Here is a 288358-nt window from a genome sequence, read left to right as displayed (position 1 = left end):
AGAATACCTTGTTTTTAATTATTTATATTTTAGAGGGAGTATGAGTCGGGGAGAGGGGCAGAGGTGGGGAGAGAGAGGATCTTCTCAAGGTTCCATGCTTGATGCAGAGGCCTGACACGGTGACCCTGGGATCATGGCCTGAGCTGCAATCAGGAGTCGGACATTCAACTGACTGAGCCACTCGGGCTCCCAAGAAGACTTTTTTTTTTTAAACTAAAACCTTTTTATTTTTGAGAGAAAGAGCATGAGCAGGGGAGGGTCAGAGAGAGAGGGAGACACAGAATCCGAAGCAGGCTCCAGGCTCTGAGCTGTCAGCGCAGAGCCCGATGCAGGGCTGAGGCTCGTGAACTGCAAGACCGTAACCTGAGCTGAAGTCGGATGCTTAACCAACTGAGTCTCCCAGGTGCCCCCCAAATACATTTAATTATGGATCTTAGTGCCCCCTGCCCCAGTCAAAAGATAAAAGGGCAAAGCATATGACGAGAGTGTTGGCAAAAAAGGCAAAACCATGGCTAAGGGCATGTAGAAAATTGAAAGCAAGAGAGAAATGCAGAGGAAAACAAGTAGACACCATTTTCTTTTTGTCTGCTAAGTTAGCAAAGAATTAGGAAAAATCCACTGGCAAGAATTTGGGGAGATGGCAAGAGATTGTGCCTGTTTTAGGATTATAGAGTGCTCTTTCCAGGAAGCAGTTGAACAGCATGTATCAAGAACCTCAAAACATTTACACTGTCTAACCCCTTAATTCCACATCTGGAATCACATGGAAATAGAAACACTCCTAAAGAAATAATCTGAAATGGGGACAAAAATGGATGCACAAATACATAGGTTACAGAGTTGATAGAAAAACGTAATACCCAAGTATAAGGGATTGGCTAAGCACCAGTATATGTGATGCAATGATCTAGCAAATATGAAAGACATTTGAAAACTTAATGATATGGGGAAATATTGAAAATGTTCAGGGTATAAATAGCACAGTGACCACTGTAAACAAACAAACAAGAAACAAACAACAACAACAACAAAAAATGCCTGAAAAGAAACTTCAAAATGTTAATAGATTTTACCAAGTTGTGGCATTTGGGAAACTTTGCTTTTTATATATTTTGTGTCTTCTACCTCTTCTACAGTGAACCCGTGATGATAAAAGAATGCTGTTAAGCATGGGCCCTGGGTCCCCGAGGTGAGAACACTGCTCTCTTTCTTCTCCCAGATCCCAGCCTCGCAGGCAGGTGACAGTCTGGGCTTGTGGTGCCTGTTCAGAACCTTCTCTTGAGAGGCAGTGGCTGCTCCAATTCATCTTAGCCATCTGTAGGCACAGCGTTCTTAAATTCTCACAGCCTTGTAGGCTTCGAAAGGTAAGGCAAGACAGCCTGTGGTGGCCGTTCTTGAGACCTCCCCCATTCCTCACTGCGGTCAGGATTCAGTCTGGCCCCGTTCTGGCCCAGCGATGGAATAGAGCTGTCAGCTTTGTGCTTGGAATACAAATGTGCTGTGAGTCCTCCACGAGGTTCAAGAAGAAGACCTGGCAGAGTGTCCACACCCACATGTGGAGACCATTAGCATGTCTGTGTAACAGTTAAGCCCTCCAAGAGTTCTGTCTCTTGCCGGCTGACCAACTAGGGTAGCTGTGAGCAGGTGGTACTACCAAGGGGGGTCATGACCATCGTGGAGTGGAGACGGGAGAACAGGTCTATGGCAGGCATCACTGACCCCCTGGTCTAGAGTCTAACTGTGAACCTTCTCTAAATGTCATGGTGGGGGTGAAGGGGGTGGCACCTGGGTGGCTCAGTTGGTTAAACATCCGACTCTAAAGTTTGGCTTCAGGTCATAGTCTCATGGTTTGTGAGAATTGAGGCTTGTGTCAGGATTCTCTGTCTCCCCCTCTCTCTGTTTTTCTCCCCTCTCTTGCCCATGAGTGTGTAAGCATGCATGTGCTCTATCTGAAAATAAATAAACATTAAAGAAGATCATCTTAAATGGCATCATGGAAGTTTGTTTGATAGGACTGGTTTTATTCAACCTATTGAATCCATCCAGCAGTTATGATAGGTGCTGAGCAGGTATGTCAGGCTCTCTACCTACAGCTGAAATACTGTAACATTTTAATCAAATCTTTACTTCTCCTTTGAGGTCAGTGTCCTTATCCTCCTCTCATAGATGAGGGAACTGACCTAAATCCCACCCATTACAAGAGAGAAATCCAAATTCAAGCTCAAGTCCTTGGAACTCCCAAGGTTTATCACGCTCACAACCAGCACACGACGCTTCCCAAACTTCAGTCATTTTAGTGTCAGTGTTACTTTTTTACCAAAGCCATGCCCTATCCATCATTTAATCAATATTTTTGTCAGCTTATTTTTTCCAAATAAACTTAGCCTCATCCTAAGTAGTAGTGGGCAATGAAATCATGGGTTTAATGTGCTGGATGTATTGTTTACAAAAAGCACATAAGTTTTAAAAAGATTTGTTTTCTATGCCTTTAAAAATACTTGAGGGGTGGGCGCCTGGGTAGCTAAGTGGGTTAAGTATTCAACTTTGGTTCAGGTCATGATCTCACCATTCTAGAGTTTGAGCCCTGGATCTGGCTCTGTGCTGACAGCTGGAAGCCTGGAGCCTGCTTTGGATTCTGTCTCCCTCTCTTTCTGCTCCTCTCCCACTCATGCTCTGTCTCTCTGTCTCTCTGTCTCTCTCTCTCTCTCTCAAAAATAAACATTAAAAAAAGGTTTTTAAAATACTTGGAACACCAGAGGACGTGTCACACATTTTGGGGAAACTATATTCTGCTCTCTTTAGACTAGACCAAAATGCTGATAGGCTACTGACCAGTTATTCCCTGGTGGTCTTCTCTTCCTGTCCTGGGTAGACACTGGTCCTAACTGCTTCTGCTACTGTACTCATCCCAAGGCAAATGGTGGATCAAAGGGACGCCGCTTCCCCTTCTCATCTTCCATGAAGAGTTGGGGTGTCAGACATGCTCTGCATGGGGCTCTGCATGGGGCTGTCCAGACTCAGGATTAAGCATGTCCAGCTTTTAGAGTCGAGAACAGTGGCTTTGGCTCTTTTAGGAGCAGCTCACAGTGTAACAGAATTTGTAGTGTCTTTGTTGTGGAGATGGGGATCCTCCTAGGACCACTTTATTTTGCTTTACAGTGTGGGCCCTGGCTAGACCTCTGAATGCTGTCAGTCACACGCTTGGCTATGAAACATTGATCTGCTAGAAAGTCTCTCAGGGAAAAATTAATATCCCTTCACCTCTGTGCTATAAATGGATGACATTTTCACTATAGTGGTGCTATATACGGCCTGAGAAAAACCTGGAAAGCAGAAATTTGCCTCCTATACAGACAGAATGCTGAGCTAGGAATGAACAGATCTTTGTTCTCAAAATTTCTGGGCCTCTATTTACTCCTCTACAGCAATACCTTCCTCATGGGGCTGTTCCGTTGTACCCAGAATGTGCAAAAACACATAGTCCTTTAAAATATTTATAGCACTATAGTTACTGTGATATATCTATGTATAAAATAAGGGGTTCAGAGCAATGAACTTTGCACTTTTTCCACTTTTTCTAGGATACTGTGACTGTCAAGGAGAGGGACAGAGGGTTCTGAGCACATCACCTGGGCTTCTATGGTGAACTGATTTATTCATAAATCTGATGGATGGCAGCATTCTTTATTTCTATTAATTTTTGGAAACTTGTGATATTTGGTAGTTGTATTGAGGCAGAAATAAAAGAGAGGAGTGAAGGAATGTCAAGAATACAACAGTCATCCTCTCCCTGAGCAAAACCAAGGGAAACCAGTGTGGCCAGGAAAGGCAAAGACCCTTAGGATAACCACCAAATATCTAGGTCATTGGTCCCCAAATCCCCCAAATGTGCTGGAACAATAGGGTGGTATAACCCAATTATTGCATAGAATATAGAAGATTCCATATTCTAATGAGAAGGCAAGGAGGAGCAGTCATTTGACCTTTATAATTATATATTTATCTTGTCAGGAGAGATTTGACTTTGGTATCCAGTTAACCCTGAACAGATCCCCAACTTTGGTGATGATTTAAATCCTTACTCTATGATTTTTCTAGTAATAGTTGTGTTTTATGTGCACTGCATTTTAATAGAAATTATCCCCAATCCTTACAATAATGCTGTGGGGTGGACAATATCACTTCAATTTTACTGACAAGACCCGAGAGGGAAAGTTCAACCATACTCCTGAGACTGGCTGTTTAATAAACGCCAGACCCCGGAGCTGAGTCTGTTTGCCTCAAACTCAAGCCTTTTGTTGCATGCTAGTTTTGTCTTCACTCAGTAAGTCTTTCTGAGGTGTTAAGGCTTAAAAGCTTGGCATTTCTTTTCTTTTTTTAAGTGGGCCCCATGCCCAACGTGAGGCTTGAACTCCCAACTCTGAGATCAAGAGTCACATGCTCTACTGACTGAGCCAGCCTGGTGCCCCTAAACCTGGCCTTTCTTGAGCATCAAACCTTGACAGAACATTAAGAGAAGGAAAAATTATGTCACTGAATAAAAAGTTAGAAGTTTATTACATTAGTTATCTTCCAAATTGATTTTGGAAATCACTTATCTAATTAGCCATTATGATTATTAGTCATTTCTATAGAAACAACTCTGTCTTTTTACTCGATAGACACCCAGTTATGTGCTTATTTCTGCACAGTCCAGCCGTCAGCACCCGACAGTTCTGACAATAGAAGGAGGGATTCCTGTTTTGTTTTGTTTTTTGTTTTAGTTGGAACATCTACTGGCTACGGACTCCTATCTTGTACAGACTCCTAATGGTCTTCTTTATGCTTAGTTCTCATCAATTTCACAGATGTATAGCGGTGGTCCTCCAATGTGGTTACACATTGGAATTACCTGGAAGTGGCCGTCTACTCACAGGCCATCAGAGTTCCTGGGGGGTGAGACTCAGCTATCAGCACTTAAAAATTCCCCAGGTGTCTCCAATGGACATGTAACTGGTTCTTAAGCAGTTGCAAGCATTTGTCGGCAAACACACACACCATTCTCTCCCTAAAGGCTTGCCAGAACATGAAACCCTGAGTCTCAAACCAAGTTGCTCCTTTAGAATCACCCAGGGTGGGGAAAGGGCTTAAAAACAGACTGATGCCTGGGCCATCTTCACCACATTTTTTATTAAGTGGTCCCTGGAGGGGGCTGCTCAGACATCAGTATTTTTAAAACCTGTCTCCCCTGCCTTCCCTCCCTCCCCAGGTCCTACTACCACACAACCAGGTTTGGAGCTTCTGAGCCACGCCTACTAAATTTGGCAGGAGACCAAAGGCTCAAGTTTATTATGTTTACACTACATTAGTTTCCAGTACGGCTTGATGCTTTTCACCAGACATCTTCCTGGTTCGGACATTAAGAGCTGAGTAGTGAAAAACTCAATTTAAATAAGATTTTCCAGGTCATAGGGCTGAACATCTTACCAGCCTGAGTTACTGAATATTGGTGCTGGCAATTATTGAAGAACTGGCATAGGGGCTCTCTGTGATGGTGGGGAATTTTAGTTTAGTCGCTTCATTTGGCCTTGTTTCTACAATCTGAAGCCTTATTTCCCTAATGGAAATGAAGGGTTTTAAAACAACAACGAATCAATGACCGTATCACATTATACTGGAACACTGAAAATATTCAAGCTGCTTAATAAATTAAAACAACCATGCTTGTATTAAATACTCAATGGTAAGCAGCTATCTGTAATTTAAATTCCTACCCATTATTTTGACCCAGTGGTGACTCTGCTTTTACTGTGTGTAGCTTGCTTGTGGATTCCTTCTCCTTTCTCAGATAGTAATAGCACTGCGGCCATGGTGGCCCCTTCATCACAATGAGAAAGAACTTTTCTAATGACTCAGAAATTTCTAAATTAAACCTAAAATGTTTACTGCAATGATGTCAGGCCCACATTCTGTATCACCATTGCTCTACGATAATGCAATTCAGATAGAAATTATCTTTTGCACAGGGCAATCAATTTTTGCTACTACTTTTTGCTTTCTTGACAATCTGGTCAGTGGGCTGTGGAAAAGTGCTTTTACTTGATTACTTACACTGTTGATAATCACTGTGGGTTTTGGCACAGCTAAGGCATTATTTCACAGACCTGCGTTGCGTTGGGGAATGGGTGTAACTTTAAAATACTGCCAAAGTTCCTGTGGCTTTAGCCGACACCAAGGAATGTACAGACTCAAACACTATTCTAATGACACTTCATTCTTTTTTGGTGGTTTGCCTTAGGCCAGTCCACATTCTGGGGCCAGGTAAACAAACATGGGTTGGTGGAGCAGGGCTCTCCCAGTATGGAGGCCTTCAGGAACAGCCTGTGTGTCCTACTTAATCGCCAGGACACTCAGCCTTCCACTGGGAACCTTGGGTCTGAAAGGAAGAAACACATTAAAAAAAAAAATTAAAAACCTATGATGCCACTGTGCTATCTTCCAAAGGGAGGGAGATCTGTTACAATATGAACGTTTTGTTTGCATTTAAATGTTGATAAAGAAATGAAAAGAACAGAGATTTGTAGTGTAGCAGATAACTTCTGGAAGTGACCGCACAACAAAGGAGCAGGAGGCATAGAAGGAGAAAGTTGTATTAAATAACTGCTGAACATCCTTTTTTATGAGTCCTTTCCTTGATTTTTAAAATTATTTTTCAACATTTCAAACAAGTCAGGTATGCCACAGTTGAATGCTCTTGGGGGAAATAAGGACTCTGATTCGTTTAAAACCACCTCCAGCAGGTAACCCAAGGACTTAGAATTGGTTTATAAAACAAAAACAAAAACAAAAACAAACGTCTATTAACAAGGGTGTCCGTTATAAAGAGAACCTGATTTGCTGGAACCTAAACTAAGGTCTCTAAGTCCTGTCAGATATGTTAATGAGGTTCATACACTTGAGAACTGTGACCTGGAGGTTCTCTGTCCCTGGTACTCTGCTGAACCACCCGCCATGGCAGACCACACAATCATTCTAGAAAACCATGTCACCCAGTTCTGAGGCTCCTTGTAGCATGCTATCAGAGTTTTCTAGTTCAAGTATCACTTCTCATGGCTTTTGGTCTTGATGTCCCATCCTACAGCGACTCCACCATCTAAGTCCCTAAAATCAGAAATGGTCATTCTTTTAGTTACTGAGCCCAGCTGATGTACCTCTGACGTACCTCATGGACCCTTGTCTGTGGCTGTCTTGACATCAGGCTTTGATCATTGTATCTTCCCTCTCCTTGAACAGCTAAGGAGCCTTTTAGCTCATGCCCCACACATCCATTCTTTGCTGATTTTCATCTAAACCCAGACATCAGATAACTTCATTAGGATATCCAAGCTCTTGCATGGCACCTCAATTATGTTCGAATTCCTCATTTTCTTTCCTATTCAATGACCTCCTAACTGCTGCAGCTGACTCTTCCTCCTCAACTCATGTACCTTGAGTCTTAGCACGGGTGCCATCCTTCATGTTTATAGGCGTTTTCTCTTGCTGTTTCTTTTGCCTACAACTCCCTTCCTCCCTTTCTCCAGCTATTGTTTACTCCTCTTTCAAGAGCCATAGCAAATGTTCCTGTTCAGAAGTTTTTTTCTGCCTCGAGAGATGGAATACTTCTCCCTTTGTCCCTTTAACACAGTTTGTCTATTATCATATTCCCCTCCAGGTCCCCAGATTCCATAAGTAGTTGTGCACTCATGTGGTGAAACCAATAGCTGTGAACTCCCAGGGGACCAGACTGCTCATTCACCCCTATCTTCCTGATATTTAGTGTTGTATCTGTCCATGTCGGATCGAGGTTGTATGGAGGACGGTGGAGGCCAGGTGTTTATGGTATTCCGCGTGGCATTCATGGGAAGTGCTGTAGAGGCAGTAACGAATATTGCAGCCCAGTGTGCATTACACAGATTGATCTACATGTCTCTCGAGTTCTGTGAGAGCTTGGAAGTTGGGGGGAATAAACTGAGAAGTACACAATGATTTCCTTCCTGCACTGTCTGCTCAGGCTGGCCTCTTCATCCACTTGCACACTTTGTAATCTCTTCCTTCTGCTAGTCTTGCCTTTGCTTCTGTATCTGAAGTACCCCAGCCACTCCGAAGGCCAGCTCACTTTGTACCTTCTACAGCAAGCCTTCCCTGTCACTTCCAGTCTCTTTTTTTCCTGTTTCTCTAAAGGACTTTAGGATCTCTTTTTCACTATGCAGCATTTTATTTTACTGTTTGCTAATTATTTGACTTGGTAAATTTTTTTTGTATCAATTCAGCTGAATGCTACTTCATTGTAACTTAGTGTTTTCAGGAGAAGCATTCCAGTGTCTCTCCTGGAGGCCCTGGTTCTGCCATACCAGGTGTATAATAACCTAGCAAGTTTTACAAACTGTCTAAACTTCAAATATAAAATGGAAAAAGAACTGCCCATATTATAGAATATAGAAGAAAAATATATTTGAAACATTTTGTGCCTGACAAATGTCTTAGTATATGATAGTTATTATTAAGAATAGTTTTAATCAAAGTCCGTTGAAATTGATTTATTTTCTACCCAAAGTCTATATAAGTAATGATGGATACATTGAGGTCTTTATCATCTTGCTGGAGAATGATAATAATTAGTTTGGCAAAAACTTTCTTATTGTTGGATAATTGTGATGAATAGTTAGGCAAAAAGTAATGGCCGACAATGGTTCTTGGAAGCCTTCTCTGCCATGATTGCAGAATGGCTGATTTGGACACTGTAGTTGTGGTCTGTTGAGGGATGTCTTGGGGCCCAAATAAACTGCAAGAGCTTATGAATTATCCCAAAACACACAAATAAAATGTGATTCATTAGATATTAACTAATAAACTCAGTGTAATTTCAGTGCCGTCATACCCAGACTAGAAGGTCATTGAAATACATCAGAGGCATTTCTCCTGAAGGATGGCTACTTGTTCCTCTGCCAAAAGGAAAAATAAAAACCACAACTCTATCTCAGCACGATAACCTGGGAAATATTTGTTTTAAAACCATTCCATTTTGCTTTCTTAATTCCTCCTCTCTCCTCCCAGAAAATCTGAATTAAAATGGCAAAAATCCACTGCTGGCATTTAGGAAAAGCAGTATAATTCTTCTATCTTTCACAGACTTTGCTCGCTGGGCCAGAAGCCCGGCTCATTTGGACACAGCTGTACTCTGAACTTACGTCGCTAGTTAACATTTCCACTCCTAGGCATTCATTTGGCTTATTTGTTCCAGAAAGCTTTCTGTTCCCTGATTAAATGTTTCACTGTGCTGTACCCACAGATCCATAACCTAGTTCAGTGGCTGACTTTTCTAGACTGTGACTTAAAGAGCCAGTGATCTATTAAAAGCTTTTTCCCCCTGCCCTCATTAGATATGAGGCTGGCCCTGCACACACTTTCACTGTAGGTTGAGTATTAGTCTTGGGCCCTAAATTTCCCCTTGTGGGGTTCCTTTCCACCCCCAGGGAGCCCCGTCAGTAGGGTTTATCAGATAGCCCATTCTTCACCTGGGTAGCTATACCCTAATCCTTATTAAGGCATTGATAGATCATTATGGGTTAGCTACTTACATTTGAAGTTTGTAGGCCTGAAATTTGGAAATATTTTAAGTCCCTAGAGAATAAAAATAATGGGCGACCTGGGCAAATTAGGTTTTACCATTGCATCGATTTTTACTAATTATAATATTTGGGGCAACAGGCTTTGATTTTTATTTCCCAAACTGAATTGTTCTTATGGAGATCTGTACTTATTAAAGGTTTCTGCTGGCATGTTTCCATGAAGAATGACCAAGTGTCAACTAGTTGTTTTTGATTTATAATTGTTCCCTGGTTAAAATCCAGGCCATGTAGGAGGAATAAATCTGGCCAGAGGAAAATGGTTAAGCACTGGTGTCACTCTGCAGGGTGATATGGGAAACTAGGAGCGGGGACAACACAGAAGCCCACACTGGTAGCTATTTCTTGTGCCGGTGAGATAGCTGCCATGTTCTCTCTTGTGTGTGGAAGTGAATATTAACTCCGTTTCATTAATGTCAAAACGATGCTCTTCTTCTGGTGACCTTGTGTATCTCCCTTCTCCTCTGTGCCCTAACTTCCTTTATAAAAATCTGGGTATGGGACAGATGAGATCCAAGGCTCCCCCCCATATGATTCTTATTGAATACCAGGACAACTTCTGTCCAGTTCCCCAGAGACGCTTGGGAAGTGAGGAGAAGCTTGCATCTGATGGACACTTGGGACAGGGCTATGCGGGGTGGTGGAGTGGCTGGGGAACTGGGCAGCCTGGCAGGCTGCTCTGCCAACATCTTGCTGAGGCCAAACAAACCTGCTCAGGGCCAGGTTGAATTTGAAAGGGTGGGTCCTGAGAGCTCCTTGCTATGACACATAGCCCGTCAGATCACTGGTTCCTTATGTCTTGTTACCACTTGCTCTTTCACCTCATCTGGTCTCTTCTCAGGCACGCCCAAACAGTGCTTGGGTCAGCAGTTGAGCTCTGTGAATCTGGCTGACCTTCCGCAGGGATTAAAGGGCCGCTCACTTTGTGGCCACTATGGTAATTGGTGCATCCTTCAGGATGGCCATGCATAGGAAATACACTTCTATAATACAGACTATTCCAGTGTGGCTGTACCTATGGAATTTTGGTAATAAAGAAAATGGAAGGCGTGACATATTAATATATGTCATAACATCTTTAAGGGATGAGAAAAACCTCTAATTAGCTTGCACCTATTTGGAAAGATTCCAGAAGTTCTGTGTTACCTTTCATAAAGCATTGTCCGGGATCCTGGCCAGAATTATCCTACTGTATTGTGAAGTAGAGTGTTTTGCCTCTCGAATGTGAGCTGCTGAGGGAGGTACTTGGTCGTACCTTCTTAGGAGTCTAATGGCATTGTTCAAAAGAACTTTTGGTGATAATGAAAAGGTCCTATGTCTAGGTTCCAGCCACATGTGGTTATTGAGGGCCTTGAAATATGGCTAGTGTGACTGGAAATTGGATTTTAATTTATTGAATGTTAATGAGCTATATGTGGCTATTGGCTACCATATTAGGCAGTGCCAATCTGGAATACTAGTGCATAGCTTAATGGAGGTAGAGCCAACATTGTAAACTGAGTTGAATTGAACCGTCTCATTCTTAGCTATCTTTGAGTTGATAAGGATCTTGTAATAAAATCATCTGCAAGCCTTCCTCATCTGTAAAGCATTGCACAAGTATTTATGGCTATTGTTATTTTTATCTCAAAGACTAGAGCATTGGCCTTTATGGCCTATTTTTCCATTCCTGAAATCAATCCTTCGTCCACTGCCTATGATACATGAAGATTTCTCATTGAATGTGTTCAGGATCTTGATACACTATATTGTAGACCTCACAGGCAGAAACTAGCATTTAAGTGACAATCTGCATGGTTTGGAGCTGATCTCTGCATAGTAGTTTGGCCACGGGAAGCTAACTTTCCTGTGGCAGCAGAAAATTTGTGTTCACACTCTGTCTCTATTGGCTTGATGATTATATGTGTTTCCTGAGATAGGGAGAAGTCCTGGTTCTCCTACCTATTAGACAGATTCATTGCATGACTTGGAAAATTCATTTAGTGTCTCTCTCTTTAGATACCCCAGAAGGGATGTTAAGTTTGTGATAGCAATGTTTGATGTCTGTCAGGTGATGATGTCTGGATTTCTTGATAAGATTTTAAACTACTCGAAGATAGGGGTACACCTAATTCTTCATTCTATCTGGAAGCTGCTCTTTGAATCTATTGTTCAAAAGTGTAGTACACTTGCAGAGAGTTTGCTAACTCACACTACAAGCTGCTGCGCAAAGAAAATGCACCGTCTTTTATTTTTCTATAGCTGACCTGATCTTTCATTTGAACTTTTAATCTTTTGGGTAATGAGGAATGTATTAGTTATCAGTTGCTGCATAACAAATTACATTAACGTTTAGCAGCTTAAAACAACATTTAGTATCTTATAATTCCTCGATCAGGACTCTGGGTATAGCTTGCTTGGTCCTCTGGCTCAGGGTCTCTCAGAAGGCTGCATTCAAGATGCCATCTAGGGCTAGACCTAGGGTAACCAGTTGTTTGGGATTGCTCACGACTGAGCAGTTTCCTGGGATATGGGACTTTCAGAGCTAACAGAAAATCATCAGAAAACTGGGGTGAACTGATTACTTTAGCTGGGTTTCAGCAGAAGTCTGGGATGAGGGACAATGTGCTAAACTCATCCCTGTCATGGTGGTAGGATCCAGTTCCTTTTGAATTGGTGGACACAGGGCCTCGATTCTCCTCTGCTTCTTGGCCAGAGCCTCCTTCAGTTCCTTTCCACCCAGACCTCTCCATTTGGCGGCTTCCAACGTTGTAGCTTATCTCATCACAGCAAGCAAAGGAGAAGGGAAGAGAGGTGAGCAAATTGAAAATCAGAGTCTCTTTCAAACCTAAACTCTGAAGTCACATCCCAATACTTGTGCTGTATCCTATTTGTTAGAGGCAAGTACTAGGTCCAAACCACACTGAAGGGGAGTAGATTATACGAGGGCATAAACACCAGGAGGCAGGATTGGGGGGCATCTTAGAAACTGTCTACCACAAGGAGAGAAAAAAAACCAAAATGAGATAAAATTCAGCCCAATTTGGCAAAGGAGGGCAACAGTATCTTTCGGATAATCAGTCAGAATTTCAGCTTTCCCTCTGTTCCTTTTAAGAGGTGGTTTCTTGGAGTAGGGCAGGAGGACAGCGCTGACCCACGGCGGCAGGAAAGAGGCACGTCCGGCCCACATTTGTTCTGTGCTGGCTTCTCTGTTCTCTGCAGTGGTGTCTCTTCTGTTTGGTGACTCTTTGCCCTGCTGCTCAGGAGTGGAAGCTGCCAGCTGGTGGGCTTCTGCTCCATAATCTCTTGGTTCAGTGGTGCTGTCCTCCTGCCCTACACCAAGAAACTACCTCTTAAAAGGAACAGAGGGAAAGCTGAAATTCTGACTGATTATCCAAAAGATACTGTTGCCCTCCTTTGCCAAGTGGACTTGGCTGTTTTCTCTGTTTATTTGGTGTCCCTTCTATGCTTAAGGAGAGATTGTCGCCCCCTCCCCCCACCTGACCCTCTAGCCCTGCAGGCTCCCCCTGATGTCCCACAATGACTCTCTGCTGGGTACTCTCTACCCAGGACCATCAGGTATAGCCTGTTTCCTTTCTCAGAGCTTGTGGAAATCTCTACATACTTCTGATCCCATATGATGGACGAGGGAGCCTCTGGGGGCTAAATTAAGTCTCCCCTACCACATTGTATGACCAGTGTCCCTCTGAAGCAGCCGTTCCATGGCAACTTGTTCTGAGTACCAAACCTCCCCATTTGGCCCTCCTCTTGCCTGGTGTTAACCCTATTCAAGGATTATATGGGGTGTGTGTGGGGGGGAAGGCATGGGGCATGGAGATGGCCATGATGCTTGTTTGCATTTGTGGCCTCCTCCTATGTTCTGTCCTGAGCTCTCCCTTCCTGAGGCACCTGGCAAGACCCCTTGGTCAGCCAGGACTGATTCTTATTGTGTTAAATGAGGCAAAGACAGCTTGGAGTGTCCTTTTTCTGTCTACCTAGAGCTTGGCTTTCATGACTATTATCTTGAAGTAGATTTGTAAAAGTCAGATTTATGACTCAAACATGATCAATGGCCTCTTATTCTTTGCAGCAGTATGCCTTTTGGCTAAGCTGGGAGCCTGAGGCTGTGAAGGAGCATAATTTAAGGGGAAAATGAAAATATATCTATTAAAAATGCCAAAAATACGATCCTCATTACATGCATTGGTTTTCACAGCTGCAGATGGCTTCCTGTGGTGACCAACAGCCCAGGCTTGGGGGTTTAAAGAACTACTCATTCTAGGGGGACCAAGATAGTCCCACTAGAAACGGAAGAATTATTGAAAAGATGCTATTCCAGTGGCACTATCAATCCAGTATCTTCCTGCCAAGAGCCTATGATTTTCCAGGGGTTAACAGGGAAAAACTGGAAACGTGTTGTGTGGATATGGCGGAGGAGGGCGGAGGCACCCATTAAGGGAACAAGAACAGAAAGCGAAATGTGGTGTGCAGGGGGAAATAGAAAATTTACATTGTGGAAACAAAATGGTTAAATAGTTTCCTTCTCCCCAGCCCTCAGAAGCAGCTGCATCCAGGAGGGAAGTTTGCCATGGAAACACAGGAAGTATCAGATCTGGGCAACAAGGGAAGCTTTTCTTGTAGGATCCAAACTGGAAGTAGCTCACTCCTCACCAAAAGCCTGGGGCTACACAACGTCTCTCTCTCGTCTCTTTACAGTGGCACAGGGTGTGGGGACTGTGGTGCTATTTATGGCAGCAAGCAGCCAGAGATGGTAGCAAGCAGAACATGTTTGGAGAAAGCAACCTCTGACAAATGGAATTGATGGGAAATTTGAATTAAAAGTAAGCTTTGAGGGCACCTGGGTGACTCAGTTGATTGAGCGACTGACACTTGGTCTCAGCTCAGGTCGTGATCTCAGTTTGTGGACTCAAGCCCCACATCAGGCTCTCTGCTCATAGTGTGGAGGCTGCTCAGAATTCTCTCCCCTTCTTTCCTTCCCCTCCCTATGCTTGCACATGGGCTTTCTCTCTCTCTCAAAATAAATAAACTTAAACCATGAGCTTTGAGTGATTACATGTATGTAGAGGGGAGGCATTACATAACTCATATTAAGTTGACACAGGGAGAGCGTCACAGCAGAGTGGCCATGTCAGCCCAGACAGTGAGAGACATGGACAGAGGGACTCAGCCCTGGGCTAGAAAAGACCCAGATCTGAAAGACAGAGGAATGACATGGAGATAGGACCATGGCTGAGATAATCCCCTCAGCCTTATCTGGCTGACGGTTTTTAAAAATTCTTAGTGATCAGGGATTGTAAATTGTCATCAGCTCTACACTGAATGTTACTTGCTGTTTAGTATGCATTTAAGTCAGTTTAAGTCATTGGCATTTAATTGTATGTAGTTTCTTTTTCCACATGGGATCTGAGTCCTTCACAATGGATTTTTTTCCCTTATGAAAGAGCATACCTGATAAAGTTACATACATTTGCTTCAGTAGGAGGATCTAAACAGTGGAATTGGGCAACAGCTGCCTTTAGATAAAGCAACTAACTCAAGCTAATACCCGCCCATGCCTTATAGGAGCAGAGGACAAAGGGCAAAAGATGAGAAAGGGACCTAAAATCAGGGAAGGGAGGAACTGCAGAAGAGCACATAAATGGTAGCATGACTGTGTTAGGTCAGGAGAATCTATAAAACTGTGGACAGATCGGAGAAGAAAGGGCTGTGTAAGTTGCTTGTGTTTTTGCTTTTGGCTGAAGAAATAAGGAAAGATTGAGTGAGGAGGAAGGATGAATTGTGGTAGGGGCAGAAGGGCATCTGTTCTATCCTGCCCCCGAAGACTAATGCGCAAGCCCTCTGAAGAAGAAAAATTGCTAGCGAAAGCAGAAGAAACTTTTATGTGACCCAAGTGGAATGGTGGAGGGGCATCTTCCCCAGTGATAACCTGGTAATTACACTTCTCAGGCATCCTGAGAAATAGCTGTTAGAGTCTCATTAGGAGACACACTTTCCCTGGGAGAGAACCTACAGTTGAAGCAGTGATGAGGTGCTGAGCTGTTGGTGAGTCCATAGTGATGATGACTTCCAGTGGTTTTCCACCATGGAGGGATCTGGATTAGAAGAGAAGCCTAAATTGGGTTATCATGTGGTATGAATCTGTAAGTGTTCATGAGATACACCTGGGAACTTCTACTTATAGGGGAGATGAAGGTTCCCAACGAGTTGTGTAAGAATGTGGGGGCAAGTGCCTGAGAGATTTTGCTTATTTTTGTTAATATGCCCCTTCCGTACGAGATTCTAGAAGTGTATTATTGCCATTCTAGTAGTTAAGAAACAGGCTTAGCAAACCTAAGTCTCTTGTTTACTGCATCAAAACAAAACTTGTTAGAGCCAAGGTTTAAACCCATGTTTATCTGCCTCCAAAGATTATTCATGCTAGTACTATGCTATGTGAGTTTCACTATGCTCCTATTGCCAATCTGATCCCAGAAGCAGTTGAAATATAAGAGGAAACTTAGGGGACAAGTCTTTATGTCCTGTGCCAGAGGCTAGATGTTGATACTTCAGAGATGATGGCCAGATCAACTAGACAGGTAACAGCGTCCTGAAAAGTGGTTCCAGGTAGAGACTGAAATGATGTCCTGTTATGGGGTGAAGAACTCTTTGTCTAAACAAAGATCCCATATGGGTAAATGTACTAATGGTTGTTGTTATAAGCAAGTGCTTAGGCATTGCATGTGTTAAGGGTGGGCTTTGGCTCACCAATGGTTGTGTTATCTTGGCTAAGTTGCTTAACGTGCCTAAATTCTATTTTTCATCTCTAAGATGAAGAATATGAAAGCATCTGTTTTGTAGGATTATTGTGAGAATTTACCACAAATACATACTGTGGCAGATTGTATTTCCAAAGATGGCCACACCAATATACATATCCCAATCCCACATGCATTTCTTAAATTGTGACTGACGTCCTCCCACTGAAAGCTGAGGTCTCTCTTTTATTTTTTTGAATATGGGCAGACTTGACCTCTCTGATCAATGGATGTGGCAGAAGTGATGCTAGGTGATTTCCAAGGCTAGGTCATAAAAAGGCTACAGTTTCCATCTGTTCCCCCTCTCAGGACACTTGCCCTTCGAGCTTAGCTACCATGCTGCGAGGAAGCACAAACTAACTCCACATGGTGTGGTCAATGTGGAGAGCCATCAAGGCCCCCCAGCTGACAGCCACCACCAGGCATTAGTGAAGAAGCTTTCAGATAATTCCAGCTCCCAGCCTTTGAGGCTTCCATCTGAGGCTTCAGACATCATAAAGCGGAGACCAGCTGTCCCCACTGTGCCTCATCCAAATTTCTGACCCATAGTCTTAGTGAGCATGATTCATTGCTGTTTTACACCACTGAATTTGGGGGTAATTTGTTATGCATCCATAGCAACTGGAACAGATTTTGATACCATGTAAATAATACAAAAGAAAAATAAGATAGCCAGGAAACTTATGTAACTCATTTCATTTATTTAATATGCATTGCCAGACCAAGCAGACTCCATCAAGAGTCAGTTCTAGAATTCAGCAACTTACTAACCAGGCTGTGTGTAAAATACAGCCAAAATTTAGGGGCACAGTGGTAACTTTATATTGACAGATTAAACATGGTCCCTGTCCCTTTCAGCCTTTGACACAGGAAGCAAACTTTAGTTTACTGGCCTCTAACAAATATTTGAAAAGAGCACTCACTGGTTCACTTTGAACAGAAGTTCTTCTGTTAAGGAATGAGGAAATTCTAGCAGGCCGCTCTCATAGGATAGTCAAGCTTAGCTCTTGTGTCACAGGAGTTCAGAGTAAAACTCTACAGATGGACTTATGTGGGATTTTCACATCCTTAATCTCCAGCGAGGTTTGTTAATGCATTTGCGTAGGCTTAGCATCGAGGCATATAGTGGTCATAGACTGTACTGATCTGATGTATTTGCTGCGGCTTATCGCTGCTGAGATATGATGGGAATATACGCACACCTAAGAGAAGTATCAGTAACGGTGGGGATGAAGCAAAGAAACCAGTAACCAATTCTGGCATCTACGGAAGGCAGCTATGCTCACCACTATACCACCCGTGCCAGCGTGGCATCTATGGAAGTGCATTAAGAAACGTGGTTCAGGGATAGAACCCTGCGAGGGCCCAGTAAGTTGGCCCGTGCCGGGTGCTACACAAACACATGGCAGCTCTGTTACCCTTGGAGGAGAACTAAATACTACGAGAAGGCTGGGCAGACCAAGGCATTGCATAACTGCCAAGAACTCTGAAGGTCTAAGATTTTTACCCTGTTTCCAAGGTGAGCCTGCCCAGTTTCATGGTGGCTGTCGGAGAGCTGACCTCTGAGGCAAAGGCATAGGACCATATGTTACTCAAAGCAATAGCATTGGCCAGAGAATCAGCATTTTTCATTACCAGTCCCCAACTCCCAGTTCTCATAGGGCATCATAAAGAGGTCAGATGATACCCACAAATATAGTGGGTTTGTTACAGAGGAACCTTGAACTTTGACCTGAATTTTGTATGTGTGTAGTGATCACACTTGAGTTTTGCCCTAGAGAGAACTTTTCTTTATTATAGTGGATAGTAGGCAATGCCTGGCTTTTGCTTTACAAGGAAATACTACCTGTATCTTCTGAGACTGTAAGCAAACCTGCTCTTTGTTCTGGAAGGAGATACAATATCTCTATTTCAAGGCTGTTTGCTATATGAATATCCTTGAAAAGACAGTTCAGAGCAAAGACACTCAGCATGTCTGCTCACAAGATGTGCAGAAATAGTGAGAGATCCACGGAAAACTTTTTCCTGACAGTGACTCCCAATCTTCAGAGGATCCAAAGAAATTACAAAGCAACCATTATGGCTTGACCAGTGATTGAAGGTCAGTGACCTCTGTATGCATCAGGGAAATTAGAAATAAATGTGGACCATAATTTGGATTTGCATATTTTTTCCTCCAGACTATAACTAGGGGTTGTCATCTGGGGTAGCAAAGACAACTTCAAAAACTTCAATTTCCCTTTAGTTCAAGTCTGTCTTTTCTGGATTTGGTGGCTATTGAGACCCTGAACAGCATGACCACTCTGCACTGACCACTATGACCCTGAAATGTTGGCTATTTTTTCTTTAAGTTTATGCAAGAGGAAATTTTCCCCATGTCAGGAATGAGGGAAAAGAACCTCAAGTGACAGGTTGGTAGTGGCAAATGCAGAGAGATTGTTTAAAAAAAAAAAAAAAAAAGCTGAGTTTCCGAGGTCTGTTTATAAGAACAAAGGAACCTCTTTGGGCCTCAGCTACTTTGGGTTAGAGAATGTGTTGCTTACTCACTGCTTTCAGATCCATTCTTTACTTATTTATGGCTCTGCTCTGTTAGTTGGCTGTATCCCTTGTGAAAAAGAAACTAGACAAACTGCATACTGGCCTGGGGAGATGGCAAGAAAGACTGTCTTTGGCCTGAGCCCTTGCTGGGAAAACAAAAACCAAAAACCAAACCTTCTTGACAAATTAACATCCAACTATATACCCATAGGTGTTGAGTCTAAATTATACCATCTGTGCAGTCTAGAAATTATGATACTGAGACGTTTCATTAAATTGATCTCTGGCTAGTAAGCTACCAGTGACTTCTGGAGAAGCAAGAAGGATGGCATTCACAACAAGTTTGCAAAGGATTCTGAAAGATTTTGACTGAAGATGAACTCACACTACAAAAATTCTAAAACACACAAGTTAAGACTTCACCTTTATAAGCAATAACTTGAGCATTGAACGTAGGGATAGACAAGAAAATAATTTTGCTTCAAGTAATTAGGTTAAGAAAAAGACTCTATAAGGAAAGAATAAGACAACATGAAAAGCAGGAATACTTGAAAAACAACCAAGTAGTTGAGTTGGGCTGCTGGCCAAGACAGAGTAGCCTCCTTCTATTAGTAATTACAGCTAATACTCTGAACAAAACACAAAAAGCATTTACCTGAAAACCCTAAAAATGTAGCAAGAACAGGCAGATGAGAGAAGGGAATCAAAATTTGAAGAAGTGATCCATATGGAAGAGAATTTCCAATTATTTTCCCTTTTTAAGTTCTCCAACTTGAGATTGGGCTCCAGTTGCAGAGTTGTAGCTGCAGCTTAAATTCTAAGATAAAGCACATCTTTCTGGCCAGCAGGTCAGAAAAAGGGGTGCTAGAGAGTGAGGAATGCCCGAGAAAAAGCTGAAGAAAGGGGCTCCTACTTACCTGTTTGAACCAAGCAAGTTCCAGCCTCATGCTGGGCCTGTGCAGGCATGGGACACACCCAGAGCAGTCTAGCAAAGTCTTTGAAAACCGAACTCGTAGTGGAACCATTGCCCAGGACAGGGAGACAGGCTTGTGTTCTAGGCCTCACTGGGTTCTTTGCCTGCAAAAAAAAAGGAAAAATAAAAATTCTCCAGAAGACTTGAGCAGGACCTAAAGGCTTATAACATTCAAAATGTCCATACGGTTCAAAGTTACACAATGTAGCAAAACCTGAAGCCATCAGGAAAAGGTGACCAATTTGCAAGGGAAAAAGACACGTAACAACCCCAAGGTGAGTCAGAGTTTGGAAATCAAAAGACTTGAGTTTGCTATTACTATGTTCCAGATCAAGATGAAAACATATAATGGAAAGATGGAATTTCTACACAGAAAAATAGGTGAACATAACAGATGAAAGAAATTTCAGGAATGAAAAATAAAATATCTTTACAAAAATTCCCTGGATAGCTCAGTGCAGAATGCAGATGACCAAAGAGAGAGTTAGCAAGTATAAAGATAGGTCAGTAATACTTACTCAGTATGAACAACAGAGCAAAAATAAATGAATGGAGTCTTAAGGACATTGAAAGTAATAGCTAAATGTATATGATTTTTGTGACTTGAGTTCCTGAAGGAAAGAAAAAAGAGACTGATACAGGGGGGAAAATACTTGAAGAAGCAATGACTGAAAACTTCCCAAATTTGGTGAGAGACACAACTTGACAGATTTAAGAATCTCAGCAAAACCCAAACCAGATAAACTCAAAACTGAACCCAGACACCACATCATTAAATTGCTACAAACCAAAAATGAGAAAAAAAAAATCTTGAAATAACACATTACATATAGGGGGCACAAGAATGAATTGCTGAAGGTTTCTGACATTGGAGAGTCAGAACACAGTGTAACTGGGTCTAAAGTGCTTGTGGCGGGGGGGGGGGGCAGGGGGGGGGGGAAGGGGAGCTGTCAACCCAGAATTTTATATTCCATAAAAACAGATTAGGAAAGAAGGCCAAACTAAGAAATTGTTACCATCAGACCTGTCCAAAAGAAATACTAACAGTTAATTAGGCTGGAAAGAAATGATATTAAAGGGCAATTTGAAACTTGAGGAATGAAAGAAGAATAAAAATGGTAAAAATCAAAGGCTGTAGTTTGCTGTTTAAATTGTGACAGTTGCACACAACATTCTTAACTTTGGTGGGGTTTCAGTGCATAGAGATGTGATGCATTATGACAACTAGAATGTAAAAGCGAAAGGCAGAGAGACCTGTGTGGTTACAAGGTGTTATATATATATATGTTATATATATGTGTGTGTGTTTATTTATTTTGAGAGAGGGGAAGAGAGAGCAAGCAGGGGAGGGGCATAAAGAGGGGGAGAGAGAGAATCCCAAGCAGGCTCTGTACTGTCAGCATGGAGCCCAATGTGGGGCTTGAACTCATGAACCATGAGATCATGACCTGAGATAAATTGGATGCTTAACCGACCGCGCCACCCAGGCACCCCAGGTTTCTATATTTTACTTGTAGTGATAAAATGTTAAACTTTAAAAATTAGAAATGCATTTTGTTATCTCCAGGGCTACTATGGCAACAAAATAATGCAAACAGTATAGCTAATACACTGACACAAGCTTAAATGGAATACTACACAACATTAAAACCCACAAAACCCAAATCTTCCAGAATTGCAAAAAATAGTCATGGAAATTGAAATCCAGTGCATGATTTAATGAGCTGGCTACAGTCCATTAAAGAAAACCAAAAGTTGAAAGCCAAATATAAGAGAATTACCCTGTAGCAACTTACTGGATAGGTCTCCGGAGGCAAGGGAAACAGCAGCAAGACTAAAATTATTGAGATTTCATCAAACAAAAAGCTTCTGCACAGCAAAGGATGCAATCAACAAAACTAAACAGCAACCTCTGGAATGGAGGAAGATATTTGCAAATGACATGTTTGGTGAAGGGTTAGTATCCAAAATATATAAAGAACTTCTTACACTCAATAGCCAAAAGCCAAATAATCCTGTTAAAAATGGGCAGGGGTTCCCTGGTGGCTCACTTGGTCAAGTGACTGACGTTGGCTTAGATCTTGATCTTGAGGTTCGTGAGTTTGACCCCCACATCAGGCTCTCTGCTGTCATCACAGAGCCTCGTTTGGATCCTCAGTCTTCCATTCTCTCTCTGCTCCTCCCCTGTCTCAAAAATAAACAAACATTTAAAAAAAGGCAGAAGACATGAATAAACATTTTTCCAAGAAGACACAGAGATGACCAACAGACATATAAAAAGATGCTCAACATTACTCATCATTAGGGAAATACAACCCAAAAGTACAGTGAGATATAATTTCACATCTGTCAGAATGGCTAAATAAAAAAACCCAAGAAACAGGTGCTGGTGAGGATGAGGAAAAAGGGAAACCCTCTTATGCTGTTGATGGGAATGCAAACTGGTACAGCTACTCTGGAAAACAGTGGGGAGATTCCTCAGGAAGTTAAAAAGAGAACTACTCTATGATGCAGCAATTGCACTGTTAGGTATTTACTCAAAGAATACAAAAATACTAATTTAAAGGGATAGATGCACCCTAATGTTTATAGCAGCATTATAAACAATAGCCAAATTATGGAAACAGCTCAAGTGTCCTTCAACTGATGAATAGATAAAGAAGATATGGTGTGTATATGTGTACACACACACACACACACACACACACAATGGAATATTAGCCATAAAGTTAAAAGAATGAAACCTTACTATTTGCAATAACATGGATGGAGCTAGAAAATATTACACTAAGTGAAATAAGTCAGAAAAACAAAACCGTATGATATCACTTGTGGAACTTAGGAACTTTAAACAAGCAAAGGGTGGAAAAAAGATGCAAACCAAGAAATAGACTCTTAACTCTAGAGGACAAACTGATGGTTACCAGATGGGGGGGGTACAAAAAGGGCACTTGCTGTGTTGATCACCAGGGTGTTGTGTCGAAATGTTGAATCACTATATTGCACACCTGAAACTAATATAACTCTGTATGTTAACTGGAATTAGAAACTTAAAAAAGTTGTCCCGAATGTAGTAGAGAGACTTAGAAAAATCAGTTTTATTGATAAGGAGAGGAAACTTGTCTCTGGAAAGATTTTAAATCCTATCTGAAGGGAATTAATTGAATAACACAATCGTTCATCAGTTCTATTCAGTTTCATATGTATCAATCCACTGTTCACATTTAAAAAGATGTAAAATATTTGCTGGTGAGTTTGGCTTCCTCATGAGAAGATTTCTTATGCATTTGTGTACTTGTACACACTAGAAGGTGATAAAATGACATTAGTGTTTTGTGGTCTGTTCTGATGTATGAAGAAGAATTTTCTCTGGTTCTTTCCAACACGCCCTCATTCTTGTGGGCACAAATACACACTGCCTCTTATTTGAAGAAAGTGCTTCTGTAATTTCGACATCTATCTGCTGTGAATTGCAAAATTCCTTGGTAACACTTTAAATTCATTCAGCAACTCAAAGGACATGAGTCACCAGGCTGGATGTGGAGCCCAGCCAAATTTTGGTGGGATCACAGAACCCAGCTCCCCTCTTGCTTTCTTGAGGGAGCTGCCTGCTGTGGAGCAGCCGGAGAGCCCCTGGAAGCAGGACAGTGACTGTGGATCTGTGGAGGAGGGCTACACTGAAAATGCCACTGATGGCAGATTTTGTTAGTGATGGGACCTGGGGGACTTCAGGGACTTCAGAGAATAAGAATTAGACTGCTTGATGTTAGCAGGTTATATGTTAGGCAGATAGAATGGACCTTATTAAGAAATATAACCTCTACCATTTAGCTAGCCATGCCCTGATCTTCTCTTTGATTGAACAATTCTGAAGGGCAGACCATATTAACCAAGTGTTGAGGAGAAAACCAAGGCTCAAGGAAAGAGGAAGTCAAAATTCTGACAGACTTATCTAGTTCTAAGGAGTATTTATTGAGAGAGAGAGAGAGTGAAAGAGAGAGAGAGAGAGAGAGCGTGCTCACACACACATGTGAGTGGGGGAGGGACACACAGAATCCGAAGCAGGCTCCATGCTGTCAGCTCAGAGCTCACAAACTGTGAGATCGTGACCTGAGCCAAAACCAAGAGTTGGATGCTTCACTGTCTGAGCCACCTGGTACCCTCTTGCCTATGTACTTTTTAACATTACTGATGACAGTGGATGTCTGAATAATGTGTTATCTATTCAAGGTGTTGGTGATGTACACACATACATATCTGTACTCACACCTTTAAATTATGTCTGTAACACAAAATGGCGCCCCACCATGGTATAGGTCACAGGTTCACTCTGATGGAGGATCTTCTTAAGTCCCTGTTATTCAGTAAAAGGAGGCTGTGGCTGGCTTTAAGGAATAGGCTTAGATTATATTCCTCACCCTTTCTGGTAGTTACAGACTTTTTAAGCAGATTTTGTGTATAGGGCCATTCTTGACTTATTTATCAGGGTTCATTTTATATGTATGTGTGTACATATAAACACGTATACACACACATGCACAATTGCTGTCTCTAACTTCTATGAAGTTAAAACCTATCCCCAGATAACTGAGGTTAATTATTCACCCCAGATACTTAGCTGGAGCATGCCAGTAGATGATTATAAGTCTACCGTCCTCCGGAGACATCCAGGCCTTGCTAGAGCTCAGCAGCTAGTGGATCGAAATGTGGGAGGGCCTTGTGTACAAACATGGAAGGAGGAGATGCCTGTGTAGTTGTGTTAGGAGATTCTGAAAGGCCAACTCTGCACTACAATACAGTCCATTGAACAAATATGTACCTAATGAGGCCTCTGTGTCAGGTATTGTGTCAGCCTCTCACTATACAAAGATGAAGGGGCTAAAGTTCATGACATCTTGGCTCTCCCCATCCAGACAGAAAGAAGGACCAGAAAGAAAGCAGTGGAGCTGTGGCAGTCAGAGTTGTATGTAAAGCTCCATGAGGACCTAGATGTAGTGCTGGGGTGGGAGGAAAGAGCCAGGGAAAGCTGGCGGAAGTTACTGGAGTTGGATTTAATGGTGGAGTTGGAGTTCACCAGGGTTATGAGAGCACAGGGCATGGCAGCCAGAGCCAAGTGTGAGGGCAGAGCAGAGCCAGTGACCTCTGCTCCCGGCCTGGTGAGCAGTGTGTGGAATGAGCGTGGGAGGCTTTGGAGAAGGGTGGGGTGGAAATGTGAGAGGAGGAGGCTGGAAGGTTCAGAAGGCCACATCACAGGGAATGTAGCCTTATTCTGTTGGCTATTGTTAGGGTGACCATAAAACTTAACTTCCAAATTGAGACACTTTTGAGAGTAAAAGGAGCTGCTAAACATCGTTGGAATTTAATTTTTTGGATCTTTGTTGACCATCATACTGATTCTATCAAACTTTTTAAAGCTTATTTATTTTGAGAGAGAGAGAGAGAGAGAGAGGCAGAGAGACAAGGGGAGAGAGTCCCAAGCAGGCTCCAAGCCCCGTGCCGAGCCCCACACTGGGCTGGATCTCCTCTTCATGAGGTCATGACCTGAGATGAAGCCGAGGGTCAGGTGCTTAACTGACGGAGCCACCAGGTGCCCCTATTAAACTTTTTGGAAAGAAAATGCTTTCTAAAAATATAAAAACATTTTGTATATTAAAGCAAAAAAGTAAAAATTAAAGCTATGACAATGATAAAATATGGCAAAGTTATGATAAAGACAAAACAATTATTCTTGATATATGGTCACATTTTAACTTACTCTTTATTTATAACTATCTTTAATATCATGCTATTAGTATTTTTCTGAGTATATTTTTCAATATTTTATTTTTAATGTTTTTATAAAACAGTAATGTTTAAGGCTCTATTTTATGATACCCACATTAGAATGTCTGATAACTCCAATGAACTCTTTTTTTTTTTAAATTGAGAAATCCCCTCCCTGAAGACACTGAGGAATGTTGAAAACAATTTATGCTAAATGGAGAATGTTCTTAATTCAATATTTTATTCATATTGAAATGTGTAAACACCTTGGGCTATTACCCCCCCTATTCAGTGTAACTTCAAATATTTTTATAACAAAATTCATCAAATGTCTGTTTATGATATTTTCAAATTTTTGCCAAATATAAATGTTGCAAAATTACAGGCACTCTCAATTTTATTCCATTCCAGAATAGAATAAAAACTTACCCAGTTAAAAATAGCTCCACCAAATGATTCTCCCTACAAGTAATCTATTCTAAGGGACAATTATAGAATTTCAAAACTGAAACTTACTTACCCTTTAAACTCCTGTCATTTTGTTTTTTCAGTACAGTTTTTCTGTTGCTTTTAGAGGGGTATGTTTTGATGACTTCCTGTTGCAAGCTTTGTTTTTAGTAATCAAAAATTACTAAAAGCTTTAATTAATTCTATGTAGTAAGTATACATATATATAAAATTTGAGAACTACAGTTCCCAAATACTATTGTATTTTCAACAGTAGAATACTCCAGCTAGTTTTGACAAACTTATGAATGACAAACCTATGAATTCCAAGTAGACTTCTGTATCATTCCTGTCTTTTAAATATATTTCTTTAGATTTTTTTTTTTTTTTACCATGATACTGGGGTCCATCAAAATTTCTGATTGTTTTACCATAGCAAAAAACTATTGGAAATATTGAAAGTTTTACCTGAATTTACAATATCATTTGTAAACATGTTAGCTGTTTCAACTATGCCAGCATGAACAATTTTATTTTGTAAATTGATGAAGATAATTGAACCGCCTTTGAATGAACTGATTTTCTATTTGAAGCTGTCGGCTCTGATGTAAAACCATTATTTAACTAATTGAGGTTTTTCTTCTATTAACAGAGATAGCACAATGAAGACTATCCTTTTATTTTCCTACTTGCACAACAAAACTTCTAATGAACTCTGAGCAATATTAATTTAGAAGAGCCATTTGATCTAAATGAAAATCCATGCTTTACCATGGAATATAGAAACTGACCTTTTTGGCTGCACATGCTAAGTTATGTTTGGACACAATCTTTTTAACTTTTGGAGGAGTTGCTGCTGTTTCTTCAGAAGTTCTAAGCCATCGGCTTTTCAGGTAGCTAGTGATCCCAATATTACACACAGTGGATGGCAATTATTGACAAGTACTTGGCATGAATTACTTTTTCATCATCCACTTTCTTGAAAAATGGAAATTCAGTCTTAATTTGTCATTAAGTTTAAATTTTTTTAGCTCATTGACACAAGGTTTATGACAAAATAAAAATGCATTAAGAAACAATAAAGTATAAAGCTCTACACTGTACTAGTGATAGATTTTTTAATATGCACACTCAGAAAATTTTCTATATCCCCTTCAAGCAGGGTTTCTCAGTCTCTATTTTTCCATACCTAGTTTTGCTTTTATTTAACTGATAATTTCCATGTTTCCACCTGATTAGCCAACTGTCTGCCTGGTAACTTCCTGCACTTGGAAAGAGGTGTCATTGGACCAGGAGTTAACTGACGCTACCAAAATGTATCAAAGTGCAGTTCACTTTATGAATGAATTATGAATGATGTGTGCTGTTCTTGGGAGATGTAACAAATCGGATCTTGAAGGGACTGGGAATAGTGCTGGCTAGCCTTCAATTTAATCAAATGTCTAAGAAATCTTTTCATTGCACATGCTTTTCACACAGCACCGGAAGAGTCTATGGAAGAAGCTGGAGGCATAAAGCAGGGGTCTAGTAAGTGCAGCATGGCTTATTTTTATACAAATATCAATATTTGTAGGAATGCATTAATATCACATTGGCAAAAAAGTAAAATTCCAGGACAAATGCTAAACTGGATGGGACACTAAGGACAGGAGGCAGAAGCCAGGACTGTCTTGGACAATTGTGAACCCACGGTCTCCTTAGCCAGGGGGTACCGCTACAAGCTTTAATCAAGGAAATTATGTAATTCCATTTATATTTACAGGGATAAATTTGACTTCTGGCAGTTAGTGGTGCAGGCAGCGTAGGAAGAAGTTGTAAAGAGATCTCATGTCAGAGATTTTGGCAGTAGTAAACTATTATCTGCTTATAAATATTCTCGTAGTTAGTTTATCGTATGATCCATGACATCTAAAAACTAGAGAATAAAGTTCGGCAGAAACATAACCCAGATAGGAGAGTTTTAATAGGGGTTCACAGTAAGGTGGCACTAGAGCATGTAGCATTCTTATGGAACTCGAAAAAAACGATGTGTGTCACAGAGTATTTGATCCCCAATAACCACCATCTCCTTCTTTCTTTGTAATAGGATGTCTGATTTTCAGCTGAGCACATGTTTCCTCGACCTCTCTTGCAGCTAGGTGTAGCCGTGTCTCTAAGCTCTGGCTAGCATATCCCATTTGGAGTGTCATGTGCAATTCCCGAAAATACTCTTGAAGAGAGGACAAAGGCCTCCTCCCTTTTTCTTCCTTACCATCTGGAATGTAAAGATGGTGGTAGCCACCTGGGTCATGACTAGGAAGGTGGGTTCTAAGAGCGGTAGAGCATTACGAGGAAACAGAGAAAGCGTTTGGGTCCTTGCCTTCTGTAGCCGTTAACACCAAACCTGGAAAGCTTCCTCTGCACTTCTTCACGTGAGAAAGAAATGAGGTTCTCACTTGTGGCATAGGGTGTGAGCCATTATCATTTTGGGTTGTCTTCCTCATCAACTGAACTTAATTCTAGAGGGTATAAAGAGCTTGGAGCATAATGTTCATATATTAAAAACATAGAAGTCCTAGAAGTCTTATTTGATCTTTAGGAAACTCTTTCAGGCAAGCAGAACAGGTGAAAAACCACTTTGCCAAAGAAGAAAATTGAGGTTCATACATGATAAATAAGGGTCACACAGTCAGATAGGGATAGGTCAGTATGTAATTTGAAACCACCTCACTCCAAATTCAGTTGCCTTGTTAAATGTGGAATTGGCACCGTACACATAAGAGAGCAGACTTGTTAGGTGAGGAGGGAGGCCTTGAAAGATTAATTTTACCAGGACTGGCATAAAAGAGGGGTGACAGATCTATAAAAGTTAAAGGGTTATCCTCAAAATGATAACTTTAATGTCTTACCTGCTTAGCATCCTACTGAATAAAAGTGTCTCTGTTGATATTGTCATCGCTTAGTTCGATATTTTGAGATCCTGAAGCAGAGCATCATGTCAGTGTAGCAAATGAGTATCTTATACTTTAAAATTTGAGGGTGATAAATTTTATCATGGAGAGTTTTGTTTATTTTTAAAGTGATCTTTTATTAATATGTACCTGTTAGAGTAGCAGCCACATTAATTTTTTACCTTGAGAGATTAAGAGTGAGCACGCAGGTATGAATCATCTATCTGTATCAGTATCAAACCCCAGCTGTGCTAATGCATGTTAATCTAATAGTGGGCTGGCGGATCTACGAATCCGATACATTATTGTCTGGTAGAAATTTTAGCTACCTCTTTACAGCCCTCAATAACTTGAAAATATGCAGTGGTTTATGTTTGTGTATCTTTTTTTGTTTGTTTTTGTTGTTGTTAAACACAAATTTGATTCAATTACAGAGCTAATTCTCTACAACATGAAGACAATTATTTTCATTCCCAGTAAAATCTATTATGAAGACTTTGTGAGTTCAAACCGAGGGGTTTGCTTCGAGGCAAAGTTCTCATGTCCTCTAAGATAATTACTTATTTTTTTATATTCTGGAAGGCAAAGGGTAGAAAAGAATAAGAAGAGATCCAAAGTTAAAGCCGTCTCAGTATTTTGTGGAACATTCTGGAGTCTTTTCAAGGTCCCCTCGATGTTCAGTTTCAAAATGTGGTAACCGTGTAAATTCAGTCAATAGCACAGAAGATACTCATTTTACATGACTAATCAATCCACTGACTCCTAGAATGGCAGCTCATATAGACCCATTCTGTCAGTGCTTGATCACACCAGCATATCATGCAAACCCACTGAGAGTTGAAGGAGCGAAAGAAGTAAAAAATAAAGAGATTTTCTAATCTTACAAAGCATGTTGATAGGTCTTAGGACAAAATTTTCAGCATGTTGAAAGGAATATTTAACTGGGCTATACCAATTCTCCTTTGAAATAGGTCATGCTGAATATGTCCCCTGTGCTCTGTAAAACCATCAGAATCGTCCATTCTGTAAGGTAGTTTTGAAAGAGTTAAGAGGTCCTCCAGAGAAGTCCAGAGGCTATAGTTAATTATTAGCAAGCTCTCTTTTTTATTAGATGCTTTTTTTAAGATTAAGCAAAATCACTCCTCATAGTTTCCTGTGATCAAAGGCATAAAGGTTTGTTGCCTCCCAATGCTGATGGTGGCCTGTGGGGAAATACAATGCCAGGACTACCAATTTTATCATGTATTTTTTATGTGTACTCAAAGGTCACATTGTGAGCTTCAATGTCTGTTAGTATTTGCAACACAGGGGACTGCTAAATCATCAACATTACCTAAGTCTAAGTTTTCCTCCTGTTATAAACAACTCTGAGAACATAATGTTTCACTGCTTCAAGAGCCGGAGACATTTCTCCTAGCTATTTGCTGACATTTTCAAGTGATGGCAATGAATGACACTAATCAGAAATGGGTGGTTTTTAAGTTTTACAGCAAGAAGTTTAAATGATCCTAAGAGACTGGAACTTTTATGTAAAGTGGTGTGAGGAAGCTAATTCCCAGAGGAGAAAAGCGCTGACCTTAAAATAGAGAGATGGAATTGGTCATTTTCTTGTTTAACCAATAGGACCCGGTCAGTAGCTTTAGTGGAAATGTCACAGAGACATTCAAGCCTTGTTTGTATTCTGTGGAAATCTTCAAGTTCTTGAGCGTCTACTGGGCATCAGCTTAGACCAGAGGATGTGCTGACAACGGGACTGTGGTAATGTTCTTGTCACTGTGCTCAAGGAGGACCTTCTGGGGTTGTGTCTGGTTACTTTCACCAAACCAAAACCATGGCTGAAGGGCCTTGACTGTCAGCACTAATGAAGCCATGGAAACCCTAGTGGCCCAGTCAGGGACATCTCCCTGCTGGTTGGAAAACCACATGGTGGTACCTAGAACCATCTGGAGGGATGATGGTGCTTTGAAAGAGTGCTGGCTTCAGAGGGAAGAAAGTCCCTGTTTCAGTCTGTTTCTTTTTGTGATGTTGAAGGGAAGCTGCTTTTTCAGTTCTCTGCTTTTTCTTCTCATGTGACCTGATGCACAGGTGTTTGTCAAAATAGTTACAAAACGAATGTAAGTTCTAATAAAGGAACGAACTTCTTTGCCTATCTACTTCACCACCTTCCCCCATGAAAAGGAAAGGTATTTGTAGGCTGTTGGCAGATTCCACATGGGTTATGGTAGTGTGCCATGGTCCTAGCAAGGCAGGGGTAAAGGGGACGGGGAATCAGGTGGTGACACGTGAACTGCTTTGAGGTCTTCTCCAAATAGACCTAAAGAGATGGAGTTAGTCAGGAGGCTGATCATCCCCATCCTGCCTTGGAAATTTGTATTGGGATTTGGATGATTTTTTCAGTCACTCATAGGACTGAGGTTTATGATTTGTGAGGATGATGCTAGGAAAATCTCTAGTTGCCACAAAGAGCCTTGTTTTTCTCCTTTATTTTCATGAAGGGGTTATTTTTAATATACGGATAGAAATACTTCAAAAAGTCCTAAGGTCCGAGGGGGTATGCTCTGCCCAAGTGCCATTTTCTTGCTGACTCCATAAGCCTCTGCTTACCAGGCCCTTCTGTTCGGGTTTCCTTCCAAGTTAGATGGGCGCCCTCTTTGAGCTGCTGAAGCACTCACCCCATTGAACAGTGACTTTGTTTCTGTCTCTCTCCTACTGAATTGTGAACTGCTTGAGATCGGAGACTTCTGTTTTATTTATCTTTGTACAAATTTTAAGTGTATGGGAGTCCCTAATAGTACTTAACACATAGCTGGTATAAATAAATGAATAGATTCTAGATTTAATGATATTATTCCAGAGTAACCCTTTGATATAGTATAACATTATTTACAAAGCAACAGGCTTATCATGGAACTTTTGGAAAATATAGATGAATAAAATACAATCATTTGCTATCCTATTACTTAGGGTGACTACTGCAAACATTTTTTATATCCTGCCAAGCTTTGCTACTGTAAATTTCCAGATCTGTAACTGTAAATTAAAAAAGCATTGTGACACACACTCTTATAAGCTACTTCAAATGCCATTATATTGTGAATGTGATTCATGTGAATATGATCTTTTATATAGTCTACAATGCTTTTTAATTTTTTAAAAATGTTTTTTCTTGAGACCGAGAAAGAGAGTGTGAATGGGGCAAGGGCAGAGAGAGAGTGGAAGACACAGAATCCCAAGCAGGTCCTAGGCTCTGAGCTGTCAGCACAGAGCCTGACGCGAGGCTTAAACTCACAACTGTGAGACCATGATCTGAGCCAAAGTCAGACACTTAATCCACTGAGCCACCCAAACTCTCCTCTACTACAGTGCTTTTAATGATTAGAGTATCTTTGTATGATGGTCCCCTAACTTACATAACCATTCTATTTTTGGACACTTATGTGGTTTCTAATATTTCCCATTGACAAAACTGTCACAGGGAGCACCCTCATGTACATCTTTGATGACTTCCTTATGACACATATCTGGTAATGGAATTGTAGACGAAAATGCACAAATTCCAGATACCAACTGAAGAGACTATCCTTTTGACATCGCATGTTTTTGGCTGCTTTGTCATAGATTAATTGACCATACATACATGGGCTCATTTGTGAGGTCTCTTTTATTTCATGGTCTAAGTGTTTTATGCTAATACCATACTGTTTTAATTAATTACTACAGCTTTGCAATATAGCTTGAAATCAAGGAGCATGATGCCTTCAGCTTGATTCTTGTTTTCAATATTGCTTTGGCTATTTGGTGTGTGTGTGTGTGTGTGTGTGTGTGTGTGTGTGTGTGTGTGATTCCATACAAATTTTAGGATTATTCCATTTCTTTGAAAAATATTATTTGATAGGGATTACATTGAATCTGTAGAGTGCTTTGGAAAGTATTTTAACAATATTGATTCCTCCATCTATCAGCATGGTATATCTATTTTGTCTTTAATTTCTTTTATTAATGTCTTGTAGTTCCCCATATACAAGTCTTCTACTTCCTTGGTTCAATTTATTCCTAAATATTTTATTTTTGAAGCACTTGTAAATGGGATTTTTTTCTCTTTTCATTTCTTTTAATTAGTATTGTATAGAGACACAAAAGACTTTTGCATTTGATTTTGTATCCTGCAATTTACCTGAATTCACTTTTTAGTTGTAACAGTTTTTTGATGGAGTCTTTAGGTTTTCTATGTATCATATGCCATCTGCAAAAAGTAACCATTTTACTTTTTTTCTTTCAAATGTGTGTGTCTTGCCTAATTGCTCTGGTGAGGACTTCCAATACTGTGTTGAATAAAAGCTGTGACAGTACACATCTTAGTCTTGCTCCTGATCTTTGAGGAAAGGCATTCAGCTTTTCACCATTAAGTATGATGTTAGCTGTGGGCTTGTCACACATGGCCCTTACTATGTTGAAGCGTGTTCTCTCTATGCCCACTTTGTTGGGAATTTTTATCATAAATGGATGCCGTTTTGTCACATACTTTCTCTGCATTTGTTTTGTGTATTACATTGACTCATTTGCAGATGTTGAACAATCCTTGTATTTCTGGAATAAATCTCTCTCCATCATGGTGTATAATCCTCTTAATGTATTGTTGAATTTGTTTTACTTCTATTTCGTTAAAGATTTTTGCATCTATTTTCTTCAAAGGTATTGGCCTTTAGTTTTCTTGTGGCATCTTTTTCTGGTTTGGGTAGGAAGGTAATGCTGGGGGTATATGCATTTTTAAGGTATTGGATTACATTAAGAAGTTGTAATAATTTATAATCTCACCAGTAGCACATGAAGATTTCCATTCCTTTGAATGTTTGCTATCAGTAAGTGTAGTTATATAAATGTAAAAAAAACCCTGTCAATTTAAAAGTCTAAAAACCACATAGAAATCAAGATGATAAAATGCTGTAAGACTGAAGTCACCCATGATGGCCCAGTATTGATGGAACCTATGTGTGTCTGGGAGGGAAAGGTCCACCTAAAATCTGTTGATGGTGTAGGTACTGACAACAAAGAAGAAGGATAGGGCTGGAGCTGGGAGGTTTAGTCAGGGGAAAAGACAGAAGACACGTCTGGGAAGGTTAGAACCTGAGTGGACCAGGCAGGTGGCCATTGTGGTGGTATCTCAGAACCTAAGGAACAGATGCTGAGTCAGTCTGGAGAACCACCTGGTTCAGGTTTGAGGAACCAAAGAAAAGACCTGTCATGTCAAATACTGAGAAGTCAGGAGCCGAACTAGTGTGTGGAAGAGACTGTAAGTCTGGGAGAGAAGTTTTTGGAAGTCCACATTTGAGCTGTAAGTAAAAGTTGGATCAGGTTTATGAGCAGGTGCAATGTTGATGTTGTTTTGGAGATCAAAAAAGGAGAGATGACCTTTTTGTCAAAATCAGTCAGAGCTGGCTTAGAGCTTGGGCTTGGCCACCCGCTGTGTAACCTTGAGCATGGCACGGAGGCTGTGGTGTCTCCAGTTCCTCCTCTATATAAAAAAAGGAGGACTTCGCAGTTGGGTTAAAATGATCTTCAAGATTCCTTACAGCCCAGAAATTCTCTGCTTCTATCTCAAATGAACACATTGAGGGCAGAAGCCATTGTGCAACTATGGATTTAGCTTACATTTAGATTTATGCTTTGGGGTTATTACTTCTGACAACAAATCATCACCCAGAACTCCACTAATATGTTGAAATAACTACTCTGTGTTTTGAAATTCTAAACTGTGATGCCGCTTCAGTTTACTTGAATGAACAGTGGTGATATAATCTGCTGCAAATATTTCTTTTCTACCCAAGACATCTGTCATGTTCGCCTCCTAACAGCAATACATAAATGTGAAAGGCTGTGCCGTCAAGCATTTCCATTCCTCTCTAGTCCTTGTCACTAATGAGAACTTTGGTTGAGTTAAAAGGGACTGGAAATCTGAGGAAAGTATGGGATCAAAACCCTAATAAATGTAAAGCAAAAACTGCTTAATTCAAAGTGACAATTCTCCGTGTTTGGTTTCTTTAGCACTGCAAGTTGGGATGTTTGCCACTGCAAAGTCAAAATGCCTGCAAAAACAAATGCCCAGTTTTCAAATATCTGGTCTGTATCATTTATTTTTAATACTAAATGTGACATAGTGTAATGTTCTATCGATTAAATTAAACTGCACGGGTGAGGGAGATAGAATTTCAATCGAATTCTTAGATGAAAAATGAGCTGCTTGTCAGAGTTTTCCTGGCAATTGTCTAACATCCTGATGGATATTGGCTGGCTCCACTTAAACAGCTGGAACCTTACAGCCATCAAGCTGTGTCTACACAAGGGACGCCCTCCACTCTCCTGAGTGGTCTTGGGCCATTAATGAAGAGGGAAAGGATTTCTTGGCTAGTTGGGAGCCTTAATTATTGTTTTTTTTTTCCATATGATTGACATCTTCTTGGAGATTTTGCATGCTTTTTGGGTGAAGTCATGATGATAGTCTGCACAGCTGCAATGTCTAATTTAGAAGTGGCACTTTGCATTCAATTCTTCTACCACCCACCCCAACTGCCTATGGCAAGGAAGCCAATGTATTCTGCTATCTATTGTTGAAATAGTGTGCTTGGGGCTGGTGTGATCCAAATATGATGCTCTAGGGAGGTGTTAACAAAATTCAAGATCCTAAGGATGTTTTTCAGGAGGGATAGCAGCAGTTCAAAAAGGAGCTATACTTTCTGTATTAGCGTACTCATTTCTGTTCCTTGACCTCACAATGCTGGGCAGAAATAGTGTTTATACAACAGGCCTTTATTTCAAGGAAGGGTGGGGGTAGGGGGAGAATTTCCTTAATTGCTCTTAACTCAGAACTTTTTTTGCTTCTTGGAAACGTAGGGTATACAGCGAATTACCTCTGGAATATGAGGACACATGGGAGGCAGAGATTCAGAGAAATATGATAGGATGAGTCCATTCTGGATGCAGCAAATGTGTCAATTGAACTAGAAGGGTCTAACTGGTGAGGTTCCTAGACAGTGTCTAAGGCCTGAGATCTAACCTTCAGGGATGGGTGGTCTTGCAGCCTGGAGAATCTAAACGATGGGAAGAGAGCATGGTCAGTAAAGCCAAGTAGTTGGAGCACATCTCTGGAAACAGCCTAGCACAGGGGGGTACAGAGCACAGAAACATTCAGGGAAGGCATGAGTTTCTCTGGGAGGACAGCAAGGAGGGCTGTCTCCACCATGCAGAGCAGTGTATGAAGCACAAAGGGAAAGAGACAAAGATGAATGCCATATATAGTAGTACAATCAGTCAATAGCAACTGTAGTGGGAACAGCAATGGGAGAAGTTGGCTCCCCACACTGGAAACGGAGCTTGAATAAATTCAGAAAGAATGCTCGTTATAAATGTGGACTCCAAAGAAAAGATGACACAGAACCACAGAATAGATTATGGTGTAGTTGTGTCATAGAATACTATGCAGCCATCTAAAAGAACATGTTGAAATAGTTGTTTTCATATTAATGTCCAAAGTTCTCTTAAATGAAGATAAGCCGCAGACAGTATACTACTATGATCAATTTGTGAAAATAAGATGTATATGTGTATAGGTATGTGTGTATTAATGTGCATATGTTTGTATGCATTTATGTGTGTAATTTTTCAATGCATATGCACTTTTACATGCGGAGCAATTTTAGAAATTTTCACAAACCTACACTAATCTTCTCTAGGAAGTAGGTGAGAGACTGTCAAGCTGGGGCTGGGGAAAGGGTAGGAAAGAATAAGAAAATGATACTTTATCTCCTCATATATTATTTGCATACCTTTCACAAGCAAGGATTGCTTTTGTGATCATGACAATTACAAAGATGATGAAGGCATCAATACAGTATAAAGAGAGAGAACTAGCACCTAAGTTGAAACTTCTTTTTCTAGTTCAGTCAAAGGAAGCTAGCAGAATTTAACAATACTTAGTGACAAGTCATTTACCCAGCTGGGTATTCAACTTCATTAAAATGGGTCAGAGAGGAGACTAAATTAAATTATGAGGATATTTGGGTGTGATATTCAATGTTTCCGTCTCTCAGTAAATCCTCTTATTTCCAAGGTCCTGAGTGGACTCACCTTACATAGCATAATCAGAAATACTCTGGCTAGGAGCACCTGGGTGGTTTAGTCAGTTGAACGCCTGACTTCGGCTCAGGTCATGATCTGAGGTTCATGAGTTCAACCCCCATATCCAGCTTTCTGCTGTTAGTGCAGAGCCCACTTCAGATTCTCTGTCCCCCTCTCACTGTCTCTCCCCTGCTTGTACTCTCTCAAAAGTAAATAAAAAATATTAAAAAAAAATACTCTAAGTTGACCCTGCCCAACATTGCTACTGTAATGCAGGTGTTCCATGTAGGGCCCCGTCGATTCTGACTAGATGGTTTCTAGTCACGTAGATTCCAACCACACAGCTGGTGTCTGAACGGGGTCTGTCTCTGGTCTGGTGCTGCAGTTAAGTCAGCCTTATCATGGGGAGAGGGGTGCTGCTGGCTCAGCAGATCGCTGTCGTGGGAAGTGAACAGAACGAAATGCTTTGGCTGGCCTGTTATCCTTCTGACACAGGAGCATCTCATTCAATGCATCAATGGTCCCCCTGCTAGTGTGGGAAAACCTGAACTACTTACATATCTTCTTAGGCAGGAAAGAGGAGGCACTTCTTAAAAGCTATTCCTGAATGTCTTCCTCTTGTGATTAGAAGGGAGGAGGCTGGCTGGGGATGGGGGCGGATAACATTCTTCAGCTTCTGGCTGGGCTGCTAGCTCAAAAAAAAAATTTTTTTTTTGTTTCTTTCCTGCACCATATGGATACAGGAAAACTATAAAGGATGTGTTCCCTGCCCTTGAGGAATTTATAAGCTGGTTGGGGAGCAGCCAAACTGCTTCTGGGTAGCCTTGGATCCTCTGCAACATTGGCTGGTGTGATCTAGTCCGTGTTGTCCCAGCAGGCCCCAGCTGCTCCCGCGTCTGGGGGGCCCGGCCTGAGCCGTGCCTGTGGCCACAGGTCAGTGGGTTGCCGGGGGAGGGGGAGGCCTGATCTCATATCTTTTGTTCTGTAGGATTAGTTTGGGCCACAACTATAGGAATTTCTCAAACTAAAAGCTTCTTGTGAACAGTCTCTGGTTCAAGTTAGCAAGCCACATCATTAATACACGGTTATAAAACACCTCGTCACTTTCCAGAGAAAATATATACCATCACAAACAGGTGAATAAATATACATGCACACACACTAGCAACTATAAAATTGATCCTTCCTGTGGTCATAGAATTTTCAGACTTTGGAAGGATTTTAGAAATCACTGGGGTAGGCCCTGTCATTTTAGCTTAGGGATGGAGCAGCACAGGCCCATATTCCTCTGAGGACAGACACTTATTAAGTAGGTCATGTTTTCTGATTCCTAAGCCAGTATTCTTTCCTGTGGTAGGATTTGGAAATGCCTGCTAATGTGGACTGAATTCATATTTTTTCAGTATGTTTCCAATGAGAAGAGAAGAATTTCTAAGTGATATCTTTATTTTTACTTTATTATGTGACTACCCTAATGTCAACATGAACAGTTGGAAAATGAAGATTTAATTCATCTCATTATGTTTTTGTCTCTGTCCAGTAGGAGAAAAAGAGATAATATGGGCTGAACCAGAGATAGGGAAGGAGAAGGGGCTGGGTCTGAAGATTAGTTGACCCGTTAGAGCGATTTAATTAGAGGCTGGGATGGGCTTGTAAGCAGGAGAGAAGGAGATAACACATAAATGGAGGTGGAAGAGGGCAGGTGCGGGTGTTGGAGAGGTCTGGACAGAAGTAGCAGGGCATAGGAACCTGTCATGGTGGCAGCCAGCAAGACTCTAGTCCAGAAGGAACCATTTCCAGGGCAGGGACTCAGACACGGGGGAGCAAGGCATGTCTTGAGATACTGAAGTTGGCTGGTGACATTAGGGTTTAGTTATGGGAGAGGAGAGACAGAGTCCTACCCAGACCAACAGCAAGGCTGACTTGAGGTTGCATCTAAAATTTTTCGGCCTAGGATTCTTTAGTTTCCTTGAGACTGTTAACAGGTTTTGGCGTAAGACTTCAGTCTGTGGGTGTTGTGGGGAGCCAGTCTGGTCATTGTAGGAGATACAGGGAACAAAGCCCAGAATTTGGAAATAGGACCATAAAACTGACAATTCAAGCGGTGCCTGGGTGGCTCAGTCAGTTGAACATCCGACTTTGGCTCAGGTCATGATCTCACACTCTTGAGTTCAAGCCCCGTCTGGGCTTTGTGATGACAGCTCAGAGCCTGGAGCTTGCTTCATATTCTGCGTTCTCCTCTCTCTGCCCCTCCCTAACTCACACTCTTTTTGTCTCTGTCTCTCTCAAAAATAAATAAACATTTTTGTGTCTCCTCTCTCTCTCTCTCTGACCCTCCCCTGCTCGTACTGTCTCTTTCTGTCTCTCAAAAATAAATAAAAACCACACAAAAATAAATAAACATTAAAAAAAAAAAAGACTGACAATTCAATACAGAAGAGATTGGAGGTATTCAAAAGAGAGTAGGTCCAAGGCCAGCAGGACTCGAATTGCAACCTACATTAACATTTCTAAAAGAAAATTGTTAATTAGAATGTTAGTCAATGTAAAGAAAACAGAAAAACAGAGTCTAGAGGCAAATATTGCCAATGCCTGTCCAAGCACTATCCAGTGTAAAGCAAGTGAACATTATCCAGCAGACTTCCTATGTTTGGGCCTCAGTACTGGGCTGGGATTTTTGTTGGAAGTGAAGGTACACTTAAGTAAAAGCTATGACATTTGAATTATAGGACTTTCTCCTTTGGCCCCCATCTGGTCCCATATTCTCCAGGCAACCTGAGTGAGATTTGACTTCAGGCAGGTCACAAGAATAGGGTATACTCTGGTGCAAAGGCCATTTATTTTTATTATAAGTAAATTGACTTTCTGATTTACACAGTGGTCATTGTGAGCTTGATTAATGTGAGATTGTTGTTAGCAAATGAGTGTGTTCTTGATGTGTTGTCAAAATCTGCTTTCTGCTTTTGTAAGCCTGAGAGCCAGACTCTGGTCTGTATGAAACTCTCTAATGGCTGATGTTCAGGTTACCTTTGAAAGTAGATGATGACCAGAGAGTGTCGTAAGTACTATAACCAATGGTGAGTCAGGGTGCTTAGTTTGGTGGGGAGATTGGCAAAGCCATCTCATAAAAAAGGGCAACTTCTAAGTAGGCACCGAAAGGATTTGTTAGGAGTTGGGGAGACTGTTGTAGGGGGAGGAGGAGAGATGAGAATACACAGATTCAGGAAGAGGGTTGAGGGGGAGGTGTGGGTGAAGAAAGACAGCATTAAAAAGTCCTTTCAAAAATTTGGCTCTCAGAGGCGGGAAAAAGGCAGTTTGAAGACCAAATTTTTCTCTGAGACTTTTGATATAATGGATACTCAGCATCATTCCCCAAAACATACTTGTTCTGCTGGGTCAGAGGGTGGGTTTGTAGCCCCTCCTTGAAAAGTGCCGTCTGGTTGTTTATGATGGGGGAAAGGGCTATGTTTTCACAGGCTATTTCAAATTCCTGAAAGCCCAGAGATTTGGCCTTTTCTTTCCTGTAACACTTTTCTTAATCACTTAAGAATATATTAGCACTTATTAGATCTGATAGATGAGAATCCAGTTGCTAAGTGTGTAGAAAATGTTTCTTCCTCCTTGAATCAGAAAAACAGTCTGATGGAAATGAAGGATCTAGGATGGATTTAGAAATAGATGTTTCTCCTTTCCATGACTCTGTGTGAGTCTGTGAGGGGGTTGTTGTCACTGCATTCACTTCGCTAAAAGGGGTGGGTCCAGAAGGAACCATAGGTAAAGAAAATCAAGATATTGCCTAAAAGTAGACACAGCACCTCTCTATTCCTTCCTTGGAGGGTCCTGAAACTCTAGAATAGGACATGTAAATGTTTGATTTTGGCCAAGCACACTTTCAGTTATTAGCATGGATGCACAAGTTGTGTTGCATGATACAAGTGCGCGATAGTGAGAACTTGTTTTCCTTTAGAAAAGCACATGAGGAAGATCACAGCAAGGACTTTCCTTGTTATGGAACTTGGTGGTAAAAAGCACTATGCTTTTTTTTCAGAACCACAGGGACAAATATCCTCTCGAGGAAATTAACATTCTAATCTCTACTGACTCATCTGATTGGAACAATCAGTTCGCAAACCAATGTGTGGGCTAACCCACATGGCTCATCTACCAAAAATGACAAAGAATACCTTTCTCCTCCATATGCTAACAAGTGATGGGAAGAGGGAAATCCTTCTCCCTAACTCACCCTCTTTTAAACTTCAATTGCTGTACATTCATCTGGTATTCTAGGAATCATGAATGTGCCAAATATTGTAATGGTAGCAAGGGAGAGAGTAAGGATAGAGGAGGGATAGGAAGTGGAAAAGAGGGGACAGGCATTTCATCATTCAACATATTTTGCCCAAAGATCACAGAATACGTCAAGGCAGAACATTTTCCATCACAGAGGCAATTTTTGGACCTCATACATGCAATGAAAAATAGAAAAACAAAATTAGGATTTTGAACCCATTTGAATAGGTATAAACATTGAAACAGTGAGTTATTCACCTCTCTTATCCATCTCTTGCCAAGGGGAGCATTTTGGAAACCATTAGAGATTATTTCTCTATATTATAAGCAATTCACCAGGCAAAGACAGACAGTAAGTCTGGACCGACTTGTATCACTAGCTAGGAATGAAAATAGTGTGTTTATACATGGCATTTATTTTATGAAAATATAAATCATTTGCTTTACAGCTCTTATGAACTATTATTGTCCAACAAAACAAATCCGTCAATTGGCTCTTGCTGTAGGTGGCTTGTTTACCAACTGCCTCTCTTCTTCTGACTTAAGAGACAGATGTAATTTAAAATGAGGATTAGAAATAACTGACCTGAAATCCATGTAATTTGGGTTTTGCTTCTGGTAAAGGTTATTGTATAATTAGCTGATTCATAACATACTGTAAGTATCATATCAGAAAATAGAACCCTTTGGAAGCAAATGACAGATGATGTACAAATAGATAGCCTAGAAATGTAAACATTAGTGGGGGAAATTCATTAAGTGCCTGCTAAAAGCATTTGATTTAATCTTGCCGATCTTTTATCAGATTTTTAAATGTATAAACCAGAATGACAAATGATAATTATCTTGAAGGTATGTAGCTTGATAAATCTGAAAATACATGCTATGTTTTCACATTTTTTACAGAATCTGAGACTTCTGTTTTTCTGACTGGTTTGTTGTATTACAAAAAAATAGTCATGGTTTTTCACCCATAGATCATTCCCTGGGAAGTACAATAATTAAGGACTCAAGAATGAAATAGACTGGCATAATCATCAAGTGACAACAGGCCATCCATGGTGTTGGGACATCAATCCAGTAAGATGAAAAGTATTGGTTTTGAAGAATCTTCATCTTTTTCCATATAATTGCCATTTCGACTTGCATAAAACTGAAGCTAATTTATGATAGGTTTATTTCTAGTCAATCCTGCTAATGTTCCAGGATTTTTCATATTCTGTATCATTTGATATGTATTGTCATAAGACTTTTATATTTTTCAAACACTTCAGCAGTTTTATGCATTGGGTTTATTATTAAATGTCATTGTGTCACTTTATGGGATCATATTTAAAGAAAGTAGCTAGGGAAAGAGATGAGAAACATTTATAATTTGACCCCAACTAAATTCAAGGGCGATATGGGACTTAGTAAAAGAATTTATAAATTTCTCAGCTGCCTTTTACAAAAATAAAGCCCAAACAAACAAAAGGAAACTCCAGATGAAAGCAAACCAAATAATAAATTTGCTTCGTAATTACTCAGTAATCAGATGATCGATTTTATGAATATGAAATCCTACACAAGGCATCATGGTCTGGAACAACCCTTTCCATATTTCAGTCATTTAAAGGCTAGCTCTAATGTCCCTCTCTACCTCCCAGGCAGAATTAGGGACTCCCATGCCAGTAATACTATAGCATTTTTTTTCAGACCCATGTTTTTTCTTGCATTGTCATTTGGTTAATTTTTTGTATGGTTCACACCCGCTCAAACTGGAATTTCACATTCGAACAAGGACTTTGTCTTTGCTTTATCCATTTTTCCCTCCAGTGTCTAAGACTGATGTATGGGAGGAACTCAAACATCCTTTTTGAGAAAATAGTTTTTGTAACTTCAGGTCTGTGTTAAGAATTGTGTCATCATTGCATGAGAAGGGAAAGGTCTGATGGATCATTCCCTCTTGACAACTGTCTAAATGGGATAATGGCAGAATGGCTGGGATGTAAATAGCAGAAATGTGATAAGAAATGTCATTAACCTAGCGTGTGATAAATACTGCAAATCAAGGAATTTACAGAATTCAGATATGGGAAGTCTCCTCTAATTGAACCTTTGCAGGATCAAAAGGACTTGTGTAAAAAAAATTTTTTTAACATGGAAATCCTTCTGTTTCCTCAAATGTTTTAGTTATTTCCGCCCCCCCCCCCTTTCTTTTTCCTGCAGTGGTAGTAGCTGGTGTCTTCCCTAAGAAGAGGCAAGCCGAACCTCAGGCTGGGCCTTAGGACAGGTTGTATAGGTAGTCACTATTGTGGTATACAGTCTGAGGAATTCTATTGTGCCAAAATATTTCCTGAAACTAGTTCCTTTGTGAAAACCTCCTACTCTTCGAGTATAGAAATAGAAAGATTTTGGGTATTTTACAGATCTTTGGATTTGCTGGGCTGTGGTTTCTGGGAATAGCCCCTTCTAGCAGTCAATTGAATCTGTTCTGAAGGCATCCAAGTAACCTTGGAGCCTCCATGTTAATCTGATCCTAACTTTAAGCATCTAAGAAAGATGACAGGTCTTTCATGGTGGAAAAATCAGATTTGACAGCACTGATTTCTTGTTGGCTCTTAGCTGCAATCACCTGTCATCTTTTAATGGGAGGGCACAGTGAAATCCCCCCAGGTCCCATCTTTACCTGTGTCCTACCCTCAATTTCCCTTGCTCTTTGTTCCCTGCTAGGCTCCTACAGGCATTTGGGTTAGCACTGTATGCATTATCTCTCTGACTTATAAATCTGTTATTTAGCACAGTCATGCTTTCCATGTGATGGTGGCTGCCATTCATAAAATAATACCTAGACCCCAACTGGTCATACTGAAAGTGAGCTAATCAACTGTTGTGCTCATTATTGAGCTTAACAGGAAGAGCATATTCTTTTGTTGTTTTTCTTTTGTTTAGGGAGCTGTTTAGATAAAGATGAGGCTACAGTTGACAACTGTAAGTGAAGATTAGGCAGTTTCCATACTGTTGGGTGAAGCCAAAATTGCAGTTCGAAATAAGTACAGCAGGTTGTGAAAAGATGGAGCCAACACAGGATTTGGGGAGGGCATCTGGGGAAGTCATGTCAACTGCACTCTGGACCTTCTTTTCCTGGCTTTAATTTCTGTTCCTTAGCCAGAGAGCATCTTGAATCAAGAACTAGCAGCGGTCCTTCCCAACCCCCCTTCACCCCAAAAGGAAGAAGATAAAAAGAAGGCTTAGTGGGAGTACATATGCTGGTTTCCTTTTTATTTTTAAAGTTCCATTTCAATTCTAAAAGGTATGCTTTCTGTGTGTCTGACCTACAAACCACTTTGATCTCTTTTAGAAATGACCAATTATGAGAAAAGTATAGGTCAACATCCTACTTTTTATTAGTTATAATCATCGCTTTTGGTACTTAAAGAGAATAAAGAAAATAGTTTTAAATGGGCACATGAGTTGAAGAGCTGCGTTAGTAGGGAAAATGGACAAAATGATTCAACATTTTGAAAAATACATTCTGACCTCATTCTAATATATGCCATCAGTAAATTAAATTGAGATGCATTGCATTTGTGACAGATTTGCTTACAAAGGATACAAGACCTTGAAAGGGATTCTGTCTTTTGGTTTGTTTTCTTTGTAGTTGAACCAGAGAGGTGGGTACAGAGAGGAGAAAGCCAGCTGAGGTGTGGTTGGATCAGGTCCTTTCCAGTGTCTGCTGCTTACATGGCATTCATAAGTTATATTGGAAGGTAACATTTAGACTGATAATTGGAAGACAGAGCAACATGTTAGGAAAGTTTGCTTCTAAGAAAACTTGTAACTTGTCCAGAGAAGAGGATACTGGACTTATGGCATCTCCATGATGTGGAAGTGTTCTCTGCGGCCACCAGCATAGACATAATTTTAGTAGGTGAGGGTCTGGACTGAGGAGGACAGTGTGTTGGGAGAAAAGAGAATGAAGATGGCCTTTCTATGTTTCTGGTTGTTACTACTGGGGGAAATTGGGTGTCTCTTGGGGACCTCATGTGTCCTAGCTATGGATGGTGGTAGTGGTAGAGATGAATGGGTAGCATCAGGAGTGAGGAGCCTTGAGCCAGGGAATTGCTCCAGACCCTTCCAGCCATGTCCCAGCCTTGCTTTTGGTAAATCATGGCACTGTCACAAAATTGTTATGCTATAAAAACTTGACTACTCAGGGGGGTCTGGGTGGCTCAGTCGGTTAAACCTTTGACTTTAGCTCAGGTCATGATCTCACATTCATGGGTTCCAGCCCCGCATCAGGCTCTGTGCTGACAGTTCAGAACCTGGAGCCTGCTTCAGATTCTGTGTCTCCCTGTCTCTCTGCCCCTCCCCCTCTCAGGCTCTGTCTCTCTCTCTGTCTCTGTTTTTAAAAAAAAAAGCTTGAGTACTCAGCTGTTGTCAATATATTTTTTGTACTTTTGTTACAATTTTTAAAACTGTTTCTTGTTACAGGAGGATTTTTTTTATTATAAATGTGAAAGTATAGGTAAAAAAAAAGACTAAAAAATATTCGTAATCCCATTTGAAAGAGTTAAGTACTGCTAACAGGTGGGGGTGGGTGGGTAGAAGTATACTTCCCCTCTACAATTTTGCTTTGAAACATTCTACACTGAATAATACAGTGTGGACTTACTTCCTATCAGTCAGTGCTCATCTAAGTTAGATCTGAGTGTATTTCCACTGAGAGAGAGCTTTCATTCCTCAGAAGGGAAGGTTTGGGAGGAACTTATCTAGTCTCCCTCTCTTCCTCCATGGTGGAATGGCATATTGAAACAGTGAGCTTAGAAGAACGGAACTGGACACACGTGGCCCATATTCTTCTGGGTTCTCTATACCAGGAAGACTAAGGAAGGAGACCAAAAAATAGGTCTTGTTTTGGTCTCCTCCAGCCCCATGAGTCCATCTTCTTGCTGGCATTGGCTAATGTTTCAATATGAAGTATTTTGCTGAGATTCTTTTCTTTTAACTTGAAATGGGATACTAACAGCAGTGAAGACCTTTCTGACTATGAAACTATTGGATGCAGGGCCGGACTCTAGAGTTCCCTGTTTTTTTCTGCAGAATTCAGAGAATGTGACCAACACTCTCAGGTTTAGATAAGTGTAGGTGAACCCCTGGCCAGGGCAGAAAGTTGAAAAAAGATGGGTGCTGACTGGTGAAATGTTACTTTGGTGGTAATTTGAAGATGATCTTGGCTTTATCTAACACAGGAACCCTGAGTAACAACAACAAAAACCCCCACAAAAAGCCACTTCAGTCTAAAATTAGAATATTTGGACTTTAACTATTTCCCAATAGGAAATATTTGGAAACTTTCAGGTCAATGTTTGGTAATGCTCAATGGTTGACCATAGAGATACAATATTAGGATGATTAAATATTTCTTTTTCCTCTTCTGTTGAGGTACTATTCACACCCAGTGCAACTTGCATCAATATAAGCACTTTCTACTGCATCCAGATGAGGTTAAGAAGGAGGGGCTGTAGGGAAAGAGGAAGTTCTTCTGGGTTTAGCCCTTTGCAGTCCATTCCTTTTTAGTATCTTAATGGCTACCACTTTCATCCCTTCTTGCACAGACTTCTTGTCTTTGAGTTTCTCTAGAAACTAATCTGTCCTTTGACAGGACTAGTTAATTATAAAACTCAGATTGTGTCCCTCTCTTGAAAGTTTTATGTCTATGTTGCCCACAGTAGAATACCCAATCTCTTACTGTGATACGTAAAATCTTCCAAACCCTATTTTCTACTTATCTTTCTCAAATTAATTAGTTTACTTTACTTGTTCCTAAGCACGTGTTAGAAGGACCAGAGACACAGTAGTGAGCGGGACTTGGTTTGTGTCTTACTGTTTCTCTAAAGTCCTCATAGGCTTACCTTCCCAGCTTCTGCTTTACTGGGCCTTTGGCACCCACCATTCCCTTGGCTGGAATGCTCTCTTTTCAAACATTTTGGTTAAAATCTCTTAGAACTCCATTAAATCCTACCTCCTCCATGAAGGTGGCTGTGATTCCTCTAGCCAAAAATGTTCTTTCCCTCTTCTAAGCTCCTTTAGATGCCAGTATCTTCCTCTCCTGGGTGATGGGCTCTACTCCCCCTTGCATTGTGGTCATTCCTAAATGCATCCTCTCTCCTACTAGCTGGTGAGCTCTTTGAGAACAATAAATACCTCCAATTTCTCTTTCTTATTTCCCTTCTTGGAGGATAGCAAAAGCACAATTCTTAATCTCCATGATTAAGAATTTGGGGCTATATGATCAAATAAATCTGGACCTAAATCTTGGTCCTGCAAATTTATAAGCTGCACAACTCACCCATCACTGCAAGTTACCCTCTTCAGTTTCCTCATCTACAAAATGGGAATAGTATCTCAGAGATTTGGTTGTGAGAGTTAAATAAGATAATCTATGTATAGTATTTAAAACTGTTACTGGCACAAATATAAGTGCTTAGTGAACTTTACACCATTAGCTCTCAAATATGTTTGCTGAATTACTGAATTAGTGATTGGTCTCTTATGTAGTTCAGTATTCAGTACCTGTTGTACCCCTACATGAATCGTTCCATATTCATCTCTATAAAGTATTGTTTGGAACGTTGAATTCAGTCTGAAATCTTGTTTCTTCATTTTTTACCTTCTTTAAATATACTGTCCAACCCTGTCCTTTCTTACAGGCTCTCCTTGTATTTGGCTATTAATAGTAAAACCAATGCTAAGTAGCAACTATTAAATGAATAGACTTTTTGAAAAGATCCTCTGGTAGCAGTGCTGCAGCCTGTACTTCCCTTGGGAAGGAGCTTGGCATCGGGGGAGCAAAAGGCTCTTTTGAAGCATCAGAGAAGTAACAGCTCCAGCTGTCTCCTGATGCAACCTAGTTCTATAAGGAAGCTGGGCAAAAAACCACCTCCTGATTTGTTCTCTTTTGAAAAACAAGATGGCCTTGTTAAAAATATTCAACAGTTTTCACCAGTAGTAGGGGAAAATTCTGGTTCTGTGCCCTGTAAATACAGAAGAAGCCCATGGTGTTGAAAATGATGATTACAGCGTTTCTGCCCTCAGGTTAATAGAGATGGCAAGGTCACCAAAACCTGAATGAGAGACTCGGCGTCAGGGAGGGAACAGGTTGGGAGAGGATGTGATCCAAATCCTTTGGTTAAAATGAGGAGAGGTTAAGGGAGTAATATCACACACAGCCTGTGAAAATCTGTCAAGTGTGGTGGTCAAGGATACACAGTTAGGGGGCGCCTGGGTGGCTCAGTCGGTTGAGTGTCCGGCTTTGGCTCCGGTCATGATCTCACAGTTCGTGGGTATGAGCCCCGCATTGGGCTCTGTGCTGACAGCTAGCTCAGAGGCTGGAGCCTGCTTCGGAATCTGTGTCTCCCTCTCTCTCTCTGACCCTCCCCTGCTCACACTATCTCTCTCTGTCTCTCAAAAATAAATTAAAAAAACCATTAAAAACATTAAAAAAAAAAAAAGAAGGATACACAGTTAGAAGCCTGGCTGCCAGAGTGGATGAGCCCTACCACCTGTCAGCTGTGGGCACCTGGGTAGTTAGTTCTTAGTGTCTTAGTTTCCTCACATGTTAAAAAAAAAAAAAAAAGGTAATAGTACTTATTTCACAGGAATGAGAATGAAATCACTTAATGAGTGTAAAGCATTTAGAAGTTAGGCCAATTCATGGTGAGTATTTAGTAAACACTAGCTGTTGCTAATGGTAGAAGAAGGGGGAAGAACTGGATATTGTTCCTCTCTAAAGGGACGAGATAGGTTATATTGGTGTATGAGAAACTACTGTTTGGAAATTATGTGGAGGTGAGAGACTGACATAGTAGAGGGGGTGGGGGCATGGAAGTGGAGATGGTGCTCTAAATAGTATGGAGAGATTTAGAAACATCTGGTAATGTGTTATCAATAAGCTAGCAGAAATGAATCAACAATTTCAACTGAGAAATATTAATTTGCATAAAATACTCAATAAGAAAGAATGCATAATATAAAATTTCATCATATATAGTAACTGTGCAATCTAAACGTTTTTGAAACATACCAACCAGGAAATTTATACATAGTTGATGACTAGATTAAATTTATAAATGAAGAGAAAAATTTGGTTTTTCACATTGTTTATTATACCTTGCAAATTATAATATTAACTGTGGTACACAGAGAAGCAGATATATCAGTTCTAAGGCCTTTTGAAGTGAAACGATTGTTCCCTTCCACCCTTCTACTAATAAAAAAAAAAATGGATGCATAGTTAATAAGTAGCTCAGACTCCATTCAATCTTGCTCTCGAAAACACAAACAAATTAAGAGTTTTGAGTTTTAAAATTAGATGCTTAATTAGGAGTATGCATGACTTTGCATTCTAAGCAGTGTTGAGCCACAGGAATAGAAGGGTGTGAACGTGCCACAGTGAAGTCAGTGGTGTGCCCTGGGCAGGGCCTGCTCACTCCACAACATCCCAGTCACATCCAGGAGGGTGTGAAGTGCTTCCACAGGCTCATAAGAGCCAACCGTGACCATCTCCTCCCTTTCTGTATTCACTAATGCCACTTGGGTAGCTTATAACTGTCCGTGGTGGAAGGACTTACACCAAGGAAAATGGCACATGCTACAATTTAGGGCTTCTTGTCCTGGAGAGCTGTGTGAAGTATTGAAAAATGTACTGTGTTGTGACCATGTGCAGCTTTTTTTTTTTTTTTTTTTTTTTAGGCCTCTTTGTTCCTTAGTTTCTTCATCCTTAAAATAGAGGAAAATATTTGAACCCTATATAATTTTGATGTGGTTTGAATGGGATAATTTATGTAACTTTTTAGACAACATCTAACAGATAATTCTTGCTAAATGTTAGTGTTCTATTTGGAGCTATCAATGCTTAATGTCTTCTAGTGGGGCAATAAATATGCTAAGTCTTTTTTGGGTAAATGAGGATTAATCACACACTTAAGTATTGACTGAATATTTGCACATTCTAGGCACAATTACAAGCACATTCTATATATTTATGCCATTAAATCCCTACCCCAACCCCATGAGAGAGGTACTCACTTTATCACCATTCTACAAAGGATGAAACAGGCTTAGCAAGGAACTTACCCAAAGACATAAACAGTAAGTGGTAAATTGGGGTTATGAACCCAGGTAATTTGCCTCTAGATCCCAACCTGGTCCAGTGCCTTGTTTTTCATGGATGATGGGAGTGAGGCCTAGAGAGAAAGAAAATGACTTGTCCAAGGTCACATGCAAGCTTCTGTATTTCCTGATTCTAGTTCAGCCCTTTTTTTGTTTAAAAAGAAGATTGCAAGGGGCACCTGGGTGGCTCAGTTGGTTAAGTGTCTGACTTCGGCTCAGGTCATGATCTCATAGTTTGTGAGTTAGAGCCTTCTGTGCTGACAGCTCAGAGCCTGGAGCCTGCCTCAGATTCTGTCTCCCTCTCTCTCTGCCCCTCTCCCACTTGTGCTCTCTCTCTCTCTCTCTCTCTCTCCCTCAAAAATAAATAATAAACATTAAAAAACTTAAAAATAAAATAAAAAGGAGACTGCAAAACAGCACCTACATTAAAAAGAGAAATGGGAAAAGGGTTTACTCTAAAAGGGAATTTGAAAAACAAGAAGGCATATGTGAGAAAGAAAATACCCAGTGTTTTGGGATCTGTCCCCTATGATGGTTAATCTCCCTTCTCTGGACTAGATAATCTTTTAATTACAGTGGGATAGCATTTTCATTGCAGTGAGAATCAGAAGCTCACTAGCAGTCTTCATATAAACTGCTAATGGCTATTCAGTGCAATACTCTAACTTTATTTAGATAGGATATGCATTGCTTTTTAGCTCTTGAAAATTTCTAAGTGTACAGGCCATTGTATCCTGCACCCCTCTCCCCTTCCTGAGCTGGAGCTACTTGTGTGTATTTGTATACATGCATATGCTTATAGGTGTGCATATGTACCTCCCATTAATCTCTGAAAGAAATGTCCAGTCCCCATGTTTCCACAAGTGGAAGGGTGTCCTGGTTTCAGAGCCAAGAAAGCAGAGGTTGCGACTTGATGACAAAAAGTTTGCTCACAGTCTAACCTGAAGATGAATCTTATTAATCTTCACTAGGCAATTGTCCTGGCTGAGGTAATCTTATTAGCTATTGCACCAGGGACACGTCTGCTCTTCAGTCCCTGGAGGGAATAGAGTGATTCAGGAGGCTTCTTAAACCTAAGTGTGTTCATTCTTCCTGGTGCACAGACATGCAGCTACTTTGGCAGAACAAAATCTAATGAATTTTTGGCATAACTTGCTCAGGAACATGATGATAAATTATGAAGATTTCTATTTCTATAGGTAGGAGAAGCTTTATATAGTGATTGAAAAATACCACATGATGCCTTTTATAGAAATTTGGAGTTGGTCAGGCTGAGGAGTTTTAGGCAGGAAAGAGATAGTGTAGGATATTGAGTGAATTTATGATTTTACTTGAGGAAGGATATTTTATAGGCAGTAGGTAGGACAGGCTGAACTAAGAGTTTTGGGTCTGGGAGAGCAGGTAAGACCATTGTCTTAGTTTGTAGGAAAGCCCGACACCATGATTTCTGTATATATGATTTATACAGAGGAGGTGCCCTCAGGAAAAGGAGAATGAAGACAGCAGAAGAGCAGGGGAAGAAATTAAAAAATGGGGTCTCAGCTGGAGCCTAGCTTCTGCAGGCACCTCTGGGGGCTGTGGGTAGCAAATTGCACTCCAGAGGTTGTTGCTTCTTAAAGGAAGGGGCCAGCCTTCTGTGCCCAAGGTAGTAGATCATTGGCTACTGGCATGGCTTCCAAAGTAAAGCAGTTCCAATTGGCCTAGGCAATTCTCCCGAGATGGGCAGAACTGTGTGTTGATTGGCACTGACAAGCATCCCGCGGGGGCTAGGAACATCAGTCTGGTGCAAGGAACAGGGGCAAGGGGCACGGCATCTGCTGTGCTCATCTAATAACCGAGGTGTGTGGTATTGGGAGTTTGTGTCCAATCAAAATGATGTTGGGGAAAAGGGTTATGAGAATCCTATTGAATATTCTAAGTAGTGGAACTGGCAGGTTTCAAAACATACTGCGGTAGCAGGGATCAGCGAGCCCCTGATTGGCATCCGGGTTACCTGTGTGCGGGCAGTGAGTGGCCCGAAGTCCTCGTAGGACACCAGATGTAGGAGTTGTCCCCTTCTCTCCTGTTTTCAAAGTGCTGGCTGGAAAATGCTCATGGACTTTGCCTAGCTGCTAAATGGATCATTATTGTTTTGGGAATGGGAAATTCTCTAGTGTTTGGGGACGGGCAAATAGGGGATGGAATGGGAAACATAGAGGTTTCAGTTCTCCCATGAGGCTGTTGTGATGGTGACCTCAGGTCTGGTGCTGGTGCTCTGGGGACAGAATGCAAGGGGGTGCGGGTGGGGGTGGAAAGAAGATAGTATCCTGCCTCTGGAGTCCGCAGCCTCACTGGTGTCCCCTTAAACAGGGGTTTCAGTTCCTGTCCAGCTGAGTCCAGCCACTGAGTAACTGCATGGCCCGGGACAAGCTATTTCACCATTCGGTTCCTCTCTTTCTCCACCAATAAAATGGAGAAAGAGTGAGGACTCTTAAAAGAATATATTTAAAGTTCTTTGCGTGAAGCTAGTGCCAATAAATAGTGTTATTATGAGCTATTATTGTGAGATGTTAATGATCTTATTACCAGTGAAAAACTGAATCTCTTTCCTTCTTCCTTTTCATAAATTATATATTTTGAATGTGTTCAGGTTGTAGTTGAATATCCAAACATAAGGGCAAATTAAAAAAATTTTGGAATGTCACAAAAGAGCAGATATTTAACATTTTCCCTCTATGTTTTTACTGCTCGATGTGGGGATTTTCTTTTATTCTGCAAACTTATATTTGTGGAACTGATGTGGGGGTAGTTAGACCCCAGGAGATGAAACAGGGGAAGTAAAAGCTCCTTAGTTACCATGTAAAGGGCTTGCAAAAGTTGACTTTGAATTAGCCAGGTTAAAATGAGCTTGTATTTTTAATACAATAACAATAAGACAGTCTAGGCAGTTGAGGAATGGGAATTGTTTTGAATTACATACTATTTGGGGAAAAAAGAGCTGTGATCAGAATAACAAGGTTTTACTGTACATTGCATATTGTATGAATTCTGCTGTCTCTGAGAAATACTCTTTGTGTCTTGAGTTTTTTATGGTTGTCATGCCATTCTGGGAGCCACTCAGTTCTTTGTGTTATTCCATTGTCAGCCATAATGAAATAATTGGGATGACAATTATTTGCTTGTTTGGCTTCAAAAGTTTTCTGTGTTCACTTCCTTCTATTGTCTCCCTCCTGGTACCATGGTGTGATACATTACGCCTGCCTAGATTCCAAGAACAACAAAAAAAATGCATTATTTTTTTCTGGAAAAGTGCCTCCTTAAACACAGGGTTGAACGGAGCTACATTAAAGGCACTATAGTGAGCGTTAAAAAGAATGGCAGCCACCCATGACTCAAATAGATGAAACAGACCAAGCTGGTTGATGAGGTCACAGTCTCCCAGGGAGCTTAGCGGCCTAATTTTACACATTCCAAGTCCAAATAGACTGACAATGAGAGATAGTATTTGAGATCAAACTTGGTAGAAAATTCGGGAAATATGGCAGCACAGGCTGTGCCAGCCCATACTAGTGATTGAAATGATGCATGCTATGGTTGTGAAACTAGTTAATTGTCGTTCCTACTTCTACTCTAACCCTGCCCAGAGATTTTAGGGAATTAACCAAGGTTCTGCAGTGAAGGTTTGGATCAAGACAGGGATGGTTGTCACTGTCACTCTCTTTATAGTCTTGCCAGGAAGGGGCTTAGCCAGGACTCCCCTCAGGCCTGCAGTGGCATGCTTTGAGAGTGTTCCAGTGCCATTTTGAGGATGAGGGCCAGATGTGACCCAGACCTAGACAGTGTGGCTGCATTATGTGTTTTTGAAGTCAGATTTGTTTTCAAATACAAACATTACCACTTACTGTAACTTAACTTCTGAATCCTTGTTTAAAAAAAAAAAAAGGAGGTGGTGGGTACAGAGTAGTTGTTCTTGCCTTTATAGCATTATTGTGAGACTTGAATGAGATAATTCAGGTAAAGAAGACATGAAGCCTAGCGCATAATACATGCTTCTTGAATAGTAACATGTGGTCGTGTGATTCTTCTAGTCCTTGCTACAGGACGTGCCTCGGCTACCAGCATTTGTGCGTGCTTCGGGTCAGAACTCTTAGCTCTGGACTACAGGGAATGAGGGCACTGCCCCCTTCCCTGGGTATATGGAGCTGATGGCTCAGTTTTGCCTTTACGTGACTCTGAGGGTTGGAGAGGAACAGATAGAAAAGAGTGAGTAGTGGTCACAGATGTCCAGCAGGAGGTGAGGGAAAGCTATGATCCTACATTTCATCTTTGAATCAATTGCTTAAATCTGTCATTTTGGAAATACATGTGTGTACGTAAACACATGCATATACTATGCACGTCTGCGTGTGAAGCTCAAATATTGTCTAGAAGAGGACAAAATATCTTGATGAAAATGAATAATTCAGCTAATCACCCAGATGTTTTAGCTCTTTGGTGCCACACAGCTGGGTGATCTAGCTGTTTGGTGACTTGCAAATAAAGCATGTAGATAATAGAATCTCCTTTTTTTTCCCCTCCAGATTTTTGGCATCGCTTAGACATAATCTAAATGATATGGCAACATATGGTAAAATCTCTCACATTCAAAAGCATGCAAGCAGCTAGCTAACACTTTCTACTAAAAAAAAACTGCTCATAGGTATTTTGATGAATCTAAAATTTTCACAAAGCACATCGTTTGAAGGAAATATGGCAGCAAAACAAAGTGCTGCATTCAAAGCAGGGGTATTGGAAAGTGTCAGGCAAACGTTTTTAACCACATGTTTGTGTGCAGTCTGGTCAAAATAGATTTTCTTTTATGGAAATCGTTTTCAAAAGGGATAAAAGACAGAGATTTAGTGTTTGCAGGAAGTCCTTCAGGTTTGCCTAAGAAGCTTCAAGAATTCCATCGTTGGCATCCAGCTATTATTCTCATTAAGTGAGCATTTTTGCTCTCTGATGTGTTCAGTTTTAGGTTATACTCTGAAATTAATTACTGTGGAAAGTCCACGCAATGTGACTGTAAAACAGAAATCAAGTTGGACAGGAAGCAAAGTGGATGAGCAGGAAGCTAAAATAAACACCATGGCAACATGTGAGAGGTGGAAGGTTTAAAGACTTTTCAGATCATCAGTATGTTCATTTCAATTTTTTAGATCCAACTCTTTAGGTGTTTTCTTCTAATGGAATGATTGAAATTATGGAGGAAGAAGAGAATTCACTGCACTGGAATCTTTATTCCCAATGCAGACCTCTAAAGAACTAGGAAGTATGAGAACTGAACAGGCTGATAGAGACTAGCTATCTAGGGTCTCAAGAATAAATGGGCCAGTGCCCAGGCCCGTAACTGACATGAGAGAAGCCGAGCAAAGAGTAAAAGCGTAGGTAGGGGCACATTTGAAGACTCCGGGCTCCACTAGGGATTGAGGAGGTATTCTGGTGTGGACAGCCGCTCCAGCCCTATTGCTGCTATGCAGGAAGTTGACCCCATGTCAGGAGCTACTCCAACTTTTCTGGAAAATCCAGAAGTCTATATTTCTATATAATAGTTCCAAAATGTTTAAGTTTTGACTCATTCAGTGATCAGCGTATGGCCCTCCAGTTTGTACTTTTGGTCTAGTCTAACCACACATCTTAAAGATGTGGAAACTAGGCCCAGGGAAGTTGAGTCCCTTGCTGAAAGTTCTGCAGCTGAGAGGCAGCATTGAGACTCGAACCCAGATTATCTGCCTCTTCTTTTGCATTACGCTTCCAGTGAGCAACTCTTAACAGGTTTCAACAAGAGCTTTTTAGATGAATTCCAGGAATTCTTGAAGGTTTTAATAATGAAACTCTAGCACTCCCTGATGATTTCCCTAACAATTATTTGTCATTGGTCTTTCTTTTTTAATGTCTAAATTTCTCTTTGTTCCGCTTTGACTTCATTCAGCTCATAACCTTTCTTCACTTGTATTTCATATTTCTTCCTTTCTTGAACAATGCTTCCACATCATCTGTTTCTATATGTAACTTCTCCTTAAAACTCAGTCTGAAAGTCTCTTTGATTGTATCTCTACTACATACTGTTATGCATTCATCAGAAGGAATACAATATAAGTTTGTAAATCTGCACATTGTACTAACGGGCCGAGAGAACCCATTTCGCCTGAAGGATGCCATTATTGAATCACCACAGAATATGAAGAGAATGCCTCCCTATCTTTAATCCTCAAGATCTTGGATTTAATGCCTAAAAGCAAAGAAGCACTTGTCTAAAGAATCAGGTTTTGGGAACCCTGGGACTGCTTTCTGTGAATCCAAATAATTTTTGAAAAAGTTCATTTCCAAAAGCATAAATTGCAGGGAAAAGAAAAGTCCTCTCGCATAAGGACACAGAGGTGGAGACAGTAAGGCGGGGGGGGGGGGTGTCTCTGGACTCCTAGCCACATCCACACCACATCACTAGACTAGGGGCTGAGCTACTCACCCTTGTATTTAGGCTTGGTGGGAAACTGCTGTGACTCTGTTACTGACCATTTATTATGCTTGGATGGTACATCAGCTCTCATAGAACTTCTATAGGTCACTTTCCCCAGTCAACAGTGAGGAAACTGAGGCTCAGAGAGGGTAAGGGATTTGCTCAGTCCCTTATGGTAAGGTCAAGGAAGAGCTAGACCAGAACCTGGTCAATTCCAGGTCTCTTTCTACTGAGTGCTGTCTTAGCTTTTGAAATACTCTAGCTAGCCCCCATGTTGTAATGATGGTCCCAAATAGGTGATCTGCAGGAATAGTTTTATACACTTTCCTACCCTAGGTAATTGTTGCTGTGAAGGCAGTTGCTATCCCTGGACGTAATAAAAAATATTAACAGAAGATCTCTAACTCTCAGACACTATTATTTGTGCGTGAGGGCTATTATGGTAGAAAAAGAAGAAACTGTTTCCTGTCTGGGGTTTTCACACTAGCAAATTGGCTATTCTGACTTAAATTCATATTGTTACCAATTGGTGTTAGAATCTGTGTTCAGGGCTGTGCATATGCTAAGCAGTAATTTTCCCTACTTGCCTGATTATGGAATAGTGCACACATTTTACCTCGTGAAAGAAGGAAACAGCTTGTGTTGCCTCAGGAGGAAATCTCTCATCTAATAATTATGCTTTGAGGCATTGGCATTGCTAAATGCTGACCCGTGGGTAGGCCATGGAAAGAATCATGGAAAAAGCAGCTTTGTTCCGGGCCTTTTCCTCAACTAGATTTAAAAAACAAATGTCTTCAGAGCAAAGCACTGAAGGGTGAGAGGCAGCAAACAGCCAGATTATTAAAGCATTCGTCATGAAGTTACAGGCAGGCCTAGGAAGGATGCCAGTCTTGCTGGTGGGGCCGCCTTGCCAAAAATTGCTTGTAAATTATCAAGAGTTCCCAAAAGAAATCTCAAGGGCTGAAAAAAGAAAGAGCACAGTTACTTGAGGTTCTAATTCAATAGTATTGAAATTGTAGCTTCAGAAACCTGTCAAGGGAAGGGGTCTGCTACATAAGGGAAGCTGAATTTTTGGGAATGGAAGATTGGGTGTTTAGGAGGACTGTGGTGATGGTCCCAGGAGGTGTAGATTTGTAGACTTGTTTGTTGATGTAAATGAGAACTATACATTTATAATGTCTGCTTTTTTCTCATCTCATAAAATGAATATTTTGAATTTTTATAGAGTCACATTTTATTATCATTATAAGCTGAATTACAGAAGAAGTTAATTTCAAGTCAGTTCACATGGGAATGCACTAAATTTTTGCTTTAATCTCAGTACAGTATTTAACCAAATTGCTTATTTGGCTTTAGCTTTGACCTTGACTATGGTCTTTAAGGCTGAGTAACCAAATGTCTGGCTTCAGTATTTTATACATGGCACTTCTGAACTTGGCCTGGTCAATGATTACATGATGTATTATCATGTATAATCAGCATGATAAAATCTGTAATAGGGGCAAAGCATGCCTATAATCACATAGAATACAAGTAAACATTCTACATGCAATGTGATTTATATTTTGAAATCTCTGTCCATTTAAAATACAAATGTGTATTTATTGCAAGAGTAAAGTATTTCAGTTATTGATGATTAATATTGATAATCTTATGAACAAAACAGTTAGGACCTTCAAGTAAGTGGGGCTATATAGATTGACAGTTAATTTTAATAGATAATGGGTTAGCCACATAGCTTTAAGGATGAAGGTTCTATCCTTTTTGAAGCAGCAAGCATTTATGGATCAAGAATACAAAAACCCCCTAATAGTACAAATTGCATTATATCATAATTAACCACTTTATAGAATTGTTTCTTTGCATTGGAAAAATGAAAATAAAACTTAAAGAATGGTTTTGATTTTTAGTTATTTAATTCCATTTAAATGTGTATTTTTTAAAAAGTTCTATTTAGGAACTTCTTCACAGAGATATTATTCCTGCCAAACTTAAAAAATGTGACTAGTAGCATTTTTAAAGTTAGGCTTATGGAGGAATGGTTCTATACAGTGAAAGCTACCCTTTGTACATCTACAATTCTATGAGTTTCAACAAATATAAATAATCATGTAATCACCATCAAAATAAAAAGGTTGGACATATCCCTATTAGTTTTCTAGGGCTACCTTTACAAAATGCCAGGTGAACTTAAACAAGAATTTTCCCCTGGGTCTAGAGCTGGAAGTCCAAGATCTAGGTGTTGGCAAGTTGGGTTTCTTCTGAGTCCTCTTGCAGATGATGCTTTCTCACTGTGTCCTCACATGATCTATCCTCTGTGTGAGTGTCCCTCTGTGTCGCGGGTGTCCAAATTTCCACTTCATATGAGGATACCAGTCATATTAGATTAAGGCCCACCCTATTGACCTCATTTTAATATAATCACACCTTTAGAGGTTCTGTCTTCAAATTACAGTCCTATTCTTAAGTTTTGGGGGTGATGGCTTCCACATATTTGCAAGGGACAGTCTAGTCCCTAACCATTTCCATCACCCCCAAAAGTCCCCTCCTGCTCCTTTGTGGTCAGTCTTCTTCTCTCAACCTAGCTTATGGCAATACTGAGATTTTCCATCCATATCACTTTTTTTCCAGAATGTCCTATAAATGAAATTTACAGAGCTGTCCTGAGGGATACCTGGTTGGAAGCAGTGGGGTCACTCTGATGCGGGGACCTCCCAGGAACAAGATTTCTCACATTGTCTGAACTCTGGAGTCAGGTGGATCGCTGAGCTGGACTTTGTCCCCAGGCATAGCTGTGTTAGCCATGGGCAGGTGCCCTGGGTGCCTATTACAGATTATCCCTCCCAGTGGCAAGGCACCAGGAAGGGTAAGCGGCAATGACCATCAGGTTTCTGAGTGAGGTGGATTAGCTGATACTGATCCAGGCCAGGGAGGCCTGACGGCTAATCCTCACAAGGATGCCCATTTCCAGTGCTCTGAGGTCTGGACAAACCTCCTTGCCTGCCCTTCTCCTAGAGGCCAGGGGTGTTGCCCTAGAGATCAGGGTTATATAGGCCTTCCTTCAGATGAAACAAGTGACAGATAAGGCAACGGACAAGCTTCTAACTTTGATAATATCAATGGCCACAGCCATTTGCAAACCACGTGTAATGTGACAGGCATCAGGTTAAATGCTTTAGATAGGTTATAGCGAATACCCACCACAGAGTACTTAATTTCCCTCCTCATTCATTTTGGTATAGTAGGAAGGAGGTAGAGTGTTTCTCCAATTTTCAAGATACATATATGGAAGTTTAAAGTGCTTCAGATATTTGTCAAGTTCTTATATCTTTTTTACATTCAAACTTATTTTCTGATTCCACAAGTTAATGTGATGACTTCCCATTTTTTTCACTGTTGATTTCTTGAGGCAACAGGAAAATTATCTTTATGAGCTTCTCCCCTCTGTGCCCCCAACAGAGGTCAAGCTGCCTTAGGCCTATGATGAGGAAGAGGATGGAATATGAGATGATAATGATAATAAACAATGAATCAGGTCTCTTCTGTTTTCTAGAACATATTACAACAAACAATATTTTAAAAGCCATGGTCTCATCGACTCATTGGTCCTGTCAGCACACCTATTTTTGATCCTTCTTTTCTAAAGGAAACCCTCTGTTACGGGTTCCTAGAACCACAGTCCTGAAGAACTGGAAGATGCCGTAGAAATTCTTTAAAGTCAAAATATTTCAGAGAGAAACATCTTAGCCTAAAGGGCATGAAATTAATGAAATTCTTGTGCCCTCTTTTGAAACAAATGAAGACGCTGAGGCCGGGAAATTGCAGTAACTTGATCAGCGTCACTGAAATGGATTCCTGGCCCTTTGATTCTCAGTTTACGGTTTGTGCTCTGCCTGCCCCTCACCTCGCAAGTAGCATCAGGTGAAATTCTCACCACTAGAGTTACATTTTTTTTTCTGGCCTAAGGCAGGGTTGACACATGGGATTCATTTTCTATTCCAACTCTAATATATTTGAAGTGGTTACTCAAAGCACAGTATTGAGCAGTGTTTTGAATGTGCACCTGGCTTGCTGGGAAAAAGAATCCTAACTGATTACTAATGTGTGCCATGGATACAGGATGAACACAGGAGCAGCACCCATATGTGCCAACCCTGGGTTAAGGCATTGCCACCCCAGGAGTCTTTAAAAAAGGAACATCTTTTGGAATAACACATCACTATTCCCTTGTAATAAATAAATCTTATCAGCAATTAGTGGCTATCGGAGCTAGGTGAAATTTGCAGAGAAACAGAAGAGACATAGGTCTAGCACTTGGGAAATTGCTCAGAGAAGGCAGACTTAAGTCGGATGCTGTAGGAGTGGTGCAGCAAGAGCAGTTGGTGGCGGAATGAGGGCCTTGGATGTTGATGGCAGAGCTATGGCTAGCACCAACAGGCAGAAGTGCTTCAGAAATCAGAGGTGGGAGACTAGGATGGCCGACTGTCCTGGTTTGTCTGGGATGCAGGGTTTTCCACTTTTAAAACAGAGAGCGTCCTAGGAAAACCAGGAGGATTGGTAACCCTCGATGCATGCATCATAGTTTAAGGTGAGTCATACCATTATACTATTGGTCAGGGTATTAATAAGTTACTGCTGCATGGGTGCCTGGGTGGCTCTGTCCATGTAGTGTCCAGCTCTTGATGTTAGCTCAGGTCTTTATCTCAGGGTTGTGATTTTAAGGCCCACGTTGGCCTCCGCACGGGGTGTGAAGCCTACTTAAAATAAAAATAAAATAAGTTATTGTTGCAATAATACTATGAAACAACCCCCCAAATTTAATGGCTTATAGCCACACTTATCTTTTTTGGTTCTCTGGGTTTGCTATAGTTTGATTGATAAAGGCTGGCCTTAGGAGGACTCTAGTTTGAGACCTGAATACAAATCCCTTCCATATCCCTTGAAACATATCCTTGAAACAGTCATTTCTAGACCAACTTTTTCTTCTAGAAAATGGTGAGCATAAGAGGCCAAGAAAATTGTGCAAATACACTTAAAGCCTTGGCTCATGTCAAATACACTAACATTCCATTTGCTTAAGTAAGTCACACGGCCAAATCCAACATCACTGGAGTACATAAATGCACTCCACTTTCTCTGATGCCATGTTTCTGCTAGATCAAGTACCCAGAAGGTGATTCCTTCTATAAGATGGGAATGAGGCATAGGAACAATACTCCATTTATAAAGTCAGCAAGTAACCTGGTACATAGTCCCAACCAAATGTATCTGTATTTCTCCATTGGATAGCATGATAGGAGCCTTGAAAGTGCTGATAAATTAATGACTACCTCTAAAAGATGTTCTCTAACAAAGTGTTACATGTTCCCACTGAAAAGTCATTTGGCTCCTTTGCCATTAGATAGCAGGAGTTCTTGAGGGCTACTGAACATCATCAGATGCCCTAATTGACTGTTGAGGAATCTCTCCTTCCTCTGACCTACTATTATCTCTTGGCTGTTGTGAGGTACTTCCCCCCACCCCCTACTTCTGTGTCTCTCCTTCTCCAGCCAGACAGCAGGCTCCTGGAGGCCTGGAGAAGTGTGAGAACTGTCCTTGGCCCTTCCCACACTAGGAAGACAGGGGCTCTGCACAGTCCAAGGACAGGTGTTGATTGCCTTTGATCTTCCCTGTCCTCTCCAGCTCTTCCTTTGCATCTCATTCAGTGGTTGGTACATGGCTAGCTGGTGTTCCAGAAATGTTTGACTGGAAACCAGGCATGTGACGTTGAAACTTTTTGTATGTTTCAGAATTGAATGCAAACTTTTCCACTACCTGCCCTTCCCCCACCTCTCTGTCTCCATTGTCACCATGTGTGTGTGTGTGTGTGTGTGTGTGTGTGTGTGTGTGTGTCAGTGTGTTAGATTTGCTGAAATTATTCTGAATGTTTTTTATGATCCTAGCTTTACCTTTTCAGATTCGAATACTTCTATTTTTTTTTTTTCACTAAGCAATGAAAATAACAGCTAGATGGGGCAAATGGGAGGAAAAGTCAGCCAAATAATAGATGAGCTTGCATGGAAGCTGAACCTACTCTGGCACAGAAAGTTCAGAAGCCTCTATTTCTCTTAGCAAGAACTCAGGTGTTCCTTAATGTTTAGAGTCCCAGGCATGCAGGAAAGAATCAAGGCTCAGCGCCCTTCAGGTCAAACTTGGCTTTCAGCTCTGAAGACTTCCAAAAAACAAAGTCTGAGCTTGTTGCATAGCAGAAACCACAGTTTCCTTTCAAGCTAGGAAATGTATTCACAGGCTCAAAATAAACCACTGAACCAAACCAGCTGTGCTCTCTGTACAGGCCCAGTGTACCACCACCATTTACTCTGCTTATACAAAAAGGAACAAATGCAACCCAACACAGGTGTCTCTCCCTATTAAAAATAAACTATTCCTGAAGAGTTGGCTGCATAATAAATTTCATTATATAGAGTTTCATTATATAGAGTTGTACTGTCACTGACTTCAATAAAACAGTGGAAAATACTTTCCAATAAAAAAAAAGTGGCCTCTAAATGCCATCATACCACGTGACAGAATGAGAGGCTGAGAGGAAATAGGATGTTTATATCACTTAAAGAGAATTACAAGTTACAAATGCTATAACTGGATGCTAGTCAGTAGACGTCCTTTTGTGACCTATTGCTGACAGATGAATGGGCAAGGTATTCAAACCCTGAGGAGGAAATGGGCGTGGGGTCACTTCGGGGATTTGCTTTCCTTATACGCAGGGCTTTAGAGTTGTGATTCCTCCCTCCCTATGCTGTCCTCCTCTCCCCGGTTCCTCCCATTGTTATAGCCAGGTACTCTGAAAGAAATTCTGAGTGTTTTTCAGCACTTTTGACCCTTTTCTGTCTTCAACCCTGAAAAATACAATACACTCCTATTATCAGTAACTCACTGGATGAATGTCTATGGGGTGGGGTGGGGTGGGAGAGATGTTGGATACAGTTGGAAAAGGGTTAACTTTCCTTCTCCTGTCCTGCTTGATTGGTTTTTGTGACATGCATTATGACATTTCCTATGTTTCTGCTGTGTTCTGATTAACGTGGTCAATCACTTTCTATGCCTTGGTTTCCCCAGGTGTAAAGTGGACATAATGAAATTTGCTCTATGGAGCAAAGTCTGAGAAGTCTCAAACAGGCCAGTTCTGTCTTCTGTGCAGCAACTGGAAATGTGGGGAGTGTGATTTAGGTTGTTACAATGACCCTGTGATGTTACCGGTATTAGTGGGAGAGGGGGTCAGGGGATGCTCAGCGTCCTGCAATGCACAGGACAGCCCCACACAATAATTTGTCCGACCCCAAATGAGAAATGTTGCAAACAGTCTGAGTGTTCTGGGAAGAGTCTAAAATGGCAAACAAATGAAAAGGAATCTATGGCTAATGTCGCTGCCATTCTTCCTGAGAGTACTGTGCTGAGTCTCTGAAGGGCTGCTGCCTTGTGGTACAATTTGCTTTGGCTCTGCTCTCACCAGTGTCAAGACTTTTACTTGCTCTTTGATGTGAGGCTGGTAGGTTCATCTTCTATTCATCTAAACCCATTTAAGAAAAGAACACTACTAATCATCATCAAACCTATTCTTCAATGAGCACTTACCATTTTATAGGTACAAAACCATGAAGCTTTCAGGCTTTCTCCTATTTATTCTTCATGACAGCCCTTGCAGCAGATCGTGGGGGTGTCCAGCACAGAGATGAGGAAACTGGTTACCAAGCCCTGTACCCTTCATTTGGAATTAAGAACCAGAGCTTGCAAGTGGTGGTGAGGGCGAAGCGTTGCTTGGGTAACGAAGAGTGCTTCCTCTCTCCTCAGCCTGCTTCCTCTACTCAAACAGCCTTAATCAAAGAAACAAGACAACTGAAGTGTGAACTCTTTAACGAAGGCATTCAGGGCCACCGGTTCAGTTTGTATGCACACGATGTACTTCCATCTCCAGAGATGGTCAAGCAGGCGAGGCCCACATGTGACTGATACTCAGTGGAGCGGTGCAGTGTGGCAGCTCGGGCGTCCTCGGCGCTATCCCTTGTCTGAAACTTACAGGGTGTCCAAACCCTTCAACCCCCATGACGTGCCATGATGGTACTTTGGGATGCTCAAAGCCTGGCCCTCCAACACTGCTTTTAGCTTGGCCCTGGTCTGGCACAGAGGGTCAAAATGGCCCCTAGAATCTTCTTTTGTTATGGGTAACATGCATCTGTATTGTTCGTCCTTCCTAGTGTTTTTGCTCCACAAATTTGTGAACGGAGAGATGTCTATAAGAGGAGAGTTATTTAACATTATACATGTCTCTCTCTCTAAAAAGGGGAATAGCTTTTATGAAGATCAACTTTAATTATAAGAATATATGATGCCATTATAGTATGGGTTTGTTGAAAGCCTAATAATTGGATTATCATTGTGGGCTGTCATTAAGTAGAACATCACTCTAGATTACAGCAGCAGCTTAACTTGAGTTACAGAGCATTTTCTGGTTTTGGTTCCCCAGAGAGGCAGGCCACCCTCTTGTCTGAAGTAATTTTTTTTTTCATGGAGCTACATACAAGGATGTGCCATGTCTGCATTTGCCATTTTTATTCCAATGAATTAGAAAAGCTGCTTTTTAATCTGTTTAATTCATTTTCACAGATCAGTGCATTTACAAAAGTGGAGAGCAGAGACATGAGGTGAAATGGGGAGTCCTGACAAAAGCAATTGGCAAAGGCACAATTTACAAGAAATGAGAATCTTGGAATTCTATTGCCAAATTATGCAAACCTTTCCAGAAAGAGCAAGTCACAGCAGATCAGATAACTGGCTCACAATTAACACTGACAAAGAGCAGCATCGTTCTCTGTCTGGCCCCTTCTATTTGATTCCCCCAAGGGTGTCCACGGTGGAAAAGCCTCTGGGACCTCAGGACAGGATGAGTGCATCCGGGAAGGAGGGGAGCGGGGGAGGGGCTGGACACAAGGGAAGAAGGGCCCTGCATTGTTCAGCCCCCCCCCCCCCCCCCCCAGATATTCATTCCTGTTGCCTGGCTGCCTAAACACTGTTGGATGTGTCAAAGCCAGGAAGGGCTGCAAAAAATACCTTAGCTGGACCCAAGTGAGGTAAAGTGATTAGTTCCTTCACTACTAGGACTTTGGATGATGAAAGAGGGCCTCAAGGGCTGGTAAAGACTGTTCCTTAGTAAAAGGAAGAAAATTTCAGTGGTAAAGCTCTATAATTTTGCACCGGAGCATTCAACCAGTGATGAAACAGCTAAATCCCAAGGGACTCGGAGAGGGTCACCTAAGCACTTAAGTGTGTATTTTGGGGGGTGGGATATACCCTTGATGTATGAGTTTGTGACCGATCCAGTGATCCAGCTCTGGCTGGATCCCTGCCTAGGTGTCCTGTCGGGGTTCTGCCTGGCTCCATTCTGGCTCCTTCCATTTCTGGCACAACCCTATTATTTTCTAGTGTGGAACTTGGTGCGGTGCTTGCACATCAGAGTGCCAGATGGATAGGGAAGGCGGTAACATGGAGTCATTTTGTTTGTTCTCATAACATCCTTCTGAGGTAGAAGATTTAGAATTTAGAATGATGGCATAGAAAGACACAGTGAAGCACTGAAAAATCAAGTGTCAGAATCAGGAGATGATAGTGACTAAGGACAAAACCCCAAGGCTTCGAACAGCCGGTCTTAGACTCTTAATTAGATGAAGCTGCTCGCCTACAACAAGGAAGCAGAGAAGCTATGTTAATAGGTTTTCTTTTCTTCCTTTTTTTCCTTTTAAATAATCCGTGCACCACATCCCAGCTAAAATTAAAAGGCAAACAGAACCAATTTCTCTCTTTGTTGCATTTGTCAAGCCAGATTTATTTATTTATTTTATTTTTTTTTATGTATCCTGCTTGGTCAAAAGCATCTGGAAAAGGAGCCAAGCCAGTTCCCACTGTTCCCCTCTGGTTCTGTTAAAACAGAATTGCCTACTCAGACTGTGCATGCAGCCTCCCTGGAGTGCCGCCGCTCTGGGCCCGGAGCTGCCTTACAGCGAGGAGCCAGCCCCGTCTCCTCAAGATCAGTACTCATCTGGGCTTGGCAGGGGAAGGGTCTCAATACAAAGATCAAGCAACTTGGCTCAGCAATGCCCAGCTCCATCCTCAAGTGCTCCGCCCATGTGTTCTGTAAAGACTACCAGGGAGGGAGCATTTTCTTGCAGAAACATTGCTGACAAAAAAGAGCCAGTGCCAGGGTTTCAGGATCCTTATATAGTTGTCTATTAAAATACTCTTGGACCTTTTCCTGCCCATTGTTATTCATTGTCTGTCCCTGGGAGCCTCTTCCACTGAACCGTGGGCTGGGAGCTCTTTTTCATGGGCCTACTAACTTCTTTCATTGCTAGGCTATTTGTCCAGCAGTATGAGAGATGGCTCCTGATTTTGTTCAGGGAAATACCAATTTTTTTTTTTTAAGTTTTCAGAGAGAAAGAGAGAGAGAGGGAAAGAGAATCCCAAGCATGGACAGTGCAGAGCCCAATGTGGGGCTCAAACTCCAACTGCGAGATCATGACCTGAGCTGAAATCAAGAGGCAGCATTCAACCGACTGAACCACCCAGGTGTCCCTGGGAAATATGAATCTTAATTAAAGACATTGGTTCTAGTTTCAAGGAACTTCCAATCTAATTTAAGGAGAAAAGAACTGCATCACGGTTCTTTAGTCAGTTAAATGAATATTTGCAAAAGGATTCTTTTTGGTGGTCAGTGAAGGTTTGCCTTTGCCTGCCAAAATAACCCAATTTTAGTGATTTTCTTTTTAAACCCTACTGAGTCACCTTGTTTTTGTGCCACAGCCATTGCTAATTGTAGGCTTTCAGAGCTAAAGGTACTGAGAGTTCAGTTCTCTCTTTTTGTAGATAAGGACATTTGGATCCAGACGTATCACTGCATTTGCTGGCCTTCAAGGCACATCCCCCCCCAGATTTATCAAACTTACCTGAATCTCATGAGTCATGGTAACTGAAGGGAAAAGGGAAAATACGGAATTAGCTCTATAGCAGTGATGCCCTTAAAAGAGCAAATATACTATCTTGTTCTTATGTGTATAGTATAATGTGTTTCCAGTAGAAATTCAGAAACTGCCAATATCTAATAATAATCTCAAAAAGATAACTTTTGAAGGAATACCACTGTCGTGTTCATGCATGCCCTATAACTTCTGTCCTTCAATAAGTATGGAATGACAGTGCATAAAACAGCCCTCTCGCAAAATTCTTCAGTGCCGTTACTCCTCTCACACATGTATTAGGTGCACCAGCAAATGTGTTTAATAACCTTTTAAAATCTCACCTGATCAAACTGTCCTTGACAAACACTCCTAGCCCTTTTAGAAAGAATCCCTTGTAAACAGTTTCCAAAACTGACAAAAGGGATTTCAAAGTGTTTTTCCTCCATTACCAAAGAAAGTCAGGAGAGAGGAGGAGGAGCCGGAGGAGGTAGGAGAGTCAGAGATAAGGGTTACGCTGCCAGCATCTCACACCCAGTGGCTGCCTGGTGACTCATGTGGAGGGCGATTGAGAGACAGGCTCAGCTGGTGCTTTAAAAAAAAACCCCAAAAGTGCGAATCTGCTCTCAGCGGTAACAGCTCCATTTTAACCTGGGCCAAGTGGGTGGAACTGCCCCTCCTCCCTAGCCCCCACAGTCCTCTGGCTGCCCTTGACTTTCATTGTATTCTGATTTTATCAGCACAAAATGAAGGTAGGGGTCTGGGAGGCACAGTGGGGACGGCCCCAGGCCGCACTCGGGGCTGGATCTGAATGGGAGCTGTGTTATTAGTCCCTAAAATTGCTCTCTGGGTTTTTCCTTGTCATGTACAGTGGTTTTTTTTTTTTTTTTTTGTACTTATATACTTTTTAAAAAATAACTTGGTTTTGAATTGGCCAGTAGAACTGTCTGTTTGCTCAGCTTGATCTAAATTGGCTTGTGGTTCAAACTTCAGGTGATTTTTCAGTTTGACTATGCTCCTCACTCTCCAGGAAGACAAGTTAGCCCCTATTTAGCATTTTTTGCTGACAGTGAACCAGCAGGCTTGCTGTTTGAATCTACATCTGAATATACTATTTGGCCAAAAAAAAAAAAATCTTTTTTAGAACCGTTGAATTTGCTTGCTTTATTTTGGCCCAAATGCTCCTCTGTCATATTGTCTTACATTTGTCTGGAATTTACTCTCTGTGGCTCTTTCAGCAAATTCTCTCTGCATTTCCAGCTTTGATGAACAAATGGGAGACAGTTTGAGTTCTGAATAGAGTGTTCATCCATCAAAATACCATGACAGGAAGCACCTATGGTGTCTGAAGACACAGACACTACCTCCATGGAAGGTTGCATTTCGGAAACAAAATTATCCCTTAATCCCTTAAATCAATTAAACCTCCACATGTAGTAAGTGTGTCAATGATGAACATATGTATACTCCTAATAAAGTAATAATTAATCATTAATGTAAAGGTGCAGTGTTACATATTAAGACTGGCAGTTTAGAACTATCCGTAGAATATTAAGGATAAAAACTAGTAGCCTTTTGTCCCCATAAATCAATTTCAAGCAACATTTTTCTTCAAACTTAATCTTAGGATTCTATATTCGATTTAGTGTTGATAAACAAATTTGCGAGCACAGAGAAGTTCATAAAAACTCTCCTTTACAGAATTCCCGGGGTGGTTGTGGTTATGTATTGATCTAGAAGTTGTGAGTGAAACCAGCTGGCATGAATGGATGGACAAAGACAGTATAAGGAATCACTACTGTTGAAGAAAAACCAGAGCTTGACAGTAAAATGGTCAAAACAAATTTTATTCAGAAACTGAAGAGACCTCAGTCTAGAACTGGGCTCGGTTCCAGATACAGTGTGGATGAATGGGATTCGGAGCCAAGGAGCAGGGTGGGGTCACTGGATGGAAAATTACTGAGAAGCATGGGGAGGGGAGGCTGGGGGTTATTGGTTAAACAGATCTAACAGGATTCTTGAGAAGGCAGGCCAGGGGAAGGGTGGGAGATGAGGAATGTGATCAGGTACAGAGGGTGTTCGGTTATTGTGGGTGGGGCATTCTCTCTAAATTTGTGCTAAAACTGGGCGATACAGGCCCCATGAGGATGGACACCAAGGTGGAGCACTGTGGGGAGCTCATTAAAAGTCTAGTCAAGGACAGAGTCTTGGTCTCTGCAAAGATACCGGATTATTCGCCTTAACTGGGCTAGGCTAAGTATATTTTGGTTAAAAATTTTTTTTTTTCTGGGGCACTGGGTGGCTCAGTTAGTTACGTGTCCACCTTACTGATCATGATCTCACCGGTTGTGAGTTGAGCTCTGCATCAGGCCCCGTGCTGACAGCTCAGAGCTGGGAGCCTGCTTTGGTTTCTGGGTCTTCCTCTTTCTCTCTGCCCCTCCCCCACTCATGCTCTGTCTCTCTCAAGAGTAAATAAATAGTAAAGAAATGTAGAAAAAAAACCCAATAGGGCACCTGGGTGACTCAGTCAGTTGAGGGTCCTCTACTTGGGCTCAGGTCATGATCTCACAGTCTATGGGTTCGAGCCCTGCATCTGGGTTCTATGCTGACAGCTCAGAGCCTGGATCCTGCTTCAGATTCTGTGCCTCCCTCTCTCTCTCCTCTTCCCCACCCCCTCCTCAAATAAATAATAAACATTAAAAAGTTTTTAAAAATGTAAAAAAATTTCTCTCTCTTGCTGACCTTTGCAGTGGTGGGTGAGGAGAGAGTTTGTTAGACAGTCACTCATGAGACCTGGCTACTATGGGCTTTAGCATCTACAGCTACACTTTCTGGAACAATCTGTCCCCTTTGGTTACCATGGCAGGGAGAAGATTAGAGAGCAGTATGAAGGCTTTTCATGGCCTCAGCCCATAAAGGCTCATGCCTCTCTTGTAACCCGTTGGCCAGAGCCAGTTACATCCCACCTCGTTTTAGACAGGGGGCTTCAGTGTGGGTATAGTGGGGTGCTTAGTGAGAATCCCTGTGTTCCACACTTAGCATTGTTTGCAATAAACGGCTTCTATTTCTTTTAGAAGCAAGGGCAAGAGAAAATGCTGCAAACGTAGAATACCAATATAGGAAAATTCTTAAAATGTCCAGGCTGTTTCTTATGGTGTCGAGTCAGCACAATTAACGAAACATTAATGTGTATGTGTATAATTGAAAACATATTTAAAGCATCGAGCAAAAATAATTACCTGGAATTTCCTTTGCAGGTGAAAAAATTCTCAAATAATGGATATTGAAATATATTTCCAGGAGTTTAGTGTTCTTTGGACTTCAAAAAACAATTAGGAAGGTGATGACTTAGGAGTGCTTTTCCCCCCGCTTTTTAGGGAAGTGCCGTCTGGGGGCACTGTGAATTGTGCCTTCAGGACAGAGGCCTGGCATGAGCCCAGTGGCTAGGTTTCTTTTCAGCCAGTGTTTAAAAAAAAAAAAATTGAATGCCTAGAGTGGGTAGTGGTCTGCAGTGTGGCACAAGCCCCACGATGTCCTATTGTCTCCCCAGTACCTGTCCTAATTTTATGTGACCTGATGAGACTCTTGAATTTGTTACCGTTACAGAAAATGAGTGAAGAAAGGCCTTTGTGGGGCTCTCTTGCTAGCAGTCATTGGACGTATGGAAAAGAAACTGGTGGCCCTTTAGTTGTTTCTTAGCAAACAATAGGGACATTTACTAGTTATTTCAGAGAAATTAGTGAATAAAGTCGCCTTTAATGTGAACTATGCTAACTCTGGCAATATTGGACATTTAAAAGGTCAAAAAAGCCTCAATTATGGCAAAAGGAAAATTGCAATTATGTAAATAAGGGGTTTCACTATATTACTTGTGTTAATCTCTTATCCCCAGAGGAGTAAACGGTTTTAGTGCATGGTGTACAACACAGAGCCATTAAGTCCATAAAAGCAGTATTTAGTGGAAGAAATAGAAAAATCTAATTTAATTTAAAACTGATGCATCATGGGGAGCGTCTGGCTTCTTAATCTCAGTGCTTCAGAGCCATGACTGCAGAGCAGATAATCTCCCCCAACTGCATTTGAAGCAATGAGGCGGACTCCGGGCGCCCTGACGACCTACAGGGCAGGTGTCCACGTTACGGTATGAGGGAGGCCAGACCGTTTTCTTTTTAACCAAAACACGCGACGATGAACAGAAAATTTTGATATCCAAATGTCAAGCCAGTTAGAATTAACTAGTTTGGTGAGCAGCTGAATCAAATTTTACAAACTTGGGCTCATTTGGGGTCCTAGATTCCTTCTCTGCATGCTGATTTTCAAGCTGGTGCCCATTATGCTGCTCATATTAAAATGCTATGAAAGCAAAGCATTTTGTGTTGAGTAGTTGAGCAAACTCTATTATACAGTAATTATACTATCAGTATAGAATCTAATTTTATATGGAGGAGGGGGTTTTAGTGAAATGAAAGAGGAAAACTCATGAACAGTATATTTTTTTTCATGATCACCATGGGATGGTAAAATTGCAAAACTATTCTAACTTGGGAAGCTAGTTTTAAGCCTATTTCTACTAAATAAAATTAACTCCAATTTTGCTAGATGTTAACACAATTTTGCCACCATAGCAATGAATGTAGATTCCAAGGGATCGCCTCTGTTTGCTGCTTACCGAGCATACAAAAATGTCTCTGTCGATGGCCAATCATAGGCACACTTGTTCCATTATCCCTGCTATTTTAAACATCATTGAGACACAAGGCCTCAGGGTTACAACTGGGTAGAACCATCTTAGATCTAATTCCTGCTGACAGTAGGAATGCTGGAAGATGAGGGAGGGGGAGATGAAGACCTAGGTAGCTGTATAGCTGTGGTATCAACTGATATACTCGTTACTTATGAAGGGTTAGGATTGGTCATATCATTTATAAAATTTGACTGAATACTTATTCAATGCATACCATGTGTAAGACATTCTGTGAAGGGACTGTGGATGAGTAAGCATAGGGTCTACACTTGGGGAATAATATAATCTGTATATAAGTTGCATTTCTTTATTGATTGCTATATAAATACGGGAAATTAAATTAATTGCAAAGACAGGGATTATCCAGTGATGGATTATCCAGGCTCTTTATTGTTCTTTTCCTCTGACTTTACAGCTCACGTCCACTTCCTCAGGTAGAAACATGGAAGAAAATAAATGGAGACAAAATATAAAAGCTAGTTTGCTGCCTGTTAGCAAACCTGGAACACTGGATAGTTTGGAGCAAGAAACTATGCCAGCTAGAAATTATATAGACTAGCTGATTCTTGTTTGTTTGATGCTCTTGACAGATAAATAATATATGTATTCACTCACTATATACACAATATACATGCAAAGACATTCGTATATACATATATATGGATATTATGAATATTTATATAGTACACATCCTGCATATACTTATGGGTGTGTGCGCGCATAATGTCTGTTACAGCTGACACAAGAAAAAGAGCGAATCCAGTAATCAGATTTCAGTCTGCATTTCTATGATAAAGGGTTAATTACTTTTTTAGGCTCTACACTTGGACACAGGGTCAGCACCATGAATCTGTATCCTTTTGTGAAATGTGTGACTTGCATAGTAAATAGACTTGTGGAAAGCAGATTTTCACTTATTTAATAAGTATTAATACATTAATGTACATAGGAAACCTTAACAAAAAGAGAAAAAAATCTTCATAATCACATCAGAAACGAGGTAAACTCATTTCTGCATTGTTGTTTTCTGTCAAGAAATGGGCCTTTTTTACTGGTGTCATTTACCTTTTCTTTTCCAAACTTGAAAAGAGAAACTTTGCTTCTGGCAGGAGCTCTGGCTCCCCAGTTGGCCTGAATCTCAGGGGAGAAGGGGCCATCCCTGAAGAAGAATCCGGAAAGAAGGGAAAGATCCTATCCCCCCGCCCCTTCCTTCACATGGTAGAACCACACCCCCTCAGGAAACATGAGGGAACTGGCAAAGTCCTGTAACCCAATGCTCTTCCCTTCAAAAATTGATCTCTTATGCTGGATTTTTTAATCTTTTGGGGGCACAAATGATAGCATTTTTCAACTAAAAAAACCTTCATAGGCTCCCACATGATGTATCAGGGTTTAAGAATTACCATCATTTTAGGTCATCCTAGAGAAAGAGCTTCTTTCCTACACTCAGGAGAGTGGTGGGGAAGACTCTTATTGATTTGGACCATTCTATCCATTCCTCAAACATCAGCCCTCTGAGCAGAATTGGCCCTAACTAAACCACATGGAGTGGGTCCGTTACAGGGGAAAAAAAAAAAAAAGAGTTTGTATAGCCAGAATAAAAGAAACAGGAAGATGAACTGGTTAGAAAAGTTACCCAAGTTGACAAAAGCGCTTTGAAAAATCACGTAGCAATATATCAATGTATAGTGTAGATTCCTTTCTCTTCTGTATATTTAAAATATTGCTTAAAAAGTGTATCAATTATGTTAAATATAACAATGTATAAACTGTGGACCCTACTTCACTAGTTTTCAATGCATAGAATCAGATCTCTTAGTTTGCCACTTAGTAGCTCAAAGGTCTGCGTTTATGAACAGAGATTCCAATCCAGCTCTCTTGGACTACTTTCAACCCTGAATTGTCCAGAATGTCCCCAAATTAACTTTGACCAAATAGAGTCAATCACTGATGTCCATAGGGATTTTTTCTTGCCATCGCTTTCATTACCATATGGTTTCACTGTTGAAGGCTGGCCCTGGCCTGTCCCAATGACATTTGTCCCTTCCCTGTGCTGGGTTCTCTGTGTGACCCCTAGCGGAGCCTCCGTGGATGTGTCTTGGACTTTGGGGTTCCAGCCCACATGCACTGATACTATTCACCAAATCTCAGGCCAGGAAGGAATGATTCCCAGCTTCGGCATAACCCTGTGGCATAACGCTGTGCAGGAGTTGGCCATTTCCCACAGGTTTGGGAGCAAATAGGATGGATAGCAAGACCAGAAGACCCTGTTCCTGTGAGTTCTTTACTGAGAAACTTGGGAGTTTTGTCTTGACACTAGGCTGGGCCACGGCCTCCAGTCCTTGCCCAGTGGTGGCTGGTTTAATTTTCTCTCCGAAGTTATCTGGGCTCTTTACGCAAACTGGTTTATCTTTTCATATACTGAGGGAAGGGACTGCTCTCCCTTCCCAAGCTTTGGGAGGGGAAGTTTTTCCTCAAAGGAAGGGGATACTTTTTAACTTTAATTTTTACAAAACAGGCCGGCTGCTCTTCCAAGAACAACAACAACATCTTCCCCCAAGGAGACTTTCTCTTTCCAGATGGTAAAAGACTGGCGTAATTATTTTAAAACTCTCCCTCCCTGGGCATCCTGTTAGCACAAATGTAAACCTGGATTTGTGCCTCAAGCTCACCCCTCCTGGTGTGCTTCCCATGTTTATGAATGAATGGCATGGCTTTCTACTCAGATGACCAAAACAGAAACCAGGGAGTCAGGTTTGGCTCCTTGTGACTTCCCTTTTGCTGCATTCAAGCAATTAGCAAGGATTAAGGATTGCCATTTCTACAGCCTAGATGTCAGTTCTGTCTCCTTCCTTCCTTCTCCATTCCCACAATCTTAATTTGTCCACAGGTCATTCTGACCTAGTGTCCACACTGCAGCCTCGGTATTTACTGGAATTCAACTGGGATCTTGTGGTTTCCCATTGTTGGTGGGCAGGATTCCAGAGACAGTTCAGCATCTTTCCCCTCTCCAGCCCTGTCTCTCACTATTTTTCTTCACAGTCTTTGTCCCATCCAAACTGGACACCTCAGACTTACCTGAGGCTCTAGGCTCTCTGACTTCTGGCTCCATTGCACGTAAAGTTTTCCCTCTCTAGGGACTTCCCCTTTCTCCATGTTGAATGTACTTCTGCCTAAAGCTCACATTGCTGACCTGGCTCAGCCTGGTTTCGATGCCCCTGCCGTGGTTCCTGGATGTCATCGACCATGTCACCCTCCATGTCACTGCTCTTTCCATCATCTTTTCTGTTGACAAAACAGTGAACTTCATGAAGACACCCACCATGTCTGCTCATGCACCGTCGTGCTCTCTGAGGTGGATGTGGGCACCTAAAACATATCTGCGTTTAAGTAGCAAATACATTCATAGTTTTCCGGACACTGCATGGTCTAGAGGAGAAAGTTTTCCATGGGAGTCAGGAGGTGTGAATTTTGCCATGTGTTCTTCCTTCCTGTGTGATTTTCACATAACACGCTACCTTTCTTTTCCACACATGCGGGGGAATCACACCATGTTGGGAGAGAATCAGGTCCTTAGTGGGGGATTCTGGGAGAGCCGGGCTTCTGGTGGAAGCCCTTAGCAGCACTGCCTGATGACCTACTGTTTTCTACCTGTCACTGACTGCTCAGGGAAAGTGTGCATGGCAGGCAGGCATCTCAGAATCTGAGCAAGAGCATTTGAAGGCTCTGAGTGAGATGACTGACTAGGCTAACTCTGAATTTCCAGTATATTGGAATTGAAAAATAGTCCCAGAGGTAAAATTATACAACAGGAATAATGTTGCAAGCTGATAACACCAACTTTCTGACCTAGGGAAGGTCTCTTTTCCTTCTGAAAATCATATTTCCCCCAATAACATTCGGAAAGCTGCTTATCTGGGCTGGAGTTCATGTGATTAGGTTAGACACGGGCTAGGCTGGCAGTGGCTATTTGTACCGATTTTCTCCTCTTAAAAAATGCATTTAGAAAACTATTCAGTTCCTGTAAAGCAAAATATACGTTGAGGTTTTTTTTTTACAGTGCATTTTAAAAATGGCAAATCATAAACTACTGACCTTAAGAGAAATTCAATAAATCATTAAAATACTGCTGCTTGCAAGCCCAGGCCTGACTAATTTCCTCACACTTGGCATTATCAGGTACATTAAGACTTCAGTCACTCTTACCAACCACCTAAATATTGCACACTGTGGCAGCCTTCTGCTAAATGCAAGGCTCTGAATCACAGCGATAGGATTTTCTTTTGGCACCAAATGTATTATTTATGTGTTTGTTTTCTGGGGTGGAGGAGGTGGAACCCATGTGCTGAGACATGCTCATTTGCAGAGAGGCGCTGCCTGCTGCAAAGCGGCCAGATGGGGCCTCTCTCACAGAGATACAGTGAGACTTCTTTCCCCCCCTCAACTTAATTATTCTTACCTGAGAAAACGATAGGATTGACAGAGGCAACACTGTCACCCTCAGACTCCCATATCTTTTTGGGGTAGGTGTGAAGACAGCTATTTTACTTTAAATATAAATATATATATGTATATGTATATATATGTGTATATATATGTATATGTATATATTTTTATTGGTGGGGAGTTCTATATTTTGGTTATTTGAGTTAGAAAACTAATCACCTGTCATATAAACAATTCAAGTGATGCATGTATATCTAAGGTGACGATGAAATCTTCTCAACTTGCCTCTTCTGCTACCCATACAGTGACATTTATTTTCCTAATTCTTTTTTTTTGTGATTATCTGAATATATAGGTACATGTACAGATTGACTTTTTCTATTTGAAAATATTTCAGGGAGACTGGGTGATTTAGTTGGTTGGGCATCCAACTTTGGCTCAGGTCACGATCTTAAGGTTCATGAGTTTGAGCCCTGTGTTGGGCTCTCTGCTGACAGCTCAGAGTTGGGTGTCTGCTTTGGATCTGTATCTCCCCTTCTCTCTCTCTGACCCTCCCTAGCTCATGCTCTGTCTCTGTCTGTCTGCCTCTCTTAAAAATAAGCATTAAAAATATTTCTATAAGAGGCTCATACTAAACATACTGTAGTATAACTTGCTCTTGCTTTTTTGTTGTCATTGTTTTACTCAGTAGATCATGGATTTTCTCCAGTGGTCCTTGAATTTTGCTATGTGCAATAAACCCGGTACCTGAGGACCCGTCATGTTCCTATGCTTGCTACTCCTGTTTCATGCACGCCTGTTTTCTCTGACTAGCTTTAAAGACAAAGTTGGCATCATCACTCAGCACTCAGTAAACTTATTGTTTGCAGTCGTTTGCAACTGACTCTTAGGGTTGCATTTCAGTTTAGTTTAAGCAGAACTCATTTCTATAGGCACATGCTTTGGAGCCACGCGTTTTGTGTTCTCTGGTGACTAACCAAGACCACACCTTATGTGTAGAGCTAAATGTCTGTGCAACCAAAGTGAAGCAGACAGTTATACAATGATCATTCAGGGGAAGAAGGATGTTCTGCCTGGGTGCCTCAGATGATCCTGGCTCCAGAAACCTGTGTATGGGATGGAGCAGCTCTTTTTCTGATTCACATGTTTCAGAGCCATGTGCATGAACCCTTTTGGGGGTGAGGTGGACTTTACAGGTGGGCAAGCATGGTTTGTAAAGGCTGCCGAGGTGATGGGGAAAGTCATCTTTGCTGTTTGAAGATTATTGATACAGGAAGTGATTACATAACCAGGCCCTGTGGTGGAAGATGGAAAGCAACGAGGAGTAAAAATACATAAGCTCTTTGCTTCTTGTGGGTTACAGCCTGTATTAGTTTCCTAGAGTTGCTATAACAAAGTGCCATGGGCTAGGTGGCTTAAAACAGCAGAAATTTAGTCCCTCACATTTCTGGAGGTGAGAAGTCTGAAATCAAGGTGCTTTCAGTGGCCATACTCTGTCTAGGGACTCTAGGTAAGATACTTCCTGGCCTTTCCTGGCATCTGGTGGCCCCAGGTGTTCTTGGCTTGTGGTGGCTTAACTCCAGTCTGTCTCTGGCCATCTTCCTTCTGTGTCTGAGTCTTCACAGGTGTCTTCCCTGTGTGTTGGTGCCTGTGAGAAATTTCCTTCATCTAATAAGACTGGTCTTATTGGATTAAGGCCAACTCTAATGACCTTATCTTACCTTGCTTAAGTCTGCAAAGTAAGGTCATATTCACAGGTACTGGGGGGTTAGTACTTCAATGTATCTTTTTTGAAGGGACCCAGAGCCACCCATAAGAGAGCCTAAGTGTTTACTCCCATGGTGCAGAGTGATGTTTTTTCTACTCTTCAGAGAAACTGATATAAAATCACAAGAGAGGGGCTACAGGAGAGGACAGGGTATTCCATTATCTCTCACATGGGATTAGGCCTGGCCAGGATGCTGGGGGAAGTAAGCTTGGGCTGAGCAAGTATCAAGTAGGTGCCCTGAGAGAAGGAAGGATGTACGTACCAGACTTGCGGCGCTCGTGTGAAGGGAGAAAAGGGGTACAGGGAGGGCGATAAGTGAAGAGGATAGCCATTACCAGACTGGACGGGCATGGAAATCAATGCCGGTCACTTGTAGCCTCATCCCGAGAGAAGCAAGGAGCTATTGAAAGATTTAAGCAGAGGATGACCTCATCTACTTGCGTGTCACAACCAATATTCCAGCCTGGGAGTGCTGGACAGTTAGAGGCAGTGCAGACTGTCTGAGGGTATATCCAGTCACATAGGAAGCTCTGGCAGAGCAGAGAGGACACGGCTTACATTGCAGAGGTTGAGCTGGAGATCTTTAGGAAGGGAAGATTTCAACAAAATATTTGGCGAATAGAACAAAATAGAACTTGGGGGTAGATTAGACATAGGAAGAACCTTGCCAAGGACGGCCTGGAGGTTCTTGGCCTGGGAAGGTTGGGGAGGACTCCACAGGGAGAAGGAGCTCCCAGAGATGGCTGGGTTGGGGAACGAAGATTATGAAAGCAGTGTCCTCTGAAGGGGCATGATGCCCTCGCAGTGGTGATGTCAGGCAGGCAGCTGGATATACAGGGACCAGTTTAAGGCAACTACGCTTTGTCCAGTAACTGAAATCTCATGTAACCTGAATCAAGACATTGAATGGGGATCTGGTCTCCTTTTCTCATGCTCGGGGGAGGATTCTGGGATGTGAGGGCTTCCAAAACCAGTTTTAAAACACAAAGAGGATCACATCCTTTTGGTCATATGAACTGTAATTTTGGTAGCTACCATTGGACAATGTCTGGGGGGACCTGCAAGCATTGGTAAAAAGGCCCAGTGAGTGGAGTCTTCTGGACAGGTTAAGTGAGGGGACATAGTACACAAGTCAGCAAATTCAAATTTTTCCATGATATAATCACTAAAATGAGAGGAATTAGTAATCTATAATTACTGTTTGTTTGTTTTTCACCACAAATCAAGATTAAAATAGTAAAAAAGGCGAATGCTGTATGACTTTCTTTGACTTTAGAAACGTCCTCCCAATGTGATGTAACTTAGTTTTCCTTTCTCTCTCTGTGAAAACCTCTCCTTTCTCCTTTCTCTCACCTATAAAACTCCTCAACATTTTTTCTCAGCTTCCCTGGGAGGCACTTGGAATTTGTGTGTTAAGAATGTTGGTAGCCCTTTCTCTTGCCGCTCAATTTCATCCAGAATCAGGGGTCGGTGACTTCCTTACCCAGAGGCTGTGTGCAGATACAACCGACTCTGTCCTGGAAGAGAGATCATTGCTGTTTCTTGGGGCTGATGTCCCTCTGCTTAGGGAAGCTTTGCGCTGACTCTTACTCCTAGAGCCTCTTCCTTGCATTTCCACCTTGCTCTGAGTATTTAGGCTATTGCTAAGACTGAAAAGCCGATGATCTATCTCCTTCTCTAAAGCCTGGGTCTAATCCTGAGACAATTTCTTTCCAGCCAGGAGAAAATTTACCTTAGCACCTAAGCAACTAATTAACTCAATTAACTTTTCCCCTCCTTCTTTATCAATATTCAATTAACAGCAAATCACTTCTTTGCCATGCTCTGTTGTTTTATAACTTTCTGAGCAAATACTGAAGTGGGTGGAGGGCTACAGAGGAGGGAGGCGAGGAACGTCTGAGGAGTGAAACTACAGATGAAGGCATAGAACCGGAAGACCTGTCCACCACTCCCCTGCCTTCCATTAGCATATTTTAAGACCCCTGAAAGGAATTTAGATGCAACTGTTGGGAATGGAGGGGACAGGGACAGAACTCTGAAGTGTCCAAGATTAAGATTCTAGGGTTCAGCAGAATGGAATGGTGCTCAGAGGCAGAAGGAGGTAGATGGAAGGAAAATAGTTACTTTTCCCCCCCACTGTGAGTATAGGCACAGAGATTCATATTCTAGTTGTCAAAAATAATGGAGCAGAGTGAAACGATACCTATCATAATTATAAATTTTTTACTTTGAAGATTGAAAAGTAAAATGTAATCTTTCCCTGTAAGAATTAGAGAGATAAGCTGGGTATCAGCCTTTCCTCCTATCCTATTCCTGCAAGCTGGTTTGGAAATCCAGCTAGTTTTCTTCACCTTCTGCAAACGGATAAACAAGTTGCTCCACTGGGAATTCTCAAGGCCATATCCAGTACTGTGTTTGCTTTCTTAACCTCATTATCACCTGCCCTAGACAACTTTTCTCTCCTGAATATGGCATGTGTTTCTTACTTACATCATCCTTTCTGGGAAGGAATGAGGGCTAGAAGAGATGAATTTGTTTTATTCTGTCAATTTAATCACTTAGGCAACAAAAACAATCATCTCAGGGACCCTTGCTGGGTGTTTACTACCTGTTGTGCTCTGAGTATTTTGGTGATCTCATGAGGAATGCCTTAGGAAGTAGATGTTACCATCCCCGTTTTACAAATGAGGGAATTGTAGCTTGCAAAATGTTTGTATCTTGGTTAAAGCCACACAATGAGTCACCAAAGGTTTGGGATTTGGATCCAGATAGTTTAATCAAAGACATTTACTCAGTTATTTATTATGCCATCTGCGTCAGCGGGGAAGAGAAATGGTTTTCCTACTTATGCACATACCTTCAAATTCCATGTCCAAAGATGCTCTAACCAGTTATCAAATAAAGCTGATGCTTTCAGAGGTGCCAGTCAAGTGTGCACATGAAGGGCTGATCCTACATGAAATTTAAGTGGTGACATGTACGTCTCTCTATGCATTGTATAAAATAGGTGCATGTCCTGTTTATGAGTGGCTAACCTTGAGGGCTCAGGGCTGCCAGATTTAGCAAATATGATAAGATGCCAAGTGAAATATAAATTTCAGATACACAATGGGAAAGTTTGGTGTAACTATGTTCTATGCAGTTTTTGAAACATACTTATAGTAAAAAAAATTGTTTATTTGAAATTCAAATTTTACTGGGCATCCTGCATTTTATTTGGCAAACTTACAGAGTCTGACTTTCTCTCTCTCTCACACATGCACACACAGCTACCATCTCACACATTGTGATCTAGAGCACAGTGTCACAGGAGGACAGCGTGTGGGCACGTGTGTGTGGTGGTGGGGGGCGGGGGAAGGCTTGCCTCCACTGGATGTCTCAGCAACCTCGCTCTCCTCTTGGAACCCTCTAGTTGAGGGGCTGCCCCTGGCATGCCAGGCTGTGCTCTTCTCTTCCTCCTGGTCATCCCCCTGATCAATCCCAAACGTGCTAATGCCCACCCTCACCATCAGTCTCTGGGCATGGGTGGGTCTCAGGTCAGAATGTTGGAGCTGAAAAGGCTCAAAGAGATTGAGGACACAGAGGACCTCACAGACAAAACATAACTTTCTAGAGGTCAAACAGCTAGACTGGGACAGAGCTGGCACTGGAGCTGACACTTGGCCAGGACTTCTTCTACCCCAGCAGCTCTGCCTCACCACAGGATTATAAGATCCAGTTTCTACCTCTCTGCTTCCACATGTTGAGAAGGGGTACTTACCCCCTTCTCTGAAGCGGATGATGATGGTGGTGATGATCATGACAGTAGTTGATTTTTTTTCAGTCCTACGCATTTCCTCTAATCATTACACTAACCAACAAGGTAGCTATTACTCATTGCTAAGGTTGATCCACTAGTAGCTTTTCATGCTACTAAATGTTTTACTCTCCACAAGAACAACAGGACCCATTTTAAAAGAGGAAGTACATATCTCTACTTCTTACAGCTGACAACTCCTTGTTTCTTGTTTCCAAGGGGTGAGAAGATACTGTGAATGGGTTAATTGGTTTAATTCTGATAGTGATCCAATATACATAGCCCTCAGAGACTTCCTAAATTTCCTCCTTCCTTTTTCTATAAATCCCAGCATGTTTTGCAACTGTATTTATTTTACTGCTTAGAGGAGGTGGGAATATTTGGGAGTGGGTTTCCTTTAAGGAAGGATGAAGCAAGAATATAATATAAACACTCAGGTGAATTTCCCTTATTTTATACATTTGCAAATAGGTATATTTGATATGATTAATTTGGAAAGAGCTTATAATTCACTGGCATATATGGGAATATAAAAATTATTACCATCTAATGAACACTAACTATGGGCTAGACATGGTAATGGGTATATTACTGTATCTCTAGTTCTCCCAACAAACATGAACATAGGCATTATTATTCAAATTTCACAAAAGAAGAAACATGAATCTCTGAGATATTAAGGAATTTCTTCAAGGTCACATAGGAAGTGGAAATGTTAAATATGGGACTCAGGGTAATAACTTGAAAATCCATGTGCTTTTCACAAATTATTGTTAAAAATGTTTTGTTTGGGAAATACTTTACATTATTTCACTCTTGGAGTTTTAAATGCCTACCAGCATAGTAAAGACTCCAAATTCCTGTAACAAAGAATTCTATTTGACATTTTTAGCCCAGAGTTTGCATATAGAATGTACATCTATTAATATCTTAAGGAGCCAGTGTTTAGAGTTACTTTACCCATCCCAGTGGTACATTTAGGATTACAAAGGATTTAACACAATGCCACTTGAGGCTCACTAATCACCTTAAGAGGAAATATTTACAATGTGCAAGGGAAAACAAAGAGACAGGAAAAATCTAGTATTTTGAAATATTATGTGAAAGAGAGATTAGATTGCTTTAAAGGTCCATAAGTAGCAAAACTAAAACCAATGTATAGAAGACACAGGACGACAGATTTTAGTTCTACTTAGGTTCTAACGATCAGAGCTGCAAAAAAAAAAAAAAAAAAAAATAGACTAGACCATCCATTATTGGAAGTGATTGACTATAGGCTCCCTGGATACCTGTGAAAATGACATTCTACCTCAACTGAGTGCTTGAGTTAGATGACCTTTAAGGGTTTTGACAATTAGGATTCTGTTCTTATTTAAGCTGGTTAGTTCTATCCAAAACATATCAACTTAATAATGAGCAGTTGGTCCACCAGTTTATATTTGTATAGAAAATAGCCAATTGGACAGCAAATAACAAATTATATGCCTGATTTTTCAAAAACTCTGTAATTGTTCTTGGCAGCATGTGCCACAGGATATTGATGTGGATGTCTACATTTTCTCCCAGAGATAGACATTCCTCCTTAGTGTGTGTTTTACTTGACAGAGGATTGGTCACTGACCTAATCAAGGTCTTGGGATTGGTTTCAGGACCAGTGCTGATAATGTAGAAGGGGAATGACTTTCTGTGGTGTTGGTGTGTCAGTGTCGGTGCTTTTCTTCTTAGGGATAAATTTGAGAGGATAGGTCTAGGTTAACATGTGAAATTTTAAGCCTCTTTGTTATATTTAAGTAAACCCACAAGAAATATATTTATAGTGTTTATAATTAAATATGCTAGCCAAACTCTCAGAGAAGAGATGGGGAAAACATTAAAACTCTCTAGTCTCTAAGAATGTAAATGCCCACCATGACCTAAAATGCTATAATGTCTTTGGGTGCAGAGTATTTGGGAGTTTTTGATACAGTTTATGGAATACAATAATATGGTGATATGCTTGATTCCATTAGACAAGCTACAAACAGTTTCAAAGTCAGGAAAGATGACTGTCTTATATGCATGCATTATAAAACCATGATAATAACCCAAGCTACAAAATTGAGTGTATTTTTTCTTACTAATGTGTGTTTTCTGCCTTTTGTGTTTTGATATATGCTAATTTGCCCACAGATAAGCAGTAGCAGGCACTAAAGTTAAAAAAATATATATTATACACACACACACACACACACACATACACACACACGGCTTATGTAATCTCAGTGCCAGGTTTTCAACATTGAATCCCCTTTTTTAGGAAATTGAATTCCCTATTGAATATCTGAGAGTTCCTGGAGAGTGCTTTCATGTCCTGATCATCACTTACTACCATCTCCCCCTACTTCTCCCACGGATCCAAATTACTGCTCCAGACATAATTCTATAGGTTCTAATTGTACAGGATCTCCTTACTCTGCGGCACATGTCCAGCTTGCACCAGTCAGTTGGCATTTCCTGGCCCCACCCCAACCTTCTGAGTCAGAATCCGCATTTCAGGGACCTGCTCAGGGATTTAGCTGTTTAGGAAGTTCTGTCCTAGGTCACCTCTTAAAGGTGTTCTTTCTTGTCCTCCTTTGTCTTAGCATGGACCAAAGGCTTTTTTGCCCTTATTGTATTTAATATACTGAACTAAAAGTCTTCTAGGGACCAAGGAGGAAAACCAAAATCTAATACCTGTTATGGACATGGCTGTCATGGCATTTTATAGGATCCTATAGTGGCCATCGTCTTCCTTAAGACTAACACTGTTGTTAGGGACAATTGGCAGCTCAACTCAACTCACCTTCTTCATATATTTTCCCCTTAAGACATTAGGACTCTGAGAATCAGCCCCACATTAACATCATAACCATCTTTGTCCTCTGTTCTTTCTACTGGATTTCGTTCTCCTGATTCAACTTCGCTCCCCAAGTCTCAGCTGTTTTCTCATAAGCAGAGCCAAAAAAAAAAAAAAAAGTGTTTTCTCAAGCAATATGGCAGACTTCCTCCAAGGATGAATTACATACCACCACTGGGAGATGGAAACAGGTGCAGGAAGGCTTAAAATGAGTAGATATGTATATGTATGCATATATATATGTGTGTGTGTATATATATAATGCATGTGTATATGTGTGTATATGTTTTACTACACTTTAAATAAAAAAGCTGTCAAGTAATTTTTTGAAAAATTTAGAAAAGAGTATTATTTGGATACCAAGTTTATGGGGGGGTTTATTTCAAAATGATCATTGTATTCTTTTTATTGTGTTCCTAGTTTTTGTCAAGTTTAGGCCCCCTAATTGATGCTTCAGGTGATGGTGCTAAGTTACCTCAGTTTCTTAGGGGGTAGGTGTTATTTTGTTACAAAAGAGATTTGCAGGAAATGTTTAGCCTTTATCTCTATTTTTTGTCTATTCATACTTTTTTGAGTTTATTTTACCTAATTCAGTTTTTCTTTATCTAGAGTGTGAGATATTTGAGGCTGGGCACTGGCTTCATTCAATGAGTACTTTCTGGGATTTTTATATGTCCCTCATGTGACATTTAGTCATTACATCATGTTTGTGATATAGGTATTCTATTTTATTTATTTATTGATTCAGGTATTTCTATCTTTTTAATGTTTATTTCTTTACATAAGGAAAGTGCACAGGGGAGGGGCAGAGAGAGAGGGAGAGAGAGAATCCCAAGCAGGCTCTGCACTGTCCTCACAGAGCCTAATGCAGGGCCAAATCCCATGAAGTGTAAGGTCATGACCTGAGCCAAAACCAAGAGTAGGATGCTTAACTGACGGAACCACCCAGGTGCCCCTATTTTTTTCTATTTTAAAGGCAGTTAGGCAACAGATATTAATTGAGTACTTACTGTATTGCCAGAGAGTAAAACAGAGTCCTGCCCTGAGGGAGCTTACATTTAATACACAACCAACTGCCTCATTTTGTAGATGAAGACACTGAGGCTCCAAGAATATAAATATCTTGTCTGCAGTTAGCTACTCTGTCAGGTGAGAGCCAGAACTGAACCTACTCTGACTCTGAGGGTCATGCTCTCCTTATAATGCAGAACTGAATTGTACAGCCTATAGTGGAAGTGAGCGGTGAAGAATTTGTTTGGAAGAAATATGCCGATAAGCTGCTTGGGTTGGAAAAGGAAACCTTAATGCCATGTTCAAACACTAGGAGATTCTGTTAGATTAGGAAAGGCTCCCTCATGCCCCCAGAAGATTAAAAGAAAGATGAGGAAGAGGTCATGGGCAACAGAGAGAAACAGAAAGGGAACAAGCAAGGAGCATGGAATAAACTCTAGGTCAAGTCAGTGGTTTCTGACTCCTGAAGCTACCAACATGTCTGCTAAAGTGTTCAGGAGTGCCTGGTGTAAGTGGACCCAGATCCGGAGAGGCCTGAATTTATACAGTTTGGAAGTCCTTCTTTTGGAAAAAGGGCAAAGTTGCACATGAGGCACAGAGGGGCAGGCCCTTAGAGGGGACTCTGAAGTTTAAGTGCCATCAGCTCCTCTGCTTTAAGGTACATTCACCTCTGAGAGGAGCTGGTATATGCAAGGGTGTGTGTGAAGTCGTGAGGGAACTGAGTGCAGTTTCAGATGATGTGGGACTCAGCAGAGCCTATGTACAGCTACTGGACCTAGGAACCTGGAGAGGGGATGGCATGAGAATGTAAGTTCTTGTGAATCAGAAGAAATTTAGAGAGGGCTTTGGGCCTCTTTACAAGGTTGGATTGGATGTGGGGAGGTATGTGTGTCGGGGGTGGGGTGGGGATGAGTCTGTCTTCTTTATCTTCGGCTCTCAAGAGGCCTCCCTTGTTATCATCAGAGTTCCTTTTTAAAGTACATTAACGAATATTATTTATTTTCATGACTGCATTCCAGTTAAATGGAAATATTCATTGTTTTAATAATGTGCACTAATATAATTATACACTTGAACAATTCACAGCTGATAACAAGGTGCATTATACGAAGGTCCCAGGTGGAGGTGGGACAATTTTTAGGGGATTTAAACTAATGGGAATGGTGGCTGATTCTCAAACTGAACTTTTATGGGTAGAAATTTAATGGACCAATCACCTTTAGGTGTAAAATTTATACAGAAAATCTTTTTGTGCCCTTAGTTCTGTTCTAGACACTGGCAACAAAAAGATTATTAATAAGACAAAACTTCTTCCCTTGAAGACCACACAGACCAGTTATGCCTATCTCAAATTTTTTGGGGGAAGCAGCATAATAGGATAGAAAAATCACCATGGTAAAGAGATTCAAAGTTCCTTTAGAAATCCTGCCATTAACTTAAACTTGACTTGACCGGAGTCACATTTGCAATGGCTTCATTCATGGAGCGACAGTGAAGTGAGAAAGGGAGGGTGGGGCCTCCAAGACTGAGTGCGTCATCCCTCCTGAAAGAATGCAATGTTGTGTTGAGGAGCTGGGAACATAGAGGAAGATGAAAGCATAATAGGCTGTAATTATCATAGGAACTATTGAAACTCATCATCTGGCATAGTACGCATGGTACCAACAGGATGAATAATGTCCTGGCAGAGAACATGTATACTTTGGATAATTGGGGCATGGCTTCTTAAATCCACTGGACCTTGTAATGAAGGTTAGCTGTTACCCAAGTTCATTTCCTCTTCCTTTTGGGCACACAACAAAACTAGGCTTCCCAGCCTCTCTTGCAGTTGGATGTGTTGATGTGAATGAGTTCTGAATAATGAAAGGCGGTTAGCGGTAATGTGTGTCCACCAGGACGTGCTCACAAGAACCTCCCACACGCGGTCCTCCATAGTCATTCTGCTACAATGGTGATGTGAGAGAAATGAAGGCATCTGTGCCCCTGATAATCAGGAATACCTATTTTGAAAATGTGTGAAAAATAAATGTCTGTTGTATTAATAAAATTTTGGTCTTCTTTTTACAGAGGCTACATTATCCTAATTCAGAGGTCAACAAACTATGGACTATGGGTCAAATCAAGCTCCTGGCTTATTTTTTGCATAGCCCATGAGAATAGTTTTAAAATTTTTTACATTTTTAAAGGATTGTTTAAGAAGAAGAATATACAACAGAGACCATATGTGACCCACAAAGTCTAAAATATTTATTCTCTGGCTCTTTACAGAAAGTTTGCCAATCTCTGTTTTAACCAGTACAGAAATTTCATATGACAGAGACCTTGAATTCCAAGCAGATATAAAATCTTCTAATTATATTACAAATAACTTTTCATATGTAAATAGATATGCAAATAATGAAAAAAAAGCGCTATAGACTTCCACTTCTAGAAAAAAATGGAATAACAGGGATTTGTTTTATTTTAGAACTGAAACAGTTAAAAAAAAAAAACCCTTCCAAATATATAAATGGTTTTCAAGGCCTTAAAGGATCAGGCTACAAGGCACGGAGGCAAGTGAATGGCCCCAGCTTATTGCCTGGAGAGAAGTGCCAGGCCTGTTGCAAGGAGTAGGGGAACCCAGGAAGGGCCTGACAGCCTCTCTGAGTTAAGGAGACAGAGCTGGACACCTGAGGTCAAGGTGGCCAGCCTTAATGAGAGAGAGCACAAGAGTGGATAGAACTCTAGAGAGCTGCAGAGGCCCCCTGCCGTGTGTTCTTAAGCACGGACTCATGCGTGCATGTGAGGAAACTACCTTCATCTGAGGAAAGATAACATGAGAAGAGACCATCTCTGGAGCTAGAGCAGGCAGGACCTGGGAACGTTTCTGTGTCCCCTAAACAAAATAGAAAAACCTCACAGTACATGGGACATCCAGTAGAGGACTCAGAAGGGATTTGCTTAAACAGTGGAGTAAAATAGCCTGGGAATAAATGCTGCTCTAGGCCTACTTCTCAGAATTTAAAGGAAGATCCAAAAGGCTTGAACTTTTTTTCACATTGTTTAGCGGCACCCCAGGACAAAACTCAAAAATGTTTGTTGGAATACAGGGGCTTCTGGGTGGCTTTGTTGCTTAAGCGTTTGACTCTTAATTTCAGCGCAAGTCACAATCTCACGGTTGTGAGATTGATTACTGTGTCAGGCTCTGCACTGAGCATGGAGCCTGCTTAAGATTCTCTCTCTTCTTCTCCCTCTGCCCCCCTGCTTATGTGCTCACTCGCTCGCTGTCTCAAAAAAAATTGTAGGAAAAAAAACCCCAGTCCTCAAAAAGGTAAAAATTACAATGACAGGCATCCAATAAAAAATTGCCATGCCAATAAAAAAAATGGACACTTCATCAAAGAAGATACAGGGATGGTAAGCATGTGAAAGATGTTCTAATTCAGTAGTCATTAGGAAAATACAAATTAACACCATAACAAGGTGTGGCTATAAACATATTAGGGTGTCTACATTGAAAAAGATTGTACTAAAACTTGGAAAGGCTATGGAGCAACTGGAACTCTCTTATAAAATAATATAAAATACTGAATGTGAAAGGCTACAAAATACTATAAAGTATATTGTGTAAAATAGTATAAAATACTGAATGTGAAGTAGTACAATCACTTTTGAAAACTGTTTGGTGGCTTATTATAACACTCAACAGATGCCCCAGGCCTAAATATTAGATATTCACCCAAGAGAAATAAGAGCTTCTATCTATACAAAGATTCATATATGAATTGACACAGTAATTTTATTAGTAATAGCCCTAAACCATAAACAGCCCCCATGCCCATCAGCAGGGTAATGAGTAGACAGACTATGGTAAATCTATATGTATTAATTTGCTAGGACTGTCATAATAAAGTATTGCAGACTAGGTGGCTTAAACAGGAATTTTTATTTTTCATAATTGTGGAAGCTGGAAGTCAAAGATCAAGGTCTTGACAGATTTGGTTTCTCTTCATGGCTTGTATGTGACTGCCTTCTCATCTCCTCACGTGATCTTTCTCCTGTGTGTGCACAGCCCTGGTATCCTCTGAATACCATATTTTCTCCTTTTTATAAGGAGATCAGTTGTTTGGGATTAGGAAAAGATGTAATTACCTCATTTTAACTGAATTATCTCTTTAACACCCTGTCTCCAGATACAGTTACATTCTGAAGTCCTGGAGATTAGGGCTACATGAATTTGGTGGGCAGGGGTGGGGCGGAATTCAGTCTATAAAACTATAGAATGGATTCCTACTAAGGAGTGAACTATTGATACCCCCTCCAATCTAGATGAATCTCCAAAATAGTTATGCTGAGTGAAATAAATCATACAAAACAGAATACATACTGTATGGCTCCATTTATACAAAATTCTAGAAACTGCAAACTATAGAGACAGAACATTGGTGGCATTGAGCTGTGAGGGGAATTTGGAGGGAGGTATGACAGGAACTAGAAAGGGGCAGGAGAAAACTTTTGGAGATGATGGATGGGTTCATTTTCTTGATTGTGGTGACAGTTTCAAGGTTGTATATATATATCAAAATGTTTTACCTGATACATTTTAAATATGTGTAGTTTCTTGCATTTTGATTATACCTTAAAAAGAGCTATAAACATGTTAGTTCCATTTATAACTCATGGCAGGCTTAAACTCCCATTGCCATTTTTTTAATTCTAGTAATAATAAAGACACCTATCAATAAAAATGACCTGTTTGTGTGAATCATCACTGTTTCAATTTTTATCTGTTGTGAGCACCTGCTACTTTGTCTGTGTTACACCAGCCTCCTCCTCCCTCTGGCAGAAGCACCTCCATTCTTCTGGTTACTGTCTCTTTTCACTGTTTTAATCTTGGAGATGCAGGAGGAATACCTGTTCCTATAGACACTGTTGCTTGAATCTAGTCGGGCCAATCAGATAACTTCCTTGGGGTTTTTCTCACTAAAGCTGGGGTGAATTAACCCTTTTTGGAGACAGAAGCTACAAAAGGAGTTTTTGACTGGATTATCCATGTTTCTTTCCACATAGAGAAGGTCAGTGTGCAGAGAGAATGAGGTCCACAGGAGAGAGGCAGAAATGCAGAGTGAAGGGAGAATTAACATTGCTTGAGGTTCTGGCTCCTGTTCCTGAGAACTAGTGATATCCCTGACTTTGCCATTGTTTGCTTTTTTCCACTTATACTTTGTGTGCTAATAATTTCCTCATTTATTAAGTGAGATTCCTGTCATATTAAATACTGTCAATAATTTACTATGTATTTAAAGAAATATATTTCTAATTTCTTGTAATGCCTGGGTCTTGGCGTAGCCCTGAGTAAGTAATTGAGGTAGGTCTGACCAAAATCACAATTTCATTTAATTTAACACGTTTATCAAATACCTACTAAGCCTAAGGCATTGTATTACACACTGAAAGACATTCTGATTCAGAGTGCATTTAAACAGCCACTCAAGTTTTGAACAGCTAAGTAATTTTGAGGCTCCCCACTGTAAATAATTTTGTGGCAAAACTCCCAGGTGTACAATGCTGAAAAAAATAGATGGAGCCCCAAATTGAACTCATTAGAAATATGTGACCACAGGGAAATGAAAAGCATTCAATGATAGCTTTTATTTTCTTAGAATCCTCTGGATTCTAAATCAACTGTGGACTAGAAACTGGCTCTTAGACTTTATCTTTTATGGTAATGTACACCATAATCAAGAGAATAATTTTTTGGTTCCAAGAAATTTTAATTTAATAAAATACTCTGAATTCAGTCATCCATTTCTCTCTATTGGCACAAACCAGTAGGAAGTAAAGAAACTGAGCAAATGTTACAGCTCTTTGTTACAGTGCTTCTTTTTGTTTTGTTTATTTGTGTGTGTGTGTGTGTGTGTGTGTGTGTGTGTGTGTGTGTGTGTGTTTAATTTGGTTTTTGCATTGCAAATTGAACTTGGTGGGTTATTTTTCTCAGTAAAACAAGTCTTTCCTGTCTTTGGGGGTGGTGCTTCTTAAGAGTTGAGTACTGAGTAAGGGTGCCTGGGTGGCTCAGTTGGTTAAGCATTCAACTTCAGCTCAGATCTCAAACTTATGGTTCATGGGTTTGAGCCCCCCAACTGGGCTGATAGCTTGAAGCCTGCAGCCTGCTTCAGATTCTGTGTTTCCCTCTCTCTCTCTGCCTCTCCCCTGCTCTGGCTTGCTGTCTCTGTCTGTCTCTATCAAAAATAAACATTTAAAAATTTAAAAAAGGAGTTGAGTGCCGAGTACTCTTACCCATCATGTCAATTGAATAGTGCTGAGGAAAATGTTTCACATATGATAAGATCAGGGCATGGTAGATTGCTATAATCAGTATTTAATAAAAATCTCTTAATAGATTACATAGTAAGATGTAGTCAGAAATCTATACTATTTTCTTTTCCTTCTTTTTCCATCTCTTCCTCTCCCTCACACACACACACCCTTTTATATATAACATCTGTATAGATATAACATGTGCCTCTGTGCTTAAACTGCTGTGGGATTATATCTCCTAATTCCCCATCATGAAAAGATTCTACATGGATGAAAACTCAACTAGAAATGGTCACCAGTAATGACAATGCAACATTCTGTTTTACAGTTACACTTCTGTGTAGCTTCAGGAAAACTTAAAATGTTAGTGGGATGAGAGATAGTTTTCTGGATGCTTGCCTTGTCCTCTTTACTTAGACTTGACTGTATCTTATGGTTTCATTGTATCCAACCTATAAAGCAAGACACCCTAAATTTACTCAGAATATTACACAGGGCTGGTGTATAGGATTAATTACTACTTTAGCAAATAACATAAGAAGTGAAAATTGAAGGATTAGCTGGAGACAAAAGTGTGAAAAAGGAGAGACTGACTTTGAGACTCGGCTTACTCATCTCTAATATGGGGTTGATATCAATTTCATAGGGTTGTGATGAGGGTAAAATTAGAGAATGAGCAAACATCAAACAGCGAGAGCTCTCAAAAGAAGTCAGTGAATATTAGTATCCTACCTAGGAGCTCCACCTTCATACTCTGGGCCTTTCCTGTCTCTCCTCCATGCTTAGTCAGCTCTCACCGCCCATCTTTTGTTCCCAGGAAGCTTTAGTTCTTTATCCTGCCTGTCAAAAGCCCAGCTGTCAGATCCTTTCTTCAATAGTATATATGTCAATAACTATTACAAGCTTAAGGAATATTTTAACAGGTAGTGGGCAATGTTGTAGCAGGAATTTCAGATATTTGCCCCTGGATGGATGAGCTAAAACCCAGTGGGTAGGTATTTATTCACCTTGCTTACCATGAATGAGTCTACCATGATAGCCAATAAGAATAGGATGGATGTTCAGAATACTTAACAACTAGTTCCTCCTATCAGAATGGATGCTGATAGCAAACTGGTTTGTCCAGATCATGTGTTCTGACACATGTTGACCTTAGCCTATCAGTTTACAGATCCTTGAGTTCTTTGCTGTGTTACCAGCACTACACACTTTTTGTGGTGGCAGCTCTGGGGTTGGCAGAAAGAATCTGGGGCATGGAGACATAAGACTTGTATTCAAATCCTCGCTTTGTTATTTCATAGCTGTGTAATTTCCTAGCTGTAGTCTTCTCATCTCTAAAGGAGAATTAGAATACCTCCTTTACAGGGCTTTTGTTTGTTTGTGGTAAGGCTCAAAAGAGATTTTTTTTTTTACATGGAAACATTTTATAAGGAGGGACATTAGTTGTGATTCAAGAATTCCTTTTTCTCTATATGTTACAAAAATAGCATCAACAATGCATCAAAACCATGGATTAGGAGAGATTCCAGATTTAGTAGAACTGATAATTCATATCTCAGGATTTAGTGACATGTATATTTTCTGGGTGTTGGAGGCTCTTTCTACCTATGAAATCAGGGTGTGTCCTAAATCTTTGCTAAGTTCTCTTCTAACTCCTCCGATCTGTGTTTTCAGGAGCCAGGGCCAGTATGATTTTTTTTTTATTAGGCAGTTTGTTCAGATGTTTGAGTCTTCTTTGCCAGGGCGGCCAGACTCATATCAACTGAGAGCAGGCTCAATGAGTTCTGTCTGTATCCATGCATGGCCTGGAGGAGGAGAGATGGAGGCAGAAGGCTTCAGGTTTCACAGTCAAAGCTTACTGTGGTCTTACTAGCTATTGTGTGCGGCTCTTCCCGCTGACTCAACTCTGACCTGTCATGCTGTGCTTGATATTTATATTTCTGGAAATGGTTAGCCACATTACTAGGTAATAAGGTTGCAAATTCCAAGTCTCCCTTGTAATCCAGGTCAGATGCTGTCCTGGGAGTGGGTGGGAATGCACAGAGGCCAAGATTGAAGTTGCTCTGCTTCAGGGCAGATGACGTGATTGTGCCTGGCTGGCTGTAATATTCCGTGGTAGTTATTCATACTTAGGAGAAGGGCCTACTGAGCTTTTAGTTGAAATTTTCTTGTCTCTTATTTAAATTTACACTGCATTTGTATTTTTCAGTTGTTATCAGTACTTTATATTTAATGGAATTTGCCTTTAAAAAATAGCAGATTAGAATTGGAAGGGAACAAAGTAGTTGAATAATCCAACACACTTTTTAGAGATGAGGGAATACACATGGAGAAAACTTTCTTGACTTGCTCAGGGTCACGCAGCTACTAAGTGGAAGAGTAAAGTCTAAAGGGCTCGGTTTCCTGATTCCAAGTCAACAGCATTTTTCCAGATCACTTTTTCAAACTACTTCCTGTTGGCATGGTTTGTCCTTGGACACCTCTGATGTTCTCACTTGGCTTCACCCAACTGTTTGTTCCCTGTGAGCACTGTTGTTCTCCAACATACACATCCTAAGGTATTCTTCACACACAGGGATCTGACAGTGCTCAGGTAATGGCACAATAAACACACACGGAAACAAACCAACCCTGGGGAAGTGAGGAAGAAGAGTGTAATAAAAGGGACCAGAAGGCAGGTTGCTGGTGGTGGTGGGATTCACGTTAACACAGGTGCAGACTCAGTGGCTAAGTCAAGACATATATTTTAATATTTAAGTCTTCCTGTGGGCTGGTGTTTGGTGGCCGCCTTCTCCCCTATGTTCCTTCTGTCCCACACCCAGAGTGAGCAGGGTCTGTCTGTTGAGAGGTGCACCAACACCTCCCTTCTGGCCTTTCATACTCTGGCAGGGACTGACTTATAGTCTCTGGGGCTGGCCAGTCAGCTGCAAGTTCCCGACATGTGGTAATGGGGAGGAGGCTAACTAGGGAATAGGCCAGGCTTATGGCTGGAAAGTGAAACCCGGCAGAAGTGGCTCCAGCAGGAAGATGATGACACAAGTCCAGACACATCCTACTCTGAACTCACCCGGCTGGAGGTGGTGAGAGCCCATGAGACTGTGCTACTCCCAACCCCACTCCCATCCCTGGCTCTCCATGAAGCTGATTAAACTGCATCATGCCCTTCCGTGCCATGGTGGTCCCAGACCCTAGCACGGAAGAGCTAAGAGTCTGAAGGAGGGAGCATTGTGGGGCCGGGCAGTGGTTCCCAGGTTTCCTCACATGGGAATGACCGGTTCCTCAGGGTGCAGTTTCTTCAGTTGCCTGGGTCCCAGAAGAGACTGCTAGGGCTTGGGCTTTCCCTTGAGCAGCCATGAGAGTGACTCTGAGGACAAGGGATGTCTGGGGAAGTAGGACAACAAGGAGGGAGGAGGCTAGCATTTCACAATCAAGTGAACCTGGATTTTGAACTCAGCTCTATCCTGTATTAACTTAGTAATTTTAAACACGTGTTTTCTGATGTAAATTGAGAGACAGTACAGCAAAGAGGTTAATGGTGCATTCTGGAGCCAGAATGCCTGGGTTTGAAGGTCTGACTCTGTTGCTTATTAGTCCTGTGACTCGAGGCCAACTGTTCAACTTCCCTTCGCCTTGGTTTCCAACCCTTGAAACTTATTTTTTTTTGTGAAAACTGAATGACTATATTAATTTACTTGGAAAGGCAACCTGGTTCATTGCAAAGACTTGCTGTTAATACTGAATGTGGAGAATATTTTCTCATTTTTGTTGGATTTCTGTAAGACAATGTATATAAATTACTTATTAGAAGATTGATGCCTCAGGGGCGCCTGGGTGGCTCAGTTGGTTGAGCATCCAACTTCGGCCCAGATCACAGCCTCAATGCTTTGTGAGTTCCAGCCCCACATTCGGCTCTCTGCTGTCAGCACGGAGACTGCTTCAGGTCCTCTGTCTCCCACTCTCTCTGCCCCTCCCCCGCGTGCACATGTGCTCTCTCATTTATTTAATGTTAAAAAAGAAACATTAAAAACAATTTTTTAAAGTTGATACTCGATAAACAGTATCTTTATCTTTATTATGAGAAGGCTCATAAAGATATTTATAAAGACTCTCTACATGAGAGCACATTATCATATTATAAATGAAGTATGCAAGTACTTAAGAGACCCCAGGGAAAGAGAAATTAAGGTCACAATGTCTTCCTCAAGTCCGTGCCTCTGGTGGAGATCATCAAGCACTAAAGGAGATGAGGAAGTCCCTTGTCTGAACAACAGTGCGTATGAGCAATGCTGAGGACAGTTTTAGAGGCCTGACCAGTTGTTATTAGTTCAAATCAACTCGGAACCTGGTGAAAAATCAATCGATTTTTAAAACTTAGCTCACTTGAAAACTGCTAAAATGCATGAGAACAGCTCCGGAAATCCCATCTGTTTCATATTTACAGAACTCTTCGTTCCTTCAGTCTGGGCACAACTGACTCATTTTCATTGTGTTCCTACGGCAGAGTGTCTTGCCATTACCAAAGAAACCAGACAGCAGGTTTTGTGTGCATGAGAAATGTGCATGCCCACTCTTGGTAACTGGTAAGGCTGTCTAAGGATTTGATTACTTGTGATTCACACGGCAAGAGATTATGTAATTTAGCAAATTTACAAATGTAATCCATTTTTTTTAAAGCAAGCTTCATGCTCAGCCCAATGTGTGGCTTGAACTCATGACCCTGAGATCAAGACCTGAGCTGAGATCCAGAGTCAGACACTTAACTGACTGAGCCACCCAGGCACCCCACAAATGTAAACTTTTAATGTAAAGCAATGATGTCTGGACCACAAACTATTCCCTTTCTTTTACTCGCACGTATGTGGTGGGACTGATGTAGCAGAGAATCTGAGAGCGTGGGTAAGCCCTCTCTAGTTAGACGGCCTGGCTCTGTCTTAGTTCTGTGACTTAGTAGTCTGGTGACCTTGGGCAAGTTCATTAATCCCTTTGAATCCCAGTTTGCTCATCTATAAAAAGACTGAGTAAGAGAACCTATCAGTATTATTTAGGGTTATTAACACTACCTATTATAATAGCCTCCCAGATCTTAGAACAATAAACGTTTGTCTCTTATTCACATCACAGTCTGAGGGGCACTATGATGTTCTTCTGGGTCAGATCAAGACCTCTCTCATTATGGGCCTTCATCATCCCCTAGGGTTGTGCCATCCAATATGGTAGGCTGCTAGCCACATTTGGCTATTTAAATTAATTTAAAATAAAATAATAAAATTTAGTTATACTAGCTACATCTCAAGTGCTTGAGATGTGTCTCATGGTTACCATATTGGACAACACAAATATCAGACATGTCATTGTCACAGAAATTTCTGTTGGATAGCACTGCCGTAGGGCTTTCTTGGAGTTCTCGGCTGTATCTTCTCCACTTAGCTAGCAAGGGAGAAGAAAGCCCTCCTAAAATCTTGCACGAGAGAAGGAAAAGGTTTCAGGAATTTTTCCCCTCTCTGTCTTACTGAGCTCAGGGCCTCGTTGTCAGCAGATCAAAGGCTTATATGTTCTGAATATAGAAGATACTATATGATCTGAGTTCTGTAGGCTTGCTTTTTGATATCCTACAAAATTATAGAGTATGCTCTTTCTTGACATATCCTGCTCTCAAGCCTATAGCCTTGATGAAAAATCCTATTTTGAACATCAGAAGCTGAATATTATCTTGTTTTTTTCTCTTTACTTTCCTTTTATAATAATCCTCCTGCCACTGCCATGGAAGGTAGCCTCACTCAGCCTGGAGAGAGGATCATCCACATGAAATGCAGAAGGGAATTAAAAACATTTTTTAAATGTTTATTTTATTTTTGAGAGAGAGAGAGACCGACAGAATGTGAGTGGGGCAAGGCAGAAAGAAAGAGAGACACAGAATCCAAAGGAGGCTCCAGGCTCTGAGCTTCCAGCACAGAGCACAATGCAGGGCTTGAACCCATGAACCATAAGATCATGGCCTGAGCAGAAGTTGGATGCTCAACCGATTGAGCCACTCAGGTGCCTCCTTTTTTTTTTTTAAACATTTTTCTTGAAGTTTATTTATTTCTTTTTAAGAGAGAGTGTGTGTGAGTGGGACAGGGGCAGAGAGAGGGGGCCAGAGGATCTGAAGCAGGCTATGTGCTGATAGCAGAGAGCCTGATGTGGGGCTCCAACTCACAAAGCATGAGATCATGACCTGAACTGAAGGCAGATGCTTAATTGACTGAGCCACTTGGGCACCTGGGAAAAGCACATATTGTTAATCTGTGAATACATCTTGCCTCCTTTGACCTGTGTTTATCACCTCTAGCTATCATCTTCGAAGGGCTAATGCTGTGGGCATAGGATCTAGATAATCTGACTGTGGCACAGTGTGCCTAAGACTAAAACTGTGATTGATAGTGCAAATCAGATGGTCATATTTAACCAGTAAGTGACAATCAAACTGGTTTTTTTTTGGCACTATATATGTAATTATATGACTGTTATTTCATTTAGATTATCTCATTTTTCAGGAAGTTGCATCCTGACCTCAGAAAGCCAGTCTTCATCTTTTCAACATTCTTTAATGCCTTTTAAAAGTCACAACTACAGAATATATTAGGAGTTTTCCATTTAAATTATTATTTTGCTTCAACAGTAACATACAAATGTTTTATTCATTTTTATGCACCATTTGACTCCTCTGCCCTCATTATTTTGTTCTAATTTGATTGTGTGTTTGGCTCAGGCTGATGGGGAACACTGAGTGAGAAAGGGTGCCATTGCTATCTTGAGGGTCGCCAGCTGGCTAAAGTCAATTTACATTTGGTAGATCCAACCTTCAGTAGAGTTGGTGAACTTGTCATTACATGTGTTATTCTGAAGTATTGTGTAGTCTTGTGTTACCACACTTTTAAATTAATTGAGCACTTCCTATGTGCAGAGAGTCACACAGTGGGGAGCTGAAAAGAAAAAAAAATCGCATCACATTATCAGTTGGTTTCCTTCAGAGCACTTACTGTGTTACCTAACTACCTTGATTATTTATTCATTTACGTACACATTGTGTATCTTGCCCACTGCAAGTGCAGAGACTGTCTTTTTTTATTGCTATAAATCCAACACCTGGCACATTGCATGGAACACAGAAAGTTCAAATTACAGTTTGTTATCTGGGAAAAAAAGATGGTTATACTCTCTGGCCAGAGAATATACTCTGGTTTTCTCACTTCTCCATCTTTCAGACCTCCCCTGCCCCATTCAACTTTCCTTCGGCACCCATTCCGGCCATAAGCAGATCTCTCCTGAGTTATCCAAGTGTTTACTTGGTCCTATTCATTCAATGTATTATTGTATAGCAACTGGTGATCTCCTTTATTCTCAGTTTATGCTCTTTTATTTGTCTCTCTATTGATATATGCAATAGCATTTTGTAAAATGCAAAATGCCTCAACAAGGATTAGGATTGTACACTCCTTGAAGTTAGTGGAATGAGAGTTTAGTTCTGTGGAAACTTGAGAGTGTCTCCCCATATCATGTCAGTGAGTTGTTGGATGAGGGATATTGGATATTGGATTTGTCCATCTCTCTAAAGGTTAAGACCAGTCATGAGCCCAGCTCTAATTTGGAGTGTTTTCTCAGCTACAAATGTGTCCTTATGAAAACCCCTGCACCATCCCAGAGTTTTTTTTCCCTCCTGTCCCTCCTCTCGGCTTTCAGACTCCTAGATGTGGGACAGACTTGCTGTCTAGAATTAATAATGTGCTTGAGATGGAAGTTGGAACAATTCACTTGCTGAGGAAGACTGCAGTGAAGTCCTCCTGACATTCCAGGGACGTGCTCACTCTCCTGGGCCATAGGCCCGGACTCAGGCCTTGGTGCTCTCAGGGTGGCTTTGTCTGGTGTATGAACTTCTGAAGGCCTTCCGGGAAGAGAACATTCTCCTTGTCTCAAAACCGTGCTGAGATTTTTCTGACACCTTCCTGACCTCCCAAGCCTGGCTAACTAGGAGAATCAGATCAAATATGAGTGCACGCTCAATAGCATATGTGCTTGGCTATACACATATGTCACTAGGCAAGGTGTCACGCCAGGAAATGATGCTGGTCCCCAGTCCTGTGGAATCACATTGGATTTCCATGGCAAAGGCATTATGGAAGACCCCTTTGCAAGGGGAGTGGGCTTTTTGCCAAAGTCTTCTTGCAGAGTCATTCATAGGCATATTCTCCCTGAGTTTTTGGCACCAAGAAGTTTGTACCAACTTGTGAAGCACAGTGCCAAGTTCTATTGCCCAGAAGCTCCTTAAAGGTTTTCTCCAATGTTGGCAGAAGCAACCACAAGCATATTTTCTGTTTATTCCTTTGCTTTTTTTTAAAATTTTTTTGCAAATGAGAACCAGAGGTGTAAATGTTCCATACCAGAGGAGCAAGATTGTATCAAAAGCCGTATCTCCTTCTGTCTACGTGCACGTGCGCGCGCACACACACCCACACATGCACGCACGCACCCATGCAAATCCCATGCATATCCATTAGTTTTACTCACGCGGGCTTTCTGAGCTGCTAAGTATATCAGTGTAAATCTGCTTTGCATGTCTGCTTTGCTTCAGGGCACCTTTCAAATCAGAACTGGATGGACTCACCTGGCTGGGTAATTTAGACATTAGTGGCTTGCAGTGTTCTGTGCTCCCAGCTCTCCCAACCCCTGTTTCTTCATAAGAAGTGGGAGAAGACTTTATCCATTTGTGTTCTGGCAGGAGACAGGAGGGTCATAATTTAAGCAGTTTCTCTGGCATTTGGCTGTAGAGGGTTGCAGTTTAGCAGGATTCCATACTGAGGTTCACCCAGCACATTTTGAACCCTGCAGCCTGGGGAGAATGAACTCTTGTGAAAGCCTATATATGAATTTGGGGGCAGTAGCTTTGGCTTCTAGAAATGCGCCAGACATTGCTGAACACTCCAGGTAGAATCTTGCCACCTTAGACTGAGACACATCCAGACAAGCCTTTTGACTCACTGCATTGATTTCTGTCGAGAAGCTGCAGGGCTGGACTGATGACCCCAAAACGTGGTTTTGTCTTCCCCATAATTATCCATCTGGCTTCACAGGAAATAGATGTTTGGTTTCTGTGAAGACAAAAAAGCTGCTCTTCAGGCTGGAGCCAGGCCATTTTACGCCTTTGAGGAGTCCATTAAAAACACAGGCTTGCAGGACTGGGGTAGGATCTGTGTGCATCTATAGGTCTTCCAGACCCAGGCAGGCCGGTGTGCACTTTTGGTTTATGGGACTGACTTTGTGGAAGAGAGGCCTTCTCTGAGGTACCTCTCAGATCAAGTACTGACAAGAAACTCTGGGACCCAGTCTAAGGCTTCCAGCCAGACGTTCCCTTGGCTTCCCTTGTAGAGAACTGGCCTCCTTTGTCAAGAGCCACATTTAGCTCTCAGCTGACCTTCAAAAACCACAGTCCATTTTCTGTTGTCTTCTAGTACTGTGTGCTTCCTTAAAGGTTTTCTTTTTAATCGCCACTCATTAATATGCTCTCCGAGGATACTCCAGCACTTGATAATCCTTTCCTGGGCTTTTGAATGTTCTTTTTCTCCTGCATTATTTTTTCTTAGGGTTTCCTTAGTTTCTCTTACCCTGTCATGGAGTGGGGGCAGGGGGACTCCATTCCGCATCTGCTTTTCAGAATGGATGTCTTATGCGTACTCCCCTGTTTTCCTACTGACTTGGGAAAATTGTGCTTGCACCTTTGCTCTGGTGCAACTGTATTGCATTTTGGTTGGAAATGTTTTACACATTAGAAGGATGAAGGATGACTCTTTGCCAGACCAGGCAAAAAGAGCTCTGAAATGGAAAAAAAGGAAAAAAAGAAAAAACAAAGTCTTTCTGAAGCTACTGTATGAAAGACTTCTGAATATGTAAGACCCTTTAGAACACAGCAAGGTGTGGCCATCTTGGGTTAATTGAACCCCAAGGGAAACCTCTTTGTTGGCCACTCTGTCCACACTTTTACATTTTTTTTACTGTTTTTTATTTATTTGTGAGAGTCAGAGAGAGACAGTGTGAGCAGGGAAGGGTCAGAGAGAGAGGGAGACACAGAATCCAAAGTAGGCTCCAGGCTCTGAGCTAGTGCTCAGCACAGAGTCCGACGTGGGGCTCAAACCTACAAACCATGAGATCATGACCTGAGCTGAAGCCAGACTACTTAACCAACTGAGCCACCCAGCGCCCCTGTCCCCACCTTTAAAAGGCGGTAATATTCTCCCCAGGACCTCTTTTGACCCTGAACACTTATGGTGTAGAGTTTTTGTCTTTGTAGAGGCAGGGAATGTTTTAAAATGCTCCCAGCTGGACACTGAGATCATGGAAAAACTCCAGTTTTACACATACTTTTAAATAGGTTCCTACCTACCTACTTAAACTGCTCAACAGCATCCTTGTTTTGCCTCATACTAGGTTTGGTGAACCAAGGATGAGGCTGGAATTCTTCAGTAATGGGGTACAAACTCTGGCTCCTCCATTGATATTCTGTGGCAATATTTTCCTGCCGAAGTCAGGGTGTCATTCCTTTTATGCCTTGCTTCACTATGCAGTCTGTTTTGCAAAGGACAGATTAGTGGTGACTTGTCACAGCTTTGAGATTTTGAGAGCAGGCCTCTCCAGAAAGCCTGTCCTCAAAGATAGAGTGGTTTCAGTCCCCCTTGGCTGGGACTGACTGCCAAGTCTCACCAGATTTCACACCCAGTTGTGGAGAGTGCCAGCTCAATCAGCTTTGCAGAGGCAGCGCTGTCTCTCTCTGCACTTACTTTCGCGCTCGCTCACTCGCTCTCTCTTTGGTCAATGCAATGATCTGTTTACACTGCAGATGGCCATGAATCACTCAGGTTTCCTGAACATGGTAGCCTATTTGAAGCCCAGGTTTTAATGATGCTACAGCCTTATGAAGCCTAAAGGTATCACTGAACTTCTATTTCAATTCAAGTTTGATTGTCATCTTTTAGGTGCCAGGTACCAGGCTTATGTTAGGTATTGGTGATGGGCAAAGGAGAAGGGAGTCCCTCCTCAGGGGCCTTAGAACCTAGCTTAATTTTCTCATTAACTTGACCCTGAGAAAGATATCATCATGTAGTGCCAAATACATTTCCTTTCCTCCAGTATCATTCCATTGTATTACATGAATGTCCTAGGACAGACTCAAGCTTATCTGTTCTACAGTCAGAGATGTGAAACAATCTGTATTATGGGAAATAGAATTCAACTAATGAATCACAGGAATAGTTGCCAGTAATCCAATGTGAGAGACTCTTCAACTGTTAGAAGCCAGGATGAGGGAAGAAATGAGGTAAGGACTGAATGCAGAAGCAGAGAGTATATTGAAAAACCTATTTCCCGTAGTTATTACAAAGTTGGCTGAAAACAAAACAAAAAGCTGTATTCTTTTTGGTCTCAGGTATCGTTGTTGGTGGGCTGGTAAGTAAGCATCCAACTTGTTTTCTCTAGGCTGACTTTCAGAATGCAGTTATGTTGGAAGCTATTCTGCTGATTAAGGTGTTTAAAAAATTTTTTTAAACCACTCCCTCTTCTGAGAGAAGGGATCTATTTTATGCATATAAGTCCACTCCCCTGGATTTTATGTTTTAGTACTGTAGGACCTTATGGGTCTTTAAAGTGACACAATAAATCCTCATTTAGGATCCTTGACACTGAAACGGACTGAAAGCTGAGGACAGAAGAATAAAGGGAGGTGGGAAAGATGGGAGGAAGAAGGAAGGCAGATGCCAGATGGGCAGGCTGTGTGTAGTTCTCCTCAGAGAGGTGGACATTAGCAAGGCTCCACAAACATCTTTCCTTTGGGTAAGGCCTGTAATAATCTCTCTTGACTTTCTGCACAAGCCCACCAGACCTCCCTGTGCCTGCAATATTTACTACCTTCAAGAAGATCCCCATGCCTCCCGACACATGACGTACCTGTGACGAAATCCTAACAGTAGAAAGTGAATATGCTTCTAAAATGTCAAGTTTAAAATGAATAAATCAGGAGACTATAGATGCTGGCGAGGATGCAGAGAAACAGGCACCCTCCTACACTGTTGGTGGGAATGTAAACTGGTGCAGCCGCTCTGGAAAACAGTGCGAAGATTCCTCGAAAAAACTATCCATAGAACTCCCTTATGACCCAGCAATAGCACTGCTAGGGATTTACCCAAGGGATACCAAAATGCTGATGCATAGGGGAACATGTACCCCAATGTTCATAGCAGCAATGTCAACAATAGCCAAAACATGGAAAGAGCCTAAATGTCCATCACCTGACGAATAGATCGAGAAGATGTGGTTTATATATACAATGGAATACTACATGGCAATGAGAAAGAATGAAATCTGGCCATTTGTAGCAAATGGCTGGAATTTGAGAGTGTTATGCTAAGTGAAGTAAGTCAGGCTGAGAAGGACAGATACCATATGTTTTCACTCATACGTTGAACAGGAGAAACTTAACAGAGGACCATGGGAGGAGGAGGGGAAAATGGGTGATGGGCATAGAGGAGGGCACTTGTTGGGATGAGTACTGATTATTATATGGAAACGAACTTGACAATAAACTATAAAAAATGCCCAAGTTTAGTTAAATAACACGATATAAGAAGATTGAAAAAATCTATTAAAATTCAACTGTAGTTTGTAGTTGGGGGTGAGAGGGAGTAAATATATGCTACCGTCTTCTCAGAATCCTCTAGAAAGGTCATCTCTAGGGTAATCTGGAGAGTGAGGGGCATTAATGATTTTCAAGAGGTGTCTCAGGCTGGTTTCTTTTATTACTAATATATGTGATGGCTTTTTTATTTTAATGATAATTTTATATGTCATTTGTCATCTGCTGTGGCATCATTCTTATAATAAATAAAAATATATAACATTCTTCCTCATTACAGAGGCAATGTTGGCTTGCTGTAGGACATTTGAAAAATTCAGAAAAGTCCATCTAAGGAATCCTACAATCTCATCTCCCCGAGATACCCCTATTAGGATTTGGTTATCTCTGGTTATATTTTTCTCCTCTTACCCAGTTCTTTTTTCATAATATTTTTATCCATTATCTAGTGTGTCTAGAGTTTAGTTTAACCAGTAAGATACAAGTGACTAAAATGTTTATGAATTACTTGCTCAGGAGACTTTTTAGTGGAATTAGTCAATCCTTTCAGGAAACCAAGCATATGTCTAGTTCCTCATTATTTTGAGGAAATCTGTCAGCTCATTCTTTTTTCTACCAACTTTATCAACATATAATTGACAGGTAAGTTGTGTAAGTTTTAGGTATACAATATGATGGGTTGATACACGTATATATTGTGGAATGTTTACCACAATCAGGTTATTTAACACACCCTTCAGTTCACATAATTACTGTGCAGTTGCTGGTGATCTTTTCTATTGTTTTTCTATTTTCTATTTCATATATTTCTGCTCTGATCTTTGTTAGTATATTCCTTCTGCTACCTTTGGGCTTAATTTATTATTCTTTTTATAGTTCTTTTAGGTATAAAGTTCTTTCGGTTATTTGAAAATTTTTTTTAAGAGTACACAATTATTGCTATAAACTTCCCTCTTAGAACTGCTTTTGTTGCATCTCATAAGTTTGGATATATTCCGTTTCTATTTTTATTTGTTTCAGTATATTTTTTTTACTTCCCTTTGGATTCCTTCTTTCACTCATTGGTTGTTCATGTAAGTGTTATTTAATTTTCACATATTTGTGATTTTCCAGTTTTCCTCCTATTATTGACTTCTAGTTTTATAGACTCGTGGTCAAAAAAGATACTTAGTATGATTTCCATTTTCCTCTATTTACTAAGGTTGTTCCATGATGTATTACATGATTTATCCTGGAGAATGTTCCACATGTGCTTGAGAAAATGGGTATTCTACTGCTACTTAAGGGAATCATCTGTATATGTCTCTCAGGTCCATTTGGTCTAAAGTAGAGTTCAGGACCAACAGTCCCTTACTGTTATTCTCTCTGGATGATCTATCCACTCATGACAATGGGGGTATTGACATTCCCGATGTTATTGTATCATTGTCTATTTCTTCCTTCAGATCTCTAAGTATTTGCCTACTGTATTGAAGTGCTCTGTTGCATACATATGTATTTACAACTTACAGTATCTTGATAAATTGACCCCTTCATCATTATTTAATGACCTTTTTAAATCTCTTGTTACAGTTTTTGACTTAGTCTATTATGTCTGATGTAAATATAGCTACCCCTACTCTCTTTTGCTTTCTGTGTGCATGAAATATCTTTTTTCATCCCTTCACTTTGAGCCCATGTGTATCTTAAAGCCAAAGTGAACCTCTTGTAGGCAGCATATAATGGGGGTTTAAAAAAAAACCCATTTTTTGTGATTGGAGAATTTAATTATTCTCTTCCTTATTATCTCATCCTATGGCTGGTATTTGTAGCCCCTGTTTTTCTTCCTTATTCCAAGCTATATCTATGTACATCTCAGCTTTGCTGGGGTAGAGAGAAACTAAAGCAAGCATCTTGCGCAGCATCTTGAGAGGCTAGGGAAGCTGGTCACTCACTTCACTCTCCCTTTGCCAGAGAGGGGGAACTCTTTCCATTCAGAAAGTTCCCTCTTGGTGCTGAATAGTGCCAACAAGCAAATGAATTCACTCTTTCTTCCCTTTTTTTCAGGTTCTTTGTTCTGCTATGTTGCTGATGTTTTTAAGTAGACTCCTGAGCTCTCCTGCAGCTATTTTGTTCATGGATAACTGTCTAATTGCTGATCTTTGTGGAGGAAAGGAGGCCGGGTCTCCTAATCCACCATTTTAGTGATATCCCACTGTTTAATCTTAATATCATAAATCAACATGCAAGCACCAAATACCCATTACCTTGCTTTTAATTTTTTTTCTTAACTCATTTCTTTTTCTATGAATTAATATATTTTCATCTTCTGAGGCTGTAATAAGGTAAAGGAAGTAATACTGAACTTGGAGTCAGAAAATCTGAGATTAAGTTCTGGGTAGATTGTCTGAAGAGCTTTATGATGTGGGTCCCAATGAGCAAATTTATCTGGGCTCAGATTTTTCATATGTAACCTTGGGATAATAATGCTCACCTCACAGGGTTCCTGGGATGGGACCGTGGGAAGAGGAGGAGCAAGTGAAGTGACATATTTCAATTTCATATAAACTGAAAAGTGCTGTATTAATGGAAAGTATTCTTCCTGTTAAATTTACTTATGAAAATATGGGCACATTTTCACTGGAGATGCCTTAGATGAATTGCTCAAAAACATTTGATCAATTTTCAAATAATTCCATACATTGCAGCTCTCTCTAGGAAATAGTAGCCAATGTGTTCCAGGAGGGTTTCTCAAACTTCTCTATCCATTAGAGTAACTTTCTGTGATGTGATGGGCAGAACTGGCTCAAGTTTCTAAAAGCACTGCCAAAGCAAGCAGTTGGGTAAGTTTGTGATACCAAGGGGCTCGTGATTTCTTGTTACTGGATTCTCCTCTTAATTAACAATCATTGTTCTTCTATCATAGCCAGCACACATCTCTGTCAGCAAGTTGCTTTTCAGAATGAAGCTGCCTGATTATTGGAATGTAAGAGAAAATACTTCTATACAGCTCCAGAACCTAACTACTTCCAGGTGATGAGGAGATCCATTATGGTCTCTGAGAACATGTTCTGTCAGCTCTAATCTCTTATCAGCATCCCTTTGGGAGTATTTCTTTGAAGTGTCTGAGTCAAAAGCACAAAGACTCTCTCACATCCCCACACCCCCTCCCCACCCTCCATAGTAACTGAAACTTTCTGCATTTTTTTTCTGGGCTTTTTCTGACAATATCAACCATAGCACAAATAATCTAGATACGCCCTAGGTTATCTTATGTTAGATACTCCTAAGACTGTCCATGGGCCATGGTTTGATTTATTATGTACAGTTTTGTAGATATTGACAGTGAGGCAAAAGAAAGATTGAGTGACAGGATGCACCAAGGGATAATTGACTCTAATTGGAGAATTCTTGATACCCTCTCCTTTGTTGGGCCCCATGTCTACCATCTAGAAATCATGAAAATCCATCTCAATGCCCAGCCTTTTGAGACAATACATTTCTTTTCCTTGGTATCTCATCCTTATTTTTTCTTGTTCTTTAATATTTGCCGTTTTATATTTGGATTTCTCTTCTACTTTGGCATCATTCGTTGCAAATTGTCTTGTTAGTCATTTACATTTTCTTCCTTCTCCTTTTTGCCTTTTAAAATTTTAAGGTATTTCACCTTCACTGGGTGGGGCATTTCAAACCTCAGTCTCTGGTGCTGGTGTTACTTGCATGGTGGCCCCAGTGAGGTTAAGAAAAGGTTTATTCTGCGTGTGTGCATGTGTGTGCAACAGAAAATATTTTTATGTTTACCTGTCAGTGTGCATTTAGCAGAATATAAGTAAAGAAAATGGAACAGAGAATATTAGAAAAACAATGAATTAATTGTTTACTAATAAAAGGTTGAGTCATAGGCAAAAGGGAAGAGGTCACGCTAGAGAATCAGGGAAGTAATTAAGTCCAGGGAGGCAGAAAGTCTGATCCAGATGGTGGAAGCTCCAGGGGAGGGTAAATCATGCATCAGGGAGACATCAGAGAGGGAGGAAGGAGGATATGAAATAGGCTGGCCTCCAACAATTCTACGCCAGGGTGGTAGGAATGTAAAAGGAAATGCTTCCACAAATCTCCAAAACCAACTACTCACAGGTACTCAGTGGAAATCTTTAATAAAAATAGGCATAGTGTTGCAGGGTCTGGAGAACTGATCCATTTAGAATATTTTCTGAACCATATTTCTACATATCTTGTATCTTTGCTAAATTTATTAAATGTGGCTTCGTCTTGTTGTAGCAAAAGATTCTATAAGTTTTTTGAGGTTAGGGATCATGTTTTATTTTCCTTCAAAGCTCCTAGCACAGTGCTGAGATCATGATAGAGTTCATTATATACTTGCTAACAGATTTCCATTAATAAGTATTAATTGCTCAAAGGGAAAATGTCCAATCTTCCCTTAGAAATGAGCGCACATTATTGCTTAGAGGCTTCTGAGAGCCTTTTTGCCAGTAAAAACAATTTTTCTGAGAAAATCAGAAAAGTATGTCCATAGGTTCTTGGCTACCTTGAGGGAACCATGGCATATATAGAGGGTGATCCCTTGCCATGACCCCTTCCCCCAAACACATGCATGGGGACAGACAAAGTGAGATGAAGCGAACTAAACCAGCTTGTATGTTAAAAGAACCCTCTGTCTACATATTCTAATTCAAATATCAGTTAACAGAATGTTTCCCAATGACCGATACTTGATACATTGGTTAGTACAGAAACCATTTTGCATGTCAGAATTTTTAAGGAATCTTAAAATGGCCAACTCAAATATGCCGTTTAGTGGTTTCTTGTCTCCTGTCCCTAGCCCTTTTATAAATGTTGAACCATATGTTTGAGAACATACAGTTGTCCTTGTTCTGAATAGTCCAAAATAGCTAGATTCCCCTTCACTTCTTTGGGTGCTAAATGTATTTACATTCAAAAATGCATGCAAGCAGTGCCTGATTTTACATATTTTTTCCCCTGTCAGCAACTTTTCTCTAAACTTTTCTTAGTTTGACTAACTAGCCTAAACTTTGAGTTTAGTTCTTTCCATCACTGCATCATCTCAGGTGTTTGTTCAGTCTTCTCGTCATTTTCTTTTCTATAATTAAAACATTCCCCGTGATTGAGATGACAAACTCTCTTAGAAGCTGTGTGTATTGCCAGATATTGGTATGCAGATATCCTAAACAACATTTAAAGGGGGCAGAAACAATGATATTCCACCCATGTGCCAGAGACCCTCTTCATTTTGGACTTACCTAAAATAAACATTGTAAAGCATGACAAAGTGTGGTAAAGAATTAAGGCTTCTATCTTTTCTGATTCTTCATTGGCTCAATGAACCAAGATATTTCAAATGAATACTTTGCTTTCTCCCAAATGGTTTCCTAGTGAAGTGCAGGCTCCAAGGACTGAGCTTATTAAGTGGAAAAAGAAGGAGCACTGGAAAATCTCACCTCCGGGAGATTACCTGGGATGTCATCGTGCCATGGGAACTGAGGGGTGCTCCAGATATGGGAGATTTTGTTTTGTTTTCTTTTGCTATCTTATGAAAAAGGATAGGTCATATGATTAAAGTTATTTCTTCCCAATAATTGACTTGAAATGGTCACATACTGACTCGTTCAGCTTAGATTGTTTGAAGATGGGGACCTAATAAAAGTGAAAAATATGTAAAGTAATGTTTTGCTATAAGTCAAAGAAATGTCTGCCTGTTTTGTTCAAAGGGAATGATCAGTTTGTTGCTTGAACTATTTTTAATTTTTAGACAGGTAATTGCTTTTATTGAAAATTGTGGGTCAGCAATAGCAACTGCTTAGCTCCTTGAAAGAAATGGGGGTTTCCAGCTATGAGTTTAACATTGTTTGGAATCCTTAGGTTTGGAAAAGGAAAAAGATGAAAAGATGGCTCTTCTCCCAAACTGTGCTACTGATTCAGAGTTTCAGAAATACCTACAACTTATAGCTTCAATGTAGCTTGTGTGCCACAAATGTTAAAATCACTTCGAGTTCTTCATACACCTGTTAATGCAATTGTTGCATTAGTTCTCATTAATGGAATTAAATGAAAAGCTGAAAACATTTTCTACATAGCATTTGGTGGGGAAATTTTATGTCTTAGATCTATTAGTGTTGAGCTATTAGTGTCCAGTGTTGTAATAGGGCAAGCATGGCCCATGGCTTACTGTGGAGCTTTGGTGAGGAAGCATTTATCTCTGTGTCTCCACAAAACTGAGGACCATAGACTCATTTAATGGAAAAATATTCCATTTAGAATTTTTGTTTATCTTCAGGAGAAGTTTTTCACTGGTATTGTATAAATGCAAATCTTCTCCTGAATATATACTTTATCAGTATTTACTAAAGAGCATTAAGTGATACCCTTTAGTCCAAAATATAAATTAAACTCTTGGCAGACTTTAACATGTTTTGGATACGGAAGGGTCTGTTGGAGGTTTCCATTTCATTTCAAAGGGAAAAAGAACAAATCAGAATCCTGGAAGATAATACCACCCAGGAGTCCTGCCAAACCTAGGTGAAGCTTTTGTGAATCTGGACTCTTACATCTTATTTCCTATTCATTTGTTTCAAGGAAATCTAACTTGTCAGGAGGCTTGAAGATAATGACTATCCCTGGGAGTATCTTGGGCTGATTTTCATGATGACTTAACTGAAGCAACTGGTTGAGAAAAAAGCCAGATGGCGTCTTTACATGTAACTGTGGAGGGAAAACTGTGACGGGCTTCTGTGAACACCTGGATCCCTTGTGGTGTTTTGCTTGACCTACTGCTGCCCTGACCCAGCTTTCACTGCAGTGCTGCCCGTTTGCTCTTGTGAACTGTAGTTTAACTCTGTTCTCCCCATCTTTGCTCTCCTAAACATATTACCTCATCAGCTGGGTGCGTTGTCTGCCTCCAGACATCTTCCTGTCCTCTCTCTGCCTGCTCTGACTTTGGTCCATGCCCTGACTTCTGTTTGCCTCCATCCCACCATCTGCTCCTTGGCTCTACTGCTCTGCTAACCTGTTTGGTGTCTATTTAGCTGGTTCAGCTGTGGCCTTTGCCTCCTTGGACACAGTCCCTGTGTTTGCTAGCCATTCTGTTCTATGGATTTCAAAATGTGTCCATGTCATCACTTGATGTCTCACTAGGGAATGAGTATAACACTGGCCTTTTTTTTTTTTATCACTATGCACATTTAGGAGAAATATTTGAGATTTTCCAACAGAGATTGAGAATTCTGCTTTGTTAGCTGATATGCTGAAGAATTATTTGTTGATTCTTAGGTTTGAATGGAATTTATTGAGAAGGGGAGAAGGAAGAAGAGAAGCAGGAAGGGAGGTAAGGGAGAGAAAGAGTAAGAGAGAGAAGACTACTTGTTGGTGAAGCACCAAGTAAAGAATATTTTATTCTTTCTAGCTCTCTAGTCTGTCTTTCAGTGTGTTTCTGGGCTCTATTGTCTGACTCAAGAAAGGTAAACACAATGAAATAATCTAAGAAAAATTCAAGGAGGCAAATATTTTTGGAAAAGATTATACATGCATTTTAAGCAACTGTTTCAAATGATCTCTGCCATGGTGGCCCTACACTACTGCAAATAAATAGTAGAGGTGGCTCTACATTTGATGCATGGTAGCTGATAATTTCCCCTTATGATGGGCTCACAGGACTTGGAGATAAAGTTAGATTAAATTCCCTGTTTGACATGTACTGGAAATAATCAACTTATAGCCACTTGCAGAAGAAGTGGTTGGTGTAATCATTACTAATAATGTCTTTCGCGACTTTTTAAAAAGTACAAGGATCCTTATAAGAATATATCTTGAAGTAGAAATGATTGAAGTAACTGTTGTGTACATTACTCCAGTTGTATTTAACTTGTTTGGCCAAAGTAATACTGTATGGGAGACAGACAGACTTGAATTTTCTGAGCTCTCTCCCTTTTCTATATTGAAATTTTAATGAATAGTAACTAGCGGGGAGGAGACTGTAAGGTTGGAAGACACAACAGTCCCAAGAATGAAGAAGGGAAATTGATCAGGCTGCTGTGGCATGATAACATCTACCTTCTTTGTTCCATTTCTAAAATCACCAGGAAGCCTTCTGATCTGTAATTTGATTTCTGTATAGTTCTACCTACCAGAAGGGAATGTGCAGACAGTTGTCTGCCTGTCTCTAGATCTAAATAAATTGGTATTTTGGTTTACTAAATTAATCGCTGGGTTTTCTTTGCGTGAATCTGACACCAGAGACGCATCATCTCTGGACAAGTTTAAAAATTGGGCAGTGGGATCTAGGAAAGGACTTTTATGGGGTGACATGGACATATGTAAAATCGCTTAAGAAGAAAGCTCATGGTGCTTTTTTTTTTTTTTCTTAATTCTCAAAGGGAACCTGACATAGCAAGTTGAAGAGCCACTGACATTATATTGAAGCTGGGACCACACCTGGGCCTGGAGTGACTCTTTCTAGACATTGACACAGAATAGTCTGTGCCTAAAGCCATCAGTGACTCTCTTATCACATTTTTAAGCTGAGGTAGATTGTACCCTGCTGGGAGTCCAAAGGACCTGATTCAGTCTTTTAAAGGAAGTTAATTATTCCATTGCCCCAGAGCAGCGTTTTACAAAACTGTCCCCATAAACTCTGTGATTTCTACTAGTGTGTTCTGAGCAGTTACATGGAGGCTCTCTACTGCTTATATTAAAATGCAAACTAGGGGCATCTGGCTCAGTTGGAAGAACATACAACTCCTGATCTTAGGAGCATGCATTTGAGTATAGAGATTACTTAAAAATAAATAACTTAAAATGCAAACTAAAAAACTGGAAAAGCTAAAAAAAGTTTTAAGAAGCATTCTACAACAGGACAGAAGAGACTGAGAGACTGAAGAAAATTGGAAAGGCAGAAACATCTGGGTAGGGAAAGGCACACCATTTAATTTCATATCTGCTCTATGTGACATTTTAGTCTTAAGAACGTAACAATGACAGAGATATTTCAATTTTTCAGAAGTGCAGGAGAAAATAACTTAAAATTCGTGTTTCATAATTGTGAAAAACAGTCTTGTTTGAAGGTAATCCTGTTAAATACCTCAAACTCTAGCTCTACAAATAATTGATAATCATTGATAATAATTTTTAAAGAACTTGAGACTGACAATCAGAAATTATGAAATGAGTTGGATAAAAACACTAGAACTAAATTCAGGCAATTCTAGTGCACTGAGCATACACTGATGGAGTGCAGCTCAGCTCAGCTAACACAGACAGTAGAGAATAAAGCACGCATTCTAGAATGGCAGAGAAGAAAAAGGGAGCCATATTTCATGCTTAACAGCCCAGTGCAGCCACATTTGTGCATGTGCACAGTGACTTGTTTTTCAAACACAGGCCCAATGACTTTCTAGGCTAAATGACCAAGACATTTTACTGGAAAAATATAAAAATGACCAAGCTAACGACAACAACAAAATGTCAGCCAGCAATCCAGAACATTTATCCTCCTTTGGAAGCAATTCAAATTCTGAGCAGTTACATGGATTTCTGAATGGATACATTTATAAGGGAAAGAAATGAAAAAGATTCACCTAAACCAAATAAATCTTAGACCGTAATGATTTTTATACTACTGTGGAAGTTTATGATGTGAATGTCCACAAACATTTAACCCTATCAAGTCTAATTCAAGTTTCTTGAAATAGTGAGAACTAGCACAGAGAATGGTAAAAACTGTGAAATTATGGTCATTTGGACTTTTTTTGGTTTGTTCTTTAAAAAATGTTCTCCGAGGGCCTGGAGGTCACTTCCTCTGGATGATCTCTTCAGGTCTCGCTTGCTGCTTCCCTCTAAAGCTGTGTGGAAAGCCAACTGTGGAATAATGAGACATTTCAAGTCAAATGCAAACAATTCCACCTTAAAATAGCAGAACTCACCTTAAGCCAGTTTTTGGCAGCCTGCCATAGAAGGGTATAAAAGCTGTGTTTTAATCAAAAGGATGGATATTCTTCAGGCAGGCTGTGGAAAGAACGCCTGGAAGACTTTTTATTGGATCTTTTTACTTCTTTCTCCTCCTCACCCCTCCCCACCTCCTGCCCCCAGTTCTAACAGATTTAAAATTTACTGGCAGACTGTTTTTTTTTTTCTTTTCTGAAACCTGTTGAAATAAAAACTAGTCCCTTTTCAAGGGCCCCCTCACTTGGAAGCATCCCTTATGGGGCTGCCAACTTCATGCTGACATTGCCTTTACTTTGGCTCAAACCTGGCCTGGCCAACCTTAGTGGAGCAAAGAGCCCCTGAGAACAGGGAATAGCGAAATGCCCTGGGAAGAATATGAGGCTATTTTACTGGAGGCTGGTTGGGGGGCTGTCCAGTTTCAGTTCACAGATTACAAGTGCTCTGGTTTTAAGAGATAAAGATACTAGAAAAATCAAACACAGCTCTACCCCTCAGCGATGGCAGTACTGGCAGGAGCTATAAAGAGTGTAATTGCACATAATTTTTACTGCCGCAGCAGGTGAGAAGGAACTTGAGGGATGCATCAGGTTTGGGCGCATTGGCACACGTCGGCCGTACTCAGTAATGTCAGACATCATGGTTGAAGACAGAGGACCACTGGACAGTATAGACATCATGTTATGAGTATCAAAAATAACCTTTTAAGGTTTGGGAACCAAAATGTACATGAAGAACGGTTGATCACTTTGACAAACCTTTTCATATGCTAAAGCAAATGTGCACATTGCAGGACTGGGCCACAGATCCATCCATCTTTCGGACCTGATTATTTGGCCTTAATAGTACCTATTAACAAGTGTCTGAATTAGTCCTAACGTTTCAAATCTAGGAGTTACCAGGGTGCCTGGGTGGCTCAGTTGGTTAAATGTCCAACTCTTGATTTTGGCTCAGGTCATGATCTCATGGTTAAAGGATAGCGCCCCCATCTCCAGCTCTGTGTTGAGCATGGAGACGGCTTGGGATTCTCTCTCTTCCTCTCTCTCTGCCCCTCCCCTAGTCATGCTCTGTCTCTCAAAATAAATAAGCATTAAAGAAATAACATTTAGGAATTAAAAGATAAATCTGACATTTCATTTCCTCTTGAAAGATAGGATATCTGGGTCATGGACTGTGTATTTCCAAAAGAAAATAGTAGGCTAGCTCTGGATAGCAGGTGCCTCATTAGATGAGGTGAGTGTCAGCTAGATCTGCAAGCCTTACCTTCCTGCTTAGGGAACCTTTCTGGCCTGGGTAAACATTTGAGTTTACAGTCACTGGAGCCTTGTGCACAACAGTTCAGTTAGCAAGTAGCTACTGAGAGTCCTCGACCCACGGGCAGACTCTTATGGTACTTTCCAGTCAAAAACTTTCCATAGCTCTCCGTTGCTGATACAGTGAGGTCCAAACTCTATAGCTTGAAATGAAATCTCCCCACCTTTGGCTATCACTGACTAATTCTAGGTTCCCACATTCCTCCCACAGAAAGGAGAGTCCCCTGTCTGCTCTCTTCACTGGTTCGTGCTTCCTCACTCCTTCCCTGCCCTCTCTCCTCTCAGTTGATGCTGCTAATCCTTATGTCTCCACCCAGCTTCCGTGTATCTAGCTGTGGAAATCCTCCCTGCTCTGGCCAGGTCTGGGTCAAGCCTGGTTCATTTAAGAGCTTCTCAAAGTCTTTGTGAGGAAAGGCCATTTTCTCTCTCTTTCTCTCTCCATTGCTTTCATTCTTTCTTTTCTTTTTTAAATTTCTACTCTGTTCACAGACCTACAAAGCACAAGTTGTAATTTTTTTATGAGACTCAGCAGACATAATTTTTACTTTGTGAATTGCTAGAAAAGTTTCTAAATGCTTACTCTGAATTTATTTAATATGAAACCAGCACTGGTCCTTGGCCACACTTTCAGTGGCTTTTTTTTTTTTTTTAAAGATGTCTTCAGGAGAATTAATCTCTTTGTTACCTGCATTTGAAAACAACAACTATGACAACAAAACAAAACAAACTGTGTCTGTATCTTCACAGCAGACAGCAATAGAGCGTCCTACCTACTTATTCCATTGTAAACTCCAGGAAGACAGAGTTCTGTTGAACCGGCCCCTCTGGGTTTGTTTGCAAATGGAAGGAACTCAGTCAATGCTGAATTTCAGTGCTGTTGCCAGGAGGCATTGGAGACAGAGTGGAAGGATTCAGAACTGTTTAGCCCTCAAGGAGCTTGTGATAATATTAAAGGGAGGACTAACCTGCATAAAGCAATAGTAAATAATACACAATAAATAAGTACTGACGTTTGTGGTACATCTTATGAAAATGTTACACATAAATAGAAAATAGGGTATCAGCGAAAGCTGAACTCGTCTTAGATGATTCATGCTAAGATCTTCTCATTAAAGATGGCAGCTTCTAAGTGGCAGCACATCTGGGCAAGGTACTCTCTGCTTGTTTGCTCCTCTTTATTTTTATTTTTATTAAAAATTGTTTTTAACGTTTATTTATTTTTGAGAGACAGAGCGCAAGCAGGGGAGAGACACTCAGAGAGGGAGACACAGAATCTGAAGCAGGCTCCAGGCTCCAAGCTGTCAGCAGAGCCCAACATGGGGCTCAAACTCACGAATGTGAGATCCTGACCTGAGCTGAAGTTGAACGCTTAACTGACTGAGCCACCAAGGTGCTCCTGTTTGTTCCTCTTTAAAGCAAGGGGTTGGATGAGAAGATTTTCCTGATCTTGATTATTGTATGATTCTAAAACAGAAGTGTCCACACTGTGCATCTCCTATGTATACAGCTGGGAGAAAACAGTTAGAAGGCACATATCCTTTCTCTTTTCTGTCTGCCATTAGGTGAAAGTTCAACTTTGACCCGTTTCTTACAACACAATCTCTAACACAAATGATAATACAGATGCTAATTTATCACCCACTCATGTTATAATTAGTGTTCACTCTCAGCTACTATATTGAAGTTGTTAAAGAATAAGATTGAATTAAACAAATTCCCGTGATAATGGAATTTGACTGTTTCTGGTCTTTGGTCATCCCCATATTTCTCTTTGTTTTACTGCCAAAGAGAGAGGGGTTGTTGTAGCAAGGGCCTGAAGAAGCCCACTACAGGATCTGTACAGAACCAGCTAATGCAGAGGGTCTTCTGTTTTGTCCCTTATTTGACCTCCTTTGCAGGTACAGTGAATCTAGTACTCTGAAATGCCTGAGCAGAGAGAAGTAAGTGCAGCTGTGTTTGGATACCTCCTGTTTCTGCCTTGGCTGTTACCCAGGAAAATGGACCCACTCTGTCACGGTTGCACAAACCACTTCATTATCATATTTTTGAGGATGTTGGCCAGGGCAATGGCAGGCCAGTCAGTAGGCTGGAAAGTTAGAAGTGTGTGTGTTTATTTTCCCCTCCTTTCCCCACTGAGCTATTGGAAGTGGTATAGAAAGGAATTAGTAAGACACAGCTGCCCCTATGGGACACTGTGAACCTGGAAAAGGTGGGTTCAGAGGAATGTTTGCATAGGCATTTGATAATCATAATAAAAAAGACCTTTAGAAGCTCATTGGTTAAAGAGCCACAGTGGATGTTAATTACAGACATGCCTTGGAGATACTGGGGGTTTGATTAAAGACCACCATAATAAAGCAAATCTCACAATAAAGCAAGTCAAATGCATTTTCCCAATGTATATAAAATATACACTTTCCCTATGTATATAAAAGTTATGTTTATACTGCAGTCTATTAAAGTTCAGTAGCATTATGTCTAACATAATGTACATACCTTAATTAAAAAATACTTGATGGCTAAAAAATGCTACCATCATCTGATTTTTCAGGGAGTCATAATCGTTTCGCTGGTGGCAGGTCTTGCCTGGATGTTGTTGGCTACTGACTGATCAGTTGATGTCTCAACAAAGAAGTCTGAGACATCAATTAACTCTTCCTTTCACAAAGGATTTCTCTGTTGTATGTGATGCTATTTGAAAACATTTAACCCACAGTAGAACTCTTTAAAATTGGAGTCAGTCCTCTCAAACGTCTTTGGTTTATCTACTAAGTTTATGGAATATTCTGAATCCTTTGTTGTCATTTCAACAATCTTTGTAGCATCTTCCCCAGGAGTAGATTTCATCTCAAGAAACCACTTTCTCTGCTCATTCCTAAGAAGCAACCCCTCATCTGTTCACGTCTGGTCATGAGGTTGCAGGCCTTCTGATCCATCTTCAGGCTCCATCCACTTGGAGTTCTAGTTCTCTTGCTGTTTCTATCACATTTATGGTTACTGCCTCCACTGAGGTTTTGGTCCCTTCAAACTCATTCAGGGGAGTTAGAATCTACTTCTTAATTTTGATATTTTGGTATTTTGACCTCTACCCATGGATCACATCTTAATGCATCTAGAATGGTGAATCCTTTCCAAAAGGTTTTCAATTTACTTCACCCAGATCTATCAGAGCAATCACTATCTGTGGCAGCTATAGCCTTTATGAAATATATTTCTTAAATAATAAGACCTAAAGTTGAAACTATTCCTTGATCCATGGGCTGAAGAATGGATGTTGTGTTAGCAGGCATGAAAACAGCAGCAATCTCATTGCACATCTCCATTAGGGCTCTTAGGTGACCAGATACCTTTTCACTATGCACTAATTTGAAAGGAATCATTTTTTTCCTAAGTACTAGATCTTAATGGTAGGCTTAAAATATTCAGTAAGCTGTATTGTAAACACTAAAGATACATTGTCTTCCAGACTTTGTTCCATTTATAGAGCACAGGCAGAGTAGATTTAGCATAATTTTTAAGGGCCCTAGGATTTTCAGAATGATGAAAGAGCATTGGCTTCAACTTAAACTCACCAGGTATATTAGCCCTTAGCAGGAGAGTTACCCCGTCCATTGAAATTTTTTAAACCAGACATTGATTTCTCCTCTCTAGCAATGGAAGTCCTAGATGCATCTTCTTCCAATATAATGTCTTGTCTACATTGAAAATCTTTTGTTTACTGTAGCTACCTTCATTAGTTTTCTCAGCTAGATCTTCTAGAAAACTTGCAGCAGCTTCTATATCAGCACTCGATGCTTCACCTTGTACGTTTATGTTATGGAGACATCTTTTTTCCTTAAACTTCATGAACCAATCTCTTCCAGCTTCACACTTTTATAATGCAGTTTCCTGCCTCTCTCAGCCTTCATATAATTGAAGACAGTTAGGTTCTTGCTCTGGATTAGGCACTGGCTTAAGGGAATGTGATGGCTGGTATGATCTTCTACCCAGACCACTAACATTTCTCCATGTCAACAATAAGGCTGTTTTGCTTCTGTATCTTTTGTGTGTTTGCTGAAGTACCACTTTTAATTTCATTTAAAAACTTTTCCTTTGAATTCATAATTTGGATAACCATTTGGTACAAGAGGCCCAGCTTTTGGCCATTTTCAGCTTCTGACATGGGTTCCTTACTAAACGGAATCATTTCTAGCTTTTGAGTTAAAGTGAGAGACAAGTGACTCTTTCGTTCACTGAGAGGCCACTGTAGGGCTACTAATAGGCCTAATTTCAATATTGTTGTGTCTCAGGGAATAGGGAGGCCCAAGTAGAGACGAAGTAGATGGAGGAATGGCTGGTCGGTGGAGCAGTCAGAACACAACAACATTTATTAAGTTTGTCATTTTATTTGAATGTGGTTCATGACACCACAAAACAGTAACATCAGAGATCACTCATCACAGATCTCCTTGACAAACATACTCAGAGTGGAAAAGTTTGAAGTAGAAGGAGAATTACCAAAATGTAACCCAGAGACACACAGTGAGCATGAGCAAATGCTGTTGGAAAAATGGTGCTGATAGGTTTGCTCGACACAGGGTTCCCACAAACCTTCAATCTGTAAAAATGAAAAATACAATTTAAAAAACAGTATTTGCAAAGTATAATAAAGCAAAGCACAGTAAAATAAGGTATATCTGAACAATTTTGATACTTAGATATTTTTCAAGGGAGAGCCAAAATAGACAAATACATTAAATACTTGTCATTTATGATTGGCACTGGAGCTGAATTACATAGTGTGAAAGAAAAATTAATTCCTTCACTATAAATGTGCTTTGTAAACCATAAAGTGCTGAGTATATACGTGTGGTGTTTTCAATGCATAAAGCTATGTCTTAGACTTGATATTCATTCTTAACTTAAGAAGTAGGATTGTAAGTCATTTTATGAAAGGCTAACACACCCAGGGATGTATAAATTCTGACATGTCTAATAAACAACACATATGTTTTAGACAGTGGTCCAATATTGATGACCTTCTATATGACAATTATTGGGAACAAACTGATAATATAATCATAATACAATTTTATAATATCATGGTTTACATGCTGTTCTTACATAGTACTAATTAATTTTATCTCTATAAAAGCTATCTATTATAGCCACCATCTTACAGACGAGGAAACTGAGGCATAGGTTAGTAATATTCTAGGCTTGTATATTTTAAAATTGCCTTCAAAGTTTGTGACAGTTTTCAACATCTTTGAATCATGGCAAATCTTTGAACATTGCAAAATGTGAAAAATCACTCAGATTCAAGTTTGGTAAATAAAATCAGTCTTTTATGGTTATTGGCAGATCACTTAAATAGTATTAACTTTTTGTGTGTGATTTATATATCAATAGGCTCTAAGGCTGATTTCAAAAAGTTTAAAGAACACTTTGAGCCTCTCACAATTACATAGATAAACAATAGGAATATGAATCTAAATATGCAAAAGAGAAACCAACTTCATTTCTTAAATAGAGTGTGAGTATCAAATATACTCATCCCTTGTGCTCTCATGAATCTGTGTATACATAGATTCTGTCCATAATTTTATTCTGCCTTAGAGATGGCTCTGAGGCCTCTAGGCTGTGAAATCCCTGGAGTTCATCTGTACCTTCAGAAAGTGGCTCAATGTCTTTGGAAAAGTAACTTCTCAGTAAATGCTTATTTAAATGAGTTGGATTAGATAAGTGGATTTTGATCATCCCATAGATTGACACACTGGAATGATGGCAAAGAGATGATCCTTTTTATAAGCACACTTCACAGGGAAAGTGGGAATGTGCTTATGAGGCTAAATCATTCAGACTTCTCTTTTCCCAGTGGTTTTGATTAGTGGATGGCTTCATGACACCACTGGATTTCATGGGTTTAATTTGTTCCTGGTAAAGTTAATTTAGAAAGAAGTTGTCTTGAAACAATTCAGATGGAAAAAAATAAATTGCAGCACATAAAGTAAACTGTGATTACATAGAATCGTGAGATTATATCCAACTTGATTTTTAACATGCAGGAAAGAAGTACGTGTTCTCACATAATCAGGTTTGGTTTAAGGATCTAAGTGGACTTTAATATGACCCAGAGTGGAAGTGAGCAGATAGAGTTTTAGATAATAAGACACTACATGAAACACCATGATACTCAACGGCCTTCTCCATTTTGTCCAAATTCCATATACCCGTAAAGACACAGCTCTCATGCCACTTTCTTTCTGAAATCTGTCCTGACTTCTTGATTGTAAGTGACATTTCCCAACTCTGACTGCCCAGAGCATCGTATCTTACCCTTCCTGAGGTATGTAGCTCTTGCCATCTTATTATCACTTATTTCTTCCTTCCCTGCCTGCTCCTGTATCGTATGTCCCATTAGGACAAGGTTTATAGATCTTCATCTTTGTTTCTTTACATGGTGTCTGGCACAGGACCTTCTTTATGTTTTCAATACATGATTGTTGAAAAACAAATGAATGATATAGCCATGATAAGGCTAAGAGGGTAATAAACAACCCCTTCTTCAGATAGGAGACAGATTTTTTGCTTCACAAACACACAGTCATGCAGGTCTAGAGATAGAAATGAAATGTAGGTTTATTTTTGTTGTGTTTGTTTTTTCTTAGTCAAGGCGTTTAATCTACTGTGCTGATTTCTGTGTGCAGATGGAATCCTATCATGCATACGAGTCTCTGAAGGAAATAATTTTTATTTAAACTTTGCCTTAGAAACTTCAAGGGAATTCAGAACAGGATTTCTTTAACGATCTGGCTGTATTATATTACCAATTGCCAAGCTGAAAAATGTTTGGCAGAACTTTTGGCTTCCGAGGTTTGGGATACCTTCCAGGTAATCTGCCTTAGAATTTTGAAATACAAATAAATGAGCTCCAGTTCAAACTTTTTTTTGAATTTGAGCTTCCAACCCTTCATTTCCCTCCCATCTGACCATTTCGGCACAGAAATACCAACCACGCAGAAAGACGATAATCAGCCAAAATTTTCCGAGACTATTTAATGGCCTTGGTCTAGAAGCATAACATGAGAATGAATGGTTTAAAACGTTGTGTTTCTTAACAGTGACTGACTTCTAGTTCTTGGGATTTATTTTCCAGGATGTTTTCCCCGATTTTTATTTGGGAGAAGAGGGTGAGGGTGTTCTTTGCTGCTTTGATTCTGCCAGAAGGAAGATTCTGAATGTTCCTTTGTGAAGTGTTGCACACTTAGCTTTGTTTTACTATTCTTGTCTGGGAGCCAAGTGATTTCAAGTCACTCAACATTCTACTGAGGCATGCTGGTCACTGAATGTGATTATACAGCAAAGTTAACATGCATTGAAAAGAATCATGCCTAGGAGTTTCGGGTACCATGAGCACCACACCTAATGAAAGAGGCAGGATGATTGGGATGAATGATATGACTTCAGTCATTTCTATAAGCCTCAGTACCAGTTCCTGGTGAGTTCTGAGGGGAAAAGAAATGTTTTGGGAGAAAAGGTTAAATTAAAACAAAAAAAAGGAAGCGCCCACTACCCTCCCTCCCCCACTCACATTCCCTCATATGCCACATGCAAGAATGTGGTCCGTATATGATTCTTTGGCTACAACACCACTGTTTGTGTCTGGGGTGGGGTGGGAAGGAAGGGTGATCTAGCAGATATTCTGAAGGGTAGAGGCAAGGTGGGGAGGCACAAGAGCTCTTAATTTCAAGAAATTCCTCTTAGCAAGCTTTCTATTAACTTCTCCCCCCTTTGATTACTATGCATTTACAATAGAAATAGAGCTCCAGAATAAAATGGACATTGTGGCACTGAAGAAAAAGAATATAAAATTCAAAAATTTTCTTCAAAGTTTCAGATTAAAATAATGTAATGTTTTATTTATTTTTGAGAGAGAGAAAGAGAGAGAGAGAGAGAGACAGAGCATGAGCAGGAGTGAGAGAGAGAGAGAAAGAGACAGACAGACGCAGAATCTGAAGCTGACTCCAGGCTCCAAGCTGTCAGCACAGAGCCCAATGTGGGGCTTAAACTCACAAACTGTGGGATCATGACCTGAGCCAAAGCTTTATCGATTGAACCAGCCAGGCATCCCTCAAAGTTTCATATTAAGTGAAATTTTCTTCTCCTTTACCTCGGCCTGGGGAAAGATCAGTGCTTCTCAGTACAATTCAAAGAAACTAGATTAATTTTTCTCATTGTTTTATTTATTTAATTTAATTAATTTGTTAAAGACAGATAGCATGAGCTGGGGAAAGGGGCCGAGAGACAGGGAGGGGGAAAGTGAGAGACTCCCAAGAATGCTGCACACCCAGTGAGGAACCTGATGTGGGGCTCCATCCCATGACCCTGGGATCGTGACCTGAGCTGAAATCAAGAGTCAGATGTTCAGTTGACTAAGCCACCCTCCTTCTCACTTTAATATCATTTAAAATCATATTTTTTACTTAAAATATTTTCAGTTCATGTGGGGAGTTTTGATAGGAAAATACATATTTTTCATGCCTTAAATGATCTTTGTCCTTTTAAAGTGACTTTGAACCTGTCTCTCTATGTGTAGGCTCTCTCACAGGCTCGAAAGAACCAAGCAGCTGGTGCCATCAACCCCACCTGTGGCCTAGGGATGGGCTGGCGGTGCAGGCAGGCAAGCGACCTGCTGCCAGGAGCTGGTCCTGATAGGGGCTAGCGTTGTCACTCAGCTCTGGCTTGAGCAACATTCTTTTTGACATTTCAGAATACAGGAGACCTTGGGAAAACTGAAATAACAATAAACGAATTGTTTTTCAGGGAATTGTCACTTTTCTTTTGGCTCCTTTCCAGCCACGGGGGCACCTTGTTCCAATACCTGTTTCTTTATTTTCCAAAATCCTCCATCTGGGTTGCTGCTTTGAGGGTGACAAGTGTCTCTCTAAGACATTAGTGACCCTAGGTTTTCCCTCCACCACTCAGTGCCTAGATTCCAGCCCATTCTTTAATGCAGACTCAGTATGAGATGGTAATGTTACTGGTATGAAAATAGGAATAGCCAATATGTATCACATTCTGTGTCACACCCTTTGCTAAGTTTGGTTGCTGTCTTGTCTCATGTAGTTACTACCTTATAAGCTATATACGGTTACTTATTCCAATTTTATTTCTGAAAAGACAGAGACACAGAGAGCAAGAGTCACCCAGGTTCTATGTAGAACACTGGATTTGAATTTAGGCCCTAATCCAGGTTTGGTAGCATTAGAGTTGAGAGTATGCAGTTACCAAGTATAAGACAATTTGAGCATAAACACTGAACATATGGAACTCTACAAGTTCGTAATGACCCTTAAAAATCCCCCCAAAAAACCTTGTTTTCCATCATTGGAAATGATCATTTCATTCATTCCTTACTCCGATAATTGGTCATTTAAAATAATTAAACATTAACTTGTTTTTCCAGAAGAAACCTATTTTAGGAAAACCAAATAGTCCTATGTGATGAAGGAAAACTTTTCCTTATAGAAAAATGCCAGCTCTGAGTATAGGTGGAATAATGTGGTTGGAAAGTCACCATTTGCAGCCCTTGATAGATTGATAATACAAGGAGAATCTTCAATGGATGTTGGCACCACTGAATGAAGGCTTGAGGGGGACCGTCATCACATACGCCCCCAGACTGCTTGCTGATTGAAAGGAAAGGAACGTGGCTCTGCAGTAGAAGTATCTGGCTGTCATCACCTTGACTCCTTAGGTGCATTTGACCCCACTTTTGATAGAATGGCCGGATACTGTGAAGATCCAGATGTGGTACAATATGATGTAGCAATATCACCTATGAAGTTTTCTTGCCAACAGTGAGTCTATTCAAGCTTTACATATAACTTCCACTTCATAGGGAAGACAGAAGCTGGAGGGAAAACTTAACAAGTGCCATAAGGGAGTCATAAAAAATCTAGAAGCCAGACCATTTTATAGACAACCAGTCTAGACTTTTCAATAACTAAGGCCATGGTACAAAAAGAGAGTGGAGAGGAGGAGGTATTTTAGAGTTAAATCATGAGCAAACGCGGTCTGTGACCTTCAAAGAACGTCAATGTGAACAAGTCAGCTGTAAAAAAGATATTTTTGGAACAGTTCATGAATTTTGAATATATTAGACAATTACTAATAAGTTTGTCAGTTGTGATAATGGTATTGTCATTATGTAAAATAATATCCTTGTTTAGAGATATGTGCTAAAGTACTAGGGAGGGAAATGTTACAATATCTGTAGCTTACATTAATAATAATTGAGGCAAATATGCCAAAATGCTAATAATTTGTAAATCTAGGTGATGGAATTTCATAGATTCATATGAATATAATAATATTTTAATAATATCTTAATATTTTTTAAATTAAAAATTTTAATGTTTATTTATTTTTTAGGAAGAGACAGAGTACCAGTGGGGGGAGGGGCAGAGAGAGAGGGAGACACAGAATTTGAAGCAGGCTCCAGGCTCTGAGCTGTCAGATGGAGCCCGACTTGGGGCTTGAACCCACAAGCCATGAGATCGTGACCTGAGCTGAAGTTGGATACTTAACTTACTGAGCCATAGGCACCCTTATTTTTGAAAATTTTATAGTTAAAATGTAGAACCACTTGCAGAAAGAGTAGCTCAGTCTTGAAGCAGAGAGCTCTGTGTTCCAGGGCTTCCTGTTTGAACCCCCCACTTACTGTTTGAAGGGCTGGGGCCATCAGTGTCACCATTGGCAAGCCGGTCATAATAACAATATCTGCTCTATATGATTGTTGTGGGGATAAAATGAGTTAACACCAGTGAATTGCTTAGAACAATGACTGGCATGTAGTAAGCTCTCAACAAATGTTAGGCATAATTGCTTCACGTAGGAGGAGTCAGACAGAAATTGGGTTTGAATCCTGGCTCTGTCTTTTTATTAGCTATGCTGCCCTGGGCTGTTTGCTTAACCTCACTAAAATTTCATTTTCATTTTTAAAATGGAGGTAATAATACTGCGAAGGTTATGGTAGGATTAATCACATAATATACATAAAGTTACTAGCACATAGTAACCACTTTAATAGATAGTAATAATAATAGTGACAATTAGTGCTGTCAGATAATAGCTCTAGTTTTTCAGAGGCCTCCAATGCCTAACCCCAATGCTACTACTGGAACATTCTAGCATGGTAGCTATACAGGGGTGAAGTTGGCAGTTTAGCAAGGGTTTTGTGGGGTGTCCCTTTGTTCTCAATTCACTATCGGGTCCTGGGGGTGCTACACACCTTCAGGCAAGGATTTCTGTTTGGACAGGATGGGATAGAGCCCATAGGGTGGGTGCAGTCGAAGACTGGGGCTTTCTCATGAGCACACAGTGTGGATAATATCCAGAAGAAAGAATAGAAAGCGGTAGGCTGGGGAGTCTGGCTTATGTTTGTTTCTTCCTCTTTTTAAAAAATGTTTATTTTTAAGAGAGAGAGGGAGTAAGCATGCACACATGGGGGAAAGGCAAAAAGAGAAGGAGACAGAGAATCCAAAGCAGGCTCCAGGCTCTGAGTTTGGAGCTGTCAGCGCAGAGCCAGACATGGGACCTGAACTCATGACCTATGAAATCATGACCTGAACTGAAGTCCAATGCTTACCAGACTGAGCCACCCAGGTGCCCCTTCTGTTTGTTTCTACCTCAGCCTCTGCTAGGGCTTTGAAAGAGTCCATGAGGCTGAGTGCCTTTTCATGACCACCATCACTTACTGTAGGCGTTTGCAGCCCACAGGTAGACTGACTTCTCTGCTGTTCTGTGAGGCTCTGGCCCCACATGCTGTTTCTGGGTGTGGGATTTGAAAAGTTCAGAAGGGTTAGGTACTCCCATGCCTTACATGGTAACATTGCCATAGAGGACAGAGCTTCTCATACTTGAATCATGTGGTTGGGTAGACTTTTGATGATCTCATTCGAGTGGTATGAAATTTATCATTTTCTTTTGCACTCTGAGTCTATTTTTCCCTCTTTCCTCTAAGCAGCTCTGTTTCCTACTTTAGACACCAAGGGTCTTATGGCTGACCTCTTCCCCAGCATTAAATTCTACTGACAGGGAAACATGTGTTCCTGGGAATCTGCATAAAACACAAAGGCCTGAAAACAGATCAAAGCATGTGTACAAGCAATGGAAAGTTATGGGTGGACAAACTTGAAAAAAGGAATAGGTTTTTAGGGCTCCGGAGATAGAAACACATGCCCCAGTTCACCAACATCTTTGTTTTCGTTTTCCTGGGCATACGGCAACATTACATTTTTCTAGGGAAGGCCAAGCAATAGAGTTCTGGCCAATTGAATGTGAACTGGTGTGATATGGGCCATTTTAGGAATGGCCCATAAAAGCTGCCATGAGTGCTCATCACTCTTTTCTCTGCTCTTCTTTCTCATCAGCCAGCTTTAAAGAGAGAACCTTAAGGACCAATATGAGAGTAGAACCCTAAGACTGAAAGTGTCTGGGTTTATGAATGACTGCATGAATCAGACTACCCCCCATCATCCCACATTGGGCTGTGATATGAGTAAGAAATAAAATTTTTATTATGTTAAGTTGCTGTAACTTCGGGGTTGTTTGTTACAGAAGTTAGATTACCTTGAATAATATGCCGTTTGATTTCTTTTCAGTGGCTAAGCATGGCAGAGATATTATTTACTTCCTAAACTTGTTGGTCTTTTTTGTTATCAGCAACTTTTAAAGTAAGGAAACCAAACAGCTACATAAGTTACAAGATGCAGATTTTCTTAGCAATCAGACCCTTCTTATATAAACAGAATGTTCAGGGCATTCATTACCTTATTTATTATGCACACTGCCTGTGAAGATCTTGAGAGATAAGAAAATTGATTTTCAGAGAGTTCAAGCAACTTGAGTAAGGTCACACAGATAATGCTTACTTTGGATCCAGGATTAAAACTCACATGCTTGTGACCTCAAAGTACTTGTTAGTTTTACTACAATAGTTCTTTTAAAAAAAAGTGCAGTTAAGAAAGGGAATGTATTCAGAGAAGGTGTATAACACTTTCTGGAGAGGTAGCAAAACCTTGACAAAAATATAACTCGGTACCAGGTCCTACTTTGAAACTCTGATAGGTTGTAAGATGGAAAGAAGAAAAAAAAAAGAGAGGGGAGAGAGGATAATCATAAATCCAGACTATATTATTGGGTTCCTAGGATCTTAGGTTTGCAATTTAGTCCAGAAGTTTTCTTATGTTTCTATAATCAGTTATACAACTTTCACTTAAATTTATTTAATGAAAAGTCATTCTTTATTCAGAATATCTGAATAAAGTCAATTTCCTTTTTATTTAAAGTTCATGATTTTAAATCCTAAAGGCAGTCCGGAGACAGAATTTCCTCTTCCTTGGGGGAAGCTTAGTTTTTCTCCCTCAAGACTTTCAACAGATTGGGTGAGGCCCACCCATTATAGATAGTAATCTCCCTTATTTAAAGTCTACTGATTTAAATATTTATTTAAAAAAAGAGGAGAGAGAAACTTTCTGCAGTATCCAGACTGATGTGTGACCAAATATGGGGGTACTGTGGCCTACCTCCCGTGCCACAGAGGGAACCATTACAGGCTATAAATTATAAACCAAATATTCAAAACTAGGTAGATGCTCCTGAATACCTTCTGGTTACGGGATTGGTGGTACTCTTCTTGAAAGGGATGACCCCATCCTTTTTTTTTTTTTTTAAGAATCTTTTTTTTTAATGTTGTATTTATTTTTGATACAGAGAGAGACAGAGCATGAGAGGGGGAGGGGCAGAGAGAGAAGGAGACACAGAACCGGAAGCAGGCTCCAGGCTCTGAGCTGTCAGCACAGAGCCTGATGCCGGGCTCGAACCCACGAACCTGAGATCTGACCTGAGCCGAAGTCGGAGGCTTAACCAACTGAGCCACCCTGGAGCCCCAAGGGATGACCCCATTCTTATTTGTCCAGTAGAAAGAAAAAGAATGGCTGTACCAACGAAACCCGCAAATAAGTGCTTCAGCATTGGAGGAGAACCCTAAACATTAAAGCCAAAAAAGCAGGCGAGCAACAAATATCTTGGGCCATAGAGCATTGCCTTTTCCATCTGCACTGAATATTATTCTTTCTTTTAAAAAAAGGTTATCTATGTATGTATTCATTTATTGAGAAAGAGAGAGAGAAGGAGAAGGAGAAGGAGCTGGGAGGGGCAGAGAAAGAGAGAGAATCCCAAGCAAGAATCCCCTGACATGAGGCTCGATCTCACCAACCCTGAGATCATGACCTGAGCCGAAATCAAGAGTCAGATACTGAACCCAGGTGCCCCCTGAACATTGTTCTTTACCAGTAGCTGCTATGCTTCCCTCCCTGCCCCCAAGCACTTCTCAACATCTGCTAAATTCAAAGCTGCTACCACTTGTTTAATGCTCAATTTTTCGCCTTGGGTTTTAGGCTTTCATTTTCTTGTAGTTCATTTTGAATGTATTTTTCTCTTTTTAATAATCTAAATATCGGGGCACCTGGGTGGCTCAGTGGGTTAAGCGGCCAGCTTTGCTCAGGTCATGATCTTACAGTTTGTGGGTCTGATTCCTGCGCTGGGCTCTGTGCTGACAGCTCAGAGCCTGGAGCTTGCTTCAGGTTCTGTGTCTCTCTCTCTCTTCCCCTCCCCGTCTTGTGCTCGCTCGCTTAAAAATAAATGTTAAAAAGATTAATTAAAATTAAAAAAATTATCCAAACATGTCCCATCACATCATGTCACATTCCAGTATCTTTCATCTATGAGTCTTTTCTGACATTTTTCTCCCCTCCCACAATAACGATCCCTCGGGGTTCTCCCATCCATGTATGTCCAACAGATCATTACTTTCATGGGAAATGGTCAGGTCAAGTGCAAAAAAAGTTTTCCTTTTTCACGTCTCTTGGAAGTATAAAAAAAATATATATCACAAGCACATTTTTGCAATGCGGTAATAAAAAACTTAAGTAACAGAAAATAACATAAATCTGCAATGAATTGGCTGCATCCCATATTGATAGCCAGCCATATCTAAGACAAAAACAAAAAAGGAACTCCACTCTCCTGTCATCCTGAGGCTGACCTTTTGTGTCCAGGAGCCACAGTGGCACAGCTGTCATAGGACTTGCCTGAATGAGTAGTTCTCAGATCGCTTTGGCACCTCTGCCTCGAGTGTCTGCTCCACCCATTTCTCCGTCTGTCAAATGCATCGGAGGCTGGAAGGCATGCAGCAGGCCCTCTGCGGAGCTCTGGTGTTCTGTGTGTGTGTGTGTGTTTTTTTCTTCCCCTTATAAAGATGCCTCTAGCCAGTTATTTAAGACTTATGCTGAGATGCTCTGTAATTGTTATCTGCCGAGAATCTTCGCAGGATGATGTCATTGTTGGGTGCTTATCTGGATTTTCCCAGTAGTAGAGCAGTATCATCTTGCTAATACTAGGAGATAGGGAAGGGTCTTCATTTATTTTGTGGGTGGTCAAATCATCTTTTCCTCTTATGTTTTATTCTCTAGATAGTGAATTATTTCCTGTTTCCATCTGTAAAATGATGAACTGTATTCCTTTTTCATCCTAAAATCCAATGAATATTATTTCTACAAGTGAGTTATAAAATTTTTGATCAGGAACTATGTTGCACATTCATTAACTATCTTCATGTAGCAGTGTTAGGTATTCTATCAATATTTAGTGAGTGTTAGAGGCCAATTCCTGTTTGCCCTGAATGGTTTTCTGTCAAATTAGTAACTAGGTGGCAACTAGTCTTCTTTCAAATGTTAGTGACACTCAAATTTGCCTGAGGGACAGAGTGTACATAAAGGAGAAAATATCCTTGAAAGAAAAAGAATATTTCTAATCCTTATTTTTAAAGGGGAGAAGTACTGAAGAGTCATCTAAAGTAAATGACTTCCATGTACCTGACTTATTATTAAATACTCTTTAGATCAGTCTTTGAATGAAAAGGCTATTTCTGGAAACACATGGTTGGTCAGATGATAACTAGAGTGATTGATTCCTTACTCACTGGTTGCTGGCTTCCCAGGATGGCTTTAGGAGGTCAGAGTCAGTGTGAAAAAGAGAGTGGGGAAAGTCCTTTCTATTTATAACTGTAAAGATCTCAGGATATGAACTTTAGACAGAGGAGGTATTATTATTCAGAAAAAGAAACTAATGTCTGAAGACTTTTAAATATTTGCCCATAATTTCCAAACAGGTGTGAGGAGGGAGGCTGGCCCAGCAATTCTTTTCCCCAGGGGCAGTGTTTCTGTTCTTGCTCAGGACCCCGTGGCAAACAACTCCATCGCTTCGTTTCTGCTGCACATTACCCGTGGACCAGTATTTATCAGGGTTTCTAGCACTAATCAAGGTGTGTCTGACGAGGGTCTGGGGCAGCAGGAATAATGAAAACCCCTCAGAGAAGGAAAAGGCGAGCAAATGGAAGAGTAGGAGGAACTGAGAGGGAGGAGAAAAAAGGTACACAGATGAAACTTTTATTTCTCTAGAATGGTTGGAAGCTTTTATTTTTGTTAACTGCTACCCCTCATCTCATTCATGGAAAAAAATTCTTTAAAATGTCATATAACACTAATACTGCACATAATTGAATTTACATGATGGTCAAAGTCTCATGATTTTAAATTATTTTCAGAATCTTTAAGAAAAATCTGGTCCTCCTGAGTCTGAATAGATAGAGTTAACTACATCCATAGTGTTCCAAGGACAGTTATTTTCAATGCCATTTGTTGTCATGAATTATCTTGCTCTGCCCTGCTCTACTGATTCCAATTTATTACTGCAACAGAAAAGAGAAAACATTTCAGTGAAAGAGGAAGCAGGGAAATTCCAATGGATCAGCAACAGTCAGAGTGCTAACCTGTCTTTGGGATGGAGAAAATGCTGTTGTTGACATGTCTTTTCCTTTTTCTTGACACAAATTAGGTAACTCCCTGACTTCCTATCTCTTTGTGAAATTGGTGGGGGTGTGATGAATGTCAGTGCAGTATATAAAGATATTCATAACAAAGCGTTGTGATATAAAAAATGTCCCTTTCTCACAATAGACAGAATAACTCATGTTCTACATAATGTGTACCTGTGTATTTCGTTGTTGTAAATCCTGGCGTGCTCAATAAGCTGAAGTTCAGTTCTTCATCATGAATCTTGAGCCCAGCCCTCTGATGAACCAAAAGGATCAAAGCTCCTGTCCTTTACATAAGGGGATTATACAGGAGCAGCTCGGTGGCTCTGTATTAAAGCCACCACTTTAATTAGAGAAATTGTTTCTTCCTCTCAAACATAATGTTGGAATTCTGATATATATCAGAATCCTCTTACTTTTGAATATTTAAAAATAGACGTTCAATGCTCATTCAGAAATACTGATTGATTTCTGGTTTTGAAATTTGTGGCAGTATAACATTAGGGGAAGACAGGTGAAGGGAATGAAACATTAAAAGAAAATCCCATGTTGAACTCCTACTGTTTGCCAGGAGCTGTGGCAGGCAGTTGGTACACAGTGGTGATTAAGCAGGCAGAATTCATTATTCCTTCCTCTCCTCAGTGACAAAGTTACCACTGAATCCTAACAGAGTTGGCTTCATAGCACATGAAGCCTTTGTGTGTCTTATGCTTTTCTAGAAAACCTTAATTTTACTACTTATGAGCACTTACATCAAGGTAGGCACTTATTTCTAGGCGTTTTCCAGACTTCATTGGTTTCTTGTCACACCTGTAGTAGAAGTGTTTGTTGCCTACAATTTTCAGGTGAGGAAACCAAGGAGAGAATAAGTTAAATGATTGGCCCCATGACATAGAGTGGCTGAACTGGGACTTTCACTGGTGTTTGTCTAAATCCATAGATGTCTTCCTCCTCCCTCCCAGCCCTTCACCAACGAGCATTGCCTTCGTGCCTTTCAGACTTAAATTTTCTCTAAGGAAAAGGCTTGCCAGATCTGTTTCCTCACAGCTCAATGTTTTAAATAATTAACTTACAGTGTTATATTAGTTTCAGATGTACAATATAATGATTCAACAATTCTATACATTAGTGCTCACCACGTTAAGTGTAGTCACCATCTGTCACCGAACATTATTACAATCATATTGACTATATTTGCTATCTTGTGCTTTTCATCTCTGATTTATTTCATAACTGAAAGTTTATACCATTTAATCCCCTTTGTCTATTTCACCCATCCCTCCATCCACCTCCCCTCTGGCAGCCACCAGTGTGTTCTCTGTATGTAAGGGTCTGTTTGTTTTGTTTCTTAAATTCTGTGAGTAATATCGTATGGTATTTGTCTTTCTCTGACTGATTTCATTTAGTATCATACTCTCTAGCTCCATCTATATTGTTATAAATCACAAGATCTCATTCTTATGGCTTAATAATATTCCATTGTGTGTGTGTGTGTGTGTACACCACCTCTTTATAGATACTTGGGTTACTGCTATATCTTGGATATTGAAAATAGTGCTGCAATAAACATATGTGTGCATGTATCTTTTTGAATTAGTGTTTTCAGGTGTGTGTTGGGGGGTGAATATCCACTAGTGGAATTACTGGATCTCAGAGTAGATCTATTGTTACTTTTTAAGCAACCTCCCTGCTGTTTTCCATAGTGGCTGTACCAATTTGCATTCCCACTAATAGGATTTTTTCTTCATATCCTACTGCCCTCCAAATAATTATATTGTAACAGTTCAAAGAAAGGTTTTTTAGTCCTGGGCCCACCATGGTAAAATCTGAATTCTATGATCCTTATGAAAACTTTTCAGGTTAATTGTATATCTGAGAAACAGAATATACATATAGCTACTATATTGGACATTGTAATAGTTCTTGGTATCCAACGTCTGTTTTGAAAGAACTTAATTATGACTGCCACCAACAATGAATGAAATGGCCAGAATCACGGCTTCTTTGCCAGAATTGGGACTTACTACTTTACGTTTATCTATATAAACAATATATGCCAGTCATTTCTTAAGGTGGGTTTCTCAAATTAGGGACTTTGAATTTTAATTTCTGACAGACTACATAGATCCTCGACATAAGAATATGATTTTGTTGGAGAAGAGGCATCAAGTTGCTTTTCTGGAATCAGTCTTTAGCTATACAATTTAAATGTGGAGATCCTCATTAAGAAATGAAAACAACATTTAAAGGAAAATGCATGCTAAGAAGAAGGCCTAATCCATTCTAGTTAGGAGAGAAGAAATCTGAGACATAACAGATGATAAAGCTTTATTTAAGGCATTTGATACTGGTTTATGGGATAAGTCTAATGAATTTAATAATTGATGAATTTATGTTATTAAAGACCAAACTTAAAAATGTGTTAGGTAAAAATAGGTAAGACCAAGTGAATTTTGTTTTGCACAGAACACATTAACATTCTTGTGTCTGGCCACTTTGTTTTCAATGAAAAAGTTATAGTATAATAAACATTTCAAATCCTTATGTATTTTAAAGGGAAAATTAATCCATATGCTCTAAGTTTGATTTGCACTTAAATCATTGCAATGTTGCATGGTAAAGACTACTTGATGTCAAAAGAAGCTTCTGGGTTTTTTTTAAAAAACAATCATTTCTGTCAGTTTTTGCTAAGAGTAAAATGAATTAGAGAACCAGAAGGCTTTACAAAGCAGAGCCAAGCTGTTAGAGCGGGTTCTACATTTGGTGTCGTAAGCCCTTTCATTTTTATCATTACACATCTCCAAAAATAAAAATGAAAATACAAGATATTTAAAACATGGATGGCACAAAGGTAGCAAAGGAGTCAGTTTCTGAAGCCAATTATTTCATCATGTCATCAGTTATTAATAAAAACAGTGCATCTCTTCATTCTTTCTCTACTTCCCCAGAGAAAGATACTATTTGTGAAAAGGCTGGTTGAGCTCAGTTTCATACAAGCAGGATATGTCCCTGCTGCCAAGGGAGACTTGTACCTGGCAGAGGAGACAAACTTGAGTAAGTATAGTAATGAGTAAGTATAGTAAGTGCTCAGGTGTGGTAGTAGAGCTTCAGAGTGTGCTGGGGTGTGGACAAAGAGAAGCTGAATTTGGTAGAGAGCGGATTGGAAAAAGTTGGATGGAAGAGGGGAAAGCATTAGGACCTAATCAACTTGAACGCTCAGCTCCAATAACTGCTTACATGGTTTTACTGTTTGCGAGGTGAATCAGGAGCATATCATAGTATGGACTATAAATTTGGGCTTCTCCTGCCTGGAGCAGACAATGGGCTGAAGATCTGTGCTTCTGGCAGGTGCTAAGAGGGATTCAGGATAAGCAAAGTAGAGACAGAGGGGAGATAAGAGAATGATCATGGCAGATTTCTTTTATTTTGTGATTTTACTTCCTTAATGAAGAAGAATCTCTCTGTGCTATAGTTCTAGTCCTTCTGCCACCAGTGGTGGTTCACCCCACAGGCCCCCTGGAATCCTCTTCAACCCATTTCTTTCAGGCTGGGTTCAAAGGTTGTCTCTTCTGCAAAGGTATCTCTAGTCTCCAGGCAGAATTTTCTACCCTTTTCTCAGGGGTTTTACTAGCACTGTAGATTTTTAAAAAGAAGATCAAAGGCATCCAAATCTTGCAATTATTCCAAAAAAGTTTAAAAAAAATCAACATATGATTTTCTTTTCAAATATGGCATCAGAAGAACTGAAGACATCATGCCAGAATTGCCAGCACACAATGGTGGTGGGCCCGTGGGCTGTCATACTGCCTGGTGATGGGAATCCACACCCATCAGTACGGAGATGGTGGGGAATCTCAGCCAAAGCCTTGGCAGTCTCCTTGCTGATGGGTGGGTTAGGAAGATTCTAGGTCATTCTTCATCATAATGCTTCTTTGGCATTAACATGTCTGAATTCATTATTCCAGGGCAGGTTAATTCTTGCCATTAAAAACCATCTTCTACAATATTTTCAACTTTTATTCTGTCATAGCACTCATCACATTGCTTAAAGTGAGGTCCAGAATACTTGTATCTTCTATGTGTTTAACTTATGTAATCTGACCTATAAACCAAAGACAAAGCGGGTAGGTGCTGAGAAGAAACCAAGGAGGGATTGCTAGATCAAAAAACCAAGAAAGTGAGAAAGCAAGAAAAAAAGGAGACAAGTCTATTGAAAAAACATGCTTTAAGGAAAAAAGGGGTGGGTTTAAGCTAGGATATATAAGTCTTGTGCTATGTTAGCTGATCTCAATTTCTCAAGTTTCCGTTAGTGGTTATCTCTCCGAAGAAGAATTCAGTGTTTAAATATTTTACTTTTTCACATGATCTGAACCCGAATGCATGACAACTATTTCACGGGGGACCCAATCAAAGAATAATCACTTCTAACACTGGGAGAAAATCTAACCCTTTCTTAAAGGATTTTCAAGTGAAATCTTGCATAAGATTTATTCCAATTTTTGTCCTGAGAGAGAATTCTAAGAATACAGCCCTCAGTTAAATGCGGTTACACTCCATTGAGGTACCTCAGCAAGCATTTCAAAAGAGGGGACCAGGCCTGGTTTGGGGTCATTTCTGTGTCCTGTGCTCCTAGTACGCAGAAGTGCTTCATAAACACTGGTTGTACCCAAATCATTCTTTCTGCAGCGTCAGGACAGCTCTTCCCCCACCTGCTCTCCTCTTACGCTTGTGATAGATATTGACCCAAATTACCTTCTATTTGTGCATTGTATCCTGTGCTCTCTGAGTGGGCAATTTGCTCTCTTTAGACTCATCCACAGGAAACGTATAACCCCTTTCATCCAGTGTCTCCAGTGTGTGCGGCTGGGCGTGCTGCTGGCTTTGACTGTAACTTCTGTTCCTCTCTCTTCCCATTTAAATGAATGCTGAGCTACTCTAGAAAGAAGTAGGGTCCACCGCCTTTCTGGCCGAGTGGCCAGATGAACGAGGCAGGAGGGTGCATTTGGAAGGACCCTCCCGGATCTCAGCTGAAACAAAACTTGTCTGGGGCACAGAACAGGTTAACAGGCTTTCTCCTCATCCACCCTCCCCCTGTCACCGTGAGGTGGCTGTTGCTGTGGGAGCAAGCGCAGCCTGGGAGAGCTTCTGTGCTCTTGCTTAATTGTTCGGAAGCTAAAAACAGACCTGGAACAGTGAGGAGCAAATTGTTTCCTGGGTGCATGTTCCGTAGAGCACTGCTTAACTCACTCCAAGCATTCCCCCAATTGTTTTTGAAATGAGGTGGGGCTGAAGTAATTAAGTAAATAAATGAAACCACAGAAAATCAAGAGTAGAGAAAACTGCTGCTTCTCACAATTCAGATGATTTTCAGGCAGCTCATTTACTAAATGCTGGGCAGCCATTCCCTATTCAGCCTCCTTCCTTCTTTACCAGCTCAGTCCCTGGGCTGTGGGGGGTGGGGCACTCAGTCCCAGGATTTCCAAATGGGTGATGCTGGGTCCAGCTGGTTAGTAGAGCCTCACCCCTCCAGGGCCTCCCACCACTCTGCCCATGGCCACCAAGATCACCCCAAGCCCGGGGCTGTCACAGGAACTCAGCGACTGGAGGATAACAAACACCCCTCCCCCACCATGGGTCTAGGGCTCACCCTGGAGAGGTGTAGGAAGCTCTTTGGCCTAGCTGCATCTGTCATAGATTACTTCCAAAAGCCCATGTGATACAAGGAATTCCTGCTAAGTATCAATGGCAGTCTCTGTACCTCCCATGCTTGAGACCCATACTTTGTATATAATGTACCTTGATGGCAGTGGCTCAAGTTGTCAGATCCTGTAGAAGCCAGAGAGAAAGAACAGCATAATACTTATTGCCTGAATGGTTTGGAAACAGAAAATGCTTCTGGCATAACAGGAGCTAAAATTTATGCTAACAATAAAAGTCAAGTCTGGGTTATTAAAACCAATATTGTGTTAAAAAAATAAGCCACATGAACCCAGATAACAGACCTTAAGAAGACTAGGTGATTCTAAATGACCTCAAGAAGAGCTATTTAACAGCAAATTAGGAGGATGGTAAGGAGCCTGGGTTGTTTACTTCCTCTCTGTCCTTTCTATATGATATTTGAAGATAAAACCTTTTTAATAAGGGGGAAAACAGCAGGTTCAAAGTATATGGAAAATTCAGATGATGGTCATACATATATAAGTAAGTATATCACTGTTTTCATTGGCAAGCATAATCTCCATAGGAAATGAAACAAAAGCTTTGGATTCCGTCAGGCATTAGAGTTTGATGAAATTATTTTATTAATTCAGTCTTCTGAAATATCTCATTAATTCAGTCTTCTATTTTATGTTTTGGTTTTCATGTGTCTTAGGAAACTACCACCAAATGAATAGTCTTACACCAGTACCCAGCACCTGGTTTTCAAGCATGTTTCTCACACAGGGTGAGAAACCCATGGCTGTAGGGATTCTGTAGGACTGAGTAGAAGAGGCAACCCCAGACCCCAGGGCACCAATAAAACCATAAGGAGCATTCTGATTTGGTTTTAAACATATATTCTATTAGGGACATCTGACTGGCTCAGTCAGAAGAGCATGGAACTCTTCATCTTGAGGTTCTGAGTTCAAGCCCCATGTTGGGTATAGTGATTGCTTAAATTAAAAAACTTTAAAAAGCCCATATATTCTGTTTACATACACAAGAAATCCCTCACAACTTAGGAGAAGGGCATGTATGTTTTAGGGAAGGATTTCAGCTGTAAAAATGGAGAAGGAAAGTGGCCCAAAGGAAAAGATACACATCTCCTTTTCTTCTGCCCCCTAGTATAAATATTCCTCATATGTGGTGGTGTTTTCTTAGATGCCAGGAATAAGGATGCAAAAGTCTGCCCAGTGCTGTTCTACTTGATAGAGCTGACGCAAAATGAAAAAAAGAAGAAGAAAACCATCATGAAAATATAAGCCCCCTGCTCCCCAGCCATCAGACCTTAAAATCTGGTAGAAAGACAGGATAGAGTGAAACTCACACTAAATTCTTGACTGCTAACAATGTCAAAGAAGAATTTTCAAAAAGTTAAAACCTGAATTTCATACATACACATACAGAATGAACACATGGCACAGATATTATCCGCCTCATTTATTAATGAGGGGATAAGTAAATCATAAAGCTTGTTCAAAGAACATTTGAGGAACAAGGCGTTTATAGGTAATTTAATAAAAGAATGTTAATTAGATTGCTAAATCTGAAACAAACTCATTAACATCCAACAGTACAATAAACTATAACATTTGGGGTTATTTTTTCACTTGGACAGAAAATATTACATATTAAACACGGGTCTGTAAGATAACATGAGCCTTTGATTTATATATTTATTTAATTAAAAAATTGAAAAAATTTTAACATTTATTATTTTTGAGAGAGAGAGAGAGAGAGAGAGAGACAGAGTGTGAGTGGGGAAGGGGCAGAGAGCGAGGGAGACAGAGAATCTGAAGCAGGCTCCAGGCTCTGAGCTGTCAGCACGGAGTCCAACACAGGGCTCAAACCCACAAACTTCGAGATCATGACCTGAGCTAAAATAAGACACTTAATGCACTGAGCCACCCAGGTGCCCCTTTTGATTTATATTTTCAATGGCAAAGTTAAACAATGGTAGATTGTTTTAGAAAATTAAGTAATCCTTGAGCAGGCTTGTTCAATGCTATTTCAGTGTGACACTGAAACAATAGGCACGCATCTTTTGGTTCCTGTTTATAGGTTATGGATAACTTTTCTTAGCAAGTGACATAAGGAAGGGAGCCTGGGTATCTCAGTCAGGTGAGTGTCTGACTGGCTCAGGTCATGATCTCACTGTTGTGAGATCACACACCAGCCTCTGTGCTGACAGCTTGGAGGCTGGAGCCTGCTTCTGATTCTTTGTCTCCCTCTCCTCTCCGCTCTTCCCCAGTGCTCGCTTTCACGCTCTCTCGCTCTCTCTCTCTCTCTCTCTCAAATAAATAAACATTAAAAAAAAACAAGAAAAAAAAAACAAGTGACATAAGGAATCCTGAATTTACCACCTAATCATCTGCTACATTTTTTTTGACAGCATGGTGCTTGGAAAAAATGAAATTTTAATCAAGTCTCTGTCAACCTTTTGTCATTTCCTTGATTCTTTCAATATTGGTAGTTGGAGCTTGTGTACTTTGCAGCTTATGAATGAGGCTCGCTGATTGTTTCATCTCTTAGCAGCCCAGCTTTTTGAGCAGGAAGGATGGCAGTGACAGTGAGAACGTGCTCTGTGACATACAAGGATATTGTGATATTAGCTACAATAACTCCCCCCCAGTTTCCTCTCTCTCCTGCACATAAGATAACACAACACAGCACAGCACACACAATACACCCAAAGGGAATGATGAGGCTAGATAATTTTATGAGGAACAGGAAAGCGCAATACTCCAGTGGAAGCTAATCTTCCTTTGGGTTTCTTAATTAGCTAAGCGATAGAACTACAGACTCTTTACATTGGTCTGGACCTTAGAGGTTAACTATTCCCATTTCCCTCTCAAAGCAGAAGTCCCCAGAACAGTGTGTGATCTTTGTAAAATGCAAATTTAATCGTGTCACTCTTATGTTAACATCAGTCAATGGCTCTCCATTGCCCTCAAGATAAAGTCCAAGTTCCCTCACAGGCCTTATAAGGTCTGGCCCCTCCTCTCTCTCTCCAGCCTCAAGGCTTTTCCCTCTTCTCCCCTTGGACTTTCCCCCTCTCCCTAGGTGGGTTTGCTTTCTTTTTTCTTTTCTTTCTTTCTCCTTTTTTTTTTTTTATAGTAGTTTACTGTCAAATTGGTTTCCATATACTTTAGTTTTTCAAATGTGTCCTGTTCTCACTAGTTTCTCTCAGAGGTTGTGTCTTCTCTCTAGTAGTTCATAGTCCTCAGGGCCCATCTACAGCAGATCCTGTTTGCCCCTTGACCCTACCCAAAAGTGCTTGTTTGCCCCTTAACGTAATATTCAATACCTTTTATCTCTGAGCTGAAACTATGTGAAAGCACAGAAGAGGGTTGGCAAATCAGGCGATTATGGCAATGACAGAAACATAGTACACTGAGGTTTTGGTCAGCACTTGACCAAGTCGCTCATGGCATCTTTGGGGAAAATGTGGAAGGATGCAGGTTTCATAGTGCTGAGTGAAATTTGTAACTGGTTGAACAGAGAACCTCAAAGGGGCATGAGTGAGAGGTCAGTAGCATGTTTGAGGGAAATCTTTCTCACTTTCCCTTTCCAGGCCATTATTTTCATAAATGTTTTGGAGGTAGACTTCAATGGCAGGCTGATGAAATTTTCAAGTGGATTCAAGTTGGAGAAAGTTAATATTTTAGATGTAGATTAGTTGACAAAATGCTTTTGACATATTGAAATAATGGGTTATGTCTAACCAGACAAATTTCAAGTGGGTAATCTTAATGAAACAACACGATGATAGGAAAGGATGGGAATGATTTGGAACACATATTTGGTAAGCTTAGCTAAGATTAAGTTTCACGTGAGTCCCCAGAGTGACATGACTTCCAAAACCTAAATAAATAAATAATAGTAGTCCCTTGGCTGAATTGATGAAAGTGTAAGTATTTATATCAATGAGTGTTTTTAGTGTTTTTTTTTTTTTTTTTTTCTGACGGTGCTTAATTCAGAGATGGGAATCTGTTTGGATTCAGGTATTCTATTTCCGGATGCTGGCAAGCTGGATGTGTCCTAAAGAATATCCACAAGATAGAGAGGTGACTGAGGCTTTGTGTAGGTGGTTGGTAGAAGACATCTGCATTATTGAGCTTGGAAGTAAGAATGTGAATATAGTAACTGTTTTCAAATACTTGGAGGCCAGCACATGGATGAAAGAGTCATTTTATTTGGTGTGGCTCCACAGACAGAATTGGACCAGTTCTGAGGGAAAGTAGTAGTTAGGAAAAGCCACTTAAAATAGCTCCCTTCTGATGGAGAGAGTGACACAAAACCAAGCTACCTCAGGAATCTGGGAGTTCTTGGTCACTGACAATATTCAGAGGCTAGATGACCAGTAATTCAGTGGAAATGTAGAAGGCACCAGGACTAGGGAGAGGTGTTAGACCAGCAGTCTTTAATGTTCTTTCAACTTGTATATCATTGTCTCTTTATTAAGAACTATATTTTGCATAATAAATAAACTTAAATATGTATTAAGGAGCAACTTTCTCAATAGCTCCTTATGTAGCTGGTGTGGTCAAACAGGAAAAGCCCAAGTTCTGAGAATAAATTGGCATGACACCATCTGGCTTGTCTCATCTTGGGCAAATTGCTTAATTTCTCTAAATCCCTAATTTGCAAACTGAAATAGGACTAAGAATCACTTGTAGTTGAAATAAAGCAACAGAAAAACATAAATATACCTTCAAACTATAAATAATACTGTAGACAAAGCTAAGTGAAGTTGGCTGGACCAGGAGGGTCATGGAAGTCCTATGAAGGCTGGATCACCGTGAGCTGGATAATAAAGTTAACGGTTCCCAGTGTTTGCCATGTGCTGGGTAATGTTGATTATCTCAGTTTGCCTTTGCTAGAAGCCCATGAGAGAAGCTATCTGCAGAGGAGGTAAGTGACTTCCAAGAGGCCATGGCTCTAGCCGTGCCAGGAGATGAACCCAGGTGGTCTGGCTATAGAGTCTGCACACTGGTTTCTTTCTTGACTATGAAGAGGGCGTCACAGATGAGTGGTGTTGGACCCACAGTGTGGTTGCAGTTGAGGCCAAAGCTAATCCTGCAGGGTTTCTGGAGCTGGGATGGCCTGTCAGAATTGTCCCAAATTTGGACAAGGAGGCTTGGCCTTTGTACCTTCACATGGACCCAAGGTTACACCTAGGGTCCACAAATAGCTGATGATGAACATGTACTAGAGGGAAAATCCTAGCTGACCTCCCCAGCATCTGTGGGGGATGTGTGTATGAATGAAGAGAAGATCTGAATGTAGGGTCCATTACACCTGGGCACAGAATCCACTGCCTGTGGCACAGACCAGGTCTGACAATAGCCATCAGGTGATGAGGACTATCATTTACTGAGGCCATCTCGTGTGGTGGACTGTTCTCCACACCTTAACCACACTAATTTAATCCATATAATACTCTTATGAGGAAGAGGTTTTTATTTATCTTGGAGGTAAAGAATGGAAACACAAAGAGATTTAAAAACCAGGGAAAGATCATGTATTCATTAACTGGCAAATGGAGATTTTTTTTTAAGCCCTTTAAAGGAATTTACATCCAGCAAAACACACGCTCTTTGCAGTGTACATTTGTATGAGTTTTTACAAATGGCAGGTAGATATGGAGTAGTTCTATTATCTGCCAGGGCCCCGTTTTAGTCAATCCCCTCCTGCCCCCAGACCCAACAACTATTGGTAATTTTTTTATCCTTTAATTATTTTTTTCTAGAATGTCCTATAAATGAAAGCATGCAGCATGCAGTTTTTGAGCCTCACTTTTAGTTATCCTAATTAGTGTATCTGAGTTTCACACATGCTGTGAATCAGTGCAGAATTGGATTTGGAACCTGGGCTCCCTGATGCCAGAGTCCATGTACTAGAACTGCTATACTCTACACACTCCCCGTGTCAAGACCACTGGGTAGACCTGTGGTACTGCCTTTTCTGTGACCATTGTCATTATTGGGTTTCTAACATTCCTTAGTAAATGCTATTAGAACTTGCTCTGGGTTACTCATTTGTCACAAATGAAGGGTTTATGTAATATGTAACCCCCTGCCCCCAAACCATGAATGATCACCCCACCTCTTAGCTACTTTTGCCACTTTTTTTGAGAGGAGGGGCAGAAGCCCCGTACTGCAGAAGCCGTGACTTTGGGTACCGCCTTGGGCTCTCCTGCCTATATTCTTATTAAGCCCTTTTATATCATGTTGGGCTTGGGGGCTTTTCTGTGAGCTACACTATGTCTGAAGCACATTGTGGAAGGCCACTTCTCTCTGCTGCTTCTGCTTTGAGATCCCACTCTCTCACCTATTACATCTGGTATGGATACACCTATGGTCCTCCTGTTTCAGTCCAGAGAGGGGGCAGTGTGCCAGGCCACTCTTCAGGTCCTCACAGCATGCTAGACCTTTAGACATAACTCTCATCCAAGCGATGGGGGAACTACTCTTTGGACATCCAGTTCTCACTTGGAGGTTTCCTGGTCTATGCGTGCTTTGTCTTCCAGGATTTAGCTTTTGATGTTCAAAGCCCAATCATCAGAATCTCCAAAAGTCCTTCCCTCCCCACCCCAAGGGTCTTCCTCTGCTGGTTCATGAATCAGTTTTGGAAATAGAAAGCCAAAAATGTACTCTCTTTTCCCTTAGCCCTAGAGTCACTTACTCCCTATAGACTGCAGGAGGAAACTGGATTGTTGAGAATGGAAAAATGCATGGCTGTTATTTTGGTTGGCAGAGGATATGGGAAGGTTAGCGTTGGGAGGGTGCAGGGAGGCAGAGTGGGGGTTACTGTGGCTTGTGGAACTTGTCAGACCTCCATCTGTGTCATGACACAGCCTGGACTCTCCCTGAGGACCTCACTTTCTATCACTGCATACTAATGTCTTTCATGGTGTGAGAAGTTCTTAAATACGCCATCCTTCATCAAGAAAGAAGCTGACCAAGGATTACTTCCGGGTGCTCATTCCTTGCTTGTACTCTTAGTGAATATCAGGATGATATCTGTCTTGTTCAGAATTCTGTCTTCCAAACCTAGCGGAGCAAATCACATGGTAGGGAACTCTAGAAATATTTATTGTATGAATATTTGTGCATGGTAAGAATATAAGTAGGATTGGCTTTGGGCCAAAAATTATATCCAGGTAGTGATGCTATTATAAACTTGGAAGGAAGGATAATGCTGTGTTAGGAAAAGAGAAGGCGAAAGGGGAAAAGAACTTTTAATTAGGCTCATTTTTTAAATCCAGAAGGGCCCAAAGAGTATTAACTTGTTTTTCCTTGAGGCTGGGGAGGTTCTAGAGTGTGATGGCTAGAATGGAGGCACTGACTTCCCTTCTCAGCCCTTCTGCCACAGGGTACAAAGTTCTGGCACATCTATGGGTCATGAACAGAAGCCTTCTGAGCTAACGTCAGCAGTGTTCATCTACTGCCAAACTGGAGACTAGATAGAGTTTTGTAGGACAGCATTTCTCAGGCTAAGGACCAGCTTCCCTCCTTCAAGGAGGCCCCCACACTCCAGCAGGTGTCACCTGAAGTCAGGGAGAGAGGCACAGAAACAGAAACAATTCCAAATAAAGCCTTTGTTTCCCCCAAATGAGGAGTTTGTTTCTCCCATGGATTTTCCCATTTCTTTTCTTTCCTTTAAAAATTTTTTTAAACATTTATTTATTTTTGAGAGACAGAGAAGAAGTGAGAGAGGGGCAGAGAGAGAGAAAGAGAGGGAGGCACAGAATCCGAAGCAGGCTCTAGGCTCCGAGCAGCCAGCACAGAGCCCTGTGCGGGACTTGAACTCACAAACTGTGAAATCATGACCTGAGCTGAAGTCAGAAGCCCAACTGACTGAGTCACCCAGGTGCCCCTCTTTTCTATCCTTTTAAAAGCAGTTGGGGTACCAGGGTAGCTCAGTTGTTGATTGTCCGACTTTGGCTCAGGTCATGATCTCACGGTTTGTGAGTTCAAGCCCGGCACTGGGCTCTGTGCTGGCAGCTCAGAGCCCAGAGCTTGGAGCCTGCTCAGATTCTGTATCTCCCTCTCTCTCTGCTCCTCCCCCATTCATGTTCTCTCTGTCTGTCTCTCTGCCTCAAAAATAAATAAACATTAAAAAAATTAAAAGCAGTAATAACCATAGCACTGCGATGTCTGGTCAATTTCAAATTAGTTACCTGACATTTATTTATACCCCTTTCTACATCAGAAGAATAAGGACAAATTCAGAGCAAATTATTTTAAATGCTTTAGTACTCTTTCTTACATTGTCTCTATACTTCTTCACTTTTGGAATGACTTATTGGCTATAATATCTTAACAATCCCATGTCAGGTTTTTAGTTCTCTTAAAAAAAGACATCTTTTGTAATGAATTTTCCCTCAGGAAATAATAGGGCATAACACCGGTCAGTGCCATGTTGAGCAAAAATCAAAATTCAGCCCAGTTTTTAGATATTTTACATGCTTGAGATATTTAAATATATTTTTAAAATTTTTGATGACATAAGCAGAGATACTTCACAATCTGTCATTTTTATTTATTTACAGCAAAGTTGTTGAAATTAATCCTTTTTCTTTCTGTTTATGATTGTGTGGGGAAAACGTGTTACTCCTTAAGATTGTTGGAGCTTAAAATATTAACTTGAAACTTTGCATATTGATGAGTTATAATATTTTGGCAAAAACCTTTTTGAGTATTAAGCAACCAAAAATTCAAGAAAGTGTGGTTAAAAATATTTCCTCATTATAATAAAATGTGGATGTAAAGTTAATGATATTCTAATTTGGTACATAATTTGATAGAAAACACATATTTAAACCTTCTCAAAAATATTTATTCAACACTTACCATGAGCAAGGCTAAACTCTGTAGAGAATAAAACCACAAAACAGATCCATTTCCTGCCTTTGAGGTATAATTTAAAGGAATATGAAACAAAAAGTCACTCTAATCAAAAGCTGGGTGGGAAGTGACAGATACACTAAGGAATTTGGAAAAGGCATGTACTACTTCTCACACAGGGTGAAAGAACAATTGGACAGGTGTTGGCTGTTTGAGTAATTTCTGGAAGGATAATCTACAAAGGGAAACCCTTCTAGGTACAAGAGTATGTAATATATACGTACTTTAAAAACATGTGGTTGTATTTATCCCTTTGAATTAGTGTGTTTGTATTTTGAGAGTAAATACCAAGTAGTGCAATTGCTTGATCGTAGGGTAGTATATTTTTAACTTTTTGAAGAATCTCTCCATACTGTTTTCCAGAATGGCTGCACCAGTTTGCATGTCTGCTAAGAGTGCACAAGGATGCCTTTTTCTCTATATCCTTGCCAACACTTGTTGCTTCTTATGTTTTTTTATTTTAGTCATTCTCACATGTGTGAGGTGATAGCTCATTGCAATTTTGACTTGTGTTTCCCTAATGATGAGTGACATTGAGTATCTTTTCATGTGCATGTTGGTCATTTGGATGTCTTCTTTGGAGAAATGTCTGTTCATGTCTTCTTCCCATTTTAAATGGGATTATTCATTTTTTGGCTGTTGAGTTTGATAAGCTTTTTATATATTTTGGATATCAACTCTTAGGTAAAGAATATGTGGTATATATACACAATGGAATATTATTAGCCTTAAAAAGAATGAAATCTTATAAGTTGCAATGGTATGAATGGAGCTAGAGAGTATAATGTGAAATAAGTCAAAGAAAACAAATACCATATGATTTCACTCTTATGTGGAATTTAAGAAACAAAAAAAAATGAGCAAATTAAAAAGGTGAACCAAGAAATACAGACTTTTCTCTATAGAGAACAAACTGATAGTTACCAGAGGGGATATGTGTGGGGGGATGGGTGGACTACGTGAAGGGGATGAAGGAGGGCACTGGTCGTGATGAGTACCAGGTGTTGTATGGGCATGTTTAATTACTATATTGTACTCCTGAAACTAATATAGCAGTGTATATTTATACTGGAATTTAAAAACCAAATAAATGTAATTTAGAGATGATTTGTACATCATTTATATATGAAGTAAAAAAAAAAAATTAGGCTTGGCCTAGGTACTTAGCCAAAGTTAAATCCATTCTGGTCACAAAATGCCCTTGGATATCATGTCCTATTCTGGCCTGAGGGTATTTATGTTTGCTGTTCCTTCTGCCTAGAATGCTGTCTCCTAATGTCTGCATGGTTTGCTCCTTTGCAACCATTAGATCTCAGTTAGAACTGTGACCAGACTATTGAAAATTTTAGATGCCAATCCTGTCCTTCTTCCTGCTTTGTCTTCACTACACTATTTATCATATACTATATATTATTATTTATTTTATTTATCTGTTGCCCCTCCCTAAACATATGCTCAGGAAGAGGTTTTTAAAGATGTTTTGTACCCCCAAATCCTGCATAGTATGCATTCACAGGATACTTGTGGGATGGTGGAGTGAAGGAACAAATATTGAGAAACAAAGTGGTTCCAAACAGTTTACTTTAAAATACATCTGACTCTTGAAGAACAAGGGGGTTAAGGACATCAATCCCTTTAACAGTAAAAATTCCATGTATAAGTTTTGCCTCCACCATAACTTGGCTATTAAGAGCCTACTGTTGACCAGAATCATTACTGATAACATAAACAGTTAGCACAATTTGTATGTTAGATGTAATATACTGTACTCTTACAATGAAGTAGGCTAGACAAGAGAAAATGTCATCACAAAGATCACACGGAAGAGATTGTACATTTACAGTACTGTACCATATTTATCAAAACCAATCCTTATGTAAATGGACCTGAGTTCAAACCTGTATTGTTCAAGGGTCAACTGTAATTATTTTAGATTCTAACACAGCTCTAAGCTGAATGTACATGTTTTTTCCTGGTGACAGTTCTCTTTTGTGTGATGTAAACCAGCATATAATGGCTACTATGATCCCTTGCTTTGGGCAAGTCACCTGACCGCTTTGTGCCTCCATTTCCTCATCTATAAAATAGCACAGTAAAGTCGGACAATGAAATCCCTACCTCACAGGATTATTGTAAGCATTAAGTGAGTTAATATATTTATATGCATCTGGCATATAGCAATTGCTGTATAAGTGCTTACTATAATTATTTAATTTCCTTTTGTAGACTTGAGTTTGGCTTGGCCATTCAATGTGTCTTCAAAGACTTTGAGGACATACCAGACACTCTGGGCTTTTCTCAGACTTGAGTAATTTGAGTTTCACTAACTCCTTCTACACTGATTGTCACTCTGCCTCCTTTGTCAGACCCTTCCTCAGTGCTGGTCTTCAAGCCTTCATACTTTCAGCACCTCATTCTGGTCACCTTTTATAGGTGACCTTTTGTCACCTTAACTTCCATCTATCTTTTGTGCCTATAGTTTTGGCCATGGAGTATGTGCTCAGCCAGTGTATCTGTTCATCATTATCTTAATTTGCTTTCGTAGCTCTCCTGGCATTTCATTCCAAGGCATAATTCATTCCTTCTGGTTTTCACTCTACCACATGGAGGTGCATTCTCTGACTTGCGTCATTCTACAGTATCCAATCATTGCCATATCCTTTTCTATCCCTGACTGTGAAATCCATTCTACATCTCTCGTGCAAATAACAAAAAGAGAGTCAAAGGTCTTGACTGAATGTTTTTAGTTGACATCTGATCCACTTACATTGATGAAGAAAAAATGCCAGTCTCTCCTTATTGGATCAATTGCCTTTACCTCCCTACTTCCATTTGCTCAGTTTAGATTTAAGAACTAATGGAACCCTGACAGTTTCTTCTAGATGTTGGAACACACTGTTATCATGAAGGTTAGTTTCTTGAGCATCTGTGTGCCCAGTGGCTCTTAAGCAGTGGTTCAAACTTTGTCTCTTTCCTACCCCAGATCTTAGAGGTCCAGCAGAATGGGTACACAGAGGCCCTCCTTCTGGGTCAGATCCTTCTGGTATGGGGAGCTGGATGCACCTCTATGGCTTTTCCATCCCTGGAGCCATTGGGGAGTTCCTGGTTGCCACACTCAGCTTCTGTCCTCAGGTTGGTACAGAAAAGCTGCCTCCAGGAAGAAACAGTCCCTGGTTAGGTAGCAGAGACTCATTTTGGTCATTCAACAAAATGGAGAAAAATGTTAAACCAGTATTATTTTTACATAAAAGATTTTCCTTTGTGCTGTAATGCATTCTTGGATTCAGCAACCAAAAGCAGAAAAGTGAAAAATGGACTGTCTTTTCCTTCATAGACTATGTTCACTCTATTGCTGACAGTAAGTTAAAAATACTTGGCTGGTAAGAAAGGTGAGAAATGGATGATTCAGTCCCTCCGAATAAAGAATCTGCTGCTGAAACGGAAGGCTGGTCAGATCTAGAGTTGGGAAGAGTTGTTTTTAGGTCCTTTCCTACTGGGCACAGTTCAAGGTGTGAGGAACAGGGGCTGCCTATATCTAGACATAAAAACCTTTATGAAAGTGACAAAAATGTCAACATGACAATTTTGTAGAAAAAAAAGTCAGCTCTTTCTCTTAATTAGAAACACCAGGGAGAACACATAAGGTTTCTTGTTAGAAACCTGGACTCTGTTTACCTAACACTTTCCTCTTCGGTCACCTTGTCTCGTTTTAGGTGCCATTGTAGGACCTGTTTACGACCCTGGCCTGCCTGCTCTCCCACAGCTGCCTTATTTTTGGCTCCTAGACCGTCAAGGTGCTAATTGTGTTTATGAATACCTCCCAGCTATTCTTAACACATTCTTCCAAACAGCTCTCCTTGGCTTTTAGAGATGGATTTTGACTTTTTTTTTTTTTTTCCTCCAGTGCTGACAGGTCAGGCACCAAGAGATTGAGAGCTCCCACTTTTGACTATTCACTTCTATTTTCTTTTGATACCCATTTCTTTTTCTTTTTTGCTATACCCAACTTCCTTTTAAATTTTTATAGTAAAATTTTATTTTAGAGTAGTTTTAGAAAGAGAACACAATGAAAAAGATAATACAGTGAGTATCCTGTAAATTCATTGCCCAGTTTCCCCTGTTAATAGAATCTGACATTAGTATGCTATATTTGAACTGGTGTGAGTACCCTACTTAAAACTAAAGTCTATACTGTATTCAAATTCCCTTAGCTTTTCTTAATGTCCTTTTTACCTTCTGGAGTCCCATCCAGGATACCACATTAACATTCAGTAGTCATGTTTTCTTAGCTTCTACTTGGCTGTGACAGTTTCTAAGCCTTTGATGGTTGTTTGAAGAGCTTGACAGTTTAGGTCAGGTATTTCATTGACTATTGGGATGTTCTAGACAGCTAATTATAAAGGCTTATTCCAGAACCTTCCTTCTCTTTTTTTCTTTTCTGAATCTCAAGACATTTACAAAAATAATTTATGCTTTGGATCCTGCTGATATAAATACTTAGAGTTTTAGAAAATTGTCCAAGTTCACTGGGTAAATGGCCTACCCTCCACTCTACTTTGACAATTTAATTTTCTTCAAGTCCTCTATGTACCGTCTTGAGCACTGGCACTCGATCAATATGAAATGGTAATCAATACAAGGCACTGAGTCTTCTCAGTGGAGAAAGTATTGACTAGAAACACAAAGGTATCAAGGTATAATAAGATCTTTTTTCTTTATAGTGGTTAGTCCAGTTTGAACTTTCTAGATCCAGAAGATAAAACATTATGTCCAAAATACAAAGAAAATTTATTTCAGGAAGGCTTTTTGAAGACAAATGGACATTTTGAACTCATAAATATGTTGTTCATGATAGATTTTTCTTTATTATAATTTTCCAGTTATTCTTGAGGCAGAAATGATAGTGTGATTGAGGTTCTGAATTTTGTCCTTGCCACACATTCAACCATTTGGATCTTTTTGCCTGAGGAAAGAATGGCTTGTTATTATTTGACTAAAATGTTCCATCTATTATAATGGCCTTCACATGTACTTCTCTATTGAGTTACCAGCCACATGTGCCATTCCAGTTATTAGAAATGGAGCTTAGAAAATCTATAATTACTCCCTAGACAAGATAGCCTTTTAAATGCTGTTCTACTGGTTGACTTGAATCCAGGGTTCCTTAGAAACAATTTCTACTTTGCTTAGTAGCAGTCACTGAATGCTTTCTACAAGAGAGGAATTACATGATGAGTAAGCACTTCTTCCAGATTATTCTTGTTTCATCCTGGTTGCCGCATGCTAAGTCTCTGTAGTGTGTCTGATGTATGATGTTTGAAAAGCCAGGCCATTCTTCTGTGACTCCATTGAGGCTCCCTGCTTTATTGCTGCTCTGGCCTGGCCTTTCCAATGTTCAGAGATGGTGTCTGGCACATTGATCTGCTCTGTGGTCTTGCAGTTATCATTTATTTATTTCTCCATGGCTCATTTCACAAAGCATTTGAAAGTGACAGGCTTCTAGTTGGCACTTTCTTTGGAGTCCATATATGTAAATATTATGGGGCTGATATCTGATTACCTATTTATGAATCTAGCCATGTGTGGAAGCTTCTAAGACTGTACAGTCGATTGGGTGGTATCAGAGGTAGCTTTAGAAAAAAAGAATATTGCTTGCAAAGGGGCTGCAGGTGTTGGGTAAGAACTCAGCACATGGGAGGCTGTCAAAGCCTAACACTTGTTCCCTTAAGTGTTATGTTAGAGGTACCCGTGCCTGCTCTCTTAGTTACAGAACCATTGGAGAATCTTTGTGCTTGGGGACTGAGGTCCTGAGTTCTAGTTCTGGCTTTGCCTCCAATTGATCCTGTAACTCAATGCAAGTCCCGGAAACTCTCTAGACCCCCATTGTCTCATTTGCAACTAAATAGGTTGTGCTAAGACCCTCTTAACTCTAAGGTTCTATGATCCTGTAGCAGATTTCGAAAAATGTTTGCCAAAGTGCCTTATTTACCAAGATAACATAGAATTAAATATTGTGGATATAAAAAATAAAGAGAGGCTTTGACCATCTCTTTTTTGCTGCAAACACAAGCAAGATGGAAGAATAACATGAGTTTAAACGCATTGCTTCTGTGTAGATTTGCTGAGTGCACGCTACTGAGGATACAGTAGTGAATAAGACACAGTCCTTTACCTCAATTTAGATACGAAACATCTCAGCCTCTCTTCCCTCCACCGCCCTCACCTCCTACTCTATCTCGAAGAAAGCTCAGGCTGGTATCACACTTCTGGTTGGCTTTTTTCAAAAGCTCCAATATCAAGGTTGCAGATGGGTGGGACAGAGACGGTTAAGGGGCCAAAGTGAATTCAAGAAACTTCTTAAGTGTTATTTCTAGTTTTAGCATTGTCAGGTTTGGGGATGGTAAATCATTATCCAACATATTTATCACTCATCTCCTAAGCTGGTAGCATATATGGTGCCTTTTTATGGCATAAATTGCATAAATATGGTCCTTCAGCACACTGATTAATGAAAGCCTCCCCTCCCTTCTTGCAGGCTAATTCAGCCCCTCACCAGGGCACCCCATGTCCTGCCCCTCAGGAGATGTCCTGCTGTACCATATCCTTCCGCCTGCCTGCAATTTTGCCAACACATTTATGAGGCTTCCTCAGAACAGTGCTTCTCTCCAAAAGTTCGTCAGGAAAGAAGAGGACTCTGGGGAGTTGCTATGCTAAGAGGACCAGGCTTTTAAGACAGAATCTATTTCTTCACATTCAAAATATAGCACCATATGTGTGAGCTGCCTAAGAGTTTGGGTGACGAGGCATCCTATTTTTGTCAGATTGCTCTGGTTTCTGCTACTATTTCCCCCTCATGGTGCCCTGAGAAATCCTTCTGAGTGGCAATATGTCCCCTTAAAAAAACCAAACCACCCACACAAGATCACAGCGCTTGAAAACGATGTTTAGAAGGCCAGTTGCGATGGCTCTGTCGGAACTGAGCGAGCCTGGTTCTCCACTGCATTCGTTCTAATTTAATTGGCCTAATGAGCTTGGGCTGATGTGATCAAATGATCAATCAGGTTTGAGTTATGAGGTATTGAAAAATGGGATTAGAGAAGAAAAAAGGCAATTGGCAAATTGACTACCGGACAGGGGGGCCTAGGAAGTCTTGATTTAACAACTGGATACTTTTTATTTTTTTCCCCATCCCTTGAAGCTATGCCATAACAAAACCTACTCAGATGTGTTTGGCTGCTCATGTTTCACTGGAATTCATTTTGCAGTCCCCCCCTCTCCTTTGATTCAAAATGCTTTTCTTTCTCTCAAACACAATAAACCAGAAATTCTGCCTTGTATGGAACATTCAAGAACCAATGAATACCTGCTATCTAGAAAGGCAAAATGCCCCTATGGAATTGTTGTTACCTTTAGACATTGTTAATATATTCTGTGAAAAAAGAATACAAAAGAAAACATGAATTTTAGCATTGACAGGTAATATTAGTTCCACTTAAATATTAGCCGCCCTGTTCCTATTATGTGGTGAAGTGGGCGATTGGTCAAGGAAGAAATTTTGGCGTGTGGATTTTAATTTTTTAATCTCTTTTTAGTGGCTATAATGGGAAGAAGTCTTTGGGTCATCTCAGGCTAGTAACTGAAACTGCCTGAGACATTCTTCTAGCTCTGGGAAGGTTAGAAATTGGGTGAGCTTATCAAGCTTGGCTGGTTTTCCACTTGACTTCCTGTGTCTGAGGTAAATATGGGTACCCTGTAGCCCATGGGGTTCTGTTCATTTACAAAGATGTACGGCCTTAGTTTTTTTTAGAGTGTTGATTTTTGTTTCTGAACTTTGGTCAAACTTAGAAAATGGGTATGAATTTGCTCCTCAACTTTGGGAGCAGGACATTTAATCATGTTCATGTTCAGGTAAATCTGGCTCTGTTGCCTCCTCTCCCCTGCAAGGTTATTAGAAATTTGATCTTCTCCATTTTTTGCCCTGCAACTTCCTTTGGTCATTCAAGGAAACTGAAGGTCTTATATCTTCCAGGAAATCTGAGGTAAGACCTCAAGTCTTGCAGCTGAAGAGGCTTATTGAAAAGCATGGTGCCACAGTCTACCTGTCCAGTTGGCCATAGGATCTTTGATCCCTCCTGGGCTACAGGGCCCACAGTGGAGACTTAGACTTCATGTGATCTCATTAGCAGTCCCACATTACATGGAGCACAAAGGTCCACTGGGATAGAGTCATGCCTTTTAGACATTTTTGAGCCTTTTTCCTTATAAACAATCCAACTGCTTACTTGGGAGCCTAAAGTTCTGAAAACTCCCTTAGATGACATCCAGATCACAAACCTTTGCTCTTCCCTTCAGATGGAGACAAGGAAAGTATCTTCCATCCTTTCTTAGTAAACCTAGAAACATAGTTAAGTTCTCAGTCCATGTTCCCAGCCATGTTTGATTTCTTCTTAATTTTATTTCTTACCTATGAACTATTGCATAAGCTACCAGTGTAAATAAGTTAAGAGTTATTTTGCCAGGAAATAATCTTTGATATCTATGGCCATTTTTGTTGTCTCTTTGTACAATCTTATGGGGGAAAGTATGAAGTTGTCTTTCTAACTACCATCCTCTTTCAGTCCAAGTACAAAGTTTCTTGGAAGGGCAGGCTTTATGGTTTGTGTGGAATGGAAATGGCTCAAATGACCCCATTGCCAAGAAGCCTTCTTTAATTTTAAGACTGATGAAGTAAGTGCATTCTCCTGTTCTTTACTGTATTCCCAGAAGTACTTTGAGCATACTTTTAAAATATATTTATTGCAGGGAGCCTGGGTGGCTCAGTTGGTTGAGCATCGAAGTCTTGATTTAGGCTCAGGTCATGATCTCATGGTTGGTGAGATCATGAGATTGAGCCCTGTGTTGAGTTTCATGCCCTGCTTAAGATTTTCTCCCCCTTTCTTTCTCTGCCTCTCCCCAATTCATGCACATCTGTGCATGTACTCTTTCTCTCTCTCTCAAAAAAAGAAAACCAAAACCAAAAACATTTATTTATTGCATACACTCCCAATTCTAGGGAAAGCTCTGATTTCTCTTCTCATTTACTTCAAGCAGAAGAAAGGTCAGGGCTAAGGACTGTCTTTGACCAAGGTTCTTTTTTTTTTTTTTCTTTTTTTCTTTTTTAAATAGTTTATTGCCAAGCTGGTTTCCATATAACACCCAGTGCTCTTCCCCATAAGTGCCCCCCTCCATGACCATCATCTCCCTTTCCCTTTCCCCCTCCCTCTTCAACCCTCAGTTTGTTTTCAGTATTCAAGAGTCTCTCATGATTTGCATCCCTCCCTCTCCCTAACTTTTTCCCCCCTCTTTCCCTTCCCATGGTCCCCTTTTTGGTTTCTCCTGTTAGATCTATGAGTGAGAAACCAAAACTTATTTCGTTTAGCATGACACCCTCAAGGTCCATCCACTTACGTATGAAAGGCCAGATTGCATTCTTTCTCATTGCCAGGTAGTATTCCATTGCATATATAAACCACATCTTCTCGATCCATTCATCAAGTGATGGACATTTAGGCTCTTTCCATGATTTGGCTATTGTTTGAAAGTGCTGCTATGAACATTGGGGTACATGTGCTCCTATGCATCAGCACTTCTGTATCCCTTGGGTAAATCCCTAGCAGTGCCATTGCTGGGTCATAGGGGAGTTCTATTGATAGTTTTTTTGAGGAACCTCCACACTGTTTTCCAGAGCGGCTGTACCAGTTTACATTTCCACCAAGAGTGTAGGAGCGTGCCCATTTCTCCATATCCTTGCCAGCATCTATAGTCTCTTGATTTGTTTATTTTATCCACTCTGACCAGTGTGAGGTGGTATCTCAGTGTGGTTTTGATTTGTATTTCCCTGATGATGAGTGATGTTGAAAATTGTTTCATGTGTCTGTTTGCCATCTGGATGTACTCTTTGGAGAAATGTCTATTCATGTCTTCTGCCCATTTCTTCACTGAATTTTTTGTTTTTCAGATGTGGAGTTTGGTGAGTTCCTTATAGATTTTGGATACTAGCCCTTTATCCAATATGTCATTTGCAACTATCTTTTCCCATTCTGTCAGTTGCCTATTAGTTTTATTGTTTCCTTTGCAGTGCAGAAGCTTTTTATCTTGATGAGGTCCCAATAATTCATTTTTGTTCTTGATTCTTTTGCCTTTGGGGATGTGTCAAGTAGGAAATTGTTGCAATTGAGGTCAAGGAGGTTATTTCCTGCTTTCTCCTCTATGATTTTTTTATGGTTTCCTGTCTCACATTCAGGTCCTTCATCCATTTTGAGTTTATTTTTGTGTATGGTGTAAGAAAGTGATCTAGTTTTATTCTTCTGTGTATTGTTGTCCAGTCCTCACAGTACCATCTGTTAAAGAGGCAGTCTTTTTTCAATTCTATACTCTTACCTGCTTTATCAAAGATTAATTGGCCATACATTTGTGGGCCCAGTTCTGGGTTCTCTATTCTATTCCATTGGTCTATGTGTCTGTTTTTGTGCCAATACCATACTGTGATGACAGCTTTGTAGTAGAGGCTAAAGTCTGGGATTGTGATGTCTTCTGTTTTGGTTTTCTTCTTCAATATTACTTTGGCTATTCAGGGTTTTTTGTGATTCCATATGAATTTTAGGATACTTTGTTCTAGCTTTGAGAAGAATGCTGGTGCAATTTTGATTGGGATTGCACTGAATGTGTAGATTGCTTGAGTAATAATGACATTTTAAAAATGATTATTCTTCTGATTCACAGGCATGGAATGTTTTTCCATTTCTTTCTGTCTTCTTCAATCTCTTCCTAAGTTTTCTATAGTTTTCATTGTATGGGTCTTTTACATCTTTAGTTAGGTTTATTCCCAGGTATTTTATGGTTTTTCGTGCAATTGTGAATGGGATTAGTTTCTTAATTGCTCTTTCTGTTGCTTCACCAAAATTCTTTTTCATGGGTGTGATGGTATAATTTTCAATATAATGAGAGAAGAGAGAAGACTCTCTACACTTTGCATGGCCTCTGGTCTGTGTTTGCTGTCTACTCTTTAGGTTCTTTCCTGATTCATTCATTTATCTATTAATTTAAGAAACTTTTCTCAAGGACTTACTAGATTAGACATTGTGTAGGATCTGGTAATAGCACAAAGATAATCAGATCATACTCTAGTCTCCTAAGCTTATATTTTAGTAGGCTGTCTCTCTCAGAACTTACACGGTACAGTGAGATTGTGCTGGGCCTCCTACCTCTTGGGTGGGGTTCCCTTGTCCTAAAAAGGCTAACTGGGAAGCAGAATTGTTTCTCAAGAAAAGTAGGTGTCATCTGCATTTATGCTTCCACAGCAGTCAAAGAGCTTCTAGGCCAAAGGTTGTCCCAGCACACTATTCCCCTTTGTGCAGCAAATACAGAGCCCTTGCCATGACCTGTCAGGTGGGAATCAGTATTCAACTTGATAGAATCCCTGAGTCATGAAGAGTACATGCATGTTTAGCTATATCTCTGTTATTGCATCTTTCTTGGGAAACTGAAGGTGCCTGGATCTGCAAAAGGAAGCCATAGGTAGTTCCTGATACAGAATCCCAACATCACTCTCTTTCTAAATTATTTTAAAGGCAAATAATTTTTCAGCAACATGCTTGCTTTGCTGTCTACCTACCTGGATGGTGATGGGCAGAGACCATATGGTCTTCAGCCTGGTACTCTGGGGAACCCTAGCCCAGTACCTCATGCCTCCCCTGAGTGAATGCAGAGGTACATCCAGGGAAAACCAGATTGGTACTGAAACTGTTCTCGTCTGTATTTCAAATGGCTATCTTGTTGTTCTTAACTAAGTAACAATTTTGAACTTAGGAAAAAAATATATATATATATTGGGGTGCCTTGTTGGCTTAGTCAGTTGAGCATCTGACTTTGGCTCAGGTCGTGATCTCATGGTTTGTGGGTTCAAGCGCTGTGTCAGGCTCTGTGCTGACAGCTAGCTCAGAGCCTGGAGCCTGCTTCAGATTCTGTACCTCCCTCTCTCCCCCTCTCTCTTTCTGTCTTTTGGAAATAAATAAAACACATTAAAAAAATTTAAAAAAGGAAGTATATAGATATAGTGTAAATGAATAAATGTGGACATACTTCCTTAATCAGGGTTCCAGATTAGGATCTGTGGGTTACAAAGCAGTGAATTGACCTGGACTTGATGCTTAAGGTATGTGGCAGATCAGTTAAGTCACACAAAACCCATAAAATTCCATTATGATTATTTATATACAGTAAAGTCTTGGTTTGCAAGCATAATTCATTCTGGAAACATACTTGTAATTCAAAGCATTCCTATATCAAAGTGAATTTCAGGCACCATTGGCTCAGTTGTGGTCATGTGAAGTTTGGCATCATGTACTCCTCATATTGCAAGACATCACTCATTTATCAAGTTAAAATTTATTAGAAATGTCTACTCATCTTGCAGAACACTCAACAGAACAAGTCACTCTCAATCCAAGGTTTTACTGTATTTATTTTTCAGGGTCTTTAAAAATAGCAACACAATAGCAGCAACTTAACTTATAGGTGTGAGTGATGGTCAGATTCAAGGATTTGGAGTTGTTTGCCAAGAGGCACTTGAGACCTTCATAAAAAGTCAGTCAGATGCAGGGAGTGTACAATGTTAGGTGAGAGCCAAAGGATGGAAGTAAAGCCAGGGCCTCATTTTCCTGTCTGCTTGGCACCCTGGAATGTCTGGTCTCACCCAATAGGTTCAACTGAAGAGCTGCCATGACTCAGAAAAACCCAAAGCTCTTGGTTCGTTTCTGCTATCTTTTCCCTCCCTCGATGTGTTCTTAACCTCAAAAGAATCTATTTTCATTTCCTTAGATTTAAAGTACTTGTACTCTCTGTTGTCTTGTATACATTTTCATTCTGATTGGGTTGCTTAATTCTAATGTGTTCTGTATCATGTCCTCCATTATTTTCAGACTTGCCTTGTAATAGAAATTCTCTGATTTGCACAATTTTTCATTTATTAAGATATCACCGGTGAGATCACTGTCTTGGATTTCATCCTCTAGAAATAGTCCCCGGCTAAAGCTAAGACAGGTCATAAAAATCTGGCGACATGACATTTTATTAAACTATGAATACTTGGATGTGTGTGTGGGGGGGTGTCATTATCTACTTGTGAGATTCTAGGGCCCAGAAATTCTGAGAGAGCTGCAGCTGCCTCAGAGAGGGGATAACGGGTATGTTGAGAACAGTGTCACCCTATGCCAGGTTGGCAATCAATGCAAGATTGGGGATAATCACAGAACTTGTCTGTCTTCTTACCACTGCCTTTGAGTTGGATCAAGATATGTCAGATACCTTCCGTATACATTTCTAGTGTTTTAACTAAAGAGCTATAGGGAAAGAGAGAACTCATGGCTGCCATGGTAAACATTCAGAAATAGCTGATCTGTGTCTGGGGCTCATTTGGAAGAGAAAGAAGAACTGCAGGAAGGACCATGACCCAAGTTCATTGAAAGCTATGACTCTGCACATTTTCCCCTCACAGCTTCATGCATCAACATCTCATTCTTTTCAGGGTCAGTGTTCAAAGAGACATTTGAGAGATGTACCTCTCTTCTTCCCTGCTCTCAACAGGTCTGGAATCTTTTGCCTTTGATATGGGTTCAGATTCATGGGTTAATGACAATCACAGGCCCATAGCAAATGCTGGCAAAATTTTTGCAAGTATGGGCCAAGTGTTAGTTTCATTATAAAATGGAAAGCCAGAGCTGGCTCTGAGTTTTGTACTAACATTTCATACAAAACTAATTTGCAGTTCTTCCAGATGGGTTCAGTGTCTATGGCATACTGCCTACTACTCTAAAATGTACTTGGTATGGAGGATGGTGGTGGGGAAGGGAATAAAGTTGTTTCCTATGTGGGGGAAATATGAAGGCTTTGGGGTTTATAGCAAGAAAGAGTTCTATTAAAAAAATTACCACTGTAGCAGCAGCTTTATCTAAATAGTTTCAGTACTGGTATGAGAAAATGGGCAAAGAACCAACATTGTACTGAGTGATTCATGATAGCCATTGTGCTCTGTGCTTGACAAATATTATCTCATTCAATCATTACAATACTCTATGAGTTGGGTATCCATTTTCCTTTTCATTGGGGAAGTAATTCATTTACTTCTGGATTCTAGAAATCATCTTTTGGTCCCTGTTATGTGTCAGATGTGTGTATATGTGAATACTAACCACAGGATACTTTGTTGGCAAGAAGTTGAAAATACCTTCCAGTTAGAAGCAGACCCAACTTAATTGTGTTTCTAGTTCATGGACTACTGTAGACAGTTGAGCAGGTTGCTTACTGTGTGACATTTTCCGGTCAGGGAGTAAGTGGGAATGTTCACTCACCAACGTGCATGCTTTGGTCAAGTTTGTGTCTGCTGGGGGGAAGGGGCACTTCCTTCTAATTTACTCATTCTGTTTGCAGTGACTTTGCTGATGCAGATGCCTTATGACAAGTGAGCAACCTAGGAAAGGAGCTCTGAAACTCAAATTCTCTTCTATCTCAGTATTTTGGGATGTCTGTCTCTTCATTCCCCTCCTTTTTATCATGCATCTTGGGACAGTCTGTTGGAACTTCATCTGTCCTGACAGCTGCTCTCACTCTGGGATTAGATCGAAAGGGTGGCTGGATGGGGAGATCACTGCCTTTCTCCTTTGTGTCCCCACTTAGTCAGCGGCACTGACAGCATGCCCGTTGACCCCTTCTAGACAGTGCTCTTCATAAAGTGCTTAGATTTCACTCATGTTATTATTTCTTATATCCTTTCCTCCAAAACTGCATGGATGGCCGGGAAAGTTGATATCTTTTAAAATCTCAGAGTTTCAAACTTTGGAGAATAGTTTTAATTTTTAATTGATTTTATTAAGTAATTAATTTAAAAATGTTTATTTATTTATTTTTGAGAGAGAGAGAGAGAGAGAGAGAGAGAGAGAGAGAGAGAGAGAGAATATGAAGCAAGCTCCAGGCTCTGAGCTGTCAGCATAGAACCCGATGTGGGGCTCAAACTCACAGTCTATGAGATCATGACCTAAGTCAGAGTTGTCAGCTTAACCGACTGAGCCACCCAGGTACCCCTGGAAAATAGTTTAAAGAGAAAATTGATTGAAGTGCTATCTGTCAGTTCTTTCAGAAATGTTTGGGTGCAAGAATGAGTTTTAAAACATACAAAAAGGAAGGGATTGTTGTAAGTTATTTTTTGTGTTAAGTATCTGCTTGATTCTTTGCAATGTGATACATTCAAGAGAAGGATACAAAAATTAAGATGTGAAAATGGACTTACAACTTAGTTTAAAAAGATATGCAGGGGTGCCTAGGTGGCTCAGTTGGTTAAATGTCTGGCTCTTGGGTTCAGCTCAGTTCATGATCTCATGATTGGTGAGTTTGAGCCCCTCATCAAGCTTTATGCTGGCAGTGTGGAGCCTGCTTCTGGAATCTTCTCTCTCTCCCTCTCTCTGACCGTGCCCCCCCCCCCCCCCCCCCCCCCCCCCCGCTCTCTAAAAATAAATGAATTAAAAAGAAGAAAGGATGTGCAAAGCATCAGCACACCATGTCTCATATCTAACATAAGAGTTGGGAGACTGCGGACCCCAGGACCTCCCTGCTCTGACTGTTACATCCCTGCCATCCTGCAGAGTGAGCTGACCTCTGGTCTTCATTTTTCTTATCTGTGAGTGAGACTCCTTCTCTGTAATATCTTCTTCCCAGGCTGTTGTGTGTCTGGAATGAGATAATGGATGCACAATACTATAAAACACGCAAGTTTCTTTATGTATTTAAGGTTTAATTGTCCTTACAGAGAAAGATTAAAAGAGTGCTGGTAGTTTCTTTAACTTTTTTGTTCTTTTATAAATAACAGATACTTTGTGTAGAAAATTTGGTGAGACCGAAATATAAATTAAAAGAAAATCCCACAAAAATCAACTATAGGCCCCCAGATATAATCCTGGTTGATGTTTTGATGTATGATTTTTTTAGTCTTTTAAAAATTTACATTAATTTATAGTGGCTGAGCTACTGTTCTTATACATTTTTAAGCCTACCCTATTTTACTTTATATCAGTTTAAAGATTTACAGGAAGTACACGTGCAGCTGTCTTTCTGGACCATCAGCAAATCTCAGCTTTAGATATTGTCCAGGGATTTTGGCCAGTAGCAAAATTTTCATTTTGCTGATTTTCATTGGATTTATATATATAGAACAACACTTTTCAATCAAGTCATTTATATATAAGCTCAAAGTATAGTAATTTCCCCCTATTTTTAAGGTTTTTAACCTAAACATATATGTTCAGGTTTCTAAATTGTATCTTTTACTGGGAGTTGAGAAACTCCATCCCAAATACGACATTCAAACAAAAGTACTCTAAGTGGAATGATAATATATGGAAACATGAAAAACCCTGGCTGTTTGGCTATATTGTCGCTCCCCTGTCACGTGGTAGATTTACTCCCAATGTGATGTAAATAAAACTTTAAATACAAGCGCCCAAGTATCCAGGCAGTGTAGGCGTTGTAGAAAAAATGATTATTTGAGAATTTAACTCTTGCAAATTGGGATTAAAAAAAAAAAAGAGTGCTTCTCTTGATTCAAGGCACACACTGGGAGTTCCAAATCACATATTGTTTAAAAAAAAACCCTCAATTTCCCAGGGACTCTGGTAAATACCCACTGTTTCCTTTGGGACATTTAATTTTGTATCATTTGCTTTATCTTGCTTGGTTAGTCACACCAGCACGTTCATGGTTATATAAATTGTCTTAGGTGACATGATACTTTCTTTCTTAATCATGATTAAATGTAAAATGGCAAAACATTCCTTTTGGGCAAATCACTTTTCTCTTTCAAACCAATTCTATCTTGAAATAAAGCAAACGAAATGAAGGTAACTGCAATTACGGAGTATGATAAGGTTTATCTTATCACACCTTCAAGGTTTATGCCCCTCTTCCGTGTCCTGTCCTTCTCACTCCTGTTTCTTTTTATGTCAGGTTTTAACAAGCACAACAGTCTCTCAAGGATATTTAGAGGGTGAGACACTGATAGGATGAATCTAAATCTCTTTATTAATAGTGAGTTGCATAACAAATGCCATGGGGTTGGTAGATTTTACTGTGTCTGTTAAATATTAACAGTACTTGTACTTTCTGGGGTATTGTTGAAGTGCCTGGATACCGCTCAACCAATCACAAAGAAACAGGTTTCCATGGAAGCAATATCACGGATTCATTTCATTCTCAATGAAATCCACACAGCAAGACGGATCTGTAAAAATAACCTGTGTAAAATTGAAGCAAAATATTTCTGGGTGTTTGTCCTATGCCTTTTGGGGTGTGTGTGTGCGCGTGTGCGTGCGTGCGTGTGTGTGTGTGTGTGTGTGTGTGTGTATGTGTGTGTTTTCCATTTAAGAAATAATCGAAAAATATTTGGGTACTCAGGAAATCTTCCAAAAAAGCGGGAGCTCTTACCCCTCCCTGCCTGGCTGTTTTTGTTGTTCTGAGCATGCGTACCTGTGTGTTTGAAGGCCTAGCCCTTCCTTGTTTGTATTCTAGAACACAACATTTTATTTTACTTCATTTTGTTCTTTTATACTTTGTCAACTTGGTTTCCATATAACACCCAGTGCTCATCCCCACAAGTGCCCTCCTCCATGTCCATCACCCCCTTCCCCTTTCCCACTCCCCCTTCAGCCCTCAGTTTGTTCTCAATAGAACACAACATTTTAGACCAAATTTTAAAATGAGAAACAGAATATTCTGAATGTCTGTCAAGTATCCACTATTTTAAGGACAATTATATGCCTATAATAAATATAATTACTGAGTTCTGATTCTCCTTTATGAAGAGCTTTAAACACTCTGTAAGTTAGGTACTATAATTATTTTATAGGTGAAAATGAGCTCAGAGAGGTTAAGTAACCTCTTCAAGACTGCACAGCTAATGAGTAGCACAATCTGGTTTCCTGTCGAGATTTACCTGATGGTAGATGCTATAATTCGAAATTACAGTGCTATGTTTTTATTTTCATCAAGGAGAGAATCAATATTTAACTGTTGTGGGAGTCAAAACATGTCATGTATCTATGTATCTCCATTTATTCCTACACATACTCATGTACATACATATATATACACACCCTAAACCCTACTCACTCCTTTGGCCATTGCTCTTATGAAAAGCCTTGTATTTATAGCTTTAGCATAGCACTTACTCTATGGTAGAGACTCTTTACCTGCTTCCTCACGGCCAAGCCCTGAGCCCTGGTGATTGATCTAGATATTTCTTGAGGCCAAGACTCTGCCTGGCACAATTGCTACTTTGTCTAAATGGAGTTGATTTAGAAGCCACAAGGGTTTGAATGACAAGCAGAAGATTGTTTATGTAGACACTTAGCAAAAGCAAAATTGTATGAGGTAAAGGGATCATGTTTGGATAAATAAAACTTCCCACCACGGTAGCCTCTGAACTAAGTGTGACTGATACACTTTGGTAAATGACTGAAAGAAGCATTATTCTTCAATTTTAAATGTTTATTTGAAAACACACTTATCTATTATTTATTAAAAGAGTTCATCTAAAATTACAAAGATTCTACTTTAAAGTAACAAAAGTGGGTTAAAAAATAAGAGAATAGCCTTTGACCATTTCTCCCTCCATTATTCTCAATTCTTGAGCTTCCTTGGTGGTCCCACTAACACATCATATTGGTTAACATTGAAGAAGAAAATGCTTCCACTGCTTAGGTTCTTAAAGATACATTTGATGCATCAAAGCTTTCTGAAGCCCAGTTTTAATGGATAATTATCTAGGATGCGTTATCATTTCCCTGTCTTAATAAACACAGTCTATCAGATGTGACCTAACCTTTCCTTTATGACTTGGCATCATCACTCTATTATTTGCAGACTGTGGGGTTGCAGAGTGATATCCTCAGGTGTCAGAGCTCATAAAGGACAGGACCTGTCTGCTTGATTTCTCTTTCAATTTCCCTTCTGTCCTCTCCTATCATTTGTACTGGTTTCCCTGGGTCTGCTTCACAAATACAGTCCATTGTACCTCTGATTCCATTCCCTGTTTGCTGAGGCACAACTATGGGTTTCATGGGGTACCAGATAAGTAAGCAAGCTTCCTCAGGTGCAAGCTGATCACTTAAGGGGAACCCCTGAGTGTGTCAATTAGCCCTGGCCTGTAGGCTCCAGAGTGACCTCATTTATCTTCCTCTATAAAGTGCATGGGATTGTTTAAGTACATTCCTTGTCACTGGTGGGGTCTTCTGTTGTTATCATTGTTGCCCAATTCAAGAGGGAAAGTGTGTATGGTCGTGTTTCTATAGAGCTGTCTACTGAATATGTGAGACTATTATAATTTGCAATAAAGACTATAAGCTACTTTGTTATTTGGGAGAGAAGATCTTAAAAAGCAGCCTCCTTCGGGAATGCTTCTAGGAATTGTGACGTTATATATGTGTGAATATATCTATGTTTATATAAGGATATAGGCATATCTATAATTCTATGAATTCACTTATATCTCGTATTGTCTTTGGAGAGACTTAAAGGGCAGCAGTGCCAATAGGTGGGAACAATGGAGAAAATCGTGAGCATGCATAATAGTCACTAACACTTACCTTTTATTAGCTTGGCAGCCTGGTAATTTGTAGTGCTTTTTAGACGGAACCACCTTCACAGTGGGGATAATTATGGCATGATGTCCCTCCTTCAGCCATGAGTAAACTGGGGAGACAGGTGTGGTTTGGCCACAGTTACAATCTTGGGGAAGTTCAATTTTATTCTTTAAGTGAATTTTTTCCCCCAAAGGAGTGTTTAAGGGGCACCACAGACCACTGTTGTGTGTTTTCACCTATTAATTTATAAGAAGCTTTTGCAATAACCAGAAATGAAGGAGTCAGGGGTCTAAAGGGAAATGACTCAAGTACCCTTTTGAAAAGACACCCATTACTGTAACCCATACCTCTCCGACTGGCCTGGGGCTGAGGTTTTGCCAGGAGAGGTCTCTCAGTGTTGATTCAACCAGGACAGTTTCTGTTTTAAAAGGGTTTGATAGCCTGGTCTCCAGATCTGACAGAAAGAGCGGCCGCCTCTCCTGCTGTGATTTAAAGGGCAAGGAAAGTTCAGCCTACCGGTGATCTCCTCCCCAGTGGCCTTGCTTCACTAGACAATTTTCATGATTAGAGATCCTCCATCAGGTGAAGGTTTTGTCTCCAGAAGACCCCAATAAACAAGGTGATTTTTAGCTGAATTTACCATTAACGCCCTTTCTGATTACATGAACAGACTAACTGGCATCGCTCACCAGCCAGGAGCAGGTGTGAGTGATTGTGACATAAGAAAGTACATTCAGGATGGAGAGCTCTGGAGCAGGAAGTGTTGCCCTAGGAAGACCTAGGAAGGAAGGGGTGGGTGGGAAAAATATAAAGCTGTCAGACACAGAGAGGTACATTTACTTGCTATAGGGGGCGACAGGAGAGAGCAAATAAATGAATGGGGTCTATTTTATGGTTTTGCTCAAGACTGGTTTTACATTTTGTAGTAGTACAGATAAGCTATGAAGGAAGAAGTCAGGTCTTTTACTACTATTGACCTTTTCCAACTAGGTTGTATAATAATTTAAAACTCAAAATTGCATTGGCTTCCTGACTCAACATGCCACTTAATTAGCTCAATCTTTTTGACCCCTGCTTGGTGACTCATCATTGCTCCTGACTCGGAGACCACATGGGTCTCCAACTAAAAGCATTTAAAGAAACTTGGCATCGAATGCCTCTTGTTTGTCTTTCTCCAATCTTGTGCCCCAGTTCTAGATATTTTTTCTTTGTTATTGAGGCCAAATGTTCACTTTGTATCTAAGACAATAACTACATCCCAGCTCCATTCATCAATCTATTCACCAAATATTTATTGAATTCTTGCCAGTTATTGGGCAAGGTGCTAGGCACCAGAAGTCAACACATTAAACATGGTGCTATTCTTCACAAGTTCCCTTCAGTGCCAGAGAACCTGCCCTGACACTTGGGGAGTCGGAGTTTGGGGAAGCCTTCCCAGAGCCCTCCACAGCTAGGGTCCTACCGTGCTTTCGGAACCTTTAATCTCTTCCACTCTCTTCCCTCCCCGGAGCATGGAGGTTTGCTCCAGAACCCTACTTCTGAACCAGAACCCAACTTTCATGCCATAAGAGTTTGTATTTACAACATTTTTGGGGAAAAAAATTAAACATTTTGGAAACTCTCTGGAAAGGCTTTGAAATGTTTCCTGTTTATTCCAAGGGTTGTACGTTTTCCCTCATTGTCCTCACAGAGAAACAAGGTGGGATTCAATTCAGTAGAAGAAACCGATATTTTTAAGAAGACATTTGTATCCTTGGAATTCCATCCATTAAGGAGAGTTCTTTGGAGACTGCTCCATGCTTTTAGGTGAAGAGAGTTTTGACAATGAATGCTGAGCTTTGACTTACTCAGTTTAGATGCCAAAGTTAATCATTTGGGAGAATTTTTTTAAAAATTGTGCTTGAGTTGTCGCCATTTCACTAAGGTAGTCAGAAGCAATCTTTTCCCATCTGTAACTCACAGTGAATTTTTTTCTTTACTTTGCTACCTCTTTCTCCCTCCCTTTCTTTTCTTTCTTTCTTATAGTAAGGTCACCCTTACTTAAATGACTTTGTGGAAGAGATGGCTAAATTTTCACCAGCAATCGCTCCCTCCTTTCCAGGGTGTAGAGCCACTGCCAGGGCCTGGCTGACCATCTGGGGATCACATTTCCCAGCCTTCATGTCTGTGTGCCTCCTTCTTCCGGTGGAATGAGACCAGAGATGTAGTCACTTGTGGGCCCCGGTGCTTAATAAATAGAAGGTGTCTTCATGCTTTCTGCTCCTGCCTATGGAGGATCCAGCACAGAAAGCCATGGCCTTGGAAGATGGAGCTAGAAGGTAAGAGGAGCTGGTTCCAGAAACACTGCCTAGTGGATAGCCACCTCTCCTTTAATAGTTTGCACTTATGGAAGTGAGAAATGACCTAGTGGTCAGGTAACTAAGATTTGGGAGCTCCTCTGCTATGGCAACTAGTATTATTCACTAATCCTGTCTGCTTAGGACAAATCACAGACATAGACACTGTGGGTAATGCAAAGATGACATGGAATATCCAGAAGTTTGAAGAAAGGAATGCAAACAATTACAATATGAGGCAGATTTTAATTACTCAGAAGTTTAATATTATTTTTTGAGTTACAAGTGACAGGCATCCAATTTGAGCTTTATGAGATGGAGAGTTGATGAGCAAATGCTCATATTATTATTATTAAAAAGATTGAAAAAACAATCAAGGATGTAGCTGGTTCCTGGAAGAAACTGGGACCAAGGACTACCATGCTGCTGAAGCTCAAAGTCACTTCTTGGTGAGTTTCCATTGCAAATGGCCAGGGGAACAGGGACATGAAGAAATGGCAGTTCCTGTGGCTATCACAGGATTCATTAGGGGCTGCAGGGAACGATACCCAGAAGTAAAGGGAGGCTCTGTTATTCTCAGAAGAAAGGAAACGATTTTTAGCAGACAAAATAATTGGTTTCCTCCACAGATGGAGTAATTATTTGCCAATTCACCTTCCTTTTAGTATTTTTTGGTCTTGTTTAGTATGTTTTTGTATTGTTAACATTTCCTGTTTTCATGTCTAGCTCCTGAGCTCAAATTAGATCCTTCCTTTTTGTTCCTCTGCCTTCCCTCACCCCTAACGCTGCCTTGTACATAGCAGAAGCTTACATATATTTTTATTGGCTGGGAAGATATAATTAGCACAATATGGTAGACTCACGTCTCTTTAAATTATCTTCAGCCTAGATGCCTTGTTTTTATCACCATCTCTTGCTCCTCTACATGACACTTCAACTTCAGCCAGTCACAGCCTCTGAACACATTTTGCAAGCAGCTCTGGCTGGTAGATGTTCTTCCCGCTCTCTCTTCCTTGGGGAACCCAGCCGCCTTCTCCCAGCCAGTCCAAAGCCTGCCCTCTACGCCTGGGCTGGCCCAGGGCGAACCCCACCTCTGCTGGGAAGCCGTGGCAGCTGACCCCACCACAGTGGCTTTGTTCTCTCTCAATGCTTATCACAGAGTACCGTCTCTGCAGTAGTAAACATGTTTGTTACACTGCTGTTGTCTAGTTCTACACTGTTGTGTTATCAGCAACTAAAGCACATTATTTAAATTTTGGTTTTCTTCAGCTAGATTGTGAACTCTTTGAAAAACAGGAATCATCTATCCCATGGTGCCCCCAATGGTGGGCTCCTCAGAGTCTTTGCTGATAGATCTAATGCTTGTTTTCGGTTTCAAGACAGTTATCCCATATATGGGGTAGCTAAGAATCTCCAAAGATTTACATTAGTATGGTTCTTTCATAAATGAATAATTTCTTCCTTTCATTTTTGAATTAAAGATATGTGCCAAATGGCTGAATGGAATATATCAGACTTTTTTTTTTTAAGTTGCAACTTAGGGATAATGAAACCTATTACACCGAGGGAAACCAGACTCAGGCTGCTTATTGACTGCACAGAGAAGCAGCTTCTGTAGAATTGTAAATGGTAATCATTAATTAGACTGCTTTTCTTACACTGCTCTGGGGGTGGACGGTGCACATGGTAATCGGAATGTGATGTGTATGAAAAGCACAGGATGTGTGAAAGAAGGTGAGAGAAAGCTGGGCTGGGGAAGATGAAAGCGGCCATGGTTTCTGACAGGAAGCAGTGTGTGAAGATTAGAAAATACCTAGACTAGACTCTGAACGAAGGGTGGAGGTGGGGCTTTAATATTTAAAAACATCTTCACCTCTTTGTTTCCTTACCTTCCACTGTATTGCATGCAGTCTGCTTCCAGGATTCAGCCCCATATCTTGTGCCTTTTGGAATCTCCCTGCTGCCCTCAGTGGTTTCTTTTTCATCATAATTGTCCCCTCTCTGCAAAAGACACAGAGAGTACAGACTTTCTTATTTTGTGGCTTGCAAAATTATGAAAAGGCTCTGCCTGCAGTTGGCATAAGCAACTTTTGGTAGAGACATATTTCCTTTCAACTTCCCCTTCTCAGAAACTGCCTTCATTAATTGCTAAAAATGTGACATGGAGTTTGATCTGAGGACTTCATAGAATCATGAAAGGCTGTAGAAGAAGTGCCTTTTGCCCATATCTTGTTCAAGCCCCTATTTATAAATAAAAATACCCCAAAGTCCACATTGCAAAAGAGAAAAAAAACCCCAAAAGATAAAGTGGGGTTCAACTCTAACCATAATTTTACAACTAAAGGGTACATTTAAAAAAATTTAGAATTTACTTTCAAATTTATATTACAGATCTACCCGGTGAAGCAGTGCCCTGATTACCTGTGTGGTGTTGTTTTATGTTTTAGTGTAACTTGTTTTTTTTTAAATTTTTTTTAATGTTTTATTTATTTTTGATACAGAGAGAGACAGAGCATGAGAGGGGGAGGGGCAGAGAGAGAAGGAGACACAGAACTGGAAGAAGGCTTCAGGCTCTGAGCTAGCTGTCAGCACAGAGCCTGACGTGGGGCTCGAACCCACAAACATGAGATCTGACCTGAGCTGAAGCCGGAGGCTTAACCGACTGAGCCACCCAGCGCCCCCAGTGTAACTTGTTTTGTATTTAACAAGCCAATGACCAGAATCTCCACATTGTAGGGACCGAGAGTTCAGTAGGCTCTGCGTGGAATGTAGCTGACAGTATGTTAGTGGACCGATGAGGAGAGGCCGGGATCAGTTTATTTGAAATTTTTCTATCTCTATATGCTCTATTCCAAAATATTAAAGCATTGTAATGCTAGGAAAACTGCTCTGTATTTTTATTCTTCTCAAAGACCCTAGGAGAGGACTAGAAGGCTGGTGGTTACTAGAATACATGTGGATGTACATTTATTTTTCCTTTTCCAGACACAGTAGTTAACATTCACTGAATTCTTAGCATGAACTGGGTTTGCTTTGCTTATATCACCACGGTTATTCTAGTGAGTGAGGTGCAGGTTATTATATCCGTTTTCCTGATGTTCAAACTGAGGCTCAGAGAGGTTCCCCAGCTTTAAGATTTGACTCTAGATACGTTGACTCCATGACCACCTATTGTGATTCGAAGTGGTGCTCTGCTGGGGTCAGAGGTCAGGGGTCAGGGGAGTGTCCTCCCTTATGGTTCTCTCTTCTAACCCCAGAGCACACTGAATAGATCCCAAGTGCTCAAGTGGACACTCTGCCCTTTGGAACGACCCGAGATGAAAAGGAGAACATAAGCATGTACACAGATGATTGGCCCTTTTGAGGGACAGAACATGCAGAGAATTAGGGAGTCGTGGCTTGCTTTGGCAGTTCTACCCGTGACCTCTAGTGCTCTGGAAGTCACCATGGAGACTCAGGATCCAGTTCCCAGTTTCTCTTTGCTTCTCAGATACGGGCAAGAGAATGGCTCTTACAAATGATCTGTGGCTTTCCACTTTTAAAATATTTCCCAGTTTGTTGCCTTTTACCTCCCCGGCCAAATGAACGAATGTGGTAAGTGCCTAAATTTTTTTAGGTTAGTCAAATATTCTGTCCTATTTTCCTTCATAGTTCCCAAAGGTCAATGTTTTGGCATTCAAACTCTTAAGTTTAAGATAGCCTCTGGGCAGTCCCAGAAAACATACAAAAGTACTCTGTGACATACAAGGTTTTGACTTTGGGTTTGCAAAATGTATGCTTAGGCTAGGGAAACAGCCCTCACATGCCCTTCTTTAGATGGAAGCCTTTAGTCTTAGTGGTAGGAACACATATTTCATTGCAATCTGTGATTCAGAAGCCTCTGGTCCGCTCTTCTGCAATCAGGGTGCATGGCAAGCAGGTTGCAGATAATTGGTGACTTCCCTAGGGAGGGGGTGCTTTATGGATAGGCAATAGGAACTCGAACTAAAATAAAGAACAAAATCTCAGTGGTTCTGTTCCCTCCCTTATGTTGAGAATATTAAATCAGCCCCAGTATTCTATTCAGTACAGCTTTCCAGAGCCTAAACTCCTATACTCAGTAAATGGGCCAAGTTCTTTCTCAGTGTAGTGCCTTCTTTCATAGACCCTGTTAATTAGGTTATTTGACGGTAATGAGTATGTCTGTGCCATTCAGCTGAGTTAGCCAACACCTCTGCTTCCATTCAGCCCAGAGAAAAGGCAGGGGCAGGTGGGGGTGGGGTTTGAAGGCAGTGCCAGCCTGAGACCACCAGGGCCCAAGAGTGGGGGCCTGAGTACGGGTAGCCTGGTTCTCCTTTGTTTGTCCTTGACTTTAAGAGCAGGTCAATGGGAAATCAGGTGTGATACATGTTTAATAATCATCCCTAACATCAATATAGGGTTTACTGTGTTCTAGTCACTTTTCTTTAACCATTGATAATTTATGTCATTTAATCCTCAGAAATACTCTCTGAGGTAGAGATTGTTACTATTCCAATTGGTAGAAGAGGAAAGCAAAGCACAGAGAAGTTCAGTGACTTGCCTCAGGTCACAGAGCTGGGAAGTGGCAGAGCTGAGATTTAAACCTGGTTAGTCTAAGGGAATGAAGACACAAATATCCCATTTTTGTCTTCAGTGTCCTAGGGAATTATGCTGTGCCCTACCAACTCGGCTGTGGGCCCACAGAGCCATTTCAAAGGGTAATATGACCTCGACTAGGAAGACCAACGACTGAGCGTGTCCTCTTTGTATCACTCTGTGTCACAAGTTCTAGTTTCTCTCCCTCAGACATTCCAATGACCTAGGAGGTCCCCGTGTCCAGGCTGCTTGGGGGCCAGGCCACAGTTTCCTGCAGAGATCTGGAACCAGGCTGTCCCTGAAAATTGAGGACGTGGGTGGAGAGGCGGCTAGTTTCTTTCTGTGCCAGGCAGGCAAAGTGCCAGCCCCTCCTGGAAGAACTCTGCCTGCCTGCATTTCCCCTTGACTCAGCAGGAGAGGAAGCTGGGGCTCGAGGCTGTTCTTCACTGCTTTTGAACATGGAGTCCCACTTAGATGAGAGCCTACGCCTTTATGCTGGGGTGTGTGTCTAATGAACTCTGGAAGTTCAGCCTGCCCTTCTTAGAATGAGTCTCCTTCCTTACCAGATGCCTGATCCCACTGGTCATGTCTGGGCCTGTGTGTAACAGCCGGAAGAAAAAAAGCCAGGCACCTCACCGAGAATTTTTAAATCTTATTTGAAATTGGGTTTGTCAATTGTCTGGGGGGAAGAGCACTAGACATGGAAGGTTCAAAAGCAAAATGACTGTCCTGTTCTGAATTCAAGGTCTGTTTTTTTCCCTCGAGTCAGTGGGCAGCCTCCTTTGCCCATCAGGCAGGACAGAGAAGGCAGGGTGTGCACACTTCTCTGAGTGTTCGTGCACAGGGTATCTGTCCTCCTGCAAGATTCACTCCCTCGGCTAGGAGAGCGGCAGTCCTCTCTGGATGACACAACTGTACAACAGGTGCATCTTACACTGGGAAGAAGACGTTGGCTTTGTCCCCTTAGCTTTGTGAAGCTCTAGTGCATCGCTACCCTGCCTGGTTCCATCAGAACAGAGCCAGATACAACCCTCAGGCCCAGCTTCCTGCAAAGCCGTACCTCAGAGGGTTCCTCTGCTGTGGCAGTTGTGACTGGCGGGGGGGGGAGGGGGGCTCCTCCCGACAGATTTAGCTTCATTATCTGTGTATATGAATGGGTGTGGAAGAACTAGGTTCCGTGTTCATGCAGAGTACCAAGGTGGGTGACAGATATTTTCCTTTATAAATGGGTTATGGGAAGAAAAACTACTTAATGAAAATAAAAGAACTGAGAATGGTGTTTTCAATTTCTTTGGTGTAAAGTCATTTCCCCCAGATTAAATTGTCTATCACTACTTTCCTAGCCGGTGTGTTTCAGATTAGAATTCTCGGAGTACTCTTGAATTAATTTCTGTGTTTTGGATGCTTTATTAACTATATGTGGCTGACACTTAATTTTATTGCTAGAATTTGCTACCAAACCAATTGCGTGCTTCCCCCTCCCCCTTTCCCCTCTATGGACCTCATCCCCCTCAACTCCTCTTTGCTCTCCCCATGTTGGCCCCAGAGACAAGAACACTTACTGCTTTGTTTTACGGTTGTCCTGAAACAGGCATTGGGTCCTGCATAGCGAAGTATACAGAATTTTAATGAGCACAAAGCAAGCAGCTCAGTCCTTCACTCTGATATGAGCAGGGTGACGTCAACCTATCCAGGAAATACTGAATTGATTTTAAAATTGCTTTGAGGGTGAATAAATTGGTGGGACTGTGCATTACCATGAGACCGCTCTAGACGCTCCCCCCACCCTCCTGTTTATCTCAACACTAGAAGTATTCAAAAGTGCCTGAATAGAAGTCCTTCAAAATATAGGTTGAGGATGGGGGAATGATTTTCTTTTAAAGGCTAAATTTTGTAAGTTGCCATTATCCTAGATTTAAAATGGTCTGACATTTTTAGCTTCCAATTTGAGTATTTTCTTTCTAATTCTAGAATTTGGTTCATTTACTAAAACTGGGAATTGCTCTTTTGCATCATCTCTTCTGCCACTCCATCTCCCTCCTACATGTTTCTTGAAGCACATTTCGGTGCTTCAGTGTAAAGGGCACTACATACTGTTTTTTGTCTCCTGTTCTACTCTGTGAACTGAAAAACCCAAGCATCCAGTGTGTAAAAAGCTGGCATTGGGAGTTGTTTTTAAGAACAGGCACTATTTAATAAGACTCTCTAATATCAAAGTCAGATAAACTCTCTCCACACCAAAGACCAATCACAAGGTGAAAACCCCAACCCCCGTGTGCATCACCAGATGAACAACACGCCCTCCCTCAACTCTCTAGATATGGCTTGGTTTCTAGATTGCTGCTGATACAACCATTTGCTTTGCTCTTTGTAACCTTTCAGGCATGCTGGCTTAGCTGGTGATTAATGAGTTAATTAATTAGCAAAGATTTCTAAAGTTCTTTGAAGAATAAACATACTACTTACTACTGCAAGGTTGTAGATCAGTTCTCCAAGCATCTTAGGGAAAAAAACCTTTTAAGTTCAACTGCAATAGCTTAAGAAATTTAATTTTTTCTTAGTGACTATAGGTTTTGCTTTTTGCTTTTTAGTTGATTCCATGGACACTTTTCTGTTGGAGAAAATTTCCAGTAAATATTCTTTAACAATGAGCATTACTGTAAGCATTGCTGAAACTACCCTTATTCCATTCATAAAAATCTGACTGTTTAATAATTTGTTAACATGGTTTTTGGGAGACTGGGTGTCTCAGTTAAGTGTCTGATTCTTGGTTTTGGTTCAGGTCATGATCTCATGGCTCATGGGTTCAAGACCTCCATTGGGCTCTGTCCTGATAGAGTGGAGCCTGTGTGGAGTTCTTTCATCTCCTTCTCTCTGCCATCTCCCTGACTTGTGCATGCTCACTTGTGCTCTCTTCAAAATAAATAAACATTAAAAAATGTGTTAAATTAATTAATTAAATAATTTGTTAAGCTCTAGGAGGTATACAAGGAATTATCTGCCCTATTATTTGTCCTCAAAGAGCTTTAGTACACATATTTCAAAACAGTAACTTATAATATAAAGCAGAATTTAAGAATTTAGGCCAAATGCATGGTGTAGAAACATCAGTGTCCTGGAAGTTTGGAAAAGGAGCTCAGTGTGAATTCCCAAGGGAACCGAATAAAGCAGGTTGAACTGTAAGTTGGTATTTGAAGGGTTCCTAGTCTTTGTGGGACTGGAGTGTGTTCTAGGTGGAAGGAAAGTAGGTGAACTCAAAGGTGGGTGCTCCTGACACATACTTAGAGGTAGCGCATGCACGAGTCTGACTTGAGTGCTGGTTCATTCAAGTTTAGGATGAATTTGGAAAGAACATCTCACAATAATACCAGGCTGAAGAATATTGTGTTTAACTTCTAAAGAACAGGAAATTCCATACTATCTAGAATTGACAAGCAAAAGAATTATGAAATTCTTTATTTCACCAACTTTGAAAAGGATGGAGAAGTACTCTCATTTGTAAAATGATTAACCAACCCAGAGAGCAGGAATTATTACAGCACAATGGAACAAAGGGAAATCAGGAGTCAAACTATGCCTAGTGTGGGAGAGGCATTTCCTTGCTCCTTCTCTTCTAATAATTACAGAGTGGGGGTGGGAGGCCCAAATCTGTCAAAATGCCTTCCACGTAGCAGTGTTCGATCTGTGCTGGATGGATATATGAATAAATAACCATTTGGTTGATGAACCCAATAAAATGAACAAGAGCCATCATGTAAAGCCTGGAAGGAAATTGCCTTTATATAACTCACTTTCTGCCTCATTAAAGATTAACTCATTTTTATCTACATATGACATGAGGCTGGACAAGGAAACTGATCCCTGTTAGTCTATATTTGAAAGACAGATGAAGAGCACAGAGAACAAACAAATGAAAGCAAACAGAAAACAAAGCAAAAGACAAAATAAAAGCCTGACACATCCCACATGTTAACAAACTAAAATATTGCACCGTTGATTGGTTGTCCCTCAGGGAAAAAGTAGCTGAACAACCACTGGAAGAAGGACATTTAAATGTTTTCCAGGTGGCTTTTACTCTGTCAGAACCCCTTACGCTGAATGGGGATACATATTTACAGGCTGCTAATACCCAGCTGATAAGAAACCATATCTGAATTATTTCTAAGTGTCCTGGGAGCCCAGGGGTAGCTAAAAACATCTTTCCTTTGATGTCACTCTCAATCAATTGTAGCTGTTACCTGACTTGTCATTTACCCATAATCAGGGACTAGGACTTGAACCTGAATCAAGCTTCCATCCCCTTGCACTTGAAATTCAGTAGAACAGTCAAGAACTAAATAAAATATAGTCAATATTAGTAATGTGATCATTTGCTTTTTAATGACACAAGGATGATATAGTAATAAGCTCAATTAAGTAATTGGACCAATTACTCAAGAGTCAAAATTGATTTCTAATCTTGAGTAACTTTTTTTTTTTTTTTTTTGAGAAGGTTCATTGGTGCAAATATGGCCTCTTTTCAAAGAGGATTTCATTTTTGGTATGATTACAAGGAAGAAACTTTATCTGTTGTTGTCATCTATAAACTTTTTAATAAATTCAGGGTACATGAACCAAGTCCTAGTTTAGTTTCTTAATATTAAATATCACACATTTTTTTAAATTATGCAAGTTCCTTTTGAAGAACAAAACTCTTGGATTGTTATTAGGAACTGAATGGAGCTAAGCCACATAATCTCTCTGATTTTCAGTTTCTCCATCTAGTCTATACAATAAAAGGTTGAGCTAAATGATCTCTAAGACCTATTTTATTATTAATTCTATTATTATTTATGGTTCTGTGATTTTAATTTGGTTTTCATCCAAACTGGCAATGACTTCTAAAAGTTCAAGCCTGAAGGATAGGAATATATTTGCCTTGGTTTGTCAGCCATAGAACTGAATGGGCTTCAACACAACAAAGCCTATGTACAGGCACACTTTATGATGCCTCTTTTCTAGTCATTTCTTTCCTTGGTTAGAGTGATAGTTCTCAAAAGGTGGTCTCTGAACCAGCACCATCAGTATCAGCTGGGAACTTGTTAGAAATACAAATTCTCAAGCCCTGCTGCTGACCTACCGAATCAGAAACTCTGGAGGTGAAACCAAGATTTCTTGAGTTTTAACAAGCCTGCTAAATGCTGCTGATGCATGTTAAAGTTTGTGGACACCATTCATAAAGTTCAAGTTGCAGGTGTAAAACCTGAAGTGGCCATAGATATAATTTTGTACGCTGACCCAAAGCCACCATATTAAAAATGTCCTCCATTGTTCATTGAAGAGGTTGGGAAACATTGTGTGACTGGACCAGCTCTAATGTGGGTTGTAAATCTTGAACTATTGTTGTGTTGAAAGTATTTTTGACTTTGCCTTAAAGGACATCTCTTGCTCTGATCCTCAACTCCATGCAAATGAAATCTCCCTTAACTCCTCAGTGACTCCCTATCTTCTATTAGACCTGTTCCCTTAGTCATTTCACTCACCCTTGTTCCTTCCAATATCCATATCTTGGCTCATACCATTTTCTTTATTACCTGTAATGAGTTCTGTATTTTCTTCCTACAGTCCTGATCCATCAAAATTTGCAGATAATTACCATCTCCAAGAAGCTTTTTCTTAATTTCTTCCCATGGGCAATCCTCCCATTAAAAAAATTGTCTTTTGAATGCCCTTAAACTCTATCACCTGGAACAGAATTTCTCAAATGGAATTATACAATGCAATCACCCGAACAAGATTTTTAAAATATGGATTCTTACATGTCACTACTGCTAATCTACTGAATCAGAATCTGGACTTTAACCGGATACTCGGCTGATCCACATGTAGCTAGACGAGGTATTTAGAAACCATTGAAGGGCAACTGAATGGCTCAGTTAGTTAAGCATCTGACTCTTGATTTTGGCTCAGGTCATGATCTCATGGTAGTGAGATCCAGCCCTACATTGGTCTCAGTAGTGGGTGTGGATCCTGCTTAACATTATTTCTCCCTCTCTCTCTGATCTTCTGCTCTTCTCCTGCTTGCACTTGCACTCTGTTTCTCTCTAAAAACAAAACAAAACAAAACAAAACAAAACAAAAAAGGAAATCATTGAGCTAGAACAGGGGCTGGAAAACTTAACTCTGTAAAAGACTTACATGGTAAATATTTTGAGCTGGTGGGTTATATAATCTCTCTCACAACTACTGAATCAAGTTTCCATTTCATTTCTGTGGTTATAGTACAAAAGCAGCCATAGATAATGTCTGAACAAATAGCTATGGCTATGTTCCAATAAAACTTTATTTACAAAAATAGGGACTAGGAGGCTGTAGTTTTCTGATTCTTGAGCTAGATTATTATTTAATAAAAATGAATTACAATGTCTAAAATGTTGCTCTGCACTCAGTAGCTGCTATTGGAATAAATATAAAAAGGAACCCAAAGTAATGCAGTTGGTGGAATATTTTAAATTTGAAATAGACAATTGTCACAAAGTAATGTTGCTAGATGATCTTCACTAAAATCATGGTGACATACGGAAACTCTTGGTGGTCTGGGGAGAGGGATAATGGGAAGCTTGGAGAATACATCTGAATTCTAATTAAGCCTGTTCATTTCTTGGTTTTCCATCTACAAATTATATTCTACCTAATTGACTTGCTGACAAAGGGTTGGTTGAGGAGCAATTTGTTTAATGTTTTAAAAAATGCTACATCGATGCTAAGTGTTATTGCAGGAGGTTTCTAAGGAAGAATGGAGAATAGGCAGCACTGAAACTGTGATTTTTGATTCCTGAGCAAAAGCTTTAGTTGAATGTCTCCTGGAAAGTGGCACTTTGCCCCCAACTCAAATGTCACTCTGCTCTCCCACTTTACTCAGGAAAACCTCAAATACATTGTGTGGGTGATATTGAAAGACGTCAGCATCAAAGTGTATTTAAAGTTGCTAAGAGGAAGCAGATGTTCTCCCTAGCTGGGCAAAAGATTCTCAGAGTTTCCAGTGAAACATAAACTTCTCGAAGGCCCCATGGGATCATGCCTTAAAATGTCATGCTTTTGTTGATGCCTCCCATATGCAAAACAGTGGTGAAATGTGTTGTTCTGGGAGAGACGGAGGAAAGTTAATGAGCTAGAAACAATAAGGGATGCTATACTTGGGAAAAAAATTGGAACGGATGTTATCCTTAAAACAAAACAGAAAAAAAAACTAGGACAAGATTAGAATAGTCACTTCCCTCAATTCTGTTTCTTATATATATCTTTAAACATGTATCTCTGAATTACCCTGGTTGGCTGGATGACCATTTGTTTTCTTTAGGATTTTCTGTTCCCGTGGTTTTCCAAGTGGAAGTAAGTGAAGAAGTTTTTTCTTATCCCCTAGAGATTGTACCTTTTTCATTATGGCTAGTAACCAAAAAACAGTTGCAAAGGAAAGAATGGTTGGTGGCTTTTAAACTTGAGCTGAAATCAAAGTGTGAAACGAATGCTTTGAAGAGTGATTTGAATGCAGACAATTATAGTTTTCAGCCAGAAAAGACGTCCAGAGACTGGTATTTCTCCCTGATCACAGTAACTTCAAATAGTTGTCCCTGTAGGAAAATGCTAAACAAATGTACTATTTTATCTATTTTATTTTCTTAAATAAGAACTTGAGAAGAAAGGAAGTTCAGAGAAATCAGGGATCCTACAAGGTTCAAGATCAGCCTACTGTTGAAAAGGGAGGCAAAGGAGCAACTAGAATAATCTTAGTTTCTGAATATTTAGAGTGGTGGACTTATTTTTTTCGTCTTTACCTTTTCTGGCTAAATCAATAAGGGATTAATTGGTCAAATTTTACCAATTACAACTATAATGACTATAGCTATTTAAGCACCTAATCAATGAACCTGGCTTTCCATTCATTTTGTTGAAGTATATTAAACTAGGACTAGATCCCAGTGCCACCTTTGAGACCTAAGGCAGATATGAATAGGTCTAGAGAAAGAGAAAGTAAAACTGGAAATCAATAGAGCATTTATCTGAGGGATGGGAGGGAAGGCTGGCTTGCCTTCATTTTGTAAGGTGGAGGCAGGAAAGTTTATTTAGGATATACAGAGCCTCTATTCTATCTAGGTAATACAAAGGTAGCTCATCCTAGAATCCATGTTTTAATCACATTCTCATGCCTGGCTGGGACGGAAAGTATACAGTGAAGATTCTGTGTATGGACAAATGCTGACCTGCCACAGAGCAGAATAGGGCACAGAGCAGAATTAAAGGCTCATCTTTGACAAAAGTAGTGGTGGTTACTTGTCTTTCCATCTCATTTCAAGGAGTTGAGTGAATTATTCCACTTTGTCAAGAAAATCATAAGGGAACATTAGAGCTGGAAGGCACCCTTGCCACTCCATATCTGTAGATGAAAGACTTGAAATGGAAAAATAAGAATTTCTTTTCTTACCATCTTTTGTTGTTTTTAACAGACATTTCTATGGAGGTTTTCAGTTGGCAAAGTGATTCTACTTCATTACTTTCATTTTATTCCTACAACAATCCTGCATTGGAGTTACTGTTATGATAATAAATCCATTTTGTAGATGAGAAAATTAGGCTCCAGGGAGATGACATGAAATCTTATCCTTGCCTTTTTTTTCTCTCTCTCTCTCCATCTCTCCATTTCTCCATCTCTTAGTCCAGTGGTGACTCTTTTAACTATTGCTCAAATCTTTTCATGTTTGGATCTTCCCACCACTCCAGACCAAACTGACTTGTATTTTTCTTTTGATCATAGCAACAGCTCATTATTGACCTAGTTGCTTCCAGGTTCAACCCAGACCCTAATCCTATCTCCATATATTCTAAATATAGAGATATGATTATGTTTCTGCTCAGCTTAAAATCTTTAATAAATTCCAGAGTACATGCCATCAATGTACAGTTTTGAAAGCTTCTTTAGATCTTCTCCATGCGGCTTTTGCCTTAGCACTTAACACATTCTATTCTCACTCTCTTCTACCATTGTTATCTTCTGGCTTCTAGTTTATAGCTATCAAGGGGCCACTTGATAATGGAGGAACAACATGTACCAGGAATGTGAACATCTCTTCTAATTTGTAGATGACTTTATTGAATTCATTTGAATCTCTTAACTAGTAGAGTGCCAAATATCTAGTAGACACTCAATAAAAATTTGCTGAGTGAATGGATGATTTAAAGATGGGTTCCTTTAGTTCCATTCAAAGCCAAAGTTGTAGTATCTCTACTGAGAGTGAGGGGCATGATTTACTTTCCCCAGATTCTTGACATAAAATGTGATCAAAATGAAAGTTTTAGCTAGGGATATTTTTTCTCTCTCCAAACCTCTTGTAGTTATCTTTAATCAGTTTAAACTTTGTAGGTATTGGTTGGTAATCTCTTGTAGATATTATGAAAAAACCTAAAACCTAACTTTTTAGGATACATAGCTAGTAAATATACTATTTATTAAATACAGTGTAAGTGATGAAGCATGCAAGAATAAATATTAGGAAACCTTTTTTCTGAGTTTGATAGGTGTTGCTTTTTAGGTACGAAACATTTTAATGTATGTCTGTTACATTGCAGATGAAGATTCCATTTAATCCATTATTTGAGGTGTGATAAGGACAACTTTTTCATTAGCCTTCCATCTGGTCATGTTAACATGGACATTTACCTTTAGCAAAGATTACTGAGTTCTGTTTCTGGTGAACATATTAATGGTATGTTAATGTTTTTCTCTAATCTTTTCAGGAGATAGGTTTATCAATTTTTTAACTGACCTCCACAGTGTTGAAAATTAGGAGTAATAAACATATGCAAATTAAGGCCTATTTATACTGAGCAGAAAAATCTTTAGAATTGAACAGATTTTTGACTTACACATTGCCCATATCATTTGTTCTGTTTTGTTGCTGTATTATCTTTTCTTTCAGTCAAAAGCATGAAAAATTTGCATCTGCCCTCTATTAGATGTATTTTTTCCCTTAGCGATCTTATACCTTTGATTTTATATTATTTGCCACTGGATTGGCATTGATATACTTAAAAAAAAATATTCACTCATTTTTGAGAGAGTACAAGTGGGGAGGAACAAAGAGATGGGTACAGAGGATCCCAAGCAGGCTCTGTGTGACAGGCTGACAGCAGTGAGCCCAATGTGGGGCTCAAGCTCACAAACTGTGAGATCATGACCTGAGCTGAAGACAGACAATCAACTGAGCCACCCAAGTGCCCCTGATATACTTTTAATAAGCACTTTTATTTTCACCTGCAAAATGTTGACTAGCTATGCTAGACCTGAATATTTCTTTTCTGATGGACCTCTCAAAACTAATGGAGATGGGTGACAGGGAAGGAGGAGAAGGATGGTGCCTTGGGGAACATGAGCTGAATGTGGGGCACTGAGACAGTCCTGCACATCAGTCTGGGCCCTGTGGATTTCTTTGGAGGATTCCCTTTGACTGGGATGGTAACATGAAGGATAGATAGCAAATCTGGGTGTGGAGCCTACAACTTGGGCAGATGATGTGTCTTAGGATGTAGCCTGTTTTATAGCAGAGTCCAGGTATCAAGAAGTGTGGTTCAGTTTTCTTGATGAGTGACAGCATCAAGCCACAGGCACAAAGTGATTGCTAGTTTTACTCATGCCATGCCAGTTCCTGTGCTAATTCTGATAGAGTGAAGAAGTATTTTGTTATAGTCACCTTTCCTGCTACTCCCTCTAGCCCAGATTGTGGGTTAAGAATTGAGTGATTTCCATAACTGAGGTCCACTGACCTGGATGTGACTGAGCTACGACACCAATCATTTTTGGTGCCTTCTGGACAACTGTAATCTGCTCACCACCTGTGTTAAGCTCTGGAGCACATGAGCATTTCGTATTATGCCCTCTTCTATGCCATATCCATTTGGATGGCTGTTGTTGTATACCTGCCGTAATTTGTATTTCTGAATCCTAATTTACTGCCTTACTTCAAACCATGCCAGAACCATATTGTATTCTAAAATGCCAATAGCTTCTGATATTTATTGGGGTCCTGCTGTATTTACATCCCCTAGGATAACTGTTGTTACCTTGGGTCTTGCACCTTATACCCTTCAAACAACATTGATATGCAAATACTGGATCTGGTCTCTTTGGATCTTATCTACCCCTCAGCCCCCACACCCTACTGCTGAGTTTGTTGCTTCAATTGGGTTAGTTACTCTAGTCCCTGCTCTAAGTGATTAGATATCTCTGCCTATTCTTCCTCTACCTCCTCTCCTATTCCTAAATACCCATCATGACTCCTGCCCAAGTTAGCCTAAATTCTGCAGTTTCTAAAAGCCTATTTAATGTACTTGGTTTATCCATTGATTTGTAGGTGACAGATATATGTCAGATAGATTTGTCCCTAGAGGGCAAAAAATAAGTTGTTCTAGAAGCAAGGAAACCTTTGAGAGCCTTGAGTAGCAATGGAGTTTTCCATAGTCCATGAACTTTGTAATCTTTTAATGTGTAAGTTTTTCTTACCTGTCACAGGCTTGCTGCCATCAAAAGCCTTGTTATTATATGCCAGAGCTTTCAGGACTCAAGGTTAGCAGCAGGAGTAGAGTCATAGTCCAGACAGAAATTAAGCATGGGCCCCTTGGGTGTGAGAAAGTGGGAAGGCATAAAGTATTTGAAAAGCCCTCATTGGAATGGGCGGGTACATAGTCTGAGAAGCAATGCCTTGTGCCTGTGCAAGATGGACCCTGAGAATGACACAAGGACAGGAGGGTGACCAGGTGTGGCTTGTGGCATTTTTCTGACTGGAATGACTCCTAATTGTTCAGGTGGGTTCAGGAGACCTGAAGATTTAGATTCTTGGCAAAGATGCAAGCACATTGCTGCAGGTGATAAGTGATCTGGAGGTTTCAGAGGAAAACTAAAGACTATTGACTAGGCCTTTGATTATTGGAAGATGCTTTAGGTTGAATTTTTTTTATTTTGCCCTTAGCTTGGCTATCAGTTTCTTGCACCATAATGACAGATGGAATTAAGAAACTGAAGTTATTTTTTCTAGCTTATATGTTCTGAAAGTGAGTTCCAAGAATTACCTGTGTCAATGTTCCCTGGGTTGCTTATAAAAATCCAGACCTCTGTGACCCACCTAAGACCCACTGAATGAGAATACCATGGGTGGCATCTGTGAATATGTCCTGGCCTTACATCGTCTGAAAACCAAGAATAGATTTTAAGGACGATTTAGTTCCACTAGGGTTTTGTTTTGTTCCACTAGGGTATATATACTCTGGTCAGAATAAAAAAATCAATGAAAAAGTTTTAAAATATTTTTGGATATGGGGAAACACTTTTACTCTATAAACATACTTTTGGCCTTTAAGGATTAGATGAGTAGCTCATAAGTCTGCTTAGGGGAGGGTGTGACCAGATAGGTAGATAGGGTAGATGATAGAAGAAGGTCCATTGTTAACATCCTGAGGAATCAAGAAGACTCAGCAGGTCTTTAGGAACTGGAGAGACAACCAAACTGGTATTCATTCTTCATATTTCTATTACTAGGGCTTGCAAGTGATGAACCTTGAAACAACTTGCTTAGGATTACATTAATAACTAGCCTCCTCAGGATTGTTTGAGGATTGAATGGAGCAACCTCCATCAGAAATTATTGTCCATGAATTTCTTCATTGAGAAATTCAAATTCATTAGAATTTGAGACTTTTCACAGGGAGTAGAGCCACAAAGCTGGGATCCAGGGCCCTGAAAACAGGTTTATGGATCTATTAAATGACAGAAAAGAGTCTCATGTGGTTGAGGAGTGATTATCTAGCTATGCATGATGCAAATATGGTAGTCATTGGCTATCAGGGGCAATTTCAACTTATTAAAATTAAATAATATTAAACATTCCGTTCATTAAGTCCCACTAGTACATTTCCAGTGCTCAGCAGTCATTCATAGCTGTCACATTAGATAGCCAGATATTAAAGAACATTTTGTTGGTCAGTACTAATTTAGAAGAACTAGATTTGGTGAGGATGGGAAGCAGAAATGTTTTTATCTACTGAAAGATACTGACTGGTACAAGGTGGGAAATGTGGACCAGGAAGACAAAGATAGACTTAGTGTTGAAAGGATAATTCTGAGTGTACCAGGTTTGGCTATTTTCAGCGTGTAAAACTGAAATAACTCTGTAGTGTCATTTCAATTTATGTCTGGGCCAGGTCCCAGGGTGAATTCCTCATGCTGCCCTGATTCTGAGTTTCCTTGCTTAGAGGGGTAGCATAAGGGGGTAAATTGGCATAGTGGCCCACCAGGGAAATGTACCTGTTAATATCACAGGAAGCGTGCCTTGTTAAGTTGCTAATCAGGAAACGAACTTTCATATTTTGGTTAGAAGAGCTAAGTCCCTCTGGAGGTGCATGTAAATACTAATCTAACCAAAGACTGTAGCTTTGGGAAGGACCAGGTGCTTCATTCTAAGAACCCAAGCAGAGAATGCAGGTACTGAGACTCTGAGTTGGGCTTAGCAGGCCAAACCCACCAATCTAAAGGATGAAAGGAACTCAAGGCAGTTGGACCAGCCAGAATTTTCCTCAGTGACCATGAGTATATGGGAAGAAGAGTGGAAGAAATACAAGAGAGCAAGCCAGATGTTTTCAGCAAAAATAACTCTCTTTGTTTTCGTTCAGAGTCTTCTTTCTCCCCCAGACTCTGATATGAATCCATCTGAAAGGGGCTGGGTAGGGGGAGGGAAGTGGCACCGGAGAGTCAAAGCCAGCCTTTTGCCAGATAACTAAGGCTTTTTCTTCTCGGGCCAAGCTTGTCTGACAGTCTCATTCTGTATGAGTTCTTTCCCACGAGGCTCTTCAGTTCCTGAAGCAAACAGTCTCCTGGCAGACCCACCCTACCAGGCAGCCAGACACAGCTAAATATCAGTAGCAAACAACGCAGCTGGGACTCCCGCTCTGATGAGATTCATTGGCAGCCTATCATGTGCCAGGAACTTTCAGGGATATTATTGAGTTGATTCCTCATAATAAACCAAGGAGAGAGGAATTGGAATCTCCATTCCACAAAGAACTGAACTGAGATCTGAGAAGTCAAAGAACTTCCTTGAGGTTCCTGAACGATATTGGTGGATAGAGGTTTTGAACCCCATTATATTTGATATCAAAGCCCACTTGTGTTTCTGCTACTGAATGACATAGTTAGTTGGGCAGATATTGGGAGAAAACCTAGAGTTTCTACTCCCATAATATCCAGACACCTGGCATAAGCTGGTGAAAACAATAGCACAGGGGAAAGTTTGAACAAAAAACTCAGTAAAAATCAGTAGGTTCACAGGAGCTCTGTCATGTGGCTTGTAAGTTTTGGAAACCCAAATTCTAAGCATTCCTCAGTAATGGAAGCCAATTAACTTGATCTTTCAAAGCATTCTGAGCAATTTTTTAAATGTCAGGGTTTTTTTTTTTTTTTTTTTTTCCCTCCCTGAATCTTTACGTTTTCAAGTTAGTGCAGTAGTTCAGCCTTTAGTCTTACAGTATGGGTTTGGACATGTTAAAAACTGTCCTTCTGGCTCTTTTGTTTCCTTTATTTTATGGAAGTGGTCATGCCCAGTCACTCCTGTTACTCTGTTCTCTAGCCATTCAGATTCATAGCCTAGACTGAGGCAGGTTACTCCCAGCAGAAGCCTACTTAAATGATTTCCTCGATCATTTCTAACTTAAGCAGTGAGGATTTAAGTCAGCTTTGGAAAACAAAAACAACAACACAGATGGAAGCTATTAAAGATTTTGAAGAGGAATGAAAAAAATGAAGTCTCACTTTAAATATATTATGAAGGGAAGAGAAAATTGCAGATTTCCGTATTTGGCTCAATACATTTTTTTCCATAGAAATTTAGTTATAAATGGTATTGAGGCTCTGTATTTGAGAAGCTTAAATTAATTCTTGTTATACCAGAGTGCATTTTCACATGCAATGGACTGGTGCATGTTGTTAGAATGCAATCCTTATATTAAATCAGAAGAGTTTATGTAATGATTTTATATATGTCTGAAAGATATCTTTTGTAAATATTTCTTTATTTATTTTTGAGATAGAGCAAATAAGCAGGGAAGAGGCAGAGAAAGAGGGGGAGAGAGAATCCCAAGCAGGTTCCTCACTGTCAGCATAGAGCCTGACACAGGGCTTGAACTCACAGACTGTGAGATCATAACCTGAGCCAAAACCAAGAGTCAGATGCTTAACCTGCTGAGCCACTCAGGCTCCCCTGAGAGAGATATTTGATGCAAACTTCTTCATCAGGCCCAGCACCAAATCCATGAACAAGCTCTGTTGCATCTGTCCTCAAGTCCACTGATCTCTATTTCCACTCCAACCACGCAGCCCAGTTATAGTCATCTTTCCAATTCTACAATAGTCTCCTAACATGTGGCTTGTCTTCCACTACCGCTCTTTGGTCAGTTCTCAGCAGGGTTCAGAAACACTAGTTGGATGAAACTCCAGCCTCCTTCCCACATCCCCAGCCTGTGCACTCTCTTCTCTGCCCCAGCCCCTCCTTCCTCACTATCCTTCAGCCTTTTCCACTTCTCAGGCCTTTAAACATGGTTTCCTATACCCCAGTGCCCTCCACAAAACATACATATTCTTGCTTTCCTTCTAACTAACCAGTGAGTCACATCTTACCTTTTAGAAGTTAGTTTAGACGTCACTTCATTGAAGTCTTGATTATTCAATTTGTTATTTCCTTCATAGCATTCACCACACCTTGTACTTATTAAATGAAATTGCTTTATTCACTTGCTTGTCTGTGGATGTGTAAGTTCTTTGACTACAGGACTATGCTGCCTTCTTTAGTGCTATAGACGTGCTGGCTGGAACATAGTGGGTACCTAATTATTTGTTGAATGAAAAATTTGTAACATTGACAAATGAGGAAGTAGTTAATTGTTTTTAATTAAAAAATTTAAAGGACTCGCCAGATGATCATACTTTGGATTACCAAATTGCCATACTGTAAATGATGACCATACTTTGGGTCATTTAATATACTTCATTCACATAAATATAATTCCTAGAAAAAATTCTAAGGGTCTGTGATGTAAGGTAAGGTATACCTGAAATTTTGGGCTGTTTAACTTTGTATTTGTTTAAAACACTTATACATTTCCTGATTTGAAAAGGGAAAAATACAAAAATATACATCTCCTATCTATAAAACTGTAACTTCCAGGCTCTGTATAACTTATTTACACACACAAATACCCTCTTTTATGTTACATGGTTGTTAGTGACAGTTTCTTGAGCACTGAAATTTTCTAAATCAAATTCTATTTTCTATCATTTACATTTTTTAGCTAATTTATCTTCATTTCTGATTAATGATTGAGTTTCTGTTAGGTGTGGCTTCTAATCACTATCTTGTATCCCAATTTAATCTATAAATAGTATACATTTATACTTAAATACACTAGAGGAAATGCTACTTAAAACAACTCAGAATTATTTTGCCAATACAGTTATTAGACAGTGAGAACAACTTTCACCTCCTGCATCTGTTGATGGTGTATTTAGATCTTCTTGTATGTCTTGCATTTCCCAGGGGTAGAGCATACTTAGCTCCTCTTTCTTTGTAGGATTTTAAAACACAGATGAAAAATGTAGGTTGAGATGAAATAATGAGAAAATGATTTGGAGAGTTGTATTCTCTGTTACATAGACTTAAAAACAAAACCCATAGCCTCTCTCCCCACCCCTCAAAAAAAAAAAAAAAAAAAGCCCAGCTCCTGTGTATGTTTAAATCCTCAATTTAGAGATTTGTTTGAAGTATAATTCACAATCCAGTCTTAGGAGGCTCTGGGTTCTGTTGTGGGTGTTGAACTGGCACAGTTTTCTGTATGCATTACTTATGCCTTCCTTGGGGTCTGAACTGAAAGCCTCATGGATTTAGAGATGGATTAACACTGGCATTTGGGGTATTACAGATGGAACACTGTGGAACTGTATTTCAAATAAGTACAATGCATGTATTCCATTTGTCTTAGGTATGTGAAGGTGAGAAGGAAAACTATTTTTCTACTTCTGTTGAAATTAGAGAAATTATGTGACTGTGATTTTAAGGGGTTGAGTTCACACATTTATATTAATAGATTTCTCATAATCAACTACATTAATTCTTTTGGCTAAAATGTTTTAATATGCTTTTTGCCCAAATCTATTAATTACTGAAAGGCAGACAGGGTGTCCGCTAATTGTGTTTCTTCACAGGTTTGGCTGAACTATTCAAATGAGCCATAGGCCTACTTATTTTATTAGCCTACATCTTCAAATCTGATTAATATTTGGACAGTGTTTAGTTAGCAGTGAGGAAAAGAGTTTTGAAAATTAGCTCTGTCATATTTTAGGAAGCAGTTTAAAAATGTGAAGTACGATAGCCTCCAAACTGTCCTCACAGAGCAAGTAGAGGAGTAGCTGAATTTAAAATCTACCGTCTGCCAGTCTGGAAAGATGGTCAAAATACATGCACATGCGGTGTGGTTTTGTGGGAAATATACAGTCATGGGAGTCAAAGGGTGTGTATTCAGGTCCTAGTTCCACTGTACTTCCAGGGTGAGTTACATAACTTCTCTTTCAGTCTCCTCAGTTGTGAAATGAGGGTGATCATAACCTCGAGACTCCTTATAGCGGATTGGAGTGTGTATGTGAATGTGCCTGGCAAAGAGAATTACAGGATGTAAAGGAAGGGGTGTAGCAGGAGGTGACAGGATGGAGAAATAAAGGGAGAGAGAATGCTTCATTTTGGGGGAAGAGTTACGGTGGGCAATCTAGATCCTTCTCTCTTCTTCCCTACTTCAAGCTTCCCTAAAACTCTTTTTCATCTCCAGTCTTTTCTAGCTCTTTTTCCTTACTGATCCTGTTTCCTTTCAGTGGCTCATGTTTTTATCCTGTCAGTGGCTGTCTGTCTTTTCGAATATAAAGCCAGTGGGGGAAATGGAGGGGTGGAGGGCGGGCACATGGGTGGCTCAGTCAGTTGAGAGCCCAACTCTTGATTTCGGCTCAGGTCGTGATCTCATGGTTCATGAGATCAAGCCCCATGTTGGGCTCTGTGCTGGTAGCAAAGAGCCTCCTGGGATTCTCTGTCTCTCTCTGCCCCTTCCCTGCGCTCTCTCTGTCTATCTCTCAAAAATAAAATATAGTTTTATTTCTGTAAATAAATAAACTTCTCCAGTCTTCTCTAGTTTTCAGGCTTCCTCTTTCTCAAACCTGTGTAGTATGGTAATACTGGTTCTGAGCCATGAGGAAAAAGACCTCAGGGTTTTCCCTGGTGAGGGGACCTGGGGAATCCTTGGGACAAACAAAGGCGGGCTTCCTCATTTTCCTCTCCTCCAACTTTTTTTTTAATTTAAACAAAAACAATGTGACCTACTTAACTCTTCATGAGCTGATGATTTTGAGTAAGTGGGTAACTGACAGGGCTTCGGGCTGAGCTGCCCAACAGAAAGAAAATGGAGCCACAAATGTGAACCATATGTGTAATTTTAAATTTTCTGCTAACTGTATGAAAAGAAAAATTGAAAAGGCAGAATTAATTTTAACAATATATAGTACTTAACATATCCAAAATATTTATCATTTTATTAGGTAAATCAGGATTATAAATTATTAATGACATATTTGCATCTTTTGGGGGCACACTTTGATTTGAACTAGCCACATCTGAAGTGCTCAGTAGACACATGTATCCAGTGGCAACTACATAGGGAAGACAAACTCTTTCTCTCTCTTTCAAAGCTGTACAAGAATTTTAGGAATAGGCTAACTCATCTAACCCAAATTCTCCACATCAGGCAGTGGTACACAGGAAGACAAAGTCAGTCATCTAACATCATTGCTCAACTGGTCAGTGCCACACTCAGAACTTGAACTTAGTTCCCTTGACTCTATTTATTGTTGTTTTTTCTTTTTTCTAATTAAACATCTAACTTACAGATTCCACTTTAGAGGTAGAGATACAGAAGCTCAGACAAGCGAAGTCACAGTACATCTCACTGGGAGGAATTGAGAAATTCCTTTAAGAGTAAAATGACAAATTCTTGACAGGATTATGTGACAGGGTGGGTAACTCCCCAGCTCCATTAATACCATAAGGAACAATTCTTCCAAATTTTGTTGAAAAAGAAAACTGGTTCATCAGGGGAAAAAGCCTTTATAAAAATCCCTTTGTATTTCAACTTTAAATTGGTGTTAATGACTCCTAGAGTGCATAGCTCTAAGCCTGGCCCATAGAATCTCTCACAAACATCTGCTCAATGTAAGCACTTAATAAAAAGAATAGAATATTAAAACTAGCATAAATATTGGAAACCATTTAGTTAGACTGTGATGATAAAGTGCCCAATATATCAACAAATTTTAATACCTCCTCCCCTCTTAAGGATTCAGATGACAGAAGGGACTTGCCCAAGGTCACACAACTGCTAATTTGTAGAACCCATCTCTCTGTAGACTGCTTAGGGATTTTTTTTTAAACCCATGAAATCATGGTTTCTGATCAGACAGAAATGAACCAATAACTAAGTGATATCTTGTGAATGGAGGAAATTTGGAACCTCAGGATGTGGTTCCAGGAAACCATCTAAGCAGGAAATTTGGGACAGCAATTGTGGAGATACAGACCTATCTGTTTCTTGAGAGTGCTATTAAAAAGCCAGGGGATATAGTTACTCTGGACTTGTACCAGTGTCCTGGTATTTTTCGGATTTCCCCATGAGTACCTCTGTTGAGGAACATGCTGCGCTTGGACCTCAGGATGCCTTCTGCAGATGCAGTTGACAGTACCCAGCACTGAACCTGGACAACTGTCAGGATGGCGTTCTGTCTGCCCAGACACACTGATCGGCCCCAGACTGCCGGTTGTTGAGCTCTGACACTGTGTTCCAGAAGTCCTAGGGTGTGTTTGTGGAAGCCAGGGTTGTGGCAGCAAGGGCCCTGGAGTGGCACACACCCTGAGAAATTTGATGAAATCAGGACACCATATAAGTTGGTGTAGCACAGTGATGTTGCTCTGAGAAGTGAGGTGGAAGAAAATATCCCCAGGATAAAAAAGAACAGGATGAAAAATCCTGGCTAAAAAACAAGATATGGATTTTTCCTTCCCGGACAGATTGTTAAATAGGCTTTACTTGTTCAGTGGGGTCTGGTAATGAAAGTTGACAGGATATTAAGGTTATTTCAGGTTCTACTGTCTCCCAGGGTCACAAAAGCCTTCTGTTATGCATGTTAATCCATCGCAGCATTCCTGCCAGGAGCTGCCTAAGTAGGGCAATCGGTTTAGTGGTTTAGTATGTATGCTTCCCCTTTCCAGTTTAGTTCAGAGGCAAAACCCACCAATTAGCAGAATATGTATTGAAAATCAAGTGATGTTTTTCTATTCTAAAGACACGGTGCCAAAATTTGTGATTAATAAATGATGAATTCAACTGCTATTTCTTCAGAAATGCAAAGCCAAAAGAAGAAAGCAATCCCTCCTTCCTCTCCCCCACTTCTTTTTTGGTAAGTGTTTGTGTGCATGTGTGCATGCACACATGCACGCACATGTGTACATCTGTGTGCGTGTATAAAATGTATGGTAAACTTAGACTCATGGACTGAATATACTGGTTGGCTCTTGCCTAGCCTAACTCATATGCTATCTCCCCCCACCTTCAGGCATATCATTTTCTTATTTGCAAACTCCCACTGACTATCCCATTAGCTATTCAAGAGGAAGCATCACAAAGAAAACACGGGAGATATAATTAAATCTTGTTGAAGAGGAGATTACAGAATGTGATTCTAGAACCAATCTATTAGCAATTGTGGTATGTCCCCACCAACAGACATTACTCTGGATGATGCTTTGAAAAGGATTATGGGGCACCTGGGTGACACATTCAGTTAAGCATCTGACTTAGGCTCAGGTCATAATCTCAGTGTTTGTGAGTTCAAGCCCCATGTCGGGCTCTGTGCTGACAGCTCAGAGCCTGGAGCCTGTTTCGGATTCTGTCTCCTCCTTTCTCTGCCCCTCCCCCACTTGCAATTTCCCTCCCCCCTCTCAAAAATAAATAAACATTAAAAAAGGAATTATAAACTTCTTGTGGTTATAAGGTAACCAGAACAACCTGTTTTGGAAGGTGGTATTGTTTCAACCTTAAGCTAATAAATTCTGTACAACCGATGACAATAGTGGAAAAAGCAAGAACTTTGGAATTCATTTGATTAGGTTAGAATTCTAGCTTTGCCAGCTACTCAGTGTGGATCACAAGCAATTTACTCATCTCTCCAATTTCCTCATGTGTAAATTGGGAATGATTGTACCTATTTCCTAGGATTCTTAAAGATAAATGATATACGTACAATGTTTGGCTCTAGAATTGGTGATCTGTTAATGGTACTATGGTCAAATGAAGACAAACAAAATTCAACATTGGTTCTAGTAAATTGTTACCACTTTTTGTCTGCTTGTTGAGCCTTGGTGACTGTATACCAGAGCAAGGATGCTATATGCCTCAACCTAAGTGGTCAGCACAGAAGACAAAAATACCTCTTTCTACCCACATTTATCTTTGAGCAAAGCTATAAAAGCAAGTTCTATTCTCTTCTCCTTTGATAAAAGCAAAATGTATTTACTCTAAATGGCTATTAGAGGACCAATCTCTGTACAGCCCATTCTATATAATAGGTGCTCAAAGCTCATTCACTCTATAATGGCTTAATATTTTCTGTACAGTGACTCGTGGTGGTGTAGTCTCCAAATAAAACATTACATTAACTCTTGAACCTCTGAATCGTTGAAGCGGATGTTTTCCTAACATTCTGTAAATACTCCAATCATCTCAAACTGCTGGGATTTCACCTTTGTACCATTTTTAGAAATGCGCCCATTGAGTAATGGGCCTGTCTAATCTGTTTGACGTTTATTGGTGCTCCAAGTGTAGCAAGGTTGGGAGATGTAGCAGAGCACATTCTAAATAAATCAACGGAAGAAAGCAAACTAAATCACAGGGGGAAATTACAGTGTCCAAATCATTTATACACTGGTGATTACCATTTCACCTGGGTCCAACTGATGTCACATGAGAGTCTCCAAAGCCCTAAGAATCATTCATCAATCCGACTAAACCTGCTCATCCATGGTTCCACACTGAAATCGACCAGTGTGGCGAAGACTTACAGTAGTATAGGGCAGGAAGATTAATTAGTGATGAGAAGGAACATGTGGAGAAGAAAATAGACTGGGTTTGAGGGCTTCTGGCACTGTTTCTGCTATTAGTTAGCTGTGTGATTTTAGGGGAGTCACTTTACATCTCTGGACATCAGTTTCCTTAACAAGAAAATGTATATCTATGTGTGTATGTATTTTTGGAAGTGTGTATATAAAGGAAATTGATCATGATTTTCATTGTTGTAAAAGGATCAGAACCTCTATTTCAAATGATATGTAACTCAAAACTTAACACAAAAAAATGGATGAAAGCAGTATTAAATGTTTGGAGAAAGGGTCCCAGAACAGAATGGACTTCTATCCTATGGCAGCTCTAAATTGACTTTCATAGGTACCTAGAGTCCTTTGGACTATGTGTGACTATAAACGATCTGCACGTTGTTACCATCTTCAATTTCATTTTATTTTATTAGTTTTAATTCAATTTTATTTAGGTCTGTGGCAAACTCACCCCTACAGAGAAAAGGTTGAGCATATGCAAATATCTTATTAATTTTAAACATATTAATTTGCAAATTATGCAAATAACTTATCAAATAATTTATTAAAGTAGTTTGGCTTTTAAGTCTCAAGAGTCAGTGGTTTAAGGTCCTGTAGGTTTTACTAATTTAAAGTCTAAACTAATATAACGCTTCTTGTGTTTTACTTCTACTACCTTTATTATCTTTGTATCAAATGGCCAAACTCCATTTGCTCATTTTAAACTGTAAGCTCCTTAGAGAATCTGCTTCCAGTTAGAATGGGGAATGTCCCAAGAAACTATTGGTCTCATCCTAACAATGAAAATAAGTCAGATTGTGTACAAAATCATAGATTTGCTTTTAACCCATTAAGGACTTGAGGGATTCACAGAAGCCTAAATGAACCAAATTCCAGAAAATTTGGGTTCTTCCTAGAAGAGTAGAGAGAGACCCAGAGATGCCATCATTCAGGTGGAAAAGTGGGTGAAGTGCCTCAACGCACATTGGAGTATGGAAAAACTAGGCCAACCTTTAATGAAATTTTAACAGTTGAATTTGGGATGGAATGATGAATTGGGATCCTGAGGACTTCAGGCGTGGAGCAAGTAGATACAGATTTTTCTCCCATGAAGTTTCACTAAGTGTATAGGGTAGGCTATGAAGACTAGAGGCAGAGCAGGAGAAATAGAAGGGACACTTCTGAGCACAGGAGTCATTCACTAAGCGTTATGTTAAGTAGAAAACCATTGAGGGTTGGGGGTAAGGCAGGAAGGCAGAGGGAGATCTCATAAGCACAGAAAGTGGGGGGCAGAGGTAGCAACTTAAAACTAGAGATTGGGCTGTGAAACATAAAGAGATCTTCAGAGTCTCAATTGTTCACATTTCAAGCCCAGCTAAAGGGAAGTATCTATTCTGCCCACTAAACATATAAAACCAATGGTGAATTGAAGAGGATGTGGAAAAGACAAGACCCCATTCAGTTAAGGGTTAGATCAAACTAAGTGCACAATGCTAGTAGCCTGACTGAAGAAGAGAGATATCCTTTCTGGGGTGAGGGGGTAGTACAAATATTATATATTTAAAAATATTTTTTAATCGAAGTATGGTTGACACATAATATTATGTTAGTTTCAGGTGTACCACATAGTTGATTTGACAAGTCTATAGGTTATGCTAGATTCATTACAAATGTAGCTACCATCTGTTGCCATACAGCGCTATATATAATATCGTTGTGTTTTCCATGCTATACCTTTTATTTCTCTGACTTAATCATTCCATAACTGAAAGCTTGTACTTCCTATTCTTCTTCACTCATTTTGCCCATCCCTTCCATCCTTCTTCCCTCTGGAAACCATTAGGTTGTTCTTTGTACTTAGGGTCTGTTTCTGTTTTTTATTTTTTTTAATTTGTATATTTGCTTTGTTTTTTAGATTCCACATATAATGAGATCATATTGATAATTGTATTACTTTGGCTTATTTCACTTGGCATAATACTCTTTCAGTTCCTCTACATTGTCACAAATGGCAAGATCTCATTCTTTTTTTATGGCTGAGTAATATTCTACTGTAAGTATGTATATGCACTGTATCTTCTTTGTCCATTCATCTATCAATGGACACTTGGGTTGCTTCTATATCTTGGCTATTGTGAATAATGCTGCAGTCAACATGTGAGTTATCTTTTTAAATTAGTGTTTTTGTTTTCTTTGAGTAAACACCCAGTAGTAGAATTACTGGATCATAAGGTATTTCTGATTTTAAGTTTTTGAGAAACCTCCATACTCTTCTACAGTGGCTACCTCAGTTTGCATTCTCACCAACTGTGTAAGAGAGTCCCCTTTCTCCACATCTTCATCAACACCTATTATTTCATGTGTGTGTGTGTGTGTGTGTGTGTGTGTGTGTGTGTGTGCTTAGCCATTCTTACAGATGTAAGGTGATATTGCATGTGGTTTTGATTTGCATTTTGCTGAGGATTAGTGATGTTGAGTATCTTTTTATGTGTTGGTTTGCCATCTGTATGTCTTCTTTGGAAAAATGTCTATTCTGGTCCTCCATTTTTAACTGGATTATTTGTGTAGTTTTTTTGGTGTTGACTTGTTTAAGTTATTTATGTACTTTGTATTTAACACCATATTGTATATATTATTTGCAGAAATCTATCATTCAGTAGGTTGCCTTGTCATTTTGTTGATGGTTTCCTTTATTGTGCAGAAGCTTTTTATTTTGGTGTAGTCTTAATAGTTTAATTTTGCTTTTGTTTCCTTTGCCTAAGGAGACATATCTAGAAAAATATTTTGAAGGCCAATGTAAAAAAAATTACTGCCTATGATTTCTGCTAGGAATTTTATGGTTTTAGGTCTCACGTTTGGATCCTTAATACATTTTCAGTTTATTTTTGTGTATGGTGTAATAAAGTGGTCCAGTTTTGTTCTTCTACATGTCACTGCTCAGTTTTATCAGTACCATTTATTGAAGAGACTGTCATTTCCCTATGGTATACTTTTGATTTCTTTATTGGGGATTAGTGGACCATATAAACATATAAATGTGTTTATTTCAGGGCTCTCTATTCTTTCCCATGTGCCTGTTTTTGTGCCAGTACAATACTGTTTTGATTAGTACAGCTTTGTAGTGTATCTTGAAATTGGAGATTGTGCTACTCCCAGCTTTGTTCTTATTTCTCAAGATTGCTTTGGCTTTTTGGGGGTCTTTTCTTATTCCACACAAATTTTAGTATTATTTGTTCTAGTTCTGTGAAAAATTTTGTTGGTATTGTGATAGGGAGATTGTACTGAATCTGTAGATTGATCTGGGAAGTAACGATATCTTCCAATTGATGAGCATGGACTCTCTTTCCATTTGTTCATGTAATCTTCAGGTTTTTTTCATGAGTGGCTTACAGTTTTCAGAGTACAAATCTTTCACATCCTTTGTTAAGTTTATTTCTAGATATTTTATCCTTTTTGGGACAATTGAAAATGGATTTGTTTTCTTAATTTCTCTTTCTGCTACTTTTTTTCAGTGTATAGAAATGTAACATATTTCTTTATACTAATTTTTATCATATAGTTGTACTGATTTCATTTATTCTAATGGATTTTGGTGGAGTCTTTAGCATTTTCTATGTATAGCATAATGTCATCTGCAAATATTATTGACTTCAGTCCCCACTATTCTTACATATGTAATGTTCAGCATTCGATAAAAAAAATCCCAAAACATGCAAAGAAACTAGATAAAGTTAACCATAACCAACAGAAAGATAGTAGAAGCAAATCAGTACATGTCCCAGATGTTAAAATTCTCAATAAAAAGACTTGAAAATAACCATGTATGAGCAAAAATAGTTTTTTCAACAAATGGTGCTGAAATAACTGAACATCCAGGTAGGAAAAAAAGAGAATCTAGTCAAAGACCTTACACCCTTCACAAAAATTAACTCATAATGAATAGACCTAAACATAAAATGTAATGCTATAATATTCCTCGAAGATATGATAGGAGAAAACTTAGATTACCTTGGGCATGGTGATATCTTTTTAGATACAACGCCATGATCCATGAAAGAAAAAAATTGATACATTGTATTTTATTAATATTTAAAACTTCTACTCTGCAAAAGACAAGGTCAAGAGAATAAAACAGGTCATAGACTGGGAGAAAATATTTGTAAAAGATGTATGATAAAGGACTGATATCTAAAATACACAAATCTTAAAAGTTAACAAAAAAGAAAACAATCCAGTTAAAAAATGGTCCAAAGACTTAATTAGATACCTCACTACAGAAAATATACAGATGGCAGATAAACATGTGTAAAAAATGCTCCACGTCATATGTCAGAGAAATGCAAATAAAAACAATGAGGTACCACTTCGTGCCAGTTAGAATGGCCTGAATACTGGACAATGACAATACCAAATGCTGGTGAGAATGTGGAACCATAGACACTTTCATTCATTGCTGGTGAGAATGCAAAATAGTTCAGCCATTTTGCAAGGCACTGTATGGTCTCTATAAAGCTAACATACACTTACCATACAATCTAGCAATCACACTTCTTGGTATTTACCCAGAGGAATCGAAAACTATGTCTACACAGAAGCCTTCATGTGAAATTTATAGCAGCTTTATTCATAATTGCCAAAACTTGGAAGCAACCAAGATGTCCTCCAGTAGGTGAATGGATAAAGAAACTGTGGCCTATCCAGACAATGGAATATTTTTAGTGCTAAAAGGAAATGAGTTATTAAGCCATAAAAAGACAAGGATGAATCTTAAATGCATATTACTAAGTGAAAGAAGCCAATCTGAAAAGTCTCTTGTATGATTTCAAATATACACCATTCTGCAAAAAATAAAACTATGGAAATGGTAAAAGATCAGTGATTACCAGGGGTTGGCTGTGAGAGGGATGAATAGGTAGAACACAGAGAGTTTCTAGAGCTGTGAAAAGACTGCATGATGCTTAATGATGGATACGTGCTATTATACATTAGTCCAAACCCACAAAATATGCACCAAGAATGACCTGTAGTGTAAACTGTGAGCTTTGGGTGATTATGATGTGTCTGTGTAGTTTTATGAGTTGTAACAAATGTAGCACTCTGGTGGGGGTGTTGATAATGGTGGAGGCTATGTATGGGTGGGGGCAGAAGGGCATATTGGAAATCTCAATATCTTTTGGTTTTGCTGTGAACCTAAAACTGCTCTAAAAAATAGTCTTTAAGTGAATAACAATGTAAATATATTAAAGTCTTAATGGAACAGGTTGACAAGAAACATGGACACATATGGAAAATGTTAGCATAGAAAGGGAAACAAAACGAAGCAAAAGAAAATGTTTAGAAATGAAGAAAATTTTGAATAAATAATTTATTTGATGGACTTACACATAGTGCTTTGTGTTACTTTTTCAAAAGTAGTTTCTCTGGAGATTATGTTTGTGTTACCACGGTTTACCTTCAGATCATATTAAATTACTCCACAAACAGTTTAGAAACTTTATAACAATATAATCCCATTTATACCCTTCTTACTCTTCATGCTTACGTTATATATTTTAGTGGTCAACTTTTAGATTTGGGTATTTTTTTATGTATATCTTTCATGTCTTTGTTCAGCATGTTCAATCCTTCCTCAATCACCAACACACAGCATACAGTCATAATAACTTACTGTCCTTGTCTATTAATTTTATCATGTGTCATCTCTGGGTCAGTTTTAATTGATTAATATTTCCCCCCTACTTAATGGATTATGTTTTCCTTCTTCTTTGCTTGCTGAGTAACTTTTGATGGATGCCAGGCATTGTGACTTTTACCTTGTGTTTCTGAAGATATTCTTGAACTTTCTTTTGAAACATAGTTAAGTAACTAATTAAGAAACAATATCACCCCTTTAGATCTTGCTTTTAAAAGCAAGCTTTATTAGGTAGGACCAGAGCGGCATTTAGTCCAGGGTTCATTTTTTCCTACTGCTGAGACAAGGCTGTTCTTAGTACTTTAACGCAAGTGTCCGTCAGTAAACCTTTTCTGTAACGGGCCAGGCAGTAAATATTTTGGGCTTTGAAGGCTCTCCAGTTTCAGTCCTAACTACTCAACTCTGTCATCGCTGCATGAAAGCCACCACAGCAGATAGATACATAAAGAAGGGTGTGGCTGTATTTCAATAAAATATTATTTACAAAACTCAGTGACAGGCTGGACTTGGCCTTGTGCCATAGTTTGCCTACCCCTGCTCTAGTCAATCAACCACGATCTTTGAGGTTTTCTCTTCTAGCTGCGGGAAACAGGCACTGTTCTGGGCACTGTTTCCTTAAATCCTTTTGCATAGTTTCTTCACTTTCATTTGCTCATCAGTATTAGTAGAATATTTGAGGAGGGGTCTTCCGCAAATCTTGGAATTTTTCTGTCAGTGCAGCTCTCCCCCGACCCTGCCCAATACTCTGCTCTGTGAACTGTTGGCGCTCAGGCTTTCCTGCTCACCCTTCTCCATTTCCTCTGCCCCTTCACCTCCCTGGGTCCCCTCCCTGCGTGAGGATCTGTAATATTTCTCTAAGGAGTGAGCTGGGGCACTTGCTGTTCTCACCTCCTTTGCTTCCTCAGGATCACTAGCCTTCTTTGCTTGATGTCTAATATTTGGGGAGCTGGCCCTTCCTGTATTTTAGGGGGAAGGATAAACCTAGCATTTGTCTTTGCCAGAATATATAGTATTCATATCTCATATCCATGATACCTGAAGCCACATCTCCATGTTATTTTCCCCTAAACTTGCAAATAGAGCTTGTAAGCAAAAACCAGTCAACATCAAGCATACAACAGATGACGTTAGCCACCTGTAAAAGTAACCCCATCTTAGAGAATGGTTGGGAACAAAGTTATTGAAGAGAGCTTGAGAAATACCCAGGTCCAGTTAAGATTGCTGGAGTGTATGTGTTCTCGGAAATTAATGATAGCTGAAGAAGCTAACATATGACCAACTGATCTATCTGGAGAATGTATTCATCATATTTATTTAATGTTACCTGCGATGCCTGCATTAGGCCCTAAATTTTTCAGTCCCCTTGGTAGCAAAGGTATATAACTCTTTTATCCCCTCTCTTTGAATCTAGCATCTAGCATGGGGCATAAGAATGTGTTAAGAGCTTCTCAGGTAACGCTAATATGCAGTCAGGTGATTTTAATAGCCTGCATGTTGGCTAATATGAAGTGAAGCAGCATCTCGTATGACACACCCTCAAACTGTAGTAACCCCAATATATTTTTTTCAGTAAGTATTGACTGAAGGTTCTGTGTACTTAGAACTGAACAGGTGCCTGATATATACATAGTAAATATAAGGTATGGACCACGCCCTCAAAATGCTTACCATCTAACTGGGGAGACAAAACAAATACATGTGAAACAAAAACACTAGCTGTGGAAATTAGCCCCTGAATGCAGTGCACTGACTACTCGTGCTGCAGAAGACGAGGAAAGGAGATCAGTGCGGCTGGATCAGTCAAGGCAGACTGTCTCAGAAGAATTCGTATTTCATCTCAAATAAAATATTCTGAAAGTACAAAGAAAATTCTTACTTGCTAGAGCCACTGCTTTTAGTCCTCATTTTAAGATGGATCAATCAAAAACTTGAGAACTACTTTACACAGTGTACTCAAAGTTAATGATTTCCTAAAATGTGTTTTAATAGCCAATTTATTAGTCTCTTCAATGTCTAGAAATTCTGTTCTTGGCAATTAACATTTTTTTCTGCTAAAAAAGCATATGTGATACTGTAATTATTACTACTTTATTGGAGATGAAAAGGGAGAAAAATCTACATATAGAACTAATCTTTAGAGTTATATTTTTTGGAAACCCAGGAAAGTTTTGCCATAAACCAACCTCCTTATTTTCAACATGTGCCTTTTGAAGAGGAATGATTTAGTCCACATTTTCCTGATTATTATTATTATTTTTTTACCTAAACAGTGCTTTGTGAAAATGATTCAGTCTTTGAGACAAGATTGCATGAAAGCTTTTCAATAAGCTTTTAGGATTGTCTGTCTGTCTATCTATCTATTTATCTATCTATCAGAAAACCAAGAGATCATTCTGCTAAGGATAGGAGAAATTAGAGACCCAACGGGGCTCTAGATCAGAAATATGCACAGTGCTTTCCTCCTGCCGCCATCCGTACCTCCTCCCTAAGTGCCCGTTGTAAGGCTTGCACACTTGTCGGGGGGGCCTGGCTCCTCCAGCATGGGTAGATGGAGGCCTTTTTTAAAATAGCAGCGGCTCAGCACATCCTGTTCAAGGAACAGCAGTGTCTGTACTTAGTGCCTGATGCCCCGAGCAGCTGTCTGGCTTGCTTGCCCCCAAATTGCCTTTGGAGAGAAGTAAACAAATGTGGACATCCAATGGAGTATATTTGAAACTGACCTCTGAGGCCATCTATTTTAAGCAGATTGTAATTTTGCAAAAGGCATGGCCCCATTCCAAATGTTTATTTAGTGTTGAATGGTCTCCAACTGGCTGGTTGATCCATTTTTTTTTGATGGTGTTGAAAACATTAAGAAAGATACCAGTAATAGATGCTGGATATGCAGTCATCTTGGTGTCCAGTGATTCATCCTGCTGCGTGCCAGAACCAAAATTCCCGTTAGGGAGAGACAGGCAAAAAAGCGTGGCTATATGGCAGCTGGTTTTGTGGCAACTACTATCATTTCTACTCCTGATACTCCAACATGAATGTTGTTCAGCAAAGAGCCTTCTAAGCCAACACAATCCTTTCTGCTAGAATATATACTATATGCAAAACACTGAGCTAAGCTTTCTGAACGTGATCTCCTTTTGTCTTCACAACGACCATAAGAAGCAGGTATTATTACTCCTACTTTAGAGAGGTGAAAATTGCAGTTCTAATTGTAAGTTTGAAGTGAAGTTTTGACCCACGGTCATTCTGATCCCAGAAGTTATTCTCATTTCATTTTATTTAATGAAAAATTCATATTAACCAGATTTTCCCTTTCCCCCACCTTGTGCCTATGCTGTAGCAATTCCTTTTCCTCCTACCTATCCCTGAAATGAATTTTGGCTCCAAGATGTGACAAAATGAATGCCTGGGGATGAATCTTCTATTCTTTCATAAATGGTAGCAATTTATCGTCCAAGTGCAAAAGAAAGAGCCCTTCAGGGAATCGTACACGTGACCATATTTTCCTCCACATATTTAGAAAGAAAACGAAAAAAAAATACTTGCCTATCATTCAGCCTCAGCTCACTTGCCTTTGTGCCCCAAATGTCAATTTGCTCTGAGAAGAGAGGTCTCTGAATAGAACAGGACCTTGGGTTAAAAAGAAGGCAGTGGGTTAAATTAATGACTCAGTTGACTCTGAAATTGGCTCTGGTGTGGAGAAGGCGGATTTACTCAGCCTTGTTCTCTCACACAGTTTTGGGGCTCTTTCACTGAGGAGGATGAATAGTCTGTTCTGACACAGCTCTGTGGACATCCATCTCTAGCACCTGGAGTCACCCCCATGGCAAATTATTAGAAGTGAAAACACTAATTGTTTTTGTGCTTCCAAGCCCCACCCTTCTCTCTTTCTCCATGACCATCTTGGAAATTACCTCTATAGACCCCGAGTTCTGGTTCAGGGCAGAACTGTTTCTCTATGCAGCACTTTCAGGAACTCGAAGAGTTGCTGAAGGTAGGGAGAAATTTAGGAAGTCTAGATTCTAATTAACTTTCCCTCTAATTAGCTTTGTCACCATTCTTTTGTGAACGCAACTGTGACTCTTAAAGATAAAGGGAGGTGCTGAGAGTGGCAGCAGCTCAAGTCCAGGAAGCTCACAGAATCCTTCCCCTTCCCAAGATTTGAAAGGAAAAATCGTCCCAGGAATGTGGTGGCTTGAGGGAAGGGGAGAAGTGCTGATTTTTAAAACAAACTGGATGTTACAATTTTCTACAGAAACAAGTGACTTTTTTTTTAATGTTTGTTTATTTAGTAAATTCCAGAATGGTTAACATACAGTGTTATATGTTAGCTTCAGGTGTGCAATAGAGTGAGTAAGACGACAGTTCTATGTGTTACTCTGTGCTCATCATAAGTGTGCTCTTCATTCCCTTCACTGTTTCCCCTCCCCCACCACCTCCCCTCTGAAACCATCAGTTTGTTCTCTATAGTTAAGAGTCGTTTTCTTTGTCTCTTTTTTACTTTGTTCATTTGGTTGTTTCTTACAGTTCACATGTAAGTGAAATCATATAGTACCTGTCTTTTTTCTGACTAATTTATTTAGTATTATGCTAAATGTTGTTGCAAATGGCAAGGTTACATTCTTTTTAAAATATATATTTAGTTTTTTATATTTAATTTTTTGAAGTATATTTATTTTTGAGAGAGAGACAGAGCATGAGCAGGAGTGGGGCAGAGAGAGAGACACACCCACATAGAATCTCAAGCAGGCTCCAGGATCTGAGCTGTCAGCGCAGAGCCCAGCGTGGGGCTAGAACTCATGAACCATGAGATGATGACCTGAGCCAAAGATGAATGCTGAGCCACCCAGGTGTCCCGATTTTACTCTTTTTTTATGGTTGAGTAATATTTCATTGTGTATACATACCGTATCTTTTTTTGTATACTCATCTATCATTGGACATTTGGGCTGCTTCCACATCTTGGCTATTGCAAATAATGCTACAATAAACATAGAGATGCTTATAACTTTTTTAAACCAAGTAACTTTTTCATATATTAGTGAATATATTTTCTCAATATCCCCATGCCATGTGCACCTTCCTTTCCATGACATTGAATGGTTTGCCACCAGCTATGTGATGCACCAGTTTTCCAGTGCTGCAAATCACCTCTTCTTGTTTCCTCTCCTCCATTCTCTTTTGTCCAATACACTTGTCTTCCAGCTTTGAGATGTACTTTCCTGATTCTGGGCTACTTACTGTTCACAATGTCTGAATTACCTAAAAATGCTCGATTCTTTTCTCTTTACCTCCCGAAATCCTTCCTATTCCTTAAGGTGTATTTCAAATATCACATTGTCTAATATGGCATTTCACACAAAATACTCCTCCAATAAATGGTCATTGATGCATTTTTTTGTTATTCTTCCTGTAGTTAATGGTTTTTACTTTTCCAAAATATAAGGACTTTCCATTTTAAAATCTTTTTATTTTAGTTTTTTTAAATGTTTTTTTATTTACTTTTTTTGAGAGAGAGCACAAGTGGGGCAAGCACAGAGGGAGAGTGAGAATCTGAAGCAGGCTTGAGGTTCTGAGCTGTCAGCACAGAGATTGATACGGGGCTTGAACTCATGAACCGTGAAATCATTACCTGAGCTGAAGTCAGATACTTAACTGATTGAACCACCCAGCCACCACCAACCCCCTCATTTAATTTCAGTTTCTTCTAACTCATTCCTTCACCCAGTTTATGGGTTATACCACATTAATGTGATCTTTCCAGTCAAAGGATCTTTCTCTGTGCTCTCTCTAGTCTTTCTCTTTGACTACTTGACTCTGTTCTCTCCACTCCAGGGAGACTCGGCATTTTAAGATGTCATTGCCTTTGAAGTCCTCTTTATAGCACATTCTCTCATTTCCCTCTTTCTCTCTATTTCCATGGTTTAGTCCTAGTGACTGGCACAGTTGCTGTTAATCATGGACTTACGTGTTCAGCATTTCTCCCCTCCCATCCCCTCTGCAAAATTCCCTTTCAAGCGTTGTTTCTCTTCTTTTCTTCCCAGCCATTAGTCATATGTCTGGGTTACCTCATTGGAGTGTGCTTCAGAAATACTGCTTTTCTCCTCCTCCCACCTGTAGCCCTTCCCTTCAAACAGTTAGGCAGCCAGTGCTCCTACCCCCAGCTCTGCCTTCTAAAAGCTTCTGCTGCCTTTTGCTTATACACAGGCCAAATGCTCCCAGGGGGCTATTCCTCCTGCAGAGCTCATGCTAATGGAGCTGGGATTGATGTCCAGCCCTCAGAGGAACCCCACAAAAGATCAGAGCCTGGGGCAAAATGTGAGTTCAGCTGTGTCTCAGGTCCATTGCCATGCGGCTGCTCCCCTTCATCTGCTGTGAGGCCCTGGGTACAACCTGCCAAGACCATGACACCCAGGCTCTTAATCATTTATTGAGATCACTTATGATTCTGAATTGTCCTTTTGTTTCCTGATGCCTCTGTGAGCTGTTCATTGGTGTCTTATTTGCCCTTCTTTCTGCCTGACCACTGAGGACTTGAGCTGTGGCTGAATCACCTGTCATCTTGAGTAGGGCAAGTGTGAATTAGAGTCCATCAGCCTGGCTGGTCTTCCCCCTTCTAAGAATATGATTTTCCCTTGCTTGATTGTTCAGGATCTCTCTGCCTTTCTGGGCCTCTAACTTCCTCATCCTTATCCCAGATCAATTTAATGATTACACATTGAGCACTTGGTATATATAAACTTGTGTCAGAGTTAAATAATGAGTATTCAAGGAGTTTCTAATTTAATGAAGAGATAATTAGGCCAATTTATTTGTAAAAGTCAGATTGTGATGAATTCCATAAGTGATATTCAGGAAAGTAAAAGATGGAGTCGTGTGTGTGTGTGTGTGTGTGTGTGTGTGCGTGCGCGCGTGTGTGTGCGCGCGCCCGCGCGCCCGCGCATGTATGTTGAAGCAGGATGGTGGTGGTCAGGAGAGTTCATATAAAAGAGATGGTGCATGGGATTGATTTGAACTTGGATAAGGTCATGACCGGGGGAAACATGTTTGGAGGAAAAGTGAAGTGAAGTTTGGCTAAACCTGTAGTAACATTTCTCAGCAGAGTACTGCGACTGGTGCCGGGGATGCTAAATGTCCTACTCATTAAATGACATTGACCTCCAGTCACTGAGGCAAACAAACAACTCTGACACAATTTCCGAATGCCCGGGGAGGGGGGTGGCCCGGTCCTCATGCAAACCATCAAAATATGGACGTCCCATTAGAGCATCTAAAGAGGCCTGCGGAACTGAGGAGTTTGTGCCTCAGTAGGATTCAGGGGGAGGCCACTGGATGTCCTCGAGTGTGTGATGACAGACTCTAAGTGCCATCTAAGACTGGCAGTGAAATAGAGCACAGCACACAGGAGAGGCTGTGGGTCACAGGAGGATGGAGTCCACAGTGATCCCCAGGTTTTCGCCTGATGACTAGGAGCGCAGAGGTGTCATGTACAGAAATAGAGAGGTCAGAAAGAGGATGTGGCTTCCGGGAAAGACGAGGAGTTCAGTTTGGAGCATGATGTTTGTGCAGCCCAGGGGGACACGAGTGACTGGAGCAGTGCCATCAACATCCAGCAGCTGCTTAATAGATACGAATAATGCTACTTGAAAGGCTATTTTTTAAAGATCTTTAAAACAAATTGTGTCTTAAATAAGCCGTCACACACGGTCACCCCTCGTCCCCTTGCCTCAGCTACCTCCTCATCTTTTTCTTTCTTCTCTTTTATCTTTTTTCCTTCTCTCTCACTTCCTTTCTTTTTTAACACTGAGCATAAATAAACTCCATCCCAGGTCAGGTCAGAATGTTCCCGAAATTGAAATTAGTATTTCGAATTAGTGAAAGACTGAGCTTTTAAATAAAATATTAGGTAATGGATGTACCAGGAACGAACTGAAAAGATGCAAGCTTTTCTTACTGATTTTAGCTTTATTCCCTGGTGTCTCTCACTGAAGGAAGGTCATGAGCAACAAGGCACAAGTGCACAGGATCCAGAATTGCTAAAGTAAGTTTTCTCCTCCGGGGGAGTCCCTGAGGAAGCTTAATATGGCTGAGCCGTTCAGGGTTTCATATTCTTCCCCTAAGTAAATTAAATCACCAGCACATCTCATCACAGAGAGCGGCACAAAAGCCTGCTATACCTTTTTGGCAAGCAGTGCTTGAAATGGAGCTTTTCAAAATGCTAAGAGCTTACCCCCCCACCCCCTCAACCCCCAGCCATCTGTTTGGGCCAGAAGAGAGGTATCTTTGCTGGGCCTGGGGCTGGAAGGAGGTGGAGGAGGGAAAAGGGCCAGGGCGGGCAGACCTCGTCCACATGTGAGCCACATCACGTTCACATGGGCTTCTGTTCATGTTCCTCTCTTTCGCTCTATCACTTCACATAATTCTCCCCTGAAGCAGGCAGTCACCCTGTTGGATGTATGCGCAGAGCGAGTGGCTGTCTCCTCTCCACCTCCAACTTTGAAAGGGCTTTAAACGTGAGGGTATTATTTCTCTTCTTTTGCTGGGTTTGGGGTGCTCCTGCTGCTCCCTTTCTAGTTTCCTTAGGTGCTCTGTTAGGTTTTGAGTTTGTGCTTTTTCTAGTTTGTTGAAGCACCCATAGGTCTAACAGGAGAAACCTAACAGAGGACCATAGGGAGGGGAAGGGGGAAAGAGAGTCGGGGAGAGAGAGGGACACAAACCATGAGAGACTACTGAATACTGAAAATGAACCCAGGGCTGAAGGGGGAGCAGGAGGGGGGAAGGGGTGATGGTCATGGAGGGGGGGCACTTGTGGGGAAAAGCACTGGGTGTTATATGGAAACCAGCTTGACAATAAACTATTAAAAAAATAAAAAATAAACATGAGGGTAAACGAATACAAGTAAGAATGTGTGGGGAAGGTACAGTAGGGAAGCCTTCTGTGGCTCTGCGAGCAGATACAAATGCCGGCTTAATTAGAAAATCAATCTTGCTGTCCCGCTGATTGATTGCAAACCTCTGCTGGAGGTGGGGAAGAGTCGAGTCATGACGAGATAATTTTTCCCTATTACTAAAAGGAGGGCTAATGTACATCTCTAAGCAATTCAGCGTGAAGAACTAGTTAAAAACACGCCACCTTTTCCCTCTTGTTAATTGAATCTTTGGGGGAGGGGAGGAGGAATAACAGAGTCTGCATTTGTGAAACCTCTCACTATTCCCACCAGCGCCCCCAAGGGTACCAGAGTTCCGAGAATGACTTAATAACTTTCTTCAAAGAAATGGAAGCGTTTTTATAGGGAGGAGGACGGATGCCTTCTCACCATATCTACAGACCACTGACTTAAGTGGGTTTATATTGCTGGAGGAAAGAATTCACATTGTTGATGAACAGTTCACACTTTTTGGTGTGAAGTGTGTTCACCAACACGTACAGTGAGGATAAAGGTCAGATACTGTCTCCTTTGCTCAGCTGAGGAAACTGGCTCCTGGAGTGTAACCTGACCATGGCCACGTGGACAGCAAATGGGGGAGCCTGGGAGAATGGCAATCTGTCTTCAAAACCTTTGCCTTTCCCCCCCCCCACTTGGCTTCTGAAGATACACGTTCGTGGTAGCTGATCTGTTTCTGTTATTTCTCTCTTGCATCACATTCGTTCTGTGGTCTCATCTGCTTTTCATGCCCACCCTGTACACATCCCTAATCCAGAACAGCAGGTCTTACTTGACTGAATAGAATTCCCACATTTCTGATCTGCACTGGTCACCCTTCACTCTTGAAAATGCAGAGTGTTTTTGCCTCACTTATGGAGTGCCGTTCACTGTGTCTCTGTTGCTTTAATTCTTCGTTGTCTCTTCACAAATCTGTATAAGGTGCAACTGTAGCTCTCTTGCACTACTAATCTTTTTACCAGCAAAAAAGCCTCTCAGAAAATGCCTGCTGCAATTAAGTTTGGAAGGATTTTAGGAATCTCCTAGTTTAGGACACCAAGAAAAAATAATCTAGGTCTAACGGGTCCTGGAAGAATTTTCCCTGTTGCTTAGAAACTCTTTCCCTGGGTTCTTTTCTGTCTCCCAATATCTCAATTGTTCGGTAGCCTTCCACCCCATACCCTTCTCCAGCCCACATTGGGCCTTAAACATAAGCTAAAATACCTTCTCTCTCATATCAGTCAAGTTTTTTTAAATTCAGCCACCTCACGCACTCTTAAACACATCTAATGTCTGTCATATTTAATCACCTCCAAAAAGCCTACAGCCAACCTCAAGCTTATTAGTGAAATGGAACCTGCTGCATTCTTTGGGCAGCGCTCATCACAAACTTCATTTTATGAAAAATATAGCGAGGCTTGCTTACTAAACTCAGAAATTATTTGTGGTAATGGTCAGACATGGTAAGAATAATTATGCAGCTAGTTTTAAGATCTCATTTTCTCATTTTGGATATTCGCTTCAGCATAATGGATTTATTTATTATGTATGTAATGTTACACATATCAGAATAAATCCTTGAAGGTAGACCCAGAGAAGGCATCAGCCTTCATTCCATGAAACCCACCAAACCGAAAGAAAAAGAGGGGATGTGAGTTCCTGAAGATCATACACATGGAAACCTCTGACTAACAGAAGAGACATATATTTTGTAAGGAGCATTTATTTGAGGTACCTGTGTTTTTTCTACCCTGTGATCCTCGAGGCTTGGCGCTAAAAGGCAGTGAGTTGCCTTAAGTATTGGGAGTAGAAGGAAGAAGAATGATTAACCCCAGAGGCTTTGAGAATTTGTATGTCTGTGTTTTAAGGGAACAAAAAAGGTAACAATAAAATGCCTGCATAGGGTGACCAGTGCAGTTGGTTAAGCATCCAACGTCAGCTCAGGTCAGGATCTCACAGTTTGTGAGTTTCGAGTCTCCCATCAGGCTCTGTGCTGACAGCTCGGAGCCTGGAGCCTGCTTCTGATTCTCTGTCTCCCTCTCTCTGCCCCTCCCCCACTCATGCTTTGTCTCTCTCTTTCTCTCTCTCTCTCTCTCAAAAATAAGTAAGCATTAACATTTTTTTAAATGTCTGCATAAATATTCTGTGCATCGTGAACTTTTACCACTGCTACCTTGAAAAACAGTTTGTGTATTTTGAGGTTGAGTATAATTATTATGATTTTCTTTCCTAAGCCAGAGGTCATGCTAGTCAGTCCAATTTAGAAATCTGGAGACGGAGGCTTAGAAATGGTAGATAATGTCCCCAAGGTCACACAAATAACTGATGGCAAATCCAGAAGATCATTCTTCTCTAACTCTAAAGCTTCTGCTCTCAACCTGCTAAGTACAGTAAACCCTGTGTGTTTATGAATAGAGAAATAATTTTGTGTGTGTTGGTAGGAGTGGAGAGAGAAAGCTGATACCTGAATTTGACATTGTCTCAGAAAATATGTTGCCTCTGGTTTTATGCATAAAAGTCCATTGTTAAACTATGATAAGGAATAAGCCGAGAATGAATGATGGTCTGGGTTTCATTTGCTCTAAGGCTTGGTAAAACTCCTACAATACAGTTAATTCTTAGAAACATTTCTCCTTTAAGTATTAAGATACAAAAATGTTACAAATGTCTTAAAATCTTGAGATAAATTAGCCATGGATTTATGGCATGATAATATTTTTAAAAGCTCCGAAATTTTATGCAGGGCTTCATACTTCTGTGATATTTCTTTAAATATAAGAAATTCCATAGAAAGTCTTGAGGTAAAGAATCTTAGGTTAAGCTTTCCTCCAACTCTTTCTGCTCTGGCTTTGAGAGACATTTGGAGCCCACTCACTTTGTGTTATCAGTAACCTTGTGAACACACCTAAGGTAAAAATGAGGACAGAATTGACCTAGACTATTTGAGTTTTAGGAGGTAGGGTTTGGCAAAAGATTGCCAAACTGAATTGCTTTAGGAATCCCTACTACTCCCTTGCTGGCTGAAAGAGAGAGTCTGAACCCCATCTTGCTTTGGAAATATTTGTTAACATTTTTGGAACTGACAGATACTTTTTTTTTTGCTAGACTGGTATTTTCTCCATCTGTGGTTTTCTGTTTATTTCTAATTAATTCCAGATAACAATGATAAATAAAACAAACAGGCAGCAGACCCTTTGGATATCCTGGTGTTCTGCAAACAGAGATGTATCATGTGAAAAGAATGTCGATTACTCCTGAAAAATGAAACGATGGCTAAACATTCCCACAATATTTTTAATCTTATGCACACCTCTGTTTCCATCGCTCTCACCAGTCCCATGGATAGCACTTTGTTGTGTGAGTTGGAAAATCCCAAGGCAGGCCTGTGCAAGGGTCGTGCACCAAACTGCTGCGGCTGGCCGGACACTTGGGTTTGTTTTCTAGGCAGCTCTTTCCCACTACCAGTGAGTGAAGCTGGAGAGACATCGCTCTTCCCATTTCACAGAGATGTGAATGACATAGCCACTATTGCATAGCAAGCATCCCCAGGATCTGAGTCTAAGATTAATTCCAAAACCCAGCCTCTTTTCACTTTTTACCATAATACTATATTTCATGAGCATTTTTGGGGGCTGTTTTACAGTTGTCTACTTTCAGAAGAATGAGTATAAGACTTAGTAAGATTTTGGATAAGACAGTAACATTGAGTAGGCAAGGTAAGACTGAGCCATTTATAGACTCAACTAGAGATTTCATAAATAGCCACAATTGACAGATTTCACTGTGGACAGATGGCACTTTTGGCTAGCATCAGCTCCATTCCTCGAAGGTAACTCCGTGTCACCACTGCTGGTCTCTCTTACACTCACTTGGGCGAGCTCAGTGTGGAGTGCAATGGGGAGGATTCCTCTGACTTGATGTGGATCTTAATATCTCATACCCATCAGCACTGAAATGAAAGAGAAAGAAATTTACTTTGTATGTTCTTCCCTCTTTCTAAAAATGTTGCCACAAAGGGCCCTGGAAGGTAGGTTGCAAAGACCTATACCTGGAATTCTTATCTTCTCACAGAGATTACTGGTACTTGTGACCATAAGAGACTCGACTTATTTTGAGATCAGATATATAGTCGGTAAGTGAATTATATTTTAGGTTTGAATCAAACTCATTTTTCCTTCCAAATTGTCCCAAATATAGTTGACCAGGCATCTTTCCACTTTATATTCTTATTTATTTAGAGGAAATATAGTCCTTATGTTTCACATCAGTTTATACTTCACTCATCAAAATATGTGGCAATGAGTGTATGATGTCCCCTAGAAAATTCTTGGGGTCCTTTTGATAAGATTTAGTTCTTGTAATCAGGGAATTATATCATTTCTGGAGAGTAAGTTCCGAAAGGGCTCTAGGTTAATTCAAAGCTTCCTTCAGAATGGGTTGTGGAAAGCTGAGTTTGGAAGAGTGATTTTGAATAATTAGTTACTCTCTAAAACTACCCGTGAAGACTGCTGGATAAGAGGTTACTAGACTTCTCAAACAGCTTGCTTTAGTGTCTACTGTCCAACCACAAATGATCAAATTGATAGATAAATTATTCTATTTACCAAAATGTGTAATGACATGTTTTAAACATTATGAACTCTGAATACATAGTGGAACATTTGACTACATAAAAATTAAAAGCATATGATTAACTGGTAAATAATATTGGCAACAAATATGCTGAGAGCTATTTATTTAACAAATGAAAAATATATTTGAAAATAAAAATGTAAATATCCCATTAGAGAAATGGATACATGACTGAAGGAAATACAAATGTATACACGCATGTAAATGAAAAATCAACATATGCAAAATACTTGGTCTTATTAATAGTCAAATGCATCCAAATGAAAACAATGGGATCATTTTTAAACTAGCATACTGGCACAACAATGTTAAAATATTAAGTGCTTCAAAGAGTTTTTTTGATAATCTGCTGGTTGAGGTACATGTCAGTACAATTTTCCTAGAAATGCATTTAACAATACAAATCAACACTCTTAAAAAAGTTCATGTCCTTTTATGCAATAATTTTACTTCTAGGAATCTAAACAAAGTTGTGGACAAAGATTTATTGCAAAGGTATTTATTGCATTGCTATTTTTAATAGTGAAAATAAAATAGCCAACATTTCTCATCATAGAGTTAAACAAATAATGGTTAAATAAATTAGGGTATATTACACAGACTATTATTCATTTACTAATGTCATATTAGAGAGTTTAATGTCATGGGAAAATGCTAGTATAAATGAAAAAAGAGCAGAACATGAAAGTCTGGTATAAGATCCTAATTGTGCAAAAACAAACCAAATATGCAAATATATGAAAAGACACTTCAGAGAAACCAGTTGTTAATCATTTGATGATGAGAGTGTATGTGATTGTAGTTTTCTTTTGTATAATATTGTGCATTTTAAAAATAAGGAGCTCATGTTAGTTTTATAATTGTTAAACAACACACTTTGCTCGTAGTGATAGAATTCTTAGAATTTTCAATAAGTTACAGTGGTAGAAGTAATATATTCATCAAAAACTGAAATGGTAAGTTTGGGGCTTTGCAATGACCATTAAATAACTGACTCTTTTTTTTCTACCCTATATTCTCATGGCTGTAGCATAGCCATCTGTGAAAAAACCTACGGGTGGAATTTATTGTCCTGTCTTCATGTAAAAATGATCACCCAGAAGAAAAAACATTCATTCTACTTTGTCAGTTAAAAAAAACAAACCCATAATTAATATCAGAAGAGTTTTCTGAGTTTTGAATATAATCTAATGGGGGATTTCTTTAGAAACCTCACTCTTTATTGAAAAGGGAAAATAATGTTTTGAATATGCCAGTTATCTCAATGAAAACATCTTTCGGAAGGCATTCTCCCCACTTGATTGGCTTGATTTAACTACCTTATTAGGTAGAAGGGAGTTTGGCTGCATAGCATAAGATGTGGTTAAGGAATCGTAAACTTATTACAAGCATACTCTGGTTTGGAGAGGCAGCGTGATGTGTGGGGTGAATGAAGACTTGGGATTGCATTTTAGCTCTGCCACCTTGAAGAGGTGTGAGCTTGGGCCATCATGTTATAACTCTTGCTTATTTTGAAGGGTTCTTGTGAAGAATGCATGTAATAATACATATGACTTATTATACAATCTATGGATGATGGTACTAGAAACTAGACTCTTGTCTTACCTTAATATTGAGAAGTTGGACTTGAAGTTTCTTTATAGCAATTATTCAGTAGTCCCTGAAATTTCTATTCCCACCCTTCACAAAAATCTCTAGTTTGTTTTGTTCTGTTTTAGTAAGCTTTATGCCCAGCATGGGGCTTGAACTCATGACTCTGAGATCAAGAGTTGCATGCCCCACTGACTGCCAGGTAGGCACCCATGTCCCTAGAGGTTTTAGTTTAAGCCTAAGAAATATGGATGCCATACCTTTGCTTACTGGTACTCATACTCTTTAATCTCTGGCAGCCCCAAAGAACAGCTATTCTTTAAAATATATTTGTTTTTTATATATTTATGATAAACTATAAAAGTAATAAAACCATAAGTCACAGTTCTGTTTATTTATAACCACATCACATCTGTGTGTACCTTAATTTAAAAATAAATCAATGAACTGAAATGTAATATTTGTGAGAAAGCTGTATATGCTTTTTTATAATATATTTATAGTTTTGAAAAGTTAAAAAGGAAAACTTACCTGGATCAAGATGTGTGGTAGAGAAGCAATGTTCTCAGGTTGAAGAACTCTTAGTGGATGGGCTTGATCCTTAGGGGTCCTCAGGAGAGAGTGGAGTCTTCACTTGGGAAAAGCAGGTAGCAATATGTGTCATGGCAATAGGATTTTAAACTTCAGGCAGTAGACAGCCTGGACAAGAAAAACTAAGAATAATGAGTTAAAAGTCTTTTTTTTTTTTAACATTTATTTATTGTTGAGAGACAGAGACAGAGTGCGAGCACAGGTGGGGCAGAGAGAGAGGGGACAGAATCTGAAGCAGGCTCCAGGCTCCCAGCTATCAGCACAGAGCCCGATGCAGGGCTCGAACCCACGAACCGTGAGATCATGTCCTGAGCTGAAGTCAGATGCTTAACCGACTGAGCCACCAAGGTGCCCCAAGATTAATCGGTATAAATTCATGAAGTGACAAGGACATTTTTGGGAAAAAATTAATCATTTTTTCCTTTGTAGCAAACTGAAAGAAAATGAAGGTCAGGAACTCTCATGAACATTGAGGGAAGCTGGCATGGAGGGAAAATGATGATGTTTTGGTTGATACTTGGAGCTTTCTAAAAGTTAAGTTTAGGCTTCTTAATAAAAACTTAATTTTTTATCTTTTTGCCAAGGAACTGTTATTTTATAATAAGGTATAAAGTGTCTTTTTTAGTAAAGACTAACATTTACATAGAAAAGCCTCAAGTGGACAATGATTTATTTTATTAGATTAAAAATATGTGAGTGGCTCAGTAAATTAAGTGTCCGACCTTGGCTCAGGTCATAATCTCTGGTTTGTGAGTTTGAGTCCTGCATGGGGCTCTCTGCTGTCAGTGCAGAGCCTACTATGGATCCTATGTCCCTCCCCCGCACGTATTCTCCCTCCCCCCCCTCTTTCTCTCAAATAAACATTTAAAAAAATGTGAATTGAGTTTTCCCTCAGCAAAGAATATCGTGCTAGTTCAGAAATTCATTATAAAATTAGTGAGCTTTTTGAATAATTGAGTCTAGAAACCATTAGGCTGAGATAAGCAAGCCTGGATACTGTATAGGAAGGTAAGATGCAGAGTTGGGGTGGGAACAGGGTGGCATGGGAAATCAGAGCCTCAGTAGGGTGAGAAGGGTATCCAGAGAGAGGGTTGGGGGGTATGTGTGGCAGCTTAGGAGACTGGGTATCTATTAGGGAGGTTGACCCAATAAGTAAATACATTGGAGATCATGGTTTTGTAGTATTTAAGAAGAGAGTTATAAATTAGGGGAAAAAAGAGAAAAATGGGATGAATTATGTGATATTAGATCAGAATTGAAAATATTGATATAAACTTATCGTTTTACACACACACACACACACACACACACACACACACACACGTACGTTTGCTAGCTCTGGCCACTGAGAGAGCTACAGAACAGTGACACCCCAATCATAACAAGCACCCCTACAGACCAGATCTTGATTTCTAAATACCATTCTCTATTAAAAGGAAGCATGATTGCTTAGAGAAATGACTGATTCCCTGACTGGGACTGGGAAAGTACAAGAGAAGCCTGGTACATCTCTTTGTCCTAGGACATAAGGAGTAATGGGAACATGTTAAAGAACACAGTAGCCTTCTTGAAGGGAATCACACACTCACCCCACACACTCATACTCACCTTGGATATTTGAGCTTCAAAATATATAATATTAATAAAGGATTATAACTTACTAAATAAAATAGAATCCAAGCAATCCTACTACTGTAAATAAATAGGTAAATAAGTAAATTGAGAGAAGTGAATGATGACTAATAAGTCTAGAGGGAATACTTGAATGAGAACATCACTACTTGCTACCATTTCAGTAGCAATTAAGCCAAGAAACCTTTATGGATATGAAAACTACTTGGGTAAAAGTTGAATGGGGAGCCAATAATAATATAATCTCAGAGAGGTGTCTTTCACAAAACATCATCTTAGGTATCATCTAAGTCCAGTTATCAAAGTTAACCCTACCACAGAAAGGTTGAAATGAAATTGTGATCACTTGATAGGAAGACATAGAGGAACTGAGTATCAGTTCTGAGATATTACTGCCAACGATCTGTAATCTGAATCTAATCATGAGAGAATGTCAGGCAGATTCAGATTGAGGCACATTGTACAATAACTGACCTGCAGTTTTCAAAAATGTCAAAGACATGGATGTTGAGGCAAGATTGAGGAATTATTCCAGACCGAAGGGGACTAAAGACACAGAGAACTAAATATTTAGGTCTCTGCTAGATCCTATTGCTATGAAAATCACAAGTGGGACAACTGGTAAACGTTGAATAGCGTCTGAGATTAGGTGGTAATGATGTGTCAGCGTTAATTTCTATTTTGAGGTTTTATTGTAGTAATATAGAGAAATATCTTTGGAGGAAATTTATACTAAGTCATTAATGGGTTACAGGGCAACATTGTTGGTGAGGGACTCTGAAATGATTCAGGAAAAAAAAATTGTACTGTACTTGCAACTTTTCGTAATTTTGAAATTATTTTGAAATAAAAAAGTTATCTTTAGTATGAAAAAAATGAATATAAGAAGTGACCTTGCCTTCAGGAAGACTACTGTATAGTAGAAAGACCAAGAAAATTACGCTGAAGTCAGCAGAGATGGGGACAATGTGGTGACATGGTTACCAGCTAAGGCTTTGTAGCCAAATGGCCTGCACTCCAGTACTAACTTGGCATTTCCAGCTAGGAGACCTTAAGAGGGTAAGTGCTGGGGTCTTTTAGGGTTTTCAACTCTGAGAGAAGGGGATGATAGCACTGTAACCTCATAGGATAATGCAAGGTTTATAGAGCATGTGGCAAGTGCATAATAAATAGTAGCTATTATTATTGGTGATTAGGTTTATGGTTATTTGTAGCCCTAGAACTCCATCTAAATTCTGGCTGTGCCACTTTCTATATGACCTTGTGCAAATTACTTATTTTTCCCCTAAGGCTCTAGTTCTTCATTAAAAATAGAAACAATGATCATATTAATAATAATAATAATAATAATAATAGGAAGAGGATGAGTGTGGGTATTAAATAAGATAGTGTAAAATGCTTAGCACATTATAAACACTTTATATGTTAGTTATTGCCACATAAAAACAAGATGAAATATTAAATTCTGTCAGAGAAATAAAAAGCATGTAGCAGTTCTAAAGAAAAGGAGAAAACATCTGGGTGGAAAGAGAGGGGAGCACTAGGTTGTGGAATTCTCTGGAACAAGTGAGAGGTTTCAACTGTCATTAAGAGATGCTAAGTATAGAAGCAGGGCAGTGGCAGTAGAGAAGGGGAGAAAGGGATGTGGTGGCTGAGGGTGAACCAAGACTAACTAGTGATCTCTCAGCATTGATAGATAATGGGGAGCCAAGAAGGGGGAGCTAATGGAGGGGGAGAGGAATACAGTGATTAAAGTGGTGGGGAATTGGCAAACAATGAAACTGGCTCTAGAGAGAAAGCTTCTCTCTAGAGAGGAGGAGACTGGACCCACAGCAGTCAAAATGGAAGACTGTGAGTGAGCTTTCCAAGGAAGAGTGTTCTGAAGAGAGAAGGGAGGAGGAGTCAGGGGAAGAATTTGGGAAGCACCATCATTCAGGGAGAACAGAGAGGAGATGGGAGGGAGAGCAAGACAGATGGGAGGTGAATGAGTCAGGAAGGTGCTCAATGAGAGGAAAGGGAGTAGCTTGGTTCAGAAAAGAAGGCAGATGGTTGAGAAGAGTAAAGACTGGGGGCAAGGTACTGCAGTGAGTGGTTAGCTGTTACTTGCTGAATTATAAGAAGGGAGGGTAGAAACCAGACTCCAAGGGGTTAAGTGACAAGGAGGGCATATTTTGGGGATTCTTGAGGATACTTTAACAGCCAAGGCAGATGTACCAGGAAGCAAATGAGGCTTCAGTTTCAGGCTCTTCGCTTGCTCAGACCTTTCCCAGGACCTAGGATGGACCCTTGCAATGCCTTCCCATGGTTATGTGATCTGAAAACTTATAAATGTAAGATATTTGAGTGAGTTTGTTCAGCCTACTTTAACCAAATTCCACAGACTGAATGGCTTAACCAGCAGAAATTTCTCACAGTTTTGAAGGCTGGGAAGTCTGACATCATGGTGCTAACGTGCTCGAGGTCTGGTGGGAGCCTTCTTCCTATAGAAGACAGCAAGCATCTTCTCCATATTCTCACAAGGTGGTGGGGTAGGTAGTGAAAGGAGGCAACAGAGAGGGAGAGACACATAAGGATCCTCTTTCAAAAGGGCATTAATTCCATTATGAGGGCCCTACACTCATGACCTAATCTAAATACTTCCCAAAGGACCCATTTCCAAACACCATTACATTGGGATTAGGGATTCAAGGCATGAATTTTGGAAGAACACAAGCATTCAGTGTTTAACAGTATTTAACACATAACTGCAGTCAAGTAAGTGGCAGTCTTCCCATTCAGACTCTCCTTCAAGCATGGCTTCCCTGCTGTTGAAAGGCATTCGAACTTCAGCAAAGGGAAATGCTTAGGGTTTCAGGGGATACTGTGTGGTTTGCATGTCTTTGGCATATAGTTCAGTGACTACTCATAGTTCCAGGGATTCTCTCCCCACCCACTGGGATGGCTCACCTAGCATGGATGCACAGTCAGTGACACCAGGTGTGAATGCATCTTTGGAAACCTGGCATTGGGAAAAATGTGGATAGTGGACCAGAAAAGGTGTGATATGTACAGAGCCAGAAGCTAGCATGTGCCGTGTCCTTCCAGTTATGAGATATATAAACTTGCAGGAAGAAGATCAAGTTCTTGTCAAGACCCAGTCAAATGCAAATTCTCTCCTATCAGGTAAGACAACCAAAAATTGGTAATCTACCACTGTGATAAGACATCAGTAACAAACTGGTTACTGGGTGTTGTCAGCTCAAAGAAGATTTAAGATTAGTCACAGAAATGTTTGGAAACCTTTCAATTCACATATAAAAGAAACTTGATAAGAAATTTTTACAAATTTGAGAAAAAAAATCCTACCAACTTACATATTATCAACAATATATGTTGATATATCAACAATATATATCTGAACAATATATGTTGATATATCAATAATATATATCTAAACTGTGAGTAATGAACACATTATTTTGATTAACTGAACTGGAAGACGGGTTGAATCCTTGCCAAATAAAGAAGCACTTTAAAAGAATGCTGGTTAAAAAAAAAAAAGAGGGACATGTTAAAGAGGTCGGGCAACTCATAAAAAAATTACATTATTTTCTGGATATCTGTAATGTCCATTCTTTTTTAAAAATTGTAATTACATTTTTTCTTGTTTTAGATATTCATTTATGTACCTAATCTTTATAACTTTGAATTCTTTATCTTCATGAGCCCTCCTGCCCCCAAAGTGTATATTTGGTAGTCCTCCCAAAACCTGAATCTACCCTCACATGACAGCAATGCTTTTTTCTAGAGGCTTACTCATTCTTGCACAGAAAAAGCTAGGATGTCAGCTTTGGGCTAAGATAGGTTATTAAATATTTCATTATTTGCAATTTTTAGGCTAAGGATGAGCTGAGCATTTTGTGTGCAGAAGGCAAGGTGATAGTTGTTTGAGAAAGCTGGAAATACTCCCTGTTTGAGGAGGCCCATGGTGTGGAGAGGAATGGATTCAGATACAGTAGAGAAAAGAGGTGTTTTTTTTTTTTTAATTTATTCTGGGAGAGAGAAAGAACACAAAAGGGTAGGGGCAGAGAGAGAGTGAGAGCGAGAGTGCACGTGCGAGAGAGAGAGACTCCCAAGCAGACTGCACACACAGAGCTGCATCCCACAGACCTTGAGATCATGACCTGAGCTGAGATCAAGAGTCAGATGCTCAACCAACTGAACCACCCAGGCACCCTGAGAACACAGGTTTTTAAAAGCAGATGCTGACATACAGCCATGAAAGAGAATAGAGGAGTGGGCTATGAGTGTGGAAGGGCAGAAGGGTGTTCTAGTCCTGTGGCCTCTGTCTCTTAGTTCACACAGGAGACTAGGTTATCATCTCATGTCAGGGGTGGATTGTTTGGGGGATTTCTAAGGCCTTAGCATATCAATAATAGCTGTTTGGCCAAACAAAACTGTGAAACAGCAATGATGGACATAAACTCTGCCTGTTGTCCTGGGACACTGAGCCCAGAGACCCTTGATGGACTTGGCAATAGCTGTCTGAGGTGAAGATCGAGTTTGGGGATAGCCCTATACTGTCCCCTATTATAGTGTCAGTATGATCAGAGGATACAACTCAGGTCATAATGCAAAGTAGTGGGAACACTGTCAGGTGGAGAACTTGAGTTGTTGCCTAGAGGAAAGGCACAAGGATTTATATATATGGAGCCTTACTCCACATAGTATTTAAGGCAGCTTACAAGAATGCATGCAATAAAATAGCAAGATGTGGTCTATAAATAAAAAAATCAAGGCTGGAGAAGCATAAAATAGAGAAGAGAAGTCCTCAGCTGTGACTTGTCGGTGGTCTTCAAGTAACTGAAGAGCTGTCATGTGGACGAGCATTGAGGGTTATTTGGTAAGTGGACTCAAGAACATGGGGGAGGAGTTACAGTGAGGCAGACATCAGCACGACATAAGGCAGGGCTTTCTAACAAGCAGAGCTGCTCCACAGAGGAAAAGAGGTCATGATCCCCTCCTCCATCACAGGAGGCATTCAAACAGAGCTAGGTAGCCTCCTTTCTGGCTTCTATGAGAGCCAGCTGATGTAATAGGTAAAGACCATCCCCTGACAAAGCTCTTAGGGTCAGCATTTAATGGTTGTATGACAGGAACTGTTCTAAACAGTGCCCTAAAAATAGTAAACTATTCTAAAATACTCCATGCAATAATAAAAGCTTGCCTATAGTCCTACTGAGTATTGCTATGACCTACAGGGTTGTTGCCTTTGAAATGTCACTGTAAATTGTAAACCCAAAATTTCTGAAGCAGAAATGAGTAAGCTCCAAATGAGAGGATGGGCAGAGTGACAGGTGCATGGGTTGCAGCTCGTCTTCACCCTGCTCCCTGAGTCATCATTGGCGATTTGAAAGGCTGGTGGTGTCCATCCATTCAACATTCAACAACAAAGGTCTGGTGTTCCCTATCACATGTCAGGCCCAATACTCGGCCCTGAGGAGAAGACAGTAGGCAAAAAATATGCAGTCCCTGATTTCATGGTGATTGTTGCTTAGTGGGAAAATGGCATTAATAAAAATCAACGTGTATACTGACAAATTCTGATATGTGTTAGGAAGAAGGGGAAGAGTGCTATAGGAAAGCAGGTAGCTCTAAGACCTTTTGTAGCATGAAGGAAGAATATGTTTACTGATCTTAGGTATAGAAAAGTGAGAGGCAGGAGAAGGATTCAGAGGGAGAGCATGTCAGACTGAAGGGACAGTGTGTGAAAAGGATCAGGAAAATGAGGGAGTGTGGAGCACTTGAGGACTTGCATGGGCAGAATGGCTGAGGAGGCCTAGAAGCTGGTGGCCAGAGCAGTGTGAGCTGGAGAAGAGGGTGCAGAATGTGTTCAGAAGCTGTACTGAGGACTCTTATCTTGATCCTAATGGCACAGGGAAGCCCTTATGGGTTTACCAGGGAAGAAACATGATTACATTGGTATTCTGCTGCCATGTATATGTGTGTGGTTGTGTGTCACTGCTTTAACTTTGGAGTTAGAACTTGTCTGGGGAGTGGGACAAGAACAGATAAAGGGACCCTATTCAGTAAGCTGTATGAGTAATCAGGGTGAGAGGTGGCAGTGATTTGGGCAAAAGCTCTGGTTGTGAATGTGGAAAGTGAACACTTGATGAGCATGTTCATCACATGTTCCTAAGGTGAGCGTGAGATAAAAATGAGCAGGACTTGGTGATAGGAGGTGAAGATGATGGAGGGGAAGCAGTATCAGGGATGACTCCCAGAAACTCAACAGATGAATGTTCCGTTCACTGATGGGGGTGCACCAAGATAGGGTGGTCTAAGACACAGGCTAAAAGGAAAGAGAGACCTTCTCACCTTACCTAATTCAAGGTTAGCAAAGGCAACCAGGTCAACTGATTCAAATTTACTTCAACTCTGTGCAATTCCATCCTATCCTGTCCTATTGGCTCCATCTCAAGGAACATACCAAATAAGGCTTTGTGAGTGATCCAGACAAGTATGAGAGGCACCCAAGGTGGTTCCATGGTCATCTCTTACACTTGATGATTGTCCAAATAACCAACGTTCTCCCCAGAAAGTGTGCAGGGCCTGCAGACACAGAAATGAAATGCTACCAACTATAGCAATTAGGCACTCCCACAGAGAACTTGAGTATCTTGCTAAAGGAGTGGACTGACTTTATCTAAAAATGGAAATTAGACTCCATAAGGTAACCTTGAAGTTATCAGGCAAGGGTTGGTGTGAACATGATAGAACTTCAAGATTACCCTTTGTTGGTCTATACTGACCAGGCCCTGGGGACTGGAGTACTTCCTCTTGTTCTTAGCCCTGGATCCTGTGCTTATGTTCTCATCCCCATGGATAATAACTACTCTTCAATGACCCTGTCTGTATTTTATGATGACTAACTGGAAAGTGTCTGATATCTGGGAGTTTCCTGACAAAGGTAGTGTATAAATTCAGTCTTGATGTCTGGGGATGATGATTCTAGCCACATGGTTGCCCAAAGTGACAACTGGAAAGTCGGAGCCCCAGCCTCCTCTCCACCCCCAGCCATGTTGGAACTTCGTCATGACCCCTGTGGACCTCACCCTCCAAGAGTTCTACGACCACCCCTCTCCTAACATCACTCAGAATCTCTGTGTAGATATCATTGTCTAAATGCCCACACTTCTGGGAGAAATCATATGCTTTATCTAGTTTTGCATCTTAATAATAGCATCTAACTGTTACATGCCCTACCCCACCTTCAAAATGTGCTTCTGTGCATGTTTCATGTAATGCCCATACAGTCTTGTGGGATAGCTATTGTTACAATCCTCCCTGAGGAGGCTCAGCTACTTACCCAAGGTCACAGCCGGGCTGGGACTCTGTATTTCATGCTCTCTCTGCTCTACCAGTTGTTCCCTCCTGCTTAAAGCAAACAGATCTGTGTTGGGAGGGGGAGCTCAAAGATGTGAGCAGGGAGGATTTTCCCATTATCCGTTGAAGTCACACAACAGAAACAGCTGTCGATTTCTTTCCCCGTAATGGTAGTCCAGCTGTCAGCACAATGGCTGTGAGTACAGGATGAAAAGGGAGATAGGCCTCTGTCTGAATACTGACCTCCAACATTGTTGTGTGTGACTTGAACTGAGTTATCACGAAACTAGGATGGTGTTAGCACCTACGTCATAAGGCCTATACATGTAAAATGTAGAGTTAAGTTGGACACTTAATTTATCATGTTCTGAGAAATATTTGCTTGTTAATGTTTAGATGACAGTATGTCTTGTAGTTAGAATAAACAAACATTTAAGTCTATATTATTACTTTTATGTTCTCTCTTTATGATAAATTTTTACTTTTTTGACTTAAAAATTCGACTTCCTATTTTCTAAAAGTCTTTGTTTCCTGTGTTTTGAGAAATTTATTTCTGGCCATCAGCAAATGTCTGCATTTGAAAATTGTTTGGGGTAACTGGAATTTCTGTGGCTAAATTATGTAACTAAATTCCAAAGCCTACCATAACTGGCAGAAGCAGTAATCAATCTGTTCTGAATGAAAAACAGAATAAATTAACAATGAAATATATAACTGAATAAAATTTTTAAAAAAGGAACAAATGAGATTATGATTATTATTACACAAGTAGACATGCCACTGTTTCTGAAACATAGTCAATACTTAAAAATATTATTTTGGTGGCAGTGTTGCAGTTCTATCCTAGGACCTAACTTTCTTTTTGTTTAATTTTTTAAATGTCTATTTATTTTTGAAAGAGAGAGACAGAGTGTGAGTGGGGAAGGGGCCAAGACACAGGGAGACAGAGAATCTGAAGCAGGCTCCAGGCTCTGAGCTGTCAGCAAGGAGCCTGACGCAGGGCTCAAACTCACAGACCACGAGATCATGACCTGAGCTGAAGCTGGACACATAACCCACTGAGCCACCCCAGTGCCCCCAACTTCCTTATTGACCTCACTTTGAACACGGAGGCAAACAGCTTTGAACTGTTGCTTGTTCTGTGTTGATTGGAAGTGGCTGACTAGAACATCGTGTTGAGAAGGAATCTGACGTGTACTCAGGGATCAGCTGAAATCAATTAGTGTTCCTCTATGTGTGCTGTGCAATCATGCCCTTTTCCTGAGAACAGTCTGCAGGACCTGTCACCCTCTGTGCCTCATTATCTGCCCCAGGCATTTGCTCAGATGCTCAGACTAAGTGCAGTTTCCAGCTCACAGAGGCACTGCCTGCTTGGGTGACAGCAAAGAATTTAATGAACGGGAGCTATGTATGGATGGGTTCTCATGAGAGGGGTTTGCAGGCTGGGGCTTCAAAAATAACTGTGCAGCAGCAACTCTGGGTGAGCCAACACATGCTGTATATTTTCATCCAAATAAAAGACATTCATTCTGAAGACCCTGGAACAGCTGTAACTTGAGATTCCCACAAATGCTTGGAAAACTGTCAGTTCTTTGTGAGTGGCAGTAGATATGGAAGCAAGAATGCCGGTAAGAATGTGAAACTGATTCTGAGCAACAGGGCCTGGGATTAGGCTTCCAAGAAGCCAACATTCTTTAGTACTGGTCTAGCATTCAAGTGTTCAGGGGACAGTATTTTTATGAAGCTTACTGATGAAACATTTGCTGATTTCCATCCTGGAAGAATTACAGAAATACTTGTTATGAAATAGAGAAATAATTGTTGTGAATAGTCTCTTAGAATAGGGCTTTATCAGAGATTCCACTCTGTGATCTGCAGAGAATTCTAACAGTGTGCTATGTTTTTCTTTTGTGTCTACCAAATTTATCAATGTCTCAGGTCATTATTTGCCTGATCACAACAACATGCGTTCATGAATATGTATCAGCTGAAATCCTGCAATTTTATGTGTTAATTTGCTCATGTCTTTAGGTGTTTATAGCAATTAAATAAGACCTTGATAAATTCAGAGGAAATAAAAAAGCTTTGATATTATGAGTGCTTATGTGGTTGAATTGCAGGCTCTGAGATAAATTATGTTTTGTGCAACTATTAATTCATTTATTGGTTTATTAGATATTTTCCCATTTAGTTATATTTCTTCTTAGGAAATAAGTAGTCTCTTCTTGACTACATTGTTTGGCCCTCTTCTGATGTTCATTTTAGCTTGTGAATACAACTAACTCTTATCTTGGCTGATGTGAATGTAGCTCTGCTCTCCTGTTGGGGATGTATCAGAGGTTCTGGAAATTTATCTGTAGCGAGTCAGAGAAGCCTCAGGGCAGGCTGCACAGGGTCAGAGTTCTGTCACAGTCCCTTCACGTCGGAAGGGACCCAGGAAGAGAAGGCATTCTGAGATAGCAGAGAGGAGCCCAGCAATCAAAAGGTCTCGGTGTCTGAGAAAGAAAAGCTAGGGGTGGGTCAGCCCAGCAGGTGGTGCTCCTCCTGGAGGCAGGACTTGCGAGAGCAGGGATTTTGAGTGGGCTACAGAGAAGCACCAACCCGAGAACTGAAATGTGCCCATGTAGAAATGGAAATGAGAACCAATGGAGTATGAGTGGCAGTAACTTGGGCACAGGATACAATTCTAGGAAGGGATGGGGTGGAGTCACCAGATACAACAAATAAAAATACAAGATGTCCTGTTACATTAGAATTTCAGATAAACAAAGAATAATTTTAGCTTAAGTATGTCCCATGCAATATCTGGACATACTTAACTAAATATTTATTTGTTGTTTATCCAAAATTCAAATTGTTTTAATTGTTTTAATTTTTATTTTTGAGAGACAGAAAATGAATTGGGAGGGGCAGAGAGAGAGGGCGACCCAGAATGCAAAGGAGGCTCCAGGCTGAGCTGTCAGCACAGAGTCCGATGCAGGGCTCAAACCCATGGGCCGCGAGATCATGACCTGAGCTGAAGTTGGACGCTTAACTGACTGAGTTATGCAGGTGTCCCATCTGAAATTCAGATTTAACTGTGAATCTTGTATTTTATTTGGCCCTGCTAGGTGTGTGTAGGGGGGTAGGGGGACACTAGTCAGCACTTTAAGCTTTACTGACATGGGAATGATGGAGGAGCTGGCTGGAGGGAGGCATGAGGGGAATCAGAAGCAGATGAAGTAGGGTTAATGTTTGTGTGTGTGTGTTAGAGAGAGAGAGAGAGAGAGAGGACTAGGAGACTAGTTCTGAATAATTTTATGTTGGCTGTAAGACCCAGTTATTTTCACAATGTGTCATTACTTTTTCTTTGGTTTCATTTTGCTTTGCAAGCACCAGTTGCACTTGGCCCATGTCAGAGACAGGATATTTGTTGGTTTGTAACATGAAACTGACAAAGCTGTGTGTACCCAAAGCAAAGCCATCTCATTGAGAATGAAAATTTCAGTACTCCAAAAACGGTTGTCTAGATAACAGTGGACACATGAATATTTGGAAACATCTGGATGATTGCTATCTTCTGCATAAAAAGCCACATGAATGACTATATTTTTCCATTTTTATCCAGATATTTTGGAATAATGTAGACAGCCAAAGAGGCTCATCTCCAAGAAAGAACACATAATCATCATGAAGTTGGAAAATTTCAGAACTACTTCTTGATTTTTGTTTTAGTCTATTTCATTTGCCATCTCTCCTTCTAATGATTTTATTGATCTTTGATTCCCACCCTACCCCTTCCCAGTGCCTAGTATTGTGTCTGGCACACAGTAGGTGCTGAATAGGCTTATGAATAGAAAGCAAATAAAGATATCATTCTTAAATATCCTAACCTCCAATACAGGGAATGTGCTAAACCATGAGAAACTATTTATTTAGAAGGGAAGAGAACAAATATTTATTGAGTGTGCACTGTGAGATAGGAACGGGGCCAGACAACACGTATTATGAGTGTATACACATATATTTGTACATATGTGTGTACTATTATGGTCCCCTTGTGTGTAATCACTAGTAGGTCCAGGATACAATTGAGTAAACTCATAGAGGTTGAATAAATTGTGAAGACCCTCTTCTAGGAAGTCAGGCTGGGATAGGACTCCTGAGCTCTCTGAGCTGTTATGATATTTCTGTTGATTCTATACCCTTCTGGACTAACCTGCAATAACAGCTCATGTTTTGGGAGGTCTCCTACACTCTAAGAATTTGTTAAAAGCCGGAGACATGAACATAGAAAGAAATATTCCCAGTTCTGCAAGTAAGGTGGGCTCATTAAGGATCCCTGGTTAAGAGCATCATGATTGGAGATTCAGATTTCTTTCTCTGGAGTCAAGGCTAAAGATCAGAATCAGCCTGAAACTAGTGTGGCCACCACAACCCACTTCTCTGAGGGCCACTTCAGGAGGCTTCCCTCATGGAAGAGAAAGGGTCAGGTGTCTTCTTTTCACCCAAGATCTGCCCACCCTCAGATATCCATTTACTTCTTTCATTCATAGTAGGTCTGCATGTTTCTACCAGTAAATATGTCCTGGCTTAATATTTAGAAATACAGATTTTCTAAGTTTTCCTCCTTCAGTGATTAGAAAATTAATGAACAATAGTCACCCAAATAAAGTTGTGTCAGGTGCTGGGAGCAAAGCCATGATATAATCCCTGCCCAGAGCAGAGTCACCATGAAGTGAAAGCCACTTAAGCTTCAGGACCCCTCATGAGAATGGCCCTTTTCAGGCCCTAGGAGAGGCTTTGGAAAAGAGTTCACATGATCAAACATGTGTTTTTTTGTGAAATCTGCTAAGTAAGGTATTTTGGTATTGTTCTTAAAGAGCCAGTCCCCTTGTCCACTGTAAGAGCTCAGAGGCCATACAGCCTGCATCTGCCCCTGTCTCTGTCCTCATGGATTAAAATTTAGAAAAGATTAATATTGAATGGGTGATTGCAAGAGACCTGGATGTTGAGGCTCTGGAGTGCCTGCAGAGCTACTGAAAGGGGACTTAGTTCTTTCATGGGAGCATCAGTGAAGGTTCCTCTGATGATCTGACAAGCTGGGCTCTGAAGGATGAGTGTTTTATTTTTGTTATGTCTTATTACATCAAGGAAGGTGCTGCGTGAGAGGTACAAGGGTTGTGGGTGACAAGACTCTGAGTGGGAAGAGGGCAGGGCTGAACTAGGCACCACCTGGCTGGTGAGCTCTGAGGGTGAGAATGGTTGGGGAGAGGAGACTCGAGAGGAGAACTAACATTTTGCTTGGGACCTGGTGGGGCCTGTTGAGAACACTTTGAACTTGATTGTAAGAACAGTGAAAAGCCACTGAAGCGGAGTTACATCATCAGATTTGTATGTTAAAAAACCACTCTGATCCATTCATCAGTTGATGGGCATTTAGGTTCTTTCCATGATTTAGCTATTGTTGAAAGTGTTACTGTGAACACTGGGATCAAAAAGATGTGATTTGTATATACAATGGAATACATGGCAACGAGAAAGAATGAAATCTGGCCATTCGTGGCAATGTGGATGGAACTCAAGGGTGTCATGCTAAGTGAAATAAGACAGAGAAGGACAGATACCATATGTTTTCACTCATAAATGTTAACAGGAGAAACTTAACAGAGGACCACGGGGGAAGGGAAGAGGAGAAAAATAGTTGGGGAAAGGGAGGGAGGCAAATCATGAGAGACCCTTGAATACTGAAAACAAACTGAGGGCTGAAGGCGGAGGGGGAAAAGGGAAGGCGGATGATGGGCATGGAGGAGGGCAATTGTGGGGATGAGCACTGGGTGTTTTATGGAAACCAACTTGACAATAAATTATTAAAAAAAACAACCCTCTGTGGGGTGCCTGGGTGGCTCAGTCAGTTAAGCATCTGGCTTTGGTTCAGGTCATGATCTTGTGGTTTGTGGGTTTGAGCCCCATGTCAGGCTCTGTGCTGATCACTAGCTCAGAGCCTGGAGCCTGTCTTCAGATTCTGTGTCTCCCCCTCTCTCTGAACCTCCCCTGCTCACACTGTCTCTCTTTCTCTCAAAAATAAATAAAACGTTTAAAAAATTAAAAAGAAAAACCATTCTGTGACGAGCAAGGGGTGCTATATAAAAGTGTAAAATCACTATGTTGTATACCTCGAACTAATATTATACTCTTTATTAACTAACTGGAATTTAAATGAAAACTTAAAAAGAAAACCAAAAAGGCATTCTGGATGTAAGGTAGAGAATAGACTTTGTTTTGTTTTATTTTGAATCTCTAGAAATATTACCTTGAACATAGCTGTGACTGGATAAATAAGTGCAAAATTCTTTTTTTTTTATGTTTATTTTTGAGAGAGAACACGCACAAGTAGGGGAGGGGCAGAGAGAAGGGGACAGAGGATCCAATCTGGGCTCTGTGCTGACGGCAGAGAGCCTGATGTGAGATTATGACCTGAACTAAAGTCAAATGTTCAGCTTACTGAGCCACCCAGGTGCCCCCAAATGCAATATTCTTTGGTGTGGTGAGGGGGGAAATGACTCTGTTGAAGACCAGGTGCCTTTGGATGTAAGAGGATAGAATTGTCCAGCCAGCCAGCCTCTGGCAAACTGAAATTGGAAGGGCAGGCCAACTCAGGACAACAGTGAACAAGCTGGGATGTGTATGGTGGGCTGGGGGAGGGGTGGAGTGAGAGCTTTTCCAGCACCCTTCACTCTTTCTCTATCACAGTTGACATCAGGATGGAAGTAGTATTGGGGGAAATCCAGGAGGATCCAGTAGCCTGCAATGAGGACAAAGATAATGTCAATGTCAGTGTCCAAAATAATGCTATCCTTTTTAAGAAGCCCTCAGAGCAAAATTGGCCTTGTGTGTGGAAAGACCAGTAAAAACTGGCCAATCCAGCAGATTGCAAATGATGACTTTCCAAACTTCAAGCATGTTCTTACCTCTTCCCAAGAGCTTCCTCCTTTCCTTGCCTAGTTCTGCTGTTTTGCTCCAATTTTGCTGGTCTACTATTCCCCAGAAGTGGATCATGGTTTATTATCATCAGCAGGGCACTTTGGTATTGACCTGGCCTAGCAGTGAGTCTGTGAGATTCTGTTGTGTGGGATGTGACAGAAGGATGCTTTATAGATTAGACCTGCACAAAGGTCTAAGGACATTGTGTGGGCACCTGTGGTCTAGCCTTTCTCGATTATACAGAATTAGTTCAGCAAAACTCAGCCACTGACGTCCACCTCAATGACCCTGACTAACCAAGAAGTGTAGTAATAATTCTTACTAGGGAGTATTTATTAAGTGAATTATAGAATTATAATGAATTATGGAACACATTTTGAATGAAAAAGAAGTGTTCATGCTTATAGGGTAGAGATCAATTATCCATAAAATCAGTGGATAGACATTTCATTTGTGGTGATGCTGGATAAATAAGTAGTTAAGACGTCTTCAGAATTCCAGTAACATTTCTTACCTGCCTACTTAGCTGAAGCTCAAGAAACCAATGCAGACTTAATATCGTCTATGATCTAATGCAAAATCTCAGCATCTAGAGTTAAAATAAATTTAAGTTCAGGAAAATCAGGAGAAAGACTTTTAATGTCCCCACTATCCATCATCTTGGAAAGGTTTCTTAGTTTTTCTAGTTGGAGAGGCATTTTAGATCTGTGTTCCTGTGAACTTGAGCAAGGCACTGAGGAAGTTAAAGGAAGGGAGAGGAGATGGTGTTGCTCTCCAAGGGGACCAGAGTGAAAGTTGGGGAACCAGAAGGGCACTGGGGGAGAGGGTTTGGGAAAGGCAGAGCTAACCAGCTGGTGCTGTCAGCCCTGACCTATTTCTTTGAGCCCTGGGAGCTGACTCTGTCCCTGCTCTCAGCAACAGTGACACTGCCTTGGGGCAGCTCTACAGCCAACCCACACTGAATGATAGCTGTCCCTGCCATTTTCTTAAATGTCACCAGAGAAAGACATTTCCTCTTCCCTGGAGTACACACACTGTACTTATGGATAAGTGGACAGTGGCTTCCATTTTCACACCTTCCAAAAATCGGTCACAGATGAGTCACAATCTTGTCAACATCCCCAAGATGAGAAGTCATAGATGGAGGTATATAGAAATGATTTTTTAAATGTGATGTCCTTTCTATGTGGCAGTAAAATGACTTTCCTGTCACCATGAGAAACATGTGCTTTGAATTATTTTTATGGATACAAAGGCAGATCTGTAAAAGGCATCTGTACCTGATAAATCTACTTTCATAGATTCTATTCAGAGTTATATCCATTCTTTAAAACGTTGGGGAATGGGAAAAGGAGAGGAAGAGAACAAATACATGTTGATTGCCTATGTTTCACGTAATTAGTTGGTATAAATTATAATTCATAAACTCCATTGTCCAAACAATATAACCTATTACACATTCTAAAATACTTTTCTTACAATGTTGAGACCTTGCCTGATGCCAGGAACTAATTCTCAGTTAATTCAGGGTTTCTGCCCCATTTTCTCTGCAGGGATACCTAAGTTCTTTAGGGACGATTGCTGTTATATTGCCAGCACAGAACTATTACAGGATGGGGAAGGGTGTGTGGTATGGTTCTCAGCACCACATATGTCCTATCAGAATTTTTCAAATAAAAGGTGAAATAGGAAATGTTGACTCTCCCACTGAGCTAGATGCTCTCTTGTCCCTTACTCCTATACCCAAGGTTGCTTCTTGTTTCTGCTCACTTTGCTCCTCCTCAGATACTCGAGGGATGTGGGGACCACTTTGAGGCTTATGGAGCCCAGCACTATTTACCTTATTTCATCTTGCCCTTAACCTTGGGTATTTGCAATATTATTTTCCATTTGCAAAAGAGGAAAAATGAGATGTGAAACTAAGACCTTGCCCAAAGCCTCATATCTAATTAGTAGGAAAGCCCAACCTGTTTTCCAAACCCACATGGCTGTCTTTGCCAAAATGACTACTCACCAAGCTTTATCCCCTCATTTCTAAGAAGCCTCTTCTGATCACCCAAAAATAATGTCTGCCTTGCTAAAAATTTCACAACTTCACTGTGCAAACCTTTGGGGTGATATTTAACCACCACAAGTTGTGTTATATGCTAGTTATCTGCACACACATCTAGATTGCCTGAATTTTTTCTCCTGTGTTTTTCTCCATCTCCGTCACTAGCACCACACTATGTACATGACAAATTCTTGATACATGATTGATGATAATGAAAATGATGTGGTAATAAATAAATCCTCAAATTTGTTTACTCCCTGTAACTATTTGCTATAGCTGTGTGGTTAAACAGTGATTACAACCTAGTTGGCTACAGAAAGCTTGTGGATACCTACTCTTGCCCTGGCCTTTCAATTCCATGTCCTTATTCCATGTAGTCCCTTGGAAATCATATAGATCCAGCAATGATGTGGCTTTCTCTCAGACCTCTTCCTTTGCTCTACCTATAGATTCTAGTGGTTCTTCCCATCTCTCAAATTTGATTTCACAGATTCCTGACTCCATGCCTAGGCTCTAGGTATAGCTTTTTACCTCCTTTTGTGTTAAATCATTTGGACTCTTCCTTTGCTCATTGACCATGGGAGGCCCTGCTACCTTTTTGCAATATTGATTCTCAGCTCTGCATGCCCTCTTGATTGCTTTGGGGAGACTCTAGGGAGAGGCAGTGCCTAGGTCTACGTTAACACATGGTATTCACACTGGATGAAACAGCCTTCACTATTCTTCTAGTGCCTCATTTTCCCAACAGGGCAGAAGGATTATCATATGAGGGACACCTGAAAATTACCCCAGTAACTGGTTCAAGCACAGAAATGTCCAATTTAATTTTTATTTTTATGAATAGATTAAAATCTTATAAAAAAGAGGAAATATATGTTTTCTAATATTTTCTATGTCAAAGTTTAGTTCCCAAGTATGAGCCCCACAAAGTTGTCAGTCAGGTCTATTGGTTGTAAGGGATGGAAATTCCATTCAAATTAATCTCAGTACAAGTAAAGAATCAATTGTCTTATGTAAATGAAAAGCCTAAGGCTTCAGGCACAGTAGGATCTGGGTAATATATGCCTCTTTTTTAAATCTATTAAGTCTGGTCTTCCTTTGTTTTGATTTCCAACAACTTCTGATTTAGGTAGGCATTTTGGCATGTAATCACAGATAAGAGGTCCTTTTTCTCTCAGCGTCCAATTAATTCCTAAAAAAATAGTCTGGCTCTATTTGGAATGTTCTCGTCATTAGACTCCAATCAACTTACATCATGTGTCTTCCCCTGTGGTTGGTGATGGAGGAACCCATGATTGTGAGCCCCTCTAAAGTTGCATAAAATAAGGAAAGGCAGACTCCAAAAATGAAAAAAATGGTGGGAAAATAAAACAAGAATTTTTCTTCTGAAAATATAAAGGTTCCAAGGAGTAAAGGAACTTTTCTGGAGATATACTTCCAGATGTAATTAACTCAAAATAGAGATAAACCCAATGCCTGATTATAAATTTACCAGGCACTAACTATCTTAAATTAATATGCATGAAGCCTCTGCAAGTCCTTGCAAACTTGGCAAGTCAGATCAAATTTTCGGTCTAGTCAATAAAGATATTGTAGCTCAGTGATGTTCCCAGATGATGTTCTTGCCTGAATTTTGAATTAAGAAAAGAATAATAAGATTTAATAATACATAAAAGCAGAATTACTATGAAGATTGTATTGTTTTTGAGACAGAATTGTGCAGTATACAAGTTGAACAACCTTGCCTAGTGACCCTGAAAAGAAAGGAATAATTATTAAAAAAATTATTATTTAAATTATATGGTTTTCTTAAAGAAAGTTAAGCTTAAGACTTACTTGTATTATATATGTACACATATTGAAATTCAAAGTAACAGCAGTATACCCTACGATTTTCTTGAGCCCTGCAATTTCTCATATCTGAAGCATATGCCTATAGAGTATCAGATTGTTGATTCTCTGAAGAAGCACAGCTTTTCAATTCTAAGGATAAAAATTATATAAGCATCAGAATCCAAGAGCTTCTTTTATTTCAAACAGCTCTTAACATTTTGACAAGTTAAGCACAAATGAATCATAAATGTACAGATTAAATTTCTCTTGGAATACAAATGGGTTTAAATTGGAGGGGGAAAAAGTGGTTGGTCAAATGCATCTCTATTTTGCTGAGTCACAAACTTTCAAAAAATAGCCTAGTGTTTGAAAAATCTAAATATGTTAATAAGCCCACAAATGTGAATATTTTCATGTTCTAGTGTTGTGTTTCCATTTTAGAGTCAAATGGTTTAACAAGTGTGTTTAGAAAGAAATTCTCTCCCTTCTCCTAATTAATGGTTTTTCTCATCTGGCATCCTGTAAGTTTTCCTTGAATTTCTCTTCTTCATCATTTCTAGTTAAATAGAAACATAGGCTAACTATGTCTGATTAAGACTATGTCTGCTTCTGTGTGAGCTTTAAGGTTTACCTGAGGAAGAACCTTCTCTGTTTGTTTCATCCATTGCATAACAGGAACACTTATTATTTGGGTCACTGCGTGAAAATCATCAACAAGACACACTTTGAAAAGGTGAGAAAAATAAATTGCTGCTTACCAGCTACACATCTCAGATTCCTTAATAACATGATCTGACTGACTGGATATATTGAAGAAAGCAATAGAAAGGATGAAAGAAAAGTAGGGTATATAATCCTAACAACAGTAAGTTGCTCACCTAAGTAAAAGGAAGTAACCCCTCCAGAGACAGCACAGAATCCCAGAAGTAGAAACCACCCAGTGTCTAATGTGGCCTCTCACTGAGTGGAAAGGGCAAATGTTCATCTTCCTGGAATGTGATAAGAACTAAAGCTGACATGTGGGCAAAGGAAGGAGAGGCGGAAAAGGGAAAATAATAGATGAGGGTTTGGGAAGATCACTGAGAAGGGCAGAGGAGGGAAGTGCCCATGAATAAAAAGATATTTAAACAAGAGGCCTCTTTCTTGGTAGCTACACTTCCTTTGCATTGACTGAACACAATCACTTGTAAGTATCCCAGAACCCTTCTAAGAAGAACTATGGTACTAAGAGCCATGAGGCATGACTCTATCTCAGTAGAGGGGTAAGCTTAAAGAAATACTGAGATTAAAGTGACTATCTGACTTGGGACAAAATCCATACTCAGTGACATCAACCTTATTGGTAACCTTTGATTTTCAATATTACCTTGGAGACCAGCTATGTATTTTCAGCATCTGGGTCAAATTCTTTTTATATTTTTCAAGCAGCCTTCTGCACCTAACCTTGTCATATTGGTTGTGTCAATTTGAGGGAGAAATGGGTCAAAAACAAATGAGGTAGAATGTAATTCAAACAAAGGTTGTGAGTCATCATCAGTTTTGCAGAATACTATAAGGGAATGTAAAGGTATTTATCATTTGATTCTGGATCCTGGGTCCAGAAAGGGGGAATTCCATTAATTTTGCTCTTTAAAAAAACAAAAACAGGCTTGGGTGTGGGGAGGGGAGAATGTCATTCTTTTTTTTTGTCCTCTGTTTACATTGGAGCTGAGGAATGGCTGGGCTGTGTTGATGGTGCTGATTTCAGAGTTACCTTGAATTTCAAGGAAAAACCTATTTCTGTGTTTCTGGTGGCTTGAAAGACCTCTGGGTATCTGCCTGCCTGATTCGAAGGCCTATTTACCAGAAATCTCTCTGTAAACTCAACATGCCCTCAATTGGTCTTGTTACCCCTATTCTTAGAATTTTCAAGTAGAGTCTTCAACAGCAAGCATCATTAGTTTCTTAAGGGGTAAGCATTGCTATCTGATATAAAGGAATCATTGTACAAATCACATTCTATTATAATCATTGTACAGCCAAACAGAAGAAAATATGAGTCCCCTTCCCTGAGATTTTTGAACAAATTGCTTTGAAGTTTCACCTGAGGGGAAGTGTCTACCATGCCCATGTAGGCATGTGACCTCATGAAGTGCTTTTCTATTTAGATATTTGAATAAAACTCAAGGAAAATAGTTTGGGTGCAATAACAGAATGCAGCCATATGTGGGGCCTGATGGACTTGGGTTTAAATCCCAGCTTTGTCACTCACTAACTGAGACACTGAGTGAGTGACTTTTAAACTCTCTGGGTCTTAGTTTCTTCCTCTGTAAACTAGCAACAATAGCTGTCTTTGAAGACCAGTGTCAAAAAAGCCTACGTAAGTAAGTCACCTGGCATCTAGTGTGCATTCAGTAAGGTTGGTTTCCTTCACCTCTTCCTCTCCTCCAAGTGTCCTCCCTGCAGAAAGTAATTTCTTGACCGGTATTGGTCAAAAGACTCAAAAACTTCATGAACATAAAAGGACTCCACCAAACAACCCTTTAATAAGATGCTCCATAACAGCATCTAGAACAGATGTTTCATTTCTTTTAAAGAGCATAGGGTCTAGCAACAGAAAAGTTACAGCATACAATGTTTTTTGAGCAGTGGTTTGAAAGCGGCTGGAAGGTCAAGTCACCAAGGATCCAAGGTCACTTCCAGTCCTAAAATGCTATGGTACCATGAAATTGTAGCAGCTGCAAAGCAAGCCTGACCTTTATGACTCAGAAAGGATGGCATGCACCAGGGCTGGTTACTGGGCGGACTGAAGATTTGATTAAACACCCTCTTCCCTCAAATGTTAGCTTTGGGATTAACAGATCAAATAAATGCATGTTACCTCTTTGTCAGATGTAGCAAAGTTATTTCTGCCTGCCAGTGCATTTTAATGGAGAGTGTACCCAGTCGCTAAATAAACCAGCAAACAAACAGTTCATGAAGATGAGACCAAGGGTGGGGGGAGGGACATTACCGGCTCTGTCTACTAATCTCTTTATCTCTGATCATCATTATCTATGTAAGGGAAACTAGCTGTGTTTAAATTTATAGATCCTTGGGAAGAATCTATAAAGGTGTCTAGTTCTAAAACTAAGAACTCCCATGAAAATCCAAAGGTAAAAATGATTTTAATTTGTTTTTAAAATTGAATTAATTTCCATTTAGATGAATTTTCAAAAATGAGTTCTAAAAAACTTGGTTTTGCAATGCTAGGCATAATTTGAAACAATTTATTTTCAGTGGCTATTTCAACATGAGAAATAAAATGTAAACACGCAGGACATGACAATACTTTCCATGGGGTGTGCTCGTGCACACGCGCGTGTGTGTTGGGAGGATATCTATTTTTGAGAAGATAAGCTTTTTTTCTTCTGGTTTGAGAGTTTATTAGAAAGTATTGCAAGTTTTATATATCCAAGTTTCCATTCACTGGAAACATGGATTCAAAAATCACCTTTCTTCTTCACACAGAGTCAAGGGAGAGTCTGAGTAATTAAATAATAAGAACAGACCTTAAAGACACTTCAAAATCAAGACATTCTTGCCTAGGGGAGTAACAGTCTGTATTCAAGAGAGTTGCAAAGACAAACATGATTGAAGCACCTACTGTGTGCCAGGTTCTGCTTTGACACTTATGAAATCCTGGAGATGTGTAAATGCCCCCAGATGTTTTTCTAATTTACAGAAAAATAAAATACTTATAGGGTGAAATGGAGTCTTCTAGTCAACCTGAGCAGATAAGAGATCTAATGTATGCTAACTAATACTACATAGTATTAAAACTTAGTAAGGAAGGAATTTACTTGATTGTCCCTGGGTTTCTGTATTTTGAAATTTATATAGATAATTTTTTATTGAGTGTCTATATGAAAAGAACCGGGAAGGTATAAAATTACTAAAATGTTTCTGCCTTTAACTAGAAGGTCAGAATATATAATCTTGCTGTAGCTGAATGCTACATATAATTATTAATGGTATAGGTGAATTTTCATAGGTATGTATGAAAAAAAACTATTTGATTTCAACCTTACAAAAATAAGGAAAACCATTGAAACTTTAAAAAGTCAATCAATCAATAAAAGTGGCAATAGAAAATGAAACAAAACTGGTGGTGGGGGGTGTGGGTGGGTACACCAAAATGTCCAGTGATATTTTTGTGGTGATAGAAACACATGATCTTGGTTTTCTTTCTTATATTTTTTAAATAGCCTAAACTTCTTGTATAATTTAAATATTTAAAATACGAAAATTCTTTAGAAGGAAGAGATGGAGAAGGAAGAACTTGAATTAGGGAGACCAGGAAAGAGGAAGGTGGGAAGGAAGTCATGCTTGAGAAGAATATTTCTTCTCTCACACATTTAGGAATCCTGGCCATCCAGGCTATAAATCCATAGCTGCTCATTCTGGCTCATGAAGTTTGTTAAGATTTTCCCATATGTGGCAGCCATGACTAAAGACAGATATGTCTGGACGTGACGGATAGATACCTCATCTGAGATACTGTAGGAAAAATTAGCATGATGGAATGGTTAAAGCCAATGGGAAAAAAGTTCACAACTGTTGGCCCAAATAAATTAGGAGAAAGTGAGGGGCACCTGGGTGGCTCAGTCAGTTGAGCTTCTGACTTCGGCTCAGGTCATGAGTTTGAGCCCAGCTCTGTCAGCACAGAGCCTGGAGCCTGCTTTGGATTCTGTGTGTGTGTCTCTCTCTGCTCCTACCCTGCTTGTGCTCTCTCTGTCTCTTTCTCTCAAAAATAAACATTAAAAATTTTTTTTTAATTTAAAAATTAGGAGCAAGTGAAAGCCAAATGAAGGGGGTTGGAGCCACGGAGTGACAAGTAGGTGAGGGAGACTCATATGTACAGAGTGCAGGGTAGGGTTCTTGTTCAGGGAGAGGCTAGCTGGGATGCCATGGGATTGAAGGGAGTAGGGGAGTGGTAGATTTGTTAATATTAGACCCCAATTCCTGCAAAGAAACAATGGGATAGAGCTCAACAATGATGTTCATTCTTTTACTTCTTGTGTGACTGGCATATTCTCCAAAGGGATTATTTTGTTTACTGATAAAAAGAGACCCTTAGGAGCAAACACTCTTTATTCCTTCTCCGGTCATCAGATTTGCACATGACTCCTAAAACTCTAATATCATCTAGGTTCATGAAGGCAGTTTACTAAGCAAAAGATACTAAACTGAGGATGGTGGAGTAGAAAGGTGAAAAGAACATTGGTCCCTAATGACATCACTGAGCCACTGAATTAACCTGCCCTTTGGCCATGATAGCTTCAGATTTCTTCTTAAGGAAGATAATCCATTTTGTTGATTCTAGGTTTCACTTGATTTTCATAGTTTAATATCTCTGAAATTAGAATATGTTTTGCCATGATGATATCTTACAATCACTACTGGCTGGAGGTGATCCTGACACAGTTGTCATTGCCTGTGCATGTGTCAATTTGATGGTGATTCCCAGTGACACGACTGACAACTGCAGCCCCTTGACAATTCATCCAACAAACGGTTAAAGGACATTAGAGTTAGGGATCCTGTTTTCTGTCTGAACACCTTCCACTGGCAACTTCTGGAAATATAAAGGAAGCATCATCATCCACATTTCCATGATGATGGTCAGTGCTTGGAAGAAAATTGAAGAGGCAATAGTAGAGTAATCTTTTAAGGAATGCCACATCACCAACACTCTTGCTGTCACAGAGACAACAATGGTTAGAAAAAAAATATGGATATTGGTGGTTTTGAACTTAAAAAGTATTGGAGAATATAAATCAATGTATTTGATTTATGGATATATATGCACATGCATTTCTGATAGATAATATTTAGTATATGTGTGATATGTGATAATATATGTTTAAGTTTTATAATTCTTTTCTGTAGATATAAAATAAACTTTTAAAAACATTAGTCAATATGCATTGACAGTGTTTTATTTTTTTCTTTCTTAGTGATTCTAAAATAATGGTGTGTGGTATAATTGGTGTCTTACATTTGACAAAATCATTAATAAATTATGGTTTAAGTTGGGAATTTCTGTTTCTCGCCATCAAAACTTTCCACAGTGATATAGCATGTAGCTTATGAAAATTCTATAGTCAGTAGCTTTCTTTTTAGCTCCCTAAAGAAAAAAAAAGTAGAATAAGTTAATATCCATGGGAATCTGAGTTCTTGATCTGGTCTCTTCATAGGTAGCAACTGATGCAAGTAGTGACAGGGTTCCTTTCTTGTTTAGTATGGTGGGTAGGGCGAGCAAGGGGAGACTTGTCTGTGAGGTAAGAAGACATCTCTTCACCCTCCCTTGTGGAAAGGTATGTCACTACTCAACAGCCATTAGTTATGCTCATGTGCTAATGAGCAAGATCTTCTGGAAATGAAAATGTGCCAGCCTCATCACTAACAGATTTCTTAATTAACCTGCGGATACTCTCAGCAACAGAGTTAGCTGTTGTCTCAGAAATGAATTATTTGGGTTCTTTTGTCCTACAGTACTCCCTTTATTCTCTCTGACTATTATAGGATCAGGGTGCTCTTTGATTAGCCCATCATAATTTCCTAAAGTAAGCAAGAATTTGAGAAATCGCCCATGGCACATTATTGCATTGCTTAAACTTGCTGCTGACTCTTTTATCCTTTGATAACTAAGTCCTTCCTGAACAATAGTGTTAATTATACCAGTCATGTATTCTACACCTATGCCTTTTCCCTTGACATGTTTCATCCTCAAAGGCAAGATTAGTGGCCCCCTCTCACAGAAGATTCACCATGGGCATTACCTGTCAGGAGAAGAAACCTTTCCCTCTCTTCCACCTATGCAGGTCCTAGGCATTCATGCCTGAGAAATACTTGCCACAATGTGGGTCTTGCTTCTTCAAGAGTAACTAAGCCACGGATTGGGAATGCCAGCCCTGTGATAAAGTGCACATTTCCCATTAAATGCAAATTCGTCATTTGAAAAGGTTGAATAGAATTCTATTTTAAAAAAGAATTCCAGTCGGTTAAATTTAGTGTCATAAAAAAATCCAAACCAAGAATAGTTTCTGGCTTGGAGCCCACCGTGTCTCTTTTGTTGTGAAATTGGACGGTATTTTCATTCACTGTGAGTATTCCCTGCCGTGTTTCTCCTTTGGAGAACACCTATCGATGGCTTTGGTGGCTTTCATAGGACTTGTCTTTCCTTCTGAAGTGACTTTCTAAATTGTATTATTGCCAAAGAGGGGGGACGTTGATGTTTGTTTTAATTTTTTAAAATGTTTTATTTATTTTTGAGAGAGAGAGAGCATGAGCAGGGGAGGGTCAGAGAGAGAGGGAGACACAGAATCTGAAGCAGGCTCCAGGCTCTGAACTAGCTGTCAGCACAGAGTCTGACGTGGGGCTCAAACCCACAAACAGAGAGATCATGACCTGAGCCAAAGCTGGATGCTCTACCAACTAAGCCACTCAGGCTCCCCTATTTTAATTTTTAACTTTCCCTCAACGATTTTGCCTCTTCTGTCATTACCTGGGCCTGCTGAGTATCTTCCCACCACTCCCATCTCTTCACTGATGCCACATTTGTTCTTCCCCCTAGGATCTTGAAAGAGACAGCCTTGAAAGACAAATCTCCATATTTTTTTGCTAACAGTTCATTTGATTTTGAAGATTTGATAGTCCACCAATGTCCTTCCAGTCCCCCTGTCCTGTAGTCTCCTTTTACTTCTCTTACTCCGTTCTTCCTTGGTCCTTTGGTGATCACAAGAAAGCAACTTCCATTGATTGAATGCATATTTGGTGCTACTGGGCTTTGCCCCGAGTGCCGAATAGACATAATCCTGTTTAATTCTTCTAACTGCCTTAAAATAATTATTATTATCCTTGTAAAGACAAGGGAACCAAAGACCAACCAAAGTAATGAGGCAACTAGCCTAATTTACCTAGACAAGTGGCAAAGCTAAATTTCACAAGCTCATTTTCCTGACCATGAAAAAATTCGTCTGGTAGAAATAACATTCAGATTCTCCTAAAGAATGTGTTAATTTCTTTTGGGGGGTGCAGATGATATGGATTTTTAGTCTACTTCACTTTTATTATGTTCATGACATAGAAACATAAGAATGATCATGTCCATGAGCTCAATTCCTCACATACTTATCTTTTGATCTTTTGGTATTTCACACTGTACCACATCTGAGACATCATCACCAGTTTTTCATATTAATTTCTAAATTAAAAGTTCCCTACCTTTGTGGCCAATGTGTTTCTTGTCAGAATTCTGCCAAAGTTTCAGGATTTCATGATAGACTCTGTTTTATGATCCTGACTGAAACTTTTGGTACTGTGTCAGATTTTCCTGGCATAAGATAAAACGACGATAATCATCTAAGAGTGGTATCAGCGGTGATATGCAATCTTGGAAGCTACTGGGGACTGAAACCATACACCAAAACGAAACCTAACTTCATAGTATGTGAAACGGGAATGCTAACATCAGGGTTTGTACAGGAATCAGTAGGTCTGATCAGGTGATGGATTTGCCGAGAAATGCCTTGAAAGTAACAGGAGTAACGCAGATAGCCCATGTCTGTTAAATCCAGCAGCAATGTCTTCATCCCAGCAGGAAGGGTGGGTGGTTGCTGATTCCTCCTGGGATTCCTCAGACTCAGCTGAATATTCTGAAGTCCTTGGGATTTGATTCCAAGGTAGCAAAAATGATGGGATAATTTAATTCTGGATCAGTCAGCTTCAGGATAGGAAAATCTGCTCCTGAATATTCGAAACTCCCTCCATAACGAAGAAGCTGTATTGAAGAAAAACCCTGGGGAACACATCAACTAACATATTTGGAAGAGAAAGATAGACCATTTTATGTGGCTTCTAACAAATTAGCTCATTATCTGTTTAATATTTTCTGGGCTGTGAGCAGTGATTAGTATATCAAATTAATTCTTGGATGGGTTGCTTGGCTGACTAAGCTAGGATCTCTAGCAACAGTAAGCAGAAGATCGTCTAGTCCAACTGGATCAGCTTCTCCTTTCCCACCCCCAACATGGTCCCTGTCAGCTTCCCCTAGCTCAAGTAGTTAAGCAATTTTGTTTCTCAGCACTGGACGAGAGGGTACCTTACTCTGAGGTCTGCCCATGCATTTTTAGGGAAGTCTGAAATTATATAGAAAATGTAATGTTCATGAATAGCCAAGCCTCTTTCTGGAGAGAGATCATAGCTATCATCAGACTCTATACTAAGAGCAACAAATATAGGTTAAAAAAAAGGAATCATTTAATGAATTTTTTCTTTTTTCCTTTCTGTGTGGAAGTCTACCCCCTGATAATATTAATGAACTCAGATTCACGTCTAGGTGCTTTGGATACATGAATGAGCAAAACTAGGTGGGCGTCCTTCAGGGTTCTCCAACTCACTGGAGACTGAAGTTCAAATAGGGGAGTAAGATCGTAAGACGGCATCAACATAGGTGGGCCAAGAACTTACTAAGAATGGTAAAGAGTAAGCATGGCCACTCTAGATTGGTGCTTATTGTCAGTTTTGTTGGATTTTGTTTTTGTGTTTTATTTATATTTATTTTTGTAAGAACTTTTTGCAGGCATTTGTCTCCCTTGGCGATAGTTGGGGAATCCCGTGCCGAGTGTGCGCAGGTACCCAACAGTCCCTGGTTCACATACCCGCCTGGCAAGCGCCGGGCTGCTGCACACAACACAGGCTCGCACGATCCATTCACACTGACAGAAGAGAAAACCAGAAGCATGCACCTTGACAAGTTCTGCCTCATCCAAAAATAAAATTGATTCGGGCCACTAAAAAACTCCAAGCTCCTTCATTAATAGGCCTCAGAAAACCACAATAAATCAGCCTATTAGAGTGCAGCAGGGGTGCAAATTGGTGTCTCAGTTAATGTAGATAAAGATTTCAGTGCGCACTGCATATATCAAAAATTTAACACATGCTGCTTGCAGAGTTTTAATGAATACAAAAAGCTCAATTGCTTAAAACCAACACAACCCAGGCATTACTTCATTTAGCTGTCAATAAAATTGTCTCTTATTTTATTTTCTAATGGTTTATCAATACTAGTAATTTGCCGCTGGTTATAAAACGGAGGATGGTTGGTGGCGGGGGGAGAGAAAGGAATTTAAATAAGTCCTGCTAACTAGAAAAGAGCTTGGTGGGCCATTTTGTTCTGCTACGTAAGTTAATGACCAAATGATGTGAGGTAGTGAAATCCAATTGCTCCCTTAGACTACAAACATCAGCCTTACTTGGATGAACGCATTAGGTTAGGGGTGTACTTGGCTCAGCAAATCTCTGTTGTCTTTTAATAAAGGATGTCAAGGCATTATAACCCAGCCCCTCAAAGAAGTTCTGACTAGGGGAAGATGGTTTCGTTTTACTTATTTTTTTTCTCGTGTAACATAGAAAAGTGTGAAGTTTGTCAGTAGAAGTCCAAAGCAAGATCTCACCTGCCTTAACCCCTTTCTATAAAATGCAGAATCAACAGACTGTTTTTGAAGCAGGTGAGGAAACTCCTATCATTTAGTCGAAATGAATAAGCCATGTCTGTCTCCCCAGTGCAGCAAGGGAAGGGCTTCTAATCCGGGTTCTTACCTGCATAGCCTCATAGATATGAGGGGAGTGACACTGTTTATTTTTTTCTGAATGAGATTTATTTAGTTTAAAAAATCCAGATTCATGATGATAAACGAATAATGAGAAGCCATTCATTGATTGATGTGTTCCATAAACATTTGTGCCAGGCTAATGTATTAATAAGTTAGTGTAGAAATTAACCTGTGTGTGTAACCTGTGCCTTATTTTATTATTATTCTTTTCTTGCTTGAGCAGACTCAGAAAATGAATTAAGAAGAACTTGTGTCCTTCACCCAGAGAGGAAGGGTAACAAGACTTCAGTGTTCTTCACTTTCTAGGCTTCTTTGCCCAGGACAAAGAGAGGGAAGAGCCTTCCTCCCTCCCTTCTTTCCCTTCCTTCCTTTCTCTCTCTCTCTCATTCTCTCTCTCTCTCCCCATCCCTCCTCCCACCCTCTTCCTCCCCCTCCCTCCCTCCCTTCTTTCTTCCTTCTTTTTTCCTTCCTTCTTCCCTCTCCCTCCCTCTTTTTCTTCTTTTTTCTTCTTTCTTCCTTTTTTCTTCCCTTCTATCCATCCTTCCTTTCTGCCTTCCTTCCTTTCTGCCTTCCTATCTCTCCCTCCCTCCCTTCCATTTTTTCTTCTTTCTTCCTTTTTCCTTCCATCCCTCCTTCCTCCCTCCCTTTCTCTCTCCCTCCCTCCCTTCCATCCTTCTTTTTTCTTTCTTCCTTTTTTACTTTCCTTCCTTCCTTCCTTCCTTCCTTCCTTCCTTCCTTCCTTCCTTCCTTCCTTCCTTCCCTTTCTTTATTTCCATTTTCCTCTAAGGCTGGTGGAGATGTAACCAGTTTGATGACTTCTTTTCTCAGCCCTTTTGGGGTTCCTTCTAGGCCTTGAAGAAAATGAGTCTGAAGTATTCTGCAGTTAGCATAGACCTGTCCCCTGCTCGCATTTGCACTTTCCTGAAGTGATACCACTTCAGAAGGAGGATGGTCTCTTGGGTGATTTAGGTGGATGCCCTCAGATGCAGCCACTTTGGAAGCAGGGGGAAAGAGGTCCTTGAGGGCCAGCCAAAGGTGAGCTGGGAGGACTACAGCTCCATCACCTCCTAGAGTAGCAGACGGAGAAACAGTGTCCAGGTAACCAATGCTGACTGATGGCCCCTCATTTCCATGGACTGCCTAAACCCAAGGGAAGAAGAAAACACCCCAAGAAATGATTCTGCTGTTTTTATTACCAACTGACAGTTGAGAAATTAGAGTGATGTGAGGTTTGTTTTAGAAAGGTAAGGAATTGTGGTATTCCTTGCAATCTATGTTGTGGGATGATTTCTATTTAGGACACACTTATTGGGCATCATTTCTGAGCTAAACTTTATGCTAGGCAGATAGAAAGGTTCATTGCCTTTTCTCAGGGCAATCTGAGTCTAGTGGGGAAGGCAGACGAATGGACAGAGAACTATAACACAGGAAGGATTCTTTTTCTAGTAGTGTGAGCAAAGGCAGGACAATGCAGGGTGGGGGCAGGGGAGGGAGGCTGAGTCTGCTTGCAGCTTAAAGAAGAGGTATTGGGTGTAGAGTAGAGCAATTCAAAGTGAGGGATCAGCATTTGCAAAGCAACAGAATTGTGGAAGGTTGCCCTGTGTCTGGGACCTGTGAGAAGTTCCCTCTGCATGAAGGTAGGGCTGCAGGGTACCTGGTGTGAAGTGATAAGAGCTGAGGTCATTCAAGTCCTTGGGTAATGAATGACACCAACTGAAAGAATATTTTAACTTAGTCTCTGCCCAAGGAAACATGAATGATTGACATTGAACAGTTCACACATATAAGACCCTTGATGCAGGATTTCCCCAAACTTAACAAAAATATTAAAAATGTACATGACAGTGCCAACAATGAGTTATGAAGCTGAAAGAAATTTTCTAAATTATCATCAATAATAAATCTGATTAACTATGTTAGAGGAAAAGCTGAATTATCTTTCTAGCCTCTCTATAGAGAAGGCTCTTACAGAATCTGGTCATAGGAAGAGACAATCAAAGATTATGCAGCCAAAAAAGGTAGAATAAAAGCATTTATTGAAGTTTGTCAAGCAGATAATGAACAAATCTTATATTATTTTTTCCCTGGGTTTTGAAATACTTTTGGTATTTGTTGGCTTATAAAAGTTAAATTTTTTATGCTTTCTTTTTTATTTTAAGAAAATATTCACGGTTGCTGTATTTTTATATTTATACGTTTGTATTATCCCCTCGAACCTGGGTTAGTCTTTAGGCAGGCACAGAAACTGGGGAGGTGGACTGGGACCATTCTGGAATCTGAGCTTTCGGAAATGGTGGAGGACCTTCATGTTCACCTGAGGCTTCACGTCCTTATCTTATGAGGAAACTGGGCCAAGAGAAGTTAAGTGACTTGAAATTCTCAAGCTTTTTGGTAGAAGAGCCTACCCTTGGCTCTTACTTCCACCTCTTACTTCTCTGGCACGTCACCTTCTTCAGGTTAAAGCCTACAAAGAACAAGCGTCTGGTAAGGGCAGGGGTCAGAAACAAGTTAATTCACTTGTTTTGGCCAGAACAGTGCTTACAAAAACCATTTAATGTCAAGAATTTTAGGTAAGACATGCTCTCTGCTGTTCACTAGCCTCTTCCACTCCCATCCCCTTAGACTTGGGTGATGGATGCACTTGTCCTGTGTAGCTTGCAAAGGCATTTGGCTTAAGGCAATGGTGCTTGGAAAACAGAGAGGGTTTGAGACTGCAGGCTCAAGGCAGGCCCTTTCTGGGAACTCTTGCTAAATGTGTGCTCCCATATGGATCTGCCATAGCAGTATCCATCAGCAGCTCTGCTCTTTGAGTTGTTTACTGGGTAGGAAAAGATACAAGTCACATTTTACCTGGCAGTTATCTTCAGGTCGAAATGAGAGCCAGCCACACTGGTGGTTCGTGGACATGCAATCATGGGCTGGGGAAGTTGGAAAAAGGCACATGCTTTGAAGGAGAACACTGCTGCGGGGAGGCAGCCCAGTCAGGGTATAGCTCAGCAAGGGGTTGTTTGCGTTTAGTTCAGCCTGTGGCCACAGCATTATCTGGCCATTTAAGTTCCAAAGAAAATGCAATATTGCAGGTGTTCTCAGGATAACAATGGCCCAAGAGAAGGGATGTTTTCAGTTTTGAAAGCAGCTAAAATTCAATAACAAGGGACATGATTCCAAACCATTATGTTTCTGTAAAATTCTGGCTGATTAGCACAGGAAAATCTTCTTAGCTCTCAGTTAATTCACACTAGGAGATAACCTAAAAAAGGTGGTTATGGATTTGGTCCAGCTTGGTTGTCTCATGATATCAACCTGTAGGCCCTTCTGTGCAGTACCGTGGACTACTTTTTTTAGGGATATATGTAAAGATGTAGCATACATAAGGTATTATGAACCCCTGTATTGTTCTTAAGAAAGTCAGCATTTATCTAAAATCTACATGCTACAGTTTTATGTTTACTATCTCAACGTCAGGTAACAATCTTGCAGTATTTTCATTTTATAAATAAAGAAATTGAGGCTCAGAGAGGTTATTTTAATCCAAGACCACACACTTAATAATATAACAGACCTAAAACTCGAACTCAGTTCTCTTTGGTTGCAAAGCTATTTTATCCTGCTGCCTCAGTACAGCTATCATAAAGGAAAGCCGAAGCCAATGAGTACTGGTCAGGAGGACTCTTCTGAAGGCCAGTGTTATACCTGAGTACAGCCCATGCCACTCAGGTTATTACTCTTGAGGCTGGCTCATTGCCTTTAGTTCTAGGCCCTGTTGTGGGTTTGCATTGATGGGCTGGGGGCTGCCATAATGTTCAATGACTGCCTGTTTTTGAATATAGTTACTTTTTTTCCTCCTGGGTAGATCTGGAGAGTCAGGGAACAGAGTTACTGAGCTACCCTGTATCCATCTCTGGGGACTGCTTCCCCACCCACCCACTTTAAAGATTTAAGGTACCCCATGCTCTTTTGCTACCACATTCTTTCATCCCCACCCAGAAGAGCCTTTGCCTACCTGCCTTTACTTGTCTTGGTCAGCCTCTCAGATCTGGAGTGGTCTATGGTGGACAGACTGGCTGCTGTCTTAGGGTTTGATGCATTTTTTGTGAATGACTTCAAAGTATTTAAACGAATGGGAGTCAGAGATTCTGAATTCTAGGAGAAACTCAAGCCTTCGTTCCTCACAAGCCTACAGTCTTGCAAGGACCAAAGACAAAATTGAACTTTTAAGGACACATAATGTTGCCTCCAGAATCGATATGAGATTTTAAGCAGTAGATGTAAAGCTGTCATAATAGATTCTATCTTGCTTTTGTTTTTCAGCCATGTGGAGGCAAAGGACAAATACTGTACAGAGATTAAGAGTGTGCTTCAAATTTGAGGCATTAGTGTGAACTTATTTTCAAAATAGTTACATATGTATATACATGCACATGTGCTCATATATGTACATGTTTGAATATATGTAAGTGTATGTGTATATTTGTAGATATGCATGCACATATTTCCCAGCTCTGTTGAAAGGAATTAGAAGCAAAAAACCTCAGTAAACAATGAGCACATCGAGTGCTCAGATTTTGGTTCCTAATACCATTCATTACTAAAAGAACAAAGATCTCTCAGATAGATGGATGAATCTAGAGCTGGGGAGTAGAAAGTTCTAGAGGATCCTGGAATGTCTCGTTATGCCAGAAAATAAGGACATGTTAAAAATAATGACGAAGGTTTGTCATAAGGGTAAGAGAAAGCTTGCAGTGGCTTCTCCTCAATGCTAGAACAGTTTGAATATCAAAATTAATGAGAGTATGATATAAACCAATAAGAAAATAGAAACCCACAAACCTATACTGACAATAAATAGATAAGTAAATAAATGTAGGAAAAGGGAGAGCCCTTACTTACTGTAGAACGCCAGCAACTGACTGGTAAATGTGGAGGCATCATTTTATAAGCATCTTAGTCAAGAATGGCTCAAGCAAAAATCATCAATGAATGCTAACTCTGAGGAGGGGGGGTTTTGATGAGGAACAGCATGTTTTTATGTTCTTTAACTGACTCCCCACAGACTGCTTATTAGTTTCAAGGGGAATAATTGTAAACTATATGGTGTAAAAATCAAACAACACCTTGATTAGATAAACAAACTAAAATCACCAATGAGGAGCAAATAAAGATTGTGTACTTCCAGAACATGATACCATGAGAAGAACATAATATCACTTACGGATATTCTGGCCAGATATGTGTAAATTAAATGTAAAGACCCATCAGAAAAACTTCACATCAGGCATTTACTGCTCGAAAAAGGGAAGGAAATATATTCTTCAAAATGTCAGTGTCCTAGAAGACAAAAGCTGTGGAAATGTTTCAGATTAAAAAAGATTAAAGAAACATGACAACTACATGCAAACTCAATCCTAGACTGAATCTTGTAGAAGAGGAAAAACATATGCAATAAAAGACATTTTTAGGTCAATTGGAAAAACTAGATTATATAGATTAGATTACAAGTTTATTATTAATGTTAACTTTACTGAATGAGATAACTGTGCTGTGGTTATGTAAGAGAATATCTCTGTTTTTAGGAAATATACACTGTATCATTTAAGGACAAATGGGCATAATGTATTCAGCTTCCTTCTAAATGGTTCAGGAGAAAAACATCATATATAATGTCGGTTGTACATAATGTATAAAACATTATTTATATGTAAGGAGATGAGAGAGCAAGCAAACAGGAATGCAAACAAAGCAAATAAGGTAGCTTTTAACAATAGGGAAATCTGGGTATAGAATACATCAGTGTTTTTGTGCTCTTCCTATTCTGATAATTTTTCATGAGTTTGAAGATATTTATAAACAAAAATTGAAAAAGAGCCTTGACTGTTGCCATTCTAAATCTAGTTATTTACAAGCTTTGTGATTTTTAAACAAGTTTTGCAATCGCTCTGTGCCTCAGTTTTCTCAACTAGAAAGCTGAAATAATAGTACCTTCCCATAGGGTTTTTGTGGGAAGTAATGGAGATAATGAAAGTGTTTATGACTGTTGACTTGGATGTCTTTTCATTAAGGAGGTGTCCTAGCTTTGGGAGGTAAATTAGGAACTTGGATGAGGCTTGGGGTTTGAGGCACAAAGCAAGATACTGAAGTGGGTCCCCAGCCTAGGACTTCTGCTGAAGAGGCAGGAGATACCTCTGAGAAAAGAACCCTCTGTATCCTAAATTCAAAGACTTGGGGCTACAGTCAGAGGTAAAGAGTGAGCATACTTAAATATCTGCTTTAAAAGCAGCCAAAGTGGCGGTGACTCTGATAGTCAGCTAGTCAGATTCTGAGATTCAGGACCTTAGTGATGTTTCTAGAAAATGAAGATCAGAGGACCAGAGTCTTTTGGGGGAGGGAAGGTGAATATTTCCCAATAACAAAAGCAGCAGTGAAAATAACAGATTTGATGCTTGGAAATAGGACAATTATAAATAAACCTGGTACAAGTTCTCCCCAAACAGAGATTGCCTTATGAAAAATTCTGTCAGTTAACAGGATGCTTAAATGGCAGTATCAGGCAAGAGGAGAAAAATGTTGGCAGTGTGCAGGAGAGGTTGAAGGCCAAATCTGTTGTGCCCACGTTGGTTTCCTAATTTGGGTAGTTTCTCTCACAAGCTCCTTATTTGAACACAGCTTTGGCAGTGTTATGATTAGAAACATAATGCATTCCACATGTGCCTGGAAGCTTGCGAGGCCAAATTTCAGAGTTTTTAGTGATGACTGCCAAGGTGGCCCCCTGGAAAGCCACCTTGCTGTGACCCTGGCTCAAGTCACAGTTTCCCTGGCCAGTCGTGAATAATGATTGTTAGAGGGAAGCAGGGCAGCGGCTCGCCCTCCTAGTCTACCCCCCTTCTCCCTCAGGATTCAGGTGAGGCAAGGAGCCCTGAGAGGGCAGCATCTGTGAGCGAGGGTGTGGGGAATCAGAGAGAAGGGAGAGCCCTCGTGGATCCTTTCTTTTCCTTTGTGCCACCTCCCTTCAGCCCTGGAACTGTCAGTTGGAGTGTTATTGCTCGGGTAGACTAACCCTACTTCGCCTGGCCAGAGGGTGTGGTGAGGAGGAGGCCCAGCCTTAACGTGAAATTCCCCAGCTCAACTGCTTTCTGGCTTGGGACTTGAGAAGAATTAGCCTCTCTGAACCTCAGTGTTCTTAGCTGCAAAACGAGGTAATTCCTCTAGGCCTGTGAAGAAAGGAGGAGGTGACTAGCGTTTAGTGTGTAGGACAAGTCTGGCTCCAGATGGCACCTCGTGGATGGTTGTCAGCATCATTCTGTGAGCACCCCAGTAGAGGCCTGCCATTTCTACCTCCGTGTTTTGTCTCTAGCTCCCAGCTCTGAGCACAGATCTGTTTTTATACATCCATCCTGAAATGTCCACCAGCCAGACAGCTTGTGCTTCTTTTCCTTATGGCTTTAATGGTCCTAGTGTTAAAATGTGCCTTCTCTTTAACCCTCTGAAGTAGCAAACCATGCCAAACCTGCTCATTCCTTACATAATTAATATTTAGCATGTTGATGCTATGTCTCTGCATAAATTGTTAGCTACCTCAATCATGTTCTCACCTGATTTACATTTCTTTCTAGACTTCTAAATGGCCTCCCATGTTTTTAGGAGTCAGACTGACCACTTATGAGAAGAGAAGAGACTTGGAAATGTTTTCAAGGTTGATTAAGTCTGATGGTGTGTGTGTGTGTGTAATAAAACCAGACCTAGTTGTGGTCATTGTTTGCATGTTTCCACTTGAGCCTAAAGCCTTTAATGGTCTGAGTGATTATGTTCCATCTTCTTATCCTGTACAACAATATGAAGCACTGTGAGTTCCTGTCTGATTTGAAATGTGGATAAAATTCCCACTTACCAACTGCTAGTCAGAAGTGTAACAACAAAAGAATTGATTTAGAGTCAGAAGATCCTGACTTGAGTCTTGGCTTCACACTTGCCAGTTTCCCAACCTCAGACAAGTAACTTCACCTCTCTGAGCCTCAATTTCATCTAGAAAATGGAAATAAAAATATCCTTTCCCAGGCCAGTTTTGAGGATTAGAAATGGTAGTACCGAGGGAGGATTGGTAAAGTGTAAAGTGCATGCCAATGTTAGTTAAATTTATTGTATTTATTGATTTTACACTGTGCAAGTGAGGATTTTCAGAAGAAGGAGAAAACATAACTTCTGTCTTCAGTATATGGTGATTATTAAGTTAGATCCTATGCATTTTCTTATTTAATCTTAACTTTCCTGCTGATGACTGTGGCTAAACCTTTATGCTTCTCCACTAACTTAATAACATAACAATAGCTGCCTCTTTTGAAAGGACAAATGAGCCAATGGATAGAATATTCTGCACTCCAGGGAGGAAATGTGTTCCAGGACATCTAAGGTAGCACTCTTATTGTTAGCATTATTCACCTGGATCATTTTTGTGCTGATGCAGTAACATTATCACCACCCAAAGTGGAAAAAAATAAATTATTGATGGCTTTGCATACTCATGCTGGGTTCCAGAAAAGGTTTGTGAATAGTGAGGACTTGAGCTGAAGTCTCCAAAGGAACAATGAAGGGGGTTGGAGCGCAGTGGAAAGGAGACCTGTGGGGATCAGTTTCCAACTGCATTGTGGCAGAATGAATAATTCAAGAATATTGTTTTGGGTTAGGTATCCTTTTCAGCATCTTTAAAAACCTCTCTTTCTGCCATGGCAGGATCGCATAACTATTCAATATCATGTCAAGGAGTCTTTCTCAACTGTAGTGCTGTCTGGTAGCAGAGTGAAGTATGTGATGTTTCAAATAAATTACAATATATTCTTTCCATCAAAATATTTATTGAAATGATGATCTCTAAATACTTGAGAGGTGTGTTTTATATTCAGGAATGTCTAGTGTTTTATTCAATTGATTTCTCATCTTGTATGTAAGCCTTAGGAGAAGGATAGGAAAATGAGATCCACATGTGACACAGCAACACAGCAGATCATATGCAAATGTTTTGCTTACAAACACCCTTTTTGTCATTTCAAGCATCTTATTTTCTGTAGCCAATAATGTCCTTTATAATGTTGTTTAGGTAGCTTTACTGAATTTATTTATAATTTATCTTTTCCAGAAAAGATTTTGGGTGGCTTAAAAAGAAAGATACACACAATACTTTGATAACATATTTATGTATAAGAATATGAAGAAAATGTTATCCACCAGGTTTTCTCTTGGGGGAGAACCATGCCTGGAGTACATTAATGACCTGCCTGCAATGGAAAGAGACATCCCAAAGGCATACTTAAATAGCCAAAAATGATTCCTGAACTGCCATGCACAGACCAAGAAGAGAAATAGGCATTGTTCCTAAAGAGATTGGAAGAATGTGAGGTGGGAGTGGGGGAAGTATTGATGACACAGGTGAGTGAAATTCCTAATTGATGTGTGTCCTTTGGCTGGTTTTCCCCTGGCTCCATCACCCTACAGATTTCGGCAGTAAGCAGTTTCCCAAAATGCTTGATATTGTGTTTTTCTGGTGGCACCCCATGAGGGAAATGAGCTTGGGTGACAGAGGGTGAAAAGGAGGATGCTGAGCCAAAGAGACTTGGAGGCATCAGCTGATGTCTGGGTTGCAGAGATACAGAAACAAAATGAAGTCCAAGAAAACAGGCAGGGAGTAAATTCCTCAATAATTTACAGTTGTCAATAGAGGTCCATGGTTCCAGCTCTTGCTTAGAGTTTCCTGGCAGCCATTGAAAAAAGGGAAGCATGGTCAGTTCCATATTTCTTGTCTTCAAGAACATTGTGTTTTCAACTTTAATTTTGGAAAGTGTTTCTTATGCAAGGTTTTTCACAAAAGACCTCAAGCGATATAAGGAAAAAAATGCCTTCAAAAACAGTTTTCAGTTAATTTAGAAGCAGATTTTATGTGGCTGATTGTTGAACTGCCCTTGATTGCAGTCCAGGGCATGGAAGCTAGAGCACAAGTCAGTAGAAGAATTCTTTGAAGAGCTACACCAGTCTAGTCTAAGCATGCAGCTGTCTCTATTGGCTAGTTGTGGCTTATGTACCACATCATCCCATCCCAGTTGATTAGTCTCAGCCTATTAGAGTAATTCTTTCCCCCCTTGCCATTGAATTACACAGGAATCAGACTATGACCTAATCCTGGCCACTAAGAGTTGAAGGGAGAAAATCTAAAGAACTTCTGGGAAAGGTTTTCTTCATCTCAAGTAGGGAATACATGGAACATTCTTGTACGTTAGCTGACACCATGGGAATGAAGCCAGTCCTCAGGATGGCAGAGTCCATAAGTGGAAAAGACACTTCTTGAGCTGCTGAGTCAGTAAACCTTGGAAATATTTTAGTCCTATGCAAATTAATGTTTCCTTACTGGTTAAGTCAGTATGAGTTGGATATTGTATTATATGACTGATAATTCTTTCAGTAGTCTATTATTATCTAATGATAAAAACAGTGGAAGTTGTAGGAGACAAAGGAAAGCAAGAGGGTGAGGTTATGACCCATCCTTTGACTTTCCTGTCCAACCAGCCTGATCCTTTATGAGTGTCCACCTCTGGTTATACCTCTTTGTTCTAGGAACACTAAATGTGCTTACTCTTGCCATTAGTTTTTTGCACAGCCTATTCTGGAAAAGGGATAGCCTTTTCGATGCTATCCTTAGTGCCCTGTGTGAGTGTGCATATCTATGCACACTCAAGCACACATGCACATTTCCAGTTTGGCCACTTCTGCTCAGCCTTCACTTTTTCAAGTTCATTCAGATGTCACTTTCTCAGGGAGCTAAGGGGCTCCTTAGACATAACCCCAATCCCTGCCCATTTAAGGTTTCTGTGGTAGGGAGTTTTTAAGTTGGCCGTCTTCATGCCCTTGTGTAGTCTTTTCCTTTTGAGATGAGCTGGGATTGTGACTCACTAATAATGAATAGAATACAGAAGAAGGATGCACATTTTCTCCTTAAGATGTCATTTCCAATATTAGGTTTCAGAATGACTGACTTTTGTCTCCAGCATCCTTTCTCAGTCTCTGATTCTCTTGGACCATCAATTACCAGAGGACCCTTCAAATATCTATAGAAAGGCCCACATGGTAAGAAACTGAAGTCTGCCAGCAACCATATTCAATGAGCTTAGAAACAAATCTTTTGAGACCTATAAAAAGTTACAAAAGTGACACGTCATCCCCAATTAAGCCTTCAAATTAGGCTTTAACCTAGCTGACAGTGTGGCTGTGACCTTATAAGAGATCTTGTCAGAGGTACCTAGTTAAGCCTTGCCTGGGTTGCTGACCCAAATAATTTATGAGATAATAAATATGTATATTTTTATTTTGAGCCACTAAGTTTTAGAATATCTTGCATTACAACATAGGTAATAAACGCACTATCCTTTTCCTGAGTTTCTACAGAAATCTATAATTCTCCCATAATAGCACTTATATGCTTGTTCTAATTATCTGGTTATTTGCGTGGCCACTCCACTAGATTGTAAATTCTGTAATGATAGGGACATTGTCTTCTGTGGTACTGTATCTTCAGCAAATAACATCGTTTTCAGTAGATAGAAGATATTAACACTCATGGAATAATTATAGTAGGTTGAGACTCTATAAAAATATGTGGCACAAATATTGCTGTGGAAAAGGAAGTTAGGTCAAGCAGATAAATACCATAAAAAAGAATGAAATTAATGCTAAATTATAAAATAGTTATTAATTTAACAACTGTGTAAACAGATTGAGTACCAACTAAGATGGTATAGAAGATAAAATAAGATTTTAAATATCATACGTTGCCAATACACAACTGTGATGTCTATTGTGATAAAACCGTCAGTGAGAGTGAGGGCATAAACAGATATAAAAACACTGACCGGATAACTGTTAGCCTTGCCTTCCCACTGACTAGCCTCAGATCTGGGCTCTGCCTGACCTCTCTGGGCCTCAGTTACTTCTTGGTAGAGTAGAGGAGGCTTTGTATCTTCTTAAAGATTTCTTTCAGCTCGAACATTCCAGTTTATGCATGAATACGTTTCGTAAATACTTATCTGTGGTCCTCAGTCTCTTGATTTTTCCATCCCATCACATCTGAGGCATAAAACACACATCCCTCTGAAACCATAATTTTCAGCCTGTAGGGAGAAAATGGACACTCACACTGTGGGCCTATTAGAATTTCTGGGTAATATGTATAGTGTGAAAAGGTTTCCCAGGTCACTCTGACCTGCTTGAAGCCCACTTTTGAAATTGTTGAGGTAATAATAACAACTGACCAACAAATTACGGCCAACAGTCTAGACATATTGTTTGATAAAATGAATGCAGTAGCACTTAATATATGTTCAGTAGAAGCTTAAAAGAGAAGTAATCTAAGCTGAAACATTTAACAAGTAACCCATTCTAGTGGAGTGCTATCAAAATATGGATCTTAGAAACACCATCACAAAGTTTCTTATTTTCCCAGAGGCTGAAGTACTTTACCAGTGAGATTCTGAGACTGGCAATCTATCATGTTTTGACAATAATTTAGAAGGCAGTACTTCAAGGCATTTACCACACGACTAGGAGGCTTCTGTATCTACAGGAGATGATTGTCGATATCCTTGACTGGAAATCCTCATATTGCTCTAATTAGTTTATAGCAGATTCTTTTGAGATATAATAATAATGATGATACCCAGCTTTTGTTTCTTTCATTTGTCAAAAAGCTTTCCATCTGTCACTGTGTTAACCTCATAGTATACCTGTTAAGTAAACAGTGCAGGTGTTTTCAAAGTAACATTTTCCCTGTAAGTTTACTCATTTTCTCACTGTATGCCTCAATCCAGAATCCGCTATGTGTCAGGGACTCACTGGGGTACAATGCTGAATAAAACGTGGCTGATGTTCTTGGGCGTGCAAAATCTAGGAGATTCCATAGTGTGTCAACAAATGTTCCTCTATTCACATACCATTCCATGAGGGAATATGGTTGCCTTTCTGGACTTTTGGATTTGGTTCTTCCCCCAAAGAAGCCATATATTCTCCCAAATTCAAGAAGCATGTGGCTCACTGTTCAACAGTTTCTCATGGTTGCTGATGTTCGTTCCACAAGTCAGAGAGTTCATCAGTTAGAAGGAGCTCTCACGTTTAGAAGCTCAGTATCTGAGATGTGTAAAAATTTAATCTTCGGATTAAACTTGTGGAATGCTGAAACCCATGTATACTGGCTCCTGAAGCCCAATATACACATCTCTTCCCAACTCAGTGTTCAGATATCAGATTGGTAGCTTGAAATTGCCCATGATATGAACAGAAATCTGCAAACCCTATCCATCATAACTGGTTTTCTCCAAAAGAGCAAGTTGTTCAATATTTACCAGCACACCACTGACTGGAGCTCAGTGTCCTTCACCTGGGGCTTGATTAAGTTGATAGATTTACTAAACTACTCTGCATATGATATGCAAAACAGTCTCTTAATTTGGGTTTGAATGTAATTATACAAAATGTATTAATTTCTTTTCCCTTCCTCCCACATACGTGGGTTAAAACTCCCTTAATTTGGCATGTAAATTTATGCAAAATAGCAAACAATTTGGGTTTTATGGTGAGAACCTTGGAACACTAATAACACTGCAGTCTTAATTATGCAGACACCAAACTAGTGCTCATTCAAAACCGCTCTCCTACATTGCCACCTATAGAATATCTACCCAGCTGAAATGAACTTTTTTTCTTCTATATATGACAAATGCCTATCTTCCTTCTTATTGGAAGACATAAACCAAAATCAAATCTAAACAGGAAAATGCAGATGTGTTCACTTAGAAGGTTTTATAAATCATTAATTTGAGTATCCAATTCTTTTCTCTGACACATGTTCTTTTCTGGAAGGATTTCCTTGTCCCTGCCAATGGTTTTTGTTTTCCCAGTGACCATGCAAGAAGCTTCCATGTTATCCAAGTACTCATCACAGTGTTAGGCCCACAGTGTTAGGCCCAATTTTTTTATTCTGCTTCTTTATAATCTTATGTAACAAGTCAGCCAGTCAGCCAATACTAATGTAGGCTCTCTCTTCCATAACTTTTCCAACTACCTGTCTTATATTTATCTCTCTACTTTCAAGAATTTATACAAAAGACTTTAGCTGAGCATGTGTTTTGTGGCACGTACTGGGCTTGGGATGAAAATGAATCAGACATTCTACTTTCAAGGTGAGAGAAACACAAATGGATAAAAAATGCTCCTTGTAACCTGACAAAGGCTATAACCACAGAAGACATAGAGTGCTATAAAAGCAGAGAGAGGGATTGGGTCTATTTCAAGTGGGAGAGAGTCTTGAGCTGGGTTTGACAGCATGCCTAAAATTTTACCATGGGAACAAGATTCAAAAAAAAAAATGGAGGAGGAGAAGAAATAATATGGTCTATTTGGTTTTGAGTAAAAGCCGAGTCAGGAACACAATGAAATTCTCTGAATTAAATTCTGCTTTGCCATTCTGAATGACCTTGGGCAACTTATCTGAACTCATTGAACTTTACTTGCCTTGTGTTATAGAGGAGACCATCTATCTTATAAAATTGTGGGGATTAATGACCAATGAATATAATTTCTTAGAATGGAGACCACCATACCTTGAATGCTCAATAGATGCTAGCTATTTTTCCCATCATTCCAGGCAAATGGACTAGCCTTTAAAAGCTGGCATGGTCTGTTTCAGGAAGGGCAAGCTGACATTACAGCTGGGTTTAACACCGGGTGGGTATTGGTTGAGGGGAAAAGTGAGTCTGGAATGGCAAAGGACCTGAAGGACCTTGTATGCCATGCCTGATTCTTTGAGCTTTAACTTTGATGTAACAAGGGCCCACTGACAGATTTTAAGGGGGAAAGTGATTGTTCTACTTTTTGCTCCTAAACTAAACTTTGCTTTTATTGCCATTGTCCTGCCTAGTATTGTCAAAGAGAAATAGAGCTGAATTTTAAAGTTGGCAAGACAGGTTTTCTTCAGTCTAGTGCAGTAGGGGATGGAGACTCCAGTAGACTGAACCCATCTCCATTGAAACAATGATGGGAAGCTTTTTAAATGCTAGCATGTATCTAAGGAATAGTATTGAAGGATGTTGAGGGGTGGTAGTGGTCAGTGTGATTAGACCATCTGTGTTTGCTAACTAACTAGTGCTTATCAAAGTTAGGCTCTTACCCTCCCACAGAAACTAGGTAACAGGGGCCCTACCTTTCTTTCTGATTACATTTCAAAGGAATGGCTCACTTGAGAATTATATTCCTGGGTTTTAGAAGATACATCTCAAAAGGATAGAAAAAGGATTTATAACTATGTTTTCTGAAGAAAATGCTCTAAGAAGAGGGAGATTAGGGGTCTATAATCAAGTTTTGTCTGGAACAAACAGTAAATTCTTGTGGCAGCTGGAACTTTCTCAGCCAGACTTAAGAGGTTGTGGTCATCCTAGGGACAAGGCCTTGGGCCAATAGAAGCCACGCTAGAGTTTAAGTCTCTTATTGTATGTGTGGGGGGTACACAACTGTTTGTGCTGAGAGTTTGTAGTTCCCATAGGCTGAGGCTGAGGCCTACTTAAGAAGGCAATCAGAGGAACCTGACAAAATTTTGGTCAAGGAAAGAATACTCTTTAGTAGCTCTCTTTTCTCTTATGTGACATGTAATGGCTTCATTAGCCTGGGAAACCTAATCAATCAGTGCCCTATACAATGAATATGGTTTACTCAAGACCAGTTTGTAGTGGCCCCTCCCATGTCCCTTTCTCATTTTGATCTCTGGGCTTTTGCTTCTGTTGTTTCTTTTCTTCTCTGCCACTTGCATCTTTTTTTTACCTTTCCAAGCCTCACTCTGTGAAGGCCCTATGTCTACAAAGACTTATTTGATAAATCTGGGCCCCTCTCTCTGAAATACTAGACTTAATCTTCTTGCCTCACAAATGAGCACCTAATTATCTCTCATATTGAATATGGAACATATGCGGTTTTGGAAGTATACTGGGGTTGAAGTTCAGAGGGGTCTGGGTCTCAGGTCTCCTACTGAGTAGCTGTTTAAACATAAGCAAGTCTCATCTCTGAGCTTCAATTTCTTTATCTGTAAAATGGTGATAAAACTCATCCCAAGACATTGTTATGATTAAATAGATGATATAATGTTTGCAAAAGTGCCTAACACAGTGCATAGTCCAAGATTCCTGTGAAATAGATATTTATTGAATATTTTATCATTTATGTCTATCAGTTGTCTCCCTGATTTGATGTTAGGCTAATTTTAGAGCCAAGAACATGGCTTATCACTCTCTTTTGCACAATCTTTATCAAAGTATTGAGCATGTAATAGGTACTCAGTAAACACTGGGCTGAAGTAACAGATTAATTGCAGGCTTAGAGGGAAGGGGCTGAGTGTGTTGCCCATCCTGTGAGGAGTTTAACATATGCCCAGTAAGGAAATGAATCCTCCTGCCACCTACCAAATAGATAATTAATTATTATACAGTTCTAAGAAGTATTAGTTTACATTAAGGAACTTTTTGACCTTCAGTGAGTCCCCAACAGCCTTTAAAACACTAGGACATACTAAGAAAGCAAAACTCTACAAGAAAACTAGGAAATAGATATAACTATGGGTAACCCTAAAAAGAATCTGGCTAGATGTTAGGCCCAGCATAAAAAAATGCAATCAGAACTAGAATTCCCCATTCCCTTACTACCTCCATGCTTGGGAGGCTATCTCAGAGTAATTAGATTCTAAACATCCCTATGTAGTAAATGAATAGAACAGCAGACATGGAGAGTGATTTATTATTCATCATGAATAGCAAGTGAATGAAATAATTTAACAATCACTAATCTCTAAAAGGGACCTACTCATTTTTAATCATCTCATATGACATGTGATCACTCATTCACATACATCCCCCTGAGCTCATCCTACTGCCAGGAAACCTTAACGGGCAGCAGAGCACTATTTATGTACTTCTGTGACATGAGTGTATCATTAGGTGGATATTGCAGCCTGTGGGATTAGGACAATGTTTTTGTGCAGTGTGACAACTTGACACAATCCATACACATGTCACCTTTTGCATCCCATTAGTATCGAGGGAACCCACAAATGCTAATATGGTGTAGTGGTAATTACACAGCTCACAGTTCTGAGGGTAGGATTAGCAATGGCATCCGTAGTGATGGATATAGATTGTGGTGGGTTTGTCACATGAGAGAACACTAAGACACTGGTTCCCTGATGAAAGTCTTTGTCATGAGAAGTCTAATTGAAACATTTCCCATTCTAATTACAATAGTGCAGGTAAATACTGTACTGTTTATTTTTGAGTCACAGGAGAATGTAGAATCAGTATGTTAGGGTCTGGCATGTTTGTAGAATTCCTTTAATGGAATTCATTAGTTACATATCTAGAAATTTAAGAAATATAAAATCAAGTTTCGCTGTGATTGTAGACCCACACATCTCTAAAAATAAGGAAACAAACAACAGAGGAGAAAATAAAATTGCTAAGGAGGCCAATTAAGTTAGCCAGCTAATCTACTTGAGCTCTGGTACAAAAATTAGTAACGATGGTTACTAATAATGCTGCTGTTTTTGACTGCCTGCTATATGCCGGCACTGTTTACACATTATTTTATTTAATTTTCACCCCAATTCTGTGAGATGGGCAATATTATCCCTGTTTACACATGAAAATATGCATTCACTCAACCTTTGATTATATCAATGTCAGCAAATGGTTGAGGAAAAAAAAGCTGAATTCAATTACATAGCCTATTTTGAAAAAAAAAAAAGCTTAAAACCACCTCCATTTTTAAAAAGTCAGTCTTTATATCTAGGTATAACTTCAGTAGAATTACTACAGTAGTAAAATTAAATTTGTATTCCATAATTATTTCTATTTTTTTAGTGTAATTATTATTTCTAGTTATCATCTCTAAGAAAAGGGATCCTTCTCTTCTGTGCCAAAATTCAATAGATCAATGTATATGAATGTACATATGAATCACCAGGGAGGAGAGGACTTCCCCAATACAAAAATTCTGATTCATCAGGTCAGTGGTAGGGTGGTAGGGTCAATATGATGGTCTGTCCTCATCAACGCCACACTGATGCTACAATTGTTCGTCTAGGAACTCCCCATGGGGCGTTCTATTAAGTGAGAAAGACTGAAACCAATCCTTTCTAAGAAGCAGCCATCATCCTGGTTTTGAAGTTAAAGAAACCAGAGATATTTCTTCTTTTTTGGGGGTGGGTACATGCTGTCCCCCCCACCCTCCGCCATGTATCCTGTATATTAAAGTGGAATCTGTATTTCTTATTACTCTTCAGAAATATTCACATTTCATACAGATTCTCTTTGGTCTTTCAAATTAGACTATTCTTGATAGCTTTACTGGTTTTTCATTTGATTTTGAGTTACAGTATAAGAGTGACCTACCCCCTTTCAAGTTTCTAAGAAGTGTCAGCAGATTGAATTAGTTTGGAAAAGAAAAGAACAAGCAATATGGGCAGGACAAGGAAGACTATTCTGGTGGTGTTTACCAAGCCATTTGGTTGGCAGTTTGGTAGGCTTATAAATCATATATTACTTAGAATATTTGAAGGTTATATTTGTGTGAAAGACACTAAACTACATAAGGCTATATTGTTCACAGGACCAGGTTTGTCTTTGACTTGAAAGTATACCTTCAATACAACAAAGGTTTTATATGTGTCTGCATGAGAAACAAGTTCTCCTTGTAGGTGGGCATTTCTATCAGTACAGGAGACTGTTGAGAACCACGGACCCCTCGTGTGTGTGCCTTTTTCACACGAAAGATGTATATTTTATAAGAACTTTATAAGAATTGTTGGTATTTTATTAAACTTTTAGAAGTTTGGGGGCGCCTGGGTGGCTCAGTCAGTTAAGTGTCCAATGTCAGCCCAGGTCATGATCTCATGGTTCGTGGGTTCAAGCCTTGTGTCTGGCCCTGTGCTGACAGCTCAGAGCCTGGAGCCTGTCTTCAGATTCTGTGTCTCCCTCTTGCTCTGCCCCTCCCCCACGCATGCTCTGTTTCTATCTCAATAATACATTTTTAAAAAAACCTAAAAAAAATTTAAAAACCTTTTAGGAATTTGATATTTTAAAAGAATTCTTCTGGTTATACTGAGAATCGAGTAGGGCGGATCTTACCAAATCTTGAAGCCAAATGCCCATGGGGAGCTAGTCAGGCCCATGCAAGCAGCAGATGATGTGCAGAAGAGAAGCTCTAGCTTCAGGCCAAACTGGATATGAATTGTAGCTCTGCCTCTATTGGCTATGAAACCGTGGGGAATCACCATTTTTGAGCTTCTTTATCCTCCTATTCAAAACAGGGACAAAACCACTGCCTCATAAGGTTAATGTAAGGGTAAATCCTGTCACCTGTGTGAAGGACCTTGCCCCAAGTAGGGGCTCTATAAATTGTAGTTCCCTTTCCTCCTTTGCATGCACCACATATGTGGCCATTTCAAATATAACTTCAGGCCCCACTTTCCCCATCAACCAAAGCTGGTTCATTAGAGGAAGATATTGATACACTTCATTAACAATGTTTAAACTACATACTTGTACCCACTAGTTATATTAGTGTTAATGCAAACTGGTTTAGGAAAGGGAAAGTGAAATTCAATCATACAGTCTGTTTTGAAAATAAAAAAGGTTTGGATCCTTCCTCCTGTTTTCTCCCCCACTCCTTTCCCTCACTTCCTCTTTACCTCTTCTTCCTCCCTCCTCCAGTGATCCAAGATCTTTCTTTCCACATAAAGAATAACTATGAAATCTTCACTTTCCCAACACTGGTGATTTCCTAAGACAAAGTCCTCAATCTGACTTTCTTTTAGACTTCTTTCCCATGCCTTTGTCATTGTTTTTCCCCTTAGTAAACCTTAGTGGTTCTGAAAACAATTTTAAATCTGTCTTTTCCCTTTGCTTAAGGTCTTTCAATTTAAGGATTTAAAATACTTATTTAAAAGGTGGACCATTTATGGAAATACTTGAGAAGATTAGTGTGTGGAAAGGAGGTTAAATGCTTAAGATTTGGTTTCCAGAGGTTACTTTGAAAAGTAGAGTCAGAGCAATAATCTGACCTTTGTCCTTATTTCTTTGACTTGACACCCAACGACACTGCCTCTAACTGAACTCTACAGTGTGCTGGACCATTAAATAGGATAAAGGAATGAAATTTCAGAGGTGAAGATTAAGATAAGAATGATAAAATTGCTCTACCTAGGAGTTCAAAGAGTATATCAAATCTCTTATATATTTGGGGACCTTTTCTCTCTCCTAACATATAACATTATTTTAGACTTCTAATGGTCTAGGACACTTGCAATGTCTCATCTTCAAGGTCACAATCCAAATCTGGGACCTTCATTTGCATGACTAGAAAAATGACTTTCCGTTCCCTGGGGCTTGCCCTTTGAATAATATCACCTCTTAGTTTGAATGTACTTATTTGCCTATATGAAGCCTCCATTTTAGGTAAAAACATTCCTAATGTTTTTATAGAATTTTCCTTCTTGATGGGCTTCTACACTTTGTTCTCTGTAGTTCTCCACTCAGATATACCTTTTCTACCTCTTTTGTAGACTTGATGGCATTTGAGCTTCTGGCTGCATCTTTGAGATTTGGGAGATCTGCCCAAGGGAGGCTTCAGCCCCATCTGCCTCATTGAATAAAGGTTCTCCTGGAGAGGTTTCCTTTTCTACTGCTGCTTTATCTCAGACCAGTGTTTCTCTCCTCCAAGGCTTCCACATCCGGTCAGATCAGTGCAAGAGGAGAAATCCCTCTTCCTTAGCCCTACTATGTAGCATTCCTAGGTCCTTTGTCATCTCTCTTCAGACAGAGTTTTTTGTTAGTGCTTTGTTTTTAAGTCGAGAGCAGATATGGAGACATTTTTCAGGCATTAGAAGTTAATGAATAAAAATGCAGTTATCTACCATAACCAAAAGGCGACCCCAAAGCCTAGGTTTTGATGGCTGATAATCAGATATTAAAACAACCTTGGAGCTTTATCCACGTAAAAGTTAAGGCACTAAAGATGGGTTGAACACAGAAATTTCCCTGCATTGCTATCATAGTTATGACATTGCAGCATTTAAGTTTCCTACTTAATACTTTTACTTTCCCAGTGTTATTTGGCAAATATGGTTAATTAATAGACTCATCTTCATAGGGTAGTATAATCTCTCCTCAGGCTTTATTAAGAGACCAACTGAGAAAAGAACAAAGAAAAAGTCTGCCTCAGGCACAGAAAATAGAAAGAATGATGACATTACTATGAAGAAGTTAAGTGGTCTTTTTTTCTGGTTCCTATTTTTCCTGAAGAGTACATCAGCTTTTAATGGGTAAGTGAGAAAATACGAAGTAGTATTGGAGACACTTTTATTTGGACCAGATACTTTTTTCCCTATCGTAGCTGTGGGGCTTTCAAATAATTCAAATTGCATGTGTTTCTCTTCACAACATTTTCCCTTTTCAAACCATCCAGCCATTATAAGAGAAATATTTGGATAACCAGCTACTCTTTTTCTTCTTCTTCTTCTTTTTTTAAGGACAAATTTCCTCTATAAACAGAGCATCTCTGATATCCCTACAGGGAAGTATAAATTGTTTATGCCAGCTGTAAACTTTCCAACTTAAAATTCCTTAGGACATTATACAAAGCAAAAAGAAAGAGATGTAGAAAACTCAGTAATGTCTTGGACAAAGATAAATAGAATTGTTCTTATTCTGGTCTTAGCCCATGGATTCCCAGGGTGAAAAGGTGTTTTTTGTTTGTTTGTTTTTTCGTTTGTTTTGTTTTTTAAATGAATTGCTGGCTTGATGCATTTCTAAGAATTTTCCTAGACTAATTTATTACTAATAAATCAGCCAGTTTTACTTAGTGAAACTTGAGGTTCTGTCTTGCATTGGGTTCTGGAAAAATATAGATTGCGCTTTTCCTTGAAAAATTATCCTTTTGTCAACATGAACTCCACATTTTTGGTTCCTCTGTGGACTTTTATTTTTCCTGAAGAGCTCTGGCTGAGCCTTTGCCATTTACTGTATGACTGTTTTGCTTACAATCTAGAGAACTGACAGGCTGGGCTGAAGGCATCAAAATATGCCTTCTGGGGACCAGCCCTGTGATTTACTCTGAGGCAACACAGCTATAAGCTTTGTTGTTCAGCTTCCCAATTAGCAAGGAAAGAAAAGTTTCTTGTTAATTAGTTTGTGGAGATATTTTCATGTATTACAGCTGCATCTTCGGTTTGTATAAATGTAAAATGGTCTTCTACCACGGACGGTAGTTGTGTGAGTTAGGATGTTCCCTCATCTCGAGGGATAAATGTAAAATTATGGATATTTTACTTCCAAATGAAGTCTAATTTATCATTGTCTTTATTAAGGGTACCAACGTTGTCCTCATCCTCAACATCATATTAGTTGAAAAATGCATTGCTTAATAATTCTGTCTTTTTAACTCATATATATAGAGAATCCCATTAGAAAAGACCTCCCTCTTAAAATATCTAAAACCCTATTGTTTCCAGGCTTGGTGACAAAGATAAAACTCATTCCATTCTTTCACTAACTTTTGCATTCATTAGCATGTATTAAGAAATATCACCTAACTTGAAAGTAAGGTAAAGAGACCTTGACACATACCCTTCTGATGTCATATCAGAGCATTGTTTACCAGTCCCACCAGACGGTCATTTGATCATTCAAGGGAATACACCTTGTTTGACTGTATCTAAGAATTGGCTAAAAGTCCATTTTCTGTGAAGTTGCCTGTTTGTTGGTAGATTTTTATCTAGTAGAGTTACAAATGATTTCTGCCTGGTAGAAAAGATCATTCCAAAGGCTATGGTTTTATTGCTCGGTGGGATTTGTTAAACACCTTATTTGTGTAAACATCTTAGTTACGTATCTAACCCTAGTGTAGTCAAACATTTTTTCTCCCATGCGTATATAACCTCAGTTTTTTTTTTTACTGCTCCTTTGAACCATCTGTACTGTCCAGTTCATTCTCACATTAATGCGTTGAATAACTATTTAACACATGCATATTTTGTATTTGTATGGATTATGTTTGATAACTTCTTGAAAATTATATTTTGACATGTGTCATTCAAGATGTATGTATATATGTATATACATATACATCTATATTTAATTTGATAGTTTTTGTTTGAAAGTAATCAGTCAGGGAAGCAATCACTAATTAGTTTAGACAAAGGAAAACTTCATATAAATCTATTTTAGGACCCAACACTACTTCAAGGACAGACCAAATCTCATTACTTAAAATACTGATTTTCTAACAATATGTTAAAGAATTGTCTTGGGTTCAATGTGACAGATGGAGAATCCTTAAGGCATGCTGCCCTAGTAGTGCAATTAGCGGAAGCAGAATGAATGCCACCTTCATCCAGTTAGCTTTCCAAAAAAAAAAAAAAATTGTGATTACCATGACTTGCATGAGAAAATAAAAATTCCCTTAATTTCTTCAGCAACAACTTGGTCCATAACTGGAATTGAGTTCATTTGTTAAAACCAACCAATACACACCACTACCTTTCTGCTTAAACTAATGAACCATGGAATTCTGTCAACCTTCTTATCATTGTTGCTATTGCTTTCACTCTCTGTGTGATTAGTTTTAAAGAAGTATTTTTAGGGGCGCCTGGGTGGCTCAGTCGGTGAGGTGTTCGACTTCGGCTCAGGTCATGATTTCACAGTTGGGGGGTTCAAGCTCTGCATCAGGCTGACAGCTCAGAGCCTAGAGCCTGTTTCAGATTCTGTGTCTCCCTCTCTCTCTGCCCCTCCCATGCCTGCTCTCTGTCTCTGTCTCTCAATAATTAATAAACCTGAAAAGTTTTTTAAAAATAAATATTTTAAAATATTTTAGTAGTTCATGAATGAATGCTTAAGAAGTCAAAACAATGTGTACAGTAAAATATTTTGCATTTATCTTTGTCCTCATCATCCTATTACACTATCTCCCCCAGAGCTAACCAGTAATTAGCTTTTTAAGTTTCCTTTCAGATGTCATTTATGAATATACTAGCAAATAGGAATATATCCTTATTTTTCTTTCTTTCTACATAAAAGGTAGCAAGATCTACACACTTCTTGGCACTTGCCTTTTTCTCTTAAAATGAACATATTGCCAATCTTTTCATATCATTACATAAAATACTCTCCCTCATTTTGTAATGCAGTGTGGCCTTATCAAGGTAACAAACAATAGCTTGGGATACTTAAATCCCAAGGAAACACATCAGGGTGTGCCATTCACTTTATTAAACATCTAATAGGCCAATCAATATTCTAGGTGCTGGAGGTGAAAATATCAGATACAAACCTAGTCCATAAGAGGCTCACATCCTACTAAATTGAGATCAAAACAAAGCTAAAGTACAGTGTGGTTAGTGCCACAATGGAAGCATTTCTGAAATGCTGTGGAAGAGAATTGAGGGAGTGATTAAGTTTGTTGGGAGGTGTGGAAGTGGAATCAGAGTGGAAAAAAAAAAAGACATTTGAGCAGGGTCTTAAAATAGGAATACGGACTCTAAAAGAATCATTTCCTAGTCTAACTGACCAACAGATTTCTCAATTTTTGAAAGAAAGAAGAATTTGCTTGCAGTGATCCTTTCTTTAAGTCTTCCCTGTCACTCTGCCCTGGGGTATTGGGCTACATCTTCTTATACTTTCCTTGGTATTTACATCTTTTAAGCATTTGTAGATCATTTCCTTCTTAATCGTCAGTTTGCCTGATGTCACAGGGCATCTTTCATCTCCCCTCCTGCCCCAATCACCTTTCCTGAACACAGTCATCCAGGATTGTAGTCTCTTCTTGGTTTCCCAGCCATAATGACACCACTTTGTATTCTGAAAAACAGATGTTCGGGAGTAGTCTTTTTCTTAATTTGAATACAAACATCTCCACGGTATAAGGTTTCCTACCTTTCCAGAGGCTCCTGCCAGTGAAGTTCATTTGCACCGTTCATTCCCGGGCTAGTTATTCCAATGTAATGGCCATGGAACTCTCAAGCTAAATAAGAGCTCTTCAAGTGCCAGCGCTGAGGACCCCTCCCAGTATGAACTGCAAGCCATTTATTCTCATTTGTTTACAGGCTTTTCCATCTTTCAGCTGGTTCTCCAACCATGAGATAGTGTCCATATAGATGTCAATTTTTATTAAGCTCCTAAGTAATTTTAAAGCCCCACACAAAATGTTTTTCTGAAGTCCCTATACATCTGCTACTCTGTTTTCTCCCATTCCTTAATCATGTAATTCTCTAGAAATGACCTATCAAGTATGATGAAGCTCTTTGCCACCATCTGCATTTTATTTCACTTCTTTCTTTTCTTCCAGACTCCGGCCTGCACTCTGTGACCACAACGGAACTCAGTGGTCAGGTGAGGATTTTGGCTGGCCTGGTGAGGCACTGTTATTTTTCACCAACTGTGGGGACTCCGTGGGGCATAATATTTTTAAAAAATCTTTTCCCAAGATTTGCACCAGCCTGGAAATTGGCTGGAGCTCTGCTATTATTGTTGACTCAGAGCAATCAGTGGAGAGCCTCAAGTACAGAGACAGGGTGCATTGCCCTCTTGAACTGCCAGCTTTGATTGAAGGTTGAATTGATTTACAAAAATCTGGCCATTTTGCCCTAATGTATCAATTTCTTTGATTGCTTCAAAGGGTATTAAAATAGCACACTGTTAAATTCCAACCCCCAGCTCTCCTAACCTCTTTTCTCTGCTTTATTTTTATATTTGGCATTAACTCCAATAATATGCTATGTATTTCACTTAAATTTTGCTTTTACCCCACTTGAATGGAAGCTCTATGAAGGGAGAGAGTTTCTGGCCACTGTGCTGTATGTTCAGTGCCCAGGAAAGCATCTTGCACAAAGAAATTGCACTTATGGTAGGCAAATGAATAAATTAAAAAGTGCAAAAGGATTGCACTTCAGTTTGTTAAATGCTGTTGTTCTTCCTAGGGCTCAGTTTATCTTTTTCTGGTGATTCCCTGTATCTCTTACTCCTTTTGAATAGTTCCTAGAAACCTCTTCCTCCAGGAAGCTTTTCTTCAATTGCCACATGGAGATCACCTCCCCTCAGTTCTCAATGTGATGTTTATGCTACCTAGTCTTTGAGACCAGCAATGCTTTCATATGAGGCTAGTCCATGTCCCAAAGGTCCTGATACACTTTAAAATCTGGTGGCAAGAACTGCCTGCATTGTTATATCTCCTATATGAACATACCTGAGAGGGGAAGGAAACCATTGTTCAGTTTCTGTAGTTGAAATGTGCATTCTGCAGTATGGTGTCTTGGTTATAGAGTCAGTCCAGCTAGTCTCAGATTTGAATCCCAACTGTCTTTACCTTCTCTGGGAAACAATTGGTAAATACTCTGAGCCCTAACAGCTATATCTTTAAGCTGAACATAGTAATAGTTCCCTTGCAGGGTAATTGGGAGGACCAGACATAATATACCAAACAACACACTTGACTGATAAGACCACTAACAGGCTATTACTATGATTATTACCATTGCTACTACTACTGTTATCATAATAGCATATCCTCCTTCTTTTGATTAACCACCTATCCTGTACAGGAATCTCCATTCCAATCTAGGATATAAATTCAGATATTTGAATTTGGAATTAAGGTTTTGATATGTTCACTCATTTAACAAGAATTTATTGAGAGTCTAACATGTACCAAGTACACGGTTGATTGCAAGGAACACAAAGATGAATGCACATTAGTCCTTGTACCTTCAGAGCCAACAGTCTATGACATTCATTTATTCATCAAGTAGTTCAACAAATTACTTGTTTAGCATCAAGTGTGTCTAGGCTCAGTTATACTGACTAGGAGTACATCAGTGACAAAAGCAGATGAGGATTACATTCTAGTAGAGGGAGACAGAAAGTAAACAAGATAATGAGTTAAGGGAACTGCACAGGATGCTAGAATGTGATGAGGGCTATGAAGTACAGAGGAGTGGAATAAGTCTGGTCAGGACTGCTGAGTGTGTGTTTTCATAGTGACTGGGTATTTGCAATTTTAAGTAGGGTATTCAGGGCAAAAGTTCCTGGAGATATGACATTTGAAAAGAGACTCAAGGAGTGAAGGGATGAGCCACACAAATATTTAGGAAAAGAGCATTACAGCAGAGGGAACAGAAAAAGCTGGCATGGAGCAGAAGGTGCTAGGTATTAAAACAGAGAGCTGTTCACTATTGGGTCATCAGTAGAGGCCAGAGTCAATTTTTCTGCATGTTGCTGGTGTAGCTAGAGTGGGATCTCAGGGTGGATCATGTGAAATGGTCCTGATGGACAATCCTCATAGGGTAAGGGCAAGTTTGCCTTTTGGACCATGGTTTCTTTCCATCACACTCATGTTGATACTGTAGCTTATGGATACTTTGAATCATGTCTCCTACTTTGGGGTTCTGGAGGAGGATGTTTCTCTGCAGGGTTTTCCATCAATCCCTTATCCTAATTGCTGTCCATGTTTTTTTCTACTTAGTTCTCCCTAATCTAGTGGCTTAATACTGAATTCCCTATTCCTCTCTCCTTTGAAAAGTCAGGTGGTAGATGTCGACCTGCCATGTGGACTTTTCTTCTTGGCTTTACCCCCAGATTCCTCCAGGCAGAAAGGATAAGGTCCCTTTGCTTCTTCCCAGTATTTCCATTGGTTTATTTGTGCCATAGTAGCAAGGGGAGCAGATCATTGCTTGGCGGTGTGACTGTGATAGAAAAACACAGTGGAAGGGAATTCAGGGCACAGAAGAGACACAGAAGAGGGCTCTTGGCTGCATTTTCCATTGAACCAGGCTTAGACATTTCCTGTCATTGCTTTGGCTGAACCCAAGCTGGTGGTAGTACGGGTGCTTTCCCCCCGCTAGCTAGAAAGAACAGATCTGGAAACACAGAATGGAAAATGGATGATATGTTTGCTGATAACACCTAATAACCCACTTCTGAGTCTTTTTTTTTTTTCAGCCCTGTAACCCCAGGGTTCTTTATTTTAATGGTTTTTTTCTACCCAATGAAGGAATGTTTGCACCAGCAGTCAGAAATAAGACTCCACTCACATGAAAGAAGAGATGCTCTCCTAGCCTCCTGGTTCTCAGGCCACCAGTCAAAATGAAAACAAAAATAAAGAAAGGAAGGAGGAAAGAAGAAAAGAGTTTTCAATGTTGCTTGGGACCATAGACCTGAATTTTCAAAAAATAGTAAGGTTGTTTTGGGCAGCACAGATGAAATGTGGAAAATTACCCTGCTACATGGATTACCATAACCAGTGGTAAAATTTATTTAATGGGGAGATAAAACCTTGTCACTAGTCCTTCAGTCTTGATTCTTTAAGGTCACTGACAATCCAGCCGAACCATTAGCTCCTGCTCATAAATAAGTGTGGCTTCTTCCCTCAACCAACCCTTCTTTCAGGCCAAGTGGCTAGATGATCTTGAAGTTCGGGTGCTGCTCATCTTCCTCTTCTGAGTCTTCTAGGACCACATCTGAGAGCCAGCACAGGCCCCTTCAGATTATTGTGCAAAGCTAAGATAGTTTTCTTCTCGAGTTTCTTGGGTCACTTTTCTTAACATACCTGACATTAGCTACTTTTTTTGATTGAAAGACCAGTTAATTTGTAAATTCAGCCAAGGTTTGAATTGAACAAGTAACTTAATATTTACCTTGATGTTTACACCATTTTTTTTTTTTTTCCATTTTCAACCATCTGCTTTCGAGGAAGATGTAGCCCTAGCTGAGCCTTTTTAGTTGGGTCATTGGATTGGCCTGACTTGAAGAGATTTTATGTTCGCTGATTAAAATTTTCATCACACTTTGTTCTTATGTTATAAGGTGTTCTTAAATATAAAATTATACTCTAAGAATATTTAGGAGTTTTGCAGCCACCAGATACCTTAACAAGAGGTTAATAGAGAATATTATTTTAGATTTAATAGTCCTATTTTAAAGTATCATTTGCTATAGTAAAATTCTCACATCTTAAGTTACAAGTTTATGATTTCTGACATTCTATATCATCTTACATAACTCACTTCAAATAAAGATACAAATCATTCCCATCACCCCAGGAAGTTCTATCCTGCTCCATTCCAGGCAAGGTATCATCTTAAATGAAACTGCTATTCTTTTCTCTTATTATATCACTTACTCAACTAAATAAAATTGCTTGTGTCTATTTTTTTCTGACTTTTACTCAGCTTGGCATTTTTGAAGTTTATCTGTATTGGTGCATTAGTGGTTTGTTGTTTTCAATGTGCTTAACAATTTAGCTGATGGTATTACATTGTGTGGTTATATGTGATATTTATCCATTCTCCAGTTCATGAACCTGATCTAGACTTTTCCAGTTTTAGGCTATGAGTAAAGGTGCTATAACTATTTGAAGAAAAGTTTTCTTTTTAGTGAATATGAACATTAATTTCTCTTGATTATATATATAAAAATGGAATTGCTGGGCCACACGGTATGTTTACATTTTTAGGAAACTGTCAAATCATTTTCCAAGGGGTTGCCGGTTTTACACTTCCACCACAATATAAGAATGTTCCAGATGATTTCCATTCTTGAGAATACTTGGTATTGTCAGTGGCTTTAATTGTAGCTATTCTTATGCAAAGAATGTTTGTTTTGATGTGCTGGAGACTATGTACCTGTTACTGTCATCAAAGAAGCAGGAACTAAGCATTAATGAAGGACTCCAGGGTAAAAGTATTCTGTTTGGACAGAAAAATAATGTTCACGTCCAAAGATTTTTAATTAGCATCTGAAGAGTCATGCCATGGCATGAATTTTTCTCTTATTTCCCCTTAAAAATTCTTTTTCGTGTTTTTTTATTTTTGAGAGACAGAGAGCTCGAGCAGAGGAGGGTCAGAGAGAGAGGGAGATACAGAATCCAAAGCAGGCTCCAGGTTCAGAGCTAGCTGTCAGCGCAGAGCCCAACGCGGGGCGAACCATGAGATCATGACCTGAGCTGAAGCCAGACGGTTAACCGACTGAGCCACCCAGGTGCCCCTTATTTCCCCTTTAGTCATGAATTGAGACACGGCAAGAAAATGGGAGGACAATGTAGGACTTTTCACAAAAAGTTAGTATCTGGTGTGAGAAACATTGACTAGCAAAAGGAAAATTCAATTTGTAATTATGTGAACTGAAAAAAATATATATGTGTTCAGTTTCTTTGATTTTTTCACTCTTTTCTCTCTGCTAGACTGCTATTCCAGGCTCTCTCTCCAAACTGCCAGACACAGAGCTCGTGTGCCATTTTTTTAGAGTCCAGTTTCCTGATTCTAGCTTGTGAGCTGCGCCCTAAACAAGTCCTTCCTATACTATAAAAATGAAAAATGTGTTTATATATTTATATTCTGTAAGAGGCGTGTTATTTTTGCATAAAATAGAGGTAGTAAATGGTCTGATTTTAGGATATGAGTTGGCACTAAAATTTTAATATAAGTTTGTTATAGTCTGTCCTATATGAAAGTGGTTTCTGACTTAAATCATCTTTTTGAAACTGCGAGGAAAGAGGTTTTTCAAAAATAATTGTGGAAAAGAAGAGCTAGCCTACTCTATTTAGAGTCCATGATTGTACTAACAACATTGCCTTTCATTTGGGTCCCCACTGTGTCTTATACATTTAAAACGTACATTTAACTGGGGCGCCTGGGTGGCTCAGTCGGTTCAGTGTCCGGCCTCAGCTCAGGTCATGATCTCACGGTTCGTGGGGCTCTGTGCTGACCACTAGCTCGGAGCCTGGAGCCTGCTTTGGATTCTGTGTCTCTTTCTCTCTCTGCCTCTCTGTCTCTCAAAAATAAATAAAATGTAAAAAATAAAAAAAATGTACGTTTAACTTATTTCCTTATGCGTCTGTATGCTAGAAAATGACAATCTTTATGACAATTATTATATCCCAGCCTCCATCCCCAGGGCCTAGTGTGGTATGTATCCTATATTAATTGGCAATAAATACTTGTGGACAGCCTGGATTAAATAAAGAAAATGAGAGTCACACAAGCTACTTTCAAGTCTCAAGCCCTGAGTACACTGCGTATACCTTGGGGTGCTGAGTTAAGAGGAAAAAATCAGGTGTAGAGGGTTATCTTCAGCTTAGTTCTGGACAAGGGCACAGAATGTGCGATTAAGCTTTGAGAGATAGAGCTAATGATACTTGTGAGACTACACATGAATGCTTAAAGGTCCAAATATTTTATATTGCCAATAATGGATTGACTAAGTTGGTAACTTTAATCATCTATGCCTGAAAAATAACCCATAATTAACAGAAACAAAAGTTTCTTTTCTTCTTATCTGGTCTAAGGTATGTCCAGCCATTTGGCCTATGAAGTAAAAATCCTCACTCCCATTTAGTTGGTGAAAACCACTGAGTCAGTTTCTATGAAGGTAGAGAGAGAATGTTAGTCTTCTAATCCGAATTTATGTAAGTGGAAAGTCTCAAAAAATCTTTTTTCTTTAAATATAAAAGAAATGAAGCAAGATTCCAGATTCACTTTAAATAACTTCTCTCTTTGAAAAAGTTGTTTATATGAGCACTGAAAGAAAAAGCCACTATCTGCAGTTATAGAGAAAATTATTTTTCCAGATTTTTTGGCAGTGTTTTAGGTAGGAAAAAAATAAGTTTTATAATGTGATTCTCCTTCCAGAATTATTCATATCTGTATATTTGGCAGGTACTGAACACACTCCGTTGTATCTCAGAAGGGATCCACAGATAATGATGAATCAGCACAATTCCAAATTGAAACATTCAGAAAGTCACTGTATTTCCCTTGTTCTCAGATGTTTTGAAATAAACACTGGCAGAGTTTATTTATAAAGGTTCAGGATTTTTGAATGTGTCAGCAGCATGCGTTGGCTCTAAACAGATTATGTTGCAATTTTTTTCCTGATGATTCAAAACTATAAACTTAAAATTACCTAATTAAAAAGATAACAAACTATAATAAACTTGGACCTAAACTTCAGTTATGTACCTTGTCTGAAATTGGATCATTTTAATAACTCCTCTTCATGCCAAAGGCAGCATTTCCTCTTTAGTCTGTAAACATTCTCTAAGCATTAACTGAGGTTTCTTGATTGTCATTTTGAAAATATATTTTCCATTGTTTACCTGCTTTGGTAAATTAGGGCTTTGGGTTTAAGTTGGTTTAAAGTTAAAAGTCTATGAGTAACATGGAGAAATTTTAAAAGAAAAATAGCTCAAGAGAAATACCCAAAAATACAGTTAGAATGTATCCAATTGTTTTAAAGAATTTAAAGGTAGAATTTTTGTGAATAATTCTCATTTTAGAGAGACTGAATGAAGAATCTATACTTACTGCAACCTAAAGATAAATAATTGAAATATGATGAAAACTACTTCTGAGATGTACTTATTTCTAACATTTTCTTTGTATTAATATATTGAAAATGTTTCAGTTGATTAGCATATATTCTGCTGGATGAAGGTCTCTCAGGTGTGAGAGAGCAAGGCTGCCTTCTCTCCTCTTTCTTCTACATGAAGTTGATGCCACTCTACCTCAATTTCCTCACATGTTCATTGGAGATAATAGAACTTTCTCCATTTTTTCACAGTCCTTTTGACTGGAGGGCTCACCCAAAATGCCATCTATGAATATCTTTAAAGACAATTATAAAATTACATTGGTTTTATTGTCACTGCTCAGTAATATGGTCTTATCACTTATCTTCCTCTTTTCAAGTAACTTTTACCCCTTCACTTACCCCAAACAGAACCAACTGGAGCCTCTATGTATCATCAATGGTGGCAGGAGTATTTAGGGATCCCATTTATCCATGTACAAAGCAGAGGTTAGAAATTGTAACAGAGGAAAGAAGAGGAAGGGTATTTCTTCTTACCTTTAAATATTTCACAAATACTTGCTTCTAAAGAGAAGTGGATAGTAGTGAGGAAAGGATGTAAGACTGATTATTTCTCTAAGTGTTTTTTCAAAGAAAGAAAGAGAGGAAAGGAAGGCAGGCAGGCAGGCAGTTACAAAGGAAGGAAGTGTATCTTAAAGGAAATTTTACACTAACCCATAGCATATAAAAAGGATAAAGGGTTGAAACAGTGCCTCCATCCTTTGCCATTCCTCAATGCCAATGGCCCAAGAACTACTTTAAAAAAAATATTTTTAACTTTTATTCATTTTTAAAAAATAGTTTATTGTCAAATTGGTTTCCATATAACACCCAGTGCTCTTCCCCACAAGTGCCCTCCTCCATCACCAGGGCCTCTTTTCCTCCTCCCCCTCACCCTCTCCCTTCAACCTTTGGTTCCTTTTCAGTATTCAATAGTTTCTTACGTTTTGCATCCCTCTTTCTCCCCAACTCTCTTTCCCTCTCCCCCCCCACCATGGTCCTCCATTAGGTTTCTCCTGTTTTCCTGTTAGACCTATGAGTGCCAACATATGGTATCTGTCCTTCTCTGCCTGACTTATTTCACTTAGCATGACACCTTCAAGGTCCATCCACTTTCCTACAAATGGCCATATTTCATTGTTTCTGATTGCCATGTAATACTCCATTTTATATATAAAGCATATCTTCTTGATCCATTCATCAGGTGATGGACATTTAGGCTCATTCCAAGTTTTGGCTATTGTTGACAGTGCTGCTATGACCATTGGGATACATGTACCCCTATGCATCAGCACTTCTGTATCCCTTGGGTAAATCCCTAGCAGTGCTATTGCTGGGTCATAGGGGAGTTCTATGGATAGTTTTTTGAGGAACCTCCATACTGTTTTCCAGAGCAGCTGCACCAGTTTACATTCCCACCAACAGTGTAGGAGGGTGCCCATCTCTCCAACACCCTCGCCAGCATCTATATTCTCTTGTTTGTTCATTTTAGCCACTCTGACTGGCATGAGGTGGTATCTTAGTGTGGTTTTGATTTGTATTTCCCTGATGATGAGTGATGTTGAACATTGTTTCATGTGCCTGTAGGCCATCTGGATGTCCTCTTTGGAGAAGTGTCTGTTTATGTCTTCTGCCCATTTCTTCACTTATTTGTTTTTCGGGTGTGGAATTTGGTGAGTTCCTTGTAGATTTTGGATACTAGCCCTTTATCTGATATGTCATTTGCAACTATCTTTTCCCATTCTGTCAGTTGCCTATTAGTTTTCTTGATTGTTTCCTTTGCCATGCAGAAGCTTTTTATCTTGATGAGATCCCAATAGTTCATTTTTGCTTTGATTTCCCTTGCATTTGGGGATGTGTGGAGTAGGAAATTGCAGCCTTTGAGTTCAAGGTGGTTGTTTCCTACTTTTTCCTCAAGGGTTTTGATGGTTTCCTGTCTCACATTCAGGTCCTTCATCCATTTTGAGTTTATTCTTGTGTATGGTGTAAGAAAGTGGTCTAGTTTCATTCTTCTGCCAATCCCTTAGAAATAAAAGCAACCATAAGAGATTACTATGAAAAATTATGTGCTAACAAACTGGACAACCTAGAAGAAATGGACAAATTCCTAAATACACATGTGCTACCAAAATTCAAACAGGAAGAGACAGAAAGCATGAATAGACCAATAACCAGTGAAGAAATCAACTCCATTATCAAAAATCTCCCAACGAATAAAAGCCCAGGGCCAGATGACTTCCCAGGGGAAGTCTACCAGACATTTAAAGCAGAGCTCATACCCATTCTTCTCAAACTATTCCAAAAAATAGAAATAGAAGGAAAACTTCCAAACTCATTCTACGAAGCCAGCATCACCCTGATACCCAAACCAGACAGAGATCCAGCAAAAAAAGAGAACTACAGACCAATATCCTTAATGAATACAGATGCAAAAATACTCAACAAGATACTAGCAAATCAAATTCAACAGCATATTAAAAAAATTATCCATCATGATCAAGTGGGCTTCATTCCTGGGTTACAGGGCTGGTTCAGTATTCGCAAATCCATCAATGTGTTCCATCACATTAACAAAAGAAAAGATAAAAAACATCTGATCCCGTGTGTAGATGCAGAAAAAGCATTTGACAAAATACAGCACCCTTTCTTAATAAAAACCCTTGAGAAAGTCGGAATAGAAGGAACTTACCTAAACATTATAAAAACAGTTTATGAAAAGCCCAAAGCTAATATCATCCTCAATGGGGAAAAACTGAGAGCTTCCCCCTGAGATCAGGAACACGACAGGGGTGTCCACTCTTACCACTCTTGTTTAACATAGTGCTGGAAGTCCTAGCTTCAGCAACTAGACAACAAAAGGAAATAAAAGGCATCAGAATTGACAAAGAAGAAGTCAAACTTTCACTTTTCACAGATGACATGATACTCTACATGGAAAACCTGATCAACTGCACCAGAATCCTTCTAGAACTGATCAATGAATTCAGTAAAGTTGCAGGGTACAAAATCAGTGTACAGAAATTGGTTGCATTCCTCTACACCAATAATGAAGCAGCAGAAAGAGAAATCAAGAAACTGATCCCATTCACGATTGCACAAAAAACCATCAAATACCTAGGAGTAAACCTAACCAAGGATGTAAAAGACCTATATGATGAAAACTATAGAAAACTTATGAAAGAGATTAAAGAAGACACCAAGAAATGGAAAAACATTCCATGCTCATGGACTGGAAGAATAAACATTGTGAAAATGTCATTACTACCCAAAGGAGTCTACACATTCAATGCAATCCCCATCAAAATTGCACCAGCGTTCTTCTCAAAGCTAGAGCAAGCTACCCTCAAATTCGTATGGAACCACAAAAGATCCCGAATAGCCAAAGTCATATTGAAGAAGAAAACCAAAACGGGAGGCATCACAATCCCAGACTTTAGCCTCTACTACAAAGCTGTCATCATGAAGACAGTATGGTATTGGCACAAAAAGAGACACATAGACCAATGGAATTAAATAGAGAACCCAGAACTGGGCCCACAAATGTATGGCCAATTCATTTTTGATAAAACGTTTATTTATTTTTAAGAGACAGAAACAGAACATGGCGGGGGGGTGGGGGGGGAGGAGCAGAGAGAGGCAGACACAGAATCAGAAGCAGGCTCCAGGCTTTGAGCTGTCAGCACAGAGCCTAATGTGGGGGTTGAACTCACTAACCACGAGATCATGACCTGAGCTGAAGCTGGACATCCAAATAACTGAGCCATCCAGGCGCCCCAACCCAAGAACTTCTTAAAAAGCAATATGAGGACTCAACAGAGAACGGATTGATGTTCACTCTGCTAACCATGTCTTCTATGGGATTAGAGCTAGGAAGGGAGGAAAGGTGTTATGATAGCAGGGTAAAGACAAGCGAACACTTTCAGAGCATCTTGTCTATGCCAGACACGGTGCAGAAATCCCTATGTTTAAATGGTACAATAAGCATACAGGGTAGTTGTGTTTAGGTCAATATCACAAACGGAAGTGGGAGCTGAAGGAGGTGACATTCCTAGGTTGTATTGGTTAATGCAGCCAATATCCAAACTAAAATTTGCTTCCAAAGACTATGCTTTTGCTGAGGTAGAACCGCAGTTGTGTTTACACCATAGCCCCTAAAATTATGCCCTGGGAAAAATAGGTGCTCACACACTGCACGTTGAATCAAAGGTTACAGTATTGAGCTGGGGAGGGAACCATAGTATTTGGTAACTTAGAAGATCTACTTTGTAGTTTTTATTTCTTTTAATCAAGCCTTTGTACTGCATTTACAAGCTATCTGAAAGGCAGATACATTGCTTTTTATTTGTCTTTTTTGGTTAAAGTAAGGAGTAAAAGGTAGTTTGCTAGGTTGACAGCATAAAATATAAATTATAGATGAGATAAGTGAACAATTTGGCTATTTTTAAATTGACTTATGAGAGACTTTTAATAAAGATATTTTTGGTCTTAGGATACAAAGAAGAGCAATAATTTTTATGGTGGAGTTAGATAAAATATATGTGCAAATTTTATGTATCATTGCCATAAATTTACTATACTTAGACTAAAACTCAATCTATACTTACCTATAGCATTTCCTGCCAATGTTACAAGATGAAGAGATTGCTGGGATGAATTGAACCAAAGGCAACAATGTAAGAGAAGAGATTTCCTATTCTGACACTAAAATAAGGGTGTAAATTTGTTTGTTACGAACTAATCTTGGCACCTTCTATTTATATCATGACAGAGTAACTTGTAGTAATCTAGATCTGCTACAGCAACTATAAAACTGAACAAAATGCAGGTGTTAACCTTGGCATAAAAAACATTGGAGGACTACAGGCCTTGAGAAGTCACCCAGATCATGGGCCCTGGTGATTTTGAGTGTACTTTCTTGCCACTCTGCTGGGGTGCGGAACCAAGTAGAATGGTGGTCTCAGTGTCTGATCTCAACTCAATGTTACCTGGTCTCATAGAAACTGAATTGGTGTCCCAAAGAAGGAAACAAAAGAGAGCTGAGCAGAAAACAAGTTTGAAGAAGTAATGCTCCCAAATCCCCCAAATTTCAAGAAGCACATCAATTTGCAAATCCAAGTGCCTAAGAAGATAGTAGTCAACAAAACCACACCAAAACATAGCTTATGCAAACTGCTGAAAACCCGAGTCAACGTGAAAAAATGGTATCAGTGCTGGGAAACAATGATACAAATATGGTAGTTGCTTTTTCATCAAAACAGTGGAGGCCTGGATATAAAAAAATGCCTATACCCAAATTCCCAGAAGCTGAGAATATGTTACCTGACATGACAAAAGGAACTTTGCAGATGTGATTCAAGTTATAGACTTTGAGAAGGGGGTTTATCCAGGTGGGTCAAATGCAATCACATGTAATCAAATATAATTATTTTTAAAAGCAGAGAATATTTCCCAGTTGTAGTCAGAGAGAGAGAGAGATGACTCTGGAAGACGGCTTAGGGAGATAATGCACATTTGTGGCTTTGAGGATGGTTATGAGCCAAGCCATGCAGGCAACCTTTAGAGGTTTAGAATGGCAAAAACAAAACAAAACAAAACAAAAAAGACCTCTCCTAGAGTTTCCAGAAGGAACAGAGTCCTGCTTACACCTCGATTTTAGCCCAGCGATACCCACATTGGACTTGTGAACTGTAAAATAAATTTTTGTTGTTTTAAGCAACAGAGGTTGTGATCATTTGTTATGGTAGCCACAGAAAACTGATAACTTTCAAAATGGAGGTGAAATTATGACATTTTCACATAAACAAAGGTTGAGCTAATTCATCTTCAGCAGACCTGCATTACAAGGCATTCTCACAAAGCAAAAGGTGAGAGAACTAGTTACTAGTAGAACTGAGCTATAAGAAATGCTAAAGGAAATCCTTCCAAGTGAAGGAATGAAAAACCAGATCCATGGGACTGAATGAATAGCATTTGAAAGGATAAGTCTGTCTTTTGTTGCTGTTATTGTTATTGTTATTGCTGTTGTTGCTGTAAGACTGAGAATCAAAGGGTGACCAGAGAGAAACCATGCCAAAAGTCTAAGAAAGCTAGTGTGGCTACTTTAATATCAGACCAAAAGGACTTTCAGATCAGGAGTATTAGCAGATGTAAAGAGAGTACTGTTGAATGATAATAGGACCACTTCTCCAATAAGGCATAGAAATCTTAAATGTGTAGGTACTATCTAATCAGAGCACTTGAATACATGAATTTAGGGGAAAATAGAAAAGCCTGTCATTTCAGTTAGGTATTTAGAAGTCTTCTCTCACTGACTGAGAGTGCAAGATAGCAAAATCCAATAAGAATACAGATACAGAAGATCTGGACATTATCAACCACCTGAACCAAATCACTATTTATAGAATACTCAATAATAGCACAATCCACATTCCTTTCAAGTACTCATGGTATCTAGATCGTCTGCTTGACCTTAACATAAGTCTCAATTAGTTTAAAATGACCCAAAGTGGACTAAACTAAATTAGGAATCAACAACATCATGATATCAAGTAAACTTTCATATGTATGGAAATTAAACAAAATGATTTCAAATAACCCATGGATCAAAGAAGTACTCACAAGAGAAATCAGACAATA

Source organism: Suricata suricatta, chromosome 5 (assembly GCF_006229205.1).
Source record: "Suricata suricatta isolate VVHF042 chromosome 5, meerkat_22Aug2017_6uvM2_HiC, whole genome shotgun sequence".
NCBI classification, from domain to species: domain Eukaryota; kingdom Metazoa; phylum Chordata; class Mammalia; order Carnivora; family Herpestidae; genus Suricata; species Suricata suricatta.
The sequence above is the reverse complement of the archived record's forward strand: the minus strand, read 5'-3'. Positions refer to the sequence as shown.